General features: G+C 44.2%; 3 protein-coding genes across 4 annotated transcripts; all 3 read right to left on the bottom strand.

Annotated features, from left to right (window-relative positions):
• Positions 1–92,269: 92,269 nt before the first annotated feature.
• On the bottom strand, positions 92,270–130,097 carry NSG2 (neuronal vesicle trafficking associated 2). Its single transcript, XM_063349324.1, has 5 exons — positions 129,830–130,097; positions 129,168–129,318; positions 115,407–115,526; positions 95,816–95,926; positions 92,270–94,250 (listed from the first exon to the last, which is right to left on the bottom strand). Exons 2-5 carry the CDS (start codon positions 129,294–129,296, stop codon positions 94,059–94,061), a joined length of 552 nt encoding a protein of 183 aa, XP_063205394.1. The 5' UTR covers positions 129,297–129,318; positions 129,830–130,097; the 3' UTR covers positions 92,270–94,058.
• A 10,985-nt stretch (positions 130,098–141,082) lies between these two features.
• Positions 141,083–147,698, bottom strand: C11H5orf47 (chromosome 11 C5orf47 homolog). Its single transcript, XM_063348669.1, has 5 exons — positions 147,419–147,698; positions 145,743–145,825; positions 144,189–144,291; positions 141,577–141,626; positions 141,083–141,175 (listed from the first exon to the last, which is right to left on the bottom strand). The coding sequence occupies exons 1-5, from the start codon at positions 147,696–147,698 to the stop codon at positions 141,149–141,151; spliced, it is 543 nt and encodes a 180-aa protein (XP_063204739.1). The 3' UTR covers positions 141,083–141,148.
• Positions 147,699–155,900: 8,202 nt separating this feature from the next.
• On the bottom strand, positions 155,901–200,716 carry CPEB4 (cytoplasmic polyadenylation element binding protein 4). Of its 2 annotated transcripts, XM_063348616.1 has the most exons (10): positions 200,302–200,716; positions 197,748–200,086; positions 187,032–187,113; positions 170,514–170,537; positions 168,393–168,566; positions 165,850–165,939; positions 165,101–165,219; positions 164,070–164,184; positions 163,690–163,871; positions 155,901–160,332 (listed from the first exon to the last, which is right to left on the bottom strand). In XM_063348616.1, the coding sequence occupies exons 2-10, from the start codon at positions 198,867–198,869 to the stop codon at positions 160,105–160,107; spliced, it is 2,136 nt and encodes a 711-aa protein (XP_063204686.1). In that variant the 5' UTR covers positions 198,870–200,086; positions 200,302–200,716; the 3' UTR covers positions 155,901–160,104. The 2 variants fall into 2 exon arrangements, with proteins under 2 accessions (XP_063204686.1, XP_063204687.1); XM_063348617.1 differs by lacking the exon at positions 170,514–170,537 and having other exon boundaries at positions 197,748–200,716.
• Between the last annotated feature and the right edge of the window lie 87,642 nt (positions 200,717–288,358).

Raw genomic sequence — 288,358 nt, 5'->3', positions numbered from 1 at the left:
CAGGCTGCACAAGAACTATTTTCTCCAGGTTACCTTAAAAAGACCGAACTTCCAGAGGATCAGTGTGTAGCACTGATAAATCCACTATCTGTAGCTTCCCATCTGTTAACTGCTCCTCAGTCTGGATATCCAGCTTGGTGTTTGAAATTCATTGGAGAGAGGTTTGTAGTGAGCAGACTTCAAATCACTGCTGCTTTGCTTCTTGAATTTGATTCAAGAAATAAGGACAGTTCAAGAACTAAAGACAGCCTCTTATGCTTAAGCATTTGTTACAACAGAGGGCCACTAAACATGTCCAGTGGCATGAGGCCTGATTCTTCACTTGTACCAGTCCCATGATAATGTAAAGCACTTCCTGCATCTCTGACATAGGCTTACTTAAATCAAATGTTTTAAATAAAGTATGGGTTATTCTGGACTTCCCTGAGGAATCCACTTCAGGTGTCACTTGCAGGGAGAGACAGATGGCAACAGCATCAGAAGTGAGTGCAGAACAAGTCAGGATGGACATCATTCAGGGAAACCTACTGTCCCTCCAGGCTCAGTGACATCCCAGGGACCCTCAAACTTGCATGTTCACACTCCTGGAGCTGGATCAAGGGATATAAATGTATATTAAAACTCCTTTGGACTCAATGTGCCCACTTACCCCGTGGTCCAGGAGGTGCAGAGCAACAAAGGCTTGAAGTTGCTCATGTTAAATCTAATTGCTGGAAGACAGACTGGAGTTCAGAGTCCACAGAAAAGAGTTGCTCAGCTGCTGGATACTTTCAGACCTTGAGTGTCTTTTGGTTCCCTGGGAGAAGAGCTCAAAGCAGCTTGTGCTCATCAGGGTCGTGAATAGTGGGAATATCACCTGTCAAAGCAGCGTTGTATGCTGGTGTGGTTGAAGGGACGTGGCTTTTGGAGGTGTTCTGTTGTGTTGGCATAATAGGGAAGAGCATTATCTGGAGTGGTAGACTCTTTGGTAGGTATTATCTCACTTCTGCCCAGCATAGCCAAGCAGCTGGCGTGCATCAGGTGGGGTAATGTCCTGGGAGCCCTGTGAGAAAATTACATGAGCTAAAAAAAAAAAAAGCTGTTTTTAAAACCTGCAGGTTTTACTCTGAAACCCTGACGCTTGTTTCAGAGATGGTTTGGTTGCTGCTCCTTTGTGGTTTTCCATTCAGCTTTTCTTCTAAGATCTGGTGCAAAGTCAATGGCAATTTTCCTGTTGATTCCAATGGGGCTTTATATCAGCACTTAATTGATTTACTAGCTCATTTCCTAAACCAGCTACATGTACGCATTATTAGATACAGCCGATAATTTAATCATGCCCTCAGATCACCACATTTAGATTCTTCAAGATCCGAGCGACATCATGCAGGAAATGTAAGGTTTCAGCTATTTCAGTCTCCTCTGGCCGGGGAGAGGCCATTTCCTCTCCTAGAGCACTTGAACAGCGACCGCGTGTAGTTTTGCCAGTTTTGTTCTGCTTTTATCTGCTGAATGCAGCAACCCTACCTGGTTATATTAGCCATGGGACATGTAGATTAACAAAGGGAGAGGATGAAACCTGTACTGGCCTTCATATTTGTCTGTCTGGCCAGTAAAAGTGGCTGCATGCAGATTTCTTTCTCATGATTTCTCCTTTATCATGTTATGTACTTACAGATCACAAAACAAAAAACTTTTTTTGTGTATCAGCATCCCCTTTCACTTCTGCTCCTAAAAACATTAAATCAGTGTCATAGTTTTCTGGAACTGTATTTTACCTTTTTACTGTCTTTCCTCCCCAAATCAATAAGCCTTTACAGCAAAGTCTTATTTCCAGGTGATAAGCAGACAGTCGCTGCAAAGCTGTTGTATTCAATGATGCTTAGGAGTTTTGATAAGGTGGTACATGTTTTTTGAGGGAAAGGCAGTGAAATCCTGAAAACCCTGAGGTGATTTCTTTCTGTCAAGCAATATTTGAGACTCGAGATCTTACAGCAGAGCCAAGAGTTTTTGCTGAATAGTTGAACTTAATAGGTGTTTATGCAGAAAAGGTGCCATGCAAGTCCTCATTGAATAATTACATACAACTTTTTCATACCATTAGGTTGCACTGGTGGACAGTGTATCCCGTTTCAGTGTTTAAAACCTTTAAATAGGTTAATCCTTCAGTCTCTGATTCAGTGAGTGCTATTTAAAAAAACCTTTATGGAATAGGAGAAGGAAAAGAGAAGGGGTGTCGGGAAGGAAAAATAATAAAGTGTGAGGATAATAGTGTGAGAAATGCCCTGGGGAGGTGGCAAACATTTCCACAATTAGTGGTGTGAAAATGGCAGATTTGTTAGTGATTTCTATGCATTATTAAAAGCTGCAGAAACAAGAGTTGCCTATTGTTCTCTCTCCTGATAGGGATAGCTTCCTTATTTTTTTTCCTTGTTTTTCTTCCCAGCTGGTCACTTTATCTCACACACTGGCTTCGTTTCAAGCCTGGCTGGGAAAGTTGTCCTGGGCACTCATTCTGAGCATCAGCAATTTTCTTTTTTTTTTTTTTTTTTTTTCCTCCCCAGCCAACTGCTTGGCAGCCATGTCTGAGACGCGATTGCCCCTGCCCCAGCCCAGATAAGCTAATCCCCTGTTTGCCTGGCAGAGCTGGGGCTTGGTGATGGCTTCAGGTGCTGTGAGAGATGGTCATCCCACACCTTTTCTGTCTTTTTCTTCATATTACCTTAATCCTTCACAAGCTTGCCCTCAGCAAACTCACACTGAGATGGGAGATGTGGGTGGGCAATAATCTTCCCTTCTGTTTTTCTAGCCAGTTTGGTCTGTCCACATTATCTCCCTGCTGCAAACAGGGATGTTAATATACACCTACCTCCTCCTAGAAACAGGGCTGACCATATATCCCTGCCTCCATCATGCCTTTCCCTGTGCCAGAGCTGAACCTGCTCTGAATATATTCTCAGCTCTCCTTTTCCCCTGATACCAGCTAAGCACCAGCCCCTCTGCACTCACTGAAACCTCCTGATCCTCTCTGCCACAAATCACTAAATTCAGTTTTTAGTCCTCAGCGCAAGGGATACAATATTGTACCTGCTGCACTCCACATTGCACCTTTCCCTCAATCTGGGGTGCTTTGAAGCACAGCTAATGAGGACTTAATGACACCATCTGGGCACTAAACTGCATCTTCTCACACAATTTGTCCCACCGACAGTGCTGGTATAAGAAAGTGATGCATGCACGAATACGCCATAAAACAAAATTGTTTTGTTGCTGTAATTTGTTATGCTGGTACAAGAACATCCTTGATTGCAGCTAAACACCAGGTTTTGTACTGATATGTCAGTAAATAAGCTACACAAAGCACAGACATCTCAAGCTATAGGGAGTTGCTGGCTAGGAAAGGCCTTGCTGAATTTCCAGAAGGCAACAGCAAAGAGCTGTCTCTCGGCTGCATTTCCCTAAGGAAGCCCCTCTACAGTAATCAACTGTAGAAAAAAGGCTTGAGCCCAGTCCTTCCTCTGGAAAATACCACCTGGTGCAATATGAGGGTCTGTTCTAACCTCCTTCAGTTTCCCTTTCCAGGGTGGGTCCCAAATTCTCACTGGGTTAATTGGGAGGGAGAAAGATGATGTGAAATTCAAGATTGCCAAAAGATGGGGCTAGAGACCTCCTTCCCCAAGAAAGATGCTGCCCAGCTGGCACCCTGGGTACCTGCCTCTGAGCCCTCAAGCAGCTCTGGAGTCCTGTTTACCAACAGATAATGCTAGAAAGCTTCACGTTTCCAAGCTGCCAGGCTTCAAGAAGCTATTCTGTTAAAAGGCAAGTGTGGGCAACTGTAGAGCCGTTGTATTTACAATTCAGCAAGACAGGACAAGACATATTGGGCCTCCTGGATATATATGTTTAAATTCTGGTTTATTCAAGCAGGAGGGGAGAGGATCCTTTGTGCATGCTTATTCAGTAGCAGCACAAAACAAAAACTAATTAGGTCAGTTCAGCTCGAAGAGGAACTGTAATTTGCTAGCAGCTCAGCCATTAAAGTAAAATCTAGTTTATTATCCTAGATGAAAACATGCTACTAGAATCACCCTGTACAATTAAACCTACATTCCTGCCAAAACAATGTTTTCTTGATTAGTCCCACTGATGCCCAAAGGCAGGTGTCTCCTCTGAGGTCCTTTACAGCTCTTGCCCGCTGCAAGATGAATGCAGTGTAAGATGCATTCAGAGATGTACGTGGGAACAGGCCAATGGCTCCTTGTTGTCTTGCATTCACAAGGACCTTTGCATGCTGTTGATCTTTTTTTTTTTGAGAGGAATAAATCTTACTTGTCACAGGCTAGCTCTTCCATCTTCAAAGCACCTTGGCAATTTTGAAATCTGGCTGGATTTGTTTTGAAGTTGGGTAGATTTGCCCTCTCCCTGTGTAACGTGATTTATCTGGCCGAAGTAGAGATGGATTGACAAAACTGCTCTGTTGAAGAGGCAAGCTTTCTCTATCAATGCTTTTGCAACATAGATCTTACAAGCTGACAACAGGGCTTAATCTCTGAATAAGCAAAGTTAAGTTCCAAACAAGTGCAGTTCATCTTAATTCACAAGCTTGTAGCAAAATGCTTTATAGGCAGGCTGTATTATAACAGACTTGTAAAGCTAGCAGCTTGAATTTTCAGGGCTGTCCGGCTATGAAATATGCTCTAATACATTGCTAAGTTGTGGCTCTATATGCAGTCCTTAAAGGCAAGCACATACATAAGCCCTTGCAAGATAAGAGGTTGAGTTAGGCGTCCAGCTCCAGTTGTGGTGGGAACTGGCTACCTACTACTTAAGCTACTTTCAAAATCCTGTCAGCTTCTGTATTGTCTATTAACCTGCTGAGACAAAACTGAGAGCGAGATACATTTGCACTGAACTGTTTCTTTCATGATGTACACGTTTGCTGCATTCAGAGCAGTTGAGTCACTCTTATTACAGTTACTGCGTTCTTCTGCTAGGTGCAGATATCATCGCTGTACTGTCACAGGCAAAGATGGAAAGAAAAGTTGATGTCAGCCTTAATGCTGTATTTCCTGGAGGCTTAAATTGGTTTAAGATAGACCTTTCACACCACTGGGATGACTTTTGGATTTCAGCCTTCGGGGAGAAGAGGTCAACATGAGTTTTACAACACGTAATTTATTTGAAAGAGCACTGTCAGGGTTCATAGACCCAGAACTTGAAATATTCTGCTGTTTGCAAAGTTCACATAATTCTTTGTGTGCTGTTTCTAAGCAAATCTATCAGCGCTCGTCTTCCTAAAAATAAACCAGCAGATGCAGCCCAATATGCCCGAGCTCCTCTAAAATATACACTGAGTGAACGGTATCTGAGACACATTACTATAAAGGACTGGGAAAACATCTCTTAAAAGTATATGTATCTGAGCATTTAAAATGTGGTAGTCTGTGAACCTTCACATTGAGGACTTGATTCAAGACAAGCCTTTCTGCTTATATTGGTGGGCTTGAATCATAAGTGTCTGTGCAAGCAATAGACATGTTGTTTGCAGAAGTGTTTACTGCCTGCATACAGTTTGGAAGGATAGTGACACTTTCTTATAATTTTTATCTGGTAGACTTAGTCATTTTCATTGGCAGATAACCGAGGAAGACAACTTTTACCTGTTGTTAAATGCAAAACCAAGAAACGCTACTAAAAGCAAAGACAACATTAAATGTCTCATTGGCAGATCCCCAATACAGTATTGAATGAGAGCTGGTCACTCTTTGGGCAAACCAGCCACCAAAGCACATGGCAAGTTTGGTGATGAACTACTCCTGCAAGGACCATGGCTACGATTTGAATTCAGAAGCAGTGTGGACAGTAAACTAAAAGTAGGGGCAATTTAGGGATGGATATGAGGTATTCTGTGAGCAGCCCAGGCAATCTCGTTCCCCAAGGTAATTGAGGAAGCTGTGTGGTCATGGGTAAGAGGACATTCCTGCCTGGGAAAAATGTGATTTGCCCCCACATTGAGTCTGGCAAGAGCTGAAGAAAACAAACCCGACCTTCTGGGCCTCATAATAAAGGGACACAAACACTTAAGGAGGAAAATATATTTTAAAAAATACTATAACAGCATCTGTTGATAGCAACAGCAGTCTTTCTACTGAAAATGTAATAAGCTATAAGGTTAAATGTGTATCATCTTTGCACTCTGAAGCAGGCTGAGATTGCTTCCATGGTGCAGCAGAGAGATTTGCACAAACACATGAGTAAAAGCAATGTTGTCTGGGCTTCAAGCTCAATTCCTGCTATTCAGATACATAAAATTATCTAAATCCTATCTCACAATTGACAGGCAGCAGGACGAGGTCAGTTAATCACAGCAGAGCGGTGGAGGAAGGGAAGGGTTACTCTGATATATACGGTTCAGAAACAAGAGCAGGCTTGCCAGGGTTTCAGCCGATAGTTGCTTCTCCTATCTCACAATGTTAAAAGCAGCTCTGTGTGGGTGAGCCTGTGGGAGGCAAACACGAAGAGATGGAGCCCTTGCTTGGCTAGACTGCAAGGCAGAGGGCCATCGTGAGGTTGAGTAAGGCTTTGCTTGCAGGGAGTGGAAGAATAACTGTGACTAATTGTAGGGTCCTGAACTGCAATTTAGACCTGAACCATGTCAAAGAAGCCAAATTTTTGTAGGAGGAGAACAGGGATCAACCAGTTAGTTTGGGCAGAGAATTTTAAAAAGTAAGAAGAAAGGTCAGGGCTAAAAGATTAAGAGGTCTGTAAGGATGCAAATGCCTTAGAGGGGGAAGAAAACCCCAGATAGACAATGGAAACCTGTATTCACCTAAAATTTGCATTGTTGAATCTGATAATCACACAGTTAGGGCTGAGAAGACTCTGAAATTATTGCATAATCCATCCTCCTGTCTCAAAGCAGGATCGGTTTTACCTCTGTCACTCCTGGCAGATTTCTGTTTGCCTGTTGCTAAAGGTCATTCAGTGACATGTGAATCCTTCACATTCTCTGCAGGAAGACTTTTCTGCTGCTTTACTACCTATTGAAAGCTTTTCCTAGTGCCTAACCTAAAGCATCTTGCAGTAATTTGAGCCATTTCTTGTGTTAGCACAAATACATAGACTATTCCTTTGTCATTGGAGCTCTCTTCAATATTTGAAGTCTGCAATATCCCCTCAATTTTCTCCTTTATGCACATGAATCTTCTGTTAGAGATTGGATTTTTCTAGACTTTAGGCTGTACTTGTTTGCCTCTGCATTCTCTCCACTTGATCCATTTCTTTTATCTTAAGTCTAGCATCCAAAACTGTGCAAGCACAGATGACTCCAACTACAGCTTTTCCTGAAGTGAACAGAAATAGTTCACCATTCTCACAGACTCTTTTGATCCATGTGTTCCCTGTTTGAGGTTGGTCTGTCTTACCATGGGTGCAACATTATTGTTTTATTGTCATCTGCCATGGCTCCCCAATTCCTTCCCAGCAGAGCAACTCTCTGTCCTGCTGTGCCTATCAAACAGTGTGCTCTAGGAAGAGAAAAATACACATCTTGTCACTTAATGGGAAGGATGAAATATCTGATTTGCGTCTACAGGCACTTTTTTCAGTAAAGCATAGAGTCCTCTTCCATCAGACTCTTACAGTATAACCCATAATATCTCTAGTGACTAATTTAAACAAGTTCTGTGAGAAATACATAACTACTTTAAATCTAAGAAATAGGCTTTCCACTGATTAGCTGAGTTTTGTGGTGGTAGCTGTTATCCCAGTAGGAAGCAATTAAAGCCATTCCTGTGGGTATATGCTGCAGCGGAATGGGAGAAGGATTCATCTCATGCAGCTGCAGCCATGGGGGCTGGTGGGTGCAGGAGACTCCAGCCCCCTCTTTAGTTAATGGAGAGAAAAATGCTTCTATGGAGGGTAATCCCATGTATTTTAGAATCATTGAATCATTTAGGTTGGAAAAGACCCTTAAGATCATAGAGTCTAACTGTAAATCAATGCTGCCAAGTCCATCACTAAACCAAAGTGCCACATCGACATGTCTTTTAAATACGTCCAGGGATGATGACTCAACCACTTCCCTGGGCAGTCTTTTCCGATGCTTGACAACCCTTTCAGTGAAGAAACTTTTCCTAATATCCATCCTGTTTCCTCTAGTCCTATCTCTTCTTACCTGGGAGAAGAGACTGACATCCATCTTGCTACAAACTCCTTTCAGGCAGTTGCAGAGAGCGAGAAGGTCTCCCCTCAGCCTCCTTTTCTCCAGACTAAACAGCCCCGGTTCCCTCAGCCACTCCTCCTAAGAATGTTTCTCTAGACCCTTCACCACCTTCGTTGCCCTTCTCTGGACTCGCTCCAGCACCTCAATGCCTGTCTTGTAGTGAGGGGCCCAAAGCTGAATACAGTTTTCAAGGTGCGACCTCACTAGTGCCAAGTACAGGGGGTTGATCACTTCCCTACTCCTGCTGGCCAGGCTATTTCTGATACAGGCCAGGATGCTGTTGGTCTTCTTGGCCACCTGAGCACACTGCTGGCTCACAGTCATCTGGCTGTTGACTAATACCCACAGCTCCTTTTCCACCAGGCAGCTCTCCAGCCACTCTTCCCCAAGCCTGCAGCGCTGCATGGGGTTGTTGTGACCCAAGAACACGACCTGGCACTTGGCCTTGTTGAATCTCATACCACTGGTCTTGGCTCATCGATCTAGCCTGTCCCTGATCCCTCTGCAAAGCCTTTCTACCCTCAATCAGATCAATACTCCTGCCCAACTTGGTGTCATGTGTGAACTTAATGAGGGTGCACTCGATCCCCTCATCTGGATCATTGGTAAAGATATTAAACAGAACTGGCCCCAATACTGAGCTCTGGGAAACACCACTTGTGACCAGCTGCCAACTGGATTTAACTCCATTCACTGCAAGAATGGAAGGGTGGAGGCAATTATCTTCGTCAAGCTGAGCTGGCTATGGAGGCCAGCATTCCCCCTTACTACTGGAAGACTTTCTAATGATTCATTTCATTTTAAATCACTTTCAAATTACCCAAGTCACTAAAATGCCTGGGACAATTAAACAGGAGCACGTGGCCATGCGTACTGCTTGCTAAGGCGAAATAGATCTGAGGTCTGTTCAGTCTCCCCCCGTGCCGGTGCCTGGTTCACAGCAGAAGCTTCTGGAGGGGAAAACCTCACACAGTGCATTATTTGGTCTCTGCTGCACTAAAGGAATGTTTTGCTCTTGCCTATCCCTATTCCTTTTCCTTCTCCACTGCAGGTGCTCATCTGTCTCTGGCCCAAAGCGTGAAGGTCAAGAGCTGCTGCTTTATCCTTGTCAGTGGCTTCGTGCAGGTGCTAATCCAGACACATAAATGCCTAATCCTATTTTGAGACTGACTTGTTAGTCCTGTAAAATGTAACAGTTCACAGGTGTTCAGAGGAATAGTTCAGCACATTAGCACACTTTTTCAGTGATTATTTTCATGGAGCTCTTTAAATAACCATTAAACTTTGACAGCACCAAGCAGAGACAGCAGCGATTTAAAAATAAAACGAGAAGAGGGATAAAAGCAGTGCGGTTGTAAAAAAAGTAAGCAGTAGGCCCTAGACAGCCTGCCTCTGCTTTGGGATCCGGCTGCCTTTGGGGAACCTGGTACTTGCTTGGCTGGCATAGACCCGTGACAGACTTTGCTGTTGATTTCCATTGCGTTTCTCTGCCCCTAGTTATACTGCCGTTCTCCTTTGTGTGCAAATGCGTGGTCGGAGTTCCTGCCTCGAAAGTGTGAGTGCAGGTAAGGATAGGTCTAACCCTGCTCTTAAATTTAGCTCTTCTCCCCAGTTTTGTCACGCTAAAATACAGCTGGTCTGGATTTCAGCTGAACTCCAGAGCTCACTGGAGGCTTCATGTCCAGCTGTGGCTGCCTCTGCATCAGCCACCAGGCTCCTGTACCTGTGATTTTGATGGATCAGGTGTAGGTACCGTCCTCTGTAACTGCCTCATTATACAGCTAAGATTTAGCCTTGTCAGTCACAGCATCATCCTGTTTCCCTCGCAGGCTTGTTTTATGTTCACAGCAAAGCTGATCAAGGGATTTCTATCACGGCAAAGGAACATCTTTAATTTAAGGCCTGGCTGCTACAGGGACATGCTCGTCTAAGCGTGGAACTGAGGCACACACACAAAATCCCCTGCACTGTATTTCTAAGGGCCTTGTCTGGCTTAAACCCCCAGAGATCCACAAAGTGGGTATGTTTGTGCTGTTTGTCTCTTCCTGGTGCCCTTCTGTGCGCAGGGAGCTCTGCCAGCCAGAAGTTGCTTTCCAAAGTTCTTGTGCTTGAGCAGCCAGAGCAGCAGCGCTCTGTATATTGATATTGAGTGATTTCATTGCTTTTTTCAGCCCTTTCCTGTCTGCAACACAGACACACAAAATATATAGTCCTGAAGTTGATTTGGTTAAAAAGATTGCCTTCAAGAAGTAATGGCCAAAGCGTTATTAGGAATAACTGTCTGAGTGCAAACAGATGCACAACACGGAGGTAGTGAATGTGTAAGTGCAGACTTGGACCTATTAGCTGCCTCAAAAACATTTTTCACTTAAATGTTGGCAATTTATTCTGTGCTTTCTACTGTCTTCTCTGAAATAGGGGAAAATAATGGCTGTGCCACTGAGTCACAGCACTGAAGGATGCTCTGCGAGTGTGTACACGTGCAGGTAGGCAGTGCTGCGAGGCTTCTCCGCTCTCCAGCCACAGGGTGTTCTCTGAGCAGCACCGGGGGGGCTGATGGCCCGGACCTTTTGCCATCTGGAAATGAAAGGAACAGTAATGGGTCAGGACAGAATTCACACCGCTTTTGAAGTCTGCAGAAAACTATGCTTAAAAACAAATACCACAACTCCTGGAAAACAAAGATGCTCGCAAAGGTAAAAGGCCAAAAGCAGCTCACTCCACAAAGCAAGCAGAGGCAGGATTAAATGCCTGCTGCGTGGACTGATGGGCAGAATGAGAGACTAATGTGAAGGAAGTATTTAAGGGTTAAGAAAGAAAGGGGGAAAGGAGTCCTTTATTCTAGGTATTAAAGGTTTAACCCAGTAAACCTCCCTCTTTCTCTTATTTCTGGGATAAAAATAAGAGCGCTTGGAAAGCTTAAAGGCTAGATTTGAGAAGGCAGCCGTGAATGTAAGGATGCTCAGACACAACTGGGGACTGTAGAAATCCCTAAGCTGCTTTTTTTAAGGAGAAAAAAAACCACACACACCAAACCACTTAAAAGTCTTATGATGTGTCTGCATTTTTAGATGATTGCAGTTTTTAAAAATGGCCTTATAGTGGGCTTTGTTTACTTAAATTCAGCTAAATCTTTCACTGGCAGGAGCAAAACTTGAGGCCCTGGGTCTGTACTTGTCACACAGCTGCTTTCGGTGGTCACCAAAAGTACCTGGGGAAAGTGGTGGTTTCCAGGCTAAAATAGGTGTCCAAGGGTGATTAACCCTCTGGAAGTGTCTCCCTCAGCTCATAATCACTATGGGGAATCTGTCCCGCTAGCTCAGATGAATGAGATAATAGGTATCATATAGGTAAAAATGAACGCTACCCTATCTGAGTACCCAAAGCTTATCTGTGTGCCAGCTCTAGAATCTGTTCTAGAGCTCTCTAGAGCAAAACTCGTCCTGGAAAGTTAAGATTTCAGGTTTGAAGTGGAGAGGGGCTTAAAAAAGACTAGCAAACCTGAATTGTTTTAGACTCCGAGAAAGCCCAAATAGGTGGAGGTATGTTCCCAGACCCCTAAGTGGGAGCCAGCGCCAGAATGGCTTGACTCTGAATTCAGAAATCTTAAAAACTAGACAAGGCTCCCAAAGGTAGTGTTGTTTTCCCAAGTGGATCCTGTAGAGAATCTTTCTTTCTATAAAAACTGTTTAATTTCTGTGAGGCTCAGATGTGAGTAGAGCAAAAGCGAGCGTGAACTGTACAAAACCTTGATGTGCCTTGTTTTCCCACGTTGGTCACAGAGGACTGTCCTGTCCTCTGCGATGTGAAGCAGCCGCCACTAAAAGGTAAAAACAGAATGAACTAAAGATTAAAACCCCAAGCACTCCTGGCTTTCAGAAATGTTTCCCTAAAACCTGGTTCTCCTGCAAAAGGAGATCTTGGATTGGGATTTCTCTCAGCGACTTTCACACCACGTTTACCTGTCTGATAAGGGCAAGAGAAGGTTCTCGTGTGGCTGGGGCTGCGTTTGCACCCTGGAGCAGGGAAGTCAAGCTGTGCTCTCAGCTTCATATTGTTCATCGTCTTCAACAGGAAAGATCTGGGATTCAGACCCTGCCTGGCAGGGCTTGCTAATGTTCATATGAGACAGTCTGGAATATAGCTTCGCAGCTGTATCGGGTGGCCTTAAGAACTAACTTTCCCACTAAAGTGAGAAAATGGAGCTGCTCAGGAGACATGCACAAAGTGTATACTGAGGAGCTGTTCTCAGACACAATTTTATAGCCAGAATCGCATTCGGCGTAGGTTCCTGTTAAGACAGGAAATACTGTGCTTACTGCAAGAAAAAAAAAAAAAAGCCCCGTTCCATAATGTACTTTGGGTTTTTCTGCATTTTATGCCAGCAATAAAACACAGCAGATTTACTGGGAATCTGCCAACCTGTGGATTGGGCTTAAAATCTGACTTCTCCCTGCTGCTTTGTAATAAGCAATAAATGAGCCAACATTGTTCCCCAAGCTGCGCCCCTGCCAGCTGATATAGCCCGGGATGCTCCTTGCGAGGGAGAGGCTGAATAAGAAAGAGGCCTCTTTGTTGCCTAGATCAGGCGTGCTGGTTAAAGTAATGTTGGGCAGAACATTAAGTGGCACTAATGACACTTCAGTGTCCTCATCCAGAGGTGTTCGTGGCTCTCAGGACAGCTGAGTCAATACTGGGAGAGACATGGGTCAGTCACCTCATCTGATCAAATGGTTTATTTCGTAGGCTGATACAATGCTTGTGAGCTGCAAAATGCTGTGAATCTTCCTGCTAAAGAAAGAGGAAAAAATTTTCTCTTAGAACACAGAAAAGAATAGATTTTTCTTTTAAGAACCAATTTTCTTTTTTAGATACAATGTAATGTTAACAGCAATCCAAATGTTTCTGGACTATTTTTGTTATTGCAATTAAGAAGTCACTATTGGTCATTAGCATTAACAGTTTTGTTAATCAAAGAACATGTAGTGATTGAGATGAAAAGAGAGGATTCTTTTCTGCATGAGGACTGGTCTTTCTCAATTCCTCTCCCCAAAAAAGATAATTTTGAAAAGAGTGGGGAGAATAAGGAGGGGATCCCAAGAAAATAAGATTTACTATCAAAACCTGTGCACTATTTCCATATGCAATGCTTATGTAATGGACTACTAAATAAAAATTAGACCATAAAAGTAATCACAAGAAAATCGAAGGCCACACTGCAAAAGCATAACCCCAAGCAAAGAAAGACTCCTTGCACCGATGTTTTTGTAAACAGCATCTGCTTAAAAATCAAATCTTAGTATACTAATGCATATAAAACCCAGCACCTGTGAGTAAATCCAGATACAGAGTCAAAACGACTGCATTTAACAACATCTGCACAGACCTGCATCCAGCACTGCTCTGGCTCTGCATCATCCTTCCTCCAGCTCAGCTCTCTTCCTCCTTCCACTGCAACCATTGCACTGACCGAGATTTCTCCCACCTAATTTTAACCATCTAATAATTTGGCACCCATTATAATACAGTGCTCTGTCTTCCCTCTGGGGTTAGTGGAGCCAAATGAGGGAATGACCTTCTGGAGGCACTTGGTTTGAATACCCACCTTCATGAGATGCGCCACACTCATTTTTTACGTTTCTGAAAGCTGGGAGAGAGGATCTCTGTGCTCTGACAGGGAGAATAGGGAGACCTTCCTTTTAATTATATGTATTTTGCTAATGCTCGCACAGCTACTACACAGACACAGGAAAAAGGGGCTTCCTTCTGCAAAGCAGAGGGAGGGAGCCCAAGGCTCAGCTTCCTGCAGGACAGGGGCAGAAGCAAGAACAGACTCTGCCTCTCAGTCCCTGCTCCTTTCATCCATATCCAACACAGCCCTATTTCTGTTCCCATCCTTCTACCTCTCTCCCCCGTTCCCAGCTAGACTTTTATTTCTGCCAGGTTTCAGGCACAATTTTTTCTCTGCTCAAGATCACCTCTGTTTCCTCTCTGAAAACAGGTGGACTAAAATGATTTGATCCCAGTGGAGCTAAACATCTTTGTGGTTCAGTGAGCTCCTTAGGAGAAATGCAAGGAGATACAAAGTTCTGGTATCAGTGAGATTATTAGAGCTTAGTGGCTTAAACCAGCAGCTGGTAAGGGCAGCTGTGGAGCACAGCGCGGTTCAAAAGAAATTCTGTAGCTCTGTGTCCCCTCAGAGGAGAAGGATAGGGTCTTTATTAACTAGATCTTAGTTTCATCAATTGTCAGACCTGGAGAATTGGAAGAAGAATGGAAGAAATGGAAGAGATGGGAATTTGGCTGAAGGATTGAATATAAAAGAATGGTACGAACAGGACGGGACAGCAGTAAAGAGGCAAAACCACAATTCAACCCATTAAGCAAGGAAAAGAGAACACAATTGGTTAAGGTTATTAGTAATAAGAGGATAATCATGAAAAGAACATCTAACGAGGAAAAGGGTATCTTACCTAAGAGTTGAGATAGCTGACAGCAAAATGGAGGTTGAATTTCTATTTAAGTATTTTCTCATCAAATTATCTAATAAATATCTAATAAGTATTTAATACTGATAGATATTACCCAGTTGTCATTAAAAAAGACAACCGTTTTGTAAATAACCTGTGCAGTTTCTTGGTACAAAGGTAGAAATGCAAAATAAAGCAAGTGTGCATAGCACATGCTCCTTAGAGCAGTTCACTGGGATCTGAACTGACGTGAGAAACGTCTAACTGGCCCCACAGGGCACCCTGCAGCATGGCTAGTGTCTCACCAGCCCCTGAGACCTCCTGGTGGACTTTGACAAGGTAAAGGCTCTGGTTATCTTCAGCACTTTTCTAATATATTGGTAACTTACCAGCAAGAATAGTCTAATTATACTGCCTTGAAACGGGTAATGCAAATCAAAAGTAGGTGACATCATTCTCAGCATCGCATATAAATCATCACACATCATTTTAACGATTTAGCTGCACAGGTGGAAAGATGTTCAGTTTTCCTTTCAGCACCCAGAGTGGACGCTTCAGGTTTCTAGAGACTGATCAGGTACAAACCGTTATTCCTTGGGGTGGACACTCTTTCTCTGAGGGAGAGCTGAACAATCTGGGATTTTTCTCTGACAGCAGATTCACATTTCCCTATGGGAAATAGTCTTTAATGGAAGCCATTCACATGAGCTAGAATTAATATTGGCATATGAGTGTTTCCAAATCAGTTTTGGGTTTCCTCCGTATCTTGCATAATCCATGCAGACCCTTCACAAGTCAAAATTGCGTGCAAATATTTTTCAGCCTCTGTTTTATCGCTGATCTATGCTCTCATTTCACCCCACTGAAATTTGAAATTAACCATACGGGCAGTATTTGAGGTTAGAGAGCAAACATTCCACAAATAAACCTGCAGAGAAGTCTAGTTTGGTGACATGGAGTCTGGAAGCCAGCTATTCTGAGATGTCAGCTTAAATGCTCTTATATTTGGTGAAATGAGAACATGGTGAATAATTTAAACTTAAACAATACATGTGCATGGATATGTATTGTCTCTTCAGTACAGCCATCCAGTGACAAGGAGCAGATCCCGTTCTCGACGGTGTTCAGAAGCTATTGCAGCTTTGCTCCCAGACTTCCTCTTAACCACACTTGGAGTTCCCGCTGCAGAGTTCGAGGAAAAAGTTTCTTACTTCAGCCTCAAAAGATGATAAACAAGCCTCTTGCTGTCCTGCCCTCTCCCTTTTTGAAGATTTACTTTGCTTGCCTATTGGGAAATCATCATTAGAGGCCTGTGCTTTCCCTGCCAGAAGGCCGTCCTCGTGCTGGTAAATCAACCTGCAGGTAGCTTCTGTCACCAAAGTTAGGGGACAAAGATATACATATGATAAAACTCTGGGATTTGAAAGCAAGATAGGAACTAAATTAGCCTGCAAATCTGTCAGACACAAGGCACAAACATACACGTTTGTATCAGTAACTAAAATGATTTTTCTGGTGAAAAGCTGTACACCATTTGGGTCAGGATGAGTGCAAGCTATGAGGTTCGTTTGCACGTACTGCATGAAAGGTAGCTCAGACTTACCCTGCAGTCTGAGCCAGGGGAACAAGTAATTGAACTAAAAATAGCTCAATAAGTCTGCAAAAGGTAGTCTGCGGTTGCTATGCAGCTGAATGGCAAGTATAAGTGAATGGGACACTTTAATATCAACTGCTCTTATATCCTGCAAGGACTACTGAAAATGAATGCAAGTATCACAGCGTGATGTCCTGTCTTCCTACATCCTAGTGCTGAGCATCTCAGAAAGGCATAGATAAATCAGTGCAAATATCAACAAAATGATTGCTTTCATGAAACTTCTGATGTGTTGTTAGGACAGGCTGTTCTGTGCTTACTCTAGCAAGAAGGGACATCAATGTGGTGTGTCCTCAGAAACATGAAACAATACAGAAACAGGGAGAAAATATTGGAGAAATCGCTGTTTTTGCATCACAGGGAGGGGGACAGAAGGAATAAAGTGAAATGTGTAGAGATAAACAAGCCTTTGCGCGATAGAAGAGACTGAGATACCAAACAGATAGGAGTGACATACTAAATGAGCAGCAAAATTAAGTCTCCAGCAATAAAGAGGATAAATGAAAAGGGACTGAAGAAGGGCGAAAGACAAATGAAAGTGTGAAATGAACCCAGAAAACAAAACAAAGATTGAGTCAGTCAGTGTGGGTGTGCACGCAGGTGTCTGTGTTTGCAAGCACAAATATAGAACAGGAAAACGCTGATCAAATAAAAGGAAAAGACTTTAAACCTGCAAAACAGGCTGAAGCTGGAAGGATAAAAAAGAGATTGAAATAAGAATGTAAGTGGAGAAAGCTGTAAATTAAAGGATAAATGGGGAAGAATAGCAATTGAAAGATTACAACAATTTCAGTATTTTTGTGAACTCCAGTGGCAAGTGAGAAGAGAAGCTCTAAAATATGAAAACCTAGAGGTTTAGGACAATATTTGGAAGGTCTTTTGCCTCAAAGAGGCATGGAGGGACTGTAGACCTCCCTGAGATAGGGAATGCAACTTGGGGGCACCCTCTGGCCCTCACATTGCTCAGCCATTTTCATTCAGTCTTATTCTGCCAGCAGAAGGCTACTGGCAAGAAGAATGGACCAAGTGTCATCAGTTTTGTCAACTTCGCTCACCAGGCTATTATACTGGCATCTGTGGACACGCTGTAGGTATTGTAGCGGTGGTGTTGGGACATTCAAGACCTTGACTGTTCCATCTGAAGAGTTTTCCTACAAGAAGATTTTGAGCCTCTTGTTTTGTGGATTTGCAGTTAACTGCTTGTGCTTGCACTTCCCAAGTGCGTTGGAAGCAATTTATGGCATTTCCTAGGTACCAGGGAAGGGAATGAAAGTGTAGCCAGAGCTCAGCTTTCTCCTTTGCAGTACGTTACAGCAAGCTTCTGGGGTGAAACAGAAGTGTCTTACAAAAAGGGAGCCTTTTGGCTCACTGGCAAGCCATAAAGCTCATATATATCTGTGGCCTGGTGAGTGGTTGGGGTAAATTGAGGAAGACAGCACAGCCCTTCAGGGATGGTCTTCTGCCTGACTGCTGTCTCTGTGATCAGATGACACTGCACATCATTGCGAGCTGCTCCATCTCTGGTCCCTGCGTAGACTACTTGTGTGTAATGCAGCCTGAAAAGGACGCGATGTCGCACTGGGATCTGCGCAAGAAATACAGGAGTAAGCAACTCCACAAACGTCTCTGCTTTCATGAGCATGTTATCTTCAGGTTGGATGCCCCGTCAGGAACTGCTCAATATCTGCTTGGCCTAATTCATCTGTTTAGGCTGTTGATACAAGTTAGAGATTAGATCTGCTACACGACTCAACTCTTCAGGAACTGACAGACGCAGCAGTTCCCCAACTCCCTGAATTATTTTCAGATGCCTTAGCAGCGTTCAAGCACAATACAAATTGTGACACAGGAGATCTCTTTACAAAACACTGAACTCAACCTCCTCCTACTCTATTATATATCCTGCCTCCATAGAATACCCTTTGAGACAGCATAAATCATCCCAGGAAGCTTAGTCATGTGCCCACCTCTGATTCAGAGGAGCAGTCTGAACACCTGAATTAACACAACCTGGTTGTCGTCTTCCCGCTGCTTTTCACTGTGCCAGGTCTCTCTAAGCAGAACTGGAAGTGACCCGTGTCTAAGGGAAGGACACATACCTATGTGCAGAAAGTGAGGCTGCAGCTCAGCAGAACTCTTCCCTGTTCCCACTTCTGTGCTGCGGCTCACTGTCACCTTGCTTTTGGCAGCAACGTCGCACAGGGCTGTGTTGTGAAGCAGGTCACTGAAATGATCCAGGCTAAAAATAACCTGCCAAGAAAAAGAAGAAATTGCTCTTCCTTGGATCATTTTCAGCAACGTGGTCTCCTAAGAAGCAACTTCTTGATGGGGTCAGCCACGCGGAAGAGTTCTGAGGCTTGTTACTAAAGTGAGCCTCCCATGCGGCTGCACTCCGAGCAGCCGCCACTTGGTGTGCAGTAATCCCATCTGCAAGACCTTTCTGTCACTGCATGTTTAATTACGTGACCTTCCGAAGCTCAACAGGATGTGAGGGGATGACTCATCCCCAGTCTCACTAATGTTCACTTCTCAGACTGATCTGGATAAAAACTGACCCGGTTCCCACGGTACTGGAAAATCAGCATCTCCTTACATCCTTCTGCGTTTCTCCCTGGGTTTGCTCATGAGGCTAAGGGCCTGTCAAAGCAGAGCCATTAAGTGTCCCATTGCATAGCTGCTGGCAATGAAGTTGTTCTAGTCAGCCTGCATTCTGCATTGTTACATTCTACCTGTAATTTCAGGGGTTTATGGAGTTCTTCTTTATTTCTTTTCATGAAATGTCCTGAAAGAAAATCTATATCCTGCCTTCCATCCAGCAGATACTGAATTTCAATGGAGAATTAAGTGATTCATGTCATCTCTACTGAGTATAAAACACTGGGGATCTGTCTGACACAATATAATCAAACTGTGGACCACCCCTAAGATGTCCAGAGGGATTTCTTAAGCGTTAGACACCCATTTCTCAGGTGGCTTTGATCATCCCAGCAAGCAACGCTGCATCATTAGGCATATAAACAACGTAGAAGCTGGGTCTCTGTTTCTCTGTGGGTACCAACAACTAGTTTTCTTCATTTCTACCACATAAGTTTCCAGCATTTTCTGACAATTTTTTTTTTGTGCGTGTGTATGGTTGGACTTGATGGTCTCAAAGGTCCATTCTAACCATGAAAATTCTATGATTCTATATTCTTATTGCTATTTGTGGGGTTCCAGCATCCAGAGAAAAAAAAGGAGAGACCAGTCCTCTGCAGTGAGCAATACTTTGGTTTAAATATATACCTACCTAATAGTGAAAAATGTAGAATAGGTAGGTAATGAAGTCCTTGCAGCAGTTGGATAATTGTACTTGTCTCAAAAACAAAGCAAAAAATAAGCATACGTGATGAATGGCTCAGTGCAATGAATACAAATACCAGGCTATTATGTATGGAAGTTAATAGCAACCAAATGTTAGCAGGATGGCTGGAAAGGAACAAGAGTAGGAATGTCTGATAGAGTTTAGATATTCATCAAACAAATGTGAGTTGTTAGTGGAAAGTGTCACAAAAGAAGAATGGGTGATATCATGTAAGGTGTAAGGTAAAAGTCATCATCAGCCTCTGATGTAGTACTCCTGCAAAGCACCAGCCCCCACCTCCTGGCAGTTATAAACCAATATATTTTGTCATCTTTCAACACTATGTCCTACAGCCTGTTTTGGTGCAACTTGCTCATTTAACAGGCCAGGCTGAATACCATCCACATACAAATGGAGGGTGAAGTTTTCATCCTGTGCCAAAAGCGATTCAGGCTCATTGCTCTGGTTGCATAACGGCAGGAACCTCGGGGAAAATAGCATTTACGTGGTCACTTCACAGTCCTCACCTTGTCCCTTCTCCAGCACCACCTGTCCCTCTGTGCTCTGACTCGGGGTCTCCACATCTACCCACCTGCCTGTTATCTGCAGTGACGAGCTCTTGCCATTTCTTGTCCCACTGTATGACCCAGGTTCGTGTAGCCCTTCACAGGGGTGTCTGCCTTGACAGAGTTTTCTGTAGACTGAGGGGAAAAGCTATCAGTATTTAGTGAAGTGGAGGTTTTTGGGTTAGGGTCGAGGGTTTCTTAGGGTATGTTTTTCCTGCACCCTGCTGAGCACAGCCAAACTGCCCCTGCACCTTGACTTTTGTAGGCTAGCTCTGAAATCTGGAAAACATGTGGGTCTAGCCAGGTTCATAGGTCCAGCTGAGGTGCAGCACAGCTAACAGCACAGAACAGTTGCTGCTCTTCACAACGTTTTTGGGGCCTGAAATTGGGTATTCTTTCTCTCCCAGAACAAGCTGCCTCAGCTTTCCTACCAACACACCTTGTCCTGCTGCCGTTTCACCACCAGCCTGGTCCTGGGAACTCCATTCCAATTCTGATACTGTTCACAACAGCAAAGAACTTTGCCTGGGATTTTCCCAGTGATTTACAAAGCCAGAGGAAAAGCTTTGCCTTTTCTTTTTGTGCTGATGAGCACAGCTTTGAAATACTCCTAAGGTCTAGAGTTTAGATACAGATCCAGAAGTTCAGATGCTTATCTGAACTGACTTTAAATTGACTGTATTACTCACTTTCCTTCCTGCAAGCAATGAAGAGATATACACAGTGGGGGGGGGGGGGGGCGGGGAAGGGGAAATCACACGACCTGGTAAAAGTTTTCCCAAGGTCAAAAATTATTAGATTTTGACTAGCTCTCATTTTTCACCTCCTGCTTTAAACTTTTTGAGGGAGGGCAGCTGGTGTCAGCCGTATCCTTTCAGACTTCACATCGTGCTGTAACTAAGCAGCCATGCACTTCAATGGGAAGGGATGGTAATTGCAGGTCCTAGGCTGCAGACTGACGTCAGCTCTTCAGAGGAGGATGCTGACTGCTTAATGAATATCAGTAGACACTGTTTAGCTTCTGCTCAGAAAAGAAAACTCAAAAATGGCTTTTAGGGAGCAGTCAGCATCCATTATCTTCTTTCTGATGATCATTTATAGATGTTTCTCCTTTCGTTTGAGAAAGAGGCCTTGGGAAGAGTTCACTTCCAGAGCACGAACTTCAAATGTGATTATGTGGCAAGGAGAATAAGCTGTCATATAGGTCTAATTACAGGGTCCTTTCCTAGGAGAAAATTAATTTCTGTTACATGCTCGGCATGGTACGGGTAGTCCCATACTGATTTCTTGCAGAACCTCTTTATTTCCTTTAAGCCATCCTGTTTATAAATCCCTCTGTAAAGCTCAGAAAGTTGTTGCCCGCCCTTCACGCTGCTCCTTTCCCCTCATTTAAAGTCTTCAGAGTGTTGGGCTGCTCAGGCAGGCTGGGGATGGGAGGGTCTTTCCTTTTTCTTAATAACACAGAGAGGTGGAATTGATGTGGGTCCCATCTCCATGAGTGTTTCTAAGGTCCTACTGTTACAGCCTTGTTACTGAGGACATCTGCACATGCAAATTCAGAGTTAACTCAATTTTTTATAAATCCCTGGAGCAGAGGAAATGGACATGTAGGGTCATGAAGCATCTTCTGAAGGCTAAGGCAATGAACTGTGCATCATTTAAGCTCCTTGCTTGTTCTGGTATTGCGCCATTCCTGTATTCTTGTTGCCTTCTCACCACCAAATTCCCTCACAAAGAGGACACGAAGAAGCCAGCTGAAACTAATCTGGCAGTGGGGGGTGGTCTTCATCTCAGTGGGCTGGCTCCTGCCTCTTTGTAGGCTACTTGTGATGCCAGCGAGGCACAGAGGACAGAACATTAAGGAGCATACATTTCTCAAACCTGAGCTGTATTCATCATGATGTAGCTCTGCAGAACCTCAGGTATACCTGGGGATGAATTTGGTCCATTAACTTTTCCAGAATGGCCAGCTTCTAGCAAGGATGTATTTGCTTTGAGGTCTTGCTGAGGGAACTAATTTAAATTGCATCCTTTCTGATTTTGGAACCAAAAGACCACAGAAAATAAAGGGCTGAAATGAGAAAGTAGTAAGTGTTATGGAATTGAGCTTTGTTTTCATTATTGTGGCATGGAGCAAAATGCATTTCCCAGTGTTCTTCAAACCATTCCAGTAATTTGTCTTAATTAGCATGATTTAGGTGGTTGTTTCTAGCCTTTGGAATTTAGCACAAGGTTAATGTACATAAATGTATGATGACACATAGAGAAACTATAATTGTCTTTAAGATGAAGTGTTCCAGCAGCATGGAATAAGTAAGAAATTGGGTGAGTAGGTGGACTTATTTCTATCGCCAAGACAAAATACAATAATACGCTGAACTTCAGGACTGAAGATATATTATTCACAAGAGGTTCAGTAGCAGGAAATTAGGGGTCAGAAGTCCCTCTGAAAATGCTTTTTCTGATATATTTGAATGAAGGCTGGTTTATTTTTAAGGTTGCAGCTCTTTAAAACCTGGAGTTTGATAGCCAGCAGGGTTACTTGTGTCTTAGTGCATTTAATTGTTTGGAGCTGGGCAAGCCAAAACTTGAAAGCCAAACTCTTATCTGTACTGGAAAGGCAGCAGTGAGGTATAGGAATGCGTGAGCTTACCTGCCGGAGACTTTCAAGGTCTCTTGCTCTTTGTGAGTCAGAGTTGTCACACTCTCTTTCTGTCCCATCAGCTACATGTGCACATGAGCATCCTTTCCCAAAGGGCTCTAGCTCTTTTGTACTGAAATCTGTCCTCTGCCCTTGTGGATTTCTAGCTTCCATTCACAGGAGGCTCACTCCCCTCTGCTTGGGCTGAGCACAACCCTCCTTGCTTTCTCCTCTTCTTCAGCAGCATCTGGAGGTTCCTGGAGATCTACAAGCTTCTGCACATTGTATTGTATTGTAATGCACTGGGGTGGGACTGACTCTAGCCTTTCAAAAGGAGGTCTTAGGGCAAACGGCCCTGTTCTCTGTATGGTTTTGTCCTTCCTTTTTTTTTTTTTAGTGTTTAATGGTGATACATGTTTATATGCTCTCACCCATACACACGGTCCACACACAAATACATACTGCTCAGTGTTGTCTCAACCAAGAGGCCAGAGGGAGTAAGAAACCATGTAATGACATCTGCTCAGTGCAAGGTGACCACACTGTATGCTGGAAGATCTTCTATAAGCATGTTGGGATTGTAGCAGCCATACTATGGTTGCTCAACTGCTTTTCTTTGGGAGCTGTGAAATACCCTTTCAAGCCATTTAGGAGCTTTATATCTACACACCACCACAGATACATCAAACTGTAGAGTTTTTTCCCCAGTAAAGGAAGATCATGCAATGTGCAAAAGGAGATGAGGTCCTGGTCAAACTTAGCCTGGCCCGTATTTGTTGTGCGATGCAAGTGAATTACATCTAGGAGCCACTCTTCTACCCTGCCAGGTCCCCAAACTCCTTTGACTAATGTCTGCTTTGCGTTAATGTGAGCGGTTTTCCTGGTTTTATTTGAGGGGAGACACGTGGTGTTGCATGTCATCGTTTCCCTCAGAAACACCGTGTTACCATGGCTGCTCCATCTCTGAGATAGCGCAGGAGGTGTCAGCCCCCACAAACTCCATCCGCAGTTTGCTTAGTAGCAGGAAAGAAACAGCATTTCTCTCTTCCTTTACAAGTGTCTGGAAAGTCTCCATGGAAACATTTGTTGTTTCACAGCATCAGTTCTTTAGACCATCTTCTTCCTTCGTTCTGATCCTTTGCAAGGGAATTTGCAGATGCTGTGTGATTTCCTGGTGCCTCAAGATGAATGGGTGGCTTACACAGCAAGGCTGTCCCGAGGAGTGTGTTTAGTGTCTCTGTTCCCTTCATGGGCAGAGCACCAGTGGTCATTTTTGCCCCTCAAGCTCTGCTGCAACTATCCAAGCTGTGGACAAGAAGTTTTGGAGCAGCATCTCATTCATATGGATAGAATTCTGTTACACAGATAAAGTGATAATCCCCATTACCAGAAGCTAATTAATTTCATTCTTGAGTTTTCTTTGGGGTGCCAACTGGAAATAAAAGGACTGAGACGGGTGGAAGAGAGAAAAATAGGACGTTAGATTCTATCAGGTCTTCCTCTGTGAGTCTCCTCCGAAGGAGAACAGCCTCTCTGCAGATTATGTTAGAGCCAGGTCATGTTTAAAATGCTGAGGTGACATCTGAGGCACAGTTAATGCTACTGTGAAAGTCTGTATTATGCAATATAGGAGGAGGTGAGAAGTCAGAGAGAAACACAGGTGTGCTACGGCTAGATACTTATCATTATTATTTTCTCAAGTAAATTTGTTTTGGTCAAGCGCACATGTATTTGTCTGACCGTGCACACGTGTGTCTGTCTGCGTGTGTTGTATGTTTAATCGTTCCGTACTTACAAGCTCACGGTTGGTAGAGGGGCAGACTGGTTGTCAAGGGCAGGTGTACGTTTGCTTAACTCCCTCGCAGATGTGACTATGTGTGTCCCACAGGTTAGCCAGAAACAATCACACTATTCAGAGCATCTTCCCAGCACAAGTAAGGGCACCAAATCTTTTTTTTTTTTTTCCCTTTTTTTTTTTAAGATGACTTAGAGGTGCCTCAGGAGCAGTATGCAGGACAATTCCTTGCAATCTGGGGGAGGGAAACTCACCATTGCCATCTACTCTGAACTTTTTTCTCAAGGTCTTATCTTCTCTTCGTTGCCTTGAACAGAGACTCCAAAGTACATCCTGTAAAGGGTGAAAGAAAAAAGCTTGTTTCCTCCAAAATCTCTGCGCCTGCTTCCGTAAAAAGAGCTGCGGTGCTAAGCACATGAAGATCTGTGAGGTGAATACACTGGGCTCGATTCATGCACATCGCTCCCGCCGCTATTAACGAGCAAAGGAGGGGGGGGTGTCGGGGGGTGCATCGCAGAACCCGGGGGAGGTATCCTCAAAGCCTGGGTCTCGCTGCGGGCTGTGCAGCTGCTGCAGCGGGCGGTTTATTAAGCATTCTGCATGGGCTGTTGGGGGAGGAGGCGGGCAGGGCTGCAGTGTGGAAATGTCAGCCTGCAAGCGGGCGGTAACCTACTTCCACCAGAGAGGCTGAGAATAACCCGGGCGCGCGCTCCCTGATCTCTCCTTGAATTTGTAAGCCGTGGCTGAAGCGGAGATTTATTTTCTGTGGGTTTGCAAGTGCGACTGAATACTCGTAGGGAGGGTTGTTTTGTGTTTTGAGGCTGCCGCTCCCCTGCTGTATTTCATGTTTACAGTTTATGATACACTGAATCCTTTGGTGCCTTGTTCTCAACCCTGCAATAGAAATGTCACGAAATCCATTGCAGTGTGTGCCGTCTTCTGATTTTTCCAACCAGTTGCTAATGCTTTCAATAAGGTCTAAATCACGGCTCCCCAGGGAGTGCTGTCTCTCGGAGCTCTGTCATACGCGGCCGTGCGTTTGCCTCCCTCACACCAAGCTGCCCTAATGTCAGCTTTTGCCTTGGGTCCCACCGAAGCTTGCACGCCCAGCAGCGGGCACTCGCAAGGGCAAAGGCATGGGTTTCAGTTAATGCATGTTCCCTGTTCCCCCTCTCCAGACCCCTCAGGAATATATTGCATCACCCCTCGATTGTCTTTTTCCATGCTGGAGAGTCCTAGTCCTTTTAGTTGTTCCTAATCCCCGCTGGTTTAAAGAGAAATAAGTGGTGGTTTTGCACATCCCCCTAGGTACTTACCTGTTCCTTGGGCTACCCAAATACCTTTATAAATTGATAATGCAGCGAAAGAGTTAGATTAGCAATGGGTTTATTCCATGATGTGAGCATGCAGTACTGACCCTCCTTCTCCACATAGCAGAAGAGACTCCATCAAAATTAGACAGATTTCAGTGTCTAAAAGACAGCAAGAGAACTGGAAGGCTCCTGATCTCTCTAGAAAATAACCTAATCAAGGAACCGGTAATCCTGATGGAGGCTTTCCCTACTGCAGTCTGACCACGTTCTACTTTCTCGATTGTCTGCTGTTCCAAGGGTCATTTGTTCGTATTTCTCCCTCGAACAGACTTGTTCAGGATTCAGGGGAAAGGAGCCACAGATATGTTTTAATTTGAAAGAGAAATATGGAAATCTACCTGGAAAAAAGAGTGGAGGAAAATTGCGAGCCATCTCCTGTATTTTTGCTGGTTTATTGCGCTGCCTGGGAGTTTCTTCTCCTGCAGCAGTATGTCATTGGAATAATGAGGCAGCATGTTGCTTAACTGTGTGGTGGCCAGATCAGCAGGGATTTCAAGAGATAAGTAATTCTATTTGATTTTGTATCCAGGAATGATAATTTACATTCCCTTCCACCTTAGAGAAAGAAAGGCAGTCTGGGCTATAATTAGGGTTTTTTTTCCCCCGTCTCCTTTGGTCCTCCATTCCTCTTATTGTCAGGCAACAGTGGCAGCAGCAGCCTTGAAAGCAGGGAGTCATGACAACTGACTCTTCCTGGAGCAATTTGGGCTGTTAGAAGGAAAAAAGAAATATCCCTAAAACACAAGTGCCTGAAAAAGCAATTAGATCACAAAACTGTATGGAGCAGGAAAATGACAGCACAGGGCTGGGAACCACCCACGAGTTGGGAGTTTGCTATCTGCATGTTCGACTTCTGGGCTTGGTCTTTCACTGGTGAAAAGTGAGTTGGATTCATTTACATCATCTGAGGGTCTGGCTGTGTCTTCGTGTCTGTAGATAAATAAATGCCCACACAAATAGCTAATTAAGTGCAGGAGGAGTGTCTTGCATAAGAGCACATTAATGGCTTTGGAGCAAATGCCCGGTTGAATTTCACGGGGTGAGATCTCCATCAATTAACAGTTTAGAATACTCCGTCCTGAAGCAATATGTCTACGTAGCACCGTACGTGAGTGCTCAGTGCCTACTTTTATTGCAGGCTTGATTGGATGAATTTGAGCTTCCAATTTAAAAAGTAACTCCTGTCAGTGAAACATTTGACCTAAGTCTTAGATTGCAAACAAAAAAAGAGCCGCTTTGATTGAGGTAAGGAGTCTTCCGAATTGCTGTGACTGTATTTCTGCTTAGCATGGCAGGGGTTGTTTTATTAATCTCCACCCTTATTCTTGTTGTCTCTCACACCGATAACAAAACCTTGTAGTTATGCCCAACTCTTTGTGGAGGAGTTTCTCATTGTTTGCACATGTTGATTAGGTGAATCTTTCTTTTGAGTCCCACAAGATAACGATAGCCATGTGGTTTTGCCAGCTCAGAGGCAGGTATTTTGGTGTTGAGAAAAGAAAGCCCAGATCCATCTGTGATTTTCAGGCAACTTCCTTCCAGTGAGGTACCATGTCTTGCATTTCAGCAGAGCACAAGCAGGTGTGCTTTTTGTATAGTTACAAAATACCTGGTTATGGGAAGCCAGGGCTTCACGCTTCTGTTCACCTCCTAGCCAGGGGATGATCTAAAGTCTCTGTGCAAATCGGTTATCATAGCAGTCATTTATTTCTTTGAACTAAAGTTTAAGTTAATAAGGCTTCCGTTTTGCCCCCCTGGTCCTTATTCTTTTGGTACAGCACTGTTTGTCTGTTCAGTATGAAGGGTATTACATGGGAGATCCCATATTGAAAAAATCTGTGGTTTCCATAAACATCCGATTTATATTCTACTAAAATCAACCAGAAAAGATGTTTCAAGAGTGACTTTGTTTTCAAATAGCTCCAGATGCAAAATGCTCCATGGCTGTATGTCAGGATTGTAAAAAATGAATAGAGCACAGTGAATTAATTTTGCTAATGAGCTTTGCAACCACATGATGCACTTAAGCATCTTCATACAATTAAACCACAGAACTAGGGAAGAAGATCCCAAGTGCCACCCTTTGTCAGAGCACTTCAGGACCCTCCAAAGTGTTACGTCTCCCCCTCCCTTTAATTTCTTTCCAGCACAAAGAGAAATATACAGATCAGTTGTTTCAACAATTGAAAAACGATGTGTGGTGTTAGTTGCAACAGTATTTTTGTAGCTCTCATTTATTCTGCCATCCAGACAAGAAAGGCAAAGCAGTAGCATTTTATAGAGCAGAGAACATTTTTACATGGTTCTCTTAAATCTTTTTAGCAGCCCTTGAACAAAATGTTTGCACTCTAAACAGAATTCAGTAAACGATCCGCAAGACTTATCATGACAACCTGCCTATCCCTCCTGAACCACTGTATTTCTATCCCGTTCATTCCTAACATCTGCTGCTGCTGACCCTCTAGCCCATATTTACCCAGTTATACTTCTCTCTCTGCAGCCTTAAAATATTTCCTGTTGATTTACATCCATTTCTCTTCCATTGTCTGTTTTTGGCTGCTGGATTTTCTGTTTTTCTTTTTGTAAAGAGAAAGAAGGAAAGAAAGGACGGTAACTGATTTTCATTGCTCATGACTAAGAACCGGATAAAAATGTGAATAAGCCCTGTACAAATGGCCACGATCAGATAAAACCATGAGCAAGGGATGTGCTCTTCGGCCAACAGCTAGCAGCCCTGCCGAGCTCATGGGGTGGCATTCCTGTGCTCTCCTACCGCTTCTCCTGACCTTCAGTGCTCCAGCTCCTGCTTCCCTGCACGGTGAGCGTGGGTCAGCCCTAGACAGAACTCACTGCCTGCTTAACCGGATTTTGAGCCCAGGAGTCCTGTGAAGTCTAGTGATTATTAGGCTGGTATTCAAGGAGAAGAGCAAGGGTAAGGTGAAGAGCATGCCAGTGGCTTACAAAATCAGGTTCTGACCCAGGTCTCTGAAAGTGAAAGGTTTTACATGAACCTGCTGCACAGTCAAGCTGTTTTAATAGGAAAGGAAAACTTTTTTTTTTTTTTAAAAAAAGAGGGGAAAAAAAAGCAGCATACAAGGAAACATAAATCTGAGCTCTGTGGAATTAAACCTCCACCAGGAACCACCTCTGGTGCTAATCTTCTATCAGGGACTTGCATCTGTTTTTTCTTTCATTGTGGTTTTCTTCAATAGGGGTCAGCCATATAGAACGTTTTGTAGATAGAAAATAGAGCGATTACCACCAGGGTAAAATAGCAGCTCTATTTTTGTAAGCCAGGGAAGTGTGGCTAATTGCAAGCAACTTCCCCCTTCATCATCAACCCTTAAACACGAGACTAGCACTTGGGACGCCTGGGTTTCTGCTCAGTTCAGAAACAGACTTCCTGGGCAAGTCAATAATGAGGAACCATCACCCCATGCCTCAGTTTCCAGCTCCAGGTAATGGGGCAAGGCAGAGCCCCATTAATGGTTGTGCTACAGCTACGTACAAGAATATCAGCTTCAAAGGCAAGCCCCAGGCAATTCATTCATGAGTGCAGTCCCCATCAGTCCTGTGAAAAAGCCGTTTCAAGACAAATTTCTGAGAAAAATTCTGCAACAATTCCTTTAGCGCTTAGGGTCCCAGCGCACTGCCTGTAGGACAGACAGTTTTATACCCTCCCAAGATTTGCCTCCTGAAAAACAGAGGAAATAAACCTGGCATTCTGTCCAGTCCTTCTCCTGCCTCTCTACCAGCTGGTTAAGTGGTCAGATAATTTATTTTGTGTTGCTTTCCATTAGGAGTGGAGGATTGATGCATGGAAGTATTTTAATGGCACTGTTGACCTTGATAATAAAAGTGTCCGCTCTGTTTTGTATTGGTAATGGCATCCAATACCCCCTGAGTCACAGGGAAGTGGCAAGTCTAATAACACCACCGGTGAGAAGTCCCATGGAAAGACATAAGGGGAGAGGCCCATTTTCAGCGCTGTCTCCCTTCTTATATCAGGCCCATCAGCACTGTACGTGATTTGCCTATCCATCAGTGGATATCTGGGGCTGCGGTGATGCCCAGCACCGTTGCCACATTCCCTCCTGCAGCTTGCTGGGTGCTGAACACCATGTGACGCTGACAGCTGCAACTGCTACTAGCTGCTATCTCAGGGCTGTGTGTAATTTGGAGAACAATTTACATAATTCAGAAACCTAAAAATACCCCTGCACAAACGAAATGCATTAATATGCGCTATTCTAACAGACGTGGAAATGGCTGCTGCTTTCCCCATGCATTTTGAAACTGGGATTCTCAACGCCTCTTCTTCATCTGACGGGGCTGACATTTGTGAGAGACATTTAAGGACGCAGAGCAAGTGATAATTACCCTCAACATACATCACAGGCTTTTTGTCAAATGATTAGAGAGGTGCCTTCCAGAATAATTAGCTTTCTGAAATGGCTGAGCTCCCGTCTGCTGCATGTTGACTAAAAGGGACACGAAGTCTAAAGATTAAGCAAGAAGATGGCAGGTTCGCACCCCAGGGCTCACCTGTCCACCCATTTCCTTCCTCAGCCCTGCTGATAACATTCTCCAGTGTGCGGTGCTGCCCACCCCGCTATGCTCCGTTAAGTAACAGCACTTGCTTTTCATGTCTCCTTGGTGATGTAAGGGGGAAATTTGTGACCTTTTCATTTCCGTGTAACAAGCATCCTTGCAGGTCATGGCAGAACAGCCTGTGACAAAACAAGCTTCCCTGAGCTACCAAGTCAGCACCATGAGTAGGAAATGCTATTTGGATCGCTGCTAAAATACGTAAGCCAGTTACCTGCAGCAACAATATGGGCATGTATCCCAGAGGGATGTGTCTGAGGTCATGGTGACTTTGAGTTATCCTCTGCAATGGTCATGGCGCAGAAATGTTGTATTTATGGCTGGCAGGGATTTTTTTCTGCTCACTGGTGGGGTCCAGGGGTGTGTTTGCTTGGGAGTAGTCTGGGAGGAGGCTGACCTGAGCTCTGTATAATTTTAGTCTTCTGAGTTTCCTACTGTGAAGTTTAGAGGAGTATGAAAGTGATGGCCAAAAAGTAGCAGCAAATCACATGAACTCTTGCTCTCTTTTTTTAAAAAAAAGCATCAGGATATATGTACTAGCTCTCCATGTAGTGTATAGGCCTTAGGTGTCTTGTAGCTAGTAATTGTTGAGGACCAGAAGATATGAGGGAAGTCTCTGTGCCATATTGGTAGGATCACTGTACCGAGCTGTAAATGATGGCTGAAATGATAAACAGGGAAAAGGGACCGTCCAAAAAACAGAGTAAAGATGGCTCAGTTATTGCACTGCTTTCTGTGATGTTCTAGTTGAAGAAATGCAAGTGGATGAATCCGACAAAAGGTGTGGCAAAACCCCAGCCACTAAACTCACTGTAAATAGAGACACTCGACCAAAAATCAAGTGCAAGCAGCCATGAGCTTGAGTGTGCTCCAAAGCTGGCTCTAACCTTCACTGGGCTGAGGCTTTCTCAAGAGGGAAGTATTTGTTGTGATAGGACAGTAGTCAAGTGGTTTGTCGCCTGGAAAATGCCTAGACAGCAGCTGCTGAACATTGCAGGGGTGTCCAATTACAGTAAATGGGCTTAATTATCACTCTTTCCCCATACATTCACAAAGACAGTCCTTGGTCTGTATTTGCTCATCTGGGCTGCTGGATTTCCCAAGTCAGCTCATCAAGAATGTACTTCTGGGTCCAAAACTGCCACAGGCATGCAGCCATGCAGTTTTGTCAACTCACGTCAAAACTGAAAGTGATGTCTCTGCCGTGCTGGTGAAACTTTCAGGAATACCCTAATTGTATCACTGATTTCACTGGAAGTCAAGAGCTCAGATTATTCATAAAACCTTCTGGGCCAGAAATAGACCAAATATCAGTAGGTACCAACTCCGTGTATTTATTGATTGATTTGGCCTAGAGCTTGTCTCCCTTGGTTCAATAGGCAGAGCCCAGCAGAACACGCACTCAGCTCAACACATGCCCACAAATGAAAAAAAAAAAAATTTTACCCAGGACAAATAGTTTACCTTCTCATGGGTGGCAGACATATTTTATTGAGAATAGCAAATTTCTGGCTTAGGACAAAGGCATATTTATCTTTTTTTTTTTCTAAGTTCAACACTCCCCACCTTTTTTTGCCCTCAGTCTCTTTAGAAGCCACTCATTTGGAAAAATCAGAAATTAATTCACCCCAGAGAGATGACATGATATTAATGAGTCTGGTGCTGTATAGGGGAGACACAATTGAAACCGGTGTCATATTGAGCTCCTCTAGGAAAGACTAGGAGTTTGACTTCTCTTGGATTAATCTGTTTTGCTCTTTATTCTAATAATTTTTATTTCCTGTTCTCAAATCATAAAAACGTTTTCTCCTTCCATCCTTAGTTGCCTTAGGTAACTCTATTCAAGCCAGCGGATTTGCACAGATGTCGAAAAACTATGAAAAGCCGCTCACACATTGTAGTGATTGCCCTTCATGCCCTTGCTTTGTTTGCTACACACTTCTGCCTGTGGTGTAGAAGTTACATTCATTTTGTACCATCACTGAAAGCCACATCAGTTGAAGCTGCACTTTATTACAAACATTTGTTTTTCTTTCCTGCTAGCACAGGCAGGCTGACTCTCATCCCACTTACACTGGTTTTACAGCACGTAATGACAGTGATCACAATAACTGTTCCTTATTTACTGGCTTGACATAATACTCAGACCAGTAAAATACCATTGACACCACTACACTGGTGGCCTGAAAAGTGTTTGACATTGTACATAAAGTTTAATGTGTTCTCTTCCATTTTTTTCCCTTTATAAAGACAGGTCAGCCTGGGATGAAATAGTCGAAGTCAGCTATTTTTTTCAGTTCTATCCAATTATACATGGACAAACCAAATTGGCATGTCTTAAAAAGGGGTAAGACCAGTAGGTTTCCAGCAGACTCGCTGTGCAGGCACAATCGATCTATGCATTTGCAGCACATCTGATGTACTGAGGACGGATTGAACCTGTGTGTACGTGCAGATTATTTCTAAAAGCAGTAGCGGACCATCTAAAGCAGTAGAGTTGGGATGTCTGCATGCACCCTCTGCAAGAAATATGGATGTATTTTTGCTGCTCTTCAGTTTCCGATCAGGCCTCCGGAATGCCACTTCCCAGCTCTGACAGCAATGGCGATGGATGTATCTGTTGCACAAAGGAAGACTTTTGTCAGGGGCAGGCAGTGGTGAGACTAATTGCAAGCATCTTGGCTACCCTTGGTTCTCACAAAAAAAAAAAAAAAATCTATCAATTCAGAAAGGTTATGAAAGGAAACCTACAGTGTTATTTTAAAATCCGGAGAAATTAACTGTGGGAACGTGGGCGTGTGTCTGCTCTCCGTGCTTTGAACCTCACTTAGAAGAGGACTGGTCCTAGGTGGTTGCTCTGCTGTGCTCGTTACAACTCAGTACTCTCTCCAGGCATGCGGTAGTCATTGAAAGAATAAACAGCTGTCAGTCCAAGCTTGCCAAAATTTCCTATGCAGGGTAATAGTTCTGCAGTTATTCCGAGGTGGTTTTCCCATGAGTAAACATTACATCTCAAATCAGGAGTAAATACAGCAGAGGAAAAGGGGAATGTCAGAATCTGATTTTGCCTTGGCAGGGAATGGTTTTACAGCTTTCTCATACATTGTCTAAATGTACAGACATGTTTTCTCTCCCATTTCCCCTCTAGAAATGAATGAGTAGGCTAGGAACTGTATGTTCAAATGAAAAAGAGTTTTCTCTAAGCACATACACTCTTACAAGCAGCCAGTATACTGAAGACCATTCAATAGATTAACATATGTTCAGAATGTCTTCTCTTCTTGAAACCTGTATTTCTCCTTAATCCTTCCTATTAGAATTCTTTCCTGCCTCAAAAATCATCTATGGATCAAGAAAACAAGGCAACATTTGGCTCAGTCCTGCAGACTCTTCATGTACCCAGCTGTCACATCACTGAGCAATTAGCCCAGGCGACGCAAACGGGAGAAGGACATTGCCCAACCGTTAGGTGGTTATTCCAGGCAATATGGGCTTTAGGCTCAGTGTGCCAAGCACTCAAACATGTGATTAACTCAGAGCTTAAGTCCAGCTTCAGGACTGAAGAGCATTGCTGAGTAAGAGTGGACACGTGTCACAAGTTAAGAACGTGACTGAGTGAAGCATTTCTGCCCAATCCCACTGAGATTAACGGGAATTCAGCCAGTGATTCTCCTGGGAGGTGGACTGAGTTCCTCGAAAAGTATAATAGGCTCATTGGGTGGACAATGCTGTTTTGCAAAGAGATGGTAGGGTTTGATAGGGGACCTCAAACAAAGAACTCATAAAGAATGAGGACAAATGCACATTTTTAATGAGCTCTAACAAAAGTCTATTGAATGGTTTGTTCAATTTAGTTGTGTTTTGATTATTTCTATTGTCCTTTGTTTCCTGTATGTGGTTGCGATGCATCCAGGAAAAAAATCATGAACACTTGCATTGAGAGTCATCCAGAATTTTCATTTAAAATGATCCACTTTGTTACAGTAATTAGCCTTGTAAGTGGAACAAAGCACACAACATTGACAATAGTTGCTAGTGATCACTTCAATTCCTAATCAGGCTGCTCCTTCAAGCATTCTAATTTATTTTACTAATGATTATAGGGCAGATGCTGCACAGATTTGCACCTCTAGGAACTCCAGTGAAATAGAGAAGCAGAAAATCTTGCCCAGTATGCCTAATCCTGAAGTATCCTGAGTAATTTGAGGGCCAAGCAGTTATAAATAAGACTTTCCTTTCAGAGGTTTATTGATTTCAGATTTGAATTCACTACCTTCTATCAATTGCTGTGAAGTAGGCATATCTGTTTGGTACTGAAGTGTTTCTGGGAGAGGGATGGTTGGTGCTGAGCTCCTCTCAGAATGGCGCTGACAGTCCTTGAAGACAGGGATGGCTCACACCTACTTGCTTTGAGTTCTCCGTAAGAACAAAAGACCTCCCAGTTTGTTCTGCACCTTTAAATCAGAGCACCCACTCATCTCAGAGAGAAAAACTCAGCTTCCTTGAGAAGAATGATAATAAGGAGAGGCTGGTGAGGGGCTTAAACTGTTAATCCTGTGGCAGAAATAAGTATATTTTTATTAAAATACAGGTCCGGTTATATCAGCGTAATCCTCCACAATTAAAATCCCAACTGAGCATTAATATTCTCCACCTTTTATGATTCAAAGCTAGTTCAGCTAGTCCCTTTAGTGTGCACTTTTCCCTCCTTGTTCTAGGGATACATCAGACAAACTTTGGCTACAGTTTGCCTTTTGTGAAAGGGCAAAATAATCTGTCTAGGTACAACGAACTGATGTCTGTGTAAGCAAACACATTCATGTATAGGCATATTTGGGTGCTGCTGCTGGGAACATTAGGGGGTGCCTTTTCTCCATGTCCTTGTCATGTCCCTTACCACTTCAAGTTTCTTCCAGAACTCACTGAACAGTTGAGATATCTCCAGTAAAGGGGCGTCGGGATGGACTTGGTGTAGGAGTAGTGACTTTGGCTAGTTTTTATTCTGAGTGAAAACCATCAGCTGAATCAGTGTGCTGGACAGACTGCTGCATTGCTTTGCTCTGCTCCCTCCCTTTCCCTTGGTTTGTGTGTCCGCGTGTTGTTGAGCTGCCTGGTGTGTTTTTCGGAAAGTGCACAAAGGGGCAGGGGGTATATCTTAAAAAGTTCCTATTTTGTCAAATAAAAAATAAATTTGAGATCATCAGGCTTGAAACAGGGAGAACACTTCAAAATATTGTGATTTCTTTCATGCAGTCTGTGGGATGCTATCAGTAGAAGAGCCTTCATCCTCCAAAGGCTCAACTCTGATTTGTCCCAGCAAGTCTCTGTGTTGGCTCATAGTGGTGCAGAGCTTCTGAGACACAGTTGGAGCCGTTCTGGTAACAGATTTATACTGACTGGTTCATTCGTGTCTGGGAGGCAGAAAAAAAAGTCATTTGAGACTCATAGTGTCTCTTGGACTTTGTGCCCGAGAACCATAAACAGCCTAAGCTATAACAGCAGACTTCATGACCAAAATATTTCCCCTTTCTAACACCTTAGGACTTTGCTACCGCTGCCCATTTCCCCTTCCACAGTTATAACCCTGTTTGTGGTGTCACATCTTCGTTTGGAAGAGCTGTGTAAGAGTAAAGGTGATATTTGAGGGAAAATGAATAGAGCCACAATTTTCATATCTTGTGATCGGAGCCGATTCCCATCAAGCTCAAGGAGGACACATGCAGACAGGAGTAACATGCACAAGCGCTCAGAGTTAAGGATTGATCTAAAATTCCAACCCAGTTCTGCTCTCCTGGGATGGGCTTGGAGTTGCCGTATACATAGCACATTAATTTGTCAACCCCACCTCAGCTTCTGTTTGTCACCAGGAGGATAAATGCTTATTTATCCAACAGGGCAAGGATGCATCCGTCAGTAGCTGCAAAACACACATTCCTGAGAACACAAAATATATTATAGGTGTTACCAGAGCGTTAAGACCCTTTGTTCGTTTAGATGCCTCCGAGTGAAAGAATCAGTTCTCTGCCAAACTCTTCCTGGAGGCTTTGAAAAGAAAACCAGGACAGATTTCCTGCAGTCAGCATTCAGGCCTGCTCCTGCCATGTCTAGCAGCGATAGCGCCCCTGTTGCAGCCAGCAGCAAGGGGATTTGGCTCTCCCCCCGCAGAAAGCGGGGCTGCCCTTGGTGCAATGCCCAGGGAGGACCAAGGAGTTTAGCCCAGCAGTGCGGAGTTTAGCAGTTCCTTTTGCTCACAGGTTCTGCAGAAAGGCAAAAGCTGCAAGATCTCGATGAGACCGAAATATTAATTCTCTGTTATTGCATCAAGTTTGACTAACAAGCCGCATGAATAAATCTGCAGTCTTAGTTTCTGCCAGCGCTAAGTTTCTATGGCAACAACAACCCATCTCATCTTTAGGAATTTCATTAGCAAGGGAGGGAAACGAAAGAAAAAAAAATCACACCCCAAATCAAAAAAGATTTGTCACATTAAGAGCAGCATCTCCCGCCCCCACCACAGATTTTAGGAAAGGACTGCTTGGATTTTTTCTAGTGCGTAAAGGTGTTTTTTAAAATTCACATCATCGTCTTAGACAAAAAAAAAAAAAGGGAGGGGGGGGGCAAAACAAAAAACCAAACAGCAAATGCTTTTGTACATCTGAATCGGAGAGGGAGGGGTCATAAACAGGCAGACTGGAGATGCACTGGAGGAGTCACCGGGGCTGTTGCAGCGCATTGAGCATTCAGATGAGCCCCTTTGCGTATACGCTCACAGAGCTCGGCGCTGTCTCCTTTCCCGACATCTGGAAACAGGAGAGATCTGGGAAAGGGAGACCTTTCGGTGTGATCATAGTGGAGGTGCCTGGTGATATAAACACTATGGGAGGACCAGGCGACATTTGGAAAGTTAGAATGGAGCTTTATCCGTTTGCGTACGCGTGACTTCTGCTTAAGAGCCTCGCTGTTCAATATTTCTGACGTAGGGATTGAGTTTGTTGGATTTAGGAAGCATGGCTGTGCTTTCTCCTCCTCTCACCTTGGGCTGCCCTATACCCTTGTGACAAATAAAATAAATGCAATTTAAAAAGTCAATTGAATCAAATTGTTTTAGGAAAAGAAAAAAGCCACGTGCACACACCAAGACAGAAGCGATGCACAGCCTCTGCTGTGTAAAATAGGTTGGTGCTTACACGGTTGTACCACACTCTCCTCTGAGTTTTATTACCACCTTTAAGCAATAGAAGGGGCGACTGCAGAGCTGTTGCACTCCTCAATTTGGGAGATTTGGCTTTGGCCCCCCTGAAGAGGTCAAAAAGTGTTACCCTTAATATAGCGAGCAGCAGGGTCTTGGCTTTTGCCCTGGACCCTCTGGTGCCGCGGTGCAGGAGAGGCAGAGAGCGCGCAGCGCTGCATGCAGCGTAGGAAACGTGTTATTTCTGTTGTTCCTGGTTGCCGGTCCCGAGGCTGCAGAGGCAGCACCCCAGCCATGCTCAGGGGACGGGGATGGGAATCAACATGCTGGGGGAAGCGTCAGCCATGGCGGAGGGGAGGGGGCACAGGCAAAGGAGCCCAGACTGGGAACTTCAGGAAGGATTTTGGGGCAGGGAGGATGTGGTTTAATCCAGTGTTTCTTCATCCCGTTCACCGGAGTTAACACTGCAATTGGAACAAAATGCTCTGTTACAGCCTATACCACTCTAAAGCAAACAGCAGGTAGGGAAGCCTTTTATGAATTCTTTCTGTTGACTCATGAATACCCAGGTACACCAGATTCACTGGGAAAAATCCCATATAAATTATATGAAACAATGGTTAAAAGAGCATTCTGCTTCTTATGTCATTTTTATCTGCGACCAGATGCCAGCTAGGAAGCCCCCAGAGACTGTATTATTGCAGGAATACTGACTGTAATGCCTTTTTCACCTCAGTTTTACAGTCAGCGTTTCTGCCGACATCAGTGAAGCGATCTCCCAATTATGTCAGTGTAAGTGGATGGAGAAACATACCTGCCACTGACAAACATCCACGCTTAGATTATTTTCCCCACTTTGCCTAGAAATGGCCAATCAAGACTTTTACAATCACAATTCATTCCACGCTCCCTGGTGAGCTGTATAATTCATCCAGTCGGAGACAGTATCACAAAACATAGCTAACATATCAAATCACAACATGAATTTTGTATAGTGAATTACAACTATTCACAAAAGGCTGTTAGTGAACAATCTCCAGCCCAATTTCATTATTCATGGAAGAAATTTATAAGCAATTCTGAATAACAAATAAATCTGAGAATTTTGTGAACCATCCAGAACCAACTCAGGAGCTGGGAAGGGAAGCAATATTTGTGGAATAAATTATTTGCTGTGAAATTGGTTGGTTGGTTCTTTCCAGCACGCCCTTGGGGCTACTGGCCTGATACTTAAAAATCAACTAATGCATATTCCAAAGAGGGAACAACAGTATTTATTCAACTGTATCAGTGAAGAATGCAAAGTGACAGAGGGAAACCAATTCTTTGCTCGGAATTTACCCACCAGTACAGAGATGAGTTCTGGGGAAAGGCGTTAGCATTTTCTTTTTGATTTGTTACCTAGCTGTCCTTCCGGATGATTTAAGTTTTCTCAAGTCCACAACAAAATCCAGGAAGCTTTGTCTGGCTTCCAGTTTTTATCATAACTAGAAGTTCTCACATTCTTTTTCCCCCTCTCCCAAGAGTCTGCAGGAAGGCTCTCAACAAGGGAAGCTCCTGGTAGGTGTACTTGCTACCAGGGAAAGAGGGGGAAAAGCGATGGGGCTGTGCACATTGTCTCTCCAGGTTTCTGGCTGTCAACCTGGCCTTAGCATTGCCTGTGCTGCATGAACATGGTGCAAAGGTAGTTTCAGCGTATGTGCTCAGACTAGTGATCTGTCCTGATTATCTGCCAAATGAACAAGTGCTGTATGTCATGATAAAGTATGATTTCATTGGGCACTACTGCATGTGCCTGTCTGTAGAGTTCCAAAACTTGAGCTATATAGATGTAGCCAGGGTGGTTTATCATCGTCACTAGAGTCTGGTCTGCAAAGTGGACCCTGATAGCTGCAAACAGGCTTTGGATGCAAGCCTAAAGGTGGCCTTTGGGTTCTCAGATAAATCTCCCACAAGGGAATAAGCTTTAAAAGTGCCTTACTTATCCAGCCAAACTCTAACGTACTAAACTGAGAACATCCCCTTGTTTAGTGACAAGGGTACTCGTTGCTATTTGCCTTGAACAGAAGTTGCTGGTGAAAAATTGGTGACACCATTCAGATGCTCAGTGTGTGTTATCTGATGATACGCATGGCTCTATTGTTAAAAATAAGAAAGGCTTCCATGGCCATAGCTACAATGTTAGTCCAAATAACAGAAAAATACTATATTGCAATGTATTCTGGTCAAACTATTCCAGCTCTGAAAGGGATGCAGCTGATGGTTTTAGTTTCAGATTTTTATTGAGCAGCCAGATCCCCTTTGTACCCTTGATTCATCCTTGTTACGTGATTCATCCTAATTGCATTCATTAGTATTGTTGCAGATACTGTACAAAATGTTCAAAGAGAGCTGGCTGGGGAGCTGGAGTGGCTGGCATCCTTAATGCAGGAAGACTAGTCCCTCTTTTCTCTTGGTGCTGTAAGGCAGAATCCTAGTGCTATTTTAATGTTGCTTTCTATTACACAAGTTTCCTTTGCCCACCAACGAGAAAAACATTAGCAGCAATTAGATAACTTGGATCAGGGTCTTGGATACACCCTACATTTCACCACCCGAAGAACCACACAGTGCAAGGACACGGTCTGAATAATGAGGATGTTTCCCATTAGGGAAAGTGCTTTCCATTGTCATTGCAGACACTCCCCTATTGTCTACATGTCCACCAGGCATTTTGCAAAATTCTCTTCTCAAGACCAGGCTTGCATTCATGTGATTACCATAAGCCATCCACTCTTGCACCAGCGTTCTGGGGAGAAGCTCATGCTGGAGGGTTTCCATGCATTCTTAAAGGGTCTGATACTCACAGTGCTGACCCTGTTTGAACACCTTTATTTGGAAGTAGGCTGAGATTAAGGTGGATTAAAAAAAACAACCCAAAGCAGGTAACTTCACATGCTTTGGCATTTTCTTTTACAAAACAGTTTTTAAAATATCATTAGCGAAATTATTTCATAGGCTTTTTCCATGAAGACCGAGTTCCAACATGGAAATTTCTCCCCCACTGCCATTATTTCACCACGTCGCTCTCAAATCAAAACATCTTCTTTTCTTCCTTGTCTGTGGACATCTGCTTGTGCCCTTTCCCTATTTCTTGCGCTCACTTCACTTGGCTGTATGTGTTTGCAGGGAACAGCATCACTTATCAACATCTCTATAGCCTGCTTTTTGTTGTAATTATATATTCGAGACACAGTTAAGAACAGTCTCCATATACTAAGCACGGTATAATGGTGAGAAATACTATATGTCTCCAAGACTCTCTAGGCTAAATAGACCAGACCAATGGAGAAGTGTATCATCCCCACTTCGCAGATGAGAAATGGAGTCACTGAATGAAAAGGTGACATGATAGGGAAGAGACTTAGCTGAGATCTGAACACGTAAACGCTATTACACTAAGAACCATTTTATAACTCTCTTTGAAAGCATTATAAGGCAACCAGGAAGAAAAACTAGAGAAAGAAATGACAATGCATAGGTGCTGCTGGATAAATCTTGCCCTTGTTTGCTTCATTCTCTCCCCTCCCCCATGGATTTCAAACACCACTCAAGAGCAAGCTTCTATTATTAGGCAAAACTATCTCTGATACTTCAGAAGGCAGTTTCCCCCCTTTCTGTAAGAAAAGAGGGAATATGATGGTAGGAACCTAATTATGAGCACTCTCAAAAAAACCTGGACTAGCTGATTTGCACTTAGCCCCTTTGACGGAAGGCAACTGAACAGTATACTTGAGCTGTAATTATTATTATCAGTCACTCTTCACGGTGACAACAAATAATTATTTTTAAAAAGCATGAAAACAGAATTAACCCTTTCCTCAGATATTGGCTGTCTGAAATGGCACAGCCAGTTGTCATTGCAGTTCAGAATACTGGTTGCAGAGCTGCTGATTTTGATTGTTTTTTCTCCCACTAAAATGCCGTGGACTGAACTGAGAGTGCAGTTTTCAGCTATGACTAGTGATTTGGAGTCCCTTAGCTCCCACAGTTTAGCTTGGCAGAGTCCAGGTTTCAGAAGCAGGTTGCTTAAGTGGGTTTTTTTTAGCAATCAGGCCTTTTTCAGACACTTCGGAAATGCATGCCAATTTCTGGTGAGACCCTTCACTTTGAAGTGAAATGATTCCTTGAAATTTCAACACAGAAGCGTGTTTCAGGTATCTTCCATGCCACATCTTGGGTTCAGCCAGTCTCATGTTAGGTAAGAGCTGTGGCAGTGACATCAGAAGCGTGGTCACTTGGGGTTTTCTGTAGGGCCAGAGATTCAGCATTGTTCCACCACCACAGAGACCACAGCTACCTCCTCTGTACCCCGTGAGCCTGAGTCCCATCCTGACCTGCAGCGTCCACTTGGATTTTCTGGTTGTCCCTCAGCCCTGAAAGGTGACTGACCCCCAGCAGGTGGCACCTGGGCAGGTGCTTCTTGCTGCCCTGGGATATTGATCCAGCTGTAGGACAGTGAAAACACAAGAGGGAGGAAGAAAAAGGCCAGACACAGGAGACCACTCACCGCTGGTATGCAACACTCGTTTCTGAGGGCAGCAAGAGAGAGTGGAGCGTGAATGTTAAAACATGGTCTAGGACACTGTGGTTTAATTTACGGCTTTGTTTGTACATCTGTTCATGTTTTAAGACAGGCACAGATTTCGCTGGATGGTAGGGGGGGCTGTAACCCCTCTTTTGGGACTTCTCAGTGCTGCTTCAGTTCTAACTCAACCCCTTCAAGGCTCCCAGCAGCCCTGTTACCGTCTGGCGGGTGAGGTATATTTCAGCCCTGTTAACCCAGAGTTAACCATATCAGTATTTCTTTAGAAGCAAAAACAAACATGCAGGATCAGAAGCACGTATTTCTTTCAGCCTAAAAGATCTCACAACCTTTGATACAATGGAAAAATCTGCCAAGACCATTTGGACAGAGAAGGCAACTGAGCATGGAGGAATCAAGTGCTTCATCTGCACACTTCCAGCCAGGCTACTAGAAAGCTGGGAACCTTGGTACCCTCATCTTCCTCAGCCCCTGGACCAACCCTCCTGAGACAGCTATGCAACCTGGCAGGTATTGCCCAGTCACCGTCTGTGGCTGCGGTGCTGGCATGAAGCATCGCCCTCAGTAACGCACTGGGAGCACGGGGATGCTGTGTCTGAACCTCCCGAGAGGGGATGAAGTGTGGCAGCCAGGGAAAAGAATGCAACGATCAATAAGCGCACGATCTTGAATCCGTTCAATACGTGGCCACTGTCTGTAGGAAATCTGTTTGCAATAGTTCCTTATTAAAGACAAATGACAAGCTGTTTTCCAGGCATAAACCTTTGCCTTTCTTCTCTAGAATGCCAAGACAATTATTTGTGGCATTATTATTTTTTTCCCTCGCTTTCTTTCCTTTTCTCAAAGGGCTCTCCCACACACATGGAAACTCCTCATTTCCAACGCATTTACAGTGGCAGGAGTTAATAAATAGAGTGTTGCACTATTAAATAACAACAAGCTCAAACGCGGGGAGGAGAGGAGGGCCTCCCCACTGCTCAGTAATGCTTTGATTCAAACCAAAGCAAAGGAGGAACAGGCAGGGAAATTTGCAGTTTCAAAGCAGACCCATCTGTCGTTATCTCGCCCCGTGTTACAGCAAAGTGCATTGTGCATCCATAGAGTTTTCCAGGCCCCGCACACGGTGCAAGGTGCTGAGAAGAGAGCACTAGAGGTGACAGGTTTAGCACCAAAAGATCAGCAACAAAGAGAGAAATACGGACCTTTCGTTTTGTGAAGGGATTGCTCTGAGGCTCGCTTTAAATGGTACTGAGAAGTAGAATAGCTGTTTGCCCCACTGGCAAGTGCCTAAGCTAGGTCTGTGTCAGCAGTCAGTACCTCCTGTGGGGACCCTGAACACTCAGATCTGTTAATTCAGCTTCCATTTGCTGCTCCTGGAGGATCCTCACACTGATTAGGAAATTCCTCCTTTTCACTATTGTCTATTCACGCTCTTTGTGAAAATCTGCAAATCCAGAAAGTTAAATGCCAAAACAGGACCAGATGCTCCCTCTCAGTCCCAAAAAGCTATCGCAGGCAGAGGTGGCCATAGCCATCTCCTGCTACGTTTTAAAGGAGGTTAAGAGATGTGTCTTGTTATGCCAGAGCTGATGAGCTGGGTCTTGGCTGTACCAAGGCTTCAGCACGCTGGCTCAAGAGGTCGACAGAAGGACTCCCACATCTCTGGTCTTCGTACGCTTTCTGTCTCTGCCAGTCTCTACAGCAGCTCTATCCCTCCTAAGTGGGTCGCTTTTAAAGCCCATGATTCCTAGGGAAATGATCTAGAAATCTGCATAAGCTGTGAAACTCCAGCCTCTTGAAAGCTCAGGAGAGACGTGTTATGGCTGGCTCTGGTAGTGTCCTTTTGGGCATTGGTGGAAGCTTCCCTGCAACAACCGTTGCAGGAGGGTCCATCTGGAGATGCCATCCTTTGTGCTTCAGTCTTATTATTTTTTCCATGGAGCAGAATTTTCTAGACCACAGTAAAAGTGTCCTTGGTCCCGTACTGGGGAATAGGCTACTGCCAGTCACCAAGACCTTCACGACAAGGAGCACAAGATGCCAGAGAAGGTGTTAAGAGGATGCCATATAAACGGCATTTCTTGTGGCTCCGAGTTAGACTATTCACAATTATCAAGTAAAGGCCAGATTCTGGTCTTTCCATCTAGGAGGAGAAAAAGACTTCACTAAAGCTCCCTTTAATAGGCACTGGTAGAGCTAAAAGCAAATCTCTTCCTCCGAGTCCCAAATTGTGCTGTTGGCACTACCCTGAGCTGCACTGGCCGCTGTATAATTGGACAGAACAAGAGCTTTGCCCAGGAACAAACACTTGTTTTCTTAATTCCCATTCTTCTACTCCAAGGATCTTCTTGGTGGGTGCTTAAGAGGCTGTTGTTGGAGCTGAATAGAGCCATCAGCACCTGGCCCTAGAAGAAACAATCTAGGTAATCACACCTGGCTTTGCAGAGTAAATTTGAGATTGAAATGAAGCGTGATTGCATGAGTAATTGAGAAATGGGCAGACAGACTTTTGATAGGAGGTATTATTTTTCTCTTGTTTTAAATGTGGGATGGATACATTATCTCAATTGGATTATACTTATGTCCTAAGGAGCTTGCATACATAATCACACTACAGCCACGACTGATTCATTCTAGCCCCAGGTATTTCTTTTTTCTGATTTTGGTATTCTTTTTGTTTTACTTTATTTGCCATCAAATGCTGCTCTGGAAACTATTTCATAACCGCTAGTGATTTCTCATGGTGTGGAGGGGCACACCTACGGACACACTCACAGCAACCAGCAACCACTGACCTGCAAATTAGCGCATAAGGGAAGACTATCCCAAGTGTAGCAGTCTCTAATTTAGTCTCTAACAAAAATGTCCAGAAGAAATGAGGTGTTGGGGGGACTACTAGCAACATTACCTTAACTCTATAGAGGGGTAACCTCTCTTAGGCATTTCAGTGGTTTAAGAGCTGAAACCTGCCCATGGACCTCTGGGGGGACTGATGTGAACCCACCTTCCGTATACCCACGAGTGCTATGCATCAGCGAGACGGCCGAAAGAGAAAGCGAACGCATACGCCAGGACACGCTGAAGAATGAGTGCTCCTGTAGACATTTCAGACAGGCTGCTGAAAGCACTCAGCAGCCATTTCTTGCCTGTGCAGTCTCTTCCCTAGTCCCGACACGATACGTGCACATCAAAAACACTGAAGTGGTGCGACAGGTCTGCAGCTGCAGGGTTAGCGTTTTTTCTTTGAACAGTGCTATATACAAGGGCTGAGATTAAAGACAGTTAGAGTAATTGCATCATTCACTTCCTGCCTTCTTTTTAACTCTAGATGTTCATTTAAACATATAGAGAGAGGATGTGCACACAGGAAGACAAAAGCTTTTAACCTATAATATCCTGATAGTGAGAATTATCAACACCGCTCAGAAAAAATGATATGGAAACGCTACACCTGACAACACAGTCATGAGCTGTGAAAACAATGCTCAAATGATGGGACATGAATAATCAAGTAAAATAAAGCAGATGGAGGGAGGTATAGACATGCAGATAAATAGATAAACAAGGGTCTGTATCTCCAGATGCAGTTAGGCAATTAACTCTCAAAGAAACCAAAAGGAGTCATTCAAATTAATACCTTGGTGGATCTAAGTTTATTTATTTATATAAAGAACTATCGTGACATTTGATATGAATTCCTCACCCTGTTAAAAATAATAAGGTCCAGGTCCCTCCCAGAGCCATCGTTTCTTTCATAATCCTAAAATGCGTATTTCTGTACTTTCTGGGCATTATAAGCTTTTCCAAAATTGATTGGCATTGACCATCTGGGCCAGATTTTCAAAGGAATTTTGCCTCCTTTGAGACAGGGAGCAGATTGCATGTCACAGTGCTCCTGGAGGGTACTGAGATGGTTTGAAAATCTGGCCACAAGTGACACAAGAGAAGCAGCTGGTTGCTGAGCACTTAGAAATGTGATTCTAAGACCTTGCAAAAACCTGGATCAGGCATTTGGAGGTGCATGCAATCAACATCATCTTTTGATTTGGGTTTTTTTTGCAAACGTAGTTGTCTCCACAGAGGAACACCTTCGCTGCATTAAGTTTTTGACATCGGTGCCTGTATGTCCTCCTCTCTGTCTGTCCGTCCAGCCACAGGCCTACTCTCTGATTACAGTGTAAGGGTCTTTTCCTGCAAGATCACCTTCTACTCTCATTTCTCATCTTCGTCCCAGTGAAAACAATAGGGCTAATTGCAGCAAAAGCAATGAACTAAGCGATTTCACCCATTTACAATTCAGGGACCCTACAGGTATCTTAGATGAAGCTCTAACCCCAAATGCGTTGGATTGTTTCTTTCCCCACATTGCTGGTTTATAGAGAAGGGGGAAAAATTATACCCAGAAAGAAAGTAGGAGCAGGTTATTGGGGGTGGGAGGAAGAAAGGAAGGCAAGCTAGGCACAGGCCAGCTATTTTTCCTCTTTTATTTCAAAAATCCCTGCCAATATGCTGGCTGTGCCATCTGGCATCCGTGATAAATTTGACTATGTGTAATTGCAAGCTGAAGAGAATTTTAGAGAGGCTGGAAATTTCTCTGTCTAGGTTCTTATGTAGCTATTATCACTGTAATCGTTGAATACAGGAAAGCGAAATTTTCTTTTTCCATACTCTCCTGGAATGAAAAGCTCTTCAGTCACTTACTGTCTTTTTCTCTTTAGTTTGTTTCATTTGAACAGCAAAGCAAAGGTGATGTTAGTTCCCTCCCTATCCTCCATGAATATTTCATGTAATTTTAAAACTGTAATTTTAGAGAGACAGAGAACATAACATTAATCTATTTCTAAACAAACTCCCCACCATAGATTTGTAAATGAGGGAAGAATTTTAAACTTTGAATTTACATTTCAACTTTTCCCCATTTCTTTTGCTTCATGTTTTCTTTACACATTTCATTTTGAGCGATGAACTTCCATCAGTCAGTTTCACTCCTGTTTCCTAACTATTTAAGCTACTTTCTGCTTTTTATGTATTATTTTTACATCTCTGGAGTATGAGACTTTCTTTCATCAGTAAAGTAAAGCAGAAGCACAGAACAAGTATTCAAAGGAGGCCTTGCCAAATCCCTTTCCATGTGTATGGTTGCTGCCATTTTTTCCTTCCTAGAATTTACATTTACCCAGACAAAAGAGAAAGACTTTATTAATCATTAGGTCAGGTGAAGGAGGCAGATGGGGTACCATTTAAGGATTCCTGTGCCCTGGAGAAGAGCTGGACCCCTCAAGCTCTTGCACGCTTTACAGCTGCCTGGGGATGCTCTAATTTACCCTGTTTGGCCATGACCCCTATTGGATCACCCACCCGCTCTGTGCACTTAGTGCACGCTGCGTTCAGGTCATGTCTCTCCCCATCCCAACACACCCCTCTGCTCCGGAGTTAAGTGGATAGTGGTGAACATATTAGTTCTGCATCACCTGCCAGTCTCTGCCATGCCAGAAAAATTATCACTGAACCGGCTCTGGATGTTTTCCAGGTCTTATGAGCAAAAGGGCAGGACACCAGGGAGACTGTGGCATCCCAGGACACGACACACAGACAAACCAGGGCACGCCGCTTTATGAGCAGCGAGAAAGCTTTTGCACCGTTCCACTGACCCCTTTCCCTTTGCAGCTCCCTCCCGGAATTACAGAAGCATGGGGAGGTGGGGGTGCTTCCGTGTCACGCAGTCCATTTGCTTCTTTCTGTACATGGAACAAAACTGACCGTAGTCTCAGTCCTGCGGGCGCGTTTGCTCCTGTGTTGCTGCTGATGTCGGTGCAGTGCATGTGTCTGACTCCCGGGCTGGGGCGCGGGCACGCACCGAGCAGCTGAAACGGGGAAAATTCAGCCGGAACATGCAGAGAGGTAGCCATGAGTGACATGAGCCAAGAGCATGTGGGGCAGAAGCTGCGTGTAGACTGCCCAAATTAACAGTGGGAAAAGACCAAGTAAACGTACGTAGTACAAACAATAATATAGCCAGGGAGGAGGGACGTGTTAGCAACAGGTCTATAACCGTCTGGCTGCAACTATGCCAGAAATGCGATCGCACCAGCAGATCCCAACCAGCCTCTCACCTCTGCCTGCCAAGTGCTCATCGGGTTGCTCTTCAGCTTATTTCAGGGAAGGGAGCTGAGCTATTTTAAACAGTAGATCACTGCTAGCTTAATTTGTTTTGATTGAAGGTCATTAAGGAGTGACCACACCAGGAGCTCAGCCACAGCCGAAGGGCAGTGAGGACCAGGTGGCAGATGGCGGGGACACTTTCTTTTCCAGCCTTCACAGTTGGTGGCAGAAGAAGACCTGTGTCCACAACGTCAGTCCCAACTGCTCACTGAGGTGGTTCGGATCCAGGGATGCATCTACTCAGATCCTTCCCTTAATATCTTGATGGGTCAACCCTTCTCTGCTTTCTCAGTGTTAATATGCAGAGAAACAAATAGTAAACATCTTGCAATGAAATAATTTGTGTGTTGAAGAGAGAAAAAAACCTGAGAAGGAGGGAGGGCTGTATTTTCCAAGGAAGCAAAGGCTGTGTTGTGCGCCCTGGAGAAGGTGAAGGAGCCATGAAGCCCAGTCGGGTGTGCCAGGCAGGGCGCCAGCAACCATCAGCCTGGAGTTAATGAAGTAGCAGCTCTGCATGTGAACACACCTCTTTGGACTTTGATCCCGGTGCTGCAACCGATGGTGCCCAACAGCAGGGCTGAGGAAGGCGAAAGCGGCTGCTGCGTTCAGCTGTGAGCACCAGCCTCCTCCAAAGGTCCAAAGAAAAAGGTGTGATAATTGTGCAGAGCCAACCACAAACTAGCATGTGAGGTCCACAGCTCTACCTGGCTGCTGGTGCAAAGGCCAGTGGACACGGGCAATGCAGGAAGCACCCAAGTCCACAGCTCCACTTGTGAAGGCATGTCTTTTGAGCGCAAGCATTGCTCCTGAACTCCCATAGCAAACCCTTAGCCTTGGGGAACACGCTCAGAAATCATCACACAACCTCTGTGGGGAAAAGTCAGTATCTAGTTCAAACAATGTCACTGTCTCACGGCTGATAAAACAGACACAGAAGTCAGGACTGGTTTAACAGCCTCCTTTCTCAGAAGTTCCCAACCATCAAATTTCAAGGGTTGCTCCTTTGATCTCGGAAGCACTAGAAAGATGTTTTTCTTTTTTCTTTCTTTTTCCTTTTTTATTTTAATTTCACTAGCACGCCATGGCACAATACCTAACCCTGTGTAGCTCAGGAGACTACTCTGAGCTACTCTGGATTGTTTTTGTTTCTAGCTAGTCTCTAATTATTCTGGTCTTGCAGAAGGGGGAAGGGAAAGGGAGGATGGGAACATCCTCAGTTTGAGCATCTTACTAAGTGAAAATGAGAAAGCTAAGAGGAAAAAAGAAATTGGTACAGTTTGTAATTGTTTTTGTTCTTCAATCACTCAGGAAATAAATTGCTGTAGAAAAAAAATAAAGGGTCTTTGAACATCCAAAGCAGAAGAGAGCCAATAAAGGCACTGCATTTCTTTGAAAAGCAGCCCCTTTTCCTCAGCCCATTTCCACTTCTTCTCATTAGTTCAGATAACTCTCGTAACGCTAATTCATTAGGCTCTTCCAGGATTATTTTCCTTCAAACAGCTGCTGAGAAAATAGAAATAATCTCTTTGTCGCTGATTGAGCCCATGATTGCGACTGCCAACAATACGTCTCCTGCCGGCGCCATGGGGAGGTGCCAGGTCTCAGCCCCGGGTGGCTGTTTGATGTTCAGAAGAACAGAGGGAATGAGGGCAGGAAACCTGATTTGGGCTGAGTTTTATGGCTTGCATTTATTTCATATATAATTGGTAGCTGTGATTTAAGGGAGAATCCGTCTTTGACTGAAAGCAAAGAACAGTCTTTCCGAACAGTACTGGAAATGGTTTCTTAGAGGGGGAGGTTTAAATGGATCCTAGACTGTGTGTGTGTGGGGTCTCTTCTTTTTCCCTCTTTCACCAGCATCTCACAGCTGCAACAACTGTGGGTATCATTTTGCTACCTGGGAGATGGCTGTTTCCCAGAGGGAAATATCCCTCTCGCTCCCTCTTGCCCTGGGAGGCTTTGGTCCCAGGTAGGCAGCTCATCTGCAGTCAGGGTGAGGTGTGTTGCATCCACCTTCAGACTGAGGACCTTGGTTAATGCAAATAAGGAGAAGAGAGAGGATTAAAAATGCCACTTTTTAATCCTTTTTCTTTCTCTGCTTTCCGAAGACCTGAAAGCAGAATCAAAAAGCCTTTCCTGTAACCCAGCATACAGCAGCAAGGGTGATCTGGGCTGCAGTGGATTCTTTACCTCATATGGCTGCAGCATATTTTATGGGCAGCAAAGGGGTACTGAAGACCCTAAAGCAACTTCATTTCCTTGCAGTCCGTCCTTGCTCTGTACAGAAAGCCCTCAATCCTAGAAGCAACTGAGACGAAATGAGGTGATACATTATATAGGTCTTTTTTTTCATTCAATGGGACGTGGACCATGATGTGACTTAGGTGATCCTGCCATGGTTTTCCTTAGCCTTAATGGCCAGCTGTCAGTCAGGTTCTGCAAGCCTCAATTTCCCCATCTGCAAAAAAAAATACAGAGAAGAATACACAATGCTGTGCGTTAGCAGCAGTACAGATAAGGTCCTTTTAACATGAAAGGTGGTGCATAAGATCCTGTGTGCTCACAAATTTCCTATTACATCTGCTGGGTCCTCCACCGCAGAGCGTAGTAGCCCCCAGAGCCTGCTGCGTGCAGCAGCTCAGGAACCACCCGGCGTTGCTCAGGGCTGGGTAACACGGACGGCTTAGGACAAGGGAATACAGTCCTTGACCTTGGAGAGGATGGGAATAATTTCTCTGCAACCATTTTTCACTTTTCTACCTCGTCTTCTTGTGTTCTTCATGATGAGATCATCTGATACCAAGCATCATGTAAGGATCTTGTGGCTGCGTAAATGCCAAGAGCTTTTTATTCCACACTTGCCAGCCCTTCACAGGTTTTCTGGTGCATCAGTGCATTTTGTGAAGCTGTTTCCAGCTCTTTTCTGGCTGTTGCAGAACACAAGACAAATTATCAAGGATTCAAAATAGCACAAAAGGTGTCACTTGATATTCATTAGTCAGCCAGATATTTCATTATGATCCCACATGTCTTCTACCTATTTAAGGAAGCAGAAACACACACATTCATATTCACAAGCTTTTTCAGACACATACCAAATAACCCAATGACCAGAGGATCCTGGCACTTCAATATCTTCCTTCCTTCCTTCCTTCCGCCCCGCCGTTCATTCATCCCCCATCTCCCCCAAAAAGATAAAAATAGCCCAACATGTGAGCTGCAACTTGATGCGAGGTTTCCAGCAGCTATGGGGATGTGCAGAAGGCAGCCGGGTAGCCTAGCAACAGGGTGCAGCTATTTGAGGCTGGTCCAGACAAAAAACAGAGGAGGACTGATTTTCCTTGGGGTGGGGGCAGTAGCCGGATGGGGGCAAGTTCTCCCTCCATGCCCAAAAAGCAGGCTGTACCCAGGGTTGTGGTTGCATTTATATCTCTATCCCGCTGTCAGTTGTTCTATGGGGCGGCGGGACTCGCAGTTTATCCACGTGAATGTCAGGGTGCTGATGTCCCACTTGCGTTAGTGGGGGTGGAAAGACCTGAAAGTGTTAGGACTGGGGAGGAGAGAGTTACACCTCAAGAAAAACGCCTGTAGTGTCAGAGAATCTCATAATGGCCCCTATATGCTCTGTCTTAGCAGGAGAGTTCGTCTCTAATCACATCCCTCACACACACAGAGCAAAGATTCACATGGTGACTAGAGGGACTTTTCTGCAATTTATGGTCTCAGCCTGTGTCCTCACAGCCCGTGGGGGTTTTGCTGGAAGCTTCGGCGGTGCTTCGTCAAGCCCTTGCCTTGCATCCTGACAGGGCTGCCCTTTCAAACTGGCTGCAGGGCAACTATTCAGTGCCCCTTAAATCATACCTGGCCCTTCTTTCAAATGACCGGCTCTTCAAACCTGCAACAGCAACCGTGTTACCCACCGCCTCAGCCTGGGCAACAGGTGAAGGCTGGAGCCTGTCCTCTGAGCCTGGCTGGTGGTTGACCTTGAGTCAGCTGTTTCATCTCCCCAGGTTTCAGTTTTGCCGTTTGTGAAGGAAGAACAATGATATTTACCTCCCTTCATGAGGCATTCTGCGAGCTAGACATGAAAAAAACACCTATAAAAATGCAAAGCATGACTATGATTTATTTAACAGCTTTTCCACCCCAGTCCTCAGCCCCTTCATTACCAAGATTGACAACTGTGCCGAATGCAGAAGCAGACAACATGTGGGTTTCCTGAAACGAGCCTGAGCTCCCCCTTGCAGGGAGCGCGCAGGCTGGCTCCCAGGCAGCAGGAAAGGAGGTTTGGCACATTAGCAAAGGGACTCCCCGGTTCAAATGAGGCACCTTCGTCCCAGGGTGCAATTCTGCATGGGCAGGGGCTGGAATTAATGGCCGTGCTGGCACAGCTCATCCCTTGCGACTGCAAGGCACAACCTAGCACAAACCACAACTCAAATCTGCTGCAGGAGGGAGGGAGGGACAAGGTGAGAGAAGCAGCATGAGAGCGGGACAAAGCATGACATGGCACAGGATTCCAAACCAAGGAGAGGGGGCCCTTTTCTAGACAGATTTAGGGCAATTTATCATTTTTGCTGTCAATTAAAATAGCTTGCTGAAGGGAAGACTTTACTGTCAGGATCAATAAGAGGCTTTCTTCCCTTTCTGTCCTTATTGTGACCAGTTTTACTCTCATCTGAATGCAAATCTGTTACCAGCCCCTAAGTGAAAGTCTTGAAGAAAAGGGGCAAGAGAAGCCCACGGACAATGCACAGGTGACTGATTCCCTAATGCCAATGCTATTAATAACGCCCCACATCAGCCAGTGTACTTTGGAGCTGAATCCTAGTGAACAGGATGAGAGGTCTTTTAAATGATCTATATACTCCTCACCAGGGACTCCCTTCCATTGATCTGTAAAGATGGGCATTTCATTTCCATAATTTGTCTTGGATAGGTTTCTTTCCGAGTTCTCTAGATGTGTTTGCAGTCAGCTCTCATCCGTATTTCAAAATGCTTTTCAGCCCAGACAGGAGAATTTGTAAAAGGCTTATATGTGTGAGCGTGTCTTTTGTGAGTGGCTTTAGCCAAAATCTTTCAGTGCAGGATGCTATTTTAAAGGTAAGCGTTAAATTACATCAGGGTAAATTCCTTTTCTTCACTTTACTACTAATACAGAAGACCAGGCTGTCATGGACAGATGACGTTCCCCAAGACAAGAACGGGGATACCGCTGAGTGACTTGTTGTCCTTCCATTCCCACAAAGACCTGAGCACTCATCTTCACATCTCTCTTCTCCCCTCTCTCCCTAACTCCTCCTCTCTGCTACTGTTGAATAAAAGGGATGCAGTTCTCTGCGCAAAGGGCCAGTCCCGTGTCCTTCTCTTGAGAGCAGCCCTCACTCGTTCTGAAAAAGCAAACTCACCTCATCTGACCTGTGGAATGGCTTCACATATTTCATAAGAAGAGCCCAAAAAGCACTTAGGCAGACAACTCTGCAGTCTGTTTCACCCTGACTTAACATCAGATTTTAGGTCTGAAATGTCATCAAGTTAAGCATATAATGATAAAACTAGGTCCCAAGGCAGCAAGGCATTTAAGCATGCACTTAAAGCATATGAGTAATCTCACTGGCTGTGTACAGAAATACAGTTTTGGTGGGAGACATGATCATGTTCTTTGCCAGAGCAGGGAGTTAGTAGCCCAAAATGTTAGTGTGTAAACGAATCAGGAAAACGCATGCATAAATCATCACATTTAAGCCTTTATTGGGGAAATCATTCAAGTACAGATTGCAGCAACTGTATGAGCACTTTGCTCCTGCCAATGGGTCTGGAAGTTGCTCAAAATCTAGGTGTTTTACCTTTTACTCTTTATACTAACATCAAAACACTAATGTCCAAAGTGATGTTCTCTACACATCCCTTGTACTTGCTGGCCATTCGATTCTGCTGCACTAGATGCTGAAGTCTTAAGGAAAACTGCAGTTTCATTCCCAGGGGATAGAGACCGAAATGCATTTCAGTAGTTTGCCTTTTCCATATTTATTGCTTCCGCAGTCTGTCTGGCAAGTCTCTGCTAGGCTGGTGTTGCACTTTGGTTAAGTTAGTGAAGATTTGGAGGCTCTCTGCCTCATCCCCCTCACAAAAAGGGGACCAGGGTTGCCTGAAGAGTCTCATCCAGCAGACTGGATGGCACAGTGCGGGGGGTTTCCTCGTCCTCTCTGCATCAGCAGTGTCACCTGGAGCTGGGAGAAACCCCACTGGTTTCTTCATCACAGCACCTTTGCTGACTCGCTGAAGAGCTGCACTGTGTTTCAATCCCACCTCACCTACAGCATCCCCAGGCCCCACGGAAGACCCTGCTTTTGTCCTCATCTCACCCACAAGCAACGCTAATGCGCAAAGAGTTAAGCTGGAGCGTTTTAACATCCCCGCTCCCGAGCTCCATCATGCCAGATTTGCTCTCTGGCTTTGTTTTCTAAGCCCCTGTTTAGCAGCGTTGCTTCTCCCTCCTTCAGTCACAGCCCTTCAGTCACTCGCCTGATAAAGCTGCCCCGAGCCCCATCGTCCGCTCGGTTCTCTGACACACAGATTAGCCAACAGCTACAAATAAAGGCACCGGCTTTGCCTTTCTGGAAGGGATTAGTGTGTTTCCAGAAGAATATCAAATCCACAAGCCGCTCCCTTTGTTCTGCTCCACTTCATACACATGTGTTTTTGTAGAGCCTTATAAAAAAGAAATGAAAAAAAAATAAAATGCGGGGGGTAGGGGGGAGAGGGGGAGGAAAAGAGACAGATTGCTTCGCTATTGCCTGGCATTATCTCTCTTCAACTTTGTCGGGGGTGGAGAGGAGGCAGCAGTGTCAAAGCAACAGTGGATTCTCTGGATGGTGCAGCCGCTCGCTATGCTGCGAGTCAGATGTTAATAATTATTTAGCAGTTGAGTGTGCAGAGAGAGAGAGAGGGGGAAAAATTGAATTTACATGCATCACTACAGTGGCCTTTAAAAGTCTTAGCATGAAAAATGCATGACTGCCCATGCATTATTTATTCAGCAATGAATAGAATTTCCCAAAGATCAGACTTGCAGGTCAAGACTGACAAATTTGGCAGAATTAAGCATCGTGTCTATCAGGCCAATAGCAGATATGAAGGGGAACGGTGCTTCAAAATGTAAGGCGTTGCTGGTTTGTTGCATAAATCTGGCTTTAGAAGGACGTGCAGGGGTTTACCCCGACCAGCGCTCCCTTGCCAGCCTGTGTTTAGCAGAAGAGAGTCTTGTTTTTCCATTCATCGTGGATTCAGATTGGGTTCATTCCCTCTTTCCACAATGAAAAGCCTTTTAACGCTGAGTATCTGTGGCAGAATCGGATCTACAAAACACCATTTATTTCATGTTTTCTTGTGTTTATTCTGTCATCAGCAAGGCAGCTTGAGTACAACCTTGAGGGTCTCAACTGACAAATGCCCGCAAAATTCTCTCTGTCTCACTCTTTTTGCCTTTACGATTGTAATTCTTGTTTGAAAATAATTTTGTGCAGTCTCTAGTCCGGCTGCCTCCAGAATACCAATGAAGTACATCTGAGACAGCAACTCTGTTTTCGCTAGCTGGTCTGATCCAGTATTAGGCAGTATGCAGACCCTACCAAACGCGTGTTCCCCTCACTATACACACGGACACGCGTTCATCGCTCCCGGCGCTCCAGTACCCCCACAGACCAAACTTCTAAGCAAAACCGTTGCTTCCCGACAGTGCATCCCAGCGGCAGGGGAAGAGCTGGACCGCGTAGTGTGGGGAAAGCTCTGCGCGCAGAGAACCCAGCTCCAAGTTCCTGCCCAGTATTACCAAACCTCATTAGCTAATGAATGGGGGAACATCTGGTCACTCTGTGGGCTCTCATTCTGGAAAGATAAATCAGACATACTTGGAGTTCTCTCCCTGTCATGACTAGAAAGCCACAAAGACAGGCACACGTCAGTTTTTTGCACAGTTTAGCAGCGTATTAAAAAGGAGCACGTTTAACGTGTGTGCGGGTCTCCTTACAGAGGCATTTGTTAACCCGTTTGCCTGTGAGCTCTGCTGGGGAGACCCTTGACATAGGAGAGGTGAGCTACAGACTCTGAAGTCTTAATAAATACCTACCCATTGCTTAGTGATGGGAGGAACAGATCTGCAATGGCTGTATTTTTCTTGCATGTATTGAATTTTGAGTGGGAAGAAGTACCTCTCTGTTACAGCTGCTCCAGGGAGTCTGTCCCAGTGGGACCCCGTTGAACAGGGTAGACAGATTCAGGACGCCCCAGCAGGACCTGGGGGCATGAGGAGGAAGAGGTGTGTGGAAAGGGATGAGTTGGATGGAAATCATCACGATTGCCGTGGCAAGAGATACGAAGCAGGGGAGACAAGCAAAAAAAAAAAGGCATGTGGGGGAAGGGGGAAACAGAGACGAGGCAATCTGGGGGAAGGGGAGGCAAATGGTGCAAAGCGCCACCCAGTACAGGCTGGAAGAGCGCAGCTGAGCCCCTTCTTGCTTTGGCTCACTCCCGTCACCTGTAAGCTGTCCCGACCCTGCACATACTTTCTGTGGAAGGATGGGAAACGCTGCTTGGAGCGAATTGACGCTGCTGCTCTGCGGGCTGTCTGTCTCCCATGGGGACAGAGGGCTCAGGGGACAGATGTGTCACAGGCAGGGACGGCAAACATCTTGCGTCCCACCACCATGCCCCCTTCTTTGTGCAGAGGGGTCCATATCATAAGCCCTCGTTCTGCACTCAGAAAGGAAATGAAAAATAGTACGAGACAGGTGCAAACCCTGCACACACTAAGAGAACTGTAGGGTGTATCAGTTTGGTACACTGCTGTTCCTGTACAACGTCAGTAAGACTTTCCCACCACCATAACCCTCACAAGTGCCATAAGTGCATAATACACATCCTACAAGTACAGAAGCATCTCAGGAGCAATCTACTCTGGAGCTTGCTTGAAAATTGCTGTTTGCTGTAATGGTACCCAAGGGAGCACTGCTCTCTAATATTTGTTTAAAGCAGACTGGTAAAAGTAAAGTAATGCCCTTACTCACTTTCTGAATGCAGGCTGTTCCCCACAACATTGGGCAAAATTGAATTGCTGGAAGAATAGTAACAAATTGCTCTGCTCTGAAGTGAGGGATCCTAATCCAATCAAAACACAGAGGTAGAGGGGTGAAGCCTATGTAGGGGCAAATAATATCTACAATTGGCCTTTGGTATGATGCTTATAGCAAGGTTGCCTGCCTAAACACGAGCTGGGGTTTGGTTTGGTTTGTTGCCTGGTTAGGATTTTGTTTGGGTTTTTCTTTTGGTTTTTTTTTTGTTTGTTTAATAGATACAGGGTCTTATGAGGACCTTAGAAAAGGGAGAAAGCACCTGCAGTGGCAGTGTGTGACTGCCTCTTGCCAAAGCCAAAATGAGCAGAGGCACTTTTGGAGTCTCAAGCTCTAAATGCCTCTAGGAAAAAATCCAGTGGGAAAGCGCTGTCAAGGTGATATCACTTGGCATGCACGAGCTTCTGTAACAAAGCCAGTGGGAGAAGGAGGAATACAGGACTGCCTGAGAAAAGCTAGAGGCACCGAGTGTCTGCCTGCCTCATACAGAGCGTTATGTTTCTACACGGGGCAGGCTTAGTAAGTGGACGGGGTGATGGGAGACCGTTCACACCTGCCAGTTAAGAGTTAGGGGAGCCTGGGCAGCCCCTACTGCTCTCCACCCACCTGTCAGCTGCTTTCAGAAAATAATAATCCCCTGTGCCTAAAATATCTCCTTTCACGCTGAGGCTGCTGCTTGTCACTGCCTGTGCTCTGCCCCATAATAGTCGGTCCCATGAAGGTGCCATAGCTCATACATAGAAGCAGTTTTTTCCTTTCCATGGAAGTTGCTCAGGGTCAGTCTCTCCCTTTGTACAGCTGCACAGCCAGACTGTCTCGCTGAGGCCCGATGATGTCTGCCCTCGCTGATGCGAAGTGGTGCCTTTTCATACAAGGTTCCTCAGTAGCACTCCAGCCCCGCTCTGCCCTGATAACGGCAGCAAAACTCATCCCTGGAAGTCACCCATGCAAGGCAGTAACCGTGTGTGAATCTTGGCATTAATGTTTGTGAAGTGCTTTGAGATCCCAGCAGGAAAATTGCCTTACAGTGAAATATTAAACCACACAGATCCCTACAACCTTGCAGGCAATCACCAAGTGACCTGAGAGGCTTTTTGTTCTTCCCCAGCCTCTTAGTTTCTCTGTACAAACTATGGTTCACTAGGTACGAGATCATCTGCAGTGCAGTTGTAAGGAATATCTTCATGCCACTTCCAGGCAGGAAGAGGGGGCAGATATTAGAATGTAATGCAGAATCTTTTATTGCTGGAGTCATATTTATCATTAATTCAGCTACCACTTACAGATGCAAAGAGAGAACTAGAGTGACTGTCCTTAAAAAATGTATCGGTTGAAATAATTCTAGGCATTGTTATTCCTATTGCACGCTGTCGTGTTCATTGTTATCAGAATGGCTCTGTGAAATTGCTGTGGATGTACGAGGCTATTTTCATAATTCACTTTTGACACACATTCTGGGCTGCCGCTTTTACAGTGGACTTTTGCTTCTTGCCTTTAATCGTTTGGGTTGTATATTGCTTTTTCTGCATTCTCATCGCAACAAGCAATCATCCCAGAACAGGTATATATCTCTCCTGAATTCAGTACTTCTGCACATTCCAGGCAGGTGTGGACTCATGAATTCTCAATGTGCCTCAATTTATCCTTACAGACTGCAACCATTTCAGAAACACTCAGTGTTGCACCCAGAGCTTACCCAGTTCTTTCAGAGTTGCATTTTATTAGGTTATATTTGATCACAAAATCCTGAAAACCAAATATTTTTGGAAAGGTTTCTTACAACACTTCTGTAATTACTGTATTAACTTCCATATGAAGATCTCAAAGTGTACATTATGAAATGAGGTTTGTGACACTCCTTGGAGATGTATAAATATTATTATTCCCACTTGGGTAGGGAATTTAGGTAATGAGGAGGAAAGGTGATGTATCTAAGGTTGTGCTGGAACTACGTTAGAGAGAAGAGGATAATGTGAAATCAAATATAGCTCTGAACTCCTAAATCTCACTTCATTAATTTAAACTCTGAGTGATGCATCCTTCTTATCCAGAGGGCTGTACACTGATGTATTTCCACTGGAGCTTTTCTCTGAGGATCAAAGGGGCTATGAGCCTTCATGTTGAGCTTGGTCAGAGTTCTACGTCTTGACTACTCAATGGCTAGAAACTCAGAAATGCGTTTTCTTTATTTGAAAGTGTAATTACTAATGGAAAGAAAATTTAGGGATATCAAAAATGTTTCTTTCACCCATTTAGTGAGATGGCTATGTTGTGTCTCTGCTGCCCTGGAGATCTCCAGCAATGGAAAGCTGGGGCTACCTGCACAGGTGGCCTTTTGAACTCTGAGATAGCTGAGAGCTTGTTTATGTCCCTGTAACCAGAGTGAATTAGCGGACTTTAATTTCAGAGCTATTCCTTTTGTGTCCTCCTCGTACTAACCTTTAATTATGCCTTCATGCTCACTCTCGCAGGCTCTGTAATTGACCACAAATTTAGTTGTGTGGCCCAAATCGAAGGCAAAGGCACATAAGTGTATTAAGGTCAATTATCTTGTGCTACAGTTCTCCTGCAGAGTGAGCTGCTTCTGGTAAACCGTATTATTAAGCAGGCTGTTATTCAATCCTAAAGTTGCTTTAGTTGTGCTTTTTCCTCAAAGTAACACTAACAGGTCATCGGCGTCACAGAGGATTGCAGTGTTGGGGACAATACGGCAGCCAAATCTCATTGCGTGCCTGTGATCAGGGTTTGAAATGCATTAAAAAGGAATAGTTGATGGTGGGCTATGGTTTTATCTGCTTTACAGCCAGTTCTTCTGGAGGGTCTAACATCTGAACCTATCAAAGTTTTGCAATATTAATTAAGTCATCTAATACCCGGTCGAATTAGTATGCATTTCACAAATGAAAATGGAGTCCTCAAAGTTCAGTTTGTCTAAAGCCAGTCTGAACATCAGTGGCAAAGGATCATAAAAGCTAGAAAGGGGGAAAGCCTGTGAGAACTCCTCTTTTAATGCAGGATTATTCTTAAAGAATAATAGGCTGAACTGTATGCAGTAGAGGTTTTAAATTCCCATTTAAAAAAAAGAAATTAAAAGTGTTATGGTGAGTTTTGTAAGGTGCTAAATGGGAAATCAATCTGTACCCTTGTTTTATATCTAAAAAAAATGCCATAGAAATAAAAACATCTGTATTAACATTGGGAACTGTGTCAGGTGGAGTAATTAGGGAACTTCTTGATCTGTGAAAGACGAATTCCACCTTCTATCACAGAATCACAGAATCTTCAGAGTTGGAAGGGACCTCTAGAGATCATCTAGTCCAAGTCCCCTGCTAAAGCAGGATTGCCCAGAGCACATTACTCAGGGCTGCATCCAGACGAGTCTTGAAAGTCTCCAGAGAAGGGGACTCCACACCCTCCCTGGGCAGCCTGTTCCAGTGCTCTGTCACCCTCACTGTAAAGAAGTTTTTCCGTGTATTTGAACGGAACTTCCTATGTTCCAACTTGTGCCCATTGCCCCTCGTCCTGTCACTGGGAACCATTGAAAAGAGTCTGACACCATCCTCCTTCAACCCCCCCTTTAGATACTTGTATGCCATAATAAGGTCTCCCCTCAGCCTTCTCTTCTCCAGGCTAAAGAGTCCCAGCTCTCTCAGCCTTTCCTCATAAGGGAGATGCTCCAGTCCCTCCATCATCTTAGTTGTCCTACGCTGGACCTGCTCCAGCAGTTCCCTGTCCCTCTTGAACTGAGGAGCCCAAAACTGGACGCAGAATTCCAGTTGTGGCCTCACCAGTGCAGAGTAGAGGGGGAGAATGACCTCCTTCGACCTACTGACCACACTCTTCCCTATGCAGCCCAGGATGCCATTGGCCTTTTTGGCAACAAGGGCACATTGTTGGCTCATGGATAATTTACTGTCTACCAGGACCCCCAGATCCTTCTCCTCAGAACTACTTCCCAGCAGGTCCACCCCTAACCTATACTGGTGCTTGGCATTCTTCCTCCCCAGGTGCAGGACCTTGCACTTGCTTTTGTTGAACCTCATGAGGTTCTTCTCTGCCCAGCTCTCCAGCCTGTCCAGGTCACGCTGGATGGCAGCACGGCCCTCTGGAGCGTCAGCCACCCCTCCCAGTTTGGTATCATCAGCGAACTTGCTGAGGATACACTCTGTCCCATCATCCAGGTCATTAACGAATGTACTGAACAATAGTATATTCTATTATATTCTAGTAATAGTATATTCTATTATTATTCTATATAGCAGTACAGGTTTCAACAGCTAACAGGGGATTTCTGAATTGCATGGTGTTTTCACAGCTGAATTTCCCAAGGAACAGCCAAACTGAAATAGATCCTTGTATTGAACAAAACAAACAAACAAACAAACAAACAAACACAGACCAAAATCCCCAGAGCTGATGTTTTTCATCCCCAATAAGCCGCAATCAGCGAGGAAGTTGTGTCCACGCTTGACTTTGGGTGAATGGTCAGGTACATACTGGAGCCAGGCAGGAGATGGCGTTCCTAGCTGAACTGGGATCCATTACCGGTTTGCACCTATTACAGATATTCTTCATCTCTGCTGTCTTTTCCGATAGGTACCTGTTGTTGGAGTTACAGAGCTATGGCTGTGCGTGGCCAAGCAGCGTTGTTTATGTATCAGCTAGAAGCACCTGCAAGGTACAGCTGTATTTCCCATTGCACACCATTTTGCTGTGCTATGAAGTATCACTCGGATTATTTTTTTAATAACCATCACACATATGGGAAAAAACGCACATGGAAAGTGTTGCCGGTTTCATTTACGCAGTCTAATGCGGTGACTTTTAAGAGAGAGATAAGGAAATGGTACCACTGTGTCAAAACTGAACTTGGTAGCAGAATCAAAAAATAATCGCAGTTTAAGAGAGAAATGCTTCAAATCCAGGAATAAAGGGCACCTTATTACGAACTGAAGGTCTATGAATAACCCATTATCTGGAATCTGCAGAGGATTCAATAGGAAAGCCATTGTTGTATTTCTTTATACTTGCTAGAATTCAATTTCATTTTGTATTCTTCTTTGATGTTAAAATATTGATGTTTACATCACTACTACACCTAGATGCCAAAACTGGTAATGGGAAGACAGTGGACTGGAGCTAACATGAAAAGTAGGAGAAAAATAAGTTCTCTTCTAAGAGATTTATGGCTCCCAGTGGTTTTGTGGTGTGAGGTGACTTGTCCTGCTTCAGAAAGGAATCTTATGTTTTTACAGCTCAGGATGGGAATCAGTTTAGGATTTTAGACCTTGCCTGAAATAGCCTTGCACTTTCTTTTTAATTTCCTTACAGTCAATGCTTTTGGTCAGGATAGTCCTTGAGTCTACCACGCTAGAAAGTGTCACCTTTCTGTCAGACCTGGAATAATTCAATTTCTGTGTGACACATATCAATCCTCCCAGCCTGCCAGCCGCTGCCAGGAGGCTGAGCCGCGCCGCAGGCAGGATACGGCCCCTCATTACTGAAGTTCACCACAGGCACATCACAGTGCTCTGAGCCTGGACTCGAGATCCCGTCTTTCCAAGAGACCCTGGTGCAGGGGGCTCTGCCCAGCAAGAAGGAGACATCCCCAAGGACCCTCGGTCAGCGGGGCACACACAGCACCCGGGTCAACGCTTCCTAACCCTAAACCTGAGCAACTATGGGACCAGAGCATATCAGTTCATCTCATCTTGATTCAAAGCCAGGATTTCCGGACTCTCTTGGTCACTCGTCCCAACGGTAAAGTGCCCTTGCTGTTAAAAAAATAAATTTACATCATTTTATTTCTAATTTAATCTTCGCTGAATTCAGTTTCCAGCAATTTAATGCTTTTGTCTGTTAGAATAAAGAACCCTCTTGTATCAAATGTTCTCCCTATGTAGGTACTCACAAACTGTGATTGAATTGTCTCTTAATCTTCTTTCAATAAGCTTAATTGAACATCATAATATCAGTTGAATCTCCCAAAAAGGGCCACCTCTTGATAACTGATTTTCCAAAGAATCTTAAAGCCACAGGAACTAACAAAGTGTTCCAGTTCCTCCCTCTCCTCTTTTTTTTTCTTCTGGCCTCTATTAAATAAAAACAAAATACGTAGCAAGGAATCTGTCTTCTGCCGGCTTAGTTGAAGCTCATTTCCAAGGCAGGTTGATGATACGACAAATCAAAATATTAAAAATCCTCCATGGTGCCAAGGTGCTCTTGGCACTGAATTCAAAATGAATCTGAATAATGAAAGAAATGGAATAAATTCTGAGATATGTGGATAGGAGATATCCTCCAAGATATCTTGGTAGAGCTATTAAATGGTAACTGGTTATCAATTATCACTTTCACGAATTATAATTGCTTTTCCCTCTTTATGGCTCTTTCAAGAGACTGCTATTTCTCCTCCCCAGCGGCAGGCGAGCTCCCTGACAGGCGCTCCCTCTCCTCGTCCCAGCCGATGCTGCTGGTGGGCCAGCGGACAGGACGCAGCATCTTCCCTGGGGGCGAGAGCTCCTCCAAAACCCTGAGGAGGAATCCATGGAGAGGTTCCCATGCTGCCCACCTCCCCTGGCTGCTCGTCCCGTCCCCCCCAAGCACCTCTCTGCCTGGGATTCCCTGGGCCAGGGACCATTCCCCTGGCCGCGTTGTCCGAGAGGTGTCGTCAGTCTCCGACAAACGCAGGGGCCAAGAACAGAGCAGGAATTACTGTATAATTCTGAGCTTTGCGATGTGATGGGAGCTAATGCCTGGTATTTTATGTTCCATTTCGTCACACGGAGTCGAGGACTAGGAGGTGCTTTTTCTTCTTTTCCCCTGTGAGATCTTTGCAAAAGTCTCTCTTTTTTCTGTTCGCGCTGCAAGCAACACCAAGCCATCAAACACGAGGTGTTCCCGCCTCAGTGTAATCCTAGGTTAAACGCACAATGGGATCTAAGGGTATGGAAACAGCTGTCCCCCCCCGTGCAGCAAGAGGGCTTCTATTCCCAAGACAGCTAACAAAGCGCAGCACACTACAGTTTCCAAAATCATCTAAAACTTGTCAGGCATTTTATTGACACCTTAGAAAGAGGGACATCTACCCAGCAGCCGGCAGACCCGTTCCACTGATAATCAGTCCCGCATCGTGCTGCTTAAAACGCTGGCAAGAATCAACACTACAGGAAAGTCCCCGACCCAGCTGGAGGGCTCTGAGCTCTCCGTGCATGAATATGGCTGGTGCAGGCATCTTCCTCTCTTGATAGAAGGATTTTTAACTTTTTTTTTTTATTATTATTTTAAATTTTAAAAGCTATAATCACAGCCCAGTGCTGAGACATTTCAATTAAGAAATTGGGGGTGTTCCTCCACAGCTGCCTCGTGCAGTCGTCAGCAATGCGGTGAAGCACTGCCAGTGAAAAACAAACGAGAAACGGAGAAAATGAGCAATGGAGAGCTAAAGCTCGGATGTCAACTTGGCTTTGCCGTTTCCTCCACTGCCTTTGTCAGTCATTTTGGCAAGGTGTCAAAAGCTACGGCGTTAGTCTATATGCGGAGTCGCACCCCCTCTTACACGTGTATGTCTGATCTGAACACGTTCTCCGAGAATCTGCTTCCCTGCGAATCCCTGCACATACATCCTCCTGCTTCAGCCATGGGTAGGATCCGAAATAGTATCTGTGTGACAGCTCTGAACAGATGGAAAATACTCGTGTCAATGTCTCAATTATTAAGCTTCTGTGTATTCCCAGTGATTGCTGCCATGCTCTAAAGAGCTAAATACATGCACTAAGCCTTTCGCCTAGACTTCCAGGTGTCGCTGGGTTTTGAGTTCTTAGTTCTGCAGAGCATTAGAGTAGCCGATCCATTGTAGTTACTGGTATTTTCTCTTTGACATCTTAACTCCTTCCTAAATCTCTAACAAAAACGCATCCCAAACAAATGTCTCTTGCTCTTCTACTGCCATTTTTATGTACTACCAGAGGGCATGCCGCAGGCCATCACCAAACCATTAATTGCAAGTAGATGTAGATGTTTTCAATGCAAAAGCCTCGATGGAAAAAAAAGATACTTTGGTTGCCAGTGGGAGTCCATGGAACTGCGAGTCTCTGGGTCTTACATCTGTGTAGCCCCGGGTGGCTTTGAGGGGAGGCTTCACAGTTGTGCACATACACACACAGAGCGAGAACATAATCCTATAATCTGGTTCGATCTGGTGCTTACTTGCCAAGGAATTGCCCACATTACAGCAGTTGCCAGGTCAATGAAACTCTATAGTTTTTGGTGCGTATGCGTGGGAAACCCAGAGGATGTCGGTGAAACTCCTCTTGAGTTTGATGTTAGGCATGTGCTTAACTGGGCCTTACACCGGAAAAACGTCCGTAAACATTCAAAAAATCAAAGATGCATTGCTCTGAATAGCTTAAGAATATTTAGAATAAATTTCAGGAACATATGGTCACTGCGCGTTGGTTTCTTTTTTCCTTGCTAGTATGTTTCTTGTTGCCCATTCATCTTATAATTAACAAACCCAGTGGGATAAAACATTGTTTCCAGCAGCTTAGTGTATAGTTCCTGGGACAATGGCCTGGAAACTCAGTACACTACTGTTTATCAGCTATTTCCCATACTCTGGCAGGCAAATAAAGATCCCTGGAAAGTGTTGCTGTTGGTGTTCAGTAAAGTTGTTGCCCACTTCTTGGTGTGCCATAAACTCTGAATTACCCACGCCGTGCCTCACCAGGCTGTTGGACCTGGCAGGAAGCTGTTATGGCTCCGCTCCTCAGCCACATCTGTGGGGATATTGATTATTTATACCCCAGCTGCCTTAAAACTAAAGCAGTTGAGAAAGCAAGAGAGAAAAGCAGCATTCCCAGGAAAATGGCTGAAGCGGGTCCAGCTTGTCTTTCTTTCACACTGTGAGTCTCCTTCAGGAAACGAGTATTTGAATCTGTTATTCTTAAGGGAAGCATTAATCACAAGCTTAACTCTAAACAAGCTTAAACGGTTTGCTGGATTTTCTAGCTGAGGAGAAAAAGAAGGTGGGAGGAAAGAAAACAGCATGGAGGAGTCCAAAAGGATAAAAGAGAAAGCAAAAAAAATAAAGACACACAGAAGAAATACAGAGCTGCCAGGAGGAATAAAAGGTTAGGTATTAAATTGGGAGGGGGAAAGGGAGAATTCAGACATAGTTGAAGGAAAATAAGAGCAGCACAGGCCAAAAATACCACCCCTTCCCCAAATTTGGAATTAAAAATCAGAGACCCGTATCTTAAACTTGAGTTAATATTCTAGTGAGACAGAACAAATTATTTGTACTCTACAGCCCACTTCATGTTTTCCTGATACACAACTGGAATGCTTATTATTACTATTATTATTACAAGGCGTAGTTGGTTTCTGGGGGAGTACTAGCAAAACCAGATCTATTCTTTCCATTTCTCCTTCATCCTCTGCTTCTGCAAGATGAATGTGAATGAAATCAGCGCTCCAACCCCGGCAGTCTCCCCCGCAGCGTGGTGAGATGTGAGCGACCCCAGGTATCTGCAGCTGTGGCAGGTGAGGTAGCGATGCTTCGGTGCCTTTCCCGTGCTGCAGGGAGCGAGAGCTGGGCGGCCTCTCTGCTGCTCCTGCCTGTGCCGCTCCTGCTCAGCCGACTCAAGATGGATGCTAAAAATCCCATCTGAGAGGAGGATGTGCTGCGATATGCTGCTATATTCTGTGCTAGAGCTTATGCCATGCTGCAGAGCAGCAGCGTACGTCATATGTGCAAACCCAAAGTGCATTGAACAATAAATATAGTAACAGAGTTCTTATGCCTTATGTTCAAATGCATTTCCAGGGTGGCACGTGCTGTGGGGCAGCGGAAGTTGCACAGATATTCAGGGCTATAGCAAGGCAGGAGCAGAGAAGCAGCCACCCATCACCTGTGAGGGACAGTAGCTCCTTGCTCTTAGTGGGACCCCAAATCGCCTTAGCAGCAGTGTCTTAGCTCAGCAAGATGCACTGCTGGTGATACACTCAAGAGTATGGAGAGAAGAGCTGCCTTTCCCCCTGCTGCTTGCAGGGGTGGGGGACAGGAGGGGAAGGAGACATTTATCCTAGGACAGCAAAGTGCCTTATTATGGTCTTAAATGCATTCTGCTCCGCCACACACCTTGCTGCTCAGCAATCCTTCACTGCAGGGAACTGCTGAGCTTTAAGGCTCAAATCCTCATCCGCAGCAAGCACACCTGCTATTGATGCTTTTTACCGTGGGTCTGTGATGCCAGACAAGAGTTACTGAAGTTAGGAGGAAAGGAAATTTTCAAATCCTTTGCAGTTCCCTGCCCTGCTGGTTTTCCTCAGTACATCTGGGCTTCCTGGGCTGGCTTCGCGCTGGTGTTTATCTCCTTGGGCCAACATGAAAACCCAACAGGCAGCAGCTTTAGTCGCAAGGGGCTCAGCCCAGGCTGGCTAGCAGATCTCCCCTCTCACCCCAGAGGAGAAGGCAGTTTCTGCAAACTGCAGGTAAAAGCAGAACAGGCTGCGTGACTTGGCTGAGGACAAGCTGAACAGGGCGAGGGAATGTGCAGACTCCAGGCGGTGGGAAAGCAGAGCTCGTTTAGGGAGCTCGGAAACTGAGCGAGGCCCGAGTTCGCAGAGGCAGGGGCGTGAGCTCCCCGTAGACAGAGGGTTCTGTGTGATCCTCCAGTTGCTGGGCTGAAGGCTGGGGGATACAGGTGGTGAAGCAGCAAGGGAGCTGAGTATATTCAGTTATTAGTCAAGGACCCCTGCCGCTCGGCAGGCTGCAGTGCCGCAGGCAGCGAGCTGCCGGCAGAAGGGAGGAAGAAGAGGAGCAGGGACATAGCAAGCAGTCCAGGAGCAGACAGCACGGTGCAGAGCCAGGGACCTCTGTTTCTGTAGGAACCTTAACCTTCTGGTGGCACGCATGGTCTAAACACCGAAACACAATCGGGAAAGCAGCAAATACATGGAATATGGAGCTGTCCCCAAAAGCCCTGGATCTACCCGGAGCAGCCCCCACTCTCCTGTCTCAGAGCACCAGTCAAGGCAGACAAACTCCCACGCAGGCACTTTGCCTGGGGGAAGGAGCAGAGAAGGACAAAGGAAAATGTTCCTCTAAACCTTGCACACGCACGGCCAAGAATTTAATTGCATGCCATCTTTCGAGTCTGTCCCATCCCTCACTCCCTCAGGGGCTTGCTGATTTCTTTACTCATTGAAACTAATCCCAGTCACCTTGTTTGGATGGTTTAACTCCTTGGCTGGCCCAGATGCCTTATTGCTTCTGCCAAGATACTGTTTCATTCTAAAATTCATGTTTCTTGACAGAAGACTGCCCATGACACAGATGATTTTGCTCAATGAACAAGAGCAATTGGGAAATAAGGAGGGCCTACCAACAGGAAAGAGAAGCGTCAGATGGCTTGCAAAGCTAGGGGATCGCCTGTCACTGGATGTCTGTTTTCTCAGAGGACCTATACTGGGAAGATGAAGTTCTCTAGGTTAAAACAGAAAGTCATGCCCAGGGGTGTCTCCCTCCCATTCCTGGGCCTTTGGAGTCATCCTTCCACAGCTGCTAGGAAATAGCATCTCGCGAGCATCTGCCAACAGTGACAATCTGCCGATCACAGCACGAGGGGGTGGGTGTGTAATGTCAGGGTAAAGACGCACAGTTAATCTTTGACATGAGAGCAGACCTGGGAGATCTTTGGTGGTTTCTCATAGGTTTCGTGAGGGCCTCTCCTCAAAGAAAGGGGTTGGAGTCCAGCTGCTTTGCTGCTGTTTGTTTGAATGCAGGTCACCCAGTGTGCTCAGAGGCTCTCATTCCTCACACGGGCATTGCTTTGGCTTTGATCGTTGTGCAATTTACATCCAGCAATCCTCATCTCAAATTCCGCATGACTGCAAATTAAAAAAATGTAATAAGTTTGTCCTCATTTTGGGTTAGTAAGGAGAAACTTCAGATCTGACTAAAGAAAGGAGCAAATTGCAACTTGGAGAATTTTTCTTTGAGATTCATTAGTGAGCTCTTCCTGATCCGTGTTTTGGGTTGATGCTTAGTTCTCAGCCTCCATGGAGTCCAGTGTACTGTGCGAAACTGGGTTTCTCTTGCACTCCCAGTTTGGTCCTGGCTGTCTCTAATTCATCCCCTTCTCAGGCAATGCACAGTCTCCATTATCGTTCTGACTTAGGTTTTGTTGGAACATGGGAAAGCAAAGGGAGCCAACAGAAATGATATCCACGTGCTAGGGAACATATGTGACCTTTGCATTTGTCACAACTGCTTGGAGAAGAGGGTGCTGTTTGCTTCATAACCATTGCAATATCCTTCACAGGTGGTTAATGCATTCTATCAGCACATGAAAGAATAATTGGATAGCCACTTTTTTAAGCTGTATGTAACCAACCATATCAAGTTTATCACTAAATGTCATAGTTTATCATAATCTAATCACCAGAGAGCAAGAAAAATGAGCATACTTGTCTCCATCAATAAACGAGTGATTATTCAGACAATAACTAGGTTTATTTCCTTTATTTCCATAAATGTTTGAAATCTTATGAAGATGCTCCGGAGAAAGGATTATTTATGTTGGCATCCAGACAGTATAGTGATAGGAGGTTTAGAAAAGCTAGAGAGAGATGTTCATTTAGAAATGATCCTAAAAGTCTTAATCATTTTCATTCTGCAGAAGGAAACTGGGACATCAGATTATTTATCAGATTAAAAATGCACCACCTGTCCCGTATTGTAGCATGCAAGCCCAATGCACAACAGAATCACTGGAAAGCCAGTAACAAGGAAAGAGACAAAATTTCTGCTTTAGTTTTTATTTTTAAGATAACATGGCTGTTCTCCTGCCAATTGGCCCTTCTTCCATGTCCCATTTTTGGAAGTTATGTAGTATCAAATGTTGACATGTTACCAAAGAAAACCACTCCACTGACAAAAGTAAAAACAGTTTTGATCAGCATCAGAAAAAAGAAAAAAAAGTATAAAATATTGCCTCAAGTCTCCAGTATGTTCTAACATGAAGAAAGTTATAGCTTGTCCCCAGGGGGATGACAAACTGCATCTCTGATGGCTGAGCAAATCTAATGCCACATGACACCTGCGCACCCACGCGTGCCAGGAGACAGGTGTGTGCTGTAGTATTTCATACAAACAGATGTCCTCAGCCAATGCACCGAGTTGCCTGAGCCTCTTACGAGAAAATAGAGATGTCAGGAAAGGAAAACAATTTCCTCCATGATCCATTTGCCCTTGCAGCTATTCCTCACGCCTCCAGACTTAAGGGCGAACATCTGACGGCCACTCAGGCAGCAGCAGCGGCTCTGGGTCTGCGAGGAGGAAGCGTATGAAGAAGAGCTGGAAAATATTTTTGTGACAAAAATAGCAATACGTCAGCCTGAGCGAACGATAAGAGATAAGGACTCTCTTTCCTCGCTAAAGTGGAAATACTAGTGACAGCAGCCTAGGGATGCTTTGCCAAATTTGGCCACCAGAGTCGGATGGGTGCTTGCAGTGCAGTCCCGGTTAATGACTTCTTGCTTTACCTGCAGAGAGGTACCAGTTTGAGAGCGTTTCCCCTCAGTTTCCTCGGAAACGTGGGGGAGATCCCACGTGAGGGGAACTTCTCTGTGAGCTCCTCACCCATCTCGAGTGTGTCTTCAGGATGACAGACTGAAATTCCTGAGCAGGGACCCGGGAGATCTGGCTTCAGTTCTTCTCTCTTCACAACTTCTCTCTCTCCCACCCTGACCTTTGAAGCCGCCCCGTCTCTTTAGATGCGGGTTCCCCAGCATTATTGATGGGGAGTAGCCAAAATACCTTTTCTCTGCCCCTGCTCTGTTTTATCATATTATACGTCCATGAAGTACCTAGCAACAAAAAAATGGGATCTTTTCAGTGCTGCTGTAACATAACAAGAAGACAGCTCGACATATTTTCTCCTAAGGTCTTCTGTGGCTTTCTGTGACTCTACGGCCAACCTGGTTTTCCTGGAGGCATTGAGCCAGAGCTTGTGCTGGAAAATAAGCAGAGCCACAGCTCTCTAAAAAAGGGTTAAATGAGAACTAAGGAAAATTGAAATCTGGGTCTTGAGCAGGTTTGCCACTTCACAACTTGGGTCTATAGCTGCTGGAGATCTCCTTTGAAAATGTCCTTTAACCCCTTTAAAACATTTATTTTAAAGCTTCTTTTAGCCTGACATTTCTGTAATACGTCACTGCAAAATACCTTCTTAACAGCTGCTGGCAGTTCATGGCCTCTTGGTGACCTAAATGCTGCTTTTGTGCAACAGTGGCCGGCGAGCAGCAAATGCTCTGGATGATTTTGCACTTCCTACGGCCCCGCTGTTGAGAAGAGGGGAGGGGGAAGTAGCAACAGCAGGAGGCACAACATCGGGGGACAGGAGGCAGGGGGCAAGCTGGAGAAGATGGATGAGGGGCAGGAGGCACAGTTGCTGTGAGAAGAGAGTTGAATTCCAGACTCAGTGGGAACTGGGTAGCGAATGGTCCCTTGTCAGGGCCAGATGAGTGCCCTCCCTGCCTATCGCTCCCGGCAGCAGGCTGCCGCGCTGCTGCCGGTGCCCACGCTGCAGAGGACATCACCCCACCAGCTGCTCGGGGCACCTCAACATCCCTCCAATGCCTTGGCCAAACCACCGCTTTCTATTCCGCAGCGCTTCTGCAGGCTGAGATGCCAACCAGCTACTTTTCCACTAATTTAACTGAAATTCTGCTAATTAGACCAAGAAGGCCAATGAGAGCTCCATTTTGTTCAGCCTTCTCTGTACCCATAACAAGAAGCAGAGCCTGTATCGCGGGGCATCTCACCTGAACAGGCAGGACAAAGACTGAGAGGATTTCCCCCCCCCCGCCGATTCCTTCATGCAAAATGAGATGAATATACGTTTGATCTTCCCAGTGAATAATGCTTTTAAAAAAGGCAGACGGTGCTTTCTTCTTACCTTTTTCAATTACTGTTTACAACTATTTTCTACTGCATTTGTGAACTACTTCAAAAGCTTTCTTGGAATTTGTACACCCCAGAGTCGTTTGGATGTAGTACAAACCAAGCAATCGAAAAAAGGGGGGTGAAAAAAATAATAAAAAAAAAAAAATCACTTGCAGGTTAATAAGATTTCAGACGGAAGAAAAAAGCAATAGCTCAGAGCTGCTGTGTGAGGGACTCTGAACCTATTTATTTCTGTTCTCTCACTTCTTATTTTAATGCATCACAGTTGAATTAGCCTTGGCAGAATTTACAGCCCTTTTGGTCTATTGGGCACACTAAGTCTTTAATGTCCCAAGCGGTCCTATGATCTGTTAATTACCTTATTGCATGCAAAGCTCTATAGGGCTATTTCTCTACAAAAATTCATTGTCAGGATCAAATTAGTTGTGGGGACCCCTTTCTGTGTGATGTCGAGTGTCCTCAGCTCCGCACGGGGAGTGTAAGATCCTCCGCTCGTCGCGGGATGCATTCAGCTCTTTGCAGGATGAGACAGCGTGTGAAGTAAATGATCAAAGTGGCCCATTAGATAAATCCATGCTCTCATCGTTAACCATCCTGAAAGTTGCAGGAGAATGGTTTACATTTTTCATTTTGTATTCCAAGCACCGCGATTAATTTTGACGTTCCCTCTCTTTGTAAGGACAGTTCTGGTGCTTGGCTCTGGAGAGCTGAACAGCAGGTAACAGCTGAACTGAGGCAGTAAAACATCCTCCGGTTTCTTCCTAACCCAGAGGAATTGTCATAAGCAAGGGGAGGTTTTGAATGAATGGCATTTCTGTAATGGACGGCCCCATTCAAAGGCAATAGGTGAAAAGGCAACAAGCAGTTCAGAGAGATTTGAGTTTTCCCCATTTATACAATATATTTCATCCCTGCCTGGCAGAAATACCAGTTGATTAGAGGCACTCACTTTCCCATCCTCTAAACCCCATGCTCCAGTTTGCTTTTCTTCAGCCAAAACTATTGCCCATTACCTTCTAAAATGGCAAATTTCTACTTCTGAGAGCAGCAAAGATCCCCAGGGTCATGGTCCCCATGGCAGCAATGTCTCCTGGGGACTCCTTATGTTCTTACAAAGCTCGGTAACTGCAGAGTCTCGGTTAATAAGATCACTGCAGCATTGTTTCAGCTTTCTTTTCTGGCTGTTCTCATCTGCACAGGGGAAATACATAAAGCTTCTCCTCCTGAGGACCACTCCTTAGGGGACGTTGTCACTGTATCCTCCACTCTGAGCATCTTTCTTCCCAGTCCCTGCCAAAGCAAAGAAATCTGGGCTTTTTTGGGTGTCTGGCAGAGGCAAGCAGCCGGCTCCCCTCCAGCTCTGGAGCGGCCACGCAGTGCCTCACCCCTGGTCCTGCTCAGCTTGCCACAGGGAAGCCGCCCTTGCTCCTCAGGGTAGCTATTGTGGTGGCCTGTGCTTACCCCTGCTCCTCTGCTCCTCTCCTGCAACTGGAAAACAGTCCCCACACCTCTGGGTCATAACACGATTTTGCACCACTGGAACACCTCTCGTCTGAGGATCTCAGAGCTCTTTGTGATCTGCAGGGACTGGGTCCCCACAGGATCCCTGCTGAGGGAGGTGACCATGGGGGTCCGTCCATCAGACACTGCGTGAGGCCCGATTTTCTAGAGGATGAGAAACTGCAGTCCACCCCACCGTGCTCCGTCCAGCTGCCCCCTCCAGCCCCAGCTCCCTCCAGCCCAGCCAGCAGCTGCAGCCCCACCTCCTCACCTGGATTTGGAATCTGATTCAGCACCAGATTAAATACATCTTTGGATAAGGCACAAGGGGAAGAATGCACTGGAGGGTTTTGCTGAGCATGAAAGAGGATGCTTTTAAAAAGTCACTGTATTTAGGCCATGGGGGGAAAAAAAGCCTACAAATCAGAGAAAAAAGGGGACTATAAATAGGAATCAAACTAAGATGTCATTTCTTCATCTGTCTTATTCCTTCAAAAAGCCATCCCTGATATCTCCCTGGCCAACTGCTTGGGCTGGGTAGCTCATCTTGGCTGCGTTTTCACTTTTTCTTCTTTTTTTGAGTTTCTGGTACTACATCTGGAAGTGGCAGAATAGGGAAATCGCAAAGACACAGAAGGAGCAGGGCCAGTTTTCTGCACTGCAAAGCGAGCACCACTTTCAATAGTGCGGCAGTACCAAAATGTGCCCTTGATAAGCAGAACTTGCTAATACTCTCCCCAGTGAGCAGCAGTCGTTACCAATCACAATTATTAGGCTAACCCGGTTTCCAGAGAGACATCCAACTAAAGAGATCAGCCTCTTAACGCTGTGCAAATTTGTTATCACTACCTGCAGATGGGAAAACGCGATGCCGGCTTTGCTTCTTACGGCTTTTCCCAAGGTGGCTGCTGTCGGTCAGCGGTTGGGTCAAACCGACCTGCTCCGACGGGGCTGCTCCTTTCACACCTTCTCGGACAGAAACAACCACGTTGGTGGGGAAAATGGTTGAGTTGCAGCTCCAGGGGAGAAATGGGATGGGGACCCCAACCTCCTGACACCATGTCCTTTCTTGGAGCCGCTACGCTGGTGCCGTGACCATACGTTTTCTTCTCTGTGCTGGCTCCTTGCCGCAGCACATCCCGCCTGGTGCCATCACCATAGTGATGGGCTTTCACCAAATGGGAGTTAAATTATACCAGGAATAGAAATGGGTAGGATTTTTCTTGACTTTCCTTGAGGGAAATAACAACTGCAGCAGCATTCATAATAACAGTATTTGTACCAAGTTAAATACTGGATTCAGTGCTTGTACATACATAGAAGGACTCTTTAATTCCTCAAAAAAGGAGGCCAAAAGCATTTCTTTTAGTAGTGAATCTGGAATCAGAGAGCTGGTATGAGTTTTGTGGCTAAAACTGCAGACATTTTCTTTTTCTTCTCTTTTTTTTTTTTTTTTTCCTTCTGAAATATATAGGAAGAATATTGAGGTCAAACAAGTGTGGGTACTAATAAGCCCTTCACAAATGCGGTGGAGGACCATTTAACAGGATATTAGGAGACACTGAGAGAACTGACTTCTATAATCATTTAGAAGCTACTCAGAAGGAAAAAACTGTTAAGTAGCTAAACTCGTAAATTTAACATGCACCGTATAGACAAGGGAAGAAGCATATATATGATATTCAGACGCAAGAGTAAACCAGACAGGGTAAACAGAAGGATTAGGAAGAAATTAATGACGTGTAACATCACAGTTGTGAAGTTACATGAAGATAAATTTTATGCTGACAGGAAGGTCAGAGGAAAAGACATGTGGGTGCTGCAGAACTGGGGCATATAATGATAGTAAACTTTGTCAGAGATGGGCAGTAGACTAACTGGTTCTCTAGTACCAACACTAAATGAGGGCTGTGTTGTAAATGTGACACAGTCATTAGACAGACAATGGCAAGTAATACACAGTTAAAGAATGGGGAAAAAACACCCCAAGGTGGAGGCGGTTTTCTTTGAGAAGACCATGTCAAAAAATAACGTGGCCAATGAGACTCTTGTCAAAACTGGATTAAAAGAAGAAACTACAAGTATAGTCACCTCTGCACCAATATGCAAAAGAAAAGATAAAAGGTAGAAAGATGTAATCCCAACTATGCAGACATGCTCCAGGGTGTATTAGTTGTATTACAGGAGGATGTGCAGACTTACCCGGAGGTAGGTATGAAGCACAATATGACAAATGTGGCGGGACTGAGCACGGGACACGCTGACAGTATGAGCTGCTTATTACACTATGAGCCTGTCGAAATGATAGGGACATAAGAAGATAAGAATAATGGAATTTCTCATGCATTGCTTTTCTTAAAATATTTCCTAAATGTCCTGGCAAGGTTAGCATAAACACAAGGTATGACAGTGCTTTACTGTGGGCTTTGCCACCCAGTTAGTGTGTTTTGTTGGAAATGGAAAAAATATATATATACATCTGCAGCTGTAAGTTACTGTGTAACTTGGTAAGGGCTGTAAAAAAAGATGAGAAGTGCAAAAATTGTACCGCTTATTTGCACGTTCCTGGGATCTTATGAAGGAGCTATCACACACCGCATGACTGAGAAACTGGATCCACCAAGCCCTTCTGGCAGCTGTATTGATGGCAGAGTCTAAACCTCGAAGGAAAGCTTTTGGAAGGATTCCTTGGCTCCCCCTGCCCTGTGTTTGTGCCCCCCGTAACAGCCAGTGACTGACGATGACTGTCTCCTTATGGTTGTGTCGTGGGACTGACACAAACTGGAATCGGGGAAAGCCAGGAACAGTGTCACTGGAGGATCTCACACTCCTGGTCGTGTTTCCACGCCGCACATTTATAGCCATTCCCTTTTCTCCTCGCCTAGCGGTTAGACTCGCTGCTTCAGTGTCTTGAAACACTGTGCTCAGCAATTCGTATTTTGCTGGCTGGCAGAATTTACTACAGCCTTACCCTCAAAGCCACATTTAGTAGCCTATGCAAGGTGCACAAACCTCTGATTTGTAAACAAAAGCGCAGCAACTGTATATTCTTTGGATTATAACTATCAGCCACGTGCTTTGGGGGTCAAGGCTTCCCACTGTGCGCTCCTTTTTGAAAGGGACTCTGTTAAATTATATATGTGCTTGTATAAAAGTGGCAGGCGTTTGCTGCAAGCTGGGTTAATAAATAGGCATGTCGTACAGCTGCCTCATTCACTCTAAAGGGTAAGTCACCTTGTCATGCCGAGTCACCGAAAGCCAGAGCCAGGACCACGGGGGTCAGCTTGGGCATGATTCTTCCTGGGGATGGAGCTGGTCCATGGACTTTCTCTTCAGTTTTGGGTACAGCGTGTTTGCAATTGCACTCATGGGATTTTTGTTCTCTCCCCCCTCTCCTATACATTGGCGTTGTTCATAGCCATGTCCAGGCTGTTTAGCTTTGCCAGGCCTCCTGCACGCTTGTCTGGCTGGTGGGCAGGGGTCCTCCCACCCCCCACCCTCTCTATGTGCAGGTCCAGGAGCTGCACTGCAGATGCTGATCGTGGTTATTGTTTGCTTTTTCTGCCTTCCTGATGTTTCCGCAACTACACGTGATGGAGGCCCTTTGTCCCCTACAACAAAACCTCTGCATTTGACTCACACCATTTGATGGATTAAAGGCAAGTTATGGCACAGTTCCCTTTCCCTCCTCCCACGTCAGGTGCAGTACCACCGTAGCCCAATATGCAACCCCCACTGTGACCACCGTTGACTTTTTTGGGGATGATTCCACTACGTATCGATGGGCTGCAATACAACCTCCATAGACAAAGTCACCTCCAGCCTCAAAGCAATAGGCAAAGTAGGGCAGGGAGCTTCTCGCTGTCTTTGGCAAGCCATCAAGGTGACCGAGGGGGTTCATACCACACAGCTGCCTCCTCCAATTCTCTCTCGCACCCCAGTCAGAGCCCGGGCTTTGCCCTGTCCACCCTGCTCCATCCATGGGCTGCACCGGGGCTGGTATGCGCCTGGAGCTGCCACTGAATCTAATTGGGAGAGACAGCAGTCTGAGGGTATTTGGAGGCTCCCATAGTTAAGAGCAGCACAAATGCTTTTAAATATCCTGGATATCATTCTGATTAACAGCTGGGGGACATTAACGCTGATACAGTCTCTGCGTGGCAGAATGAGCTGGAACAAAGGCAACAACAAAAAAAAATCTTTCTCTTATTCCTAACCCCCCCGCCAGGGGTGGGTGGAAGTGCTAAACTTTCTGGTACTTGGAAAGAGGGAAATGATGATATGAAAAGGAGTGTCAAAGAAATATCCTCCATTTCCAGCTCCTCCTCCGACTTTGTACTCCCCTCCACCACCTCCTCCCCGCACACAACGCTCTTCAGCATAATCTTTACGAACTTTCAAACTGAAAAAACAAGCTGTTCTTCAAAAAGAAGTAGTGGGGGTTTCTCCCCCAGCATTATGGTACCATGCACAGAGGCTGGGTCTGCACACCCAGGTTTGCCACGGCAGTAGGGTTTGGGAAGAGAAGGCTCTGCAGGCTGGGAATTCTCCTCGGGGAAACACAACCGATGAAGCTCAGCTCAAGACTCCAAAGGTCGTGGCAAACAGACCAAGGTCAGAGGAAATGTGTCATGCTTCAGGTCTCATCAGCGATCCTTCACATACACTTTCTCTCTGGAACGCCAGAGTTTAATCTTGAACGTTAGTGCAATTAGTATGGGATAAAAGTGTTTACTTTGGTACCTCGTGTTGATATTTTGACAAAATGGAGGTGCTGAGCACGGAGAATAAAATACTTTAATGAACAGGAGAAATAGTTGGTCTTCATCCCACACCTCCCTAAATTAAATAATTTCCTTTCAGTTTGCTTAGCTCCTGAGTAGGAAAATTGCTGAAAATGGACAAGACTATTAAAGAGAGTTATAGCTGGCATAAATGGACCTTTGAGGAGAGGAATGATAGGGCTGTATTAGAAAAATGGATCTTAGTGCAGCCCGGCGAAAAGCAACAGTTTGGTTTTACAATGTAATTTGCAAAACCTGCAGGTGATTGCAGGAATACAGACAGGGTAAAAAAATCAATGGTGTGAATTATTAAAAAACAGAGGGCCAGATTCTCCATTAATATGAACTGGCTTGGTCCTTAGCATCTCCAGGATATATGGAGAACTACAAGCGAGTTTAGCAAGACAGCTTTGAAGGACAATACAAGGATGAGACAAAAAACTGTCTCATTATAATTTGGGATGAGTGTAGTCCTCGTTAGCGGTGAAGCTGGGAGTAAATCATTCTGACTATTACAAGAACAAGCTGAAAATTCCCTTAAGCCACTCTGCTCCGTCATGTTATATTGTGTGTGGTGAACGTATTACCAAAACCAGTTTGAAAAATGTTTTGGAAGGCTAAAAATACATCCTCGATGCTATTTGCTACTAATCCCTAAAGCAAGGTTCCTTGGCATCATTCAGGATTCCGAGAAAAGCATTTGAAACACCTGAAATTACTTTAAAATAGTCACTCTGTAACTGAAAGTTACCTAAGTTGAAATCTAGGGGTTTTCAGTCAGTGGAAGATTTGCTGCTGATCTCAACACATCCAAGAACCTGCCTTAAGGTAACATTCCCCACTGTGGGCACCCGGCACGGCGTAGGTGAACGGTAGCTCCTTGGGAAGCTGAGGCTTTCCCCTTCCCTCTGGCATGGAGCTCAGGGATGCTCTTTCCAAAGAGTTCAGTTCCCCTGTGGGTCAGGCCTAATTGTGGTTGTTTTCTGCAAATCTGGACGCCCACTTCAGAGCCAAGGATGGTTGTGGGATAATTGCTTGGAAATATAATGGAGATTCTTGGAGAAAATTCACCGTTTCCCTGGTGAAGGGCTAATTTTTTCCTGCTCAAGTTATCATTCCAGCAAAACTATCCCAAACTATGCCATCTGCAGAAGTGGACATGCACATCTTCCCTGGCCAGCCACAGGACTCAGAGGGGTGGGACTGATCGCTGGTTCCCCCTAAAGCACATAAAGCTTCGTCTTCAAACGTAGGAAAGGAAACTCCCCAGGAGCTGCCAGACTGAATTCAAATTAGAAAGCAGCACCGAGCCAGCTGATGGAGTGTGTAAGGACCATCACCGAAAATCCCTGGGCACCAACACTCCTCTCCTTTCTACATGCCTCAGCAGTCACCAACCACCCGTTTGCCATCATAACAATTTGGAGGTAGGATTAGTTTGGGATACGTTTGATAGCCTTGGCACGCTGTATATTCAGGGGGATCAGACAGTAACATCCTCTTATTTCTCCATAGAGCCATTTGTCAGCAGGTGGTCACAGTCATTCTGGGTTATATAGTATCTGGTCCTTTTTATAGTACAGACTCATTACATTGATAATTAATCCGATAATGCCTATATGTCTGCTGTTATCTCCGAGGAACATGCAGCCTGAGCACTGAGCCATTAACACACCTCACCACTCAGTGTCTTATGGCAACGATGAAAACTTCCCTAAACTTCACTCACCCTCCTTCCAGCCAGACTTTACAGTCAGCGTGAGATTATACCCAGGTGGGTTTTTTTTTTTTAAAATGTGGTTTGTCAACTATGGAGCCGAGCCTTGTTCTTGCGGCTGGTGGTGGCACTCCCTGTCCAAGTGGATGGGATCATGGGCTGACAAATAAGTGGGAGATCCCGTTCCTTTGGCTTCTTGCTCGCAGCAGAGAGGGTTGCAGCTCCAGCCCTCACCAACTCTCGGAACTAAAGCGCTGCATCAGGCAGCCTGCCTGGGCAGGGGGCACGTGGTTATAAATGGCAATCTACGTGGGTCTCAGACTGCAGCCTCGCAGACTTACTTCATGTCTCACAAATATTAAAAGATTAAGTCCTTAAAATTAAGAAAATCCAGCCTCAGGTGAGATCCTGCAGCAGGGTACACCTGATCTTCACCAAGGAAAAAATGCTGTGCCTGTGCCGGGCATTGGGAAACCCCCCGATGAGGGCGTCCAGCCCCTCTCCACATCAGTTAATCCTGAGGGAAAGAGGTTTTGTATCAGCCACAGATTATGAGTTTGTGTTTTCTCATTTCCGTGTGTCTGAAGGGAGGGTGACTGGGGGGCCTTCTGTTTAGGTCTGAAAGATGCTATTTACCTTGTGATCCTTGTGCCATTATAAAGTCCTGATACAGGGAAAGGAAATAAGGGACAGACGTTAGAAACAAGGGGAGGGCAGTACAGAAGGGATTTCTGCTGAAGCAAATGAAGCCATGCTGTAGCTAGGGAGGAAAATAGATTGGAAAAAGAACGAAAGAAAAACAAAACCAGAAGGAGCATTTCATCTCAATAACAGTGCTCTTCTTTCCAGTGGAAGCTGAATCGAGTGGTCTTCAAACGGTCCAGAGAAATAGAATTCAAACTGAAATTTTCTGTCCCCCGCTGGCACCCAGCTGAGCCCAGCGCGGCGGCTGGAGAGGGCTGAGCCCAGGGCTCCGCTCCTGCTCCCCCCTCTGCCGCTCACACTGGTCCTTGCAAAGGGGTCTCGCAGCATCACGAGCCTCTGCTTTTCCTTTTAACCTCGAGGTGTTGTTTCTCCATCAGTCAAGAAGGAATATGTCATCAGGCTGTTTTCCTAAAATGACTGCGATGGTTTTTATTTCTCACAGCAGGCAGCTCCCCAACACAAAACGCATCACAGGCAGAGGTAATCAGGGATCACAGACCAGCAGCCTAACCACACCAACTAACTTTCTCTCATCTTTCTACCCAATTACATGCTGTAAAATGCTCTCTCTGAAAGTAATTAGGTTGTCTTGTTTAGTCCCTGCACAAGTGATTACAGAGAGATTCTCGCTCCTGTGAGTGGTGGAATTACGCACAGCAGATACATCCCAGATAAAAGCACCCTCTCTACAGCCTTAGTGCACTTCAAGAGCTTATTTGTGCTGTTTGATTTTAAATACGCACCGAAGCTTAAGCTCGTGTCACTGCAATGCATTGCACTGTCCACGCTGCAGGACACCTCTCTGCCTCGGCAGCTTTCAAGAAGCAGAAGAGGACAACTGCCATTCAGTAATAAAAAAGAAAAAAAACAAAACACCAAAAAAATAACATACTATCATTTAAATGTCTATTCTTATGGGAGCCAGCAAATCTGACTTAAAGAGCCATATAGCCAAAGGCTCTTGGATTGCCAGTATTCATGGTGATGGCCAGGCTTCAGCTCCCTTGCTCGTAGATGGCACAAATTGACATTTTTTTTGTTCCCATCTCTGACACGTATCTCAGAACTTAGGAACTTGTGCCAGGTTAATGCAGAGGCAGAATCCAGGCAAGGGGGAGAGGGGCTGAGTCCAGACCTGCCATTAAACGCAAGCATGACAGATCTGAATGGGCAACAAGGTCCATGCAGTGCCTGGGACCAAGGATGTGTCTCCTGCCGATGGCCAGCTGGGTTGTGCCGCCGGGCACACGTGCTCCTGGCCCCGCAGTGACTCAGGGCTGCGCGAGTCTGTTTGCTGGATAAAACTGCAGCAGGGTTTGCACGGGCTGTGCTGCAGGGAGCCCCATGCACTGCATCTGAGGTTCCCACCATCCAACTGGGTCTCCCAGTTTAAGTTTGCAGATTTCAGAGTTGAGCCTAAGAGGACATGGAAATTAGAGCACAAACAGCACCCAAGTAAAGGCAAGTGATTGAGTAGGACACAATTTTTTGTCTTTTTATGACTTTAATAGCTGCTAGATTTCTTCTTCACCGAGGATTGCCTAATCCTTCCCCTTCCAGAGCAATTTAGCTCTGGGCACAGGGACTTTGCTGCCAGCAACCACTTCCAGACTTCATCTTGGTGCAGGGCTGTGCACGCTCTGCTCTGTAATCATTGCTGAGACTGTATTGACCAACGTATATACTGCGGAAACGTAAAGTTCTAAATACCATCCTGGTTGTTCTCCAGTCCCTCTCCTTCTCTTTCTATCCCATAAACTTCCCCCTTACCACCACTTTCCTGCATTTTGCTGTCTTACGTCAATTTTAAAGGGTTCCCCCAGGAACAATTTTATTAGCCGAGGCAGAATAGAGACAGATTTAAATACACTCAGCCGAAGCTGTCGCTCAGATTCCCAGAACAGCCCTTCTTCCACCACGGGGTGGTGGGTTTTGTTTACACGGCTCTCCCTGAGGGCCCAATTGCAGGGAGCCAGTGGTGGGATCTGCGATGGAATTAGGTAATACAGGACTCTGCTGTCTGAGCATTATGTAGTGCCTTTTTGGATAGCCACGCAGACTTTAAAGGGAGGGAGGGGAAACCCTATTTAATCAGCCAGATCACGCGTGGCTGTTTGATACAGCGCTGCGGTTCAGCCCTGTGTGGTGATGCAGGAGTGCGTGCCCAGCCCCAGGCACGTTTCCACGCGGGTCCCGGGATGCCGTGGGACTTGCAGCACTTCCAGACCCCCTCTGCAGCGCGGAAAGTGGCAGGGAAGCTTTGCAAATGCTGCGTGCACTGCGCCGTAGCTGGTGGCAACGCCTCTCTCATGCCGCCTTTTTAGCCTGGTCTTGGGCAGAAAGGACGAAAGAACCCAAGGACCAAACTGGAAGTGCAGAGAAGTTGCCGGGTACCTCCTGACTTCCACTCGGGAGATGAAAAGCTGCCATTCCCCTCCGGGAGCATCTGACGTCATTTGAAGTCCTGTTCTCGGCACAGGCGGAGTGTGACGGATGGGGCACGGCTCCTCCCGCCGCCGCCCGTTGGGGTGACACGTGTGGCCTCGCGGTGCACGGGGTTTGGCTGCCCACACCCCGCAACCCCTCCTTCGTCTGGGCAATCCCTGCGAACGCGTCCGAGTGCCCCGGGCTCCCCTGCAGGTTGTTCCCCTTTGGTCTTGTCCCTGCCCGGCTGGCGCTCTGCTGAAAAGAGCCCACACGCTGATGCAGGGATGAAACAATTTGGAGGTAGGCGAACCTACCTGAAAGTGGAAACTTCATCATGAATACATTGACTATGCAAAAGAAGCTGGTTTTAGGGAAATATATTATCTATTCTACCCTATGTTTGTGCAAAGACTTAGAAAAAAGGTGTTTGATCTTAGCTTTTGGAGAGCTTTGCTGTTTCTCTGTCGGTTACGTGGTGCTTCTGAAAAACCTGTGATTCCTTAATCCCCTGTTACTTCACACAGGCGTTCACTGACATGCCACAGAGCCCACAACAGGGTCTGCTGGTGTTTCAGCCCTCTGCATGCTGTTTGCTAACAGGAACTAATCCCCCTTCTGCAGCTCAATGTGGTTCATCGGTTTCCACCACGTGGGGAAACTGAGGCAGGCATGTGCACGGTGCCGTGGTCTGGGACTGTTGCCATCACAGCCCGGACTGCAAGGCGGGTGGGCAGCCTGGGTCAGAAACAGTCCCATCGCTTTCCCTTAAAGAAAAGAAGGAAAAAAAAAAAAAAAAGGGCGAGGGATAAGTAAATTCTTCATTGCTTCATTTAGCATCTCCCTCACTCTCTCTTCAGCCTTGCGGGAGGATGAAGAAAATGTTGCTCATTTTTTCAATTTATGTTTTTAAAACCCAGTTCATTTTTAACTTACTTACATTGCACACATGTCGTCAAATTGGGGATGGTCTGTGGGCTGAATTACCCTGTATTCTTGCTTAAAATGTGTCGTCAGGCTGTAACCTGCTACAAAAATTCGCTGCGACTCCAAACCAATTAGCAGGCGGCTCTGTCTCATCCGGTGCCATTCATTTATTAATTTTAATAAACAAGATCAAATTGTTACAGAATGTGTTCTGTGCATTTTAATCAGATGCAGTATTAGCCACGCTGGAGGGGTGATGACCAAGGAAAATAGTCCTGGATACCCTTTGCTTTCTGAACTGACATTTCAATCCACTGCTTGCCCAGAGACACAACGTGAGCTCGGTTACATGGGGCTTATTTTTCCTGCAGAGTTTATTTTCTCCTTATAGCATTTGACCGGCACAGTGGCTGCCATTTGCTGGAGAAAAGGACTGAGATAACTAAAGCCTCGCTGAGACTCCCTGGATAAGCGGAAAGCGCGGGTGTGCGGTGCCACTCCATGCACACCCCTCCTGGGGCATCCAGCCTTGAGGGGGTGTGTGTGGGTGTGTGTGTGGGTGTGTGGGTGGGTGGCTGGCTGTCGGGGGGGTCCTTCCTGCCAAGCCAACTGCTTTAAAACCAGTTCACCTCCAACAGGACTCTTCACTGCCCCAATGACCTGTTTGTCTTCTTCCAGCCCCGCCGTATCTGGGAATCGCTCAGCCCTCGGGTGAGTTATTTCACCTCCGCGCAGGTTCCGCTCCTGCCTCGTTTGGCCGCCCACCCGCTTTCCTCCATCCCATTTTTCTGGCGCACTGTCATTTTGCAGCATCTTTGCAGGGGCTGTAAGCACAGGGAAACTCCGAGTTCACTCAGGACTTTCAGGTTTTCCTCTATGCGGCAATAAAGTATATATGGGGCCCACAAAAAGCAGTATAAGGCCAATTTCTTTAATGGCAGTAAATCCCCACTGAATCAGAATTAGTTCTAGCAGCTGGATTATGGCTGTATGTCCCTTAAAGTAATAATAACAGTAACGGGAGGAGGTTTTTTCTTGAAAATGTACTTACAGTTTACCAGAGTTGTCTCTTCTTGCTCGTACGTGGTTTTTGTGGGGAGCGCTGGTGTGTGCAGCGGGGGGCAGAGGCAGACGGCTGTACACATGGCGGGCACACACACACACACACACACACACACACACACACACACAGGCAGGGCGGCAGAGGTGACAGTCAGTAGCCTGGCCGTGCCCTTCTCTCCCCTCCAAGGACAGCAGCCCAGCCACCATTTCTGTCTCCCAGACTCGGGTGGCGCACACAAACCCTCGCAGTCCTGCTGCAGTTTTAATGGGCCTCGTAATAACTTTTCACAGAAGCAACCACCGAGACCTACAAAGTATCAGCTGTTGTAGGGACACAAATTGCAGAATCATAGACTAGTTCAGGTTGGAAGAGACCTTAAAGCTCACCCAGTGCCACCCCCTGCCCTGGGCAGGGACACCTCCCACCACACCAGGTTGCTCCAAGCCCCGTCCAACCTGGCCTTGAACCCCTCCAGGGATGGGGCAGCCACAGCTTCTCTGGGCAACCTGGGCCAGGGGCTCACCACCCTCACAGCAAAGAATTTCTTCCTAATATCTAACCTAAATCTCCCCTCTTTCAGTTTAAAACTGTTCCCCCTTGTCTTATTGCTACACTCCTTGATCAAGAGTCCCTCCCTGTCTCTCCTGTAGCCCCCTTTAGGGACTGGAAGGCTGCTTCTCCTCCCTTCAGACCCTCCTGCCTTTTCTCGCACTGTCTCCATCAGGCAGGTTATTAATGTGTGTCTGTGCAAAAATCAACAGCTTCCTCATCACGTATATGCAAAAATATTACTGGAAATAAAAGGGCTGAAGGGATGGCAAGTCATCCCTTTTTTATAGGCAGTCACCACTGTGCCGCGCAGATTGAATGCAGTGGGGAAAAGCAACAAAACCCTGGTGCTGAATAAAGAACAGAACAGATTTTTCTCCCCTTCTTTGTTTACTTTACTTGGAGGAGGTTAAAGTGGCATGTCTTGGTTCGTTTTTTGTTTTTTTTTTTTAAAGCTTCATTGTCATTTTTTTAAGCAAGGTCAAGGCACAGAAGTAAGCAGATAATGGGGTACATTGCGAGCCAGGGTGACAGCACAGACGTGGAGCATGACACACATAATGTCATTTGTACGAGGCAGGGACTTTAACGTCTTAATTACTCAAAGTCTCAGTGATTATGCCAATTGATCAAAACCATCAGAAAAATGCCTTCTCAAGGGATAACGTGGAGCGAGGAGGGAATGTTACATCTTTAAAGGTTAAGTGACTGCGACACCTCCCTGAGCTGGAGCCTGAGACAGCTTACGCCGAGCGGCGATGCCAGAGCCCCGCGGGAGCCCACTTCTGCTTACATTGCCTCTTCCTCAGCAAAAATCATAAACCCACTTCTCTCCCTCTGTTATTCTCTTCTAGACCTTCAGCCTGAGGATCAGATTGAGAAAAATGGTTCCTCTGAAGTACCCGTTACTTGCAGCATCAAACCAAAACTCTACTCAAATGAGCTCGTGCATCCTGTAACCTGCCCTTGGCTGATAGCACCCGGCAGCTCACGAGGCTGCGTTTGAAACGCTGTTCCTGCTTAAATGCGTGGAGCAGTCCGTGTCTCCAAATCATCGCCTTGCGTGCTCGCATCCTCCTTGCAGAGTCCCCGGGGATCCTCTCCTGTATGAGAGTGTGGAAACAACCACGGCTCCTCTACAACGACAGCCGAGACTCTGCGAAACAAAACGGCACCTCCAGTAGGCCATGTGTTGGGGGGACCACGACCCATAAACTGGGACGGTGTGGCTGCATTTACACCCCTGCACGCGTGAGGCAGCTGGGCTTTGCTCAAGGTACTTGTATGGGAAAGTGTTGGAAATGTTGCTGGGTCAAATGTTTTTGGAAAAAAGACCGGTTCAGCTTCCCCTTCATTAATAAATTTGTGAAAACATATCTAAAAAAAATGATGGGGTTTTTTCACTGTTGAGGTACTTTAATTGCTACCACTATAATTTTTAAATTTCTTTCACCTTTATTTTTGGTTTTTTTTTCTTTAACATTTATACTTTTAAATTCCCAAAGATGCTCCAGCTCTACTACAAAAATTGTATTTTTAGCAGAAGAAATGATCTCATTCCACTACCCTCCCCTCAACAATTCCTTTTTTTTTCTTGCTGGCGGGGGGGGAGTGTTTTTCCAGTGCGCCAAAACTCCATAATTCACACAGTAATTCTACTTGCTGCTATAAAAATAGCCACATCTTCCCAGTGGATTAAGCTGTCTTGAACACCAGACTAGCCAGTCCGGACCTCTGCCAAATGCTATATTTACATTTCCAAACTAGAATCTGTTTCTAATACATTTTTATGGGGAGTTTTGACCCTTTATATTTATTGTTAATGAGCTTTCATCTCTATAATAGCCTTTCATCCCAAAGGATCCTGAAGAGTAATTGTAATAACCTGGCATACAAAATACACACAGAAATCAATTTACCCACCATTGAAACGCAGCGGCGACTGGAGGGGTTGAGGATAAGGGACTGTTGAGCAGAAGCCTGTGCCCTGCTGCAGTGCTGTTCCCTTTTGAGTGACAGGGCGAGCTAATTACCTGCGCTGGCTGTTGTCCAGACGAGCAGGCTTCACCCGTAGGCCTGCAAACGCAGCTTGCGGAGAAGGTATTTAGTGAGTGCGAGGACTTGGGTGCTTGGGGTTTTCGGGTTGTCCAAAGGCCATGGGTAGCCGCATCCAGCAGGGAGATGGTTCTGGTGGAACCCCCAGCATCGCTCTCTGAAGAGACCTGGTGCCACCACAGGGTTCAAGCAGTGGTTGAAAAGCTGCTGGCACCAGCTGGCTTTGCTGCTGGGCATCGCTCCTCTTCCCGCAGCAGACAGCATCTCCCTTGGCTTCGCACTGTGTTGCTGCTTAAAGCAACCTGCCGGCATGGACCTACTGACTCTAAAGGAGAGCTGTGACTTTGCAGCCCCATGTAGCGTGAGCTTGTCTCTTTTTAACCCCTGGGACTGTGAAGGGAGAGACTCTCCTTGGCCATTTGCAGCTGGCCAGTGATGCCCTTCAATAAGCCATGCCAATGCAGGAGGGCAGGGGAGCGGTAAGTAATAATGTCACCATCAATCACCGACTGCCGTGGGGAAGCCTTGGCCAGCCATTCGTCTAAAACGCCGCTGCCTGAGTGGTGTAAATATATTATTGATGGCTGCCTCAGTTTGCAGCATTTTCATTATTGCTCACACCAGCAGTGCTCACGCTTTGTATTACCAGCAAGGGAAGCCACAGGACATCTTGTTTCCAACACACACCCCCCTCCATCCCTGCACTAATTGGGGCTGCTGGCATCCACAGCAGCCCCTCTGCCGGCAGGAGCCCTCGGCAGAGGGAGCGACGCCGCACGTCCCCAGCAGACGGGGCCGGCCATGTCTGGACCCAGCAGACGGGTCCAGTGGGCTTGGACTCAGGCAATCCCGTCATGTCAGAGCAGGGCAGGGCACTGGCCGCGCCAGGATGAACTGTGTAACCTGCCGTTAAGAGGCTTTTCCATTTCCTCTTGCTCCGCTTTTGCCGTTCACAATCTGCCTGACAAAAGCCTCTCCAGCACTAATCCTGCCCAGCCGATCCCAGCGATGAGCAGTTCAGGCAAAATGCCACCGCATTCATCACCTTCCTGTACTTCAACTTGTCGCGGATAATTTTCCACGATGGAGCAACCCACAACTCATCAAAGGACTTGTCAGCCACCCTCCCGAGTAAAGTAACATTCTCAATCAAAAGGCTTTTACCTTTTTTGCCCCTCAAAGGGCACCAACCCAGGTGAGAAGGGGGGCTGAGTACCAGAGACCCCTGAATTTGCTGGGCAGTCATCCAGTGCTGAGAGCGGAATCCCTGTCACCCCCTTACACTGCTGGCATTTAAAAAAAGCAAAGGCCAAAGAGATGGAAGGAAAGAGCCTTCCCTTCCCCCGTCCCCTCCTGTAAGTCATTTTCTCTGGCCTATTTTACAGGAACTGAAAATCTATTAGAGGAATAGCTTAATCCGGTTTGACTGTAATAATTAGGCTGCTTTAAAAAAACCCTGACTAATCGTATAAAATGTGATTGTAGACAGTTCAGTGCATGACCCTTACACTTATCACTGAGGTATTATTACAAACCAGAAGCAGCTGGCAAGCACGGAGGAGGATAAAGGGGAAAAAAAAAACAAACCACATGCAAAGGGACAGGGACTGTTCCTTTTCTGATCTCGTAACGGAGGCACTGGCAGCGCCTTGAGCTGTCTTTCTAACGTGGATCCAAAGCATGAAGTCACCTCCAAGACCCTGGGCAGACACCTCTGTTTTTGCCAACGGTGTCCCCCTTTCTCACACTGTTTTTGCAGACAGTCCAAGAGGATTTGAATTAGCGGTGGAGCGATTCCCCTCGGGGCTCGCTGCAGTCAGCAGATGTTTGTAGCAACAACGGGCAGCTTTTCCAAAACAAGACAGTCTGTATTAGTCAAGCAGGATATAGTGCTTTAGGGTCATTGGTTTAGCACAGAAAAGCAATCCTTGCTTCCATGTCTTGGCTGGTAGCAATCTCTTTTTCTCTCGCTCTCGATCTTTTTCAGGCTCTGACAGCCACAATTTCTTCCTTCCTTTCCTGAGCCTAGGTTAGGGGCAGCTGAGTTCCCATCACAGCATCACCACACCTTTAGTAAAGCTATTTTATTCCCACATGTTCTGCCCGTCATGCCACAGGATTGCTGCCAGTTCAGGATGCCCTTGTCTCCGCAAGATAAGGTCACTCAGATAGGACAAATAAACATCCAGAAACCCATCTCCTACATGACTGTCTCAGAAGAGAAATCAACTCTTCCAGTCCCAGTGGTCCACAAGGATATTTTGGAGGAGAATTCAAAAGCGCTGAGCCCACTGCAGCCATCTAGTATAACGGAGAAGATCACCCAAAGGGACTCATGCCTTAGCAGGGTCACTCACAGATGAAGAGGTAGGAGCTGGCTTGACATGGACATCACATAAATGTTAGGAGAAGCACAGGGAAGGCTCTTGTTCATCACTACCATTAAAAGCTGAGACTGAGGCCTCGCCCAGACATTAGCTTCCAAAAACATTGCTCTGTAAAGATGGTCAGGAGCTTCAGACTTCACAGAGAGATGACAGCCAGGATGAGACTGTACTAGCACCAATGATTGTACCAATTGAAAACACATGATCAACCTTGAACAAGGCTTTTAAAGACTGAAATAAGAAGAAGATGTACTCACTTTCAATTTATTCTCTCTCTCTCTGTGTTACAGTGATTAAAATATGCGGTTGATCTTGGAAGCTCTACTGCAGCTTGTACAAAAACCATAATAACAACATTCACAGTAATGGAACTTGCAGCTGGAGTTGGGTTGTTTGGTTTCTTTTGCTCTCCCACGAGTCTTCCTTGGGTCTTTTTTTTTTTTTTTTCATTCTGCTCCATACAGATTTTGATCTTTCCCTTATTAAATAGGAATGGTTATCCCCACTGACTCACTTACTTATCTAATAATAGCTAGAACCTTTTAATTCAAATGATTTGATTCCTGGGGTTTTTAGATTAAAGTAAACATACAGTTAGAGTATCACTGGGAGAGTGGCTATAGAAATACTATGGTCAAATTATCCTGTGACTCAATTCTGCAAAGCACACTGAATCCCTTTTAATACATTTCACAAGTACTCGGTGGTGACCTCTAACACCAGAGTGGTTTCTCTCCTATGGTAGCTCAATTTCACAACTCTGAATACATCTCTTTTTTTGGAAGGGAAGCCATGCAAAGGTTTTTATAAGATGTTCTTTAGCCTTTAGGAATGAGCCAATTTAATGCCAGGGTATCACTCCATTTCAAAGAGCTGAAGGACTTGAGGAAATGCAATCTGCTTTCTGAACGATGTGAGATGAATATAGTTGTGGTTTCATTAGAAACCAAGCTGCAGAGTTTGGATATAGAGTTTGGATACAGAGTTTAACTTTTTCAAAGTTCAGCCCTGGCTCTTGGTTTGTCAGCTGTATTTCCCTGCAGCGCTTTTTGTAACGGCCCTTCTGAAGGAGCCTGCTCCAGCGTAGCTGAACACTTGCCTTGGGAGTAGATGGCAAAGACGACATTGCTGCCAGCCAAAGCTTCTATCATTCATTGGCCTTAAAATGGGAAAGGAGGGGAGGTCCCTCCATAAAGTCAAGAATCGCCAACAGAAGTTCAGCTTGGCTTTGATTCCTATTTTTCTATTTGCAATTGAAAGACGGGCAGGAACATAGGGAATAACCCCCCCAGTGATTAAAGGGGAAAACAGCAAGCTCTGAAAATGCCTCCTGCAAGCCAGAGTCACCTTGGCACCCATGCAAAGGTGCAGCCGCGCTCGACGGCACCAGGCACACACACGTCGCCCTCCACCACCTCCCAGCCCGCAGCACAGGTCGCCAAAAAAAAACAACCTGCCAGAGCTACAGAGACGCTCAGTCACATCTAGCTTTATTTTAATCCCGTCAGAAAAGTTCAAGAATTACACCAAAAAATACTTCAGTCTCTGCTACCTACTGACAAAAAATACACCACAAAATTATAAACTGTTCAGTGGTTTGCTGGAGTTTTGATTGTTGGTGGAGGGGGTGGTTTGTACATTTTGAGTGAGAAATGAATTTACAGGTGGAAGGGGAAGGAAGGATAGGAAATCAGACAATGGCATTTGGCACTACATTTTTAGCTACACTATACAGTTATTTATCATGATGCCTGTTAGGACTGAGGAGTTCTGCCCTCATTTACACCCTCTAGTGTCTATGTATGCGAAATGGAGGACAAAACTGCCCAATGCAGGGGAAGAAGGGGCCAGTTCCTAATTTCCATCACAGTCTAGCCACAAATCTGAAAAAGCAGCCTTAGTCAAATGCAAACCCTGCCCTCCCTGTGCACTCTGCTCCGGCTGCTCCGTCTCGCCCTGCCCACGCTACCGAGGAGCAGGGCTGCTCTGCAGCAACAGCTTGCAGCTCCGAAGAAAGAGAATCCTTTTTTTTTTTTTTAAATCCTGCCAGTCTGTACTAATTGCACATGCCATTTGTGGGGAGAGGATGTTTTACATTGGCCAGGACTGGATTAAGCTTGGGGTCTGGTCTGTGTTTGCAAGCAGAGATTTGATGGGACCCTTGTAGTCTGAGAGCATGCTACGGCCGTCCCTCTCTCATTACCTAGAATGACATTAAATACTGAAGTACCTGAAGGTGAAGGAGGGAAGAGGAGCATCCCATTTCATGGGCGAGGGAAAATTAGGGGCTGAAAAGTTAGAGGCTCGATACTGTTCTATACTATCACCACTCTTGAGAGGCTCTTCAATTCGTAACAGCATTTCTTTGTATCTTGGTGACCCTCAGGAAAGAGGTCCCCAAAGGATGAAGCCTCACATAAATTGCCAAAGATCATGCAGGAAATCTGTGCCAGAAGCAGAAATAAAGCCCTGATCTCCTGACTCCTAGTCCCGTACTCAGAAGTATATTCATGATTTCACTATAGCAGCCTCTGTCTGCTTCCCTCCTGCTCCACATCCACATCGCAACCAGGATTTCAGCCTCAGAGCCCAGCCAAGATCCCCAGCGCAGTGGCGGCTCATTATGAATGCCTACACCTTGCTGGATTTACTTAGGCCACTGTGCAGGGGTCTGTGTGCGTGTGTGTTTGCACGTGTGTGTGCTTGAGGGACACGGGGATGCCTGTATTTCTCTATCGGCAAATGAACACTGATGCTAGATTCAATTTGACAGCAAAATATTCCCCCCTTTGGCAAGCTAAACAACATCACAACATCTTTGTGCCAGGTTCTTTCTATCCCCTCTCTCAAGAGGATTTCAGGGGTTCCTTCACTGCATGTTAAGCCTCTGTCACAGGTTTCCAGCAATGATAAAACTTTGTGGGATTCTCTTTGCTGCTTTTATCCTCTCTGGCTGTTTATCTAATTTGCTTTTTTTGTTTTTTAATTTCTTTTTCTAACAAATAGTTAAGCAATGATTTAAAAATATTTTTACATCGTAAGATACAGTCAACATCAAACATGCCTTTGTACAAGAGCTCAACTCGGTTACAAATCAACAAGAACAATGCACGAAAAGAAATATCCATTAAGATGACTCCTGCACTTGGGTTTTATTTATTCCTGTTGTGCTGTTAGCACAGCACCCTCAGCTAGAGCAATGCAGTATAGACATGGTGTTGTCCCCCCACCCTCCTACCTTGCCCATCATTACTTGTTAACTTTAATGACCTTCTGTCTTGGCAGCCTTGGCTTCGTGGTTTACCGATCCTGAAGACAGCCAGGGCGATACGGCGCGGGAGCTGGTCTGCTTGGCCATGCTGTAGTGGCTGATGACAGTGTAGAACCTGCCCCGGGAGTTGGAATCCTGTGCGGAGTAGTACGCATCCAGCGAGGCTGGGATGCACCGCTTGTGCTGGAAAGGGGAAGAAAGCAAGAGAAGTAAAGAGTGGTCCCATCACCCTCAGGCTCTCATTTTAAAAATCTGAGGGTTAGCTGTTTGCATGGATGACGTTTGACTCAGACTTGCTGCAGCGAGAGCATCTGCTGCGCAGCCCCGGCCGCCTTTCAGCGCCGTGGGAATGCACAAAGTTTAGAGTCAGACAGCAGCCTTCAAAACCTGTTGCTATTGGCAACCCTGGCTGCAGGCTGATTTCATCCGTGGATGGGAAATGGGGACTGCAAAACGAAGGGCTGGCTGGTTTGGTACGTTGCTGGCATGCACAGAGACCGAGGCCCCGTGCCGCAGTCCTAGCAGGGCTGGCTGAGCAGCTCGGATCACGTCCTGCACTGAAAGCTCTGTAGAGCAAAGTCCAGAATTAATCCTCAGACAAGCAGAGGACAGGCAGAGGCAGAGTAAGCTGCTTACGTGCTGCTCTGTTACAGTGTGTTATCTCTGACCTCCAGGATGACCACCTTGGTTGGGGACGGTAGGGAGCGTAGCCCAACTGGCCAGCCCTTGTCAGAGCTCCTTGTCTGTGCAGACGCTGCCCGGGCATCTCCGCTGTGCCAGGGCAGACACTTGCGTGCTAAGAACTGCACAGATAAAAACAATTCGCTTTGCAACAGCTGTAAAAGAGCAATCAAATGGTAACAACTGTCAGACTGGGTGGTATTCTCCGGAGTTGAAGTAGCACCAAGGACACAAGGAGCCCCAAGTAAAATCATTAAATTACTCCAACTCCCAGTTTAATGTGACTAGCTGAAATCGGAGTCCTAAACCTTTAATCTTTTCAGAAGTTCAGGTTTGGATCTGATTCTGAAATTCATGACTGCTTCCTAACTTCATTTTTATATAACCTAAGAGAATAATTCGCAATGACTAATACACCAACATCCTTACTTTATTTTCCAGCCCACAGACTATCCGCAGTGTGGTCAATACTCCCATGAGTTTATGAGTTTATTCACAGTAAGGAGTCGGTGAACTAATTTCCAAACTTTTTTTTTTAAAGATCTCAACAGACCAGGCAAATAGTTCTCTGTGAATATTCAATATAAAATCACTGGACAGTAGGATTTTAGCAATTAAGTTACATGGTTTTGTTCTTGATAGAGGCTCAAAAGCACCTAAAAATAAACTACATGGGCAAATTCGGATTTCCTTCACAAAGGACACATGTGCCAGCACTCTGAGAGTTTGCTTTGCATGAAAATGTATGCCAGTAAACCTTGGTCACTTGAACGTGTGGGAAGCAAATGCGGGATTACAGCTGCAATAAATCCATTCAGAAATATGACGGATCGTTCCTGAACATCTGTCTGTAGTGTTCACCAAATGCTAATCCCAACAATTACAGTGTAACAGTAGCTGATGGAGGCAGATGCAAGTCCACATTTCCCATAACGCTTTTCCCATTTCAACACATTCTTCCCAAATGTTCTGTTTGGCCTGGTCAGAAAAGCAGACTAGACTGTAACCATGTAGTCAATTAGAGTCTAGCGTTATCTCAGGCAATTCATCCAACTGAAGTTTCTTACCTTATAAACAAATCCATCTGGGCAACTGTGGTCGTAAGTAAAGGCTTTGTATACCACAAGAAACACTATGCAGGCAAGGAATGCAAGAGCCAGACTTATGAGAATAGTGACCTACAAAAGAGGGATAATGTTACTCTACATATGTTAAAATGGCATATGAGCAACCTCGTAATTAAATGACTTATAGTAACAGCCATGCTAACAGACTGCAGTCTTCACTCCACTGTGCAGTACTTAACTAAGCATGGTAATTGAATGAACGCTAGATCCAATAGCCCTGAATTCTCACATCATTTCCATCCCCCCACAGACCTTCGGAGTGCACATTCCTGTGTTTAACCCCTTGCAAACCTATGGATTTTGCTGAGGCATTTGGTGTTTTCGGTGGCTTTGTGTTCCCATGCTCTCAGCTGTTCAACCAGCATCGTCATCCACCAGCAGCCAGAGTCCACCTTCGGGGTCTAACCTCTGCAGATAAACTGCCTTATAACCATGGCAAAATCCTGCTTTTCTTATAGCAGGGGTAGGTGAGCATGTAGGAAGAACGAAGCCTTTGTAGCACGCATCCCTTTGTGCCTTCTGGGCGATGCAACAAGGATAAATTGTGCCTTCCAGAAGGGAGGGCGGGAGAAAGGGAATCCTTCTCTATTTATCAAAGCTGAAAAAGGAGAATAGCCCAACCACCGACAATGGCCAGCATGTAAATCCTGCAGCGTGTCCAAGAGCAGATGCTAATGCTGGAGGTACCAGACACAATACCCTCTTTTGGGCCCAATTATTCCCCCTCTCCTCATTCCCAAGCAGGTTACTTTGCTGCACCATTCTGTTTCTTTGCTGTAGCACCCTTCTCTCCAGCCTTTCCAGGTCCCTCATAAATTGGTCACTCAACAGTAAGTTTCCTGGCCTCATTCAGATGCCTGGACTGAGGCCCTGATCCTTGATGTTACCTGAGATGTGTCTTCCCAAACTTCTGAGCAAGGGTCCCAAACGGACTCTTGTTCTCCGTTTCCCCAAAGGCTTCTTGGTCCCAGCTGGTAATTCAGCAAATGCAGCATAAAAGGCTATGAACTTCTACTGCCTAAATTACAGCAACCCATCCTGTCGAGACTGCTGTCGCACACTCTTCTGGATTGGCATGAAAAAATATCATAATCCCTGGGGCTCCAGTGTTACCATGCAAACTAGAGCTTCTAATCAAATGAACTCACTCACAGAGATGATGGGGGTGGGCAGAGCAGCAGGGGAAACATTTAAAGCTGTTGCATGGCCAGCAGCTCGGGCAGGAGCAGCAGTGGCAGCTCCCCAGCTTGCTCTGGCTCGCTGGGACCAGGCACCAGCAGCACACCTTTTGCAGGACGTTTGCCTGCATGGGAAAGGCGCTGCGATGTTCTTGTAAGCCTGCAAGAGCTCACGCTGAGGAAGTTCCTACAGCAAAAGTTGGAGGTCAGGCATAGGTTTACAGGAGGCTTTTTCCTACCCACAACCTCAACCTGTTTGCTTCTGAATTCCACTTTCCCATCATGGCATCAGAAGCCATGCCCAGGGCTGCAAATTTTCCCCGGTCACAACGAAATCCACCCACTGAGAGATGCGCAATGGTAGGACGTGGCACGGACTGTGTGCCTGCCCTGGCTAACGGCCCTGCCTGCAGGCACGCTGCCACCGAACCATGCATGTGCTCATCCTCCAAAACATGCCCGCATCCCAATATCAGGGCTGCGCCTACCTGTACTAAAGGCAATCATTATCATTTACTGCCCTAGCAAGGAAGAGCCACGAATTTTTCAGCTCTGTCTAGTTGTTCAGGGTTCATCCACCCTTTTGTTGTTACCGTTCTGTCGCAATCCTCTTTATTTTCTTGTATGGGTGTTCAAGCAAACTGAGTAGTAATTACAGGTGGAAGTTTTCCTTAACTAAGGCATAGGAGAGTGATGATGGGAGAAAGTGGTGAAATACAGAGATAATTCCTACAGGATAGTGGAGAGGCTTGTCAAGAACAGCAGTTAATAAAGAGCAAGCCCGCCATATCTCAGAATTCATCAATATAATATTATTAATATAACAATAATATTATATAATATTAATAATATTATATCCATAAAGATACACTAATTGGTTAATATTGGTTCACACTGAATTTTGCTCTATTTCTCTCCTTCGGCCACTGTAGCAGCTGTAATTCTGAGAACCTGTATGATATGCAATCCTTGCACAGCCTCACAGGGGCCACTGTAATTGCTTGCAGTGCAGGAAAAGACTTCTCACCCTCATCAATCCCGCAGAAAGATGCACTGCCTGGTGAGATGTAGTCCTACAGCGCACACAGCATATTGGGACTATCCCTCAGAGAAGCTACAGCAGCCCTGGCAATGCCACCTGCAATGCTGGAAGATCCCGAGCTACAGTTTTGGTGGCTGTTTTGAAATGAAAAGAAAGAGTGAAGGTAAATCCGCACGTGCGGTGTTAAATCTGACCCAACACATCCAGTTCGAAACTCAACGAAAGAGAGAGCTGTGGAGACTGTATCTAGCGCGACAGATTTATAAATTCATTGTTAAATCAGAATATTTTAGAGTAAAGTGTAAAAAGGTAGCAAGATTGAGGCTAACAGACTTTTCCAGTGATGAACAGTTCACTGAAGCCCCGACCCGCCTTTCAGAATAACTGCTCATATTAACCTCCTCCTTGGGGCCCAATCTGCTGCAAAATGGGCCAATTAAGCAAAAGGCAGTTGCAGAGGGAGAAGCACTTACTGCTGGATCTCATCAGAGAACATGCATAAGAGTCCTGGTGTGCTGAAAAGGTAGCTGGTAGAAAAAGGAGTACAGTTGGATGAATTGCACTAGTCTGGCCAAGAAAACATGGGCTCCACCTCCTCTCCATCAAAGCACACTTGCCTGCAAGTTTGAATAGAAATATTTCAGACCAACTTTATGGTGGCCCATGGGCTCCCAACCTGGGGAAGCCTTGTCTCTTTTCATAGTGCTGAAGAGGAAGAAGTCTCATTTGGAGTCAAGGGAGATGGAAATGAAAATTGCCATGATTTCTGCCCCCAAAGGAAGTCATATTACACCTGAAAAAATGAAAATAAGTCATTTTGGAAAAGTATAATCAAAAGGAAAGACTTCCTGGATTTAGTATGCCAATATTCTCTACTTTTTCCAACAGGAAACCTGGGAGAAGAGACCCCTCTGCAAAAAGACCCACCACAACCCAGCTCTGGCAGGCCAATGCGGAAGAACATTTCCCCCTGTAGAATACATGTTCATCAACTCTTCCCCATTTAAAAGAAGAGCATGTTAGGCCTGGTACTTCCTCCAATAACAATTTATTTAGTAATACAAAGATGACAATGACACAAGTCCCCTTTGAGGTTAGTTTGAAGACGAGCCGTACATCTTTCTCTACCAAAGCCAATACTTAGAGGGCAGCCCTGGCTAGAAATTCAGAAAATTAGAAATGCTCAGCTCTCCAGTTTGGTTGCTCTGCCCTGACTACAATGTACGGTGAAAAAATAAATCTTGCTTGGGTTAAGCTGAAGGAACGAACTTGTGCTCAGGGCAAAGGAAGAGACAAAGGGCAATGAAATTACACCGAATGCCATCTGGGAAGGCATGGAGCTTAACTCAGTGAGAAAGTACCTCTTGCTCCTGAGCAATAAGAAGCTGCTCATCCTCTACCTTTCTTTAGTAAATACAGCTTTCAGCATCAGGGCTAGCAAGAGCTGCACACCAGCAGGACACATACACCCTGTGCTATCATTCCTCCGGCCCTAATGTCTACCTGGGTCCTTTCTCCCCCTCTGCATCCATGTTTCCTCCATCCCAGAGAGATCCATCAGGGCTGACTGCACCCAGAGAAGAGGCTGTGAAAGGGGAACATCCCTGGACGGTGGGATGTCTCCCTCACCCAGCGTGACTCTATGTCTGCCTTCCCCACGAGTTGACACCAAAGTTGCTTTGAAGGCTTCTCACTCTGAGCCAGTTAAAATGGCCAAGTTCTTCCTTTAGCCTTTGGAAAAAGAAAGAACCGAGCTGTCTGGAGCGAGAATGAACATCCCTTCTTTTGTTAAATCCCACGTACACGCACAGCCTGTGGAAATGACCATTAGTAATGTGATTTGACTGGTTCCTTTCCTCTTGTCTGCCCGCGGAGCCCCTAAAAATAATAAATTCCCCTCCGCTCTGTCGCTCTGCTCCAGCAAAGTGCTGACACCCAATTCATTACCTCCCAGGAGCAGGTCCCTCCGCTGAGCTCTTCCCTCCCTCGGGGTGTAATTGAGCCCCTTCTCACCTCCCTCCTGCCGTTTCATGCACTTGCAAAATTACAGCGTGACACAATATTACACATGATGATACATAGTGTAAAACTGCTCCGGGATGAAATGTCGCGTAAGATGTTAAAACCCAGAGGAAAGGGAAGAAAAATCAACCTCTGGCTATTTTGCCACACCAGAGCTAAGATCCACCTCACTAGCTATTCCGGAGCATACAAAGCTTCATTAACATTCAAACACCAAAGAATCACAGAGCTGCAATACCTAATAAACCTCCACTTTTTTTTTATGATTAACATGAACCTTGGCAGTCTCTAAGCAATATAAACACTCACAGAGGGGAAATAAAATTCAGTGAGCAGATAAAACCTAGAAGTGCTGCAGGCATGAATCTGTCACGTGTGACTGCTCGAGTGGGTAAAAGAAGGAAGGGGGGGATCTGACCGCCCTTTCCCAAAAGTCTGATATGATTCCCAAAGGTTCCCTTAAGAGGGGAGTGTCTGCTGGAATGGAGAAGAGAGAACATCATTACCATACCAAAAAAACTCCAGAGAGGCCCTTAACATCAGTGAAAGATGATATCAACCGCCCACCAACAACAGCGCGCTTGGCTTGGCTCCTCCCCACCTTTTCCATCAATGACGAAGTACACGTTGCATTTTCACAACAGCACAGATGAAGAAAAAGATATATCCTCATCAGGCAACAGGACATAAATTGCCACTAGGTTTTGCTCCGGTGAGATGATAATCTAATTGCAGTGGTGTGCCAGTTGGCCTGGCCTTCGTGCTGTCCATCAAAGTATCCTTCTTACTCTCTGATTTCAACTGCTGACCCTGGTTGGTTTTTTCCCATCAAAAATTCCCTTTTTCCCTCTCTAGCTACAACGAAAAGCCTTATTTAAAAGCAAACCAGAGAACAATGCCACATCCAAACAACAGGGCATTCTTTTAATAGCCTTTTCCACTGCAAGGTTTCTAAATTTCATTCCTTATTGTTTTCCTTGGCAAAAAATCTTCCGGTTTATGCCCTTAGCTTTCAGAGAAGGCGTGCACCCTTCACTCCCCAAGGAAGTCAACAAGAGCAGGGAGCTGCTGGTCCCTCCAAAAATCCTTAGTGGCTTTGACAGCAATACCGATAACCTGCGGAGCTACAGAGCCTGCAGGTAGCTACACACCAGCCCGGGGCTGGCACTGACTGTCACACAAACCAGTGAGGTACTTCGGTGCCTTACAGCCCTGGGAAACCTGAACTCTCTGGAAATACCTGGGGGAAAAAAGGAAGCAGAGAAGGGCGGATGCTGAACAGAGGTTGACGGGAACACTACTGCACAGAGCAGATACTCATGAGGAAGGATTTTCAGGCAGTGTAGGTGGGGGAAGGGTCTGTCAGCAGATGGCAGTTCCCTCAAATTTATGCACTGTTTGAACTGAGTTGACAAATATTATTTTTCCCAGTGGGGACTGGATGCAGACGGTTCTCTATTAGTATTCAGCATCCAACCTGTGCTGGAGAGCTGGTGGGGGGTGCGTGGTTTTGTTCCCACTTAAGCCACATATTACTTGCATTAGCAGCTGGAGGGACATAACTTATAATCATGGCCCTGGTGTCAGGGCTTGTCATTCCACCTTTATGTTTTGTTCACAGGCTCCACTGATGGTGTCACACGCTGCAAGGACTCAGTATAAAAACGGTAAAAAAAAAATAAAATTGGATAGGGAGAGAAAATAACATGGGCATTCAAAGGCAAGCCACCTCACAGTGAAAGACAGAAGGCGGCGTCCTATGAAACTGTGAAGCAACACCTTTTGAAGAAGTAAAGGGTTGTTCTTTCTAACCCAAACTGCAATTAATCTATGAAATTAATCACAATTAATCTAACAAATTTATTCTGTACAACGTGGTCAGCAGAAGGAGCTCAGTAAGACTCCAAAAAGATGAGACATTCATATGGAGAGCCTCCGAACGGCTTTAAGTAGGGCTTAATAAAATAAAAGGCACAGCTCCCTCTTCCCCCTCCGAGTTCTCATATCTGATGGCATGAACCAGCCATTTAGACACAGATGCACAAAGGCAGTCGGGTGTCTAAATATCCTTTAGTTTCCTACAGGACACTAGAATCAGTACGCACCTTCTGTAGGCCCAGGTGTCTTCAGAGGGGTAAGAAATTGTCCATTTTGGATTTTCACACATTGCTCTGGCACATCTGCCTCTGGGTCACTAAAATGGGTTTCCAAATGAGCTGGTCAGCTCTGCAGTCCTTGGGCTCCACTACTAAAGCTCAAACCCAACACTGCTCATACTCAGGCAGCAGCCTTATCAACTGCTGTCTAAAATTCATTTGGGAAGTCACTCTGCTGCCCTTTCTTTGGGTGGAAAACAGCTGCATTCAGTCCAGCTTTGGAGGAACTCAGCAAGTAGCACCTGCTGCTTGTGGATCAGGCATAAGCCTCAGGTGCCCAGGCGTTTGAAACCACCCTCCATTTGCCACCTAAGTGCAACAATTCTCAGGATGCAAACAGACGATGTGATCTCTATCAATCTGTCTGAAGAAAACAGCACAGAATCTCTCTTCCGTGCTCACGCAACTCTTGTGAGAGGCCAGCAAGCAGGGGTTTTCATCAGCACGGATGGCACTTAGATATCAAGCATGATTTTTTTTCTAAGCCTGGCAAATAAATGTTTGACTCTGGACACCTTTCCCACTGCTCAGAGCATGCAATATATATACTTATATACGCTCAAAACAGGAGTACAGCCAAGAGATGCCACAACCAGGAAAAGCATTGCTGTCCATAGGAAAACCAGCCAGCCAGGCAGCACCCAGAGAAGAGTTAATGCTCTCAGAGTGTAGAACTGTGTGTCACCGTGAAGGAAATCAGTTTGATTCCCAGGTAAAGATCATTTACCATGGAAAATACCTACAAATACCTACAAAATTCTGCACAGTCCAGGAGGACTGCTATCGTCTTAGCAGCTGCAATGTGACTAAGGGACCCCTGAAGCCAGATGCCTCTGTGCGTTCCTGCACTGCGGTCTCACCCTCTTCATAGTCAAGTTTGTCAAGAAAGGATGCTACTGCAAATGTCACATCTGGTTCTCGAAGCTACCTTCAATGTTGCTAGGTATTGGGAAATTTTGTGACCTTTAATGGGCAGTCCCGTTGAAGAAATTCTCTTGTTTTTAATTTTCTCTTTGTAGAAGAAGAAAGACTCTGAATGAGGCAAAATTTGATACAAACAGAATTGGCAGAAATCCTGTCAAGGTTATTTTCACAGAAGGGCATAAGAGCAATAAGGGCAACAAGGTTCTTTCCATAGTTTATGGCAATGCCTGGAAACCTATCCATCCATTGACAACCTAGTTAACTTGCATGCAAGAAAAAAAAAATCACAAAATCATAGAATCATCTAGGTCACCTCAGTATACGTTCATACACCCATCATCTCATTATAAGGATTTCTGACTGACAGTGTAAAATTCAGGAGGGTGATTTTTTCCCTTCATCCCATAACTTCTCCCAGCTGATAACTACATGTAAGACTGACAACATTAGATCTCGACGTGAAAGCTACAGCTAAAGTGAAAGACTCAGGAGCACTTCCCAGCTCCCAGATCCAGCTGTCTATCCTGGCTGCCTCCCACCTGTACGCCAGGATGAAATCCAAATGTGAACCACACCATCATGATAATCCAGGTTACTATTGTAAGAAAACTCAGGCCTGTAGGCAGGGAGGGAGCCACAGGCTGACAGAACACTCAGGTGGATCCACCAGGGGGATAAGGAGTCTGAAATACCCCCCAAGAACAGCTGCTCCCAGCACCCTGTTATACGGCCTGATCCGCTCTGCAGGTAAAAGTGATTTGGCTGCACTTCTTCAAAAATGGCATTTCACTCCCAAGTTTTGAAAATCTTTTTGTAATAAGTCGATGATTTTGCTGATTTTATTGCAACAGCTTAGCCTCTGAAATTTTGAAAGGCTAACTGAAAAAAAAATGTGACACAACTGGGTCTTCATATTTGTTTGGCATTGTGCAAGACAATGTAGGATTTGTCCCTTATTATTACAGCACAGCTTTATCCCAGATGGTGTCCAGATTCTTAAGTAGCATATCCTAGGAGATGCTTTGTAAGAGGGAAACGTCCTTAAGTCATGTATCTAAATCTTCAGAGTTATGGGAAAATACTCCTTAGTGCTCCATGGCTTCTTACATGAAGCTTAAGGGGGTTTCTTTTTGGTCCTTTATCTTAGAACTCATAACCATAAACCAAAATGGCCCCAGTTCTTCTAAGAACATTGAACACCTTCCATGAGGATGGTATAATCTCGGGGTCCAAAACCAGCTCACATCTGCTCCACTATTTCATGTGTTCCTTTCAGCCCACACAGCCCAGCAGTCAAAGCCCAAAAGACTCACAGAGTAAAGAGAGGGTCATTTCTCCAGCTACCCCAAAGCCTCAAAGGTATCCCCTTGAAGCAGCACTAGCTGTCTCTGAGCCCATTTGCTACCCCAGCCATGTCCCTGTTGGCTCTACCCATCTCTGCGTACGCCACCCACCATGGCTACACCAGTGACCTTCTCCAAGTTTGCAAATCTTAAAAAGAAACATCTACCTTCTGAGAATGACCATGTACCCACTAGCAATTCCTCTGCTCTGCGCCTTGTAACACTGTGAGTGCAGCATGAGTGTGGAACAAGAACACCATGTTTCTAAGCAATTTGTCAAATAATTAAATTATGCACACAATAACTAGCTGGCTCAATTATATTAGCCAGTCTCCATCATGTAATATAATTTCTAGTGGCTGTTTAGGCACTAATAGCCTCAGATCTTTTTAACTGTGTCTGGTGCCAGCTGCGGTCTGCATGACGTCTTTCTGTGCCAAGTCAAATCCCTTGAATGGAAAATTCATGGCTCAGTTTCCAAGCCCCCGCTCCTTATGGATGGAAGTTCGAAAATGCCATTTTCAATAAGGATGCTTCCACCATTGAATATGACTGAAATTCCACTTAGTTAAATAAAAAGCTCTGTTGCTTTTTCTTTTCTGTCATTTAATGTCAAAAAAAAAAAAAATCCTTCATCAGAATAGGCTGGTATATTGAGATGCTATAATATTGTTTCTAGGAATACCAAACAAATACATGGCCTTTTTGGCAGACCATACAGGTGTTTAAAGGTCTTTTTCCCCTCCTCCTACAAGAATATTTTCTTCCCTTTTCAACTGTCATTCCCTCCTTATTTCTGTGACTCTGCTATCTTCAAAAGTAAAGAAGCAAAAATTAAACAAAACCCCAAAATTAAACAAGTGGGGTGATTCAGGAACACTGCTTATAAAGGTGCTTTTCTTCCCAAACCCTTAGTCGTAATAACACCTGACATACCATTTCATGAGCTGAGCTTCTTTTCAGATCACTAATTTGAGATGGTTTTTCAATTAGTGGGATTGCAGCAGACAGATACATCATCTCCACTGCTAACCCTTCATCAGTGACATGCTGCAATTTCCCATTGCATTGTGCAAAGCCTTGGCTGTGACATTTCCTCCGGTCACTTCACGTGGGACATGACAATGGATGCCTCAGCTCATCAAGGGCCCTTTTTAAATGCATTAACAGGAATACAAGATAAATCAAGTAATCAATAAAATGTCTTCTTGCCTACCCTTTGCCTGCCAAGACTCAACCTCTGAAGAGTCTCATACATGCAAAATCTTCCCCTGTCCCTGCTTCCCTCACATTGGATTTGGTGCAGGGAAAGCATCAGGAGTCCTGAGTAAGAACAGGTTCAGGGACTGGCACATGGCAACAGACCTGGGCAATGCAGATTGTGTTCCTTGCTCTGATACTGGCTTTCTTTGACACCTGACACACACTCCTGGCCCAGCTCCACAGCTTGCCCCCTCTGGTACTCACCGACACCCCAGCAAGAGCCACCCAACGCTGTAAGCACCTAAGTCCCCAAAAGCTTGGCTGTTTCTGGGCTGTGTGTGCAGAACCACCCAAGCACCAACACCACCCCACGGCCAAGGATCAGGCTGGTTTTAGGGCAATTTTCAAAGCAAACCTTTCAGACTTGAGTATCGATGTACTGGGCTAAGGCAGAAAATGGTATTCCTCCAGGCAAGTTCTCTTGTGTATTTGCCTCTTCCATTGCTTTCTTATATTTTGATTTTACATGTGACACAACCATTTTCCTCATCAGCCATCAACAACAGAAGACTGGATTTAAAAATGCCCAGAACAATTTAAGCTCTTTATATGCCAGGGCAGAAGATAACTTTTCCCTACCACTCGTCAGTCCCATGGACTTCTTAGATAAAAGGAAATCGAAGGTCAAGCTCGCACAAATTAAAACACCTTTGTTCAGTGCGCTCCCGTGGTTAAAAAAAAAAATCAATTGGAAGCTCATTCCTTTAAGAAGGTCAACATATTCGCATGCATTTCAGCATCTATGTCTACCATCACAGGGCAGGAAATAAAGCTAATAATATAGCAGCATTCATGGTCCAGCACACCCATTTCTCTTAAAAAACTTATTCTTATTATGTGGGTGCTTCATACAAGGACAAAGTGAGAACTTGGCGAGCAAAGTGTCCCCTGGGTAACTTAAGAATTAAAAGCCTTTCCATTTTAAATTAGAAATGTGAAGCTTTATTGTTGCAAATGACTTACAAAAGCTACTCTTTTAAAAACAAACAACAAAAATGAATAATCTAGCTGATTATGATGCCTTCAAAGGCATGAGGCCAGTTCCATTAGCTGTGGATCTGACCCAACAGGCTTAATACATCTGCAAGTACTAACAAGAGGGAGCTCAGGTCTGTTTAACATTCAATCAGCGGCCTGTGCTGCTTTATAAATAGAGAGAATGAAACATTACATGGAAAAAAAAACGTATGAGTGAAGCATTTAACTTCCCTGATTATTATTTTTTTTTTTTTTAGCATTCTGTGGTTTGGCTACAAGACTCAAAATGCACTTCACAACACTCAATAAACATTTCCTTGGCTTCAGTCAGCTGAAAACTCTGTCCTCCTCCGTCCGATTCGGTCCCTTTTGCTACATTAGCCAAACTAGCATTAAGCATATTTCATTCCACCTCAAATGCTGACAAGAAAATTACCCAACAAATAGGGTTTACTGTGGGGTGGCAGAGGTACCGGCACGAAACATGGCACTGTATTGTTGAAGACAAAGATGCAGTGTAAAAAAATCATTCAGACTAAATGGAAACTGCGATTACATTTTGTAATTAACAGAACAGGTATCTCCATGCAGTCACTTATGAAAATCTTTTTCAAGCATTTTGTTCCAAAGCAAAGGGTCAGTTGAGGTTTCTGCTCTCTTACTCCTTTCTTTCTCCAATATATCACAGTCTGGAGAATTTATATTCAGCAGGTCTACCCTACAAACCCTTAGTCATGTGAATATTCTCTGTGACTTCCATTTTTAGACATTTTCTGCATAGCAATTAACTTTCTTCTTCTCTCCAAAAATCAATTAAAGGAAAAAAATAACCCCGAACAAACCTCTTCAGCTGATTACTGTGTCAGTGCTCGCAGATGGCAAAAATAAAATATATTTGAGGTGTTTTATCTGACTTTGCAAAAGAGTATGTGTATTTGTTTCTGTGAGAAAGAATATAAACCAAGAATACACTTTAAAGAATGAACCATTTCATATAAAAGCCTTTTTTTTCCCCCCTTTGTTTTGCCAGGTGGTCCCTAACCCAGTCGTATAGAGCACTTGAGTTAAATCAAAATATACTTTTCTTGCATGTGTTTTCAACATGGAAGCTCTTCCTGGCTTTACCTTCTTGGGACCAAGCCTGTACCAGAAAGCCAGGTATTAGCTGGGAATTCCTACAAAACCCACAGACTTTTACCTAGAGAGGGGAAAGCTTGCAGGGTTCATAGTACCATACCTGGGGATGTGATCAGAAATATCTGTTTTCTGGCAGCTGGGCCACAAATCCACATTCGGTTCATCCTCACAGCTCCAAATTGTCACTGATGATCACAAATGGCTCCATCAATCTACCTCCATGCAAGCTGTGAGACCAGCTAGGACAGATATGACCTATCCTCTTCTCTGCCCATTACAGCCAGAGAAAGAGAAGAATGATTTCTGAGCTCAGGCAGAAAGATGATGAGCAACATTTCTCACTTCCTTTCAGACACAGACGTGAGAGTCTGAGTCCATGCAGATGTAAGCAGACACAAGGCCAGGCAGGGCTGGGCGGTGGATTTGGGAGAAAGGAGAAACTGTGACCCTCTGCATTGCAGTGGAAAATACTCAACCTCCAAGGACAAGGAAAAGTGTGCATCCAGAGACAACTCGCTCCATCACTGTCTGGAGAAGACTTAGGTGAAGTGAGGGCTGCCTGACACCCCTGCAAAAAGGGCATGCCCCGGGCACCTAAGCCCACTGGGAAAGGAGACTGCCTGGTGATAGTTGGGAACTCCCAAAGGAATAAGCCTCCAAATCAGTCCCTGGAGACTGAAATCAACCCCTTCATACTGACACCTCTCCAAGCCCCTCTTTGAATGCAAGGCTCAAGAGGACACCACTATACCATCCCCGATGCTGCTGCCAGTGCAACAAGGTGCTATTGCCACTGCTCCCCTGTGCCTGCCACCTTTCTGATTTCCCTCTGCTTTGTCCCTTGTTCTCCTGGATCACACAGCCCATCCGAGCGCTGCGCAGCCTGGAAACAACATCTCAGCCACATTAACAATTATCACCAAAGTGAGAAAAATCTCTGTGTATTAGAGTGTGTTCCCTCCCTCGAGTACCACTCACATTAGTCAGTGTAATGGGATCTTTCAGCAGCCACTCTGCATCTTCCAGATAACCGACGTGATGTGGCAGTCACCATGGAAACATTGTTATTGTTAGTATTAAAAAGCAGTAAGGAAAATTGTCCTGCTCAAACTCAGAGGAGTCCTTTCTCTCTGAGTTACTCCTGCCCTCTGGTAACTTAACAATTAAAGGAATCTTTAAATTTATTCAGCTATTGAATGGGCACAATGAAAAGCCCCATGCCATTTTTTCCAGGATTCATTCCTTTGCAGGTTAGAGGAAGAACTACCAGCATAAAGCAATAGCCTACAGGTGAAGGCAGAACATCCTATGGAGAAGTTTGCAGGAAGCATGGCATGGAAGGGGAGTTTGGGAAGGACGTGCAGGGGGAGCAGAAGGAGAGGAATGCTACATTTGAGGTTCTGTGTGTGTGTGTGCAGCAGAGCGAGGGAGAGCTGCCACCTAGACAGCCGCAGTGGTGATGTGCCCTTTAAAAACAAGGGCAGGGTGGTCAGGTAGGTAACTGTGTGCGTTCAGGGAAATGAGGTGTTTCTCAAAGCTATGCTCACGATGCAGTCATTTGGCAGTCCAGAGGCACACAGCAATTCTCTGCGCCACGCTGTACAAGACACCTTGTGCTCACGTCTCAGTGGACCTTACCCACAGAAATAAAGTGATCAAGACCTGCTCGCCACCTTCCTCCACAAGCATACAAGCCCGGGACCTTCCTTTCCTCTCAACTGCAATGCAGTGGAAGGATCCTCACGTCACAGACAAGATCTAGCTGAATAACCTGAGGGTTCAATGGGTCGGATTCTAGTGGTGCAAGCAGGGAAAGCATCTTCCATTTCAGCAAAGCTGTTACCAACAGCAAATCAAGCTCTGGCCCTGGCCCAGAAAAATCTTTCTTAATTAGGAGTCAAGTATTTCAGATACTGGCTTGGTTTTGATAATGAACAATTATTGCATCAATGTCTGTTTCATGGGGTGTGGCTGGAGACAAACCGATTTTGTTCTAAATCTTTCAGATTAGGTCAGAGGAAAACAATTGTTTCAGTATGAGCATCTCAATAACAGAAACATTTGAATGGGTTCCACTACATTTTAAGAACCTGATGAAAAGTGTGGTGAATTATTACATCCACTGGATCTGCATGTATCAGAGCAGTTTCAGGGTGGAGGGAGGAGAGGGTTTATCTAATGATAAGAAATGTATTGTCATTGCATACTCAACAGGAACAGATTACACAGCCAGTGACTCTGAAAAGAGATCTTGCCAACTTCTAGCAACAAGAGTGAAGTTTCCAGTCTTCTTCAGTGATGTAATGATCAATACTTGCAGATGTAAAAATCATAAAAATACAGTTAGATAAATTGCTCACAAGAAAATGTCTTAAATATCTCAATTTTCCCCCAGTATACCCAATCTCAACCTGTTCTGTTAAAGACAAGTACATGGTTTAATTATTCCAACTCTGAGAGACCGAAAATTTCAGCTTTCTCAAGAAAATGATCCATGAAAAGGAAGGAACTCTAGAAGACTTGAGAAGTCAGATAGCTATGGCAGGTAACTATCACCCAGCTAATAGTTATGAAATCATTGTCTCCTGGAAAAAGCACTAATGAATAACTCTATGGCATTTAGTGGTAGCAGAGCTCAAACTGGCTGCACGTGAACTTACTTGTGTAATAACGAGAGCAATTTGCACAAAACCAGTAACCGGCTGGCAGTTGCATGTGTCAACCCGACGCTCTGTGTTGTAAGCCTATGCTGAAAGGCCGCTCCAGTGCCCTTCCTGCGCTACTCAGAGACAGAAAAATCTGGGCAAAGTCAGGGCTAGCACAGGGCTACCTACAGTCCCTGGGTGTGACCGCATCAAGTACAAAATCCATCAGCAACTATTCTCCAGCTTGTTTCTTCTTAAGCAGGGTGCTGAACACAAGCTCCACCTAAGCGGCAGTCAAGGAAGTGGGCAGAAACCCACTCTTCACCTTATAAGTGCTTCTGGTTGATTTCTGTGTTATCTGGACTGGTTGGAAGACAAAAGTTGTCACTGGAAAACCTGTCCTCCAGAAGTAACAAGACTTTTCAGTCAATGGATAATCTGCTTGAAAAGCAAAAGAGCATTTGATCTCATTTCAGTATTGATGGAAAGAAATAAGGGCAGAAACTTATGAGAATGAAGATACTTGCATATGAGAGATTGTTCTTAAAAGCTGTAACACAGGATATCACTGGCAAGAAGCAGCAGTAAGCCCTATCTCAAATGCAAAGGGTTCGATCTGTTGTCCCACAAAGGAACGTGATTCTATGATAGACCATCATCATATTTGCAGACCTTTTCTAGTGCACCTCAGTGTCATCACTGGATGACATGCACTACCTTCAAAGCACACAAAATGGAAGGCAAACACCAGACATTATTCCCTGCCAGACTGAGAAACCTTGATATACATCATTACTGCAAAATATGGTCTTTGCAGTTCAGAAACCTCCTAGAGAGACACACTCAAAAGGCATAAACAGCCTGGAGGAGGCAAGGTCTATAAATCACTGCCAGTCAGCTTAGAAAAAAATCATTGCTTATCATTGCTTCTCTGTGGAGGAGTAAAACGATAAAAGAAATTTCTTTTATGTATGGACAGCTCAACCATAACACTACATTAACATCATTTTCTTATAACCCATCTACACACAACTATTTAAACATTTGTTATAAAGTATGTATGGAATGACTCATCCATCTGAAGAATAAGCCTAATTGGTCAAACTTCCAGGACACTGTGTGCTGAGCTATAGAGAATCATAATCTCATCTATTAGGAGATGTGACACGTTGCAGAAGCTATCTAAAATTCCTGGAAGAGGTAGTGTGAAATAAGAACCGTTGCCTAGGGACAGTCTCTTCTTTACGATTAATTAAAGAGCTTAGATCTGTGCTATTCTGGATGGATGAAAAATATGCATGCATAAGCTTAGATTCTGGCTTTGGCTTGCTCATGCGAGAAAGTTGGCTAATAATTCATTAGACTCTTCAATAAAAGATACCCAAAAGGCGGAATAAAGGCCATCTGTGGATTTGACTGCCATGTTCATATGGTCCCAAAATTTCCCCCAGAGATCCTGCTCTTCTGTATAATGCAGCTACATGACACAGAAAAAAAAAAAAGCATAAAACCAAACAAGAACTTGGAAAGAGTTTCCTTCTTCCCTGAGAACATTCCCATACCAAAGTGACCGGAAGTAAAGAAAAACCCTTCATTGATTGAAACAGGAATGTTAAAAATCCCTCCAGAGAGATTATTAGTGGGTGGGGAGCACAGTCATAAACATGGAGTCCCAGCAGCATTTTTCCACAAATACTTAGTAATGACAAAGATTCACTTTGCTGTATTTCCGTTTAAATGGATGTTAATTCTACGCTTTGGGTGAAAAATAAAATACAAGACATCTCACTTTGTGTGCTCTGGGATACCAAAGTCGTGCAATAGAAGACAGGAAAGGACCTCTTGGCTATTTCTTTGCACCCTCTTACTGTCCTATCTCTTTCCCCAGCATCCGGGTACCACATACTGAGATGTATTGCTCCTTACACACAGATCAGCAGAACCATAGTAGCAAAATCGCTCCCTATGAAACCCCTTGAATTCAGGCATTGCTGTGGACTCTCACTAGTTGTACATGCATTTCCCATACAGATCCCACATATTTGGAGGGCACTAAACCAATGGATCATCTACACTTGGATAGACTTTTTGCCTTTCCCTCCATCATTTCTCTTGCAGAAATCAGTGTGATGATTTACTTGCTTTTGGTAGTGTACAGCCACCAACAGCCTGGCTCGAGAATGAATAAATTTAACCAATGCGTTAGCAAGAAGGTGTGGATCGTATTTCCAACACACCACATACTGGAAAGCTATACAAAGCAGCCAGCCAGCAAAAGAAAAGATGATGATCTCATCTATATTATCTTTTTTTAAGCTTTTAAAAGTGTAGCCAAACTGAGATAATAAAAGTTAAGTATTTACTATTATTCCCTCTTACAAAAAACAAACGTAAAATGATTTCATCAGTACCAGATAATAGGCCTGCTTAGAACCAGAGGGCGGTATTTTTAATAACTGCACTAAAAATATGCACTGGTATAAAAATGTGATGCAATAAAAAAAAAACGTACAAAAGGTAATGAAATATTACCTATTATCTCAGCTCATTTTTGTCAGGAAATAATACTACAAACTTAATATGATACATGGAAGCCTTATGAAAAGCAGGCAGGGAGAGGCTTATAGTCTTATCCAGTATTAGACGAGAGGCTGAGTGATTAATAAGTTGACATTGAAGAGCAGAGAATGGAAATCATATGGACTTTGGGGAAAGGAAATAGCTTAAAAATGAAACTGTCACACTGCCAGGCTGGATAGGAAGAGGCACGGCTTCCACAGCCACCCCCACCGCGCAGGACAGGGGAAGGCGGCTTAAACCTCTGCGCGTGCTGTGCACGCAGCTGGAGCCTCCTCCTGCACACACGGGTGACAGCAACGCGGGAACTGCTCCAAAAATAGGAAGGGGAGAGGAAAAAATACATTGCAAGGAGAGGCTGGAATGCAATGGCAAGTTGGCCATTTGAAGAATGTGAAAAATAAGATACTGTCTAGAAGGTGCAGATGAAATGAGATTTATCCATGGCAGTGGATGAGCTATCTAACTTACGGGCCTCCAGCATACACAGCGTGTACAGATGAGAGATCCTCGATTGCTTTTTTAAATAACAAGGCCAGATCTTTTGATGGCATTAAGACTTGGTCTGACACTGACCTTAACACTGTTCAGGGCTGCAGGGTTAAGTTTTAAATACCCAGTGAAGCACCCTTACTTACAATACCAACAATGCCATTTATTGCGGGTCACAAGCCAACACGTCACTTCCAGGAGACTCTACATTTACTGGTGTTTCTCAGGCACATCGTGTCTGGTTCCGATTTGTATGTTGCTCACACTGGAAAATGTCTGCTGCGGTTTCCAAGACCGGGGATTTTACTGTGGCTAATTCGCTGTTTACTTTACTAGCGGCACCAACGGAGAGTCACTATCGGTGGTAAATAGGTACTATGAACGCAATAAGATCACCAAAGAATTCAGTCAAAATCAACAGCGTGTAAGCCCCTGGTAAGTAATTTAGATCACAACATGTGATGTCCACTGAAAAAAAAACCCAAGAAGCTATAAACATTTATTCACAGACCTCTTAAGAATAAATTATGCCTTTAAATATCCTGGATCGAAGCAACAGAATTGTCCTTGCAAAATATGTTAGTGAATTTCTGGAAAAAACAGAAACAGTGCCATTCTGCAGTGCTTCAGAAAAGAGTAGCTAAACATTTCTCCTTTCACCCAGTTGAACAAGACTCATCTTGAAGTTTATCAAGGATGAATGGTAACGATTTTTTCTGGATCACATTCCAATTTTAAAAGTGATAGCTTTCTTCTAAATTACTAGAAAATAATTATAATATTTTTTTTTTATTTCTCACAAAACTAAGGAAATTGGGCCAAATGAAAGACTATTCAGTTCTTTGAGTCAATTCCTCACAATTGTCAAGGATGATACCCTTTCACAAAAATTTATAAGCCCAATCCTAGCTTTTCAAGGAGCAGGACTATAGCTAGGCACTGCCTGCTCTCTCTGTTTTCTACTCAAATCATTGATATTTCTGCTGACTTTGGAAATGTGAAATCAGATCTCACACTTTTATCACTCCCATGCTCTGAGGTTCAGGAAAAGCCCCGTATCTTCTCAATGAAAAGGGAGAAAATGTTAGCAGCTATGCACTTGGAGTCTAATTTTAGGAGGAACTGAGCCATTCTAACATGCTGCAGTCAACAGGAACTGAGGGCGCTCAATAATTCATGAGTTTCTTTCCATGTTTGAGTAGAGCCTGTTGAAAATTTCTCAAGGAAACATTTTTCATCAGAAAATTCCAACTCCTGTGAAGCAAAATTGCTTACAGGACAGGATATGCTTGGATACTTGTCTAATATCTCTTTTCTTATCCAGTTTGAAATGGCTTTTAATCTATAATAATCTATAATAATAAAATATTTTAAATATGAAAAGGGTTATTTGACTACAGACGAAAGAATTTTTAAAAGGCAAAACAAACTATTTCAATCAGTCTTCACTGTGATTTTTTTATTCCTCTTAAACACAAATGTTTGAGAAGAAAAAAGATTCAAACTTGTTTTACGTTCAGTTTGGGCTGTAAAAGATTTTCATAACTTTTCCCGGGAAAAGGAAAACATTTCCTACTTTAGATCTAGTTATGAAAGTATTTTCATGCCTGTCCAAACGAGAAAATAAAGCTTTATACTCATGCAGATAAACCCCTCTTTGACCCTAGTGATGAGTGGAGTGTTAAATTTGTTACGTCTTTACTGTCACTTTGATTCAGTTATTTTAAAATGAATGGCATTTGCATCAGAAGGCAGCAGAATAACCATTTCTTACCTTTAGTCTTTCTGTTACACCATCAGTGAAACTGACTGTGAATTCAGCAATTTTGGGCACTCTGAGTTTTCCTTTGTTCTTCTGGTCAGGCTGATATTCTGTTCTTGTTTTCACAATTACCTGGAAAATATCAACACTTTTAAGGTTTCTGCACACAACATCCTTTTTTTTGTTGTTGTTGTTGTTGTTATCTAAGCTTTTCTATATGAACCAGACCCTGGACCTGCACAAGTACCTGAGAACCATAAATTAACACAAACTCATCATACCCTCGGGAACTAAGACCTAAGACAATGAGCCTATATCTCATTGAATCTTAAAATAACTGACAGTAAAATACTTGACCCCCACTTTTGTTTAGGACTAGGCATATAATTTTTATACCGTATTGAACAGGCAGAACACGCAGAGTAACAGCCCATCCTAAAGAAGAGCCTCACTTATTAAAAGCCCCATCCTAACAAGTTCCACTGAAGCCAATTTAAATTTAGGCTATTTGGTGTCTCATTTATTCAGGCTCCAGATTATCAATATTAATCTCATACTATCACCTTGGGTTTTCCCCAGAAGTGTCATTTGCTGACTAATCCAGGTCCTACTAATCTTATAAAAATGAGGTGTCTTACGCCAATGGAGAAGCCGCAAGTGGCTTTTAAAAGGATACAGTCAAATTACCAAAATTGCATCATCAATCTACATTGAATTTATTTGTAATCTAGAATGACCCTAAATATTTTGGGTAAGACGTACCCACTGCAAATACAGAAAAGGTAACACCTAATGCCAACTGCTCCCAGAGGGGATGAGCATCGGGGCTGTGCTCTGAAACTAACAGCCCTTCAGAGGAGTGAGCGCGTCCATCCCATTATACATGAGAATCTTAAAAGACTACCCACCCACGAGCCTATGCAGCTAAATAGCGTCGTGAGAGCTTGCCAGCATAGCCACACTATCTTACTCTAGCTGGAAAAGGCAAGAGAAGACACAACGGCCCTTGGCACTGGCCAAGAGCTGGAGCTCATCCCTAGAGAGGGGGGCTGCGCTTGTGAGCACACAGGAGCCTCTGCACAGGATTCCTCAATCCAAGGACAAGGTCCACAAAGCATACAATGGTTTGGTGTGGTTTGCAAGGTTCGGATAGATTAAACCAAAAAAGATAGAAAGAATATTGAAGTTCTCGATCCCAGGGCCAACACTTCCTCTTTTTGACCTCCCATTCTGAACTGCAGGACTACGCAGCCAACAGCCTCGCCAAGGTGAAAAATAAATACTCCAGGAGTGGTGACTGGTTCATATGAGAGTGATCCTAAAGCTCACTGTCAGAAACAAAAAGTCTGGAAGGATTGAAAAAGATTAAGTGATGCACAAGGTTGAGCTACTAGCTAATGAAGAACTTATTTCCAAATGAAGATAGCAAAGTCTGGTTTGGACCAGAAAAAACCCCAGGTATTTAATCCTCCTGCACTTAATGCTGTGTGAAAATCAGACTGAGAGAAAATCAGTGAGGAGTCATAAGCCAATTTTCTGGATTCAAATGCAAATCATTAAAGACTGATGAATATTTACATCCTTCAGCATATCGCTCTCAATAATATTTATTACAGTACCATTTGCAACATTAAGACTTGGTAAGAAGAGGGGATAAAAAACCACCCAAATATATTTATATTAACATTTTTTAACTCAGGATTTCTGATGATACAACATAGATGATGAGAAATGACACACGGGGACAAGCTTGATTTGGCGGGTTTGGGATGAACCCCGACCCTACTCTGAACCTTCTACTGAATCAAACCCCACTGTGCTCTGAAATGCAGACCAGGATATCACGGACCAAACACAGCAAAGCTCCCCCTCCAGCCAAGATGAACTGGCCGAGGTTAGCCCTGAGTTACAAACAGGCAATAACTTCATTTTCTCACTCAAAAGGAGCCAAGTGCACTCAGGACTCCATGCAGCTGCCCCCGACCTTTCCAGTCTTCCCGCTGGCCTTTTGTAAACCCCGTACAGTAAATTACAGTGTGTCAGCCATCCACACCTGCCAACCGGCGTTCAGAAATTGCACTCATTCTGTTTTCGAACCTACCAGTCACAATACCCAGCTCTCCCAAACTCATGCTTCCTGCTTGATACAAATCTTACTGCAGGCAAAATTTTTAAATATACAAAATATACAAAAAGCAAAATATATTTTGCTTTTACGCAAACTCTAAATTAGGTCTTAATAAAGGACCATGAAGCCAGAATGTAAGAAAAAAAAAAAATAAAAGCCTTACTTGTTTCTTAAATTTCTTCCATTCTTTGTTATTAATGGCACTTTCCTTATGGGTATTTTTAAACTGTTGTTGCATTCAACCAATATCCTATAAGCCTGAACCGTGCTGTCTACAGGGATACAGCATGAGACTGAAAATAAGCCCACACAACCCTTCACAAGGCATCAGATTCAAGTCCAGTAGCAATGTCTACCACGTCTGTGAATAAATAAGTGAGCTCAGTCCCCAGCCAGATCAGAAGCTACTTGAAGCACAATTCGCTGACTGTGCCAGCAGTGAAATGTCTGTGTACGCAGAGCCACAGGGATCCTGCTGGTCAGTGTTTTGCAGAGAGATCTGCAGAGGTATCAAAAAGCTTTAGCAGAGGAGGTAAGAACTACCTTTGCTAAACGCCTTTTGGCATTGCAAAAGCTAAATATCTGCTCTCCAGAAGTATCTTTGTCAGACAGCTGGTGGAATTACTCAGCAGAAGAAAGACGGGGCAGTCAGTAAGGTCTCCTCTTTAAAGGAGAGCACAGAAATACAATGACAAAGGGCAAACAGAAAGCTGAAAACCTGTAGTGTGGGGGGAGCATTCAATATTGTGGCAGTAACGATAAAAATGCAATTTTGCTGAGGGCATGGGGCATACATTTAGAAGAAAAGCGCTACCTCTTGTTCAGTCCCCTACAGTCTAAATAAATAAGCCCGAGCGTGGATCCCACTTTTCCGGCAACATTCACCCCCTCTCCATCCAACAAGCTGCCATCAGGATGCCCACGCAAAGGCTTCTGGAAATGGAGTTGCGTTCATCACACTCCTTGAGCCTCCTGCACGAGTGAGACCACCCCAGTCAGGGCTACCTTCGCAGCACCCAGAGAGAGGAGCGAACGCTGTCAGATGGTAATACACAGGTACACACACACACACCCCCCCACGCGGTTTTGAGCGGAGCATTTGCTACGCTGACAGCCTCCCATGCATGTGTCACTTGTGAGTGCCTCAAACAAGTTCAAACAAGAGCTGGTCAAAACCCAAAAGAACTTTTCTAAAGCACAAAGTATTAATCAAAGTGCAAATTTAGAAAAGGAGTAATTCATCTTACAAAGAAATTTTTCTGTATTTTTAGCATTACTGGGGTTTTGCTATTTTGGTTGTTTGTTCTGCTTTCATTTTCCAGTTTCCTGATCTGGGTTGGGTGGGAAGGAAGACTTGCCTTCTTCCCTGTTCCCTGCCATCGCTCCTTTTTCACCTTTTCTTTGCATTTTGCCACTGAGAAAAAATTTGCTGGCAGTAAAGTCTTCCAGAAATTCTAACCAAATTGCTGTTGGATGTACAGCAATAAAAACCCCACTGACTCCACAGTCAGCGCAATGATCAGTGTTCATTTATCACCGGCTGCCCCAGAGCAGTTCCATCAGAGCCCAGAATCCCACTGTTTCAATGCAAACAAGGTACATTCATCTCACACCACGACAGGTTTCCTGGGAGAGCGACTGGCGTTTATTACAAACCACAGCAAACAGAACGATCCCCATTCACTCTTCTTGTCTGTTTTGCAGCTTTGCTGACTTCAGTAGAGTTATTCTTGATTGAAACCAGTGAAAGGGAGTATAACATCGGGGTCCTGTGTTGATTGTGACTCAAAGCAAACTGCAGTGAAAGAAATGCCCAGCTCCTCATTCCCTTCTCTGCAATGCTGTTACGGTGGTGATGAACTGCTGTAAGGGGGTAACCCCCAGAGCTGGCAGCACTGCTTGGCTGTGCTCTGGCCAGACAATAAATGCAAACAACCCAACCCGTGCTTAAATGGACAAGTAGTCACTTGAATACTCCCAAAAAAGACAATCAGCCCCCTCTCGACCCTCACTGCAGCACCATTCTGCCCATTCTCTGCACTTGCCTCCTTGGCTCTCACCTCCTCCTGCATGCTCCCTAAGGCTTGTCTGAGGTCATGCTCCTCATGGTGAGATGGGGCTGGCTGTTCTAAATTGACATCCCTAGCCATGACCTGACTGGGGCAGAGGAGAATTATTATCATCATCATCATCATCATCCTTCCTCCTCTCATGAAGCAACAGGCACACCTGCGAATTAATATTAAAAAGCAAGAACAGTCCCATCAGCTTTTTGGATTGTCTGAGCCTTTGCGATTGCTGGATAAACACCCTTCGAACTTTTTTGGACACTTTTCAGCCTTTGTGTCTCATTATCGAGGCCCCGATTCAGCACCAGCTTATGTCTGTGCCTCACTCTGTACATTGTGATTGTCCAACAAAGAAAGCAACCTCCCTGCCAGCTCAGTCCAGCCTACCTATAGCACTTTAAAGTCAGTGCTGTGGACGGAGGCTAGAAGAATACTAGCTCAGGGGATCTCCCTGCGGATTATGTTGCTGCTATTCTTAAAGTTTTCACACTATTTCCCAGAGACCCCCCACCTTTAAACCGCAGAGAGGCTGTGCTGTTTATGACAGATGCAATAAAGGGGACACAAATAAATTACCTAGGACTTCCTTCATTTTACATCCAAAACAAAATTGCTCTCTGAAAGTTGCTTCCCAGCTGAAGTTTGCAGACTGATTGTAAGAATAAAAGAAAACAGAAAAGGGCTTCTGTGGAGCAGCAAAAAGACATGTCTAATTACGGGAATCCACACTGCCAGTCCTTGCAGCTTCCTCCAAAACTAAGTTTATCTAGCATTTGAACTCATTAACTTCCAATTCAGAGAAGCACTTAAGCATGTGAGTAGTCCTATTAACAACAGCAGGATTAGTCACATATTTAAAGTTAAGCGCGCATTTAAGCGCTTTGGCCAGATCAGAGCTTAAGCTGGCTTCAGTCACCTTCCCAGCTATAATACCGATGCGCAGGGCTCCAGTGGCAACCTTCAGCAAGACCGCTCAAAGCGCATTACATACCAGCATGACCCCAGTATCCCCACATTACTGATGGAGGAGAAGGAAAAAAAAAAAAAAAGAGAAAAAAGACCAGCTTAGTAATGTACTGAGTCACACCAGCAACTGGTGGTTGAGTCAGGAAGACAGACCATGGCTCGATGCTACTTACAGCGCACCGTGTTTCCTTGGGTTTTCATTAACGGAGTGATAATAGTAGCTCCACCACATCCTCCATATAAATGTAACGTTTTTGGAATTAGGGGCTGGCAAGAGATATGGCTGGGATGGGTAGGAAGTCAGACACTCTATGGAAAATGGCAGCTCTCTGCAGAATTGTTGTCCTCAATCATCCTGGGTTAGCAGATGTTATAACACTCTCCATGTCTTGAAAAGTTTTTCCTTTCTATTCTCTTCTTGCATCTTCGGATTCCTGATTCCAAGCCCTCAGATGCTTTTCTGCAAGAGCTCAGTAGCAGTCTATAGAGAATGGCCTGTGAAAGTTATAAAAACCCAAACACAACAGGACAGCAAGCCATATCTATCATGCTGCTCCACACCAGCAAGATTTTTCTAATGATGCTGTTTGCGAATACATTTATTGAGTCCTGAACCTAAATGCACTTATTATTCTAGGCTTAATGCTAGTGACACCACTAGAATCAATAGGAAACCTTTCCTCAGCTTTAATGAATGCAGGACCAGGCTTCTTCTCTGTAGTGATGCTTTGGGAAATTATAGGTGTGCTGAGGTGAGAAACAACAGATGAGAGTCTGCGTACACCAGCAGGAAATCCATCATCAACAACCTTGAGAAAGTAAACAGTAGGAGAGTGCTGGGAAATCTAGAGATTTTGGATGCTGAAAGAAAAAGAAAGCAAGCTTCTAACCAAGTGGACTATATTAAAAGCATTTATTTTCAGGAGGAAGGAGCAGAGTAGACGGGAAATGTGACAAATGGAAAAATATCACATTAAGCATGGAACCTTAAAAAGGATTTTCCTGCAATGGGATGAAGTAAGTGTTTCAGAAAATGAACTGATATGAATTCTGAGTCTTGTCTCAGACTGGCTAAATGTAACATCATTTATTGCCACTTTATATTTGCGTTTGAGCTCTGTGGTTTTCCCTGAAGAAATGAGTAATAATATTTAACATAACTGGCATTGTGAAAACTTTAAATTATTCATTTGGAAAAGGACATGCAGCCCTGCCGTAATTCCCACTTCACTGCCACGGTGCATGTAATATATTGTGGTTCAGGTGCTGCAAAGTGCAAACCATAAAAATTTAAAATACTACTTCCCGGGATTATTAATAATGAAGAGTCTCTCACTCTGAGTGGCTTTCAGATTGACAGAAGAGATAAACAAAATGTGTTTCTCCTACCAAGGGGAAAGGTTTCCTCCAGGTTCAAAGCCGGGCTTTGTAGGCCCACAAAATGGTGGTAACGCACCCATCAGTTGCCATGTGGATTAGTCATGCTCACTTTTAAATGAACATGGGACTCTTGGCTTCCAAGGACATGCCTGCCTTTGTCCCTTGCAGAGAGAGAACAGAAAATGTAAACCCATCACTGGCACCGACATGGTGGTTTCCTTTGCCTTCATCACCCAACTGAGCACCAACAGCTGAGACAGACCTTAGACCAAGTCCCAGCTGTAGCATGCTGTCCCGGTTACTGATGATGATAGTACAACGGTGACCCCCTGGCTTGGCACTAAATCTGCTGCGACTGAGTCGGTTTCTATGCTTCAGTGCTACAAGCCAAGGGATGGCTAAAATTCACCACCTGCTCACACACAAAATTCTCCAGTGACGTACGCACTCTAATCCTCACACACAGCCAGCTTCAAAGAGCAAATGAGATGTGCACATTGCCAACAGTAGCTGAAGTTAAAATACTTAGCAGTAAAGGAGTATAGGAAAAGAGATGGAAAAATCATGTTTCAGGGCTTAAAACAATCTCTTTGTCTGCAGGCTTAGGATGAAACATTCGTAGACGTGAGCAGCTCCATGCCTACTGCAGTGTCTCCTGTACCTCCTTCTGGCCCTTGCACTGGCTACTGCTAAAAACAGGACATGTTCGACTGGATGGACTAGTAATCTGAGATTACCTGGCAATCACCATGCTGCAAATTCCCAGATTTTTAGACAATTAGGTCTTTAAAAACTTTCCCAAGTAATTATGACTATGTCCCATCCCATGGGAGAGGCAGCTATGCTTCCAAATCGACAGGATGAACACATCTCAGCAGGCAGATTTCTCAGAGATTAATATTAAAATTGGCATTTGGAATGTGGGTAATGGTAGTCCCCATGGCATCCTAGCCACTATTTGAATACATGGAATGCCTGAAATAGCAAGCAGCAAAAAGAAGGTTAAAAAAAAAAAAAAAAAAAAGGATGCCCGGGGATCAAATCCATAGTCAATGGAGAAAGCCACAGTCAGTAGAAACACTGCTTTTTTTTCCCCCTGTATCAGCTTGTCTAATGGATGTTGTGCTGGAAATGAGTTTCACAGAGGGTGGTAGAAAAAAGTGGTCTCCTGAATCAGTGCCAGGAGGATATTCCAGGCACAAGGAACATCACAAAAGGACAAAGACAGCAAATGTAATCAGCCCTGGCATCACCGATGAAAGGCAGTACAAAATGCAAAGGCTGCATTGGGAGCTGAAAGCCGCTGAGAAGGGAAAGGCATAGCTCACAAGCACAAAGGGAGCCTGGAAATTACTCAGCTAAGTCTCCCTACAAATCGCTAGGTGACCAGAACCATCAGGAACCCACAGGAGGCTGTGAAGGGGTGACAAAAGCTGATTTCAGTAGGTTCAGCGAGGAGAGGGTATAGCAAAGCAGACAAAAGAATCAATCGCTCAGCTGTAGTGATGGTAAATTGGCCAGGGTAAATCAGCAGAGCTCCACTGATTTCATCTAAACTACATTGATTTACACTAGTCAAGAATCCTGCCCAGTCTTACTCTCCAGACCAGTAAGTAACTGGTACGCGGGGTCCACATCACGGTCTTGCTGAAATAACTTCCACCTGCAACAATGGGTTTTCATGTTGGAATAAAGAACAGATTGCAAGAGGCTTAAGCCAAACATCCATACCCTAACACACTTTTCCTGTGTCCATTTCTGCTGTTTCTGCAGAATGCAGCTCTAGGAATTGCAGTGCAGACGTAACTGGGTTTAAGAGAGGCAATGGGGCTCACGAAAACGGACATGAGCTAGCTTTAAACAACCTAATTCAGATATCGATAGCGGTGCAGTTAAGGCGAGAAATTTCTGTACAGGGTATATAAATCCTGAGACTTCCCATACTCCAGAGCTGCAGCAGCAACACGTTATCTGCATGCAAGTGAGGCACCTGAACGCTGCCCAGGTGCCCGCGAAGGCAGCGAGCGCAGGCTGGGACGGCAGCACAGCCCCGACGCCAGCGGACCGGCCATGCACAGGGCCTTCGGTGTGCCACAGGGGAAGGACAGCCCAGCAGCAGCTGTATCCAAAGAAGAGGAGCATGAGCTGCCAAGAACCTCAGGGCTGTCCAAGACATGCAAACAAAATCAAAAAGGTTACTCCAGAAACACTGCACGGCCAGAGTGAGCGTTGCTGCAAATACTTATTACAGCTTAATGAGCAGAGGCGGTGTTTACATTCAAACACACATTTAGAGGACAAATGGATTTGCACAGTGCAAAGGGGGACAAATGTCACATGAGAGGAAGGCTCAGACTTTGGTACTTGTGAGGATGAGGCAGAGTATCCCAAGTGGAGACAGCAAAGGACGGGGAAAGGCAAGACAGCCTGCCCGTTCCTTCCTATTTGCAATGCTCTCTTTTTATTCCCCTCCTTTCTTTTATTCACGCTTTCTTTCCCTTTGCATCCTCCTCCTCCCTTTTACTCATCCTTCCTTCAACGGCCACAATTACTAGCCCTGCCCCGTCCCTCCTTTTGCCATTTGCTCCTTCCCACCAAACACACCACCAGCGTGAGCAGCAGCACAGCCGGCTGCCCCCATCAGCTGGTGTCAGGGAAGGCTGAGCGGCCTCTGGCCCCACCGCGAGATGCAGCTCCCCAAAACCACCAGCCGCCGTGTGCTGCTGGGCTTCGCAGAGGGCAGGCTGACATCAGCGCTTCAGGACAGAGCCGCCAGTAGTCCCCCAGGTACAAAAGCACTCATCCAGCGTACTATTAATTATGCCTGCTCAGCTGGCCGGGACAAAACGTTATTTTCTGTTAAAGCAATAGGGACAGGCTGTGAACACAAGGGACCCTGCGGATTTTCAGGAACTCTTGATTAGTCTGTGTAAGCGCGTGGCCTCGGACATTCAGGGGTGCGGCCAGGGAGGGACAGAGGCAGGGGATGGGAAAAGCATTTGAAGAGAGCAGTTAGATCTATTTTTTTCTTTCTTGGGTTGGATGGCAGGAATTTGTCACCAGAGAAATGATTTCTCAAGCCTCCAGATGCATTCAAAATAAAGAACAATGGACCACATGATAAGCCTTCTGCAGCTTTCCCCACAAAAGAGATGCCGGATGTTTTTTTCAACCCTGACAATAGCTTTCATACACTTTTGTGTTATGTAAAATTAGGATTTTTACTGCCAGAACAGAGGCATTTCCTGCTGGATTATACTGAAGCGAGCCTATAAGACCAAGGGGTCCCCGGTTGTTGGTCCCATTTCAAATTTCACTGAAACAGTATGGTCCCTGAAAAGCTGCATATCTTTCAGCATTATCATTGCAGAGACACGTAACAATTACAGCCAAAGCACTTTGTCTACGCCTAGGAAAACAAGTGAACAGCTCGCCTTTTCCCCTTTGGTCCTAAAAGAAAAAAGGCTTCTTTTTTTGCTTTTTGAATACAGAAGAAATTAAATTTAGAGACATAAAAAGCCAGGTCAGGGGGTTGTCACCGGTGATGGCTATTATTCCTGTTTCATAGATGGATTTCAGCAAAAAGGCCACGCAAAAAAAATGATTGAAGAGCATTGGTCTCTGCCTTCTGCAAATGCCACCTCAGCAAGAGAACAGGGGGCAAGGGAAATGCTTGAAGATAGTAAATAAATATAAATACACAGCAGACTTTGCACCCTAGGGGAGAAATTACTGTCCCGGGTACATTTCTCCCCTTGCAGCCATACAACTGCTGACAGAACAAGGAGAATGCTGATCCTGCAAGAGGAACAGCACGAACCTTGGGAGGGGACATCCTCGTTTGGTGGCAAAAGAAATAGTCAATCTAGTGGCCAATAATTTTTAAAAAAAGGTTGCCAAATTCAAGCCCGCTGAATTCCTAGCTGGATTTTTCCAACAGCATCGAAGCGGAAGTCAGAGGGAGCTGCTAACCTCACAGCACTTTGAAAAACAAGCCTGTTAGGAAAGCATCCCCAGAAGGACAGCCAGTAAGTTTAAGCATACCTTTAAGAAGGTGTTTCGCCCTGTCACCCCCCGTGTGATTTCTTATAATCAAGGAACTATCTGAAAAGAGATGGGCTTCAGGGATTACAGCACATGAGCAAAAGCCTCATTTTTATATTCTTTCTTTTTACCCTTTCTCTGAAAGGGGGGCCAGACACAGAAAACACTTTGAAAGAGATGAAGCTACGGTGAAACACCTACAGACGTTAATGCTGGGAGTCACTTAGAGTGACTCTCAAGTGATCTAGTTACAAAAAATCCTTAAAATTAAGAAAAATCAGGTATTTAAAGCCCTTAAAATATAATTTTCAGGCTTTTAAGCATCTGCAAAGGTGAGTATACTGACAAACAACAGCTTTGGTTTTCTTCAACTTGCATGCAGGTGTCTAAGACTCAACTGGAGAAAGCCTATAAATTAACAGAGCTTGAAAACCTTTGCCATGCAACACACATACGCCAGGAAACGGCATTATTGCACACTGGCAATAACAGCAGTTGGGCTGCCCCGCACAGACCTAGTATACTCTTGGCCAAAGCCCGGACTACTGCCTTACCACTCGTTTATCACTCCTTTACCAGACAGACTGAAGCGAGATGCACGCTGGATTGTCCCAGACCCAAGGTTAGATCCAGGCTGAGAGCTTATGTTGTCTTAAATGAAGATACCCTCTAACGGTGAAGAGAAGCTCAGAAAAGGGAGCATTTAAAAGCATAAAATTCCGGCCCCCCCCTTTTTTTCTCTAGATTTCACTTACAGGAAAATGCCAGGGCACACCAGATCACTGTTGCAGTGGCACAGGCGATGGACTGGCAGCAGCCGGGGCAGGCAGGGAGCAGGGCATTGCCTCCTTGTGGTTACCAGGGAGCAGCACTGGGACTGCGTTGAGGAAAACGAGTGAGCAAAAAACTCTTCTGAGCTGTTGCCCGCTGACCCCAACACCAAACCCGGTTTGGCTCCCGTCATTTACGCGGCATCCCATGCGAGAGGCAGGGATGTGCCTTGGCTTATGTTCTCACTCGCCCAAGCTCAAAATCAACTGCTGGCAGGTTTTAGCAATACATCGAGAAAATGTCAAATCAATTTTAGGTTTTTTTTTTTCAACCCCGCCTCCTGACTGCGAGGCAAGTCCAAACAAAAATACACTCTGAAAGACCTGAAATCCCTGTCTCCTCTTCCTCAGGCTCACAGTCTGACCGAATTCAGTAGCAGCTTTGCTTCCCTAAGTACAAAGCTGAAATTTCGCCCTCTCACTTAACCTTTGCCCCAGCTTTTCACCTGAGGCTCAACTCCTTATTAGCAGGTCTTTGAACAGACCCTCTGCCCCAGGGTGAACTCACCCCAACAGAATCTGTTCGACAAAGAGCAGAGGAAACAGGCTGTGAATTATTTTGCTTTTATCATAAACAACCTCTCCTTCTTGTGAAGGGATCTCCAGTCCCCGTTAACTCCAGGCCTACTGCACACAGAAGCTGAACCGCCGCCTGCAGAAATCAATACCGTTGACTCTAATGAGTTCTGAATCATGCATAGCACTCCCGGAGATCCATCCCACTCTTCCAGCAAAGAAAAATATGGATGTCAGTAGATGCATTGACAGTAATGTATGCTAATGAAGGTAATGTAACCTAACAACATGTGAATTATTGATGTAGGCATGTTTAAACAGAAAAATCAGCAAGGAATCACACCAGACCAATACACTCCAGTGTTTGTTCACCAACAGGCAATTGGAACGTGGTGGTCGTGAGAACATTCATTACCACTTTATTAGCCTGAAAGGATTTTTGTTAGGCTATCTATGTCTCACCTGATACATAAGCCATTTAAGTTTCACGTCGTGTGACACTGGGTGAGCTCAATAAGCCATTTGTACCAGCATCAAATGAGCTACATTGACACATATGTAGTTTCCTCTCAGCTTTTCAGATGTTTATGATAAACCATACTGCTTTGCCTGAATTATTTTCTTAATCTTATTTATCAGTCATAGATAAGGGCTGGCTTAGCCTCTCATTCACAGCAATTCATGGAAGTGTAACTATCTTGAATGCAGCGAAGTTGCTCCTGATTGCCACGAGGCACATGGAGAACGAAACTAGCTCCTTTGTCTGGCATGGCTCTCATTCCCAGGATGTCAAGACAGTTGACTCAGCTCTATCATAACATAAACATAGTTTGTCTATCTAGGCAGTTTTATTACATCCATCATCATGTTCTACTAATGTATTTACAGAAAATTCATTTTGTACTACAGTAAAAACAGGATATATGTTCAATAATCACCAGTGTTAATTTTACTATTATTCCATTATCCTGGGAGATCTAATCATTCTGTCTGTACTTTCGGGTGAGTTGGCTCCATCTCTGTGGTATCTGGGAACTACATTGCAGACAGGCTTTGTTTTTGTAAGGACTGTTGGGGCATATGAATTTTTACGGTCTCATCATGTCCTCACCAGGTTATATCAATACACATCGTCACCGCATCGGTACAAACAAAAGATTTCCTAGTACATACTGCATCTAAAAACCCCAACCACCAAACCACAGCCAATTGCCGAGGCACATTTCTGAACATTTTAGTGCTGCATTCAGTTCTGAGAGAGTTGAGTGGGCAGGGGACAAAGCTGTCCCCTGGATGGAGCCAAGCGGGGGAACAAACCCTTGGGTTGCTCCATCACCACCCCAAGCATGGGGGAACTCAGCCGCTCTCTTGAGAGATATCAGCATCCTCAATGTCCAAATAAGCTCTACAAAGCCATGAGGAACAAAACAAACCTTCACCGAGATAATTAAAATAGCTGCTTATTTCAGAAGAGTTATCACGTTACTCTCACTGCAGGCAATTAATCTTACTGATAACAACAACGACGCATGGTAAACTGCTCCTCAGTTTCTCCAGCACTTGCATGAGAAACACACTAAGCCTTTTCCAGTTGTATTTGTGAAGGCATATTTAGGGCTTTGTTGCGGAGGGAAGGAGTTGGGGGACCATTGCGTGTTTATTTGCCGTGTTAAAACAGATAAACACACTATGAAAGATAACCCCTTTTTATTTATCGAATAAACACTATGCCACAGTTTGTATCATCACAGACCAGTAAGTCACCAAGGCACTGAAAACCACGGGGCATGTACGTGTGCGGAATCATGCAGAAGCGCCATTCGATTTTTTTTTGTTTTACCTTTTCCGGAGCCGGGAACTGCAGGTGATTTACTTCCAAGGGCGTGATCAAAGGAACTGTCTGAAAACCATCTTCGTTGGATGGTTGTTTGCTGTTCTTGTCGTTCAAATTACTCCCCAGCTTCACCATTCTTGGACCTTGCTTTCCAGACCTAAAACCAGCGAGATGGCCAATGTCACCTGGGTAGCGGGGAGGATTCTTGCCTTGCCCTGCTGGGTTGGGCTCAGAAAATCACCTAACTGGGCTTTTGCCCCCAGGTTTCTAGTCACGCCGCATACCGCACCGCGACTTGACTTCACACACAAGCATTTCGTCCTGCCGTATGCCGACACCCCATGAAAACCCCTCAAAAATCCCTGCCGTCACCCCAAAGGGAGCGGCTCCCCACACACCAACGCCCCAAACCCACCACCACTGAAACATCCCCACACGCTCACGGGGGTCGCTTTTGCCTGCCACCCCCCCCCCCCCCAATTTTTTGTGCAGCCCCCTGGGAGGGTAGAGACACCCCTCCTTGCCAACCCCACACCCTGGGGGACTTGGGGGTCCCCTCCTCTCAGTTCCTCAGGGGGGGTCGCGCCGCAGGAAAGGAGGGGGGAAATACTGGCGGGGGGCGGGGGGGGCTGCGGTCACCCTCCCGCCGCCCCCGAGCCCCTACTTACTGCAAAGCAGGCGGTCACTGTCGGCGGCTCGGCCCGGGCGCTGCGGCGGGGGGGGTCGGGGGAAGGCGGAGGCCGCGGCGTGCGGGGGGGCGGCGAGAGGTTTCCGTTAACGGTCCCCGGCGGTGCTGAAGGGACAGCGCTGCGCCCTGCGCTCGGCTGCGGCTCCGCAAGCGCGACTGAGGGCGGGCGCGGGCGGCAGCTCCCCCCCCCACTCCCCCCCGCCGCCACACACACACTCTCCCCCCCCCCCCCTCCGCCCCCCCTCGCCTCGCGCGCACGCACGCCCCGCGCGCCGCCGCGCGGCCTCGGGCACCCCCTGGCGTCCCCGCCGAGCAAGGCGGGCGGGGGCGCCCCCTGCAGGCCGAGCGCGGCGCCGGCCGCGGAGGCGGGGCGGGGGCGGATGGGGCTGGAGGGAGCAGGGGGGCAGCCGCGGGAATGGGTCGTGCGGGCATAAGGGTCAGAGAGAGCCACGTGCAAGCGGTGACACCCAACGGTGTCACAGAGAGGGCCTGGGGGTGGAGGGGGTCCCCGGGCGGCTGTGGTGCCGCAAGGAGACAGGACTGGGGAGACCCCACCTGGAGTCCTGCGTCTGGCTCTGGAGTCCTCATGGAGCGGGGCCAGAGGAGGCCCCGGAGATGCTGGGAGGGCTGGAGCCCCTCTGCTGTGAGGACAGGCTGAGAGAGTTGGGGGGGTTCAGCCTGGAGAAGAGAAGGCTCCGGGGAGACCTTGGAGCCCCTTCCAGTCCCTCAAGGGGCTCCAGGAGAGCTGGGGAGGGACTGTTTACAAGGGTATGTATTGAGAAGATGAGGGGTAACGTCTACCCTTCAAAAGAGGGTAGACTTAGATTAGATACCAGGAAGAAATTTTTCACTATGAGGGTGGTGAGACACTGGAACAGGTTGCCCAGAGAAGCTGTGGCTGCCCCATCCCTGGAGGTGTTCAAGACCAGGCCGGATGGGGCTCTGAGTGACCTGGTCTGGTGGGAGGTGTCCCTGCCCAGGGCAGGGGATTGGAACTGGATGATCCTTAAGGTCCCTTCCAACACAAACCATTCTATGATTCCATGACTGGTGCTGCCGCTGGGTCAAGCTGCCGCCCCATACCCACCTTGCGCCCACATTGACATTGACCGTTGTGTCCCTCACCAGGGCTTTGCACAAGGTCAGTCACTGCCCCTTGGTGCCCACGCACGTACTGGAACAGCAGGACAGGAACAAGCCACTGGCCCTGCTGGACTTTGCACGGGACTCTCCTCCTGTTCCCAGAAACAACATCGCCAACACCAGCCTGGTGACATGTCACCACCACGGTGTCAGGTGCTGCCACAAAGCACCGGGCTGGGCTGCCAGCAAATGTGTTTCCACCCGCCAGCAGCCCTGAAATCACCAGCCCTGCAGGATGAGGCTGAAGTGCTTTTGCATGGAGACAGAGGATACTTTGGGATGACTTTAGCCTGATTTGTTTATAAATATAGAATTTGCCTCCTGAGCTTGCAACTTGGCATCTTTTGCAAGACCTAAATATACTCCTAAAAGGCGTGAACTGTTTCCATAATAAAGGCTTTTAGAACTCACTTGAGAAAATTCATTTAAAGCCATACTTTGGCAGGGCAAGTGAAAGCGCTTGGTATGAGCTTGTTCACAGTATGGCAGGACAATGCCTAGAGCAGAAGTGCTGAGAGGCGGTAGGATTTACGCTCTATCGGTCTGGAGAAGCACATAAAACCACTCACTAAAGATTATTGATGAAATTACTACAATATAATGATTTAATATTGTAGTAATATCAGAAATCAACCGTCAGTGCCAATCTGGACTAGGATCTGTGCAAACGTACAGCAAGTTATAAACCCTGCAAAGTCCTTCGCTCAGGCTCTGCACAGATATGAATGTCACTGTGATAGTTCAGCTCAGGATGATAATTAGGGCCTTCAAAATGTGGAGGTTGTAAGAAAATCCAAAAGCACATACTTTTCAAATTATGACAGAAGTCCAGTCTTGTCCCAGGCATTGCCCGCTCTCCAAATCCTGAGCAGAACCCTTCTGGTCCTAAGGGGCACTGGACCAGGCCAGTATTTCTTTTCTTTCATGTCCAGCATCAATGAGGCTGGCAGGAACCTCTGGAGACCACCCAGTCCACCCCTCCTGCGTAAAGAAAGGACAGCAAGAGCAGGTTGCTCAGGGCCATGTCCAGTTGGGTTTTTAGTATCTCCAAGGATGGAGACATCACAAGTGCTCTGGGAAACCCGTTCCAGTGTTCAGCCACCCTCATAGTAAAACAGTTTTTCTCATGTTTACATGGCATTTCCTCTCTGTTTCAGTTTTGGCCCATTGTCCCTTGTCCTGTCACTGGGCACAACTGAGAAGAGTCTGGCTCCGAGCCCCCTGAACCTTCTCCAGGCTGAACAGTCCCAACTCTGTCAGCCTCTCCCTGTACAGCAGGTGCTCCAAGCAAGAAAGTGCAATTGCAGCAACTCTTTCCCAGCTTTCAATATATTACAGATTAAATCACCTGAAGTGATTTGACCATCCAACGAGACTGACAGACTCTATAGTTATCTTCCGCTGAATGCACACATTTGAATTACTCTAGCTCCTCTGGCAGTAAAATGGCTATTTTGAACTGAGGCACTAGGAAATATTATTAAAAAGTGCAAAGGAAACATTGCATTGTAACGCTATAGAAATGGCATTGTGGTTTTCCACCTCTGTCTGGTAATTACCAAGGGACATGAGAGCTCTTCATTGAAAAGCAAAGTGATGTCCTTCATAGCTTGCAAATGCATTCTGTGATCTGAAAACCAAATCATTCTCATGCATATCCACATTAGGAACTAATATCCTGCCAAAATACTACCTTAACAACACCTAGGCAGATCCTTTGACTTCAGAGAATGTCTTAAGCAACACTTCACGAACACACTGATGTTAAATCTCCAGAACCGCTTGTGCAAACCCATGGAAAGTGTGGTTACACAATGAAAAATAAGGTTGCAAATAAGGTTATCTGCTTGCTCAGTGTGTCTGCTCACTTGAGCACCCTGATATGCTCGCAGAGTTTAATATATTAACTTTTGTTGGTTATACTTGAATACTCTTCAGAGTAACATAGCTAAGGGGCAATGAGGTGAAACCCATTCCTTCTTGTGCATTACTGCCACTGTAAAATACCTTTCATGTAGCTGCAAATCTACTGATAACTAAACAGAACTAAACTCTGCTGGAGATATTCCATATAACCCAGAGAACGCAGCTCAACATTGCCAGCACTGGCAGTTAGAGCCACTTTTCCACTAGCAGACTTTTATTTGTGAGTACTGGCAGCGAGAACCTGCTATAAGTGAGCAGATGCGTCTTTTACCTTATGACTTTTCAGGGTAGAAATGTATTTTGCACATCTTTCAGTGGCACCATCTGAGAATTTTGGCAGTGTGGTGGAGGGAGATGTGCAGAGAGATGTTGAATCCCTCAATGGCCTCCTCGGCATTACATCCAGTAACTTCCATTTCCCCCATGAGACTGAATGAACTAGCCTTGTAACTACTTAAGGTCATAGAATCATGGAATGGTTCGGGTTCAAGATCATCTAGTTCCAACCCCCTGCCCTGGGCAGGGACACCTCCCACCAGACCAGGCTGCTCCAAGCCACGTCCAACCTGGCCTTGAACACCTCCAGGGATGGGGCAGCCACAGCTTCTCCGGGCAACCTGGGCCAGGGGCTCACCACCCTCATAGTGAAAAATTTCTTCCTGATATCTACTCTAAATCTCCCCTCTTTCAGTTTAAAACCGTTACCCCTCGTCCTATCGCTACACTCCCTAATAAAGAGTCCCTCCCCAAGGTCAGTATGCTCCATTCCAGTTTGAAAATACCTCTTTGCAAAATGCTTTCACAAACAGACAAACTATCGGGTATAGATTTACATAGCAGGATGCTTTATGGAAAAAAATGGATGCCTAAAGTTAGCAAGATCCTAAAAGAGAACATTCTCTTGGGACAATGTTAAAGCAAAACCATCAGAATATGGCAAATCAAAGAGTAACATACAGATTTTCCTATGGCACAAATGCAAAGTCTGACATTTCCACCCACACAGAGCAGATCAGTGACTGGCAATAAGACAAAGCAGCAATATGAGCAACATGAGTCTCCAGAGGAATAAACAATCTATTTCTTCTGTCAACAAAAATATATGCCTCTTTTTATTCTTTTAATAAGACTCGCACAATATATTATTTTCTATTTCCAGTTAAACAAATCAGAGCAGAATTACTGTTTTCATTATCAGTTTACACTGAAGATTATTGGCTGTCGTTAAGAGGCATAATATTTGTAATAGGGCTTGGGCATAACATTTCACTGTATTGTAAATTCTGCAGCTTGTAAAAAAAAAAAAAAAGTCAGTCACAGAGTAGTTCAACCTGTAACAACTTCAAGCCTGAACATAGAAATCAACTTCTCTTCAATGTTAATGAATGTTATTTTACTTACTTGCTCCTTGATCTATGAAATTCTCATGCTTATTGTCTCTCTTCACAAAAATATATTTCCTGCACTCCGTGCATTTCTCCTTACGGTATTCTTGTTCATTATTCTAAGTAACCTTATATTTATCTGTTTTCATATATTGAAAACCTGGGATCAGGCTTTCAATGAAAGTATTTGAAAACATGTGAACAGGCAGTAGAAATCACTAAGAAGAGAAACTACAACACTTGAAGGCACAAAGTGAGGACAAAGTCTCAGGAAGTCAGACCAGGCAAGGCAGTCAAGGTAGGGCAATCCTAGGAGGAACATCAGCCACCTCAGACTCTGCTACCAAAAGATCGGGTTTGTTCTCAAACATTCACATTAATTCCTTTCAAAGATAGTTTAAAACAGCAATAAAAACCAGTACACAAGTTCAGGAGATGGTTTAAACCAACTCCATCCCTGATCGCAGCACTGTGACTTAACAAATATATACGGTCAGAATTCAGATCTGTGTTTTCCTGGAGAAAACACCATGATGTGGATGGAAAGTAACACCTAGACAGAGCACATCAACACGGGAAAAAAATCTCACCTAAACCCAAAATATGGGACTATTACCACTAAAATCCTTGCCTGAATGAACCGCAGTCCTGTAGAGGTTACAAAAGAGGTTACAAATCTCCATGTCACCTTCCATGCTCCAAACTGCTCCTTACTGCTCATCCCCCCTTGTTTTGCTCAGTCTAGGCCAACAGAGTCAAGCAAGGAGGGCACTTCTGTTCTTTTCGTTGGGACATCACTCCACAGACAAATTAACACCATACTCAAGAATTTTTCCCCTCTATGTAGTTAAAGGAATTTAAAATACCAAGAGGTGTAAAAAGTAATCATGTACATTTTAAGTTGGGGTTAACTGCTCGTAGTCATTGCTATGGAGGAACTTATCCATTATACAGAATTACATCGGCGCCACCGGCTTCCTGTCACACACACATTAGGAACAAGAAAATAAGCATACAGCAGAACAGGAAAAAAAGCCATGTAAATTTATTATTCATTTCAAAATATAAGAGATCACAAAGATTCTGAAAGAGAAGGAACATTTGTCAGTGCTTAAGTGAACTTTCCTGCACAGCTCTTTTAATCTGCCTCCATTCCTTGTCTACGCAGGAATGCCAGGCGTGCAATAAATTTCACACATTCACAGCAAGAACGTATTCTAGTCATGATCTCAGGGAGACTACGCAAATCAGACATGTTCACAAGCAGCCCAGTGACATCCGCAGTTCAGCTGAACCACTCGGATGAGACACACGTGGGTTCACAATTTAGAGAAAGAAGAAGAGAGCCTCTCATTAATATGCTCCGTACATACAGCACAGAAGACGCAACGGAGCCCATTCTAAGAGGAGCCACAGTCAACAGGAGGTGAAAGTACTCAGCATCTTCCAGGAGGTATTCTGTTCAGTCTCTCTCTGGATCAAGACACACTCCCTTTTTCCTTAGGGGCCTCCATATCTTTTGTTTCTAACAAAATGAAACTGCAGCTACACATATTGATTTTTTCACTAGCTACCAGGCAGGCAGAAACTTTCAAACATGAATTTTTCTGCATCAGATCGGATGGCCGCGATGCTGTCACTAACAAGTGAGCAGTTTCCCGTGAATATTTACTAAAAATTTGTGGTGGCATTAACATACTTCAATAAATTTTGCTCTTTTCCTCATGAAGTAAGCTTCCATTTAAATTATAGGTTCCCCTGCTACTTTGATTTGCTGGAAAGCCTATAAAGTTAAACTCATCAAAGTATGGCTGCTTTGTTTTTTATGCAAATTCCTATCATCATAGTTATATAAGTGCTTATGCAATGAAAAATATACATAATACACAAACGTGCCCGTGTCACTGAGAATTATTTACAAGAGCTATAAATCAAAGTTGCATCTTTTTTTGCTTTATATTTAAGGGCCTACTGCACGCACAAAATGTCACATATGCCCCAAATTTGCTTTCAGTCACTTCTCCCCCCAAAAAAACCCAACCAGAATTGAACTGCCTGCTGAAGGCTATTCTTTAGTCAGAGTCCATGCAAAATTGTATTAGAAGCTTTGAAGTTAAAACGTGAACATTGACTACCAGAGAGGGCCCTAAAGACAAAGACATTTACTGGATGTAAATGTTCAGTGAAGACAAAGGTCACCTTATACTTTCCCAAAATCTGACCATGTTAGAAACTCCGTATCCTGTTTTCAAGTTTTGCTTGAGACCTGAAATCTTTTAATGGAAGGAATCAACAATGAAATATTATTAACCCTGGTGACTGATTACATTGTAATGGTCAAGTTATGATAACCTCACAGGCCATGGGACTGCAGAACCTCCGCCGTTAGGACAGAGGAATCCGATTCATCACAACACAAGAGCAGATGGGGCACGAGCAGAAGAGCCGCCTGGCAAGCCAAGCCTCCAGTTTGCAGGAAATGGGATTTTATCTGAATCGGTGGCTTTGGTCCAAATCAAGCAGGAAACAAACTCTTTTGAAAATGCCCACAAACTGGAAATTCCCAGAAAGGTCACCTCAGAAACATCAAAACACTTGCAAAACACAGTTCCCAAGTTCCCAAGCCTGTGGCTGATCAGTGACATGGTCTCTGGCAGTTGCGGCAGCATCTGCGAAAGCCAGCTCTGCGCAGTAGCTGTGGGAGCACCCAAGACCCTCTGGCTCCAGTGCAGCCTTGATGCTGAGGACTACCCTGGGAAGTCTGCCCAAAGTCACAGCTCTACATCAGGGAGTGCAGGAGCTCCGGCAGTCCTGCTTCAGCCAAGCCTCTTGGCGCTTCCAGACATGGAAATCAAAGTGGAGTTCAAGCTCACAGGATTTTCTTGCTTTAAGCTTTACAGAGGGTTGGAAGCAGTAGCCCAAGACCACTGGCTGGAGTTTAAAGCCCCCAAGCCCTGGACAGTCCTCGGTACCACTGGACAGAGGAGGCTGTGTTTTCTGGGCTGACCTGCCAGAAAGTGCTCCAGGAAGCAGGGGAGCTCAATGTGGCAAGAACTCACTGACTGGGATAAACTTCAATCAAAACATTTCAGGCCCAGCAGATGTGCTCTTTCCAGCTAAGCTTTGTTTTACCAATAAATCTCTAACTTGCATGGAATAGCAATATAAAAACCAAAGGCCTTACCCTCCATTGCTTACCTTCATATAGAGTCATTTGTATTTATGAAAACACAGTGCAAAAGAACACTTGTTCAGACCAACTGTAAGATCTTGAGAGAAGCGGCTGGCACTATTATTTACAGATAATAGGAATTCAGCAGCAATGCCTTCTGTTACTCTGTGTGCCCCGGCTGCTCCCTCCCACCTCTATACCGCACGGTACCTCCTCAGATCTCTTGGCAACTGTTCATAGGGTTGAGATGAAAAATTTTTGAACTTTTAGAATAAGCTAGACTTTTTGTTTTCTGTAGAAAGGTAAATCACGTACCGAGAACAAGGCAAAGCAAAGACAAAGCGTGACCTCTGTACTTGCACATCTGCTTTGGTTCACACTCCAAGTGAGATTTGTTATTAAAAACTTCAGGTAACTGATATGCATTGTGAAGAATGTGAAAGAACAACACTGCTTCCCAGGAACCCCAGCAGGATGGTATGACACTTGTGTTTGGTTCTGCAGTGATGATTAAGGACTTCAGAGGAGGGTCAGTTGTTTTTTTGAATCTCAGTCTTATATGATCTAATGCCCTTATTTATTTCTGAGTCCTTTTAACAAAGAGGGTTTAAATAAAGCTTTTCCTGTATAAGCCAACCCTTTTTCTTTCTTGTTGAAGATTTTACTTACTTGGATCATATAAGCATATTTTAATGCAACACAGCAATTACTTCCTCTTCTGCATTTTACACTTAAATGGTCATATGAAGAAAAAAAAAAGAAAAGAATACATTACTATAGGGGTCTGAGTGGATGCGTTCAGTTTTGGGCCCCTCGCTACAAGAGGGACATTGAGGTGTTGGAGTGTGTCCAGAGAAGGGCTACAAAGCTGGTGAGGGGCCTGGAGGACAAACCTTATGAAGAACGACTGAGGGGGCTGGGGTTGTTTAGCCTGGAAAAGAGGAGGCTGAGGGGAGACCTTATCACCCTCTACAACTACCTGAAAGGAGGTTGTAGAGAGATGGGGGCTGACCTCTTCTCCCTGGTGACAAGTGATAGGACGAGGGGAAACGGGTTCAAGTTACATCAGGGGAGGTTTAGATTAGATATTAGGAGACATTTTTTCACTGAAAGGGTTATTAAACATTGGAATAGGCTGCCCAGGGAGGTGGTGGATTCACCATCTCTGGAGGTGTTTAAAAAAAGGGTAGATGGGGCACTGAGGGACATGGTTTAGAAGTGGCTCTTGTCAGGGTAGGCTAAAGGTTGGACTCGATGATCTTAAAGGTCCCTTCCAACCTCAACAATTCTATGATTCTATGATTCTATGTGTCAGCTGGTCTGGTTTGTATATATTGAACTAGGTTTTTCTCCAGACTCTATTTTCAGCAGCTTGGCTGCTCTCACCGCCCTTGTTCACAACAGTACGTTTGAAATCTGGTCCCTATGTTAATCAGCTAGACTTCATCACCCAAAGAGATAGAAATTGAACTTAAATCGGCATATATCTTTTTGCCCCACTGCATTAGCTGTTCTGGCCTGAAGTGATTTTAACTATAAGATCCCTTTCGAACTATTGTTGGAAGTGAAGCAAAGGCAGAACAGAGGCATGTTGGACAAGGGCTAAGACAAGCAAACAAGAAGACAGATTTGCTGGGATTAATAAAACAGGTAGTAGTGATTTCTTTCTCTTGGTTAGCAGGATGTTAGCAAGTATAAAGACATATGGCAAAGTCAATGCTGGGTAGGCCTTCCCCTCAAATCACACCTGAGTGAAAACGGAGCAGCACAGCATGCAAGCCCAGGCTACTCTGTGTCCCCACAAAATCCAGCAAAGCCGCTGAAGCTAGGCAGCGCTGGGGCTAAATCACACCTCACTGGTCCCTGAACACGCAAAGGGGGAGCTCCCACCCCTCCATTCCCCACACCTGTACCAACAAAAGGCCAAATCTATTTTACAGGGTCAGAGTCGTCCCTTGCACCTTCTGGTCATTTACACATACGAAGTGGCTGCAGCACACCGGTAAAATGCTATTAGATAGCCCTGGCAGCTACTGGCAAACAACCTGTACAGACTTTTCAGATTGTAAGAGGTATATGGATAGGGATGATCTAGGGCCATATTTATCTTTTAAAATTTCTTCCTTGTAAAATGATTTAGCATAGTGCCACTGACAAAGGTCTATGTTTATCCAAAGAATCTTAATGAGTTGGCTGGATTTCATTCGGAGATTTAGGTTAATGTATCTCATCTATCCTGTAAAAGTGGCAATTATGCACCCGTAAGAAAAGCTTTGTTTCCAGGGCCCCTTCAGTCTGTGGCAGTAACGGTACCAACTGCAGCCGTAATTTACAAGAAAAGAAACATTAGAGCAACAACTCTACAATTTCCAAGCCAGGATTATAAACTAAATACTCTCCATGCAACCATTTAGTTGATAGAACTGTGGGAATGGGCTGATCACCTCCCTTAGTACCAAAAAAACCCCAAAAACCCACCAAGAAAAGTGTGACTCCAAACATGTATTTTGAAAATACCAAAGAACTATGACATTTTTGCTCTGCCATAAAAATGATCATATCTTGATTGAATACTTTGCTTTCTCACTTCCTTTTCCAAGCTGAAATGTCAACTATTTTAAGTAAAATCGGAATATTACTCAACCACAAATCAGAAAAGAACCTTGATGCCAGAGCTGTCATCAAAAAGGCACATTCCAGTTATATGCTTGCAGTTTTACTATTAAGAAAACAGATTAAACCCTTACAAATGCTTTGCTGCTTAATGACACAATCACTAGCATGTTATTAAAGCTCAACACGCTGACATTCCAGTCATTATATCTGCAAACACTAAGACATTATGCAATGAGAAAACAATCCTTTTATTGAAACCAAGGGCGTCCACTTGTGACAGGTGAATGTTTTATCTGCAGAGATGAAATCCACATACATACTATTTTTGTGCAGTCTTCATGTTCCATTTACTCAATTTACTAGTTTAAAAGGGTTTAACAGTCAACCAAGAGTTCCAGTATGAAACTCCAAAACAGAGGAATATTATATCATGTTATTGAAGTCAACTAGATAAACAATACCTTCTGATTATGATGATATCATTGTGTGCTTCACGATGAACGGTGAGACAGAAAACATTTACCTGGTTTCATATTCAAAATACTTGCTGAGATTCATGTATAAATGGATGAATGAACAGAAGGGTAATTGTGTATTATTTTAATATAATAAAGTCAAATTTATTCAAATCAGTAAAAAAAAAAGTGTTTCTTTATATCTTGTGTGGAGTTCTGCCTTACTGAATTTGTGTTTGTTTATGATTCTGACAAGCTACAAAAAAATAGATATAAATACAGAGTCAACGCTAAATGTGTATCTCTATTCTTTTGCAAGCAAACTGTCACAATATTATGATCATTAAAAAGCTTTCGAAAAACTAATAGCTAAGTGAAACACTAGACTTAATGACTTGAAATAAATATCTCGCAACAGAGCTGTTTGAGCCACTGTAAAAAACAAACCTCTTAAACAGTAGAAGCACATATGCCAAACAAAGAACCTGTGTTCACTGAAATCTCTTGCAGTCTTGCCACCAACTTCAGTAAGAACTAGATCAAAATAAACCACTCACTACTTTTATATGTTCTTTTGGGTTGAATCTTCCTTTATTTTCTTCCTATACCCAGCCAAAGATGGACTCCTCCTAGGGGGGGAAAAAAAAAAAAAAAAGATGACAAAATAGTGAAGTGGTGCATTCTTTCATATAAAAAAAGTCAGCTATAAAGTGTGACACAGACTCTATTCAGATTCTTCAGGTTTTACTTCATGCCACCACAGAAGGATTTAACTCAATAAAAAGACAAAATGCACCTCCCAGCCTTGGCAATGCACACAGCGCTTCCTGCTGAGGACAGAGCTCCTCTGCTTCCCAAACACGACTGAAATATCGCAAAACATTTGAGCCCCATGTCAGTAATACCGAAGTATACAATCAGTACTTATTAATAAGAAACTAATAAAAAAAAATATCTGTGCGTCTTTTTAATATGATTGTTTTGTTTTACCATTTAAGCTTGCTTGGCAATTAATGGACTGCATACATACCCTGTCCAGGTAGGATGCCTCATTCTGTGAACTTTGGTTCAGATCATTGCCTGTGGGAGAATATTATGGGGAGGTACATTGTCATTTTCAGTCACACCAAATCTAATCTTAATTGCAGCATTCCAAGGATTAACTAGGTAGCATTAGAATTCAAGTAGATTTTTGTTCTCTCAAGAAAACTATTTATAGAGGCAATAAAATGCAGCATTAATTTTTTGGCTTTATTAATCTAGCAAAAAAAAAAAAGATAAAAATGAACCCAGTTTATTCAGATTTGTTGATCCATATCTAAATGTCTGCTAGAATTATTCCATTTGCTTCTTGTTTAATGAAAAATTCACATGAATAGGGGACTTATCTCCTTGATTTGATGTTGTGCAAAATCTGCTAATTAGAAAGAAAGTATTAGAATTGATGGGTTTCACCTAAATAGAGCTTAATAGTAGATTCTCAATTAAAGCTCCTGAAAAGCGAGGTACAATTACAATTAAGGATAGATTAAGTTTTGGCGAGGTGAGAGGTTTGGTTGGTTGGTTGGGTTTTTGATTTTTTTTTTAAGTCACTGGAAATTATATATAAAGATAATGTTCTCCCTCCAGATGACAAAAAGAAATGAGTATCCGAAAAGGAAATGTCCATAAATACAAGCTTGACAAAGCAGCACATTGCATATCCATAACAAACTGAAAAGCGGATTAGCAGCCATTTTGATGAGATGATAAATCCACTTAGGAGACCTTTTGTATCAGCAGAATTCTTGGCTTTTTTACAATAACTTGACTTTTGGAGGCAATCACATATTAAGTATTTTTCCTTGTCTCTTGTGTACCTTTTCCTTAAAAGCAAGCAAACAGAAGTCCTGGAAGACTTTTTTTTTCCTTTAGTGACTGCTAAATCCTACATATACATTAATAGCTGTGCACAAAAACTTCTGCAATAATCTAAGCTGCAGGAGAAAGTACGTGGAAGCTGCTAGATTAAAACCTTTAGATTAGATAGAGAAGCAGAGTATTACAATGGCTTCTGCAACAGGTGTTAAAAAGAGGAAAAGGCCCTATGAAAGACACGCACCCCCCTCTGCCAAACCTCTCCTGGCTAGCAGGAGCAGATGAGCTCAGCAGGAAGGGAACCCACGCCCAACCCTGGGGAACTCGTCTCTTTCACAGGTGCTCACTTATACAGTGAGTCAGATATACGCTTATACATGAGTCAGATATAGTGCTACAGTTGCAAATAATTACTCTAATTACTACAAACAAATGAGCAATAATATGGATGAACTATGCACCGTATGGAGTAGATGATAGCATTTTAATTGATGACAAAGATAAGAGAATAAGGATTATTAGAGCCAGGAAACAGTTTCAATATGAGGAGAGATTTAGTAGACTGGAACTTCTCACTTGAGAGAGAACTAAATGGAAATATGACGGAGGCCAATGGAATCATGACTGGTATAAAGAATATGAATAGCACATAATTAATACCCAGCATCTCATTATAACAAAATGAATCAGGAATTGGTTTTAAAGCAAACAGAAGAAGAGCTCTTCTATATAATGCAGAATTATTTGCAGAACGATTGCGAAATACATTGTTGCAGCATATTGTGGAATTTCTTATATTATTCCAGTAACACCCACTGCAGCTTGCAGGGAACGTCCGTTGGGGTAGACAGATTTCTGTTCTGAACAAGAATTGCACTTCTTTTATTCTCATGAAGGAAATCTGGAGGGAGTGATTTCTTGTCATGTATGTGGAAATCTAATCAATATGCAACATACAGCACTTTACAAAAATAAGATACTGGCAACAATGGACGTACATTTTGGTATATACCCTAACATGTCTACATGTAGAAAACTTCCATCAACACAAATGCAAGCTAAGCAGAAGTGCTGCAAGTGAATATACCATTTTTTAGCTTGTCTAGTAACTCTTCATGGATTAGCATATTCTTTTTCCTAAAAACTCATCAGACTGCGAGGCCAGAAATTACAATTACATTTGTAAGCATACACTGTATTATCTTAAATTGTGCAGCAACTGCAATGTCTCTAATTGAAGTTGTCTCAATGCAGAGCACCAGTTTTAATTCCCAAGTCATTTTCCAGTAATGAAATAGCTGTATTCAGGGCACAGTGTGAGAACGTGTTCGATAGTTATGTTAAATTGTGTTACAGCTACCTTTGGGGAGCATCTAATTTATTTATTGTCTGTATGAAACCAACCACTGTTTTCCTATGTGAAAAAATAAATTATTATTCATACAAGTACTGCCTTAGACCGACCTGTGAATAATAGTTTACATATTTCATGTGTTCAGAAAAACTGGCAGATTTTTTATGTTCGTGCCTTTAATGTTAGACTGCAGCAAACATTTCTGCCATCCTTCCTCCAAATTAATATATATAAGACCCTCAATGAAACACAAGGGTTTTTCAAATATGGCTAGAAGCGTCTAAAGTATGCAACAAATTCCATAATTTGTGAGTTGTAAAACCAAAACAAACAGCTGAATGGACCTTAAACCTAGAAATCTTAAGTCAAAGCATTTGCATTAATAATTTGTTTTCTCTAGTAAAATGAAACATTATCAGTTTATTGCTTACCTTCTCCATTAAACTGACTGCAAGTCAAGAGTCGACTTCTGAACTTTTCATTTTCTTTAAGCATTTTTGAAATTACTTTCCAAACCTTAAGCCAGACTTTGGACTGAAAGATAAAATTGAACTTTCTCAGTGAAGTGTATAAGAAGTTTGCATTAAAACATCTATAGGGCAGAACTTTGAATTCTCCAGCATTACTATGAAGTCCAACTGGTTTTTTGTTGAGGACTGGGGAGGAGGGATATATATGTGGGATATACTGGAAGAATCACCTCTATTTAAAAGTCAAAATCCAAAAATTACTCCATGATTTTCCACATGAGATATCCTCCTCCTTTCTTGCCTAGAACTTGTGTTTATCCAGGACTTGTGAAGTGCCCTTCTAGATAAGAAGACCTTACGAAAATGTGTGTAGAGTCATTAAACTCTCTTCAAAGTCATCCAAAATGGGGGGAAAAAAAAAAGATTGCTTATTTTTTCCAGGAGCAAAAGCTTTCCCATGTAATCCCTCAACAGCAGCATAAATCAGACACCATGCTGAGATTCCAGAATAGCAATGGCCTTGCCTATTTCAAAGCAAATCCATATTAAACTCTTTTATAGACATTGATGATGCTTATTTTAGAGGCATAAAGCTCCATCTATAGTGGGCACATTTCAAACTTGTGCAGTGAAAATATTAAACTGGAACTGTTGACAAAGGCATTCAGAGAGGCAGCCTCACCAATATAAATGGCTGTTAACATGCTAACGTTATGACTTTTGCTGGACCCCATCCGTGAAACTAGTTTAAATCTAAAGATAATTCCTTTCTCATGGACATTTATTGCTAAAACATAATACATATTCCTCATTCTTTTTGAAGACTCTTTAATGTACTAGAAGAGCGATATTATAGTATGTTATTAGCCGTTCCTCTGAAGTCAGTAGTATTTTGCTGGTTTTAAATCAAATATCTGTGACATTACTGTATTACAGTCTAGCTGATTACTTGTACTTCACACATTACAAAATCTCATAATGAGTTACTGTTTTAATAAATGTGCCTTTTAAAATTTCAAGCATTTGTTGAACTACTGAACAGGAACAGAGATACATTTGTGAAACAGAAAGTAATTTCTTATTGCTACTGGTATGGTGTTAATACCTCTGATTCTTGCCTTCACTTATTTGCAACCTGTGGGATTTCTTTGCTTAAAAGAGAAGAGGAAGAGGAGCTGCAGAGATTTTCCTTGCTGGGTTTCACCCAGCAAGGTGTGCGGCACCCTGGCCCCAATCCAGCAAAGCATTTCAGCACAGGCTGTAAGTCGACAGCATACTCTCATTTTTCAAGGTAAGCGCACACTTAAGTGCTTTATTGAATGAGAGCCAGAATTTTAAAGCCTCCAGAGAGGGAAAATAATACCATTTTTCTTTTCTGTAAGTAAGGTTTTCAGTAACAGACTACCAATTCAATCTTTTAATCTCCCTCACACTCTCACATAGACATAGACAGAACAAGCAGGAAGTGTTTTTCTCAAATGCAAAGGCAGCTAATTCAGCTCCCACGTTTTATACCTTTTTCTTCTTTCGTTGAATTACTTTATCAACATTTCTTGAAGGGAAGGGAAAGTCAAAGGTGTCAGGCTCTCGAAGGTCACCTAGGAAGAGAGTTTAGAAAGCATACAATATATTCCCAAGGAAGCTGTAGATCTTCCAGGGGGATACTTATTTCTGGTCCCAGCAGGTTACAGGATATCAGCCCTTTCATCGTGCTATCGCCTTGCTTATTTTCTCCATTATAACCATGGGGAAAGTAGGAGTCTCTCCACAAAACAGATTTCAAAACTGCACAGCAACCAAAAATTAAGACAACAGGCTTCTAGGCAATACAAAATAGCTTTTAATTCCCTCTTTTTCCCCTTGCTATGGCAGCTACTGAAATTTTGCCTGAGCTCAAAGAGGAAATGGTGAGTAGACTGAGGCAAGAAACCAGACAAATCACCTCTGCTAGCACTGAAAAACAGAAGCAAGAAGGGCAGGTTGATCTTGTGGACTCAAGACACATAACCGCAAGGAGGAAGGACTCAAGTAAGTTCCCAGCAGGGTGAACACAGCGGCTTTCTGGGGAGCTGCTGGACAGGTGGGAGATGGCCTGAGCTCAGCAAAAGGGTGACCCATGTGGGGATGCTGAACGTGGTCACAGCCGTGGGCTCATCCCCTGCCACAGCAGGGATTCAAGCAAACCAGCATCCTCCAGGCCACCACAGCCCCACCACCAGCTACCCAAGGCAGCCACATCACAGGGGCAAGGCTTCCAGTTACCAACAGTCACAGGCTGCCTCCGAGCCACAGGCTGGCATCACTTGGATAATAATCCAGCAGAACTGGTGCTTTTAATTACAGACTAATGTTAACATTTCACTTTGTCATCTTTAGAAAAAATGGCTTTTAAGGAGGAGGGAAAAAAATTCAAGAAAATTAAAACATCTCAAGAGCAACAAGCTAGTAAAATTCAGGACCACCCCATGTGTGTCACCCATCATTTCCAGCTCACACCCCGGCTGCTTCTCCAGAAGCCAGGTCATGTTCTCCATTTTCACTCCATTTCATCCTGTGCAGCAGAACGATGTTTCATAACAGATCACAACCAGTGGAAAACTGCCTAATCTTTTTTGTTTGCTTTTATAAAAAAAAGGCACCCACACCCATGCCCATCCCAACTTTCTTTGGTCCCAAACACAAAGAAAGCAATTTAAGAAACATCTTCAGGCTGTCACAGCGACGAGGGAGCCAGCAGCACAGTGGCTCCCTGGTTAGGCAGGAATCTCCTGAGAAGAGGCAGAAGGGACCCAGAGCAGCCCTGTTGGACATATAGCTTATTTTTGGCCTTACTGCTCCCACAGAAAGGGATGGGGAAGGCTGCACTGCAGGCAGCCACCTCACCTTCCAAGATGGAGACACTGAAGGTCAACACTGTAAGAGTTTGGGGCAAAAATATTAAATTTTTCCCTCATGTAAGTTTAACACCATGTTCCACCTCCTGCCTAAATACCCAGTCCAACTGTACTGGGCATATTAACAAAAAAAAATTGTGTTTGCCCCTCAGTGAGCCCAGTCTGATTGCAAGTGAAGACTCTAGGGGGACAGTAGCAGCAATGCGCTGCGGGGAAGCAGTTTCCCACCAGAAGAGGAGGACATCGTGGGGGCTCAGCCCTGCCACACAGGGGTCCCTGGGGCTCAGCAACACGTACCGTGGCGGCGGCTGACAGGCTTCACCACGCCACAGCTCCCCACCGCCTGCGCCCTGCCACCGGTGGCAGACGGCCCAGGGCTGGCCTTGTCTCCTGGTGCCGGGGCAGCCCTCAGTCCCCCGGCGGGGCTCGGCCGGGAAAGCGGGGGCCTGGCCTCGCCCCCCTCAGCCTGCCGGCACCCCCTGCCATAGCGGATGACAGAGCCACAGCGGTGGGAGCCGAAGGTGTTGACATAAACGAGTTGCATGCGTGGCTTGCCCCGGCTGCGGCCAGGCTCCATCTTGTGGCGGGGCAGGACGGCGGTGAGGACCCGCTGAGGGAGACCTGAGGAGAGTCGGGAGCTCGGGAGGGCGGGTGGCCCGGCTGCCACGCTGTGTGGGGTGCCGGCCCCCACTGCCCCTTCCTCTTGTGTGGGCATTGGGGGGGGGGGGCGGCCTGCAGAGCACCCCTCCTGCCTTGTCCTCTCTGGTCGCCACCGTCCTGTTGCAGTGGGGTGGATGGTGAAAAAGGGAGAAATAACTGTTTTCTGGGCAGGAAGGAACAACAAGCTGAGTGCAGAATAGGAGCAGGCCTTGTACCACACCACTGCCTGTCTCTCAGGCACACACGGTAGTAACCTGCTCCACAAGGCTGCTTTGGGCCAGTATTAGTAAGGATTTAGCACAAAGTATGCTGCCCGAAGTCACATATTGATATATTTCATGCAAGTTATTCATAAACTGACATAGGGGACTCATGTATTGTCTGTCTCTCCTGCAATTTACAGATGAGGAACAAGTGACATCTTGTTGATGCAGTTCCTGCATCGATATAATGAATTTTCACACCAGTGTATCCAAAGAGCTTACCTGCTAGTGCACGTGGGGGTGGCTCCAGCCACCCAGGGAACAACATTTATGAAACATTAAATACCTGTTGTCATTTTGTCCCTCAAGCAGCAGCAGGCACACATGTGCGCTGTGTGACACTGAGAGGACGCCCATGGCAGTCGGGAGTCCTTCCCATGGAGATGTTCCACAGAGACGTGCCCCTGTGCAGCAGCGGGTTTGAGTTACGGCCAGTGACAAGTGGGATTTCTCAAACCACTTAAGAGCACAAGCCCCATTGATTTTTGCTTTGGCAGTGAAATACTGTTCCTTATTATTTCCCAGAGTTTCAGCACACTTGGCTGTTCAGAGGAGGGAAAGCATTACGACTTAGAAAGAATAAATTCTACAGAAAGACTTTTTTTCCTCTTATTGTTTTAGCAGCACCAGCAGTATGAATGGTGCTGACAATTTGTCGCCCTTGCGAAGGGAGCTGAAAAGACCAGGAAGCGAACTGGAGTCTTTCCCCAGCCAGCCTTCGGAGGAGGCTGAGAGTCCTCAAGGTCTCCAGGGCCGCTGTCCCCTTGTCCCCTGGGCAGGGCAGGGTGCTGTGCAGACGGACCCCACGAGGTGGCAGCCTTACCTACCGAACCAGGCTCCGTCCCTGCTCCGGCAGCGACCTGACACCGAGGCGGGGAGCCCAGGGCGCGGCAAAAACCCACAGCGCTCTTCTGCGAAGTATCCCAGGATTTCCAGCTATTTTATACACTGTCGGAAAAAGGCATTTTGTGTACGCAGCTGAAAAAGAGGAAAACGACGTCCAGAGGCACAGCGTGACAGTTTGCCAGAGTCATTTGTTATTTCCCAATGCTAAAGGGGCGTCTACCACAGGCTCCAAAGCATAGGGACTGAAAAGGTCACAGATGATAGGATACAATCACCGAGTCAGTAGCCTTGAGATCAACTGTGATCTCAAAAAAAGAACCCAAACGCCAGGGACTCCCTCCTCCTCTGCAAAGACCTGAGCTAACAAATTGGCCTAGTGAGGTAGCAGCCAGCGAGTTCAATGGGGGGGTATTAAGCCCAGAGAGAGAACACCGAATAGCTTCATTAAAAACTGATCCTGGAGTGCAAACTTCGTCATGTCCATTAATCCCAAAGCCCTGTAGAGAAAGCACTCCTTTTGCTGAAATACACAAGTCTCAGTCCACACCACAAAAAAACATGGAACACGTGCACATAAACCTAACCAGTGCCATTTTCATTCCATGACTGTCTTCACGCTGCGCTTGAACACTTGATGCTGTATCTTCCTGACCAGGAGTTCCCTCTGCCACCTGGGAGGCTGCTTCCTTCCTATGGCCCCGTCAGGGCATCAGGGCTGCCAAATCAGTGGTTTTATCAGCATCTGTATTTACAGAATATGCCTCCACCCTACTCATACAAGTACACATGCCTTGTGTGGCACATTTTGTCCACTTTTCCCAACAGCACGTTGCCAGGACCTTGATTTCAAAAGCAAATTCAGCTCAGGTCCCTTTTAGGATCTATCGTTACCAACAAAAATGAGCGGTCTGCAGAACTGGAAAATTCAGCTCTTTTATCTGCCACTGTTCTTCATCCTCCTTTCCACAATGTGTGAACTGACTACCAGCTAGCCACCATCTCTGTATTTGTCACTTTGAACAAACATCTCAGTTTTTCACCACATCTTCAACTGTCTAGTTAAAAATAGACCAGATTCTAGCTTTCAGTCTGCACCTCATCACGCTGTTTGTTTTATTGTCATACGTCAGCTTCTCCAGCTCAGAACTTGCATTGTTTCCTGAATTCTATTGTTTCAGTTTTACTTTGGCCAAGTACGCATCATCTTCTGTTAACCTTGACTGCTGTTGTAAAAAAAGGTAGGATTTGGTGGTAGCAAGCCTGCAGCTTATGCCAAGGAGGAAAAGGAAGGAAGGAGCCGATGGGACATTGCTGCACGCCCATTTAGTGATTCCCCGATTCTCTAGTGATTCCCCGCAAAAAGGAAACTCCTTCTGCTGTTAGGGATTTGTTTTTCTATGAGGGTTCTTTGCAATGGAGTTAAAGTATTCACGTGATTCGACGTAATTCAGGAAAGGCAGGTTGCTTATTAAGCATTACATTATCTTGATCAGCTGCAAATTGTGAATTCATCTGAAATACGAATCTTAACACTGTTAACAGGGATTTTTACGTGGAAAGTATGCTAATTCTGACATCAGCTACAGTCAAACCTTGTTAATTATACCCTCAGCAATAGCACAAACAATTACTGTGTCTCCTTTGTTTTCACAGAATATTTAATAAGAGTCGCTGGAGTGAGGTATTTTATTAGAATGCGGTTACTTTACAGAATACACTGGGGACCATTTATTAGTACAACTAGGAATCATTATAAAAACAAAACTCACCACTTTTGGTAAATCGAAGGAATGCATTATGCCTTCAGTTTTTGCTTACTTATAAAATTTCATAATTTACAATGGATCTCACAGTTAATTATGCAAGCAACAACACAGCACAGCAGAGAGATAAAATGGCCAGCTGCCATTTTAACACACCTGCATTTCATATTAATGAACCTGCATATCTCAGATTGCTTTACAAAACATACGTGTGGGAATCGCTTCATCCACACCAGTCATAAGGAGAGGTATATTTTCCCATTTCTCCATGTTGTGCATAAAAATATTTAGCGGACTATAAACTAAGTTTGTTACATAAAAGCCTGAGCCTCCCCTTGAGAGATTTTCAAATCACTGAGAAGATCCATAGGCTTTATAATCAAAATCCAAGTCAATGAGACTGAAACCCTTGGCTTAGAAGAACTTTATGTTACAGTATTTAAATAGAGATTGCCAATCTGAAATAAAACTATGGGGGAACTCAAAAAGGCAAAATAATCGCTGAAAATAACACCAGAATTAAACAGCCTTATTTCTGGGAAAGATTTATAGTCAAGTAGATACAGCAAAAGGCAGGCAAGGACTTCAGCTTCTCTGATTTCATTTTTCCACAAAAATGTGCAAGTTACTGGTATTTAATGAGGACATCCTTTGTTTCCAAATGAGAGACAGTAAAACTTTACCTTGGTTCTTTCAAATTTCAGGCTGCGAGGACTATATTAAATGTTACCCCGTTATTCTGAGGAATGTGCAGTTAGACCCTATGCAAACGCACAGACGAGGCAGTTCAGTCCTACCTGCGATAAACCTCTGGATGCTATTTTCTCACATCCTGGAAGGATACTGGTTCAGTAGGGGATATAAAAACCAAAAATCACTCAATCACCCTCAGATTCAGCAGTAACGTAGGTCTTCCAAAACTATTTGTCCAAGCGCAGAAAGCTCACATTTTCTTAGCCTCTCTTCTGAAGTCTAACATGATCTCAGGCCAAAGTGTGCTGCAGGCTAATGTTATCACCAATACATCTGTCTGCATATACGAGACAGTCCTATTTAACTACAGTATAAATACCACTGAACGTACTCATTCCTCAGCAGTAAGATCCTGAACATTCACTCCCTCCCTACCCCCAGAGACATAAGGATGCTGCCAGGAAAGGAACAGAGCAGGGCTTCTGTCTCCAAGGATTGCTGGCTCTGCAGAGAAAACTGAAGCAGTCACTGCTTTGTTCTGCCATCACATTCCTCCAAAGACATCCATCCCCCTGTAAAAGCAACCCTTGAGCAAATTTTCTTGCCACTAACTGAAGAGCTGAGTTGATTCTGCCAGTGTGTACAGAGCAACATCTGCCTGTGAACAGCTGGCCCGCTGAAAATAAGCTGGGGGCTACTGCCTGCTGCTTACAATGAGAACGTTCCTCAAAAACCTTAAAAAAATCACATTTAACTCACTGAAAGAAAATTCAGAAACACTTGGCATGAATGTACTCCATACACAAACCAGTACTGGGCATGTGCTTAAAGCGACAAGCACTGTCTTGAAAAACGACACTTTGCTAAATTGACAACTTAATGCTTTCACATGCAGAGCAAGGCATAAACAACCACTAAGCAAACTGATCCCGGTTCATGAGTCAGCAGCAGTGCAAGATGGTGATTTAGATTGAGCAAACATTTTCTCAAACGTTGGGATAGAAAAGGTTGGCGGAGACTTTGGTTTTTTTAAAGGTATTGCTCTACGTGTGAATTGCTACCCTTCCACAGATTACAAAACTGCGTTAAGAGTTACTAAGGCACACAGCGAGTGTCAGCTGCAGCTACGCTGACGCTCTGCCATTTAGGTAAAATCAATGTTCTTCACTCACATGAAAAGTAAAGCAATTCACCCAACCATACAGTTTTGGGATAAAAAAAGGCCACATAGCTGACAGCGATAAAACGAAGTCCATTTCTAACTTTAAGATTAATGCAAAACCAAAAATGTGTTCTTGCTGTTACCCTTTACATGCATTGTGTTCAGAGGATTTAATCTCAGCTTTTACAACTCACCAAAATTAAATTTCAGAAAGAAAAACACAATCAAACACAGACCTTATGTATTTCCATATTTTATATATACAAGGAGGACTGAGAACTTTTGACTAGCAAATTTTGTGAAGGAACCTTACCAGGATAGTACTGCACTATGGTCTGCCAAGCTCCATGAACGAGGTGACTGGGGGAGCTTCTCTTAGTGATAGATATGTTCAAATAAATTAATATTTAGTATCAAATTGTCTCTCTGACAAGCCCTATAAAAAGTCAGCAAGTTACAGTTCATGTGTCATGAAAACAGGTGATATCCGATAGCATTAATCAGAGCATCAAGTTTCAGAAAGACTTTCTCCCCATCTTAAATGGGGAGTTTAGTAATGTATTTAGAGCACTCATTCAACCCCCCCGCCCCCTTCAATTTCTATGACTGCAAAGACAGCTGCAAGTGTATTCTTATCCCAGAGGCTGTTTTTCACACTGACAGACTGAATCAGCTTATTTTACACAGAGGAAGAGATGTCAGTGTTTTTTCCTCATCTATCCTTTCTGAGGCTATTATTTGTCTTAGATTTCCTGTAGGCAAGCAATGTGCATTTTGGACCGCGGCTGAGCGGGCTTTCACAGCGCTGAATAAACAGCAGCTGGAGAATCGGGACAGACAGTAGAAACTGCCCAACAACGACCTGACAGCTAAGAGACTCTCTTTAAAATATACCTCAGCCTTTAAATCTGTACTAGATGAGGGATATCCATCTCCACCCAAACGTAGTTTCTTCACTGACGTGGAATGTAGCAGTTCATTTAGTGGAAGTAGCACCCAAGAGAAAGCTGGTGGCTGACTGCGGTTGATGAGCAGTTTGCGCTGAAAGAAAATAGTTGAGATTCATGTACTGTGGAAATTCTGAAATTCCACCCAGCAGGCACACCTCCATCTTCTGGAGTCTGCCTGTAGCCTTTATTTATAGTTTCAGGACAAACTGAAACCCAAAAGGGATTTGTTATATCATCTTTCCTAGAAAGTTACTTCTCAGCAATTCAGAATCAGCCAAGGCCATCGGTACCAAGAGTGATTATTTTTAGTTTTGAACGCTCCAGACTTCTGGCATTTCACCTTATCGAGTTGAAGCTTTTAGACTCTGCCTATGTAAGAAAATTTCATTTCATTCATTCAACAAAGTATTTTGCAATCTTCAGAATAGGAAAATTTCAGAATGAATATACACATCCCCAGCTGTAACTCAGATGTTGTATCCTGATAAACACCTCTAAGTTCATAGCATTTTGAGTTTAAATCAGTCAGAAACAATCCTTGTTTCTGAAGGATGTCACTAACTCCACCACCATGGCATCAAAGGCTTAAACCTCCCCAGATTCCAGGACCAAATTTCAAGTCTATCATACTTGTTAAAAAACATTATCAGATAAACCACTGATAAGCACATGCTTTCTAAAAGACCATTTGCACTTGAAAACAATGTCAAGAACTTGTTATCGCATTGGGAGAGGCTGAACTATGACTATTTCCTAACGATACCAACGCAGAGAACAGAGAGATAATGCTTCCGTTACCAGCCAAGTCACACACTAAAAAATGGTCAATACGGTCTGGTGCCATTCGGCTGGCACAAACTGCAGCACTGCAAAATTCACTATTCACTGGGCAGACAACCCATCTCTGGCCTCTGTATTTTTGATCCAAAGGGTAACAGCACTTTCTGTTTACTTTTAATATATAATATTCACCATTTTAAGGGTTTGGAAGTATACTTACGGAGTTACCGGCGAAACTTCTAATTCTTGTTTAAAACTAGTTTGTAAAAACATTAGCTTCTAAGTGTGCATCATCTGAAGCCACTGGGAATCGAAGTGATTAGCATCTTGCAGAACGAATCCCATTATAGCTCAATTCTGCAAGATCTGCATTTCCTGAAGCACCCACAGGAAAGAGTGATACTCAAACATCTATTTAACATTTACGCCACCGTTCCTTAGACGATGGCACAGGAGATGAGTGGCTCAGATGCCAGCAGCAAAGTGCTGGCCAGGGCAGTGGGCACAGTGCGATTCCTGCGGCAGTAACCTATTTTGGGCAGCAGTTTCTTCTCACAAGGTACAGGCGCGTATTCCAACTCACGGTTCCACTTACCAGAGCTACTTCCAGACCAATCAGGATTATACTTCATTGAAGCTTAGCTGCTTGTATCAAAGTAAGAAAACCAACAAAGTTTGTGGAATTCTTAGCTACTGAGGATGCAAAACTTGAATCCTTTATGCACGGTTCCTGTTGAATAATCCTTGAAGGGCAGGTACATAAAGTTGTAACACTTCACAAGACTTTTTCGGACATTTCAAGTTTAGGTATTTTAAATTAAAGAATGACACTAGCAAGCTCTTTAAAATGCCAGACTTTTTCCTTCTGCTAGTATCAGATCCCAACCACGAGACAATTCAAAAAGAATCCTTGTCTGTCCATGCCTTGCTTGGCTCTACTCTGACCCTAGCCTGGTTATCTTTTTGTCCCAGCTGCACAGTGGTTTCTGACTTACACACGTGCCTCAGTGGCATTCTTCTCATCTAACATGTCACCTGTGCAGTTAGCTTGATTTCGCAGCTGTGTATTCGTTTTCATCTTTGTCCCTATGAATTAGCTGCAGAGAGGACCAAGTAGAAACAAGTGATCAAGCTACAGTTCTTTGCCCAGGTTGATACACTTAAGGCTGTGCAAAAAAACAGAAACGGCAACACTGAAACTGCTGAAAGGCGGTTCCAAAGCTACCCACGATTTCTAACGAACACTCAATAAGCACCAAATTCACAAAATTAAGTAGTTAGCATTCAGCATTCCCTAAAGACAACATCTGGACACTAGCAGTAAAAAGGGTTCTTCTCACAGCCTGATTCACAGTCCCCTAGACGTCGCCCCTTCCATTTCGGCAGCGTCACACAGTGATTTTGCACCAATTTAACGCAGTGTTCAGAGTATGCGCCATCTCTCAGGTGGTTACACCCTCCCTCACACACCCCCTACAAAGCCATGCTCCACGTTTTGGCTGGAACAGGGCTGCAGAACTTAGCCTAAAGCACTTTACACATCACCTAGCCAGACGTGTGCTGCACGCTTCATCAAAATCACCTCCCCGAGCCCCATGAGCTTCGGCCACAAAGGAACATGTTTCTACAGGAAGCTTAAAATAAAAAGGTTAAGAAGAAACATTGAGTTAAAAGTTTTATTCATTCAACATCTCACATTACAAATATTTAAAAATTATATGCATACTGGTATAAATAGTCATTTGCAAACTATTTAATAACATTAATTTTCACTAGCACTTCAACAAATGAACTCTTTAAAAAAAGTAGCTTGTGTTATATAACTTAGAGTAGAACATACAAAAATATGAACTTAAACGTGAAAATGACTTTAATAAAAAATGAATTACCCTTATTTAAAATGCTATAATAAATACTACAACCTCCCCATACACAGTAAAAACTATATGGAAATTCAGCCAAGTAGTACAATTAACTGACATACTTAAATAACTTTTCCTTCTGATAATATGAGCAATACATTGCGGGGAAAAACATATTAGGGATTAGTAAAAACTAGACACCCACTTGCTAAAAGTTGCACTTCCAAAAAATATAACAAAAAAATCTGATGAAAATTATAAAAACTAATTATACTTTAAAATTTAAAAATATAAAAAATAAAACAGTTGAATACAATATTGTCCCAATTCTTACAATGCTATCACAGTAGCTTTAAAATAAGATAATAAAATAAAGCAAATGACCAAAACCTTTTATTCCATTTTTTTAAAAATAATCTCAAATTTACATTAGTAGAAAGATTGATTTCTGATTCTTTTCTTTAGAAACACCAGCAAGAAAGAGGATTTACTAGAACAGTAGAAAATGACATTTTTAAATGTCTGCAATTAAAAACAAAGAATTACACTGCAAAGATCTTCCAGAAGTCTGAAATAGGTATTGCACATAACTTGAAGTTAACTTGCCACAATTCATCACATTCAAGTTTTAAATCACCTTTTAACAGAAGGTTTTAACTCTTCAAAAACAAAAGGGGTGAATTATCAAGTCTTTCCAACAGCATCCTTATAAAACGCTAAATTCATTCACTGCAAGTTTTAAATTTGCATTCTGCAGAGGTCTGTGTATGGAGAAGTATATACTATACCAAAAAGCACGGGGCAGTGGGGTTCCTTTACATATAAAATAATCAGAAACACTTTATTTTACATTGCAAAAATAACCATGTAATTACTCTGTAACTACATTGTAAATACATGGCCGGTGCCATGCTAGTGTGATAAAACTACATGCTTATTAACCCCTTTGCAAATCGAAGTGATACCCTAAGACTGGTAACCTAATTACATGTTAATTATGTTTGGAGCTACACGGTAACCCCAACTACAAATCCCATGTAATCAGAAGGACATGTAATCACTATTTAAGTACAGAGTAATGTATATAATTGTTTATGCCCTGTAAATCGAAGTGTAACCAAATAATCTGTAAACACGCTTGTCACACAATCACAAGTGAATATTAGTAGAATAACAATTTCTTACATTAGTCATGCATACTAACATTACATGCCTGCCACTTAGCAGGCTCTCTTTTATTCTTTAAATATAATTTAAAAGAGCAGACACATTTCTGCATCAAACACCTAACATCAATTTTTTATTAATATTAAAAATGGCTAAACATTCACCAAAAACGTCTGCATTTGTGTATAATTTTTAAAAACTTAGTAAGAAGCGGTAGACAATTTCGATGTTTCTTTAAATTTCTACACTATATTTATGCATTTAAATTTCATGGGTCTAAAGACAGTGTCATTTGTCACTTTCATGCTTTTCTTCTTTAATTCTCAACTTTACATATACTATTTCTTAAATTATATGTACACCAAATACCTGGTGCTGGGCTAAGATGTTTAAGCAACATGCTTTCTTTTCTCTGCAGATTCTAAAATAGCATTGCCAGTGCACAACATCCATAATTCAAAATGTATGCAGAGCACTGAAATGTATAAAAAGCAGAATATAAGAAAATAAAATTTATTAAAATTATTTATATTAAAAAATGAAGTATATGAAGATCTCTCAGTAATAAAAGTACAAAAAGCTACTCTTTGCAATATGAAAAATTGAGGTATTGCATAAAGAGATATCCCGTCAGTGAAAAGTGTGCCTAAAAATGCTCACTGTTGGAAAAACAAGATATACAAAAGTAGTGCATAACAAATATACATTATGTGCATGACAAAATAAGTTAGCTACAAAAACACTGTACCGAAATTCAGCAGGTCATGTACAAAGGGAAAATTATTATTCAAAGCTAGTTCTCAAACAGTGTTATTTCTTGTAATGGTAACCCATCTCACCTGTTTACTGGGTAGGATCGGCACAATAGCACACCCCAAGCCACCTACAAGCATTAAAAAAATTAAAGGAACATTCCAACTATAATTATGTACTTCAGAGAAAAAAAAGTCCCTGACAATCTACACAAGAGCACTCTGCATTTGCATTACTGTTGTCAATATTTTCAGGGATTTCATTAAAAGCAGCTCCCTTTCTATACTTGACTAGTAGACAGCAAATGTCTCCATTTTGACCTTTGGAACTTGGTAAGGTATAGTTCATTAAAGCCTGTATTGAAAATAAAAACTGCTTCTCATAAAGATAATCTGGGCCAGGGGAAGGGGACGAGAGGGGCCGACAAAGGCTTTTAATGGAGCAGGTGTTTCCCAAGCAGTGCTGAGGCAAGTCTTTGGTTTGAGAGAATCCAGGATGGTACCATGCCCCTTGGGCAGTTCAGAAGATTGCCACTAAATCGGTTTGTTTGCACACTGCTAAATGAGCATTTGACAAGTTGGCCAGGGCGTTAGTTCAAAAGTAATAAAAATAATTTTCAGAACTACTCCTTCATTCAACTATTTCAAACTAAACCCCTGCACCCACTCTTTATCATTCAATTAACATGTACTGTGTTAATGCTTCTCAAGGTAGAACTTATTTATAATAAAGCAGGCATTAACTTAGCAATGTTGGCACTTCAAATACCTGTGTTTCTTTATTTCCCCATATTAAGTTCTGAAGAGGTGGAATCTTAGTTGGGATTCTTTCTACAGGAAGAGTAAGAAAGGCATATGCACACTTGCACCATTTCATGCACAAATTCAGAAAACAGTGCAAAACAAGACTTGGAAACTACTTAGGTTCATGCCTTCTGTTACAACTAAGTTAGAGGGTATTTAAAACTAACTTTATATCCAAGATGGGAAACGAATAAGCAGCCAATTTTAGTTCCTGTGACACAATGGAATATCAAAACTTCAGTAAAAATCAGTGATATCCTTGAGGTATCTTTAGGTTTTCTACTTTTTCACGTCAAAATGGAGAGCAAAGGCTGGCCCCTGATGAATGTTAGTATATTAGGATATAGAGTTATATATAGCCATCAAAAATAAAATCTATATATTTATCCTTCAGGAGAGGAAATGCCAGTTAACTAGTTGTCATTACTCTAGCTTTGGTAGGATTTCTAGGGCTGTAACAAGACAATTGAGTTCTCTTAAAGAAAAAAAAGTGCACTCCCCCCTCAGTAGTAACTTTACTCAACTTTTACATTCAGGAATTCTTAAAATGTAATCATTTTGATGAAAATATAGTAAGCTCTGCCTATCTCATTAGTAATTTGGATGTGGGTGGTAGTCAGAGGCATGGTCTGAGCACATACCGAGCTAAAATTTCAGCCTCGAACCCTTAACAGGTTGTAAAAAAAAAAAAAAAAAATCATTATTATAATGCTGCTTCAACTTTGCTCATGCATTTTTGTTGCTTTAAACATGCTCTTTCCTGTTGGTAGGTAAATGCTAACTTCATCCGTTGCTGGAAAAATCCGAAGTCGAAACAAAAAGAGAGGCAAAAACAGGCTTCCCTGGGGGAAAAGTGTCAGAACAGACCAATAGTGTTATTGTTACACGGTTATTTTAATAAAAGTATTCTTATGTTCTTTATTAACAATAATTTAATTAAAAAACCAAAATACTCTATTGTTTCAATTCTCTTTTCTTAATATTTTTCTCTCCTCTAAGAAAATGTTGCATGAAATTAAGTGTTCTCTCGGTAGTAAAGACAAGAGAATGCAACATATTATCAATACGAAAAGGAGTTCCCAATACAGTTTTCAATGACAAGATTCTACAAAATACCCATATTATAGGTCATTCTTTCATTATACTATTGTTAAATTACAGACTACTACAAAAGGACATGCTATCTTGAATAATAGAAAGGGTAGGGTGGGGTAGGGACAATCAGGATAACAGAAGAGTGCACTTAATTTGAGGCCTGCATATGAGCACTGCAGTGATCATTTAGTTCCAGCGGAATGAAATATGTCTTGGGCGATCTCCTCCCTCCTTCACCAGGGGCTTGTGGAATTCCCTGCCAGCGCGTGAATGGATAGCAGCCCAGCAATATTCACAGTAATACTGCAGACAGGTAACATTAGCACAGAAAAATGGAGCAAATTTTCCACCGCAACGGGCCCCCTGACATTCATCACAAAGCTGATCATCCAAGACATATGGCTTAACTTCCACCTGCATTCAGAAAATGAGAAGAAAGTTTACAATTCTTAACAGCAACGTAGATAATGACAATTCCACGCTATTTACTGCATGTGTTCTAGCAGGATCACAGTTCTGTAGTAGGGAACATCACACTCAAGAATTTTCCCCCTCATTACACATGATCATCATCATTAAACACCCAAAACTACCGACACCCCAGAACAATCCTGCTCACGTCATCCTCCTTGATCCTTACAAAAACCTTCAGAGCTGACCATCAGTATCACACGTGCTGTCACTAATTTACAGACTGGACCGATCAAGCCACTGTTACAGAACTGATACATAGATTCTCATCAAAACTCTGGAGAATTTTGGGGGTTTATTTTTAAGTATGGTGATGCACAATTCAGCTCCTGCCCTTTCAGGTAGGAATGTAAACTGTTTACACAACACTGTAACTGCAAATATGCACATCATCTGCAAGTGTCAATGTCTGAATTTCGAACTTCAAAAAATTTCATTTATCATCTTAATAAACAGCACATTTCTGTTTTCTTTTTCTGTGGCTTAGTCCTCTCAGCAAAAGAAAACCTACCTAATCTTGTTGGGATCAAATGAGAAGCTTAAAATGGAACTGATGGCCACCTACGCTGTTGGCATTAAGGGCCAGATGATGAGCAGTAATTCAGTACAGCAGACAAGAAAGGAGAAGAAAAATTTCTTCACGTTCTTAACTGATGATGACTCACAGGAACTTACCAGCTGGTGCTCCAAGGATACATCTACACTGCAACATCTGCAGGCTCCTAGCTTTTAATCTAGGCATTTGAATACCAAAACCAAGCCTGCTGTCCTGTGGGCTACAAAACCCTGCTCACAGCACTCCAGAGCGCTTTCTCTGTGACAGTCACAAAGCTTGCTGCTTGCAGTAGCCAAGCTGGCTAGAGCACAGCTCGTTTAGACATGTCTGCATGTTTAAATCACAACTGCAACACTGCCATCCCCTAAAGGCTCAGCTTCACCTCAAAACCAGTAATCACCTCCACTCCCATTCCTGCGCTCCACAGAACTGTGAAAGGTCCATGTGACATATCAGAAGCACAACACAAAACTTCACGTTAAAAAAGCACAGGTACAAGTTCCTTTTCTAGAAGCGTTTCCAAGCCTTCTCTGAAACTCATTTAATAAGGTGTTTTCACAAACATTTCCAAATAGCAGACTGTGACTGGTGTCTTGACTGTTTACCTGTTATCTTGGCATCTGGCTTAGGGATGCTCCTTTCTGTATTTCGCAAACCTCAGAGGGATGTCAGCTTATTCCAGTAAGGACATTCACAAGTTCCTGTGTTTTTAAACTTACCCAATTTTATCACAGTCCAGACAGGGCACTGCAGTAGTTTAATGCCATTTGTGCTTATAGTACTTATAAACTACTTGGAGACAGTACAGCAGCCCTTTTTTTGGCCTCAGCTTTTCTCCTCTTCCACCACTAGAGTTCTGTTTTTCAAACACCCCTCCATGCCAACTCAGAAGAATGAAATTGTAAAAGAGCAGAGGCAGACACCTAACACCACATCCTCCCTGCATCATCTAGTTTGCGATATAGTTTGTGGCTGGGTATTCATTGATAAGCATCATCTTCTACAAGTGCTAAGAGGAAACCTACAAATATGCTATGCATGCCACCTTAATGCAGCAATTCTGCTGCTCTATTACATCTACTCAGACATATTCAGAGGCCAAACTACAGCACAGGTAATTATACCTCTGCTTGCTTTAGCCTGTTACTGCGGCAACTGGGTTTTGTGCGAGTTTGCAACCCATAGATAACAGTCAGAGTCCTCAGCATATTTATTCAGCATGTGCCGATGTGCCAAAGATGGCCTGCAATTGTTACTTGTGCTAGTGGCATCGAGGTTTCCCAAGTACAGAGAAACAGCGTAAATTACAGCAGCCTCATCAGGCACGTTTACGGTGGCAACAATCATCAGAAGCTCTGCAGCAGCGGGTGCTGCAGCCCACTGAGCATTTAATTTGCATTATCTCTTTAAAGGGCACACCCTTTAGCAGGACCTCCTTGCCTAATTTTACAGGAGATCCCTTCTTGTTACTAATTTTGTTTTTATTTTCATAGAAAAACTTCATTAGAAATAATTATTAACAAAAGTAGTATTGCCACTGTTGCATTTTTGTATCTCATGCACCTAACGCCCCTTATAATGAATCCTCTGAGCGCTTATCTTGCCACATTTCTTCTTAACTACACACAAAATGGGGAAATAAGGAGAAGTGGAAGGAGAGAAGGAAGAGGAAATAGATTGCAAAATCTTTGCGAGAGTTCACAAGAACTTACTTAAATTTGTAGTCCCACCAGCTTCAATGGACCTATTCACCCAAGTGTCTGCTTATGCAAGCAGAAGTTGCACAAGGGCAGCCCAAATTATTTGTTCAAAGCCGTACAGAACTTATTTCAGAGCCAAGATTAGAACAAAGACATTCCGATCCACAGGCCCACAGTTAAATTGTTCTTACAATTCTTCTACCCAAGCTTTATAGCCAAAGCAGAAGTGAAATGATAATCAGCTAAGCAGCCAAGTTTGGGTTTTTTCCTCTGTAGTAATTATAAAATTAAGATCAATAATGATAGTCATGTAAGAAAAACCCAGAGACAAAGCATGAATTAGACAGAAAGGTAGATGTAAGGATCCGAGTTTCTCAAAATTGTGGCCTGAAGATCAGTGTAATTGACAGTGTCACATTTTCTATAGATCAGAGGGCAGAGGCAAGCAAACTGCAGATCCACTTGGCGTATTACTTTAATTTATAACATTAAAGGAACAAAATAACTGGACACAGCCTTTATGTAGGCTGTGGAGGATGACTGTGCTGCTGTAATGCACATTACCCAGTTTACAATGCATCACTAAGAAGCTCTTCAGGAACATCCAGCACACAATGTGTAACACTGGGGCCAGATTCTGCCCACTTTCTCAAAAAGATGCAGAACAGGAGTAAGAACTGCTCCATCCTTGGCAGATACCTCATTCCCTGACATTATACAAACACTACAAGTGCAAATACTTGCAGTGGGAGTATATGACAAGTGCAATATTCTTACAAAAGGGCAAGGCAGCTGACATGCTTCCCATTATGCTAAGCAATTTGAGAAAGTCTGCTTCACAGTTGCCTCCCACGTTCCAGAAGCAACAGCTCTGTACCACTCCTTCATTTTTATTCTGTGTTGTATCTAAGTGGCACAATCTAACCCTAAATATGCAATTAATCTGATATAACATTTACAGTCTTCACAATGACACACATTTACATTGAAAAGCAGTTCTAGAGAAAGCACTGAACAAAAATAGAATATGCTTGAAGACCTTACCCGTTTATCTATCTCTCCATGCTGCAGCTGAACAAAGCGAGCACTGATAGCAGCTATGTAACTCTGTTGATTAGAAAATGCAACCCGCCCAGCTCCTTTTGGGTACTTCAGCTCAGGGTCTGTGTCAATTCCAGCATAGCACACCCCTCCATACAGCCGATCCATTATCATTGCAAGTTCCACTAAACCAGAAAGGAAAACGAAACAGTGGTGTAGACTTGGCAATTTTTTCTAAAAGCATCAAATGAAACAGTCCACTTGTATTCATGTCCCCCACTGTAAGTGTCAAGAACACTTGCTGAAATAGCTTGTTTCCCCCGTTGCTCCCCAAATCAGACTGCATATTCAACATGCCCAGTGCTGCGGAACACGCAGTGTACCTGCTCGTAAAGGCCGAGGAACACCACCAACAAAAATGGTTTTTCGTGGGTCAAGAGGCTGTGAACCATCCATAACAAAATCACTATCACTAAGGTTCCAAGGCCGGATCTGAACCTATGGACAAAAAGCCTTTTTTTTTTAACCATTCACAATTCAAAGCTTTAATATATAAATTAAAACAGTATCCTAACAAAGAAAACCTCTTAAATGGCTGTACTTTCTAAACGCATTTTCTACTCATTCAGTAATCATTTCTCAAAATGAAATGGTAATAAGCGCTGTTAAGACAGACCACTTGATCGCATTAAATTTCACCACTTCCTTGTTACCCAAATTTCTGGGAAAAAACTCACCCTCTACTTACACATTTACTTAATCATGACTGAACTGCACTGCATGAACCGCATTGGTGCATACATATCTACGCTATTCATGTTCTTCCAGCCAAGTGCAAGCACTAGACTAACGTTATCTCAATGCAACAGGCTCCAGTGCACAAAGTTGTGTGTTTATGTGTTTATTTACTATTCAAAACTAGCTGCTTTATATTTGCTTACAGCTGGCCAAATTTGAAATACAGGAATATAGCAGAAGTCTCTCCAACTACTAACACATTCGCATCAGCCCCAAAACCATTTGTACTAATAACTGGCAGGTCAAAGCTGTGTTATGGTGTGGGTTTTTTTTTAATTTAATTTGCCTCTGTCAAAACATGTTACATGCAATACTCAGACAATATGAATTCTACATTTTATTCAGCAATAAGCATAAAATACCTGGCTGTAACTATATTACATCAGCAATGGTGAAATTCAGCAAACCTTTTTCTAACAAAAATATGCATTTTTAAGTAGACTAAAAAATTTCATAATGTCTAGTTTAAAAATAAGTTGGTCTTTTTGAGAACTTAATTTGACACCTTAAAGAAATTTAAATATTAGCACTCTGAAGACAGAAAAAAGGCATCTGAAGAGAACAATTTCTGGTTATCACACAGGAATTGTGCAGGCGCCCTGACAATTCTACCTACCGGTTTGTCTTTGATAGTGGGGCTGGAAACACAAAGATAGAGCTTTCCATCTTCTTCAATACACGCATCAATCAGTGCCTGTACAGAGCTTTCATCTTGGAACAGCAAAAATGCATATCCTACAAAAGAGAAAACAAATACGTAACTTCTTTTGTCTATTTGCCTATAGGATAATAATTTAACCCAGAACTATGCCTGGCACCATGTCATCATGCTACCATACAGTAAGGGACAAATTTTAAGATGCTCTCATACATTTCCAATCCAGCCTCCTGCAAGTCCTCTGCAGAGACGCGAAGGGAAGCAGGGAGCTTGCTGATCAGCACGCTCTCTCCCTATTTCCTTTGAAAAGGATAAGCCAGCAGTATGAACTAACAAAAGCCACAGCTGTAGAGGCAAACCTGCCAGGATAGTTGTTAATATAAGGGACAAATCCTTCCGAGATTCAGTGGGGCATTTAGCCCCTTTAAAGAGGACTAGTCTTGACTATTATTACAAAAATGAAGAACAAGGGGAGAAAAAGGAAAAGTGGAATAAAGTAAAACCAGGAAGTTAAGGAAGAATTCTTTTAGTGCAGAATAATTGCAAAGCCACATTCTAAATTCCACCAGTTTATAACAATCCCAAGGATTCAACTTTTTTCCCCCCTAAACATCAGGTCATTATCACAAAAATCTTGTCTGAAATGGAGTCTTATCAAGAAAAATTATTCTAAAATGCTCATATGTTATTGATTATCAGATATTTACCTTTAGGAGGAAAATAAGATTTGCTCTCTGCCTTGTGTGGCCAGTCTACAATCAAAGGTCCAAAGCGACGAAAACTAGCAGTGATCTCATCTGTAAAGAGAGGAGGAAAAAAGCATGAATTGAAATTACAATTAACTGTAAGGAAGACATTTGAAGAACACTGATTTCAGGTAGCTTCATCCTATAAATAAACATTCTGTGACCTTAAAGGTTCAGCAGCTCAAAGCAATGCTTACTAGCTGATGAGGAATCTTTATGACAACTCAGAACACACATCAGAAAACAAGACAGGTCAAAGATCAAGCTTTTCTTTCTACTGATGATTAAAAATAAAAGCTCCCAACTTGCTAATTTGCACAAATGGAGCCACTGCATCTATACAGCCATAATAACCCAGCTTCAACTATTCTCCCACAAAGAGTTTAGAGACAATTTGCTGACTTGCTAGCAAGCAATCAGCTCTGCCAATATGCCTTGTAATTGCAGAAAGACTGGGAAAAAAATGAAGGGACTATCACAAGACCCAGCCATGCCTGTTCATATCACATGCCAGTGCCACATGTACAAACACTATCTGAGCCTGACCCCAAACTAACAGAGTAAACTTGGGACATAGTTACATAATTTTATAGGAGAAATGGCAAGAAGAGATTACCAAAAAGCAATTCTGGCATCCATTTCAATTCTCCCTTTGACCTCAAATTACTGGTATAAATTTGCATATGCCAGTCCCATAGAAGTCATCTGGTTGCAATTCTGTTCTTGAAATTGAGTGATCATTCCTTTTTCTTTCTCCACAAACACACTCGAACCATCGCTGGTTAAAGTTCTCAGGACAAGAATTTTTCATTAAAAAATTGAAACAAAAAGAACAAACTTCACATACTGGAGCATCATCTAAAGCATCATCTGAGCATCACAGTGCTCACGTGTATTCTGTTTATGGTATTATAGGGCTTTCTATACTAGCACGCTTTTGGGGGTTCCTAATACACAATTTAGAGGATGTTCCCCATTCTCAAATCTGGTTAAAAGTCCAAAAAGGTGTTACTAATTATGTCTTTTTCAGTTGTTTACACTCTTTGATGGCATTGCTAATGAAACAGCAACCGAAATCCACTTCACTAACAGCTTCTCTGTGCACTACAGACCATCAGGAACATATACAGCAATGGTAGCACGCCAAGGTTACACGCTGATGAAGATATAAACCAAGTAGAACAATACTTACTACATATCTTTTCTTAAAATCGATCTCCATTCAGAACAGCACGTAACACAAATTTAGTGTTAAACTACACACATAAAATGCTTTCTAGAAACAGGATCAGAAAAACCTTGGAAACTCCGCTGTGATGTAGATTTTAAATCGTATATTTATTCTCCTTATTCTAATTCACACTTGTACATCTAACAGGAAGAGCACTGACAAAAGCAACTCTGAAAAATTCCAGCTACCTTCCTAGCACTGGTTTAGGAAAGGTCCTACTTTTCAACAACAAGGCTCCACAGAGACCAAACTATCCACCCGCTCATCTGCTTTTAAAACAACAAAGGTGACAAAGTTAGAAAACAAACCAACCCACAACAACGACAAAGAAAACGGGAGTAGAAAAATCATTTTTCCTCTTGTAAACGCCATGTTGTATTTGACCTTTTAATAATAAAGTAGTTATTATGTTTGACATGAAAGTCAGTTTGTCACATCACAGTGGTACACACTGCAGTGCATTACTATCGCTCTCCCTGACACAAGAAGTGGGTATTAAAACGATTCTGTGATTAAGAAAAACCAACTTTTCAGCTTTAGAGTTGCTGTAGTTCTTTTAACCACTACGCCAGCATGCTCATACATAGAGAACCATGCTGAAATGAAGCTTCACAACACTTATCTGTATTTTTTTATTTGTTTTTTTAATAGCAACCGCAGTATTCTGTCACCTTGGTCTGTATGATGGACCCACCACAAATTCCTGGTTCCTCACTGTATGCAACTGCCTCTGTACAGATTCATTCCTGTCCGAGTTCTCACCATGCACACATTAGAAGCTACAACAGGACATAATCATTGCTGAAAACAACCTCCGAGAACTACACATAAGCATCCAAATAAAGAGCTACAACTTACTATGTTACACAAACTTTATAAAATTACTAGCAATACTTTTCCTATTACTGCCTTCTGGTGACTATAAAATGTTTGCAATGTATTTATGAATTTCAACAGGTGATCAGTATTTTTTTAATTTTTGCACCACTATCCCTTTTTTATAATTTTCATACTGTAAAAGTCAGTTAAATGTGTGGTAACATCTGATTTTGTTCTCCATTGGCAGAACAATGCTATAGCCTAAACTAGTTTGAGTTATCTCACATTTGCCATGGACTGAAAGTGGCAACATGCAAAGAGCCATTTACATATCAAAGCTTTTCCGTAGAGTTTGGAAAACAACCATTCATTAGCTAACAGACAAAACGTTTCGCACACCAGTTCTGTCATTAAGCCAGAAGGAGCTTTTCTGGGTAAGATTTTCTGGGCGTACCTTCATCAATATCTGGTGGCAGTCCGCCGACAAAGACTTTACGGGAATACCGTTCCACTCTCTCTCCATTCTGATGGGAGAAGCAGTGAGGTGATCCTAAACCACTGTGAAGAGTCTGATCCCCACGCCCATCATCCAAGAACCCGTCTTCCATTGGAAACAGTGAAGATTGACCTAAAGAGGGGGTTAAAAAAAAAAGAAGGAAAAAAACACACTAACAGAACAAAGCACACACAGTTTCAATAATTGTTTAAAAATGCACTAGTTGCTACATTAGCAGTAGAACTGTTTGCAATCTTCCCTTTTCATGAGCAGTTATGTTCTCAATTTCATATGACCCTTGCAGTTTTCAATATAATTAAATAACTCAAATGCATTATTTCAGAGAAAACTTCTTCATAACTGCACTACAACTAATGAAAATTGGAAACAAAAAAGTATTTCTAATGGATGCTCAAGTTGACCATGTTCCATTATATTTCATGTTTCCAATTAGATTTCTTTTAAAATGGTCTAAAACCAGAAGAGGATATTAGCCAATTTTTTTTTTCTGGGACTTTCCCAATAGCAGACATCACTAAAACCTGGGCTGTGTATATCATTTTCTAGTGAACAGTTTCTTACAATGAGTAGATACAATTTCACACTGCAGATGGGAAAACAAGAATTCTACCAGCTAAATATATTACACATTTAAATTACCTGATATCAAAATATATCATAAACCACCCACTTGCAAATAACAAAAATATCCTGATAAAACTAGGAAGACCCGCTGTAATTTACTGTAAATGACGACTTAAAACTAAGCAATACTGTGTCATTCCTAGAAGCAAGTTTACTTAGATGTTACAACAGAGTTTCGTTAATGGACTCGCTCTAAGAGAAAATGTTGTAAGCGTGCTTCCCCTCACAGCCCAACGTTCTTCTATGATAATCCTTTATCATAGATTTCCTTAATAATATTTATTACTTTTAAATAAGATCCTTTGATTTATAAATGCAACTGTATAATATCATAAATAGAGCACACAAGCTGATCTCTTTCATAAATTCTCCTTTTAGTTACACTATTCAACCTAGACAACAAACTGAAGAGACTTCTACTCATTTAAGGAGCATTTTAGGAATAAATAAATATATATAAGGAAAGTAAGCAAATAAATTATGCTACAAGTTTTAGGATACATTTCCTTTTGCCTATGATGCAAAATACTATGTCTGCTTTTTCAGAATTCATTACAATCTGCCACAGTAATGTACTGGTAAGGTTAATTTATCCTGCTCTTGCTTCCTTCCTTTGAAATAAATTTATTTTTAAAAAGAAAACATCTTGAAAACAGAAATTTTGACCAGTTCCAAAAATCAAACAGCTAACAAGTTGAAATAAAAAAATACAATAAAATCCAGAGTCCATAGAATTAATACGAATAAAAAATGGAAGGCTTGGACAGCTTGCTTTACTTAAAATTTCAAGAATCTTTGTACACCTTTAATTAAAATAAAAATCAACTACAATCAGGCCTATTTCTGTACCTAGGCAAACCTGTGGTTCCTCCTATGATAAAAATATTGTAATATAGACTGAAACGTTATTTTGTTTTCCCCTAGTGAACTGATGCACATCTTTTGTTTCATCTCTTAAGACCCCAGTCCTGCAGGTAGTGTTGGAAGGGAGCAATTCTCCATACCTAAACAACCTTTTCAGGTTCACCAGCATTACCACAGCTGATAGATAATTCAACATGCATGCTTGCAGGATCTGGTTCTTTAACCTAGCAGGCCAGGAAATATATTCACTATCGTCTATGCTGCATCAAGAAAACCATCAGCACCCAAAAGAACCAAAATAAGCTTCTCTAGCATTGGCATTCATAACACACACAAACACAGCAACATAGCTCTCCACTGTAACAAACCATATAGCCGATGTCCGCTGTAAGGATTTTGATCATTTCCGCCTCAATAGTACTACTGTGGAGAACTACCTAATTCAGTTAAAATGTTTACTTATGGCATGCAGACTATGTAAACGTATGTGAAACTGATGCTTTATAAATTTTGGAGTTTGCCCTCTAGTAACAATGTCAACATTAGAAAATTAAATAGGAATATTATTACCTCGCCTTCTCCCATATGTCCTTGCTGCATGTTAAATGAGAAAGAAAACAGCCTTTCAAACATTGTTATAAGGACCAAAAGACCTTGTTTTATCGCCTTTATACTAACTCAGTGATTCTCAAGCCTTTTCATACTCCAGGTCATTTAAAACGGTGTTCACAAACTGACCTCCCCCACCACCCACAATACCATGCCTTCCTTGCACCATCTCCTTTACTTATTGACAAAGCATGTTGATATGCGGCTGACAAAGTATATATGTTTAGTCCAGAAGACTTTTTGAAAACAATTTTAATTCTTAATTTGCACAAGTATTTTCGAACCTATTCCTTAATCCTCTGTTAGGTGTATGCCTGTAAGTAAATGGATCTTTTGCCATGCACCAGGTCTCCCGACACGTCTGCAACGTACCATGCCCTCCTACCTTGCCAAGTTCAAGCATACTCTAACACTGATCTTCATTGGAACTGTAGGAAAAGCCCTAACACAAGGAAAGCGGAGGACTATTGTGTTAATTTCTCTTTTCAAATTAGGTTGCTATAAAAGCTTTGCAGAACCCACAAAATCCTTGGTTAAATTATTACTGGCAAATAACCAGCTGAAAAACTTAAGGAGAAAACATCACTAAAACTGCCTTTCAGACCTCCTGTAGTCTGTGTACAACAGTATAGATTCTGTGTATATAGTGTACCACCTTAGTACACTTTGCTGTAGTTATTCGACAGCTACCCCCTGCTTCCTACTTTTCATTTTACAAAACAAATCAATTTACCACTAAAAAATACAACATTTTTCTGCCCTGGCTTCCAGGACCCATTGTCAGAATATGGCCAAACTTTGTAATCAAACTTGCACATTCTTTCTCTTTTAATCTCATTAAAGTCTGTGTCTGAAAGCAGGCCAACTGTTTTCAAAACTTGGTTTCTCCTGGCAAGCGCTATGAGAAACTCTGAGCACATCATGCATGTTATTTTGCTTCCTCATTCAAAATTGAGGCTGACAATTAGTTTAAGCATTTAAATATTTGTAAACCACAACAGAACAGTAGTCGTTTCCTCTTTCAAAATAAAAATCATATCAATCCTATTTACTTCATGATTATTTAACATCTGTAAGATCCTTTTACTTCTCTGATCTTTTGCTGATAGAGATATTCACTATAAAAACCAAGAACAGAAAATAACAAAGCCCTAGTCTTCAGACTGACTCATACTCTCGAGCATTAGAGAATCTTAAAGGCCAAAGACCTTTACAGGTATAATTTTTCCATGGTAATTTTGAATTTAGAAATCCAAGATGCTCACATAGTCCTCAAAGTAGAAAGTTTTAAGGAACTAGTCTTTCATAGAAAGCAATCAGCAATCTTACTGCATTTCTCACGAAGCTCAGAAGCCTTTGCACGTTTTAGAAAACATCAAGCACTTTCAAAACCAGCCCTGTCTATAAAGCCATAAAAATCTTGCTTGTGGTTTCTAAATTACTAACAAAACCACACAAACTCCTTCACTCGGTACACCCACTCTTGGCAACAAAGCATGCAGCAGAGATATGATTCTCACTGCAGATCTGTGACCACAATGTAGGTCAGCAGACTCCTCACTGCTTTGCCACCTGTGGCACTCAAAGCAATAGGATTTTTCTCCTTTACCAGTACAGAAAACAATAAAAAAAGCTCAGCCACCGCCTAGGAAGTATTTCCAATGCCAAATACTACTGAAGAGGTTTTGAGAACCAAATACTAAGATAACTTTTTTTTCCTTCTTAATTTGCTTTTCTTCTGCATTTGCTTCATCTAACCCACAAAATACCAACATTTGACATTTCAAAACATTTCTGAGGAGCCAGAGTTTATAAACTACCCCAGTGCAGCACAGATACAAACTTTCTCTGCTCAGTGAATTCAGAGCTCATCACATGCCATTAATTTCACACAATGTAATACACAAGACTGAAAGTAAAGAATGCTCTTTTGGCAGGCCAGGAAGACAGCTAACTGTGATTTACCAATCCTGTCTCTGGCTTTCATAATTTCAAATTAAGAGAAATCTTGGCTATGGCAGTACCCTAGCTAAACTGCAACATAAATGAAGCCTTAAGGTAACTGTTACCAACCAGAGAAAAGGAGTTAATTCTGAAGATCAGGATGCTTGCCTATCCCCTGGTGACAAATGAGACAACTACAACATTGGTTTGGATTCCTCAAATCTATTTTTCCTTTCCCCATTTCTTCAACATTTCAGATAATTGACTAAAGGGCCTAGAACAGATTTATTAATCTCATAAGATACTGGAGCAAGAATTATGTTACAAAACCTAAAAAATGCAAAGTATTTATGCAACCAGTTCAATTGCTTATTAATAACCTATGCAGAGATATTTTTCCAATAAAACCAGTCTGAAATTTAAAATGCTATTGGCAGCTGCTTCAATTATTTTGTCACCTCAGCCCTCCCTGCAGCACTCCTTTCTGCATAAGAAATAAAGCCATATAGAAAGCCAATGATATTTCGCAAAAATCTGCTGTCTTTACTTTCAAGGAACTTAATGAATAAGGAACCCACTCAAATTTTTGTGTCTTCTCTTCATTTGAGACATGGGCTCCTGGCCATCTCCCCCTCTCTTTTCTTTTCTTTCTTGTTTTTTTTAAATTTCATCTTTTCTGTCTAACGTACCTCCAATTAAATGTGTTAAGCTTCCTTCTCTCTATAGGAACCACCAAAAAGACTGTCAATATGTTATGTATAATCACACATGCAATTCTGTATGAAGGATGCAGGTCCCCATGACAAAGATATTCTGTGGAAGAAGCATGAAAAACATACTCAGGAGTCCCAAATCACTTAAATCCCAAACTTACTACATAGTTGTCCTGCAAAAAGTGTGCCCAGGCTGAGTGTCCTGTTTAATGGTTCTTGCTGCCTTCCAATCTGCAGAATGGTAGCAATTTCAGGTGTATTTTGTGCCATTAACTGTGCAAAATTTACATAAAAAGGTCAGCTAAAGAGCAGACTGCTTAAAGCAAAGGGACCAGCAAGCAAGAGGATCCGTATCTCCTGTGAACCTCCTCCCAACTTTCTAAGGCCACATTACAACTAGGAGAATTACACAAGCATCCATAGTTAATATAAACATCATAAACCCCTGGAATGGAGAGAGCAACTGAATGCTCAAAATTTAATTATGATTGTACCTTCATTCTCACTACCCTACTGTATTTGTTTTAAGGTATGTAAAGTCTAAGTGGATGTTAATACCTGTCCAGTTCTGTACCTAATTTAAAACTTTAGTCCAAGAGTTCCTCAAGGCAGGGATCCTGCTCTTTACCTTGGCACAGACGCCAATATATTAACACACTGCAATCTTTTACATTAGTCAGCAATACGCCCTCATTTCTTTCCTCTCAAAGATCAAACCAGACTAGTTTCACTAATGAGTTCCACGGAATTTCGGGTTTCTACGCACGTTAATCACTGCAGATACCAGAGAAATATTTTTTAAATTTAAAAGGGACAAATATTCATGTTGACGTTTTACATAACCTGACTGTGAGAACAAGTAAGACCCAATCACACCCTTCCACCAAGCATGAGCTCTACCACTGCGACAGCTTCCCACCATCCAGCTCCAGCAAAGCTAGGAAACTTCTGTCAATTTGCATATACTCTTTCATGTTCTACACCAATCATACAGGCTCTAGAAAAAATAATCAAGCTAAACAAGATTTTGCTGATGTGATCCCAATTTCATAAGCTTTCATGAATGAAGTAATGATTTTAACCGCTGATTTTTAGGGACAAAAAGTGACAAACAAGAAACTGCAGCACAAATGAGGGAACCGCTACAGGGGAAATGGGCTACAACTCTTGCGGATGAAAGCAGTAAAGAGTAGAAGAGAAAACGAAGCCTCTATACCATCATCAGCTATTTAAGTATTATATAAATGGAGAACAGTCTAAGAGTGCAGATTTTTTTAAAAAGGAAGATAAAAAGGTTTTCTCTCAGACTATCTTGAAATCTCTCCATAATACTTAAAAACTTCTAAGTGTAGATGGTCACAGGTGGCTAGTTTCTTATGCTGGAAAGCAAATATGATCAATACATACACAACTTTCAAACTTTTCAAACTTTCAAACTTTCACTGAAAACGTTTACCTTGCTAGTCATTTTCTTCCCCTAAACACAAGATAGGGAGATAATTTGGTGCTGGTCTGTCTTCTGTTTCACTTAGGACTTGACTTTCACAGAAACAGAAGTATCAAAGTTTCACGGGATTATTTCCAAATGTGAGCTAGATATCCTTGAATCTATTATAGAAAATATTTACGCTTTCTTGAGATTTATTTTTAAATTATAGAAAAATAATTTCAGTACTATCTGGTTTTGCCATTCCAACAGCAAAGCCTTATTTCTAAATTATTCTACACTAAACTGTATTTTGTAATTGTAGCAAGATTAACAATGCTTTGCACAAGGCCATTAAAATATGAACTCTAGTATTTTATTACCTTTTTTCCCCCCCTTCTATTCCCTGAGGGCAGGTAGGGTTTATTATAACTCAAGATTTAGATTTTATCATCACTTCATGTTTCACAATGCATTTCATATGAAATGCATGGACCACATGTTTCTACCACAGGCACATTTCACAAGTTCTATAAGGTCATCTCAAATCCAATTTCACTAGCGAAGAATTTAATCATATCCTTAACCAAACAAAAGCAGAAAAATGAAAATTATAAAAAACGTCTGTATTTAACCTACCTTTGGTTAAATTGTCTCTGTATATGGAGGAGTAATTCAGAGACCAAGGCAGGTATTTTCAGAGGGGCATATATACTTTCTAGTATATATAGTATAGTATCTGCCAATATGTGTATTTCTTCCTATTTAAAAGAGCCTTACAGCTTAAGTCTTAGATGACATTTTCAATAGGAAAGCAGGCAGTGTCACTTTTTTCCTCCTAATTTATATTTAAAGAAACACAATGTTAAAAAAGAAAAGCATGTAATGAGAAATACAGCTCTAGTTTATGTCCAAAATGTCCAAACAAATGCTGAAAAACAAGAGTACTATTGTAGATGCAAGTATTATGCTTTATTTCAAGTAAAGCTAGATGCCAGAAGACAAGTATTTACCCGTTCCTTCTGTCAAGAACACTAACAAAACTAAGTTTCTGATATTCCGTAGCATTTGACTACAGGTCTGACTAGAATCTTTCATTTTAAATTCCAGGTCAGTGTCATGAAACACAACCGACATACAAAAAGCAAACCAATTTCTTTTCTTGTAAAACCCTGAGGAGAATCTACCTATAAAAGCCTTTTAGCGCTGTCTCTTCTGATGGTGACACTTTTTTTACCCAGGGCAGTGCTTCCAGCTCGGTCAGTCCAGCCCAGCATCAAGTTCAAATCTACCTTTGCGAGAAGCTCAAGCTAACTCCCAGACTGGGCAACCAGGACAAAAAGTCCTAGAACATGCTTCCAGCTTGCTAGTCAAGCATAAGCCTAAGGGGAAATGGGAAGAGGGGGAAAAAAAAAAAAAAAAAGGTTAACTATGAAAACACTGCAGTTAGGCTTGTACGAGAGCTTTAAAAGCCACCACTGTCATTATTCCTTTGCTGCTGATGCTCTCACATAGTCTGCCAGCCTAACACGCGGACTAAACCTCAAAATATCATCTTTCATACATTTCAACAACCACTTAACTACTCATGAAAGGTGAAAAATCAAGTCCAGTCTCACTCCTTTCAAAAATACAGAAGCTTCAAAGCTAACTTTGAAGTTTTCTTCACTATCAAATAGAAGAATACAGAGAAATCTCCTAAACAAATCTGCTTTAAATCCCAAGCACAGCTACAGTTTTGTCTACAAGTTGTCAGTATTTTTTCCATAATTACAACTACACTACACTGGGTTACTGCAAATCAATTTAAGCCGAAACCTTAAATATCATACTTATTTGAATATGACTCTTCCCTCTCCTCCAGGAACACCTACAGGATCAGAGATAAGAAACCAAAAGCAGAAAAAAGCAAATCATGGAGCACAACCCTCTGCTGGAGACTGGATGTTAGTTGGAATTATACGTGTATTTCAGAAAAGCAGGCATCCTACTGCTGGTGTCACTGAGCTTTATTTTATATTAATGTATGACTTCTGGAGAATAGACAAGAAGCTATAAAAATATCCAATCCTTTCCCTCAATACATTTTCCAGTTTATTATATGGAATAATTGGCAGCATTTATCTTTCGAACACTTAAACTATTACTATATTCACTTTAAAAATAAAAAATTATAGGCAGAGTTTGCAACTGGGAGAAGGAAAAGTATTACACAGCTTTGCCAGCAAAGAGTCTATCAGGTTCTCAGTCACAAAACTACTTCAAATGCACTAACTTCAGTAAATTCCAACATACGCACTAACTATGGATTTTCTGACTTGAGCAAAGAATGGGGTATCATATACTAAAAATTGCTAGATAGAATTTATTTCATAAGTGACATGAACAATTTATAGAATCTATTCTAGAATTCACTGAACAGCTTATGAAAACATATGGACAAGGTGCAAAACTTCACAAACTTCCCATTTGCAGTCATGGTTCACATGCACTGTCCTCCTGGATTCTTTATAGGCAGCATTCCACCTCAAGAGATGCTGGTATCTGCCTATATGATCAGCTTAACAATTAATGTAAACTAACAGGCTGAATTCTACCCATGCTTTAATGAATAACCTGAAATGCAATTCCTGTATGTGACCTGCAAGAGCTGGATTAACATTGGCATATACTTACATGCTGCAAGATTTAAAACCAGAGTTCCTTAAGTACAATAATAGGTTCAAAGCAACTTATTTTTGTCTGTGGAAGGAACAATCATAAGACAGCCTGGAATGCAACATGAGGGCTTTGTTCCTTTTTTAAGCATCCTCTTACTTCACTCCCAAACAATAAGGAAACAGTAACACTAGCAAGTAAACACCAAGCATGCTCAAGTCCCTGCGGCATAACGTTTCCCCATTTTTCATTTTTACAGTAACCAGCATAGATAAGACACTAATTTTTCCAGTAATACACATGAAAAAACTGTATTATACACTTCCCACACCCAATCCAAACAGGAAGAGAAACAGAAAAATATATTTTAAAAGAATCAGCACTTCATTTGCTCTGCCTAGATTCTAAATGGTATACAGGTCCAGACACCAAAACTATTTATTACAAAAATTTTAAGTGACACACGAACAGCGAAGACATTCTTTAGGATGCCTTCAATAAGCTATCCCCATCTCCCTCATCATTTGTGCACTAATGACAATATGAACATTATTGTACATACATATTGTATGTAACATTACAATAAATTACTGGGTGTTTATTATAAATTGCTTTCTATATTTGATTTTATCTGTCATAATTATCCCCACACTCCATACATAAAATTTACCCTTTTATCATACCTATCCAATCTGACTGCAGAGCTAGGATTCTTGTTAATAGGATACCTAAGTAAAGCTGAAAGCATACCACTCCCTGTACCTCTAAAGACACTTGACATCTGCGTATCTAGAGACGGCACATGACTGCTCCGCTCATCAACTACCTACATTATAGTCCAACTATCAACACTATAGTGAAAAAAACCCACCCCAAAACAAAACCCCCAAAAATAGCACCACAGCTAACTGATCTGCATTCCAATAAACAATACTTTAAGCCAAGTATGGATAGATCTACTACAAGATGTATTTTCAGATTCACCTCATCAATAGTTCTCATCATTCTACCTAATGCTGAATTAAAATAAGTAGATACTGAATACACAAATTGTATATGCATCACAATTCTTTTTGAAATACCTTAAGTAATTGATGCAAAAATCAGATTTCAGGCTGCTGCACAGTCACTCCAGGATGCAAAGACTGTCCACTACTAAAAACTCTTTCTGTATGACTTTCCTGTGAGCTTGTTCCGGTTTACACTTACACCTCATCTGTCACCTCCTTATCTTTTTTCAAAACTCATCCCCATTCTCATTATACTTCCCATTTCTTCTTTATCTCCAGGTTTAAGAAAAACACTTCAGGCTTTCTGCTCCTTTCATGCCATTTCTAGCCTGATAAACATGATGGTAGACAGTATGCAAAACATGGGTAACAAAAGACTCAAAGAGCTAACAATGCAACATCAAGGAAAAAAAGTGAACAAAGTGAGCAAAAAGACAGGTAGTTTCAGCAGTTTGGGAGGGGAGGTGGGTGAGCTTTCCAACTTCTAAAACACGGAACAGACACTACTCATGGAGTACAGCTACAAATTAAAGGCTGCTTTGAAGATGATCCAGAATGGTCAGAGATTATCAAAGCAAGAATTCAGAAAAGAAAGAAGAAAAAAAAACACCACTTGGTGGACAGTGATATTGAACAAGGCAGGAGATTAAACACACTTCTAAAAAAAGGGATGAAATTAATTTAACAAAGACAAAAATACAAAAAAGAAAGCAAGAAAACCTTAGAAAGGTTTTAATCAGATTAGCAAGGCTGCTGTCATGGAATTCAGCACAATTTTGTTGGCTGTAACACTCTTCAAGATCAAATCACTGATTTAAACATGAACATTTTTAGAAGCATTTCAATGTTTTGTTGTGTTTTAAAATTCTCTAACTGCCACATCATTTGCAGCACAAACATTCCTAGGAAGTATCTTGTCTAAGGAGTATGAAAGGCATTTAATTTTCCGTACAGACTCTGGAGATGGGATGGCATGGGAAGGGGCCTATGAGAAATGTTTCAAGATTGGACAAAACAACCCTGTAGGTTTCATACTCCCATGAAGTTAACAGGAATCCTAACACTCATTTCAAAGCTGGACCAGGATCAGAAAACCCTGGGATATTTGTACTGCTCTGTGGTGGCAGGGTAAGGAATTTCCTGGCCTCAAAGGGTGGTTACATTAATACCCTCTAGCTTATTGCTCAATGGCTTCATTTTAGCCAGATAGCGTAAATCAAGGTGTTACTCGTCCTCAGCTGAATTTAATACCCTACCTCAAAATCCTGCAGTAGTGAAGTATAAACACCTTGCTGTTTTACAGCTGCATTATTGAGACCGTTATTTCTATAAAAATGCAGGTATTATCACAAAGTTTAAACTACTCTTTAATTCTTGCGTAAAAGAAGTGTCAGCATAGATAACCAACAGTATCTGTTTCCTTACCTTATTTTCTTCCAGTATTGTATTTAGCATTATATATACTTAACATACGTCAAACTCAAGTTCCAAATGCAAAGGCATTTCCCAAGGCAAATAAATGTCAACATTTTGAAAAATTCCACAAACTCTGAGGAGCACCATAACCTACAAACTACTTCCCAAAACCTTAAAATTAAGAATATCAATAAATCCAAAGGAATTAATTTAATGTCAACAGTAATACAACTCTTCCAGCTGTTTTTCACCACTGAAATGAAATACTAAACTGCTACATTTCAGTACATAATTTGGATTGTGCTGTAATTTCAAAAATCATTCCAGATGATTGCAAAAGTGTTTTATTATATCACCTTAAATGTTGCATCCCTGTCCTGGGATTTTTGCAGTTTTCATTGTAATAAGAGTATCTGCAGCAAACAGTAAAACAAATAGCAGTAACTTAACTACTGCTTTATTTTTTAGATCATATGCATCAGCATACACGGATAGAAATGGTTTAAATTATTTATTAGGTAATGTACAATGTTTTCTGAGACAGTATAAATGGGTCTTGGCTTTTCGCAGTTGATAACAGAAAATTAAGGTGCCAAAGCCAAGGAATAATCAGGAAAAAATCTCAAAGGTCTTAACCTAAATGACACTCTACCTTTGCCTCAGGGCAACCTGTGCTCCAGTCCACATATGTCTTCCAAAGAACAGGCAAATTCTCATTTCATTTGCAACCGACTAAATGCTGCCAATTCCAGACTGCTATGAGTTAAAAGCCTTTTTTAAATTGACCCCATTTTCTTATGGCATACAGTGCCACAAAACCAGGCAATCATGGCAAGGGGGTTGGAACTAGATGATTTTCAAGGTCCCTTCCAACCTAAACCATTCTAGGACTCTATGAACTTAGCAATCGGTCTACTTTCAAGGCTTTAACTGTCCAAAATATCTCTGATACATCCATGTCCTTTCTCCTGCTACAGAATCAATCCACAGCCAGTGCACTCACACTGCTGATGGGCCTGTGGAGTTCGCAGCTGAGGAACCAGAAGCCTGAATTGTGGAGGGGGGAATAAAAAAAAGAGAGGGCCTGCCTGTGACTTTAAGAACACAGCCATATCAAAAGTCTCCATTGTTGTTTAACACCGGTATTACACAAACTGAGGAGAGCACGCAGGCTTCTGCATGCCTCCAGGAAGCACAACACAAACGGTGACCTTTAAATCAGTGTTTAAAGAAGAGCACGCTCCAAAGGAAGTTACTGGAACCTGCCACCGAAGGTAACACCCGGCAACGTTCTCCTCTCCGCCCGCCGAACTATAAGTCTTGTCAGCTTGCAGCAGCTTGAAAATGCAGCGAAGGTTCGCTACCATTAGGAAGCGGTGCCTCTAATAGGAACGCAAAGATACCTCAGGGTGTGAAACCTTCAGGCCGCCCCGCAACGGGCAGCTCCACATACACCAGCCCCACGGCGGGGACTAGGGCCGCCATTGGGAGAGCCCACAAAGCCAGCGGCTGCAGGGGGGGTTCCACACCCCCTCCCTTCCCGAGGGCCCCCTCCAAGACACAGATCGGCCGTGCAGAGGGGGCTGGATTCTAAACCGGGGTGTTTTCAACCATCTTTGGGTGGGCTGCTACTTAAAAATAAATAAATTTCTCATCACCCCTGTGTGAAATTAAAAAGGCAGTGTCCGTCCCCCCTCCCCCCCCCCCTCCGTGGGGTATTTGGTAGCGCCAGGGGAGCCTGGCGCAGGGTCGGCAGCAAAACCCGTCTCCTCACGGGATGAGTTGGGGGGGGCTATTTTAATTTCTCACTACATATCGGCTGTGGTCAAGTCCTTACATTTTTCTGTAAGTTTGAGGCATGATTTTTTTACCTCCAAATCAAGTTTTGCCTTTCCAAGGCTCATCAAATTAATCATCTCTTGTACAATGAAGCTTTCGGTTCAAGCCACAAAACCAAATGTCAATTTGAATGAGAAAGCTGGAAGTTCATTAGATAATAGCAAGTGAATGTAAAATCATACATTCTGTGTGCCTGTGATTACTCCTATGTAAGGTTAGAATCCAGCCTATGGCCTGATGTCAGCATTTATTAATAGAAGATTTGTGTTGGCTCCTGTTGCCCAGGTGATGCCATTTTCCTACTGGGTTGTTGGCTGTTTCTAAACAAAGGCCCTGGTAAACCCCAAATATTGGGAAGGTAGGGATAAATCAACGAACACTTCCATTGCCAAGAGAGGAACTGAGGAAAGAAACATACCAAAAGACTAAAAAATTAAAATACTGAAATAATGCCCCCAAAATTTTGAATATATGGAAAGAAAGCACACCCTTAGTTAAGAGCAGTTACAACACTTCTGCTCTAACCCAGCTGAAAACAGTGGATTGCAACAGGAATGGGAGCTGCTGATTTCAAATGAAATTCACACAGGCAGTGTTTCTCTCATCACAGCTCCATCAGCATGGGTTGCAGTTTACTGCAGTACTTTGAGACAGTAGAACAATTGGTTTTCCTCTTAATTAATATGCACCCAAGTCAGCAAATCCCATTAGCCTTTCTTAGTTACTGCATAGGAGGTAAAATCCAAGAAGATCCCAAGTAGGAAACATTCAACACGGTAATTCATCGACAGTTTCCAAAGACAATTACGGCAACCCCAATTGTCTACAAAAAATTGTCTACAGCCTGGTGCAGTTGATGCGAAAGTTTTTGTGTGCTTTATCCTAAGGTGGATACATTAAAAAGTTGGAAATGGGTAATCCTTAGATGGGATTGTTCTGAGACAAGGCACACAAACGAGATCAGTCACTGCTGCTGCTCTCTGAGGCCTGAGGTAGGACCACCATGTTCCCCTGGGAGAACTTGCTCAGGTCCAAGAAGCAGCAGAGGCACAAAGACGACTGCAGGGCCAGGACAGACATACCTGTTTGCCGGAGGTCTTTGACTTTCATAACTCAATAACTAGATCATATGACTCTTTGCACAGACCAAGAGTAAGGAAGAAAGGTTGACCTTAGCCACCAAGCTCAAGCATTCCTCATTGCTATGAAAACAATGGTGGTTTTAAAATTCAAGAAAAACCTCAAAAACTATTATTTTACATCTTAAAATAGCTTAGATTTTGTCCTATGCATATATAAAGGACCACTTCCCTAAAAAGGATCGTAGCCTTTGTTATTTAGCCCTTGGCAAAAAATGGGACTGATTCTCACCAGATCCTCATTAATTTTCTCGGTCATATAGGAAACCAAATGGCCCATTCTACTCAATTAATATGAGCTTGTTGCATAATCCACACAGCTAGAAAAGAAACAACTAGTTCAGTTCCGTATCAGATATTCAGAAAATGCTGTCAAAACTATTTTGATCCCTTTCATCAAAGAGCACTTTATAAGGTTTACCTACTTTCCTCACATCTGAAAAAGTTTTTTAGATCAATATTAAGGGGCTGATGATTGCTTTAAAAATGCAGTTAGGTGTATCCGCTTGCTCAGAGAAATCCTGAATGGTGGCAGTTCTTATCATTCTGGCTTTCCATCTCTAAAATGTAGAGCTGCTGTTCGACTCTCTCTCCCAGCGTCTGTATGTATATTCTGACCCTACGCTACTTCTAAACCCTTCCTTTTTGTACACAAGTACATTTAATCTTTAGAGACTATTAGCATTTGAGACTCACAGCATTCATGCAGATACTGAGCTATTTACACCCAAATTTTACAGGAGTGCTTTGCAGTGCTAGAGGCAGATGTACTGGCCTGCTTCCTTAATCCCTTTCACGTTGCGTAATTTCCAGGCAATAAATTTATATTCTGAACAGAACCATAGGATATTTCAGTAATAAAACAGTCTGCAGTTATAAAGTATTTAAAGACATTTCAGTGTCACTTAACAAGGAAATATTTAGTCAATCTACTACTATTATAGTAATGCTCAAATTGCCATCTGGAAGACCCAGATTCAAAAATCAGCCTCTGGATCCCAGGCTCAGCTCACGAAGGCTGAATACATTGTAAAGAAGATGCAATTAGTCTCCAGGGAAAGGCTTCTGCAGGCTGTCATTGGCTATGCAGCATGCAGCACACTCATTCGTGTGGGTAAAAATAACATATTGAAATGGCAGCTGCTCAGCAAAGGAAGAGGATTTGGGCAGGGATAAAAATATACCTTAAAAAAGCCGGGGGGGGGGGGGAAATGGTAAAATGCCTATCAAAAGCATTAAAAGGTAATATTGAATGTCCTGAATCAATGATACTTAAGATTCACCTTGGAACCTCATGCAGGAAATCCTATTTATTTCATATATCAAGACAACCCAAGAACATAATTATTACTGTCCTAAAGAAATCCAAGGCTAGCACAGCCTAATCACCTCAGTCAAGAAAGTACACACTGTGAATGAATTCTGTTAAATTTTGAAGAATTCCTACTTACAATTTTATTACAAGATCCAAAACCTACTGCTCTGAACATATACCATTTAAAGACAGAAATTATTTCCAAGAGACAGCGGGTTACAAACTGTGACTCGTATGTATTACCATGTCCATACTCTTTAAGTTGTTTTGAATGTATATTTTAACATAGTACCTCTTTCTCTTGAAGTCCGTTATAATATAAAAGGGAGTGGTATTAGTGTTAAACACTAAAATCATGTTGAGTCAATGTTAAAGCTTCTCAAAGACTCACAAGATAGTAGCGAGACCTATTAGATCATCTAAATTATTTCCATGCCATTCTGAGATTGCTCTCTACAGTATGTTTTATTAGTGTCTTGCCCAGGCTATTTTTAAAGTCTCAAACCCATAAGCTTTTCCTTTCTTAGACTATCCAACTTTAGTTTAAAAGGACTCTACGCACTGATTAATCCATTTAAAACGCAAAACAAAAAACTTTTTATGGATCTGTGTATTTAACTGCAGGTGTCTGAAATGGCAAGCAAGATTTAAACTGACAACCATAATTTGTCATATTTTAAGATTTCTAGATCCAAGGAATTTTTTTAAAGATTCCCTTCAATCAGCTTAAATAAAGATCAGCAAGAAGAGTGAAAACAGGAGAGAGACAAAATCTGTGTTAAGATATAATCACGCACCAACTGATACAGATAGAAAAAAAGCCACAAAAGGCTTGTGATCACATGAACCCTTTTTAAGACTTGACTTGAAATAGGTTTTGTACCATCAAGTTACAATTTTTTTCCAGCTGTATCAGTCGGTTTAACTAAAGGTATTTCCTCTCCTTACAAAGCCCGTCCTACTTACGGATGATCACTGCAGCATTACCACAACACAGTTGACGCTCCTTTGAATAAAGATCCATTCTTAAGTATATTACAGCAACTAAGTGACTGTATGCTATCCTAGATAAGCAGCAGTCAAATTCAGCGTACCGCATATTTCACTATAAGCAAACTTAATGTTTTTGCTGAGGAAATCCTTGAAAAATGAAAATTCAAACAAAGAATTTCACGTAGGATCACTTAAATTTTTCATCTCAGTTTTGAGGCTTTTTCTTTATAGTTTTGTAACTATTAACCGTGAAACAGAACAATTTATAAAGGACTTAAGAAATAATTCCCAGAACAATACCTGACTGATATTACTGTGTTTCAATCATCATGATACAACACACACAAAACTTCAGACAAACCATAGATGACTCTGCAGAGGGGATTAGCAATTAAGCTCAAGCAGGAATTAAGGTGTATCAGAACTATACGTATCCTTTGCTGACACACTTATTCCAACATTCTTAAAACATGGCAAGCACTAAAAAAATTTATTTGAATTGCACAGAATCTTCTCAAAGCATTTAAACTAAAAATTGTACTACTGTACAGAACTATCCTTGTTTAGTTGTTGAATATAAATACATACGAATCTGACTTAGTTAAATTCAAATTTAAAGGGAAATTTTATCTGTTCTACAGCCTTGTCACCTTGGGTTGTTATCTCGCCAGATTTCAGAAGATAAAACCTGAGCTGGGCCTGCCTGACAGTTGAATAGAAGGTCTCAGAGCAAATATCAGGTGCTGCAGTCAAGGAAGGGCCCCTGATTCCTGGCACAGTATACAATGCTGGGGGCAGAGGATGTTGCCAGACAGCATATAAAACAAACGAAAGCTATTACTACTTGTTATTAATAAAAGCCTGGCCCCCGCTACATAAGGAGGGAATGTATTTTGTTTTTTTAATTTATTTGGCATTACTTTTATCTACATCAAGCTCTCCTTGTCATTTCAATAGGAAAGTGTATTTCTTGGTGTTTCTCATCACCTTGAATTACTGCTCAGTACTGGGGCTACAAAACGCGAGCTGCATTTCAGACCATGGTGAGTGCAACAAATGCTAGTTATTGCCAGTTTATCAAAGGTTGTTCTTCTGAGCAAGAATCACTATTAAAACAACTCAGATTTCATTAACACCACAAGCCTTGGTATCGAAAGAAATTCACTTTCAGAAACCACAAATAGCAGGTTTGGGTTTTTTAGTGGTCTCATTACTGGTAACAAAACTGAATGAGCATAAGCAAGAGTTTGACTACTTATACAAGTAACCATCAAACTGAAACAGATTACTCACTATACAGAACAAAAATAAGAAACTAGACTTCTGAATTGTCTACCATTAGAAGTTTCTATTCAGGTTTAGATAAAATATGCAGACAATGCTTTTAATATTTTCTAAGTTGAGGTATTTTCAAAGAAAGATTACCTTTGCAAAAAAAAATAAAAAACCCAAGGAAAAAAAAAAGAGAGAGAGATAAATCCTAACTGCAAGTCAGTTCAACCCACTTTTCCAATGATACAAATTCCGCAATTCAAAGCAGCAAAAAAAAGACAGGTAAAGAACTAAAAAAAAATTGTGATGAAATACTCAGTGTTCTTCTCAAAATGACATAGGTTAAACCTCATTCTTCCCCAAGACAGAAAAAAACTATGACTTCAGCAGGAAAATACTATTTAGCAAAAAGTTACGTCTCCCTGAGCTGCACAAGATTCCTGAAGTTGATCATTTTTACAGGCTGCACACATTGTATCTATTAAAAACAACACTGGCAACTTACACAAAAGATCAGCTTATGTTTGTGTTTCGCATTGTTTTGTATAAAGACAAAACACACTCAAGTGCTCATGTGTTGCAATAGCTTCATCTAGAGACAACTGAAAGAAAGGAGGCCTACCCAAGCTGACGGACATGCATTAGGTGCACAACGTAACTTTACTTTTCCTAACCAAAACTGAAGTTTCTTACTCTAAGTAAGCATGTCTTCCCAATTATTTACTGCAGGAAATAAGTCTCTTTCTAAATTTACCTTTCAGTGAATCATTTTCAGCTCTCATTATGTCAATTAGCGAGTTCTCCAGTGAATGCATGTCAAAAGTCCTTGTGCGATCCTGCAAGCAAATACAAACAAAGCCAGTTTAGGCAACATACAGTGTTAAACAATACCATCTGAAACATAAAAACTTCAGTTTGGTTATACATTACTACAGCAGAATTAAGCAAAAACACACCACTCAAGTCAGCCTGATATAGGAATATTAAAATTCAGAATATTGTTAAATATGAATCTGATCCGTATTTATCATAACTGATCATTTGAGAACCCCAATTCAATATTTAGTTTATATTCCCTGCTATACAGTTAAAATTTGTTAAAAATAATTTCAGAGTTAGGAAGTAAAGATCATATCCTGGGAGACAGAATTGCAAGGAGAAATCATAAAATAGGTATTTCTGCCCGAATTTAAGACCATCTAAATTCCAGAAACACATAGAATTTCCTTCACCTAAACTACTACTCCAGCAACTTAAATAATCTAAATCTGCACAGTCAGTTCAAATTCTGCATAATTATAAAGTATTCCATAGAAGCAGCAGTGTTCCAAATAGTCTGGTTTACTAGGTGACTACTTAGCTCTGATTTTTAATTCCCTGACTTTACAAGTTTGGTATTACAAGCATCACTAGAATTGAAGAAGGACTCAACAAATGTGAGGCAAGATGTCGTGTGTACCTTAGCGTTTCATTATCTCAAGCCATTTGACGTATACTTACCAAAAATTTCTCCTTCATATTAACCAGAGCCATCATCTAACACATGTATGGTTCAGACTTTCCCAACTAAAACAATAAATTCAACATCGTACAAATCTGACACTACATTAGTGTAAGACAACATAAAATATCCCGGCACTGTATTATTTTAATTAGTAAATTCGGAATAACTGAAATTATATATAAACTTTGAAATCTTTATAGTATCATGAAAGGTCACTAATGGAGGCAAAATATCACTCTGGTTCCCAAAATTATTCACCTATCCATGTTATCTATGTATTTATACATTTGGACATTTGTAGAAACACCTGGATAGAATTTTATACAATTGTATTAATCCACCTTGAATTTAATTTTTCTGTGTCCAAAATTAACATCAGTTCTAAAGATTTTCTCTTATTCATGTTCTAAGGGAGTCACCTCTGAACTGAGATCAAGCATGGAAAGCATCTGTTCAAATAAGAGAGCAAAATGTGAGCAATTCAAGACAGACATTTGCTCTAAACTGCTTCTCTACAACTGTTGTTATTACAGCAGTGAATATATATTTTTTTGTCCCTAAGTCTAGCTGCGAAGCTGAAATTTCTCCAAAGCATACAGATCCAGCTTTGATCATTTTTAAAACCAGCGGTGAAGCAAAAAACGGTACTGCACAAAGACTGTTGTGTATCAAGTTATAATGTCCTTTACTTCCAGTGATGAAGTACTAAAGTCGTATTGATTGCAGTGCTGCAAGAGGCATTCTTTATATCAGACACTCATCAGTCGTCTTGGACTTTAAACACCTAATACTATTTTAAGAGCAGGAATCCACTAGCTCCCAGAGTCCTGATCCATTTCCAAGTTCCTAAGTTACATTCTGACCACTCAAAAGACTATTTTCCAACGAGATTTTCTGGTATTTTTCCTCTCTTCAGAATGGTTTATTACAGACACAGAACACATGAAGTATTTCTACCCGGATGTGCTGCATTTCAAATAGCATTAGAAAGATCAGGGCTGGGAACCATTTGCTTTATTAGTCTATCCCAATATCAAATTTGCTATAAAAAGCATAGTGCTGCCTTGTCTCCCCACAGTATTTATTTCCTTGGTCATTAATATTACAAGGTACTTAAGGCACCTTAGAGAAACTATCACAAGCACTTAAAGTCTTAAATCCTGTGTTTTACTTTCACATGTTTCCTACTGGTTTCTTGCTTTCCTGGTGGTATTTAGTTTATTGTTTTGGTTTATACATTAGTAGTTCATAACTATTTCAAACTCTAGTTACACTAAAATACCTTAGCAGGATTGAGTAAAAGCCCTTGGATCTGCATCCTGGACCCATTAAGATCCAACATCTGTGTAACTCAGGAATGAATGACAGAAAAAAATCTCTACACTTTCAGCAGACCTCACAACATGACAAAAATAGCCCAAAACGCTGGTGGGAGCATTTTCTGAAAACCTGACATCCCTCAGTAGCTACTCCTTCTTCCATTCTGCCTTTCACTAGGAAAGGCATTGTGTTTCTCTGTATCGTGTTTCTCTGTGTGGAATTAACCTCAACTCCAACCCATGAACAAAATTCTTATTTCAGAAAGTGCAGAACCTCAGTAGCTCCAAGTCTTGTTGTCTTTGTTAAATTTATGGCACCTAACATTTCAGTTGTCTAAGAGACATGAAGGAAGAAACCCAGGCTGAGTAATTTCTAGTTTATTGTGCTGTGCATGTGCTGGAATGCATGAGCCCGATGATGGTCTTGTCTCTAAAATGTCTGTGTTATGTTGGGTTGAGCTACAGTAGCGAAGAAAGGGTTTTGCTGCAATGGTAAGTTTTTAGTGTTGAGAACACAGAGTTTAAGCATTTGAGAAAAAAACATGGAATTAAACCGGTTAGCTGACAGGGACACCACATTCTCCAATGGAAGCTTTTTGTGGTGAGTTTATAAGTTTCCCCTTCTGAGTGAAGCAGCTAGCTGTCACTTTTGCAGAATAAGGTCAATAAGCTCTTCGTTGTACTGCAAACATTTTAAAACATGACCCTGTGCACCAATACAAAAGATTAACCAGTCATATTCCTACCTGCAGCTGTTAGCAATCTCATAAAAAGTAGGACTGGCTAAAATGTGGCCCACATTCATACGCGCACTCTCCAGTGGTTCCAGTAACGTGTCATAGCAATGGAGAAGATTGCCATAGGCTAGAGCACCCTCAAAATGCTCATACCTTACTACCTATTTCTTGCCTATCTTTCCAACAAAAGGTCTCTGTGCTTATAGCATATCCAATCGTCTAATGGCACTGAATTGCCCCAGCCTCAACACCCTTGGGAAGATCAGTCTTATTCCTGGATTGTTTGAAACAGTTTGCTCTTCCATGTCTCTGCTTATTAATTAGAAGACAACAAACCAAGTTAAACACAACACTAAGAGCCACTACTATTGTTACATTGAATTTGGATATATTCCTGAAATGAATGCAGCAGTCCACCTCTCTGGAAACGCAGAGTAATTCGAGAACTTGGTATATAAGTAAACCTGTACACATCTATCCCATGAAAAGTCGTCAGTCACGTATGTCCTAAATAAAGACCAGGCAAAATGCCATGCTCAACTGGTTCAGAGATTTGCGCAGTGCATACTATAAAAGAACTCCATTAATTCTGGCTTGTATCAGGAATAGCGTGGCCAGCAGGAGCAGGGAAGTGATCGTGCCCCTGTACTCGGCACTGGTGAGGCCTCACCTCGAGTACTGTATTCAGTCCTGGGCCCCTCTGTACAAGAGGGACATTGAAGTGCTGGAGCGTGTCCAGAGGAGAGCTACCAGGCTGGTGAGGGGTCTGGAGACCAGGTCATATGAGGAGAGGCTGAGGGAGCTGGGCATGTTTAGCTTGGAGAGGAGGAGGCTGAGGGGAGACCTCATTGCCCCCTACAACTCCCTGAACGGAGGGTGTAGAGAGGTGGGTGTTAGCCTCTTCTCCCAGGTGAATAATGACAGGACCAGAGGAAATGGTCTCAAGTTGCGGCAGGGGAGGTTTAGGTTAGATATTGGGAAGAATTACTTTACTGAAAGAGTGGTCAGGCACTGGAACAGCCTGCCCAGGGAGGTGGTTGAGTCACCATCCCTAGAGGTATTTAAGAAACGTCTAGATGTGGCACTTCAGGGCATGCTCTAGTGGCAGAAATTGTAGGTTGTTTGGTTGGACTCGAGGATCTCAAAGGTCCTTTCCAACCATGAAGATTCTATGATTCTATGATAATTTAGTTGACTACTTGTCCTGATACTGAAAGGGCCCACACTAGTAGAAAAAGTCACCATTGGTAATTTTTTAGAATTTTTATAGGGTTTAAAGGCCTTTTATTCTCAGCCTTAACTTCCAAGATGGCCAGCACATTTTATCAAAAACACATTATATTTTAAATATATATATATGTATCATATACCTAACATAAAAATAAAGACTGACGACAGGTTAGTGGTAGCGGCCGCATTACTAAAGAAATGTGAAACTATACATTTAATGCCATAACATCAAAAAAAGCTGTAACAGTTAAGATATTGATCATTAACTGGCAACTAAATGTGAGCTATTCTCAGATACACGTTAGTTATGATTTAGAAAGCAAGAAGGCCATGCTGTACTTAGGAAAAAAGTGATGTTTTCTTCAAGAGACTTCACGTACAGAGAATTAATAACAATGTGGTGGTGTTTTTAATGGATCAGTTCACAAAGTTACAATGCTTTCCATTGAGCTGGACTGCTTACTGTATACTTCTTTATTTATAAAGAAAAGATATAGGGGTAATCACTACCATGGAATAAAGCAGAGTATGTAGACTTCAGTAAAAAAATAAATTAACTACAGCCTGCTATTATTTACCCAGGTTGATCACAAGAACTTGGCCTTACTCAAGTTTGTTTAGGGCATCTAAAATTTTGCTTTATCAGAGGGCTCAAAGGGCTCACACACACACTTATCCCTGGGAAACAGAACTGAGACAGAAAGACATCAGGTTGAACACAACGCCACAACAACAAAAATCCAACCAAAAAGAAAGAGACCAAACTGCAGTCTTAATACACGACTATGTTTAAAATGTTAGCTCACATTTCAAAAGACATTCATTAAACATAATTTTGAATAAGCAGTATTGTTTTCACAATAACATAGAAGAGGTGACAGCTAGCGGATCTGGTTAAGAGAGAGCTATCAAGACTCTAAATATTCTACAACAGCAAACAACAGTTTTGAGCTATACACCGGCCAGCTCTCTCTACAGAAAAAATAAAGTTATTCCAATTCTCCTACTTTCGAGAAATCATTTATAAGTATGTAGAGTACTCATAATACTGCAATCTCGTTGTTAAAGCATACAGAGTAGAACTCGGGGCTTCAAGTCACAACTTTGGCATTGGATTCATACAGTATGGGCAACCACTTCACCTCTGTGACTGCGGTGGTTTCCCCACTAGCACCCAGACAGACTATTTTATGTTTTACAAGACTATGTCCTGTAAAAAATGGAGCCATTTGTACATAGTAAATCACTAAGTTCTAATTCCTATTCCAATTCTATTTTTGAAAGTCCAAAGACATTTCATTCCAAAAAGAAGAACATACTTTGCACTTTAAAATTACCTACCTAAATTCTCTTGCGCATCAGAAAAATGTGCATCTAACTTAACTATTAAAGTGCAGCTTCATTATATTTAATCTGCACCCACAGCAGTATCATCACCTGAACAATTAAGATTCCAGAACCTGAGAGTTTCTATTCAGTGCTTCCCACGATGGGCCTCCCGATGCTAAAAACCCAAACTGTACAAAAAGTAAAGCCTGGCAAGGTATGAGCACTGGCTGGTAGCTAAGGCTGTGCCTAATCTTATAAAATATGATTTCTCTGAAGACCAAGGCATCAATAATAATGCAAAGCATGCCATTGCGTTAAGCATTTTATTGAAGGTGATTAAGCAGTATTTACAGAGTAGGTGTAGCTGTAAAACTGGGGCTTATTTTATATATTTAAATCTTTGTCAAACCAGAATACTTGTGAAAATTATAAAACAACTACGTTTGCTACCCTCATTATAGCACAGGAAGCCTGAAATTTTCTGCAACCCTGGACGCATTTCCCACAATTAAAAAGCCTTGCGTCTCAGGCAAAGTAAAGCGTGTAGGGAGAGGTAATATTGTAGGTACTAAATACAGGTTCCACATTTTTCTTTTAATTGCGAAGCAAATTTGGACTTGATTATGCTTCTGGGTAAGCTTCTCCTCCTTCCCACCACCCTGCGAATGCTGTATTCCAGCTCCCAGTCCAGCATCCAGTGAATTAAAGGCTTTGAATAAACAGGTTTTTCCTGAAAGGATGTTGCTGTATGCTGCCCTGATCATCTTTTATAGCTTCATCGGGGAACAATAAGAAAAAGCTGGAAAAGTTAAGTGACGCATAACATAGGAGTTTTTTTGGGAGGGAGCACTTCTGGTTTAGTCAAACTTGAACTTTTTTTTTAAGCATTAGAAATTACAGACCTTTATAAAAATTTCCAGTAACATGTCTGATTCTATTTTAGCCACATATTAAGTTTTTTATGTATCTTCTAGAAATTATTTTCCACATCTTTGTGCTGGGCTGCTAAGTCTGCAATTTTCAAAGCAAAATGCTTAATAAGAGTACTCCTTTTAATCTTAGGAAAATACAAACATAATTCAAATAGCTTCTAACAAAAGCTCTCTTTAAAAAGAAACCCTGAGGTCAAAAACACACAGGAGGGCCAAAGCCGGAGTATTAACGTCAGTAGTAAGTTTATAAAACAAGAACAGTGCTAACTTCCACAGTACTTAACTTGTGCATGTCATACCACATTAGAGTGCTTCTAATTCCACAGATCAGTAGCTGTGGGGAACAGCATACAAAACACTAATTACTACACAGCTGATGTAGTTATAGAAAAATGGATGAACAGACATTTAAAAATCCACCTTCAATTGGAATAAATAGAAATAGTAGAATAAATACTTCAAGTATTTATTATTCTATTTTAAAATGATAGCTTGAAATTTCTTGGAATAATCGCTGCTGCTAGAATAAAAAAAAAATTCTGCAAAACTTTCTGCAAAACAAGTCGCCTCATTTTATGCAACCAGCCATCACAATTTATGAAAAGGTTTCTCAAAAACAAAGAGCAAATATTAAATAAAGAGGCATGGTAAAGAAATTTATTTGCAAAATTCCTTCAAGAGAAAGGATTAACAAATGCGTTCAAGAGGTTATTTTTTAATTCCAGTTCCCCATGAGATTGTTTAATGCACTTATTAAATCAACCCATTTCTATGGGCAAACAAATCATGACGTATAGCTCAGAATTAAAACACATTCTGAAATCACGTATGTGTTTTCTCAAACATTCCATATCTGCCTGGGGGAAAGAGAAAGTCTCTCTGGCACAGACCCTCAATGGATTTGGAAGGGGTTATATACCTGGAAACTAGCCACTGTAGAAGAAAGGAAAAAACATTTTGAACAAGTGGATATAATGAACTGCTCTCATGTACAAAATTCTTTGAAATGGGCAGTTATTTTCAAGCCTGATTCCAGGAAGAAACATAAATTATTTTTAAGCATTTTTACAGAAAGCTGAACACTATTGCTTAACTTGCTTGTCCCTTCAAAGACCAATTTTAAAAACATTGTCACGCATTTGAAGATGAGATCTGGAAACCTGGAAATGCCTATCAAAGCAAGATTTATGCATTGCATAACAGGCAGGATGTTCCACTCTCATGAGGAAGTGCAAGTACACAGCAAAAGGAAAGCCAAAACAATCTTGAGGGCACTGCTGCAGTAAAATGCTATTACTGAGCACTCCGTCTGTCAGTGCTGCTGGGAAAGAAGTAGAAGGAATTATTTAAAAAATCAGTAACTTTGTAAGATGCAATAGTCACAGTCAGAGCCTTTTCATTTATTCATTCTCAGGGAAGGCTCTTGTATCCAAAAGACTCAATTATTTTTTTTTTTTATTTTTTATTCAGGAACCATTTTTTGGTTTGGAGACCATTTCCTTTTCAAATGAACGCACAAAGAACAATGGCTTTTCTCCTTTCAAAAGATCTTTGAAGAGGGAAGCCTGCCCAGTGGCTAAAGCACAATATCTAAACTTAATTTCATTAACAGATCTGGTAACAGTCTTCTCTGACCTTGCTTCCAGTTCCATCTCTGCAACAAGAGGTTCCTACAGACATGCTACTTCTGAAATGTTACAAGACAGAATTCCAAATGAAAAACACTTATAACAAAAAAAGCATAATGTTTTGCATGCAGCTCTCAACACCAAGCAAGCAATCCTCAAATTGCAAGGTTATCAAACAGATCATCACAGTATTTTCCTCTTATCTGCACCATTTGGAATGCCCACTTCATCACAAGCCTCTAAGGGCCATGGGCAGAAAGATTTGAAGTGAGCAGTAGTTCACATTAGTGGCTTATAGGGACATTATGCAATGTTGTCCTCTCCGAAGAGGAAACAAGCACTTACACTCGGTTACCCTAAGATTTCCATCAAAACACAGACTTCTGTGTTTCACCAAGCTTTGGAGTAGAGACAACCTTTGAGAGAAAAAAAAAAGTGATCCCCAAATATTTGCAATTGCTGGTTTACACCTTGCCTTCTAAAGAAACTAATTTTCACTAGATTGCAGCAACACTTGTTAATGATTTAAGCAGCAAAACATAAATATTAAATGAAAGGGAGAGTTGTATCAAATGACTCCATTATGTCGCTGCAGCAAAGACAGCTTTCAATTATTTCCTAAATAGGAATCTAAGAAGATTCCAGTAACAAAATAGCCTTGTCCAGTACATGATTGCATCATCAAGGATACTTCGTATATATATATGCATGAACACAAACATACAATGAGCAAAACTCCTTATTTCTGCTTTGAGTCAAGCATACCACCAGCATAATCAAGAAAAAAATAAAAAGACATCAAAGGTCAAATTTTCCATCATTAGTTTCCAGCGATTCAAAAATTCAGTATGTTTTCAACATACAAAAGACTAAGTGACCAACGGAGCTAAAGGTTTTATACCACAAAAAAAAAGAAGTTATAAAAAGCAGTTGTCCAAGATGGCTTCAAAATTAATCAGCATCTTTCTAGGTCTGCAGTGCTGAAGTCCTGTTTTGCTGCCCTGCCCTTTTCTTCACAGAAGTGATAGTAACAGACTGGAAAGTACTTCACTCCAACACTTTCCTTTTCTTGGCATGAAGAAGTGTCAGACTTGGTCTTGACATGTACAGCTTCATCTTAGTGTTTATGTAAACAGATAACAACATGCTACACAAAAATTATTTCTTTACCCTGATCAAAATACGTGTGTCTGATATTTTATGTTTGGAACACAAGCCAGAAGTCAAGGCTGACTTTGCCAGTTTCCTGAAATTTCCCTTTCCAAGCACATTTCTCTCACTGCCTATATATTTGGACCTTATACACAGCAGCAAGGACGCACTTGATCTCATTCTGTCACTCCGAACATCAGCTATGTGTCAGGGTACAGAATGAACTAAACCGTGAGCCAAGTCTCACTGCAGCGAGGCTGAAAAAAGACCGACTCCAGCTGTGTCCCTTTTTCTAATGGTGTCAGGGTATAAATTTGGTATGCTGGACACAGGTTCATTATATTAATTACAAATCCTGGCATTAAAATAAATTATTACTATGCATTCTAAATTTACAAGGGTTCTACCTAATATTGAACCAGTAAGTCGCTCTGCAGTAGAAAAAAGGTCTCTAATGGAAAGTTATTGCCAGCAGCTGCTCTGTTGTCAGACGGCTGCATCGGCAGCCCCTGCAAACCAAACACAAATTCAATAGTTTACAAAGAACCGATCTGTTTCTAAGTCTGAATCCACAAAATCATAATTAAATATATCTCTTTAGGGTGGCTTATAACATGATACGTATTACACGGTTTTTAATCTACAGATCTTTCAAATTATTTTAAAGTAGGTCACCTTGGTTCTTACAGCACGGCTAGGGAGACTGCAAGCATTTTGAAATTTTTACTTTTGCACTTATTTGAAGATCTTGAAAAACAGCCCACTAAATGTAAAAGAACTCTTAGGTTTTTGGATTCACCCTAAAGGAGTTTAACAAAAGGCACACACACATAAAAGCTCGGTTTAACTAGCAGTCAGCAATTAAAACTTCTGTTTTAATTTTTACTGCAAATTAGGTTTGATATTATACAGTTCTTTTCAAATTCATAAAAAGTCAGCCTAGAAGGAGAGGTTAAACTGCCAGACAACCTGTCTCCTGCCAGGATAAGGCCACATTAAAATAAAGGAGACCAACAACTGAAACTTGTCCACATTTATTTTTGGTGATGGCCCGTAACCAAAATTTGCTGCCATTACTGAGGAAAGCAAACTGCGTTGATTAGCATCATGTAAAAAATCCAAAGTTTCCAAAAAGTCCTACAAAATACTACATAAATTGTGTTGCACGACAAGTCTGTATGATACTGTAAAACAAAATACAATCGCTTAATACTTTTTCTTAGACGTGGTACATGCTCAAATACTTTAAAAGGCCTCAGATCTTTCATACTTCATCAGGCAGCACTTTTTTTTTTTCCTTAGTCCTTTGTGTAGATATACTTGCTACTTGTAACTAAATTTGTTCATCGGCTATTTCTGAATGTGTACAAGTACTACGCTGAAGGAAACCAGCTAATACAGATGTCTGGTGGGGAACAGATATTTACACGACTACCACTATCCAAAAAACCTCATGATTCACCGCTCGGAGTATAATTCACACTATGACATTTTAAGGTAGCCATATATTATTTTTTTGTTTAGTTGCAAGCACAGAATTCATACAATCAGACTGTAGTCTTCAAACCCCCGACCCTTTCTAGGGCATTTAATGCACTTACATGTTATTTTCCTTATAGCTATAACAGAGTATGCTCACCTGAAAAGGAAAAATGTTGTCAGCTCTGTTCAAACTGTCTTCCATCCACGATTTCGGAGCAAAGGCTGAGCTGGGTCGAGCATATTTCTGCAACTGGATATGATTACTTGCAAAATTCTTCTTTAAGGGTGAGATGGAGTTCAGGGGTGTTATCCCTCCGTTCAGTCCCCTGCGGTGGTCTCGACCTTGGGACCCACCCCACCCACCATATCCACCGCCACCAGGGCTCCATGAAGATGGTGTAGGCGATGGACTTTGGTAGCTGCTCCATGGAGAAGGTGGCTTATTAAGATTATTAGCCAAATGAGGCAATTGATTAAAAGCAGCATTTCTATGTGTGAATGGAGGTGGATGAGGACTTGCAGGAGACCTCCTCTGTTGCTGATGCTGATTGTGATGATGCTGAAAATGGGGGTGATGAGGGTGGTGTTGAGAGAGGGGTCCAATTTGGGGGGAAAAGCTACCACCAAAGCCAGGGCTGACGTGATGTGGAAAATTCTGAAACAGCAGAGCACCATTGTTAGCTGAGGCAGTAGGGACCCCTCCCTGGTGAAAAAAACTTGCATCTTCATTGATTATTGTAGAAGAAGAAGGAGCTATAGCTGCAGACCAGTTACTAAAACCGGTCAGAGAAGATGCAGTGGATGTCAGGGGCTGCGTTGAAGTACCTAGCCCCGAAGCCTCTTGATAATCAAATCCTGTTAACACCGGCGATTCTATTCTTATTTTCTCCTTTCCATTGCCGTTCTCTGAAGAATTATCGCCCTGGTTTTCTTCAGTTTTAGCTTTCTCAGGTTCAGAGAGCATGCCTGCTTCCTGACTTTGACCAGGGGAAAGCTGCTGTTTTTCTAGGGACTCTTGCTTTTCCTGTTGCTGAGTTTTAGATTTTTCTGACCCCAGAATCTCATCCTGAATATTATGGGCAGCTGGAGCAGGAAAGAGCCAAGCTGACCCAGCACTACTGCCATTGGCAGCTGTGTTATTATTTATAAAAGCAGCAGGGCTGGGGGTTGCATTTTGATGATGGTGTGGAGGCTGCAGATGTGGATGAAATCTGACTGGAAAAGCTGACTTATTTCCAGTGTTGTTTTGTACTAACACTCCAAACCCGTAATCCCCCATTTATTATATTTAGGGTTTGAATCCTCCCTGTAAGAACAAGTTGATGTTTAGTGTTTACCTCGTCCTCCTCTGAGGCGAGATTAGTAAGAATCCTGTTTTTAGCTAGATATTCCAGTTTCTCCCTCCACGCTATTTGTTTCAGATTTGGATAAAGATGTTTGTTTTCTTTTTTTTTTTTTTTTTGCAAAAGATAGATATCTCTTCAACTATTTAAATGTGTCAATTTGTGTCCGTTTCCTTCCTTTGGCCAGGAGGAAGGGAAAAAAAATAAATCTTTGGTTCACAAAATAAGAGGTTTCCTTTTTCTAAAGGAAATGCACAGCAATGAGAGAAAAAGCTTCTGGAGAATAAAGAGATTCTAACTATCCTGTTTTTTTCCTCTTCAGCAGCCTTGACTCGCCCATAAATGAGTTAAGAGGGAGGAAAAAAAAAATATATATACAATGACGTCTGGTCCCCTGACCCCTTGGCAGCAAAAAATAGATTTAAATCTGGAATAATTTAATACATCTCTATAATCTAATATATATTTGTGTCCTGTTCAAAAAGAGTCTTTGCTGTGGGTAAAGGAAAAATTTACCTCAAGATCTCAGCATTCAGAAGGGTGAAAAGGGGGAGTGAGTTACAGAAGAGGCTTTTTCCCGTGCTGCTGGGTTTAACCTATTATATTTAGTAATAATACACACTGTGTGTGTGTGGTTGTTTAAAGGGGTAAGATCTTATCTCAGGAAATTAGTATTCTCTGTGTGTTGGGTGGGGAGTGAGTTGTGCAGGAGAAGGGTGGATTCTTGATGCTGCTCCTTTTGGGCTGGGTTTCTGAGCTCGCCAGACTCGCTTCTTATTTATGATCCAGTATTTGCGTGTCCTTCATATGAGTCCCGGCTGTCCAGAGAGGAAGATTTTCATCTCAGAAATCAGCATTCAGCGTTCGGGAAAAGGGAAGGGAGGGGAGTTGTGCAGGAAGAGGGGGAAGGACGGGTGGTTTTTTTTTCTTTCCTTGCTCTCACGGCTGCCGGGAGGGTGGTTTCTGGTGCGGGGTTCACCTCCTTCCACCGAGATCGGCGGGTTCCCCGCAGAGCCTGGCTGCGGGGCCGGGTGGATACGCGGGTCCGCCTCACTCCTCAGGGACTCGGCATCCAGCGGGGCGGGCTGGGCTCGCCAGGCCCCGGCTCTCTCTGGGGTGCCCTCCGCGGTGTCCCCCCTCCCTCGCAAGAGTCCTGTTGTCGGGGGGAAGGCAGGAGGGAGATATTTATTTTTTTTTACCTCAGGAGAGGAGCAGCCTCCGGCAGGGAGGGGAAGGTGCAGGCGGCGGGGGGCCGGGCTCCTCTCTCCCCCATGGAAGGTGTTTAACCGGTTCTCCCAAATCGCCCGGAGATTACGGGACAGGGTCTCGGCCGCTGGGCGCCGCGGAGGGGGGGCCCGGCGGACTAACCAGGACGCGGGGTCCGGCGGCGGCTCCTCGGAGCAGTCCTTCCCCTGCTGCGCGTCTTCTGGGCTCCAGGCGCGCTTCCTTCCCCCTCATGTAAACCGGCCGGGCGCCGGGAGGGTCGCCGCGGGGGACGCTGCTGCCGGGAGGGGGAAGGGCTGCCGCGACACCGGCTCCGGGGAGTCGGGAGGCGCTTCAGTAGCCGGCGAGCCTGGCCGCGACGAAGCCTCCGCTGCCGCCGCCGCCTTGTTTTGCTTCTTTTTTCTTTTTGTTTTTTCTGTCTCCTTCCCCTCCCCCCACCCCCCCAGCGGCCGCCGCTTCCTGCCTCGGTGCCGCAGCCGGTGCCTCCCTCCTCCTCCTCCTCCTTCTCCTCCTCCTCCCCGCCCGGCCGCCGCCGAGCCCCGTCTCCTCCGGACCGAGCTGCCGCACGAAATGACAACCAGCTGGCGGAGGCAGCGCGCCACTTCCGGTTCGGCGGCGGGCGCGCCCCCCCGCCCCGCCTCCCCGCCCCGCGGCACCGCCCCGCGACGACATTTTTGGTAGGGGCAGGGAACACCCCTGGCTGGGGCGGCCATGTTTGTTGTGGGCGCGCCGCCCTGCAAAGCTCTGTCGCCATCCTAAGTAAGGGCTAAAGGTCAGACGGATGGCCGGCGGGGCCACCATCTTGGGCTGAGCCAGCCGCCATTTTTGTGCAGGGCAGGTCGCCACCCCTCGGAGGAGGCATGGCGGCGGGGCCAGGCCCTGACAGGCCAGACTGGCTGGGGACACCCCAAGCTGGTGGCCATTGAGAGGCATTCCCTGCTGTAACATCGTGGCTAATATCTAAAAATCAAATTCTACCCGAAATGCTGCTGTTACTAACACCCTTCGATGCCCAAGGGCTGAGGCCCCTGTAGTGAACCTTCCCCTCCCTAACCCGCCCTGGCCTGGGACACCACACGTGAGCCATTTCGCTTGTGGAACGGAAAGTCAGCAAAAAATAACGTAACAAAATGCTCAGAGGGCAGCTTATGTGGAGAAAATACCACAACACCTGACTTCTGCTTGCTTTCTAGCTCTTGAAACATTGAAATGGGATACCATGACAGAGGGTCATATTAAAAATGTGTGAAAAACTTGGGGAGTGTTTGGAGATTGCCATGCTAAAAGTCTTTTGAAACTCACTCAGGCATTTTAAAGGCTTTCCCAAACAACTTATGTTGGTTTTAAAAAAGGCAAAAAACTAATTAGTGAAAGATAAAAACAGACAGAAGCAGATAAGCGGGCAGTAAATGAGAGTTATTGTGGGGTGGGTTCTGCTGCGGGGCCGGCCGGGCCCTCCCCGACAAGGGGAATTGCTGCCTGTCCCATGGGCCGGAGAGGGATTTTTCTGATTTTCAGTTGTATTTGTCAATGAAGGGACAAGGTTTGAGCTGTGACAGCCAGCAAGCCTCGTCTTTTGGGTTGATGGATGAGGCCATTACAGCATTTTAAGCACTATTTATAGAGGTGTTTATGGGGAGGAGGATTACAGAGATGTCCGCCCTGAAGCGCAGCTCTTGGAGCTGGAATGGTGGTGGGAGGAGAGGAGCTTTGTTGCATTACTCTGATATCTTGAACTGTCCTGTGGCTCGTGAAGTGCCTCCTGGACCATGATACCTTCACCTCAGCCTGGTGGAAAACTGGCTGGAGTGTGTGGGACCCAAGGACGGGATTGCCCCAGCGAGAAATTCTGTCCCAGTAACCAATACAAAGGCCCTCCTTTCTAATATACTTTAGGAAGTTCTGGGTTGAAAGCGAATGCACATTATAGCAAGTTGTACAACATAAAATATTAATTCAGCATGTATTTTATATAGCTAGTGATTATTACTTCATCACGCATGGCAAATCTGTATAAAAGCAATGGGCTTGGTTGTCCCCCGCTGCCAGGCATGCAGAGTGAAATTCCAGTTCTGCTTCTACTGTGGCTACATGATGGCTCACACCACGCATTGCACGCCTGATCAGCTTTTTATATATACAGTTATGTGGTCTATGGGCACAAACATGGGGCCAGAACTGACATGCGCTTTAAAACATATTCTTACACAGGAATGTGGGTTGTTCAAGAGCAAGCATCATAACTTCTGTCTGCTACAGATCTGGTTTGCAAAATAGTTCATTACTGGTATGGGTGCCCTTTTTGCACATCTGTGAATTAAAATATGCAAATAAAATATAGTTCAAAATTAAAGAACAAAAAAATAGTGAAGTCAAAATAGCTATATGAAGATAAACCAGTAGAAAAATCAAGTGGAAAAGGAAACACACAGAAACATTTCCTGAATAATTTTCATTTAATAGTGGGGTGTCTGCTACTACTTCTTTCAAGATTCTTTCCAGCCTACTCAGTCACCCGATTGTAAGTTTGGATGATACAGATATTTTTACCAAATTCAGTATTTCTCAACAATTTTTATTAAATAAACCAGGTTTTTTTTGCAATCATACCTTGTTTCTATGTGTGAAAATGGAACGTGTTTACATATGGTGAAAACATCATTGTTTGTGAACATGTAATTACTGGGTTATAATTTCCCCTTTTGTTTACTGTTTGCAATCTATGTGAGCCCATCTGATATGAAGTATTATTTTCCTCTATATTTTTCTAGTCATACTGTTATTATCATCATCATCATCAGGTTCAGGGCTAACAAGCGCTTCTGTCAAGCTATGAACCTGGATCCAGCAGCAGATTGCTATTACATGAATAGTTTGGGAAAGACTGAGTAGTAATTTAATTTCAGGCACACCCTTGCAATGCATTAGGGTAGATGCAGATCAACTAGAGTGATGTGAGTAGAACTTCCAAAATCTGACTTCAGTCACTTTTCTTGACAAACATGGTTTGCTGAAACCATGGGAGGTTTCTTAATGTCTGACATTTTGATGGTATCAGCTGCCCCGCAGGATTTGTGTCATTTTATGAGGAAGAAATGCCTGAACAACATGCAGGGATCACAGTCACTACATTTGGTTGCAAAGGAGAATAAATCACTAAAGAACGTGAGCAGTGTCTATAAAAAAGTGCATTTAACAACCTGTGAGGAAGTTGTCACTTCGTTGGCTGGATGACATAAAGAGTCTCAAATAATGTGTCTGAGCTTTATGTGGAATGCATGAAGACCAACAGGATTTTTTTAATTGTCACCTAAGTTTTGCAGAAACTAATAATGACATGAACTACATGATTAGCTTTAAAGTTTGTCAAACATTAAAATTAATTAATTTTAATAGCAATAGAATTTCATTTGCCACCTTCTTTACAGGAGGCAATCTTCCTTTCCCAGCTGTCTAAGAGTGCAAACCCAAGCAAGTTTCCATGGAGTGATGAGGACATTATTGTTGTTGCTTTTTATTACAGACAAATTAAAATAGTGACAAGCATTCCTAAAAACTTTCTTCTTGCTCTAATTCAATATATAGCTAGCGGTATAAGGAAGACTTTTTTTAAATCCCTCAAGCCATAAAGTCAAATCTTTGCACAGTCAAATCAACCCTTTATCATGTAGCCAGTGACACATTGCTTTTCCTGTAGCTTATACCATGACCTAACTTTTGGATCAACTTGAAACATAAGATCCAAATAATAAAAAAAAACCCCAACCCTGGGGCGTCTAAATAATACGGATCTAATTAATTTAGCAATTTAATCATAAATTTCCCTTTACCTCACCAGTAAATATCCAAGAATATTTTCAGTGGGAAAGAAGAGAGAGAGAGTTTTCCCAGTAGTGCTTGTTCACATACAGCGATGAGATTCAGTGTCCGGATTTGCTGCCACATCCACCACATCCACCTGCAGCTTAGTCGTGATGTATCTAACACCTTTCACCTGAAAGGGGTTTCAGACTGAATTACTCTTGAAGTACTTTTAGTCATTATGTTACCTTACACTAATGACTATAAGCACCTAATGGATTCATTTCTGGAAGCAATTTAACTCTTCTGGCTACCTTACAGGAGAGGGTTCCCCGGGCCACTCTGGCTGACATCATTAGGCAGCTTTAGCTGATGGCTGCCAGTGGCACTATGCACTAAGCCGGCTCCCCCCAGAATCAGTCTCCAGGATCACAAACCCCTTGACAACCTCTTCACTGTGAGACTAAATCACAAGTGGGAACATACTGCTCTCCTCTGAGGATTAGATTTCTGAGCCTGCTCTTATTCTGACAGTCTCACTGTAACACGTCACCCAGTAAGTGCTCGGCTGTGACTCAAGTCATAAAAAAAATTGAGGATGGTTGAACTGGTATAGAAAAATCTGTTTGCTCACTTCTACTCAGTCAGAAACAATATTGAGATACATGGTTTTCCTGGGTCTGGTGTAGTGCCCATTCAGCCTTTCAGTGTTACGCGCCCAATGAAACACAGAAAAGGGGAAAATCTTCAGGGTGAAACAGAACAATTTTGCCAGGTGGACCACGTAGCTGTGGTAAGGTTGTATGACCCATAAGATGTGGAATCATTAAGGATAATTTGATAGAATTATGTCACAGATAAACTAAACCTGAAAAAAATGGAATGCCCAAGAAGAAGCCTCTCCAGTTCAATCACATCCCTCACCCTGGGAGACTCCAGGAGAGCAGATGTTCAGTTTGTGATATACCCCGAGTGTTATCAAATCAAGGTCCTATCGAGCTAAGAAGTGAAATGACTTACAGAGCTTAGAAGGAACTCCTTATGGAAAACACCTTGCCAGCAACCCTCTTTTTTTAAAATCAAAGGCCTGTCAGCTCTGCATCTGCTGATTGCAGCTGTCACGGTGTCATCTGGAAAGAAAGGTGAACCCTCGGTGACTCAACACACGAACTTCAAACATTAACACTGCACACATTGCCGATTACAGAAACAGCAGACTGATGCACCTATATAACACTCTTGGAGGGGAAACTGAGAATTCAGATCTCACTGCCATACATATGAAGTCATCTGCCTTTAAAAAAAAAAAAGGTGCAAAAAGAGGATAAGAATCTCTTTTCTAGGAGCAGAATTATCAACTGTATGTTATGTATCAAAAACCGTAACAAGGCCTGAAGTTTTACTGAATGTCAAAAGCCCTATCAGGATGTCCAGATCTCTAGTTTTATATTAATAATGGAATCATAGAATCATAGAATGGTTCAGGTTGGAAAGAACCTTAAAGATCATCTAGTTCCAAAACTCCTTGCCATGGGCAGGGACACCTCCCACCACACCAGGCTGCTCAAAGCCCCATCCAGCCTGGTCTTGAACACCTCCAGGGAGCGGGCAGGCACAGCTTCTCCGGGCAACCTGGGCCAGGGGCTCACCACCCTCACAGTAAAGAATTTCTTCCTAATATCTAATCTAAATCTCCCCTCTTTCAGTTTACAACTGTTACCCCTCGTCCACTCCCTGATACCTATGGTTAGTTTGTTGGCCATACAATGGTCTACAGCATATGTAGACTTAGTAAATCAAATTAAAAGTCAAAATTAAAACTATACTTACAGCACAAGGACTTTAGGAAGGGTGCACTGGGCTATACTAAAATTCAAAGGGATCATTTATGGGATTATTAGTCTCTCAGGTGTTCCTCCACATTATTTTAGGTCTAATGTATCACATAAGACGCAGGACTTGCTCACGTTCAATGGTAATAAAGGCAACCAACAGACCTGAAAAGCTGCATTAACATTTTATCCTAAACAATTGCTCCAGGAAGGCTGAGCTAAAAACTCGAGGCAAGCTGTCAGTAGCTAATATTAGCCTACGTGTAGAGAATTTTTTTTTTTATTTTGGAGCAATTTTCAAAGACTGCAGAAAATGTTCTCTAGGCCACAGAGAAAATCCAACAGTTCGTTTTTTGCTGATGCAGCTGCAACTGCTGTTTGCTAGATCATATCTCAGCTTGGTCATTGCAATATCAAAGTAGGATATTATAAACCCGGTAAACCATTTAACTCTTGTGTAAAACACATTATACATGCTAATGGCTTCATTTGGCTAAGCTGCCTTCGTCATTTTTCTGCAACTGGATGAAGGTACTATATATTGATATACTCTCATACGTTAAGCAACCCCTTAATGGAATACATTGCCTTGGAGTCTTTAGTCTTTATGAAAAAATCCTTATCACTGCCCAGAGAACTATTTTGTGTGCAGTAATTATGTAATATTAATGAACAATATTACGTACAACTGTATTTTCCAGCCCTATTCTTTGTATGGAATGTACTTTAGGATGACCTGACACTGCAAAAATGCCTCTAGCTTCCATGGCTCATGTAAAATACAATAAATACATAAATAATTTAGAAGAGGAAATAGGTGGTGTTGCGAAGGCGGTGGGGGTCTCACCACTGTACTTCAAAATCTGGCAACGTGGCCTTTGGAAATTCTTCTTTCATTTAAGGATACTGCTCCCTCAAGCTGGGCAAAAAATTCCACAGAGATACGGGGCTTTAAAATACAAACTTGAAAGATAATTTTATAACTTTATTTCTGAAATTGTAGAAGGAAAAAAGTACGTGAGGGTTATCAGTTTGCCCACTGCAGAGCGCCTCGCCTATCTCTGTGCTAAAATGGGATTTCTGAAGGTGAAAGTTCCTAAATTTTGATCACAACTGCATCACAGTGTTGCATCCGGGGGGGAACCAAGAGGGAGGTACCTCTCTGGCACCCGCTCTGTATGCTCAGGGCTGCCCATAACCCTTTCAAGACGGGCATGTCTGCCATGAAGGCAGTCAGCCTGTAGGCACGGCCTCAGGCACAGCCGGAGTGCCCTGTCCCAAATATTTTGTAGTCTGAACCAGGTCTGGGCGTGCCAGGACAGCCTGTCCATGCCAGGACAGCCTGTCCATGGGCAGCCGCCGCCTGTCCAGGAGGCATCTGGAAGGCAATTGTCGTTCAGTACATTTAATGGGAAAGGAGCTGTTTATACTATGGAGACTTCGCTTCTCAATCTCTCTGTTTTTTTGTTGTTGGGTTGGTTTTTCGTTGGTTGTTTTTTTTTTTTTTCACTTCTAAAATAAAATAACTGGTTATTTAATTCCTATTAATAAAGGAGGAATGCATCAGGGGTCTTGAAGGGCCAATTAGTCAGGGCTTACAAAGCGCACTGGTGCTAAGTATAATTTTTACTGCAACTCGGTGACACCTTCATTTCTCAAAATAAGATTTCATAGCCTATTCATTTACAAAGTGGGCTAGTGCCTTTGGGTATTTGGGAAGGGCAAAAAGACAAATTGAAAAGCACCAAATCATTTAATTTCAAAGTGCATTAAGCACACACCTTCCAATTTTCTGACTAAAATGTTCATCGCCTTTTTCCAAGGAGGTTTGTATCCAGGGCACAGAAATAGTTTGTGGATTTTAGATTCCTGAAATACTTAACAATGCTATTCAGGGGAAAAAACACTGGTTTCTTGTCCTAAAAAAACAGATTCACGTGCAAAGTGTTAATGAATCCAAGTGACAGCTTAAGGATAAAAATAGCAAAAAATCCCCCAAATGTCAGCTAATCAAACATTTTCAAGAACAGAATTTCTGAGAAGTGTGGGACATAATAAAGAAAAGAGCAAGGAAAGCAATACTAAGAGTCTAATTCAGGGTGACCAAAAGGTGATTGGCCCTTTTTTCCCCACCCGGAGCCCCCGTAGCCTGCACGGCAGTGTGTCAGGATGCGGCCCTGGGGGCTGGGTCCCTGTGAGCAGTGCTACATCTCCAGCCCAGCGCCTGAGCTGCTTGGCTCATTTCGGAGCGTTGCTTGCTGGAATCTGTAGTCTCCAGGCTGCATCTCCATTATTAAAAAGGAGAGCAGTGGTAATCTGCTCCATTTTAGGCAAATGAAGTGCAGCTCTTTGGCTCCTGGCACGTTCCCAATAGGGCTCGGAGATGAGCATAATTCCACAAAATCCATGAAATTCAGAGCCTAAGACTGCTGCTCTTCCCCCTTCCCCATGCCTTGCAGATAATATAAAGTCCTCTGCTGGGGTACTTCACAGGGGAGAGACATGTTCTGTATGTGCCTAATGAATTTTGGTTTTCTATGGGCTAAGGGGACGAGTTAAGAGGAGAGTTTCGGTCTTACCTTGGAGTTCTCTACCTTAGGGGTTTCATGTTATATTTCCACTGGCAAGGGACGGGGGGGGACGTTGCATATTTAGTGTTCCCCTCCTTCTGCCTTGCAGGGGAAAGAGGGTGTGTTTCCACCGACGGAGTAGAATGAACTCATGCTTTCCAATTTTTCCCCATGTTAGGAAATAGGTCCTGTCTCATTACTGGTGACAGCACATATTGGTAGGTCATAGAGCAAAGGGGGAGCCTTGCGTAGAACAGCTGGGGCCCAGAGCCAGAAATCTCATTAAAGTAAGCTGCTGCTATTTCCAGCCTGTAATAGAGCTTTGGAGCTTGATTATATTCAGTGAAAGCAGGTCATTACAAACACAGTGCTTTTTGCATATTATCTAAATTGAAATAATAATATGTTCTCTCCTTTCATGTGCTATATTGATAAATCCCAACTTATGAATGAAACATGTTGATTAGTTAGTTAAAAATAATTAGTTTCACATTATGCCTCCAAGTTTAAGGCTTGATTAGTGCAAACAAATAACTTTTCTTGATAATAAGTCATTTACAGATTATTCTCTTAAACGGAGCACGCAGGCATAGAAATAATCTGCAGCAGCAAATCGTGTTATTTGTTCTCTTCTCTTTGACTTGAAATATAACAGCACTTTTAGAACTTGAGAGACAGAATATCTATGTGCAGATTCTGATCTCAACAGCAATTGCCACAATGCAACTCTGGCGTTATTTGATTGAGATGGCGGCGTACCAGATAAGAATGTGACCCATAAGTGTTCTTTGAGTCAATCTTTCTGGCCATGTAGTCTCAAAAGAACAACAATTACTGCTTACAGTGACTGCGAATATTCTCTGTTTAGCTTCTCATTATTTAACTTGCATTTAAATATTCTGATACTGACATCAGAACTGAGTGGTTGGGTGGTGGTTTAAGGTTTTCCTTAGTAGTGGTAGCACTAAGTAACCTTTTTAGTTCTTTTGAAGGAAAACAAAACCCTTGTATGAACATTTTTTGCTAGTCATCAGTTCACCGAAGCCAGCATGATTAAAAAATGTCCATAAAGCTTAAGCACAGTCCTGAATATGAACATTTTCCTGAACGAGAGCTTAGGGCAGTCATAAGGACAAAGCCTTTTTCTTAGCTTCCCTAAGGTTCTTCTCACAGTGGCAAAAAATGGGTCCATAACCGTTTACAGGAGACATCCACTAAAGAAAGGCTATACATTCATAGGACTAGGGTATACATACTATAATAAAATTAGGTAACATCCTGGTAAAAAGCCTCGACTCTGTTGATACTACTGTCTCTGCCGTTGCTCCCACCTACAGAGCCTCCCTGGTGGAAAGTTATGGCTCTCAATTATCACTCTGAAAATCCAGCCCTATTTTGGGAGTGCTTATAACTTGTAGCAGTCATCTACGGTGTGGGAGTTTGACGGGGTTGTTAGAGAATATCAGCCTTCGTATTTAGGCACTGGAGCATGACAATTCTGGATGAGGCAAATAATATGCTTTTGGAAAGCATTTTTATAAAACACTCTCTTTCCTGGTTGACAGGAAAACTTCCAAAACCTGGGAAGAGAACCAGACCCATGCTCCATTCACCCTCTTTCCAGATTGCCCTCAAGAGCTAATTCAGTAGCAGCGGTTGTATGGACACTTGCCCACCGGTGGCTGAGACCACCAGCTTACTGACTATACATAATCACCAAAGAGCCAGTAGCTAGAAATGGCTAAATCTCTCCTGTTTTGTGAAAGACCTGAAGTGACTTACCGGTTAAAAACTCTTCAATCCTTCCCAATCCTCTCAGAGGGCACTTACTGAGAAATGGTAATGGGTTACAGTCTCAGCGTGCTTTTAAAGCACTCAATGTCAGTAAAAAATGGCATTAACCCACTCTCCTCCCCACATTCTGGACCTGATTCTCAATGCTAATCAGGAGTAATTTCACTGAAGGGAGTTATACAAGACCTGTGTAAAAGTGTAATCAGATCCATGTATCATACGTTTAAGATTCCTGGCAAAATATGCTCTATTTACTTGAGGAAATTAAAACATTTCAAAGAGCCTGGATGATTTAAGGGGTATGTTCTTACTTCCTAGAAATTAGAACAGTACATCAGGTAATCAATAAGGGTATAAAACTGTCTAAAATGCAAGCATTGCAGAGGTCAGGAATGGAAATCACTTTACATGATATACTGGAAAAGCAACATTATTTTTACCAACAGCACTGAGAAGCCATTGCAAAAGGCAAGAAACTGATTTAATGGTATGGCAAACAACATTTGGTTCATAAAGCCAATTTTGCCATTTCCATGACAAATAAAACTAAACACAAAATTAGTCTGTTGAGTTAAGCACTTTGGCTCCAACCTCCCTTGAACTTTAAGAAATGCAGGGAAACAAGCTCTTGGGTCGGGTCCATCTGTATCGAAAACACAGCGCTGCATTCATACCACATTATCAGTATTTTTTTCACTTCAAATCACAAGCACCAGGCAGCATGGGGTGTACATCTCTCCGATGGTCTGCAACAGAAATTCCTGTTACGTGCAAAGCCTCTCCAATGTCTTCCACAAGAAGAGGCTCTGTTAAGACTAATGAAAGTGCTGATTCTGCACAAGATCCTCCAGGAGAGCTGTAGGAAAGAAATGGGCTCTTAAACAGGTAGGGAGTCACTCAGCTCCTACCCTCAAATCTGAAAGAGCTGCTTGATGAGGCTTGATGAGGCTTCGAGGTAAGCAAGAAATTCAAGAAGGAAATAGCCAGGACTTTGAAAGCATAAGCTGGCACATAGTTGTCTGACTTGTAATAACTCACAGATCAGTGTATCGGCTCCTGGGCTACTGCAGGAGTATAAAGAGGCTGCTCGAAAGAGGAACAAACGCTCCTCTATGCTGCTCCTTCCCCCTGCGCTACAATAAGCCAAGGCTTGTGATGTTTGGCCAAAGAATGGGGAAACCTAGGAGTGACTTTGGACAATACATGCTGGTGATCGTGAGTCACTGGCTAATGTTAAAGACAGATCTACAGTCAGATGTGGTGTGTATAACAGCAACTTTGCCATCAGTGGAGTTGCTGCTTACTTTATGCCTGATCTGAATTTTGCATCACGTATGCTCCCAATGGCACTAAAAGACATTTTTGTGAATGTACAGTGAGGGGAACAGACCCCTGCAGTGGCATCCTCAGTTTTGAATGGGTTGGTTTTTTTGGCTTGTCACATCTTTCTAGTCTCTAAACCTCTGCCTTTGTATTGTAATATGGCGTACCGTAAATATCTGTAATGGAACAGATTACATCAGCTAACTTAGTGTTGCCAATCTCAATATTAAACTCTGCAGCAGTAAGGAGCCCTGCCCAAAGGACTATGACAAGTATTCAGCTCCATTTGTATTAGAATACAAAGTACAGAATAAACCCACATCGTTTCTGGCAACTGATACTACCTGTCAGATAAGAATGGCACAGGGGAAAACAAAGCCAGAGCATTGAAGTTCCTTCTCAGAATTAAGAGCTGTGGAGTACTTGATACATGCCCTTCCTGAATTTGCTGTAGGTTAGTAATTTTTTTTTTTTTTTTTAAGTAGTAACTCCCCATCCCTGATACCCAAGCAAAGGCAAAAAGTAGTTTCCTATTTCTACACCCGATGACTCTGCAAAGGGCTTGCTGGCTGAAACAAGGAAGAGATCTGGTGGGATCTTAACATAATTTTCACACCATTTCAGATACACAAAAGACACGGTTAAAATGCTTAAAAATATGTTCAACATTTTCTTGCAGTTTCCATACGCTCAGTCAGCTGCACATTGACTGCACTGTTCTCATGGCAATTTCAAGTTTGCTTGAGGCTGGTTGGGGCCAAATAAAATCCCATCTCAATGAGATAAGACAACATCAGGTTCCAGTGAGCTTCACCAGAATTATTGTCCCCATGTTAGACTGTTCATCAGAACTTCCTCTTTTTCAACCCTCACCGTGAATATTCTTGGACAAGACTGCTCAAAGATTTATGTAGCAAGCGTGAAATAATTAGACTCAGCGGAACACAAGTTCTAAAGCGTGGGAGGCATGATTCAGCACTTCGTCTTTCCAACGTTAATGATTTATTGTTTAATTTTTGGAGATTTTCAAGGGAAAAACTGGACTGACTTCTCTGCATGGGACTTAAAGATTCTGTAATGGGAAAGATAAAGAAGTTGGCAAGAACTTCCTTTATCCACCATGCTGTTTTCTGACTGCTGCTAGCCACAGAGAGATGGCTTCACTTCGTTAGTATTTACTGCATATGAATTGCAAACAGCATGTTGAGATGCTCTGAGGAACGAAGCAATAAAAGCACAGAAAATGTGAATGCTCAAAAATTGTGTTGGCTGTTGTACGAATATGGAACCAGATCCTCAGGTCCTGTGCCTTTATTTCAGCAAAGGAGCTGGTCTATTGTTTCTATTTAAAATTGGTTGCCATGGTGGTATCATCCGGGCTTTCACCCTGATGGAAATTGTTTGCATCTGTGACGCAGTAGCACTGGCAACCCCATGTTTGCATCCACACAGGGCTAATTGTGAAAATGGAGCCTGGCTGTTTACCTTTGCACGGTAAACGGGTTCCTTAAACACGCACGTTAAAACTTGCTGTTAAAACTGCGTAGAAGCGGAAAAGCAATTGGTTTGACAGGTTCTGAGGCTGCAGAGACCTCAGACAAAATGGAAGTGCTGACGTGAAGCTCCATGACCAGGCTGACCCTTCCTCAGGCCTGATGCTGATGCACAGGTTTGGTTTTGCAGCACTGCGTGGAATTTCTGGGAAGTTACAGGTCTCGCGTTTTGAGACCAATGGGAAGCCCTGCCTGAAATTCAGATCTGCTGATGTGAGAGCCTCTCTCTTGCATTTTCTAATGAGTCTCAATCATTAGTCTCCTTACTTCCTGGGCAGCTAGCGATCCCGTTAGTTAGGTGAATGGGAACCACCACCAGGCTATTCAGAAATGTCTACGAACAATAAAACAGGCTAAAAAAGGGACTTCAGATACATTTATTTTAGGTGGCAGTTCAACTTCTCGTCCACACTCATTATGGGTTCAGGTTTAAGAGTGACAGAATCTCATGAGTGTCCTCCAAACCTTCACCCCACTTCCAACTTGGTGCTGATTCTGTAGGGCACGTTCAAAGAAACGAACCCAAGACAGTCCCAGGTCTCAAAGGGACATTTAGGCTTAAAGCTTTCTCTCTAATTAAAAAAGTTCTCTTGGAATACTAAACCTCGTACAAGGAACGGATGGGGTTAATACTCCTCTCTGCAAAAGCTGTCAGCACTGTATGTTGAACAAAAAGGCAACAGTTTTACTAGCTAGAGTAGTGCTTGTTAAATTGAATTACATCTGGAGCATTAGTACCAGCCCCTTCTCTTTACCTTTATTGGGAAATCTTCCTTTCCAGTGTATGTGATAAGTGGGGGAGGAGGAACTCGAGAGCAGCTCTGAACAATGAACAAGGACCAAACGTTATCAGCAGGAAAGAAAACCTGGTAGTGCCAACTCCATAATGGCAGTTAGCATTCTGCGGAGCAGAATCGACCTGGGATGCCGGCTCTATATTCCCTTCCAGTTTGCAAATGAAAAAGCTGGGCAGTCACCTGTCTTGTCTTTCCAGCACGCATATTATATTTTAGCTGATGTGTCTGCAAATGCCAGTTCTGCTGAGGTGGAAGTGAAAGATCTGCTGAGTAAGAAATTATTAAAGGCAAGCAAGAGCTTCCTTGTCTTTTGGTGATGTCAGTGCGACCCTTATCAATAATTGAATGGCTTTTCCAGGAACACAATCTAGAGAGACCAGAGTCTGTGTTACCACGTCGCCGCTTCAGTCCAATGTTCCAGGAAAGGCTGTTCTCCACGGAGGCAATATTGTGCCATTTCTTTATTCTGCAGGCTCACAAAGCTGAGAGCTGAGGCAGTGCTCCATCTGATACACCGCTTCCCACCCACACTCTGTCATACTCAAAAGCATCGCAGGCTCGAAATAGGGACTGTTGTGAAAGGGACCAGCCTGTCTGCTGTAGACTGGAGCCCAGTGGGGTGTTTGGAGGGAGAGCTGTGGGTCTGTCATGGTCCCGTGAACCTTCACTGCTACCTTTTCCATTGGAAAGAGGAAAGCTGCAGGTCAGAGCTTCACCCCATCACTATCACAAGGACTTGGTGTGGGGAGCAATGGTCATATTCGAGCACCTGGATACTAAAGCCAGGAGCTTTGTATAAATCTGAGAAGCGTATTCCTGAAAGCTGCCTGTTAAAAAGCTGACACCCAAAGGATGGCAGGAACCAGGTGATTTGTATTGCTTCTGCAGAAGAACCCTTTCTGTTAAGCCCTCCAAATCAATACACTGCTCTAAGAAGGGGCCAGCTTGTAATAAATGCAGAAGAAAGACCCCAGCACGTGATGGGAGAATATCAGTTGTAGTTGATTAGGCCCTTTTATACAGGTATATTCTGAATGATACGAGCTGATAGATCTTCTCTCTGGGCAACAGATTTTGTGGGACAGAATTTCATCCCTCCCCACAGATCTTGTGGGTTACCCTGATGGCATAAAGGGGCTGGAAGCTGTGTCCTGCCAGGCTCTGCTGCCCAGGCACAATTTGGGTAAGGTCCTGGCCCCTTCTCAAACTCAGCCTTATCATTACACTGCGATAGGGAGAGGCAGGAGAGAGATTTCCGCAGTAAATATTGTATCAGGCAGTCTGGGCTGCTTCAAATGAGAGCAGCTCAGAAGGAGCTACTAAATATAAAATCATCCTCAGGGCAGCTGCAGTTTAAGCCAGGGCATGTCAGCCCTCAGCGAAGCACAGAAGCTCCTGGATGTAAATAAGATAAAGGCAGGATGAGGAGGAGAATTTGAAGTTTACAATTGAAATTATGAAAAACAAATGGAAGGCGTACCATGGAAAGGGAGAGGAGCAAAAAAACGCCAGCCATCAGAAACATGAAATGTCCAGCATCTGCAGTCCTGGAGTTTGGAATTTCAAGCGTCCTCCACCACAGTCTCATGCACTGCTCCTGTACACTAATCACTTATCCTGCATTCCTTGGCGTCCTCTCTACCTTGGAGGATCTTTCAGCTCATTCTTACCTTTCTCTCCCCTCTGGTTTCTTCAGGCCATTTCTTCCCCTGTGTTTGTACCGTACCCCACAATAGAGTGGTGCCCTAAAACCCACTGATAATAAAAATAAATACACTTACTAAATCTTTCAGTAACAAATCTGAGTCTTCCATTGCTACAGTCTAAACTCCACCTACTAAAAAGACAGGACATGTTCTCTGTGGTTTTCCAGTTTGTGTCCCCCAGTTCTGTGGATGGCAGATCTAGACCCAGTTCTACACTTTACACTGGTGTAACTTGGTCTTGTGTGGGTAGAAGTGTGCAAGAGAAGCAGATCCCCCAACCCCCCTAAAGAGATGGAGTATCTGGTGGGGTCAGGTTCCTGCTGGATATTATTGAACTAGTTCAGTGATCCAAAACTAGATCTGAACTTTGCTGCTCTGGCCTATATCTGACGGAGAGAAAAGATTCTATCTATATCCTTCAGGCCACACAAGCACATTTCTAAGCCGTATTGTGTTTCCAGGTTATATTACAGACAGCTGACTCTGCTGACTTCTTGCATCTGAATCATTCCTCCACTTTTATCCATGTTTTCAGCTGCAGAATATTGCCAGTTCAACAACACATGGAAATCAACACTTACCAGTAAATGCCAAAGTTTAATGAGGTGACAGCAGGACACAGTAACTAGTATTTAATCAAACAAGCCAGACCATGCTGACAGGCGTACAAATACCTTTGCTGAGCTTCAGCGTCAACACAATTTTATATAGTAAAGGCAGGTCCTCTCTTGCAGTGTACTTGCACTGTCCCTGAGGTTGGTGTCCTGGTACTTGGATGTATATTTTCTATTCCATAAGCACGCCTCTGAGATGTTTTTCAAGTTCTCACTGTACCTGGGCCAATTGCACTGCATGTAATTAATCTGCATTCTGAAAATCATCTTTTAATCATAGCATTAAAGGCATAATTTTAAAAGAAAAAATTAAAATCCAAACCAGATTCTACAGTACAAGACAAAATTAGTACGGAAAAGTAGCTACATCCCAATCTACTATAAGCCAGACCAATTTAACCTGTGGTTTTGTGATCTCCTGCTACATCAATTTAGACCCATCAGGGAAAGTACACACATCTTCTAAATGGTTGTTTACCACTGAAGCAGGTGCCTCGCAGTCTTTTATCCCTGGCACTCTATGAAAAATGAGCAAGGAAATGGAGCAGGACACATTTGACAAGCAGGAGTGGAGGCAGACTAGGTGGGCACCTAAAGAAGAATTGGGAATTGGTCTTGGTATCAACAGTATTCAAGCATCTAAACAACTTTTAGTACCTCAACCCAATTGACTTGGACACAGTTCACCCAATAAATCTGTAGCAAAGCATTCAGGCGTCCCCAGGTCATCTGCTAGCACCCAAAATAATAAGCTATCTTTCTGCTGTTATGGTTGGGCATTGTAATAAATGGTTCTTCAGGATAGTAAAAGTGGAACATTTGACCTATCAGGCCAGTAAAAACCCACCAGCTTATTTCTTCTTGTGCAGCCTTGCCTTATTCCTGGCAGCTTTCCTGAGGAGTATGTGGCTTCTCCCAGAGTCAACTACTACTGTAGGCTGTGGGCTGAAATTCATCCAAGGTTCTGTGGATCTTCAAGCCAAACTCTGCTCTCTGTGCAAAATGCGTTGCAACAGTCAACTCTTGCTGAGCACCAGAAACTGGCGCAGGAATTACGGCACTGAGTGTTCGGGTTGGTGACAGATTGTTTTACCGATGCTTAAAACAAGAACACCAACCTGCAGAGCTAATTAAGCAGTTGTTGCTAGAAGGCTTCAGAGATGCTTTCTGGAGTTCTCGTAAAATGATGGGTGCTTTGTTTGGATTTTTAAGAAACTTTGAAAGCTAAATACAGCTGGATCAAAATCACCATTAAAGGGAATTGGATTTGGTGACCCTCCATTTCCTGAGACTAATATTTTCTGGGCACAAACCAGCTGTTTGAATCTGTCTCTGCGAGATTCAAGAATGAAAAACAGATTTTTTAACACTGTTCATTTGCACTAAGATTGGAGCTGAATATCTCAATCCAGAGTGTATATAGCACACACATACAATATACACTTCTACTCATATTTAAAGTGATGTGTGTATATGCACATGTATATAGAGTGTATACAAACAAACCTCCTTTTAGCATTCATGTATGTCATTTAGCTGTCATAACACTTGTAACAGAGCTAGGCACCATTTAATTTTTCATAGTCCTTGATCGCCAACCAGAAAACATTCAATCAATTTACACTTTTAAATGTCTATGCCACAGCTCAGATAGTTTGTCAACATGTTACATTTATTTTAATTTGTTTGAGCTCTTCATAAAGTTTCTTTCTATTCTTCTGACTGGACAGTACAACATCTCTATTTCACAGACAGATTAAATAAAACAGGGTAAAATTAAATAGCAATTCGGTTTACTCAGGACCTTCGCTGAAAGGAAGACTCAAACTAAAACTATGTCTTTGCTGCAAACAAAATCTGGGTTTTTTTAACCCAAATAGTTAACTTACTGGAGACAAGACACTATCATTTTTTCCTCAAAACTCAACTGTTTCCTTGTTGACAGTTTTCACAGATAAGTCATGAATGACATAAGCATGATGGCTAAGGGAGGGAAGAGCACTGGAGTGAGTTTAGAGAAAGACATAAAGTTTAATAAGGCCAAGAAACCCACTGAGAAGAGAGACGCAAGGGAAAAAAGATGAGAAAGGTCATAAAAGTATGTATGCACACAAGTATTTAAATAATATTACCAAAAAGCAGAGTTATTGCATAAAGTCCATGCTCTATAAGTAAGGGACTTCTTTGTGCAAAGTCCCTTGCTGTCAGGGCGAGATCCACCGGGCAGAGAGGATCATGTATTTCCTAGAATCCCACTGTAGTCTGAGAACCACCAACTAATTAAAAGTAGATTTTTTGGCCCCATCTCCACAGTAAGTCATCAGGGCGAATGGAAAGTGTATTTAAACAAAGTAAAGCAGTGAATCATATAAATAATATGAATAAATCACCAAATCTCCCGCCTGCTGAGATGGATCCCCCCTCCGTATGGGATCTGCTTCACCTGCCTCTGGCTGAGGCACCACTGATTCTCAGTGAGAGAAGTCACTGGAGTTAAATAAAATCACTGCTTTTTCCCAGTACCTTCAAGAGTAATTTGTATATTTGATTCACATTTCAGAAGCGGAAAAATCGTTAAGCCCATTAAAGGAATAATATTGAAAGCCACAGTGCAGGGGGGGTGAAGCCTGGTTACTGCAGCTGGATGGGGAAGAGAGGGAGAAACCAGTCTGTGAGCCCTGCCTCTTGCACTGCATAAAGCGCCACGTATTTAGCATGGCTAAAGCATCTGCCTTTGACAGAGATCCTCTCACTAAGGACAGAAAGAAACGTTCATCAACAGCAACAAAAGACCTTGGAGCATCCCTCCTTGGCCCTTTATTTCCTGAGTGTGTAAGCCGTGAATGATGAGTATGCTGAGGGTTAAAGTAAAAATAAAAAATCACTCTCTAGGAAAACATACAAGAAAAGGGCAGCTAAATCTCTGACAGATGAGAACACTCTCGGGGTGTCAGCAACAGGAGTTCTGATTTACACTATCTGGAGGGAGAGATAAGGACTCCGCAGTACAGCAGCATCTAATAAATGATGCCTGCAGCACAATAACGAGAGTGCGCTCTTCATTTTATTTCTTTATTTTGCAGTTAATTTAGTGTTCCTAAAAGCAAGGACTTTTTTGCTCCGGTCACTGACGATACAGCCAAGTTCTCCCTCACTCGCAGCTCTGTCAAAAGGCACTTTATAAATAATTGGAGAGGAGGATCTTCACCCCTGACCTGTGGGATCTACCACTTGAAAAGAAAGATGCGGAGCGCTGACGCCTGGCAGCCACAGCATGTCCCTGCCCCGCGGATCGCTCCCACACATCTACCCAGTTCAGACCTGATCTGCAAAGGAATAAGCGATGGGGCCACATATGTATGTAGTGAGCACATGATGTACGTAACCAGCAACGCTGGTTATAAAAACTAATCTCATTTTGACTTCTAGGGTCTGCTACAAGAATTTGAAATGAAGTCCTGAGACAAGAAGATCAGATCAAAGTTGAAATATAAAATAACAGCTCCTCCACTCTCACACCCCACCACCCCCCCAAATGGGAAAAAAACAACTGCTAACTTTGGGGATAAATTACAAAATCATCTAATACCTAATCTAGAGACATTTTCTCTGCTTTGCAGGAAAGATGGCTGTATAATTTCAGTGCACTTGTTCAGAACAAGAGGTGTTGCAAACACCTACTTTGTCTTTGCTGCTGCTTCCACGTTCCTCATTCCCTCCAGACTGTCCCTAGCTCATTAGTCATGTTGGGGCAATGATAAGGTGGAGAATGATTACATAGTTGGCTCAGACTTTTCCCTTCCCAGTACAGAGTGTGCTTGGATCCCTCCTGGGTGGAGACTGACCTGAATGCCTTCTTTCAACCGTACACATATAAGCCCCTACTGTAATGATTTCCAGTTTGGTTATGTACCTGTTCCTGTTCCCAGGGCCCATCTTCCAAAACAGGATGGTCCTGATTCAGCTCCTGTTGTTGGTTTTGTTGATTTGGGTGAAAAACTGCAGATCCCGGCTGAAACAACTCACCTTTTCTCAGTTGTCTTCAGAAGAAAACTTTACTCTGTGCATTCCTCACCCATTATTATCTGCAAGTGAATTCGGTGAGTGAGTGCGTGTGTGTTGTGACAGTCCCCTGGGGAATATTGCCTCTGGGAATAACTTTCTGAGCTACTCAGAATGCTCTTTGTGAGTGGTTGCATTTGGAGATGCTCAGTGGTGAGATTCTGGTTTTGCCTCTCTCTCTCTCTTTTGAGCCCTGGGCTCCATGTTAGGACAGTGGTGGTTTTTACCCATCTCACCAACAACACATACCTCTTACTCAGGGACAGACCAGGGCTCACCTGGCTGGGTAACACACAGTCACAGCACATGACAGCTGTCCTCTGATATGCTACGGAACCGAGTATGTGTTCGATCTTTTCCCCAAAACCTTCCCTTCTCACATTTTCTTTTGCAGAAAATACTAGCGTCCCTTCTCTACCAATCGGAGCCTTGGCTTCCTCCTTGACTCAGTCTTTGACTCAACGTTATGTCAAAGGCTTGTCATTTCTTCTGCTGTATGTTCAATTTTAGCCTTTCCTCTATTCCTACACTGAGAAAACTAACCCAAACACAAATTGCCTTGTGACTTGCCTGTAGCAAACTTCTCCTTTCTGCCTCAATGCCTCTGGTATTGCCTGTTCAAAGCCATTCAGACTGTTCCTCCTGTTGCTCCACAGCCTCCCACGGTTACGCCCTCACATCCATGCCCTTCGCCTGCAGTGCTTATGGACAAGAAGGTGGAAGATGTGGGGTGAGGACGGGGGGTTGGGTAGGAAGTTTTGGGCAGTGAAACAGAACTGCTGGCAGCAGGGGCTGGCTCAGCCCTGCCAAGGTACCACCTCTCCAGCCCTGAGCTCCTACACGGCTCTACCTGCTCTTCCAGTTCCTCGCTCCCACAGCTGTCAAAACACTTCTGCCAGGGAAAGTAATGCTCTTCCTCACTGCCTCTGGCCGTATCCACAGAATAAGCTTTTATGCCTTAGTCCTTGTCTAGAACATCTCCTGCTGCTTTGCACTTCTGCATCTGATTCAGCTGCCCACAAGAGGGGCACGAAGATGCTCAGGGGACCGGAGGCCTTCTGCTGTGAGGACAGGCTGAGAGAGCTGGGGTTGTTCAGCCTGGAGAAGAGAAGGCTCCAGGGAGACCTTAGAGCCCCTTCCAGTGCCTGAAGGGGCTCCAGGAAAGACGGGGAGGGACTCTTTATCAGGGAGTGGAGTGATGGGACGAAGGGTAATGGTTTTAAATAGAAAGAGGGGAGATTTACATTAGATATTAGGAAAAAAAGCTTTTCTGTGAGGGTGGTGAGACACTGGAACACGTTGCTCAGAGAAGCTGTGGATGCCCCGTCCCTGGAGGTGTTCAAGGCCAGGCGGGATGGGGCTTTGATCAACCTGGTCTGGTGGGAGGTGTCCCTGCCCAGGGCAGGGGGTTGGAACTAGATGATCTTGAAGGTTCCTTCCAATCCAAACCATTCTATGATTCTAAGAGCACCCTGCTCTGCCCTGGCCTGGCAGAGATCAGACCTGCTCATGTCTATGTCCAGCAGAAGAGGGACAGTGACAACTTCTGACACGGCTCCTGTCCATCTGTGGACATGGTGATGTGAAAAAGAACCAGGTGATACACTCTGCCTGCTCTCCCCCAGTTTTGCTTTCTTCAGACCCAGGCCTTAACATCAACTACAGTGCCACCAAATTCTCCCACTGTTGTCCAAGCATCAGCATAGTCTAAACCCTGTTGTCAGCCGTTGTGGCTGACTGCGTGCTTAACCTAGTTGTTACTGTGGCATCCATCCACTCCACCAAAATGCTGTGGAAACCCAAGGAACTAAAATATTCTAGACATTAAGTCGAGCATCTGAAGTTATCCCCAGCTTATTTTGCTTTTAAGTCCCTTAGTGATAAAAGGGGCCTCAACAGAGATTTTTCAAAGCTGCTTTGGGATTTAGATTAATCTAATTTTAGGGTTTGTGCACCTACACATCTTAGGCTGCACTGAAAATCCCAAGCTCAACTAATTTTCTATGTGGGAGAAGATGCTGCTTCCCAAAGTGACGGGAAGCGCTTGCCTTGCAGCTAAAGTCCACAAAGTCAAAAAGGCTGGGGGGGGCCGGGGAAGAAAGAGGGGAGGCACGTTCACAGTGGAAAATGCTATTGATCCTTTGCCATAACAGCAATAGCTGGTAATACTGCAAACATGAACTAACCTGCCCACCAAAGTAAAATGCTCAGTGATTTGTAAAAATCCCCTCTAGAATGTAAAGAACAAGACCAGAAAAGCTGTTTAAGGTTTGCAGGTTTCCTCGGGCAATGAAAGAAACAGAAGCCTGATTAAGTCTCAGATTTGTTACTCTGCAGGCGAATAAACACATCCCCTGCGCTCGCACACAAAACTTGCTTGGGAAGCGCCGGTGGTTGGGTTTGTCACTGCTGAGGGAGAGCATGCAGAGAGAGGGGGAGAGGGAGAAAACGCTTTGCCTACCGTGAGAAACATGCCCTCAGCTGAAGGCACGGCGCAGTTCCCCATCTTAGGCTCATACAGCTTACCCAGGCACAGCAACACCCAGCCTGGGGGAACATCCTGACTCCGATGCATTTTGTGACAGAAAGGCATCATCTCAGCTGCCCTGATCCTAGTAAAATTTCTTGTTTTCTCTTTCACTGGGCTTCAGAGCTCTAGCTTGTTAGATGCACTCTTAAATAAGTGCTAAAGAAGAAATTCCCTCTGGCGCGGAGGAGCCAGTAGCAAGGTTTGGTATGGTCATGTACTATTCCAGATACAGGCTGAAATGAGTGTACCACCATGCAAACAACTGCATGCTCCCAGAAAATACCCTCTGGAGAATTATTGGAAACCATTTCCATCTGACAGGTTGGCAGTGGGCCCTTTCCCCGGTCAGCATCCATCTCTCTGGTAGCAGCTGAGGAGCTGTGTGCTGGAGCGCTGGGCAGCACAGGTGCAGAAAAGCCACAGTAAAGAGAGGATTCCTGAGATCTTTTATCATGTTACTTGAAAGGGAAAGAAACCCCACGCCGGACATCTACTGACTTCAGAGGGAAGTGGATCAAACCATTTAATGTTATTATTGTAATACAACAGTGCCCAAAGGGCCTTAGTAATGAAAGAGGCTGCGTTGCAGTAAGTGGCGTATCAGCACTTTCCAACAAAAACGTGGCGAGGTACGAATTAGAGGAACAAGTGGGTACAGACAGACCAGGCAAGGGAGCACCACAGCAAATGAGTTTTCAGTTTGCTGACAAGTCTGTAAACATGAATGAGTAATTTTGTTTGTCTGAGATTTTAGAAGTTAAAAAGAGGCAGCTTGGCACTGGACAAAAATGTTTCTCGCTGGACTTAATAACCCAACGCCAGAACATTTTTAAATAAAGAGTCAGCCTGAATCAAAACAAGGATTAAAAAAAAAAGAAAAAAGCCTCGTTTGAAATGTCAAGTGAAACGGTCTGGACATTTCTGTGCCTTTTTCAAAAGTAAGACAAAATAGGTGTTCAGGTATTTTAATTATTTTTTTTTTTTTCCAAAAATCTATGTTCTTGCCAGAAGGAACAGCTGGGCTGGAGGCAAACCCCTCTCCCTGCAAAGACCACATGGAAACAAGCCTGGCTATCTGGATAGCACGTCAGCTGCCAAACCACTGCTGAGGTTTTCGGTGCACTTCTGGGCTGAGGAGGATTTCGAGGACGGATGCGGAAGGGGAGAGGGCATCCTTCAAGGTACCCACCAGCACAGGAGAGGCTCTAGGAAAAAAAGATGTGAGCATAGGGTAGAAAAACAGAGAAGGGATCTAAGCTTTCTACAGCCTAGCAGACGTGACAGAGAAGACTGGGAAGACAACCATTTATCTGGGATACCCCAAAGAAGGGGGAGCCCAGGGCAGACAGCACAGTGAGAGATGCTCCAGCCTGAGTGATGAGCCAGAAAACAGACCCTGTATCTTGCAGGTTTTGAGACAGAAATAACACGCATCTCGGAAAGCTCAAGAGACTGAGTATCATTTCCAACCCGAAGCGACGGCACCAGCCAGTACTGTGTGACTTATGCCGAGACCTGACCTCTCAGAGGCTGCGGAGGTCGGTGTGGAAAGTATTGTACTGATGCAGTAGGGGAGAGCTGACCTGGCCATTGGTGGTGAGCGAAACAAGGAGACACCGACCTCCCTGGCCAAGTTTGATGAAGGCTTAGAGAAGACAGAGTGCTGTCACCAGACGTTTTCTGGGAGGGATGGGAAGAGGACCCTTTTCAGAGATGCGTGCCAGGGTGAGGAGCTACCAGAGGCACAAGGCTGCTTTGCAAAGCATTTGCGATCAATTATTTATCAGGCGAGTTTGGGACAGATGGCAGGAGCGCTGTGCGCCCGTGCGGTTACGCTGCTGCTAGAACAGACCATGGCTCCAAACAGGAGCCCCGAGGCAGGACCAGAGGGAGCCCTTGGCAGAGATGGGCATCACCACAGCATGGAGCTCAGCACCCCCCTGCTCCTCTCCTGCTTTCTGCCTCTCTGCAGGCAGTGGGGAATAGCAGCCTGGCACAGCACCCAGCAGGAAAGGGTGAGCAACCCAGCAACGGCGTGCAGGGTCCAGAGGGGAGGAAAGGAACTTGCAACACATGTAGGCCAAGGGGGAGTTAATTTGGGTGTCACGTGGGAGTTGGCAGTGGCCAACAATTTGGGCCCTGATGCTAGGGTCTGATCAGGCCGTCGTGGTTTCTCCCTGAGCTGGCAAACCCGTCTGTGAGCACCCCGCAGAAGTGCTGGCCTGTCGCACATGGGCTGCGAGAGACCTTGGCAAGAAAAGCTCCTTTCTCCCTCTGTTCAAAACAGCCCCTGAGTGGCAACCTTTTTTTACTATTATTCAAAATCATTTGACAAGCTATTTATTTTTCATCCTCTAATCATTATTTGATGTTCAGGTATCCGGCTGGAATTTATTCCTGCTCTGTAATGTGAGAAATAAAACAGCTGGGGAGTTTTCCCACCATGAGCCCATATAAAGTTTGCTCCTTTGCAAGCACTTGTGTACGTGAGCTCAGTATTTCCACCCGTACCGGTGCGAGGAGTACTTAGCTGTGTGGGAATGCCTGAAGAAGGCCTTTGAAGAGGACCGGATCAAACTGGAATTTCAGTTTTAATTAATTGCTGTAGAAAATGTCACCGGTATTATTCACCCAGCTGTACTCTTATGTCATGTTTGCCTGAGACAAAGTTCTCCCATGTACTGTAATGAATCATAATATTTAAGATGAATACAGAGCGGCGGTGACATTCACCGGGGCTTTTGGCAGCTGGAGCTCAGGGTGAGCTCTGTTGGGCTCCTCTCCCAGCTGGATGTGCTTCAACTTGACCCCGTCCCAAGCTTCCTGAGCCTTTTCGTGCCAGCAAGCACTCAGAGGCAGGCACCCCACGCACCGCCTTCACAGGGTGTGAGCCATGGGGAGAACATCTCTGCACCTTCCGCACTGGGAATTTCACCACACACCCCCCAGCAGGACCCATGTGTCTGCAGCTGGAGTGGGAGGGCAGAAGGAGGTGTTGGTAGGGCTGTAAATCACCTTTGCTTCCTGCTGATCTCCAGGGCTGCCAGAGATCAGTTTGCTTCAAGCTGAAGAAACTGCCTGAGCAAAGGTGGAAAGAGCTTGCTATTATGTATGATCAGTTTATGCTGCAATTAATGCTTTTTTTGGGGGGGGGAAGTATCCCTTTGCAGAGCAGGTTCCTCTCTGTTCCTCTGTTCTCTCCTTTGAGTTAAACCTTCCACCACTCCCATTCCTGCCAACACCCACTGGTAACGACTACTGCAGTGAAATCTAATCAGAGCAGAGATCAACTCATTACCCTGAGAAGTAAACGTGTCTCTCAGACAAAGCAGCAATTTTGTCTGAGTCATTGCAGCATCCCTGTGTGTATCCAAAACAATCAAAAGCTGGCTAAACCAGTCCATTAGTAGCAGAGCCATCACCTTTTCCTCCTGCATAGTCCCAAGAAGCTGTGCTCCTCTTGCCCTACTCCTGGCGAGGAAACCTCCTGCTCCTTTGTTCCCACGATTAATAATTCAGAGAAATCCCATGGCCCAAGTGTTCATGCTTCCTCTTTGTTACAGGACTTTAAAACGTGGCGAGGGAAGGGACGCTTTTAATTCCTTGGGCTAACTGCTGAAGGGCTGAGAATGGTGTAATTGTCAGTGTGGATGGGGATAAACAACCCAGACTTGTGTGTGCACACGCGGATGAACATAAACAGGAGGAGGAACAGCGTTACCATAGAAATGAAGAGCTGCCTGCGCAGACATCGTTTGTCACATCAGCATCCCTGCCACGGGGTGCTGCTTCAGCGGTAATTGGGGGTGGCGGTGCCTTTGGGTGTGCAGGTGTTCAGCTGCTCAGAGTTACTTCCTGGCGCCATTTGGGAGAACTGATACTGAACTCTGATAACGGGCAGAAAAGTTTTTGGTGAAGGAGCAGAAGTGGTATCTCGGGTGCCAGCCAGGACACAGGCTTCGGAGCTGCGGCTGGGGCACCCACCCTGCCTCCTGCCACAAAGCCGGGGGATGGAGAAGGCTTGCGGGAGACCGACAGATAAACACCTTGTCAGGCAGGGGATGTGCACAGCGGGGCCGAGCGCTTTACATTCCTCCCTCGGTATCAGAAGGGTTTGCCTCTGGACCGGTGTCAGCCTATAACCTAGTTCAGAACCTGCGCTCTCCCTCGGATGGGACTGTAACGCTGCAGTGAGTAATACAACACACGCACAGAGAGACAGAAAGGTCTGGGGTGTACTGCTGTCCTGGGAGTGAGGATCCCCTACAAGATCCTCACTTATTAGGAGCAGAAGCCCAGGCAGCGTTTCCTAACAACCCTCCCCAGGGAATGGCCAGGGTTGACAACACTAGCAATTTTCCTGCAAGCCTTGTGGAATTTGGTATTTTTCTTGAAGTCTAAACTCCTGGACTCTTCTCATTAACTGAAAGTCTTAGCTTTCATTTTCTCCTAGGTCTCATGACTGCAAAGAGAAGCTTAAAAACATGACCCTTAAGCCTCATAAATCAGAAGTTAAATAATTTCTTTTTTAAACTCAGCCCAAACATCCCTATTAAAGAAAGAAAAAAAAAGAGAGAGAAGCAAGAGCTCATGGCATTTTTTAACCAGAAGTCTTTCCTTTTTGCAGGGAGAAGCCGAGTGCTGCAGAGCTAAGTCTTGATTTTTCAACACTCAGAATATATATATAAGTATTACACATTAAAAAAATAAATACAATATACGTAATATGTATTTCGGCTCTGACCTTGCAAGTCCCTCTTAGTTCATGAAGGGAATTTATTGTCAAGACATGGTCTCCCCTTGGCATCTGTGAAAACTGCCAACGAAACAGGACATTCTTGGAGAGAACAGAGGAGCTAAAATGATAAACATCCGTGATGCAGTCAGAACATAACAAGCCTATAAATAAATACACCTGAATGCTAACAGCTTTCAGTCAAGAAAAATTGTTGTTGACAAACGGCTGTAGGAAACAGCCCTGTATCACCCTACAGTTTGTGGTGCCTCTCAAACCACACAAGCAGTGAACAGGCTACAGAATGCTGTTTTGTCCCTCTGAGGATGCTGCCCCGGCAAATGATTTTCCTTGATCAAGACTTAATCCAATAAGGAAGACACAATAAGAATGTAAATGTCAATTGTAGTTGAGAAATTTGACCTGTTGGTCATAGAAGCAGCTTAATTTAATTAGAGCTACTTATTGGAATAAAATAAATGCCCATTGTAGTAAGGCTCACAGACAACTGCATGAAGATACTGTGAAGAAGAGGAAAAGAGGCACCTGACCTAAATCGCCAAAAGTGAGAAACTGCAAGGTGACAGGCAGGACAGACACCTCCGCTCGCTATTCCTGCCTCCCGGAGAGCACACAGAACCACTGCAGCGCGCTGTGATAACGCTTCACGTTCGGGAAACGTTTTGCATTGAGGCTGTAGGAGAGCTTTGTTGGCATCGATTATTGAAGGTTCACGCCAGCACATCACGGATAGAAAAGCTGTAGCTCAAAGAGGTGACGTGACTTCTCCTGTGGTCACCCAGGGAGCAGAGTCCAGCCTGACACTGGCGCTTCTTGCCCAGCCAGCGCGACGTGCCCTGGCTTAAGAGGCAGCGTTTGAGCAGACGCGATTGCTCTCTGCACTCGATTCCTCTCATCTCCCAGTTCAAATTAGTCTCTTAAGTTTTCCTGCTTTCAGAGCTGCACGCAGAGTGTTTGGGGTTGGTTGTGTGAATTTCCTGCCACGGTAAAGGTATTGGGCTGGTGTGGTTCACACCCCGTGAAGCGCGTTGAACGTGAAAGGCTTGACACTGCTTTGGCAGACCAAGTATTTCAGAGTGAGTAGTGTAAAACCCCAAAACCAAGGGGGTGAACTTCAGGCCAAACAGATTTGGTCTTACACAATTGCCTAGAGGTACTGAAGCTTGATCTCCATGCCAAAACCCTTAGTTTCTTTCAGTTGCTGAGTCTTTTCAAACTTTAACTGTTACTTGGCACAATAAATCAGAGCAACTCTTGCAACACTCAGTTTTCAAGTGTTTATAAACAGCCCTTCAAAACCACCTGCAGTTAAGTAAGCAAGTTTTCACACTTACAGGTCCAGATCTCTGTTTCGCATTCTGATGTGGTCTCAACAAAACAGTCTCAGAAAACGTGAACGCCAAAGACAAAGTAGTGTTTTGTCTCACCCTGACACATACCACTCAGGTCTACAATCTTGGTTCAGATGCAACTCTGGAAAGCAGGACATCTGAATATATATTTAATTAAGGAAGCTAAAAGAAAACTGCTTTAAGAAGAGATGCTAAAGGGAAAGGACAGGATGGAAAAAGGATAAAAATAATTATTTCAAAGCCAAAAAAATAATGGCAGCAGAGACAACCCTTGCAGAGCACGGTAATCACTGAAAAACATGCCTGAGAAAGTTATGGGATTCCAAGACGTGGCTTCCACCCAAGAATCCTGCAAGCATGGCACAAGCAAACCCAGATAAAGACATTTTTAAACAGCCCCTCAAAACAAAAATTAACAGAAGGAGCTGAACTAGAAATGTTCACATGTAATTCCAGAGCAGATGGACTGTAAGTCTCTGAAACAGAAGGTCTCACCCACAGAAGTTCCTACCCATCCTTAGAGTACGAGCGACAACAAAAGCAGCGTTTATAGATCTGGATGTGCTCGTGTTCGCTTACCTCTATGAGACTGTGAGTCTCAATGCACAGATTTGGAGGTTTAACTGTCCTTGGGCTGAGCATCGCCAGGCTTACAGATCTGTGGTTGTAATACATGACATTGCTTAAACCTGACCGCAGTCAGATTAAAGGTCTTCTGTAGGACCACATGCCTCCTGGGAGATCCCATCCCGATCAGGCCAGCGGGCAGGGCAGTGGGACTCTGCATGCTGCGCTTGTGTCACCCTGGTACGTAAAGCTGCAAAACTGGGATTTAGATCCAGAGTTCATTGGTACCTAGAGGTGAAATCGTGATTTAGGCCCACCTCTTCCATTCAGAGAGAGCTGGACCATTGCTAGACAGCCCACCGACCTGTTTGGGCAGGCCCAGGTGGGGAAGGAGGCACAGCCAGGTGTCTGAACGCTGTGTTGCACAATAACACTGCACTACAGCTCGGGCTTGTGCAAACCGGGAAGAAAACATGTTTTAATTCAAGAAGGCTCCCCAGTAACAGTATTCTGTTGACCTGAAGAGCAACCTCATGAAGTGAAAACTTCAAGGCGATGCATACTTATATGTATCTTACCAGGAGGACAGATGGGATGTAAAACATCCAAACTTGTCTGGGAAGCTGCCTGGATTTTTGCTTCTCCAGGTAAACCTTTAATTGCAAGAGATTAGGTAACAGACCTTTTGCCTGTGCTTCATGAACCCCAGACTCCTGCATGAATTCAGTGGGGTCTGCACATCTCAACCTTTCAACTGACCAAGTTCTGAAAGGGTGAAGGAAACATCAGTACTGGGGGGCTTACTGGCGTGTGAGCAGGCGGGATCCTCACTGTAGGCAGGAGAGTCTGCAATCCGAAAGGATGGAGGAGCTGGATTTGGGGATTGCACTGAGAGCGGTGGCTCTGCCTGAGCTGATAGATACGGATCTATTGAACTGGTTCTTCCAGCACAGCCTGAGTGCCCGGACTCCTGGCATTTTTGTAGCGTAATAGCACATACGTGAATGGTAAGGAGTGGCTGAATGAATAAAACACTGCAGCACGAGCAATAATTTAGGAGTCCATTTAACAGACGATGGCTTTCAGGGCTGTAAATACCTATGAAAGCTTCTGGTCACAGGGCCAGAAAGCCTCGGCAGGGCTGGTCTAGGCACTGCCGCGGCACCCATGCCACAAAACTGGTGTGGGAAGGCAGGCGAGACCACAGCACCCCACAGCACCCCTTGGCACTGAGACCCTCACCCAGGCGGTCTCTGCGAGCACTTCACACCTCATCCCCAGCGGCCAGATTTGCAAAAGGACGTGGGGAAAGGGAGTCATATTTTCCAACATTCACGATCCTCAAGAGGAGAAGTGATTGTCAAAAGAAATCGTTTTATATTTACACACCTAAGTAGAGGCTGCTAAACTCACCTGGGAGCCTGACCCAAAGACCTTCTCCTGCATCCTGCCCGTCCTCCAGGACGCTGGAGGTGCCCATCCCCCTGCTCGCCACACCTCAGCGATTTCCACTGCCAGCCCTCATAAACATAAACCTGCATAAATCAGGGATTTACTGCCGGGAAGCTGAGCACTGATGACAACTGCTCTAGCTCCATACGGTAGGCCTGGCTAGAACATGGTAAGAATTCTCCCCTGCGGGGACTTTTAAGCAACTGCCAATAATTTCCCATGCTCCCGGTGCCAATAATAAATAAATAAATAAACGGGAGGGAAATGCAAATGGAGAGGACACGTAAAACTGCCAAACCAAATTCAGGGCGCAAAAGAAAAAAGGAAGAGGAAAAAAAAAAAAAGGCATTGAGAAGAGTACAGTCTAGCCAGTAACACTTTCCAGTCCCATCCATAGCGGAGCTCAGAACAGTAATTCCTTGTTTGCAGGCTCCTCTGTTAGAAGCTAAATGTGATTGCAACTGAAGTACATTGATTAACCCAAAATAACTTTCCCTCAATTTGCTGGCTGCTCAAGAATACTCAGGAGACCTGCTTTTGTTCTGAACTAGTCACTCAGGAGCTCTGGCTCCGGTCCTTGTGCATCTATTGAAACTGAGTGAACCAGAAAAACACCAGGAACTGCACAAGGACACATAGTACAGTTTAATTAGTTTAGAGAGAGGAGTTTATTTTTTTTCCAAGCATCACTTGGGCAAACTGTTGTTGTTGTTGTCTTTTTTTTTTTTTTTATGGTCTTGTTAAAATAATTTCATGGTTGCAGTTTTTGTTCCTGTGCTTAGCAAAGCAAACTGTAGCGGTTACAGTTGGCGGAGGCCGGTGGGGGGGGGCTGGGACAGGCGCTCTCTTCATACAAAAAAAAAAAGTAGCGCGGCATTTTATCACGCTGCTTGCAAAATGATGCGTTTAAAGGGCAGAATTGTCAATGTCAGATGCGAGGCTGAGGTACCTATTAATAAACAGCCTCTGCATAGGAAATTCTTTGCAGACTTTAATCAGGAATTTTCCATAGTAACGCCGTGTTCCTACAGTTAGCTCAGCGACAGCGGTTTAAATTCCACCCGATGGACTTTGCATTCGTCTTTGAAAATAGAAATAATACATGTGAGATCACAGGTGCTTCATTCCCTTCATTAGCAAACGTTTTACGATGGCTTTTTATTCCTCCGCTTTCCTCCCTCTACGTACGTGTGAGCTGAAAAGGGAAGCTAATTTTAGAATGACTGAAAGATCTGGAACTAAGTCTAGCCCAAAATTCAGGTTCCGATTCAATGCTGTTATTATCATAAGAGTTGATCTAAGAGATCCTTCTGCAAAATGATGGGAATCTCACGAGTCACTGCTCTCATAAGTCCCACAATATTTTGTATGTCAAATTCTTGCAGGAGTAGCTGTTATTATAAGTTTTTGGCCACATCTAAACAAGAAAATAAGCAGCTTCTGCTTTGGGATCAAACTCAGAACCGAGACAACCAAATCTCAAGACTCGAAAGCAAACGTCTCCCTTTGATCCAAACTCCAACAACTGCGGGGCTTTTTCCATCTCCGGATTTAACCGTTCAGCCACTCCAGCACTATTCAGCTCATCCCGAATGCTGGAGGTGCGTAAAACTGCCCGGGAAAATGAATGCCAGCTCTCCTGCCACTCTCTCCCTATTCCCTTCAATCATTTTTAGTTTCTTCAAGCGGGTTTCATACATCTTTGTGAATGCTTGCCCTTATATATATTCCCGAGCATGGCTGTTCTCCGTGTGTGGCCAAACCCTCCTTTCCCTGGCTCTCTGCGACAGCCTCCCCGGGTTTTGTACGCCAGCAGGGACCGCAGTCCCAGTTTACCTTTCTGCAATCAGCAGGTGGAGTCTCCTTTAGTATTACTTGTTGTTCCCAATAATTATCTTACCTGCCACCCATTGCAAGATCAAGTCCTAAAAGATCAGGACTCCAGTGCCTTAGATCTGACTCCTAAGTTAACCACCTTATCCCAAAGGAATTCTGTTTCCCAGATAGAGTCCCTGGCTACTTTTCTGCTAAGTTCCACAGGTGTTATATGCTATGCATGCCACAGGCTAAATAAAAGCTTTAATAACCCTATTGTTCCAAGGATAGACGTCTTTCTACTTTATTCTGGATTTCAATTTTATAGACCAAAACCATCTCCGCTGCAGTGGATTTCTGCTTAGGCCACAAATTGCTTGAGGCTAAAAGAATACACTAAGGAGGTATCACTGGCTGTTCAGCTTGTTCACGTACTTTTCTCTACACGTTACATCCACTCTGAACCACTGCTGAAGAGAAGATCCAAACTGCACCCTGTTCTTAGACTTTTATAAAGGTATTTGCTATATGGCCTACCAACAAAAGGCTAAAAAGTTAACCAATACAGACATCATGCAAATCTACCCAAAGGGCTGAAAAAATGACATCTGTAGGAAATGTTATAATAAAGAATCCGAAATCGGATGTCTTATCTCATATGCCAGTATCAGTGCATTTGAAACAGGCTGGAAATAACAGCTATTGAGACAACCTAATGGAAGTGCAATAGGCTTCCCGTGGCTTTATTTCTTTTTCAGGAGCAAGTATTAACGAATTCAGCAGCAAACTCAGACCCCGCGTTCAGCAAAACTTCCACGAGCAGCTTAAGGAGTGATTGATGGGTAATTTTCCAGATCTCAACAATAATAAGAACAGCAACAAACATGAAAGGATCCAGCAGCATTTTTGTGTAGTAATGTTTAATGGCTCAGTGTCCCATTGTGACGATTGTTCCCCGGGTCTGCGGGGGGAGCCGGTTTTAATCAATGGAGCCCTTTGGAATCAAATGCAGGTATTTACTCGAACGCGACACGCAGACCAGTGTTTGTCTAGCTAGCAGTCTGCCTGTGTCAGCTAATGCTGTGTTTGGAAGAGGTTTCTGACTCTGACAAAGAAATGGATAACCAGACATTTCCTCATCATCCCATCTGAAAATCTGGGAGTGGACGGCATCCATGAATGAGAGGAGAGACTCTCTGCAATCAATAAAATGAAGCCGGCCTCTGAATCTCAGCAAATAAACAAAGCCGTGATCCCAGGTCAGCCCTCAGATTTTCAGCAGTATAAAGAAGCGGAGAAGACAGGCTGATGATTTTCAGTGTTTGGCTGCAGGTCTGCGTCTTTCTCCTGGCGCCTGTGGGAACGTCACCAGACGAGGAGGTCAGAAGAGGCACCACCATAGAGGTACCTCAGCATCAGGGTGCCCAGACCCTGACCATGGTTAGGGTCTTAAAAACAACTTAAATGACGACTATGAGACTCTCAAGGCTCTTCTCTTCACAAAGAAGAATGACTATCTTCTCTTTCCAAGCATAGTGACATGCCCAAGGTCAAATCTGAAGGGACAGAGCTGCAGTTACAAACCCAGACTCTTGAGGAAATGCCTAATCCAAGGGATTGCCCCAGCAGATTACCTTCATGTGACACACTGCACCGTTGCCCCGTGTTCCCTGCCCAGGGAACCAAACGGAGGTGAAGCTGAGTCACAGTTCCTAACATCGATTAGCCTGGCATTACTACGTAATGATTCTTATTACTACCTACTGCTTGATAAGGACAGGATCCCATTTCACTTGTGAGACATCTTTGTACTCTGGCTACAAGCAGACAATTTGTAAAATAAATAGATGAGCTTCCCTTACACCTCATAAGTGAAATCAAACCGGAACCGTGCCTCATTCCAGCAGTTGTCACTAGATTTTTAAGCTGTACATTCAACCAGCATTTCTGCAAGTTGGGAGAGTGATATGAACCGGGAATCAGAGGCTATGAAATCCTTCGTATTTGTACAGCCTCTGCCAAAAGTGCTTTATTAGCAGGTCACAAAGTCTCATAGGCTGGAATTTCTGCAGTAAATTGCATTCAGGCTAAGCTCACAAATCATTAGCCATGCAATCTTGTTTATCCTGCTAGACTTGGAGTTTGTCCTGTTACAAAATCAAAGCAGCAAGGTTGAATGCTTCCAAGTGAAAAGCCTAATGAGTGAATAAGATTCTCTGAGGAGGGACGAGGGGGCTGGTGGGACAGTCACTTAATGTAAACATGGCCAGGAGATAGTACATGAGTGGTCCTGTTGAGGTGAAATCCCACGGAGTGGCCAGAGAATCACATCGCTGTTACTGAGGGCCCTGTTGTTTATTCTGCAGCATGCCGGGGAGTTTGCTCTGGATGCCAGCAGCCCCTGAAACAGGCTAACAGCAGTTTTTATTCTTCCACTAATGCATTGATTAGGACATGTACAAAAGGTTCCCTGGGAAATTAAGCACGGTCCAAGTTGTGGAGCTCTGCCTGGTGGGGGGCAAGGCACAGAGAACTGGCTTATGGGAAGAAGATGGGGATGGTGATTTCATTACCAAAAGCTTCTTAATTAATATTAATAATAATAAAAGACAAAGAGACATTGTATCTTTTTTTCCTGTGACAAGTCACCAGATTTTGCTCGGCAGAGCGAAGGCGTGACCACAGGGCACAGGTCTTCCTTAAGACCTGACACCGTAGCTTGTTGCAGGGGGCTGGCTGTGACCCTCTCGGGGCTGCTAGGGCAGCTCAGAGCAGCCCAAACTGGAGGGTCCACATAACAGTGTCTCAAGAATCGGGTATGACAGGTTGGAGGAGTTGAGGAGAAAAGGAGAAGGTCTAAGAGAAGCTCTTGTACCTCCTGGTGGTCCCTGTGACAGGCAGTGGCTGGACAAGGACCTGCTGGCTGCACAGGGGCTTGTCCAGCTTCGACGGGGAAGAGCTTTTTCTCCTCTAAAACACCAATTTTTATCATTTACTGTCAAACACTTAATTGTCAATTTATTGGTGAAGTCTCAGGTGCTCCCTACGCCACTTAGTTCTTGGGCTGCACCTCTCCTTACTCCAGCCATATCCTCCTCTCCACGCTGCTTCTCAAGCACAGGTATTACCTTTGGCTACTTCTTCATGTAGGGCTGATACTCACAAAGTCCAGCCTCTGGGTTTGTTGGGACCTAGTAGTATAGCACAAAATATAACTATCAAAATCTAATATCCTTCACATATTTGAGACTGACATCCTCTGCACCAGTCACCTGCTGCAGTCTGATAGCGTTCTCCAGTTTAAAGCCTGCAGCCGCTTTTTCTGGGAGCGGCATTGAGATTCTGGCAGCCCATCACCCACCGCAGATCATCAAAGCACCCAATTTGCAAACAATTCATAGGCTGAAATGTATTTGCTGCTATTCAGCAAACTCTTCTGCCTATCAGCTGAATCTGGAAAGCAGATTTGGATCAGGAGAGAGCAACAAGAAGGAATAAAGGTTGGTTTCACTGGGTAGTTTTTTCACAAAAATAATTTTTCCACTTCCAAGACAATGTTTTATAAGCTCAGGCTAACTTTGCAGAACCCAGAAAATCACCAAGGCGACGCTAAATGTCAAGACTGGCTAACAGCAAACGAGCCATTGCAGCATTGTGCACGTGAACAGAACCGTACCACCTCTGCAGTCTGCGAGCAGGGAAAGCCACACACAGCTTCACGTTATGTTCATCAGTAATTACACAGAGAGCAACACACAACAAATAACCAGGAATGACACAATGCTGTCCACGGATTACATATAGCTGGCAGGGGGTCAGAAATTGGGTTCAGTTCCAATGTGTAATCAGAAAACTATTGCATCTCATGTGAAAAGTCAAGATTATTTTTTTTCCATCAGAGTATATTAGCATTGCATGCTCCCAGGATAAGAAGAATTTTATGCTTCCATTTGGTAGAATACCTTTTTATGTTAACATTTACGTTACCCTCCCTGAGTACATGGAGACCGTGTGTGAAAGGCAGCGCATTTATATGAGCTCATTCGGGAACTTATTTTGTGGCACCCTGCAAGTTCAGTACACAAAACACATAGTCTGATTTTACAGCAATTGTACTAAAATGACAGATTATTTTTTTTTAAATGGTAGAAAGTTCCCTTTGGATTCTCTCTGCTTGAGTGGCAAATGTACTGAGAATAGATGAATGCCAAGAGCAACTATTGTCATGCTTTCTTCATGGGCTCCCAGGTGTATTTTCATCATTTGCTCTATTATGTTATATAAATACACACTGAGGAAGGGGAGTTGCACATCACCTTTGAGTATCACTGCTAATAATGGATTAGATCCCCCTTTTCATTTTTCAAACCCATCTCTTTGAAGGAGCCTGTGTAGGGGAAAATCCTCTGCTAAGGGAAATTATAGTCAGAACCACTTTTAGAGGACTGTCAAAACCAATCAGGACTCACTTCTGCTACGTGGTATTTTCAGTCCAAGGGCTGGGATGGAAAGAGACAATCTCTGAATAAATGCTTGTGGAGGCAAGGCTGAAATTTTGGCCCAGCAGCTCCAAAAAAAGTACACATGCCTCTATCCGGACTCCTCTAGCAGATAACAGTATCACAGCTCTCCTGCCTTCCCCAGGAGCCCAGCCATTACGGAGCCAAACCCTGCACGTCTGCCTGTGTACACCCCACAAACCCCCCATCGCTCCTGCCGAGAGGACCTGCACCAGGGAGCGGGAGCAAGCCCTGCACCCACAGAAAATCATATTCTAACACCAGAAGAAAAAAATCGACGTTATCGGCCAGCTGGCATTAGGCAGGATGGGAAAGCAAGAGCAACTGCCAGTTCTCCGATGCACTGCAGCATTGAATCGTGTCTGCCGCTGCACCGCTAAGGCGGTTTTGTGGCTTTTCTGCTCCAAAAAGAACAAGCGGCACCAAGCACTGCAGGTAAAGATGCTTTCAAACTACAAATTGCCAAGAAAGTCACTGTTTCAGGGAGCTGAAACATAAAGGCGTTGACAAGAACACGCAGGGGGAAATTTTGCAAAATCTCTAGTCAAATGGAGATAGAGGCTGTGGATTTACTGCTTCCCTCTTCCCCCTCCCCAGCTCCCTGGTAGCAGCAGGTACGTGTTCAGGCAGCAGGAAGGGCCGGTGCTCTCTCAGAGGGGCAGGGAAAGGCGGAGGGAAGAGGCACACACGTGCGCGCACAAGTCGTAAATAGGAGCCCCGCCGGCAGCAGCAATGAGGCACGGAGACAGCAGCCAAACGAAAGGTTACCGTGAAATCCCACAGGGATGATGGATGCTGGCGCTTGGCTGCGAGAGAGATAACATCACCGGTGCCCGGAGCTGACGGAGTTATGGGCTCCGACCCGGCCAGAGAAGGTCAGCCAACTCATCTATCACTGGCAGAAGAAGGGCTGCGGCCACGCAGCTGGATGAACAAGCAAGGTGGGACTCTTGTAACTCGGACGTATGGCATCAGCCAAGGTGCAGGGATGTACCCTGTGCCCAAGGGTCGTTATCAGACCACGGCTAATTCTGCCTCGCGGCTCTGCTCAGCCAGGCACAAGCATGGCGGGGAAAGAACAGACCAGCAGCAAGGCCCTGAAGCTGGGCCCACGGAGGGCTGGCTCGGCTCCGACCACGAAGCCCAGCATCATGCAGGGCTAATGCCGCACGTGTACCTCAGCTGCCAAGTCCCGCTGCGAGAGGCTATTCTGGGAGCTGGAACAAAAGAGGGTATCCTCTCACCACCCAAATAAGTACCTCTGCGGTTGTTCATGAAGGTTTTCCAGCTGGGGAAAGGTTATGTTGTCTCTGCACCTGCTGCGGTTTCCCCGAAATACGGAAAGAATTTTTTGGGTGTCACACCAGTGAATTCACTACCTGGCAGAGCTGTCGCACCTGAATGAAAACCTTGAGAACCAATTGAGCTTTACAGACTGATCTATGCAGCAACAGCATCTGTGCAACCCCCACCCAAATCCACTGCTTTGTGCAGTTTTTTATGGTTAACATAGATTTATGGTTAAAGTAGGAGCGCCTTGTCTCTGGGAAAATTCAGGTCTATTTGGTAGATGAGTGAGGAAAGGGTCTGGGAGCGTTAACAGCGCACGTTTCAGAGCATATTGCAGTGGCTTTGGCTTGGGTCTGTACTGAGTGTTTGTTTCTGGGAATGAGGCATTTCAGCCAGAAAACCCACCTCTTCCTCGCATTTCCACGAATTCCAGAGGCATTGGCAGCTCACCTCTGGCCCGGGAACAGCCAGTCGGGAGGGGAAAGACATTGGGCTGTTTTCTGCCCCTGTCTCCCTTCAGAGGCCTTTGGCTTTTCATTTTTTAGACTCTCCCCCTACTCTGAGCTGAGGTACCGTCAGCACTGTGTGTTGAAAAAGGTGGCTTCTTAAAAGACAGGCCTGTGTGACAAAGTTAACGCTGTGGTTGTTAAGAAGAATAAAGTATTGATTTGTCTATGTTTGTTAAAGGACTTGAAACCGTGATATGATTCTGCCTTAAAGCAAAAATCCAGCCTGTATTTCATCATTATAGAAGGGGGGGAGAGAGAGAGAGATTCCTGCAGAGATTATTGTATTTGTGAGACTGGGTTTTTTTTTCCTCTCTGCACATGAACAGCCCATGTGAGACTAAGTACTTTCCATGTGACTAACTCATTCCCATGCTTGCTGTGTAACAGGGCATTTAAAGCATCAACAGGCAAGGTCAGAGCCTGTTTGTTGATGCTAATGTCAGAACAAACACTGCAGAAAGATCAGGATTATAAAAGTTACATGGATGTTGCCCCCAAGTCTGTTCCCTTCTGGGCAGCAGCCTGGGTTTGCTGGGGACTCTCTTCTCTCTGTCCCTCCGTGCTCTCTAGCGTCTGGGGTAGAAGGGCCCCACCAGAGCTGGAGGAAAGGAGAAAGGAGCCAAGCCGGCTGCCGATGTGGTGCGTGGGGGCCCTGGATCACTCGGCCGCTGAGCTGATGGGGGGGTATCGGCACCGGGAGAGCTTCCTGCTTCCCTGAGCAGCTCTTATCTGTCCTCCTCCGTTAACGCAGCATGGTATCGCCAGGAAGCAGGGAACTTCTCAAGCTATCACCTTACTATTTACTGGTGTGATTATTTAGATCTGTATAATTTGTGTTATGTTAGGGCCGCCTTTTCTCCATCCGACTCTGTGCTTGGGACAGCAGTTCTGACCAGGCAGGAGCTGCACAATTCCCCATTGGTAAGGGCAGGATAGGAATTGGTCAATGGCCTGTCTCAGACTGAGTTCTGAACACATCTTCATTTTCCTTTTTTTTTTTAAGTTTCCCATGTTCATAATGGTGGTTGAAAAGACCAAGATTAGCGTATGTATATGAAAAGATTCACATATGTATTTCAGAGGTATGGACCTTTTGAGGAGGCATTACATTTTTAACCTGAGCTATAGCCATTTCAGCAGGAAATCTTATTGACTACAAAAGCAGAAAAGTCAGAATAATCCCTCCGAGGTGAATCTATCAGCAATTTATACAGCTCCTTGCCTCAGATAGGAAGGAGATGTCTCAGAGCTTGGGTTGATCACCAGCCCCTTCCACATCCATATCACTTGCTGCTTCGCAGCTGCGAGAAAGCCTGGTCAATCCAGCCTCCATTCCCAGCCTCTCCGCGCCCCGCGGTTGAGCTCTGCTGTCAGCTGCACCGAGGTGGGTGAGATCTGTAGCTTCAAGTGCCGGTATGAGACAGACCTGAAGGATCGAGTCCCATTTCCCGCTGGGGCCGGTGGGGTGAGGGCAGAGCGCAGCGTGCCCAGCCTGTCCAGCCCCACTGCCCACCGAAGCCTGGAGAGGAGGGAGATGCTGCCTCAGGCACCCACCTCTGGGCTTTATGTCTGCCATATCCACATTACTGCTGCAACAACATTAACCACTTCTTCTTTTTTTTTTTTTCTTCAATGGCTGATGGAACATCTTTTTAATCTTTTTTTAACCTTAGAACTGTACAGAAAGTGACAGCGCAGTAACTATTTGCAGCTCTTCTGGATGTTTATCTCTGACACAGCAGAGACATGACTCTGGGCTGCTGTGACTTCAGCCGCCCTGGGGAGAAGTCCTGACTTCTCCAGTTCTGAAGGACAAACGTGTGAATGGGCAGGAAGCAGGGAGAGACGAACATTTATTGATCCACTGCTGGAAGTATCCACTGGAAGTATAAAGGGGCTTTAGAGCATTACTGTCAGTGACGGGCTGATTGTGCTGATTAAAACAAAGTAAAATGAAGAGGAACTGATCAAATATCCCCTAGCAAAAAGCGATGAAGGCGTTCAAAGCTCACATAACACAGATCCAGGTCTGCAGCATTTCTAACGTTTGATTAATCACCGGTGTAACCTTGTAACTAACACTAATGAGATGTAGCACAGAAATCCTTGAAAACTGTTCAAATCAAGTTTCAGCTTCTTTTTGATCCATGATTTACACTACAAGCAAATCCCTTTTCTCGCCAGCTCCTGGTGGTGCACCGTCCCTCCTCAACACGCTCACCCTGTCGTTCAGCAACAACTGCATTTTGCTGCAGAGGCAGCGACGTAAGAACCTTGCTACTGACATTCAAATGGATGGGAGTGGACAGTTATCCAGGCTTCAGAGCCACCAAGCCGCTCGCTTAGGTGCCAAATACTTCTCAGTTTTGCCAACCAATTTGATCATTGGGCTAAAGATCAGGAAATAATTTTCCTCTGACTTTACAATTCCTTAGCCACTTTCTTCCATCTCAGTGCATCTAAAATTCTGGGAATAGGGAACTGCCTCCCTGTAGCCTCTTGTGCGTTTGGCGCTCTGTGATTCCTACAAAAACGTCAGTGAATCTCTACAAGCTGAAATGGCACTGACCGGCCTGACTGCCACCTCTTTTGCTTTTGTTCTGCTGGAGGAGCAGCTCTGTAGCTGTACAGGAGAAACACGGGCTTGGTTTATTCACAGCGTGTTTTCTGCTCTTTACAAGGATGTTCAAAGGGAGTTGTATCTTTTAACTTGGGGAGCAAAACTGAAACCACTGAGGGGTTAAAATACAGGGTAGAGGAGGAACTGGATGTGAAATTAAGAAATGCTAACTCTGTCACCCTTGAACACAGTGGCTGCAGCCAGGGAAAGGTGAAGTTATTTGGCAAGCAAAGAACAAAATGAATGGCAGTTGAAAGGCAGCGTTTTGATAGGCACTAATTATTAAACTGTAATTAGCACAAGGATGCAGTGATCTGTTCAAATCCCAGCTAAGCAAACAGGTAGAGGTTAAAGACAAAAGTATCTGCAGAGTTCCCAACCTTGCGGCTGCAGATGCTGAAGAGGCACAGCACGGGCAGCGCGGCCACGTGCTCATCCCCCATCTTTTAAAGCATGACGCTTTGGACCCGCGTCCTATCATCTGGTACCATGGAGGGAAAACAGCAGATAGGTTAGTTTTGGAGAACCGCAGTGGTATCTGCTGTGCCCAAGTCAGAGCTGGATTCACAGCAGCCATCCTGGTCAGCCTGGAGAAGGGCTGGGGCCAGGATGAGCAGCCGATGGGCAGCCGGAGCTACGGGGCAGGGTTAGGTGGGGAACCAAGGGCCAGCCAGGCTGGAGCGCTGCTCAGCACAGGGACCACGGCTGGACACTGAGGTCAAATCGGACCTGGACCTCAGTGGGCACTGGGGGCAGGGATGGGATCAGGGCAGGGGTATGGTTGGGGTCAGGGGCCCGAGGGCTTTCCGAGATGCTCAGCCCAGAGAGTACTGCAGTGGGAAAACACCACCTACAGCAGAGGAGCCACTGAAAATCAGGAGAACAAGGTTTAAAACCATTTCGTCCAATATAATAGCAGTTTCAATCATGTTTATCCACCATTAGTGAGACATTTGAAAAACCCGAGCCTGCTAGTAGCAAACCAAGCTTAAAAATATCGTGCTATTGAAAAGCGCCACTTTCCCTCTCCTACAAAGCCGTTCTAAAAACTACCAAAGGGCTCAGAGAGACCCGGAAACTTTCCTCTTTGCCTTGAGGGTGTAGTCAACTTGTCACTGAATCTAAGAATAGTCTTCAGAGTATTGATTAACCCCGTCTGAAGTGAGAAACAATGAATTAGAGAGAAGAAAATGAAACCAAGCAAAGCTTTAGAGCATATTTGACAGCAAGATCTGGGTTAGGAGAAGCAGAACATCTTTTATTACAAGTCAGTGACTGTTGCTTTGTCAAGATACTATATTTTTATCCATTCTCAGCCAGCAGAACTATACCTACAGAAGTCCACTCGGCATGGTAGGAAGACCTTTCTCCTAGGTGGTAATTTATCTATTCAGTCATTTGCTCCTGACTAATTTTTTACTCATGTCCTTTTCTTTTTTTAAACACAGGATGATTCTCCAGTATGCAGTCTGGAGTTTTAGACTTCACTTAATAATCTCTTGGTTACTTGTGTAGATGTAAGCATATAAAATGTATAAATATTGTTACCAAGAAAAAGTAAGTCTCCCTCCCCACTTCTCCCTCACTGATGGACCAGGTCTGGCCACAAACAGGAAAAAAAAAACCAAAAATAAACACCAAAAAAAGTACTATAAAATCCTATTGAGTACTCAAATCCCAGGGAGAAAAACTATGACAATGCTTAAAAATAGAAAAATTAGGATCTTCTTTCCACAAGATGTTATGCTCTTCTTGCCTCAAGATTTTATTTGAGATCATTAATTGACCTTATTTAAATTTGAGAGCTAACAAAGGTCAAACCACTACTCTTAATATCACAGTTTCGTTGCAGATCAAAGCAAGTATATGACTATATGGAGCATGCAAAAGTGCAGCGTCAAGTGTGGATTCCTTCGCAAACATTCTTCAGTTACTGGGAGAAATCCCATTACAATAGGCAGGGATACTTATAATCACATCAGCTTCGTGATAACTTTTCCTCCTGTGTCTTAGTATCTCGCAATAAACCAACAATCAGGGTGTGCAAACACCACATGATGTCTGATCTCTGTTATTATGACCTTTCTCATGGTGAGTAATCTCATCTGCCCTCACAAGTGAAGATAACTGTTAGATTAGATTAGTGCTCACATATTATATTGCGTATCTCATGGATATTTTTTCCACAGTCCTATGGGTGCAGTAGGACTGACTGGGAAAAGCTCTAGCCAAGATCTACGGGGAGGGAGAGGAAACGGATGGACGCCTCCAAAGACTGTTAAGGCTGCAGTAAAGGGTAAACGCAGTCATCGGCGAGGTGGAGGTTTAACTCCTTATCTTAAGACACCTTCACATGCTTTACTGAGCCAAGCGACTCCAGCTGGAGCCATTTGGCTGTCAGGTCAATAAGCAAAATGCAGAGTCTGGAGAAAGAAGTAGTTCACAAGGGGGCAACAATTCTGCGAAAAATCTAAAAACAAACCCCAAAACGTCTCACAGTGCCAGAACCGGCCCGTGACACAAAGGAAACAGCACTGTCCCTGGAGCTCTTTCAAAGCCAGCCAGGATCGGTAATGACCAAAACAGCCTTCGGGAAGCTGCCTCGCTGCCTCTGCAGGGACCCTGAGCAGAGGAAGCGCAGCCAGGGCGCTAACTGGTGTCTTGGCCAAGCTGAAAAAATTCCTAGCATGGAGGCTTTTTCAAAAGCCAAACTTCACCCCTTTAGAGACACACCGAGTGGCCACCAGACAGTGACCGCTTTTGGCTATTGCCACGGCAGGTTGGGCTCACCGGGTAGGTCTGTGATAGGGAACAAATATATTTCACCACAAGCCCAAGCTTGCCTTCAAATCTCAATTCAGCCTATCCAGAAAGTCGGGATGCAAGTCTCTGCTTAAGCAAATGTTTTCGAAATTGCATGAGGAAAAGTCTGCCACCCATTAGTGTGAATCCCTACCGCATGGGGAGACGTTCCCAATATGCTGACGCCCACTCCATCACCACCAGCCCTTGCACAGGTGACACGTGGCCAACAAGGCAGACAGACCAACTGTGGAGTCCTTCCTAAGTCCCAAAATATTATGAACTACAAATTTAGGCTGCTCGTGCTATCGATGGGGGCTGTCCTGGATAAATCACATAGCCTTTCTGTGTAACAGTGTTTCTGCTGACAGAAGTTTGAACGGATGCATCATTTTAGCTCTGAAGACATGTATTTCCTCTTTGCCTGACTGATATCTACTTTAAAATTGCCCAGGTATAGGGAGATAAGCGAAGTAAAATAGATCCTTTCTCGATCCTTTCTCCAATTTGTTCTTTTCATTTAGAAATTGCTCATCATTTAATTCTGGAGGAAAAAAAATGTTAGATGTAAAGGAGACACAGCAAATTCCTGAATGCAGCATCTCTGAAGAGAACAGATACATTTGCAATGTCATGAAGAGAGTCGTTCAGCAGATGAAATGTTTGCTGTGGAGGGATTCATGCCAGCTCTCTGCTAATAGAACCCACTGCAAGCGACCTTTACAGCATGGAGGCAGCAAAACACCTAGCACTGTTTTGGCAGTGAATGGTAACTAATTAATACAGGTTGTATAATTCTTTCTTTCCTGTTTTTTAAGAGTCGATCCCCAGATCACAATTGTACCAACAGCAAACAAATAGACCCTTGCAGACTTCTAGAGACCAATTGTATCTTCATTTTACAATGAGAGAAATTGAGGTACCAAGACTTGAGCTGCTGACCCTAATCAATGGTGAAAAGATCTTTGGATCTCAGTGCAACCAAGGTTTACCCTTAGGAGTTTTAAATGACCTTCCCAAAGTCTTAACAGAGTGAACCTGCGACCAGTAGAAAGCTGTAGCTACAAGATCAGCAGTGTCACATCAGATCACCCCTGCTTCCATCTGAGGATATTAGCTTCCTCCAAAGCAAAAGCTGAAAATGCAAAGACGCCTAATCCAAAACACGCACCCACAAGCCTGATAAGCAAAACAACATTTCCCTTGGCTTATTTGGTTTCTTTTTTTCACATGCACCGGGAGAATCCCACCAGGCAGTTTGGTAAGTACTGCAAACTGTTGGCAAAACCAAAAGGCCCTCCCTTGCCTTCAACGTTGATGCAACAGCCTGAGATGTCTCTCAGGCTCTCACCGCACCCTCTCCGACTGCACTGCCCTGGTTTCATGGCACACGTGGACCACGAGGGGCATTTCCCCAGCAGCCCACGCCATGGCTCTGCTTTGCTTTCTGCCAGGGCATTTCAGGAAGGCAAATCCTGAACTTCTGCTGCAAGTTTAATAGAGTTTGCCAAGTCTTTAAAAGAGGCAGAGTTAAAACGGTATTTGGTAATTTCCCTAAGTACCTGAATTTGTGTGCAGCAAATGATACAAGAAGAGAGGTAGAAGAGAATTTGCTTTAAAACACTGATGTCTGCCTCACCTTACTGAACTTGGTGACAATTCAATAAATATTGCACCTGGGAAGGTTATTCACTGTCTGCAGGTGGGTGGGTCTTGTGCTGCAATGCAAAAGGAGCGTATTTAGGAAAGAGGGGGTAGCCAGCCTTCTTTTGGGTTTTTGTTTGTTTGGGGTTTTTTTTAAGAATAAGGGGAAAAATACACCTGCCAAAGAAATGAACCTGGGTAGCGAATAAATGAACTCGCAGAAGGAAGGAAATATTTGTTTAGCTCTCATTCTCTTTATGCTACACCTGGCTGCCAGAGCCACTGCAAAATTTCTAACAATCTTACCAGGCTATTTGCATTTAAATCGCTTTTCCTGACATTATGTAAATCTCTTAGTAGAGCTGAAGTTTCCTTTTTCTCTTGGGAGCTGCACTCGGTGGCTTGCTCTCAGTCCTATCCTGTTCTCCTCCCTCTGCTCCATTGGGTTATATTAGCACCGCATGAAACTATTTGTGAAACCCCAGCTCTCGTAGGTTTTGTCTGGAGCTGGGTCAAAGACGAGGTATGCAGATTTCTCAGATCTTCATAACAAAATTACGTTACAAATTAATTCATGCTTGTGTCTAAAAGAGAGGATATGCTTGGGTCCAATGTTACCAACATTCAGAGGTGTCCTCATAAGACTGTATTTCCAAAGCGACTCTTCAGTGGTATTTTCACTACTGTCTGTTTAAGGATCCTGCTGCCTTGGACTGCATCAGAAGAGCACTCCACCAGTTGAGGAACCATGTAGATTTTAACCCAGAAGTTTGCAATTTTTCTCTCTGCGAATTTCAGACAGCTGGAAATGGAGTATCAGGTTTGCAGCTCTAGCTCCAGTCTAGTTCCAAACCCAGAACTCTGTCCAGGCCTGTGTAAAATCAGATACTTGATTTCATGCTGAAACTCTGTACGCTTGGTTTTGAATGGTGGATGAAAAGAATAGCACAGCAGCAACACGAGTCTAAAAATTGCAAGCAAAGGCAATGTCAGCTGTGCCTTCTACAGTCTTCAAGTCAAGACAGCGAAGTAGGAGCAACCAGGAAGACGTGAGAAAATTGTCTCTGCTCTAATTCTGGACTTGATTGGAGACCGCTCCAGTCCCTACCTCAATTTACCACAACTCCAAGGCTTTCCTAATTAACTTCCTATAGTGCCTGCGGACTGCAACCCAGACGAGACAGAGCACGGAGAGGCTACAGCTCAAAGTCTTTTGATACTGAATATTCAGGCACTCCTAACATACTTCATTGCTTAGATGAGCTGGGGGTTGCAACACAACACCATTTGCCAATCTCACATTACCCAGAGAATGCCCATGTGTCAGGGAAATTCCCAGCTGGTAGGTGGGATGGGCTACTTTCCATAGGAGCAGCATAGGGAAATGGGAACAAAGACTTGGAGGGGAGCCAGGGCTCATAGACACTACAATAAAGTTATCTGGATATTTGGGTGGGCAGAAGCACCTTAGCTTGGGGAAAAAAAAAATATTAATGCCTTATTATTATATCCTCTTAATGTTGTTATAAATGAAAAAAGAAATATCGCAGCTTTAACACCAGACATCCAGTCATAGAACGTCACCTGGCATTTGTTAGTCATATTAGCCTAACATTTTGCAGCCCTCTCCAGCAGTTGCAATGTACTTTTCACCCTGCTCTCCAGGTACCATCCACTGGGTATTCTGTAAGGTTTAGTCTCTCCCAAGCAAACCACTAATGTTTGCCAAGTACTTTGAGATCGTCTGATGAAAGGCTCCATAGAGCCACCATCTATTATTTCTTAGTCAGAAAAACACATTTGTTGAACAGGAAGAACAAAAGAATGAGCTGTGGGCCCCCAATAAGCATTCAACACAAGTTAATTTGCTCAGCAGCTGTATTTTGCTGAGACAGATTGCATATTTTCATTGTTAAAATAAAAATGTCCACCGGGCTTATATCCTTCATGCTTTACATTGCTGCCTGTTACATTCCGGGTCTAGTCTAGTGAACAAATTCAATTCCTTTAATAAATAAGAGATCCACTCGAATAATTTTGCCTTTGTCCAGGCAAAAATTAACGAAGCCAGAAGACATACAAGGCTGCAGAATCTTCCCCCTCATGGAAAAAAATAGTGGAAATCTGGCACCTAGCAAGGCAGGCAGTATGTGTGAATCATGGCTGCCTGCCGACGCGCCTGATTCAGAGCAAGGCAATAAGAACAATAATACTGCACTACACCAACTAACCTTCTAGCTTAGTCACAGTTTCACACAGCTAATGAGCAGAGGGAGCAATGAATCTTCGATTTATGGTGCTCTGTTCCGATAGATTTAGCCTGAAGACAACAGCAGCACAGCAGCATTTCCTTGCATCTCTAACGACTCATCTTGTCTTTAGGTACTTTTTTTTTTTCCCTTGTCCTTTCCCTACATCGGTGAGGTTTTCTTAAATCATTATTGAATTTTTAAAACCTTGGTGGGTAAATTCTTATCATCAGCTCCTACAGTAAAAATACGGAGTAACACCCATGAATCTGCCAAATTTTGCTCCTCGTTGTTTTTCACGTCTCCCTGTCTCTCCCGCATCAGGCTGTTTACACAGAATTATCAGGGCTGTCGTGCAATACTTTGACTATGCAAGAGAAGATGCTTTGACTCCAAACCCCTGCTTTCATGCATACTTCTTTTGTAAATTGCCTCCTGTTTTATTTTTAGCCCGGAGGTGAATCATTCAGGAAAATCTGATAAAATCCCATTTAACCACAGTTAAACTATCAAAAGCTGAGCAAGTCCTAGTTAACTTTTAAGAAGTTTACACGTGTTTATTTGAGCTCACATGATTAAAGTGAGCGCGTGTTTATTTTAACTCTAACAGGGTGGCTCTGGACTTAGAACCCATGGAGAATCAGGCCCATAAACATACCCGGTGTTACTGTATGGAGACATAAAGAAGGCAGAATTGGAGGAAAAATGTCACAAACAAAACATTTCTTTGGGAAATGTCAGAGGAAAAATGTGCTACATTGGCATCAGCAGCTCAAATGAAGGGGGTTGCTTCCTTTGGAAAGGAATTGACAGGCTGAGAGAGTTGCTTGTTCAGCCTGGAGAAGAGAAGGCTCCGAGGAGACCTTAGAGCCCCTTCCAGTGCCTAAAGGGGGCTACAGGAAAGATGGGGAGGGACTCTGGATCAGGGAGTGTAATGACAGGACACAGGGTAATGGCCTCAAACTGAAAGAGGGGAGATTTAGATTAGATATTAGGAAGAAATTCTTTACTGTGAGGGTGGTGAGACACTGGCCCAGGTTGCCCAGAGAAGCTGTGGCTGCCCCATCCCTGGAGGTGTTCAAGGCCAGGCTGGACGGGGCTTGGAGCAGCCTGGTCTGGTGGGAGGTGTCCCTGCCCATGGCAGGGGGGTGGAACTAGATGATCTTTAAGGTCCCTTCCAACCCGAACCATTCTGTGATTCTGTGAATTGGGTTTATTTTGAGGACAGAAGTAGTGAGATGGCAATGCCAATATCCATAGCACAAGTGAAGCAAAGTCTCAGCCTCGAGCCCAAACGTGCTTTGTGTTTGGAGAGCAGGTAGCCTGATCCAGGTGAACTCCATGGTCCTCGTGGGACGAGGAGGACAGCAGCAGCGGGGACAGGAAGGCACAAAACCGTCACCACCTATCTCCACCTGCCTTCACCACTGTCAGGCAGATAAACCAGCCAGGCTCTTCTTGGGAAATACCTGACATGTGCTCTGAGGTAGAAGGGATAGAGGATGCTGAGATACAGGTATCTACCCTGCAGGTGCGCAGTGCACGTCTGCCAGGTGCCAGGCTGGAGGTTGTTCTGACCCTTCTTCCACGAGGCAGAAAAAGCCACAGACCCCATTATTGTGATTATTTTTTTTAAAAAAAGAATATTAGAAAGTCCTGTGCTATTGACAGCTGGCATCTGTAGAATAAAGTTGGCAAAGGGCACTCTGCCTACTGGATGTGACCCATGAGACAATTCTGTCCAGCCCCCACCCCCGTATAACATTTATATATAGCCCTAGAATAAACTCTTTTTTATAATCCTGCCACAAGCTGTCAAGCAGGGCAGCCCTAGACTAGATTTTGCTGCTGTTGTAGAAAAGGAAGAGCGTGTCTCATTTTATTAAAATACTAGAACAAGCCTGCCATATCATAAAAATTTAAAAATAGTGCAGAGTGCTACCTTACATAAAACACTGCCCTGAGCTGCCTTCTATTCACAGCATCCCAAATATACCGTAATCCCAGAACAAGCCACGGACCAATAAAGGGATCCGAAGCTGACGTTTTAGACACACAAATGCACCCCTTCCACTCCAGGTCTGCATGCAAAAGCTAAACAAAATGACCATTTTCTGTGCAATTAAACAGTATACCCATCTACACACAACAGTCTTTCATTCCACTCAGTTCTCGCTTGCAAGCCTAATTTAATTAAGTGCCTTTTTCGGAGATGCTCGAGGGAATTCTGTGCCCTTCAAAAATCAGTGGGACTCAGCTTCACCCATCATCTGTGCTTTTGAATAGCCTCTTCAAAACATCCGTGTGGGAAGGAGCAAATACCTGGGATGTGAATACCTGCAAATACCTGGGATGTGAAAGAGTCTTCCCACGGCATTGCTGGTGCCTTGTGCTCTGGCTTTTCCAGTGCTGCCCTGTTTCAAAGGGGAAGGCCCTGCCACACCACCAGGTTTGTGGTTGGTGGTCTCAAAGACTTTGGGTTGACTTGGTCCCTCATGCTGAAGCTCACATTCGAGGTCCCTCCAGGTCAGCATGGAACCAACATCCACTGCCTGTGGTGCCACGCCGGCGTGGGCGCACTCTGGAGTGCTGCTCTATTTTAATCTCAGGCTGGACAACACTCAGGAAGCTGTTTGAAGGCACCTGGTCCACAGCCCCTTTGGGGAGCTACAGATATGTCTTGATGCAGCAACACGAGTATGTCACAAATGTCACTGCCAAAAAGTTGTCATTTTTCTTGCCTGCAGCTCCAGAGAGGTTAACATCCTCAAGCCAACTGCAGTCTGTTTGTCGCCTCCCTATCTTTTCTCCACAAACATCATCATCCCCATCCCTGCCTTTAAACTAACTCCAAATATTTTGACAGAACTAAGCTAGGAAGCAATTACGCTTGCAGTTACACTGGCACATCAACGGGGACAGCAACCTCTTGGCCTGACACAGCAGCAGCCACAACAGTGTATCTGACTTCAGCCTTCAGTTTTTATTCCTCTTCCTTCTCCAGTGACGGTATATCTCTACCATCTTTACTGGCAGTGGAGGAAAGTCTTTTGGTCTGCCCACATGACGTGGTCGTCACATGAACCTCAGAGCTGAACCCTCAAATATGAATTTCCAAATTATATTGCCCGTGCAGTCTTGAATCCAGAATCCCATCACAGCGCATACACAACGAGTCTGACACTGGTAAAGGGTTATTTCAGCAAATTGGGGTCTGCCTGGCTACATGACAGCTCTGCAGAAGAGGACCTGGCATCCTGGTGGATACCAAGTTAAACATAAATTAATTGTGTGCCCTTGCAGCAATGAAGACTAACCTTGTACGGGGTTTTTGGCAAGAGCACAGCCAGCCCAAAGGGATTATCTCCCTCTCCTCAGCACCTGTGAGGCTGCATCTGGGGTACTGGGTCCAGTTTGGGGCTCCCCAGGATAGAGGAGAGGTTGGCAAACAGGAGAGAGTGCAGCGGAGGGGCACTGAGATATCAGGGAGCTGGGACACACAACACACAAGCACGGATGAGGACCAAGCTTTTTGAGCATTCAAGAGAAAAGGATCTGGAGGTGCTTAATTGCAATCTTCCACAACCTAAATAGAAAAACAAAGCCTGTCTCCTCTCCCAGATGCACAGCAAAGAGATGAGAGGCAACAGCCATAAGCTGCAGTTAGAACAATTCAGACAGGATACGGGAAAAAAATTCATGAGAGTGTTTACACTACCCAGAGAATCTGTTCAATCTCCATCCTTGGAGATATTCAAAACTCGACTGGGCAAGGTCCTGAGTAACCCGATCTAACTTTGAAGTTGACCTTGCTTTGAAGAGGAGGTTGGACTAGGCGACCTCCAGAGGTCCCTTCCAACCTAAATTATTCTATGATTTTCTGGAAAAAGTTCAGATGCACAAGTTATCTTAAAAGCACTTCTCTGAAAGATTGAGCTAAAAATGCAGCAGCTCTCAGGAGGCCATAGCAATCCTGATAAGGTGTCTGGTATCCATAGCTGAATTCCCAGGGGAACAGCTCGTGGGACTGTACAGCTGCAAAACAAGAGGCTCAGCCCTAGTTCAGCCCTGAATGCTGAATCCTATCACCCAGACTGATCCAACTCAATCCAAACAGTGCTCCCTCAGCTCTTCTCTAATGACAATAGGGGTTTTTTTTCTTTTAAGAGTTCAGTCTACAGAGCTATCACAACAGCAGTGCTTCCCCCTGTCAAATTCTCTTTTTAAAAGCCATATAAAATGGAGTGGAGAGATTATGGAGGGATATCTCTGCACAAAAGCGGGACCAAAGTAAATCTCTTTCTGTAGTGGGGCTGGGAGGGGAGATCAGGCTATTTGGGGGGGAATAAAGAGATCCCAATTCTTCGGAAAGAGCCGTGGGTTACCTGGAAAGACCATCTCTCCTTTTCAGCCCCCAGGCTCTGGAGATGTGCGCTCGTTTCCTTGGGAGCTCTGAACCCTTGGCACCAGGAAGGGCCAAAGATTTTGGCCAGAAGAAGAATATAAGGTAAGATGACGATGGTCAGATATCAGCCGATATCCCCTCAGCCACTCACTTTTCTCTGCACTTTTTAACTGATTTTCCTTGAAGCAGAGCTCACAGAAGCCACCAGCGCGGCACTTTTTTTGGGTCCTCAAGGCTTTGTCACTGCACAGAGGAGCCACGTCCCACGTGGATGGGGATGGGGACAGCCTCGGCCGGCTGCGTGCAGAGCAGGGGAGCAGCACAGCCCTCCACGCAGCGCTCTCCACAGCGCAGGAACGTCTTCACCTGCATTTATGCCTTTCGCAGTAAATACTTTCTGCCTTGATGTGAATTCACTGCTCCAAAAATAACTGCAATTACCCAAGAAGCAGAGGAGTCTATTTACAAGATTTAAAGGGGAAGAAGAAAGAAAATCTTTCTTAGAAGAAAACTCCCTGCACCCTGGCCTCGAAATACACAACTGAATCGGAAAGGGGCAGCTCCCTTCTCTGGGGAAGGCTCAGCCTGTTTGGAGGGGCATGCGCTTCTTGGTACTTTGTCCATGCCGGCCAAAAGGAATTGCTCAAGTCAGACAGCATTAAATTATTCCATGAAAACCAATTACTCCTCACGAGCAAACTATCTGAAGAGAGGAGGGGGCTCTGGCAATACTTACGTCTGTGAAAGTTCATAAATCATGCTGAACATAAGGAAAAAAGAAAAGAAGGCATAAAAAAGGCATGGGGGTGCACGCAAGACAGTACCAGAAAATAATAATAATTTAAAATAAGAAACTTGTTACAACAGCAGCAATGATTGCTGTCTGTCCAAGCTCTGAATAATTCAGAAGGTTCCTGCTTCACTTAATATCTCAGGGTATTTTCAGACCTGCCAGAAATTTCTGCTGGTAAATAATGCATCTGTGGTATTCAAACACACGCGATCCCCAATTAATACTAAAGATTTAACACTGCCAATTTTGAAATAGGGGGAAGTCTGAAGAAGGCAAATTCCTACTGAGCTGCCTGGGCTTTCTGTCCTTCCCATTTTCACCTTTACCTTTGGGTGCTAAAACTGCTGGCCTCTCTTACGGTTGCTGTTTTCACAGCGGTAAAAAGAAGGTAATGCAGCTGATTAATTCAGCATTAGCCTACAAAATAATTCACAATAGGATTCCAGAAAGGGGGAAAAAAAAATAAGGACAAATAAAGGCGCATCAGTGTGCAGCATATTGAGCTTTTGTTTCTGCACTGGGGGTGGTTTGCCGTGGTGACCTGGTGCCAGCACAAGTACCCTGCAAGGAGCCGGTTTGGGCAGCGGGTACCCGGGAGCTGCATTTCATGGGAGAGGGAGCTCGGCGCAGGCGGCCACCGTCACATCCCAGCCCAGAGGGCTCCCAGCCACGCTCCTGGCCCACCATCCTCCCCTTGTAGGAAGGTCAATTAAGAGCCATGAGGAAAAGATTTTAAACAATTACCAAAGCATGACTAGAACTTCCACAACGCAGCTTTGCGTTCAACACTTGTGAATTTTGGTCCAAAACAAGAAACAAACCATCTAAAAGTCACAAATAACCACACGTTTGCGTTGAGACATTAAATAATGATGACAGGCAAGATGCGAGACAGACAAGTAGAAAGAAAGCTAACACCCATCATACAAAGAGTGGAGGCAGGCTGAAGGCTTTCATTTGAACTACTGAATTTTGCTGGTTTGGAGAAAATGCCCCCTGGATCCAAACTGCCTGTGAATCCAGCTCCTGCTTTACCTGACCTCAAAGCAAGGTGAACCCATACACAGTGCAGCAGGGCCAAGAGGGACTTGGAGAAGCCTCTCCAAATGTCCTCCTCCTGTTTTAGTGGTCGTTTCTATTCCACCCCATGAACACTGCTAGATTTACAGCTACAGAGAGAGAGAAGGATAAGCTATTCCTCTGGTTGATATGGCAATTTTAGGAATTTTCCTCTAGTCAGACTGGAGATTCAGCTACTTCTCTGGAAATGAAACCAGAGTTGAGAAAAGAGCCCAGCCCAAGAGAGTCAATGGTGACCTGAGAAATGAATTAGTAAAGACAAGGAAAGGCCTACTTTTTAATGCAGTATCTGAATTTTTCTTTAATCCAGAATTTGTTTCATATGAATTTTCTTCTAATAGTATCTGAACGTGCTGCTGTCTGTTTGTGTTCATCACAGGGAGAGTGCACACAAGCCACAGCCTTTGTACCACCCAAATGCAAACAGCAGTACCCTACATTTCAGCCCATGCAGTCAGGAGCAGGGACACGGTGCTCACATTCCAGGTTTTAAATCAACCAAATTTAAGGATCGGGATGAGACCTGGAGATTCTGGTGCCGAGCACTGTCCAAGACAGGCGGCTGCAGGAAAGCTCCTACGAGGACTCAGGCCAGCTCGGCTCTGTCGTCCGGATGCTGGTTTCCTACTCAGCCCGTGGAGGTATCAGGTGGTTGCCCTCTTATTGCTGGTCCCCTGGGAGACCGGCATCTCTGATTTCAAGGCATTCAGTCCAAACTTTTCTAGCCCTGGACTTTTTAAATATTTTGTTTATCTTGCTGCTGTGGTTCCTATTGTTTCTAAACTGTCTTTCTTATTAAATTACAGAGGTTTCGAGTTGGAATAAACCTTCCTTTCCAAATGTGTCCGCTAGCGATTGGCTGGCTGCAGGGAAGAGAGGAAGGGCGAGGGGGAGGGAAAGCAGAGGAGAATTACAAGGTTTCGGATTCCTGTAAACAGAGAAACATTTTTCCAGTCATCAGTTTGATCCCAGTGGAAATAGGGCTTCAGTTTCCTCTAGTTAACGCTGGGGATCTGGTGGCAGTGCTGTGACATGCCTCCTTTTTCTCTAGCAGTTGCCGGATGCTGCTCGGTCTGCAGCTGATCGGCAGCCCCTGTGCTGGCAGTCATTGCTGCCTTTCCCTCTCCTGCCTTTTCCACGCGTGCCCTACTTGCAGCCCAGGAGCAGGTGCCTGCGCTCCCGGGGAGGACCCTGCAAACGCTCCTGCCCTCCTCAAATCCTGGCTCCGAACTCCACCATGCGCTGCAGCAGCTCCAAAGGGGCTCTGAGGAACGCAGCCGAACTCCCTTAAAGGGCAGCATAAACTTCCCTGAGTCCATCCCCTCCCGCCCTGCATCATCCCAGCAACCCTTCAATCTGCCCACAGCTCTTGTTTCTTGGCTTAGCTGTATATAGTGTGGGGTCTAGGTTAGGAAGCATCTTCGTCTTCTGTGCAAATACAGCACCTAGTGCACACGTGGTCGCACTCCACAAATGGTACATTTAGTAACCACCGCAGTGCAAACACACAGTAAGTTGTAGCTGGGCCACCGTCACCAGACTTTCACCATTCCATCAGTCAATGTCAATATTTTTCCAGTGTGGTCATGCAAACACTGTTCATTTCAGGAGAATATCCTCTGACTTGCCAGTGGCGATATCCTCAGTGGTTTCCCATCAAGCACTAAACCAACCTAATTCAGATCTGCCTGCAAAAGTTGATCAACAGCCTGCGCACAGGCGTGAGTTTTCCAAGTACATCACTAAACACCTCCCTGTGAGGAGCTGAGTATAAAAGAGCACTACAAACGACAGAGAGAGCAAAACCGCAGTGTGTACACATTTGCTTGGACCTGTGCAGGAATAATATTCATTTAAATCTTTTGCATATTGCTAACACTTGAGTTTACAATCCATACGCGTACCATTCATAAATACTGCACGTTGCTAAAAGGGCAAAGAATTATAGCGCTGCATTTGCTGACGGTGCCAGCCGAGACATTTAGCAGGAAGGAGTCTTGTGGTTAAAGCTCCTGTCTGGGCACCAGGAGAGGTTGGGTTTATCCTTGGCTCTCCCGCAGGCTTCCTGTGTCACCTTGCTGAAGTGACTTTGCTCAATCCCCTCAGCCATGAAGTCAGCTATTCTGAGGTGAGGTTCAGACCCAGTAAGTCACCCCGCGACCAGCAAAGGACAGGTGCTATGGAAGTGATCTTGCATGTGTGCATGTGTATATATATATATATATGTATATATTTAGATGCAGCACACATGGCTTGCTAGAAGGGGATTCAAGCATTCAAGTCACCTCCTAGAAACTTGTGTTTGTTTAGGTGGCTTTGCATACTGCCTGACAACATTTCCTCGCTGTGGCTGTGGGCATAGATCTCCAGATGCACCCAGGGCAAACAGCAGTCTCTCCAAAAGTATTCCTGACGCACCTGTCAAAGATTACAATTAATTCATGACTGTTTGATGGCTTATGCTAAATGAGTTTGGCTCCAGTCCAGTTTCCATTGGGCAAGTGTCTCCGTCTCAGGAATACTGTGACATTTGGCATTTATTGTCCTCTTGGCTGGCACTCTTACCCAGGACCACGTATGGAACGTGTCAGGGGAACAGACTCGCTTTTCAGTCCCTAATTTGCATGGGGGTAGGACGGTATAGAGGAGTCTTTTGTTGTTATTCACGTTTCACTTCCCTCTTGAAGGTAGGTGGGAGAGGTTTGGTTTTGTAGCAGTTAACACAGCACCTCTCACCACTGCAAAATCCTCTTCATGCTCTATCTGACAATTCCCGAACCAGTCTCCTCCTGATACAAGGTGTTTGTTCACAAAGACTAAACCATAAGCTCTCCCGCAATGCTTAGATTAGCATGATATGATTCAGTAATTTCCTTTGTTGCGATCTCTCTCACCCTGTCAGCACATTCACTCGATATTGTTTTAAGCCCAGTCCTTGTGCGCGGTTGCTGCCTCTGTGCCCCGCTCCACACCGAGCCGCGCAAAACGAGTCAGACAGCAGCATTCCTGTGCCGAGCAGCGTTATGTTCCCGGCGTGCTCCCCATAGCCATGGCAACATGGCTTTCAAACAGCTGACTACCTCCAGCCCTCTCCAGCGCTCCTCCTGCTTGCTCACTGACGGGTTTTTGGGGTGACGGTGCCACCCTGATGCCCATTGGCACATCCCACTGCCCCATGGCTCGTGCCCCGGGAGACTTTACTTTCTTCTGTGCAATGAAGGTTAAAGGCCACATTGCCAAAGTCACATTTATTCCTTGCACCGGGTCAGCTCGCTTTGCTGATACAATGGTTAAGCAATGAGGAGATGAACTGTTTGCTCTGTCCCAAGGAGATGATCTCATCTGGGACAGGCTTTGCTTTTGTGCCACGGCAAGAGCATGGTGAGCATCGGTGGGTGCATGCTGCGGAGCGAGGCGGTGCAGAGCAGGACCTGTGGCTCCTGCAGAGCCACCCATGCCTGGGCTTCGGGCAGGGGACTGTGCGTTTTGGCCTGGTGACCGGGAGAGCGAGAGAGAGAAAAAGCAAGCGTGGAGGTGTGTGTGCATGGTCCTGGGGTCACTCAGGAGGAGGAGGAATAGGATGGGTGAAATACACCCCTTCAGGGATGACACAAGGAAAAGTAAATGTCTGCAAAAAAGCTCAGCTGAAGTTGCCTTTCCAGCAATTCCACTCGCAGCGCGGCCCTGGATAGACGGCAGAGGGCAGCTGGCTGGACCAAAATATCACTGCCACCACTTCTCCATCCCGGGCAGCCACATGAAGAAGTGAGGCTGAAGGCCTGGCTCACTGGGCAGTGCAGGATGCATTGGATGTCGGTGGGGACAAGATTTCACGCAAGAGCCTTTCCATCGGGTAATGCTGGAGTTCCACTGCCCAACATGAAGCTTGCAGGTATCCTATGCTGACCCAAACACATCCCACAGGCCACCTGGGGTTCTCACCAGGCTTCAAGTATTTACTGGAGCAGCAGGACAAGATTCTACCGTTGCTTCATCTCTAGAGATAGTCACGCTAGGGATCAGAGCCCAGATCCACTTATTCCTGCCAGTTGGACCTTGCATACCTCCATGGACTTATCTCCAGCCCACGGAAGGACCTGCACCTCTCGGTGCCATTCCCCCATGAAGGCACCAGGCACAGGATTTCTTCCCTTGGCTCCAACCTGTGACCCAGAACTGGGGAAACCCCCTCTGGAGGTTTGGGAGGTGGATCTCAGTTCCTACCCCTGTAGAAAAGCAGTCGCTTTATGCCCAAAAGCCATGCTGCAAGGCACCCTCAGCCAGCCCCCAGTGCCACGGCACGGTGGGCCCCCTCTCTCCCAAAGGACAAGGACTTTCTCAGTGGTGCTCGGCAGAGGGGGGTGCACCGCCTGGGCAGGATCCCGCCAGCACCCACAAACCAAAGCCGGGCTTCTCTCGCCGGATCAAAACCTGCCTCTACCCCCCAGATTCCTGAAATCAAACCCTTCTAGAGGAATACGTCAGCGCCCAGCCAGTGGGAGTGAAATGCCAAATTTTTAGCAGATTGGAGTTTATTTTTAAGCTGTGTCAAAAAAACCCCACCCAAAACAAAGCAACCTCCCTGAACACACACACACAGAGGAATGAAATCAGCACATCGAAACAACAAGCCCAGCACAACAGCCAGACCTCAGCACTGGACGCTGTCGGCTTCCCAGGCGTGATCCCAGCCTGCCCCAGCCACCTATTTGTGAAATTCCTCGAGGAGGAGCACGGAGGAGACGGCCAGGCGGCTGCCAGGGAGGCGAAGCACCTGCATCAGGATCTCAGTAAACAGGAAAACAGGGAGAGGAGATGTGGGAAATGCTTTCATTCACTGGGCACACAGAAAGGCGAGAGCCGGGGGAGCACACTTGTGGCCATCCAGGTTTCCAGCATCCCTCCTGCTTTGCACCAAACACGAGCCCACTTGCACAGCAGCCCCTTCCCCAGCCCATGTGCCTGCTACGCTCAACTCCCCCAAATCCTCCCAGTGTCGGGGGCACTGGGGGCACTCAGCACCACGCCAGCTCAAGCCCAACGTGTTGGGGTCTCTCACCGTATTCCCTGCCTTAAGGTAACAACCTATGCCCACTCCTCGCTGAGCATTTAACCTGTTACTACTCCAGGTGGGTCCTAGTTTCGCTCCCCCGGGCTGAGCAAGGCCAGATAAAGTGCCAGTCTCCCGAGCAGTGCCGTGATGCTCACCGGTGTCACACTGAACCTAGCGCCTTTCCAAGCTGGTTGCAAACCCCTCCCCAGCCACAAAGAGGAGAGACCCGATGGTGCCGGCACAGGGCAAGCAAGAGCTGAGGGTGGAGGCCTGGCAGGAGCAGGGGCACGGCAGGAAGGAGAAGCTGAGATGAGATCTGATCCCCAGCCGCTCTCTGGCAGGGCACACTGGCTACACACAAAGGGGCCCATTCTCCCCCGGCGCTGCATGCAGCGATGGATGTGTCAGGACAGCCGATCACTGCCCCTCCTGAGACAGAAACCTTCAGCCAAAGTGGCCAAGGCAGCTCTTTTCAATCTCATCTGCCACATCAAGGCCTGCCCAGGACCCCCCAGGTGCCTCCTTCTTCCAAGCACAGGCTAAAATGAGTTTTGTTGGGGCTCTCATGGTTTTGCTGTACTGCAAAAGATCAGAGGAAGCCTTTGCTGCAATGAGGTGGGGTGCAGGGCTCAGGGCGGTGGGAGGGGAATCGATGGCTCTTCTGTACCAGCTCATACTGGAGGTTTTCCTGCTACCACGGCGCAGCAGGTGAGGCAGGATGCTACGGAGAGTTACCATCCCATGCCAGAGGCTCGGCCCTCGAGCGCCACAGGCAAAAGGATGTCTGCTGGGACACGAACTCTACAGGCTGCTGTACGATACCTGGCGCGCACCAGGCTCATTTCCTCCGCAGTTCTGCAAGCACTGTATTTACTCATTCTTTTTTAAAAATGGAATGATAGTATGTACTGGACCAAATCCTGCCCTCACTAAGGATTTGCCCTAATGCCTTCCAGTTCCATTACCCTCCTTGTGCCTCTGCGGGTGCTTCCAATTCATCTTCCATCAGGATAACCCAACTGTATTTCAAAACAACATTCCCAATACTTATAAAACTCCCTTACCATGAGTCCAAGCCACTATTCCCTGTATTTCCCTTTAAACAGCAATCCATCCATACACGCATGTCAGAAAGGCTTTACTACATCATCCAGTCCACTCCTTTATGTTTTCTCTTCTGGGGTTGCCCATTTTCCCTCGGAGGCTCAAGACCATATGAGCTAAAGCTCATACAGCTGGAAAACTGGTCACAAGCAGTGCTGCTGAAGAGGGCAAGGTTGTCCACAAATTCTATGGTACTATCTAGATGATGAGGATTTTTTCCTCAATCAAAGAACTCAGATATTTGCCAACGTGAACTCTACCTGTATCAATCTGCTACAGTTAATGCTGTAATAACTGTAATAACACAGCGGTCAGATGTGCTGAACACCTGGAAGGACATGAGGATGTTTACACGAGGAGCCTCTGAAGAAGACTGTCCCTCTACACAGCCAGCGCCTGGCAGGGAGGGCTTGTCCTGCAAGTCTTGTTCAAGCTCTTTGCTGGGGACAGCGAGGAGGAGCAGCTAAGCCACAGGCAAGCCAAGCCCAGAGGCAAATACCTCCATCAGGAAAAGAGAAATAAATGTGTAAGTGGCAGGACAGAGGGTGCAGGCTGTACCACTCCTGGCTGCCTCCTCATCCTCCCTCGGAGAGAGCTCACACCACACACAGGGCCAGGAACATTTCTACGGGCCTGCAGATACCTACAGCAGCAAAATCAGCGGTGCAGAGAGGACACGAATAACCTCCTCATTAAGCTCCTGCCTTGTGCTGCTGAGGCACATAAAGAGCCACCAACGTCACATCCCAGCCGCATGCAAAGCTGTCTCCCTGCTGCATAAATCATGCATAGCCACATCATCTGTTATAGATGCACAAAGCTGTAATCGCTAATTATGCTGAGGAGTATACCATTACCTACGGGATACGGCTGGTAGAGGCTGCAGTTAGCAACGCACACAGATGGCATATGTTCCTACATTGAATTGTTCTGGTTTTTGCCTCCTTCTCTAGTATGCGGTACTTTATACATCTGGAAGAGGGTGCTGGGACTTTCCATTAAATTAACACCGGTGACTTCTGCTTTATCACTCTAGAAGGAACCACAGCACCAAAAGGGCCCATGCAAGACCCCAGATGAGTAAGTCCCAGATGTCTTATTACATACAGGCTTTTCATAGACTATTTCCAACTTGGAAAGCAACTCAGCAAGCTAAAATTATACCCTATCTGCTGATATTTTGTGACATCTACTACCCAAGCACAGAACTACTGCGAGAAGACCAGAACTTGCATTTAATGGACTCCTGAGGCATTTTTAAGTAAAGTTCGAATAGAGGTCCATGTAAGTGCGTAGGACAGAACCATGGTATGTCCCTCCTGTGCAGCAGCACAAATGCCAAGTGGTGGGTGTACTGGCAATACCAGCAATATAACTAGCTATATCCGGGGTCCAGTTTGAAATAGCTATTTAAAAGCTGTGATCAGTGGCAGCAAGGTCGAGTGTGGACTTATGTTCTCCCATATATACCTGGAGACACACACGTGCTCCATCTTCAAATACCGCGGAAAAAAATATCTCAGGTTGAATAGCTTCCCCTTGTAGCAGAATTTGCTGTAATGCTTGTCCCTGGCATCATTCACACTCTGCTGACACTGGTTTCTAGGCTTTGGGTACTGCTTGTGCTGCAGTATAATAAATGTTGTATAATGCACGAGGAGTCCTCTACTCTCTCCTGTATGTTCATTCACCTGGAAAGTTCATTACAAAGGCAAGTGACAGAGCAAAGATAGTACTTCCAGATTCAAACCAAGCTCAAAACAATCAGGAGAGAGAAAGAAGTTATGTTTAGGCAAATAACTCAACCTGCTGCCAAATTCCCCAAAGTACTTTACCACATCTCACCTCTAGTGTGCTTAAACTCTGGCACCCAGCGCTTGCGATCACTCCTGGCCTTTCAGAGCACACGCCATGGCCTTGGAGGTGGCCAGGACTGAAGTCCCAGGCTGAAACATCTCCTCATCATTCCCTGTTCACGTGAAAGTCAGTCCCAGAAGCTGCACCGATATATACACAAACCACTTCATCATCAAGTACCTCCCATCTAACCTTATCCAAACTCCCCGTTTCACTTTCAGAGCGCTGTTGCTCCTTTTCAGGTTGCTTAGTTCTGGCTTTGCAGCCACTCAGTTATTTTCTCCTCATCCACCTATTTAAAGCACAACCCAAGAACGCAAAGCTCATCCTCTTCCAAAACTACAGGCAGAGCTATACATCTCCGATGTCCATTTGCTGCTCGATGTTCATTCTCGTTACACTGGCATATAAATCTCTGGAGAGTTACAGGGGAAATCAGGTGCTTGCTGTCCTCAGACATTTCCCAGGCTGCAAAATAAAGGGACAGTATGTCTCCGATACCAATATACTGCCTGTGAACTTTGAAAGCAGAATAAAAAATGAGTCTAAAGCGTATCACCAGGAATAGAATGGCAGGATGTATTTTATATGGACGTAGCTGAAAAGTCTTCAGAGCTAATGGTTTGGAGTGCTTAGGGAAGCTGACAGACTACAAAAGATGTGACTTTTTTCTTCCTTCTCTATGGAGACGGCATGGATTGACTGGGCTCGGAGCTCGCACAGAGCTGGCACTGGCACAACAAATTGCCTGTTGCGCCGACAGCCCAAATGCCCCATGAGCTCTGTGGCATACATGCAATTTTAGCATGCTTAAAAGTAGAAAACAAGCTTGGGAGCTGTGCGATGTAAGCTGTGACCCCTCAAAAATAAGCTGCAGGCTTTCCCGTGGCCCCTGTGCACCCAGAGGGTGGACTCTCAGAGGCGCGAGCAAAAACAGGCAACCATGAAGTAAGGGAGTTTAACCAGCTTTGTGCTCTCCGAGAGTCTCAGGGGCCCGGAAAATTGAGTGGGCTCTGAGACGTGCAAGCAGAGAGCAGTTCCCTGACGGTGAACTATGCGCAGCACAAGAAAGAGGGCCGAGGTAAGTCCAAAGGTGTGACCCCAATGCTGAGCACGGCGAGTGCTTGCCCGGCATTCTTGGGGCTGGTCAGCACAACCCTCACCGCCGTCGTTTTGTGCATGAAGTGGGGACACTGATAACATTTCAGAGAAGTTCAAAAGATTAACATATTGCTTGTGAAAGCTCTGGAAGTATGGCACAGATCCTGCCAAGCCTCCAGTCTGCCTCCAAATTCTGCACTGCCATCTTGTCCATATTTCACATCCTTAAGCATGAGCAAAAGTAGCAAAACGTAAGGGAAGAAGTGGGCTTTTTTCTTCTCCCACTCCCCAGATTTTAAAGAAAAGCTTTCGAGAATGAGGCAGCTGTTCCAGGAGGCAGAGAGACAAAGCACAGCCCTCCTCACAGCGGGCACTGTTCCTGGGGCAGGTACGCACAACCCTGTGTACACACAAGCCTTGGCTGACTCCTGCTAGTTGCCCAGAAGCCCGAATCACAGGCCCTGAGTGCCCGGCCTGTCCCTCTGTACACAGTGTGTCTGCTGCGATGCCGGCTGTGTGCTGCCGACACGCAGAGCTCTGCGGCCATCCCGCGCCCTCCCATGCCTGGCAGCCGGAGCGCAGCAGTCCCGGGCACTGATTTATTAGCCTCACCCTCCAGTTCCCTCTGAGGCTGGGGCGGCGGGACAGACGCGTTTGATGACCTGCCTTCGGGGCTGAGCAAATGAGATTCATTAGGATATGCAAAAGGCTGAGAGCAAAGCGAGCCTATCTTTCCGTCTGAGCATCTGAGCTCCGCTGATCTGATAAGAGCGCGTTGCTCCAACATGTCTGCAGAGGAAGATCTGAAGCTTTCTTCTTCCCATGCATTCCAAGATAGTCATTGCAACTAATAGACAAATAGGTCAGAATAAATAACAGCCCCCTCGTTTCCCCCAGCATGCAAGTCTAGATGGCTTAAGTCAAGTGTTAATAAGAAACAAGGCTGCTGTAACAAGATGTCCCGATGCACTGCAAAGAATATGTAGCATAATAGCATCTTTCAAACAAACCTTTCACTAAAAGCGTGTCATTACCCAGACAGAAGAGACAGCATTTGCATAGAGAAGCAGAGGAAAAGCAGCTTGAATGAGGTGATGCAAAACTGGAGTCATCAAGTCACTGAATTGTTGTCTAAAATACCACAGAGGTCTATTTTGCTTAAGTTCAGCGTTTTCGTAGCAGCACAATAGGCAAAGTAAAAATACTACACCTAGAGGGAGTGATTGATTGGAGGAAAGCCAGCCTGGACTCTGTTACAGGACTGAGATATGGCCCCGCGGTGTAAGGGGGCGATGGGGAAGGAGGACCCATATTAGCCTGTGTGTTGATTATCAGCTCCCCATGCCGGGCCACGTGGGTTTTAGATGGAAACGCTGGGCTTGCCCTGTGGAAATTGGGAGGCAAGGGCTGGGGCAAGAGGGACAGTGGAGCAGGCAGCAGGCAAACCTCATGGCTTCTGCTGGCAGTGCTTCACCCAACCCCACCGGGAGCAGAGGCGCTTAAATACTGGTTAGGGCTCCTTGGCTTTTTTGACAACACATTTGGCCCCTTTGCTGGAAGCGTTCAAAAGAACACAAAAGCCATCGGCATATTACAAAAAGCAGCGTGCTCTGTTAAACCAGGGCTGGGGGGGAGGACAAGAGCTGGAAAATCTAAATTTAGCAGCCCGCGCTTCGGCTGTTCGTTTCGGGCACGGCTCCCCAGCCCACCGGCAGAGCAGGCTCCCTTCTGCGCTCGCCCCTACCTAGTGAAGGATTTGCAGTAGCAACCATCACCATGGTATCACAGTGCCGCTTCTGTTGAGCGATTTTGCCAATCCCTGTGGGTTTACTGAAACACTCGTGACATTTTAGGTGCGGTGAAGGGGCAGGTGGGTGGGAGGGATGGTTCTTAAAGCACCAGCTCTGGGAATCAAAAGAGGGCAAATGCAGCACTTCACCTTTTTCTTGTAAGAATTGTATCGCCCTCTTGGTTGCAGAGCAAAGCTCGAAAGCTCAGGAAATCCAGAGCATCCTTGTCTGAGTGGGGGAGGAGGTTCTCGCACTGTCCCCCAGATTTTAGGGGGAAGGAGAAGGGATGAGTCACGGGATTCCAGCTCCTGGAATTGGCTGTAGCGAGACAGTTTCACTTCCCGCCTCCGACTGTCGCAATGTCCGGGTTGCAAACAGCGAGAGCAAAGATTTTTAATACAATTTCCATGTTGACTTTTCAGCTATGGCTCTCTTAACGCCCGCCCCTCCTGGGCCTGTTCTGTTCTTTGCGTCTTTTCTGCTGCCCACTCCCCGGTGATGACAAACCGCGAAGCCTTTCCCAAGAGTGAGAAATCCTCACAAGAATCATCTGTTGCAAGTCCTGTCTGACAAAACCGTGTCAGAGCTTTGGGGGCCTTCTCTCTATTTTTAATTGAGTGCATCTTTCCCTGGCATTTCCCCCTGCTGGCTCCTGCATCCCTGCTATTGCGGCGGATACTGGAAGGAAAGCAGTGCTCGTGCCAGGGTGTGGAAAAGCTGTTGTTCCCACCTGATTCCCTGCAAGGACTGCTATATATGAGGTGCACACGGGGCATTGCTGCTGCTGGAGCACAGGGCTCCCTTTCTCCCTTTATCCCTCCCATGCAATCAGTATTTGTGATTTAGTCCCTTCTTATCATGGCCTTGCAGTATCACATCTTGGCTTGGTATTTAGTCTTCCAGAGGCTTGAAAGGGCAGCTTCTCCTTGAGTTTATCAGCTCATATGGGGGACATCGCTTGATGGTGTGCCAGCGAGCTTCTGTACGATGCCTTTTATGTCTCGATCAAGTCAGTGTGTCTATTTAATTAAAGGGATGGTAATACAAAAGGCTCCTCTTGGATAAAATCTGGGGGAGAAAACGTGCTACCTGACTTGAAGGGGAAGGGGGATGGATTCGCAAACCCAACGGAGCCCGATGAGAGCTGAGGGCAGGGTAGCACGGGCCGGTTTAACAGAAGGGAAGGCAGCCGCTCTGCCAGCAGAAGCCCGTGAGCAGAGAACCATGGAGCACAAAATTAACACACTGGCTCATCAGGAAATGTTAATGTGGGCAAGATGGGGAATTGCTTCATATGGGCAAACAATCTGTGCAGAACGGATAAGCGTGATCAAAACCCGGTACAAATCTGGGCACGTTTCTCCAAAATCTGCCCCTCTACCCTCAGTTTGAGGCTCAAGACACAAAACGCAAAGCCCTGATTAAGGTGTTAAATCCTTACGGCAAAAAAGCCCAACAAAACATTTTGCTGAAATGAAACAAAATGAAAGCATCCAACAGAGCTTTGCTGGAAACAACTAAGGCACTGCCACACAGATCCCAGGAGGGGAACCTTGCAGCTTGGAGTAAGTGGGTTTGCGTTGGGCCTCCATGTCAATACAGAATCAAGGAGCACAGAAACTACTGTATTCCCTGATGGTGCTGTTTGTCATTAAGTCCCCCAGCAACACTTTTCGAAGCAGGAACACCTGAGTGCCTGGACTTTGCCTAATCCTCATTTCACCTTTCCCTCTGCCAAACCATTCCCTCCTCGGAAGAAAGCTGAGCTCTCTCCTTCAGCCATGCCACCATGCTCAGGACTGGAGAGCCTTGGCAGAGGGAGCCTACGCTGTGTACAGGAGGGACACTGCTCCACGGGCCCTGGAGGAGGGCTGACGTCCTCACCATATGGCAGGGGGACGATGACACCTGCCTTTTTAATGAAATGACAACCATCAGGGTTAAATAGTTTCCTAAAAACTCCAGGAAATCCCTCATTTTCATGAGCTGAATATCCACACCAAAATATTAAACATTTTAAAACTAAATAATTAAGCGTTTAAAGTAATATAGACTCATTATAACAACTTCTTTCTCTTCAGAACAGTTCTCCCGAAACCAATCATCAACTGCTAATGAACTCGTTTCCACTACAAATGCCGGCTCCACTTTTGTCTGCTGACCTCTCCTAAAGTTTAACCAGATGTTTGTTCTCCCCAACCTCCATCATTCCCCATTGCTCCCGTGCTGCCCCCAGCCACCGCCTCACACCCTTACCCATCACAGCACTAAGCAGGGGACATTTCCCCCTTTGCAATGACAGTAAGGGAAGCCAACTCCACCTACAGGAAAACCAGATGCTAGATTTAGTCCCCTTGCATTTACAGTCCCACCTGGGAGGAGCAGAAGGTCCAGTGTTACCCATGGAATCATAGAATCATTTAGGTTGGAAAAGACCCTTGGGATCATCGAGTCCAACCATCAACCCCACTCTACAAAGTTCTCCCCTACACCATATCCCTTAACACCACATCTAAACGACTATTAAACACCTTCAGGGACGGTGACTCCACCACCTCCCTGGGGAGCCTATTCCAGTGTCTGACCACTCTTTCCGTGAAGAATGTTTTCCTAACGTCCAGTCTAAACCTACCCTGCTGCAGCTTGAACCCATTCCCTCTTGTTCTATCGCTAATGACCTGTGGGAAGAGACCAGAACCAACCTCTCTACAATGTCCTTTCAAGTAGTTGCAGAGAGTGATGAGGTCTCCCCTCAGCCTCCTCTTCCTCAAACTAAACAGTCCCAGCTCCTTCAATCGCTTCTCATCAGATTTATTCTCCAGGCCCTTCACCAGCTTTGCTGCCCTCCTCTGCGCTCGCTCCAGCACCTCGATATCTCTCTTGTATTGAGGTGCCCAGAACTGGACACAATACTCAAGGTGCGGCCTCACCAGTCCTGAGTACAGGGGGACAATCACCTCCCTACTTCTGCTGGTCACACTATTTCTAATTCAAGCCAGGATGCCATTGGCTTTCTTGGCCACCTGGGCACACTGCTGGCTCATGTTCAGCCGCTTGTCAATTAGAACCCCCAGGTCCTTTTCTGCCAGGCAGCTCTCCAGGCACGCTGCCCCAAGCCTGTAGCGATGCATGGGGTTGTTGTGGCCCAAGTGCAGGACCCGGCACTTGGCCTTGTTAAAGCTTATGCCATTAGCGTTGGCCCATCGATCCAAACCATCCAAGTCTCTCTGTAGAGCCTCCCTATCCTCATGCAGATCAACACTCCCGCTTAACTTGGTGTCATCTGCAGACTTACTGATGATACACTCTATGTCCTTATCAAGATCATCAACAAAGACGTTAAACAGAAATGGTCCCAACACCGAGCCATGTCTTACCGTCAGAGAGACTCCGATTTCGACATCCCAGATGAGCAACTGATTTATATCCTGCTCAAAGCCTGTCTGGATAGGGCCACAGGCAAGGTAGTGCATGCAGCACTTTTCAGGAAGAAGGCCAGAAGAACATTAAAAAGCAATTGAAAGGCCTGGGGAATCAGGGGAAGAAGAGGACAAGCTCAAAGAAACCAAGGAAAAAAACCTGAGGCATGGCAGTGTGTGAGTGCATTTGTCTGAGAAGACCTAAAAAAAGGTCATTTTGAAGAAAATGAGGAAACGGTCTCTGAAAGGATTCTCTGAAATGGTAGCAATGGCAGGCAAACAGTAAACGGCAGGCTACAGACCCAACACTCTTAAAAGGAGGGAGTTCAGATGGAGGATACATCTGCAGATCTACCACAGCGGTGCCTCCCAAGTCAAGGCTGCACAAACCACTACAAGGAAAGGTTACCAATGGAAAAGTAATCCTAAAAATATTAAGAGCACATCGCTTCTTATGTGGTACTTATTTTATTAAGCAAATCCTTCCTTTCCATCCAGAAATACTCCAGAATTACACAGATGGTTAAAACATATCTATAGTAGTGGTAGTAATTTAGAAATCTCTCTGGGGGAAAACAAGGTTTTAGCCTTTTTTTCCTTTTCAATGGCAGCGAGCTGGATTTTAAGGTGGAGTGAGTTTATTTCTGTCGTGGCTGCCACAGAGAAAGCTCCGTCACCCACGGATAATGCCAGATGGTGAGCCGTGCCCAAATCCACCAGGCAGAGGCCTCAAGAAGAGGTTCAAAGCATAACTGGGGGTTGCATCTCCTGAGCAAGGGGCAGACAACGGAAGCCAAACCGGAGCAGGTTGGATATAAGCATGGTAGCACAAATGCATGGGCTGCTGCCGTGCTCCAAACAGCTCTGCAAGTGGTAAAGAACCCTCTGATCAGCCTACAGGACAAAAGATGACACAAAGTAAGGAAACCACACGCGTTCAGCGGCACGGCTGATTTAGGGCTAGTTTTATAGAAAACCTTGTTAACTTATTGGTATATCATTAAGGTGGATGAATGGTTACATGGTTCAACAGAGCTGATAATCCTTCGCCGGCGGTGCAGTTGCAGAGGGTATAAAATTTTCTGGAGATGGTGGAGGGGACTCTTGATGCACCATATGGTCTCTTCCAGACCTTGCGCTGTGCTGGGGCTCGTGCTCTCATGTGACACGCCATTAGCGAGTCACATGCAGCAGAAAGCAATTTTATGGCCAGATCCTGCTCTTAGAAGCTATGATGACTAAACTAGCTAATCAAATCAGCATAAATTTGCAAACACCATTTTAGCAGCTGTGACCGTAAATATCATCAGCAGAATGTGAATAATCCCGAGCACAAGATGAGTTGAGTAATGGGTTCCCAATGGGCGTTGAAGCCATCAGTCCGCTGCCTGGCAACTCGGAGATGGGGGCGAGGGGGGGAGGTTTGATTATGATGAGCCTGAAACAGCAGATGCAGTTATCACGACAAAGCAGCTAGAGCACACGCACCAGAAAAAGAGGGGGAAGGAAAAAAAAAAAAAAAAGGCATTTACTGAGACAAATAATTGTAGTGGATGCCCTGTTCTCGCCCCACTTTCTCCCAAACGCAGGCACGTGTGCATGTTCCATGTGGAAGGATGCATTTTAGCATTCCCAAAGTGACTCATTTGGCATTTTCCAGGGACCTGCAATAGACTCCCCGCACACACGTACCATTTTGTCAACAAGCCATAAAAATAATCAGCCGAGGTGAAATTCACTGAGAACACAGACACCAAGGCTAAATTTGTTTTTAATTTGTGCCAGCTTCTGCTAATGGGAGGCAGGGTGCAGGGCTCCCGACACTAACAAAGGGGACGGGAGCGGAGGGAAAAGCCGCCGAAATTAAGAGTACGCGGGAGTCTTAACCTCCCCTCTGGTGAGGACCGACCATGCACGTGGTCCCAGAGCAGATGGAGCAGGCTGGAGTGGGCATGGCCAGAACGGAAGGACTATCCTGTGAACCGCTCCGCCAGGGGCCCCGGGGAGAAGGCAGCTGGAAACACAGCCAGCTTCTCCCCCAGCAAAGCGCTTCAGCGAGGGAAGCGGCTTTTGCGGCTCAGGAAAATGAATATACCACCCTGCACCTGCCAGCATGAATCTGGCTCAGCCATATATATACATGTTTGCAAAAAACATGGAAAAAAGACCAACCGTGATGTCTCAGTCCTGACGGCTTTTAGCAGGCTGTTAAAAATGCTTGGCTATTATGGGCCACATCCTGGTATGATCATGATATCCCACCCCACTTTGAGGTAAAATACAGAGTCTAGAGGGCAGGAAAAATATTGTATTGCATCTTGCATTGCATTGCGTAAAGGTAACCCATGTTTGCTGGAGTCGTCAAAATCTTGTGAAGAAAAGGCTTAAGTGTGGGTACAGCTACATGACAGTCATTACAGCTCATGCCAATAATGCAACTTCTAGCTGAGCTTTAAAGTTCATCTGCAGTAGCGTAGAAACCAAAGTGAACAAGGAATGTGAGCATTTCCAAGTTTCCAAGGAGCTGGCAGCCCAACCTGGGCTTCACCTTGCTGCAACCAGGCATGTTGCTTGGACTACCAAGTACGTAGATACCCTAGACTGCTAGTTTAAAGCTTGCATACACACAAATGCACGGCCACTGCAAATTTTTGGTTTGCTATATTGCCTTAGTTATGGTGATTATTATTATATTTAGCTTTCAAGCATTTCCAAAAGACTAAGCTGTGCCCAGGACCAAGGGGCAACCTTTCTGAGCTCATAAATGAGGGGATTTGAGTATACAGGTTTTCCTAAGTAACTGGCAGCCATGGTGGACCCCACAAATGAACACGATGGGTTCAGTGCTTAGCAAATGGAGATGAAAGCTGGGGAGCGGGGGGAGGGAAGGAAAAAAAAAAGCTCTTCCCTGGCCAAGAAGGAAAAGGGCAAGTGACAGAGCATCTTGACATGCTCATGGAGAACATCAAAGACAGGGGTGGTGCCGGTTGCTGGTTCCTCAGATCACGGCAGTCTCAGTTTATGCCAGGAAAGCTTGTACAAGCACTGGCACTGTGCACAGGGAGCGTCTCAGTAAATATGTGGAAACACCCATAATAGGAACAGGAAAATATCAGAAGCAAATACAGGAGATACAGCTGCCTCCCATACCAGCACTTCAGGTGTGTCCCTCAGCAGCTTTCCCTAGAGAAGTTCTGCGATTTGCATTTGGGTTTTTTTCACTTGTGTAGCATTTTAAATAACCTCCTTCCTCCTAAACGGGAGTTTTTCTGGCTGTGTCTATCCACTGAAGCTACCTCAGCTGTTAGCTACCCACTGACCTGAAACACTTCTGCAAGTCAACTACATGCTGCTGACACCAGATGGGAACGCAAAGATGGAGAGAAAAGAGCTGCATCTCTTGGTGCAGAAGAGAACTGGAGAAAGTCAGAACTGAGGAAAAGCTGGGCTCGAGCAGCAAAAACGACACCAATATTTCTGCAGAGCATGGAGATCATTTGGAACAAAGAGGTGCGTTCAACACATTACACCCGGATGAGCCCCGTTGCAAAATACACACCAAGATCTCGGTCCAAGACAGAATACCCATCCCGAGCCAGACCTATCGCTAGTAACCGGTTTCTCCTTAAAAAACACAGCCCAACTGGAACTCCAGCTACTAAAGCCAGGATGGAGAATTACTGGCAGAACCAGTACAAACTGGCATGCGGTTTAAAGCCTTTTTTTCAAGGTCCAGAAAATTCCGGCTTGCTCTCTTCAGCATGTTTCACTGCAGCATCAGCCTCCGCATGCCTGCATTGTGGCTGGGGCCAGGGCCAGGAGGTGCCAGCTACTACAAAAGATTGTTCTTGTGCTATTCCTGGTTTGATCTGAAACAAAACGTACTAGAAATTTTGGAAGAACATCTGTTCCCATCAAGCAACCAGCCCAAGCCTCCCAGACCCACAAGCTCTGGGTAATTCAATGAAAAAGCAAAGGAACATCTCAATTTGTAGATGCAGAACTTCTGGCAGTGTTTGCTGCTCTTTGCTGCACGCACAGAAACCCTGTCCTTTGTGACCCTCTGCACACAACAAGCTCAGTGCATGGGCTTTCAGGGGGAGTAGAAAAGAGCTGCCTTTCCCATACACATTTTTTCCCTAACAGACATAAAGATGATGGGCGTGTTCCCCAATTCTGAGAATACTTACATCAATTTTAATTGATTAACGTGCTTCTTTGAGGGGGAATAAATACGGTTGTTATTTATTCCTGGTGCAATGGCACATCCTGACCATCTTCCACCCCAAGAGCTGCCACAGCGTCCACGTGACAGGATCCTACCCAGACTCCAGCTATCGGGTTCGTGAGATAACGAACCCTTTCTTTGGCTCCCTGTGCCTTCAGGCAGGGCATGACTTGGAGCAAGCCCACCCACAACAAGTAGCACGTCTGTGAGGAATAACCCAGCCGCGGTGCCATGTGATGTCTTCCCCTTCCAGGGGATTTCGAAAGTGAGCATCCTCAAACGGCTCCTGTGCCGCAGCGGGGAGGCCGGGCTCCTCTCCGGCCAGACACCACCTGCCCAAGTAACTCACCTTCGAGCCCTCCCCTGCCCCAAGTCTGACATCCATCTGAAGTGTGCAGGGACAATTTTTCCGGGGATTACAGCAGTCCCAGACTGCATGGGGTCTGGATATTGCCATGTTGCTGTAGGGACGTGGCGTATAAAACAGTAATTTGTGGTAAGAGCTTAGAGCTGAAATAGATACGACAAACAAAGCAAGAGAAAATCTATTGCTGTTTCTACTACAGCATGGAAGCGCTGAAAAATATAGACGGTATCTCAGTTATAGTTACAGTTATGATATTTGCCACACTCTTGTGCCTGTAAAGGCCAGTATCACAGCCGGTCCCATCTAGCCAGATGGGGAATGAGCAGAGTAAACCTGGGTCCATCTACCCTACCCTCGGGAGCTGTGTCTGACAAGCGGTTTACAACCAGCTTTCAAAGATAAACGTAAATTAGGTGACAGTTTACCTCAAAATGCCATAAACCCTCGCAATTTAGGAAGCGGCTGCACCGACCTCCTCGCAGCGGGCTGGGGATCTCCAAGAGGGGCAGCGGGCAGGGCTGAAGGCAGGACCAAGGTCACCAGGGGAACCAAGGGAACAGGCTGGTGGGTCAGAGCCCCTCCATTTCCCACATCAAACCTCCCGTGAGGCCCAGCTGCAGCTGGTGGAACAGGATGGCTTCCTCTGCTCTCTGCCCGTTGCTATTACCAGGGAGCGCACAACAAGGGGGCTTAATTCTGGATGAGTCCCATTGCAAGAAAGAAGATGTGAAGTGTTCCTGCAACATCCCAATTAGAGAGGTGCATGCAGCAAAGTTATCTGCTTCACACTCCATTATTTTTCCCAGCAGCAGGAAAAAGGATTTCCTGTCGCCCACTAAATCATCAGTGTTTCTTGCTTGGCTGTTTCAAGCACAGCTTTATTATCCCTTACACTAACTTCTGGGGGCACTGTTATTTTTTTCGTGAGAGAAGACCAGAGTTTGAAGTTCCATGATTTTTTATTATTTTTTTTTTAACATCCACTCTGGTTTTGTTTCATTTTTTTTCCTGATAGGGTAACCAGTGACATTTCAAAGCAGCACGTTTGCTGAATGCTCGCTCAAAAGAAATTAAGGTCCTGTCTATGCACTTTCCCTCAGAAAATGCCTCCCAAGCTTGTGGCATTAAGAAAAAATAAATCTGATTTCACAGAAGCACAAAGACACAAATTATTTCAAAGCAAGGCCGTGCAAAATAAAAGCTACCGTTAAATACAAGAGGCTGGAATCAGAGATCCCATCTCTGATTATATTCATTCCCCAACAGAAATTTTTGCCTGAGTTAGAGCTGCTGGGTCACGTCCATTATTTTCTCACACATACCATTAAACCAAGCAGGCTCACCAGTGTGACATCTTGAGCACATATGCAAAAGGCTTTGACGCTACATATGCTTAATCCTCATGTATATATCTTCTCGTAGCAGCTATAACCGCACAGCTGCGTGCACTGGGGTCACCTATCTTAGAGCAGAGGCGCAGAGGTATCGATGTTACCTATCTCCCTCTCTGTCTGTGCTGCACACGTCTGAGGCCGAAGGCAGCCCACGCTGCCGTCTGGCAGACGCTGGGGCTGGGGTTTGGGTTTGGAGGCCAACACGCAGCCTCACAGATCTTGAGGCTGGGAGCGTTTCACCATCACCGGCACCAGCGCTGCGGTGGGAGGGTCGGGACTCAGCGAGGGTAGGGAGTATGACAGTTATGCTTCACTCAGGTTAGAAACAATAGGAGTAAAACCAAGCTTGAACACAAGCACGTCTCCACCCAAAGCAAAGCCATATGCAACTCGGCTCAGGAATGAGAACTATGCAGCCAGAGGTTTCCTCTAGTTATTGTTTTGGGTTTGGGCTGCAGTGCGCAGGGAGGGGAGGAACAAAAAACACAGAGGGTGCGGGAAAGAAGCTGAAAGCCAGGCACAGCCGCAGGAGCCTCAGCCCGACCTCAGGCCCTGGTTTCAGGATGGAAGGCACGAGGCGGTGATGCTCTCTGCAGCATTCTCTCACCCTCCGCTGCTCCTCGCTGCCCCGCTATCTCAGCTGTACCCGTACAACAGTTTATGTGACACTGATGTTTGTGTCACGTGCTCGTGGGACATCAATTTCATTTGCACAGGCACCTTTCAATTTTGCACGTTCACTAGACGGCAGGGCAGGCGTGACAATGCCTAAATAGGAACTGTATTAAAAAGAGCAAACTCCAGCATAATTATTTTTTCCCCAGAAAAATGCACCCAAGAAGACCCCAAACATTCAGCTCACCATTTCAATTTAAAAGATGCAACCTGAAGCATGTTGTGCGCAGCGTGAGACATAGTACAGTTTTCATTTCCCTCTTGTTCAGATTAGGCTTAACATTTTTTCAGCCCAACACACAGCCACTCACTACCCTCACTCCTTGCCGGACCTGCTGGGAATGCCAGGGCTGTGGAGCAATCAGTGGAGGTTCATGGACATTGACCTCAACTAATAAGCTTCAAGCAAACTGTGCCGAGAATCAGAGGTGAGGGATTGCACTGGCCGGTTTTCCTTTCCAATGTCACCCCTGAGCTCCCAGCAAACACAGCAATATTTCACTGGGTGGAAAGTTAGCTCACCATGCTCCCCGTCCATTCCAGATCCTTGGGTTTTTTTGGTGCAGACAGTAGAGACGCAGGGAGCAGTGGTTTTGTAATTAAGCTGATTCTAGTTCAAACTGTCAAGGAAAGGGGTATTTTCACTTTCTCCCCACTCCTGTCCCTACCTTTGTCCTTCTGTTGGCATGAGCATCAGCCAAGCCAGGGAACTGATCCAGCTGGAAACTATCTGTTTGTCTTTTCCCTTTCTGCTGGGTTAGTTTTCAGAGGGATCAGATTCCTAATCTGGCAGATCACTCGAGAGCTGATTTTGGCACCAGGGAGAGCACATGACCCAGCAGCAGGGACGTAGATCAGCTGAAACCAAGCATAAACCTACACCCGCGGAGAACACCCACGGCCCACCCTGGACCCACCCATGCAAAAATCCTCTGTCTGCAGAAGGAAAGAGGCTTTTTCCATGGTACTGTTCTGCTCCCAGAGGGGAACAGGCATGTTTTGGGTAGCAGTGAGACACCACCTCCCGTCTCCAACTGCTCCGCTTGCACGTCCCCTGCTCTGCTGTCCCTTCTCCTCGGCTCTTTGATGAAGCCTAGGGCCCCACTCCAGCCTTCCTCTTGGATCAGTGTATCTTTCTTTTAAACAGTACTGTGCTGCTTACCCAGGTACCTTCCGTCCTCATGGACACTCGTGTATTTACCGTCAGCCACAGACACACGTAAGATATGCATGTGCATGCCCAGGGCACGCAAGCACAGACCTAAAATATCACCAAAATATTCTGCTTTCCCCAGGCTGAAGCAATGGGTTGTATTGCTCCGAACCATTACTACTGAGCACACAGTGTTTCTATGGCTACACCTTCCCTGGCTTTCACTCCTGCTTTCAGCGACACGTTTGCTTTGTCTGTCTGTCTGCCTGCCTCTCCCCCACACGTACACGCACACCAACTAGACGTCGCTTCTCTCCTCACTCGGCCACCCCCTCTCTGCTCCAAATATCACCTCCGCTCTCCCTCCCACGCACAGCCCAAAAATTCAGAGCGGCTGTTTCTTGAGACCCAGCAGAAAAGGGGGCAAAGACTTCTGATCCAAACTGATTTCAAATACCAGCAATCCCACAGCCACTCTCCTGAGCCTCCAAGCCTATTTACAGGAAAGATGGAGCCGGCAGTGTTTACTGGAGATCTTTAGGGTTATTCATGGTGGTGTGAAACCAAAGCAGCATGCAAAGAGCAGGCAGACCCCTTCGTCCCCCAAGCTGCTCACAAAAGGCTGGAGAGCTGGCGTGCTGAGTGATAATAAAGAAGAAAATACCTCCCAGGGATGCTCTAACAAGAAACCTCGTGCAGCAGTACCCTGGCCTCAAGGTGACTTGTTTAGCAGTGTGGGATGGAGAGATGGGTCGGATGTTGGGGAAGTGCTAATGGCTGGGAGCAGCTCACCTCAAGCTGAATAAATCCCTTGCTCTCCATTCTGAAACACAATGGCACATGAATGACTAAGCAATTCTGATAACAATTCAATAGACAAACGTCAGCTTGCTTTGATTAAACTTTACTTCTGGAGCTGTTTCAGGGCAGCTAAAGACACATCAGCCTGTCTCTCTCCCCCCAGCCCTCCCAGCAGCCCAGACAGGGCAGAGAGACATTTATTTCACAACAGCTATAACTGATTTTTTTTCCAAAGCAATTGGAACTTCTGTAATGTCTGAACTAAGTCTAGATTTATGCAAGCACAGCTGGGGGGGGGAAAAAAAGGCAAAATAGCCCCTCTCTATTTTAAGAACTTGGTTTCACTGTCACTTCTCCCTGGCTACATCACAGTTATCCCTTAGCACACTAATAACACAGTCCAGTTTGGAGGTACAGGTGGAACCGAGCCATGTAATTACCACATTTCCACATATATTCTTGTGTATTTGCAGTACTGAAATAACACTCTCCTAGCGCAGGGTTAGTCCAGACAAACAGTTCAATTAAGGAATGCGGCTAAAACATGCAGCTAGGCTTTTATACGGTGCAGGTCTAAATAATTTTTTAATTACGTCCATATCTGTGCTGTAGGTTGGTCCTTCAAAAATGATAACTAGCCCTTTTATATTTGCACACAACATTTACGTGAGCAGCTTTTCCCAATTTGAACCTTCTACCTTGCCAACCCCCAAATCCATTTTGAGCGATGAAAAGAACAACCTCATCCGCACGCACAGGCTTATACCCTTGTCTTCAGCCAGTTGTGAAATAAGCTGCTCAGCGCTGCATCCGTAATGGGGACTGCAGTGCAGATGGCAAGTGCAGAGTCACAACTCGTGCTGTGCCTCCGCCAATAGAGGTGTACAATGCAAGCAGAGCAGCTCAAAGGAGCGTAACACACCGGCAGCGAGGAGGGGAAGAGAGGCTGCTACTCCTGAAGCATTTTCACTTTTCTATCCATAGAAGCAGCTATTTGGGGTAACAATAACATGGAATCATGTCCAGAAGATCCTGAGTGAAATACTGCCTGCACTGCAGTCCGTGGGAATGAGGATTTCACCCCGTGATCTATGCTAGGCTGCGTTTCAGTGACGCGTATTGCTTTGTAGTTGAGAGAACGCAAGAAGAAAAGAAAGCAAGAATCTTCTACACATTCGCCCTTGTGATCTGTTGATCACTAGGAAGGAAAATCGTCCCTTGCAAATGTCCACCAGTCCCAGGGGCCTCATTGCTGCATTTAGCCATAGTCTAGAACAGTGAGTGATAATGTTATTTCTTTAATTCCAGCCTCAAAAAAAGCCCCTTGGCTGCTTTCCTTTCTCCTGGGCTGAGAATGAGCATGTGGAAGCAATCTGCCCTTGTATACACACAATGTACGTCTACAGAAGTACGGGGGGTCTGCGCTACCTGGGTTATTGTGAACTCAGGCGATTTCTTCCGATGTGGTAATTGGCAGATGCTGCATCCTACAGGCAGAGGTCTCAGAGGAGACATCTGTGCTGAGTACACACAAAACATTCATAGGGACAATGACTGCACGTTGGTGTATAGGTGTGTTTACATACACACGCACTGCAAGTAACTAGAAGGCGTAAGAGTCCTGCTTGCCCCTAGCTGCAAAGGGGCATTCTCAGCTGATCTTTGCAGCTCCCATTTGATCGCACAAAGCCGCTTTGCAAAATCACCAGGTCGGCCCTTATAGCTTTGTTGTTTTCAATATTCTTTGAGAGTTTCCTCTGATGCCTGATTTGCTTTATTAGAGAAACCTACTCAAAGGGATTTGTGTGCATGCTCAGCTTGATTTGTGAACTCCAACAGGAGGGGCAGCCAGTAAAATTAATGAGGTTCTGGGCAAATGATTGCACATGCAGACCCACAGACATAAAGCATTAACTGACTGTCTAATTAACAAAGGCCACGTGCCCGATTAAGCATGCAAACGCTGCTGCTTATACACGCACATTGACACACATTAATGTCTCAGCGAGGATACATTTGCAAGTGTCTGTTTGGAACGATGATGAAGCACGCAACCTGCTTCCATAAACACTTTTCAGTATGCAGAAAATATATACATGAAATAATCTGCTGCCCATTTCTGCAATGAGCACAAATTCTTTCTGGAAAGCAACACAGCAGGTCTCCAGGCTCACGCGGGCAGTGCTTTAAAAATCAGCTTCTGGAAGGGGGCAAACGAAGGACAAAGAGGCCTTGAAAGAAAAGTTTTAACTCCGTTTCAGTCATCTTGTCATTGCAAGTGAAGGGCTGCTTTCATGTTACAATGGCGTTGTACTAGGCGATAAGAGGTCGGGGCATATGGTCCTGTTCCTAACTCTGCTGTGTTCTTATCACGTAACACTCACCCTCTGGGTCTTCATCTCCTTCCTGATTAAAGCTCAGTTTTTTTTTAAATTCACGGCCATAAAATTCAAAAAAAGAGAAAAAAAAAAATCTAAAATGTCCAACAAGCAAGGGCTAGAAACGGTGATGTCTCTCTCGGAGGTGGTGGTTACAGTACAAGATACCTGTTCTGTATCAGCTCACTTAACTCAATTAACCATGCTGCCAGATCACATAATTTGGGGAAACGGATATGATCGCTCAGCTGGGGAGGCCAGGAAGGCAAAATCCTGGAAAGCTAGTAGCCATCTCTGGGTGCCAGAGAAGACACTTTTGGCACCAGCTGCAGGCCCACGCCTGCTGTTCAGCCGGGTCACCGCCGCACAGAGCAGCAGCCGACCTGCAAAGGGTATTCCCGAGGGCTGTGTAAGAGGTGTAAGGCGGTGTAAGAGAGCTACGAAGGATCCTGCTCTGCCTGAAACTGGGAGGCAACTGAACTTCTCCCCACCTCTGAGCCCTGAGTGACCAAATCCTGCCCTCTGCTTCTCTCTATGTGCCTCTGCTACCTGCAGCGGGAATGGCACAGAAGACACCTGAGCCTTCGCTTTGCCTTTGCTTGCGGCTGGTGGGTTCACCGAGCTGAAGCTCAGGGTTTCCCTCAAGCCCGTGACTCAGCCCTGCTCCCCCCGAATGCTTAGAAACTCAGTTTCTCCAAGGAGCTGGGGAGGCCAAGGTGGGTGTTAGAACTAGTGATGCCTGTGGTGTGTTTCCTTGCTGCTGGACGACCTCCAAAAACATTTCAGGTGCTGGTGAGACCTTCCAGCACATCCATTTAGAGTCTGCAGTTTCCTTTCCTTCCTGCATTATTTACCATCCCGAGCCGCTTAAAGGACCGTTGCAAGCTATTTTCTGAATCATCCTTTCCTCTCTGCGCTGTTTCATGTAATAAATTCTCCGAAATCTATTTTGGGAGCGGCGTTTTGCAGCAGAGGGCTGGTTTTGTTTGTTTTCCCCAACTGTTTTGTGGCAGACAGAGAAAGTTGGTTTGTCAATGTGAAGTTGCTGACAAGGACGGGGTTACAGATGCTGCGTCCCGCCAGTCACGCCTTGCTCAACTGTCCTCTCTGGAGAAGGGACGCGGAGGCTCAGAACGACAAGTGCAAGGCTGTGCCCATTAATTCGTTGCTGCAGAGCTGCTCCTGATTATCAGAGCTGCAGGCAAGGGTTTGTTTTCAGAGTTGCTTGGGAATGGCAGATCGTATCGATTTCTTGGAGCAAGGTCCCTGATAAAGGTTTGGATAGCTGAATTATTCTTATACTACACAGAGCATCTTGGCAGGCTGACTATTAAAGGAAAAAGAGCATGGACTTTGCAAGCAGCCGTGTTAGAGAATGGAAAAAAAAATTAAAAATAAAAGAAGGGGTGTATTTTGAGCTGACCAAATTTGAAAGTGTTTTGGGTTTTTTTTCAGAAACACCCAGAAATCCTGAGTCTTTATTCCTCAGACCTTACTCTGGAGCCGAAGACACATTTTGCATCAGAGAGACCACACTTAGTTTGCTACCCAAACTCAAAGTTTCTCAACCACCCAACATTTATATTAGCTTATTATTTCAAATTTAGCTGCCCTGCTCTTACCCTGAGAGCATCTGACTGGGAAGCGATTGCACTTCCACACCATACGTTCAAAGCCCAAGTGCTTCGCTTGCTTCAGCAGTTTTTGGCAAAGTTCAGTGCAGTTCTCAGCTTTGAAGGATAATTGCCCAACTACAGCAATGACTTCGGTCTCCAAAGGCCAAAAGGAGAAAGAGAAAGGAGGGAGGTGGGAGGAAAGCTGAGGATAGCACATTTCAGACGTGGGATGCAATTATTTCTTTTTTGGAGGTCTATTTCTGGGTACTGCCTAAGAACTGGACAGCTAAAACAAGAAAGCAAATATAAAATGAAAGATCACATTAGAAAGCACACACACCCAGACAGCATGGCAGGCAAGAGCTGGGGGACCTGTATAATCAGAGCTATAATGATTCCATAATTTCACATCCAAACATAATTAGTTGAGGTACGTTCTTTGACAGCTAGAGATTTGCAAAATTAGGGTCAAGCAGGTTCATTTTTTTAATTGCTCTCATTTCCCCCTTCTGTGTTGTTTCTTGTCGCTTTATAGCCTCCTCCCTGGGCCAAATTCATCCCTGGGGTAACTGCCTTTTAAAAAAAAACCTCCATGAATTTGATCCTTTGTACCTTGGAAGCATGGAAACATGGCAGCAAATAGCTTTCTGCCTGCATGACTGGCCTGTCACGTGTCTCGGCACATCTGAAGGACTGTGTGTTCAGCTTGCCAGCCATAAGAACCCAATTCTGCCCCCCCCCCCCCAAAAAAAAAAAATCAAACCGTAGGCTTCTCCCTGCTTCATACTTTATTGCTGTCAACAGCAGCAATAGCAGATAGTAGGAAACCAGCCTGCCTAATTCCAGTGAGATCCGTAAAATGGTCTCTCTCAAAGATGATGCTCCCTTGGTTTAGGCACATCAGACATTTGAATTGTTTATACATCAGCTCACACCGTGCTTACTTGGTGCCCCTCACTTATCTGAAGCAGAACTGTATCATCCACACTCTATCAACAGACTTAAAGCTCCCGTGATTGCCCGGGACATGCATCACTCGCACTCATTCTGTCCCTGGGAAGTGGCTAACAGCAACTCCACCAAACAGAGCCCAGCTCTGTGCAAACGGCTCCCCAGTCAGAAATCACAGGCCCAGGTTAGGGCTAGTGGAGCTAAATTAACTGGCCAGGAACAAAGTTTCAGCTTGCATGGAAACAGCCGAGAAGAACAGAGGCGACAGCCCCAGCACAGCAGGAAATTAAAAAGCCCAAAGACGTGTTCGGCCACATGTTGCATGGCTGGCACGGTTTCTGTGTGTCTCCCTAGGACCGCTGCACGACAAATACAATGGCTGGAAATTAACGTGGGCATGAATGGTGTGCACACACGCACAGGTATGAATTTTCTGTGCCCTTCACCACGATACAAGCCCTGCAGAAATTTCATAACTAGGCAACAGGCAGAAGTACCAAGTGATAGAAACTGTACATAAACACACCCACATGCCACAAACATTTCTATGGGTGTTACTTTGACATATTTTATAAGTTTGGGGAGGTTTATCATTTAGGAAAAACAGAAGACAGGAGATGTGATTTTTTTTCTGGTAGGTGCTCTCTGTCTTTTTTTGCACTCCAAATCCTTTTACTTACAGAGTGGGATATCTGAGGCCACGGTAAAGCCTGAGGTAGTTTGTGATGAAGTGCATGTGGGCCACATGAGGAGTGATGAGGGCAGCAGAGATTATATTTGTGCAGCACACAATGTTTTGGCATAAATTATATTAATATTTACATAATCTATAAATATGCTAATTTTATACGTGAATGTTTTGTCCTCCAAAATAGCCGAGTCCTTCACAACACGCAAGAAATACAGCTACTTAAAGGGTACAGCAACCCACACCAAACGGCAAACTGAAATTTGTGGCAAGGTCACCAGCACACAAGTTACTTTTCAAGAAGCTGTCAACGCTGATTGCCATTTTATATCATCATTCATAAAACTCCCTTTATTCAAAGAACAGCCACATGAAAGGAGGATCAATGGCAACGAACCTACAAAAATTTCAATGCTACCATTAGATGTCTTTAAGCTGTCCCGTAAAACCAGAAGATACGTGAGCACCCCACGGAAGATTTGGCTTAGAGGAGCTGAGGAAAAGGCAGTCAGTATCCAGGCCCACAGCCCAGGTTTGGAGTGGCTACATACAATCTGTTCCTTCTCCAACCCGTGACCTTTCAGTACCACCTGGAAATGCTGAGAGCCACGTGTCCCCCAGTCCCTGTGATGGCAAACCCAGCAGCTCCAGAGCTCCCAAGTCCTGCCACACATGCACACACAGAAAAGCCTCAGCAGCTGTGGGACATTTATAGCCTGCCATTGCTGAAGGGCCACTTCTTCAAGCTCTTGCTTCAGTTAGATTAACAGCAGCACCCTGCACTGGTTCATCTGTAGAAGACCTTCCCGAGCCGTAAGGCCTGAAGATCCCTCAAATGTTGTTGGCTTTAATGAAAGCCTCAATTCACCAAAAAATCATGGTACAACCACTTTCACCCAGGGTCATTCCACCCTGAAGTGCCCCCCACACCCACTCTACGTGCTTACAGGCACCCAGTCCAGCTTTTGAAGGCTGATGCAGAACATGATGACGTGGATCTGAACCGAGACCAAAGTATAGGTGTTTCCTCAACCCAAACCAACAGGACCAAGTTTTAGAGGCTGAGTCCCATCTACCACCCTAGGAACCTGCAGCCATTTTGTTGGCTGGCGAGGGAGGTCACTATCTGTTCCATTAACACAAGCGAGGAGCCATCCACTGACATCCTGTTTTAGAGGGCAACGAGATAAACTCCATTAAAACGGAATCTAGGATGCCAGGGGACAAGCTGAAAAGATGTTATACAGTCTGGCAGCAAAGGCAACAGTGCTCCAAAAAAAAAATAAATCACGTTAAAGCATATGCAGCCCCGGCGAGGACACCTGAAGTTTGCACATATGGCTGCTCCGCTGGGACAGGCCTGTCTGCTGCGCGCGTGCAAATCAAAGCGTTTGCATCTCATTACCCAGGCTGGGAGACATCAGTCAGGGCTGGGAATGAGTGGCTGAGATTCCCCCAGCGCTGTAATGGGGTGACAGTTTGGCAGCATCAGCAGTCAGATTGGCCTTTATCCTTCACAGATGTTGCTGTGCTGAGGACGAGGAGGTGTTTATTTTACAGGATGATGGCGTCTTGGCCTGTGGCATGCAGCCAAACAGCCCAAGGTCAGCTCTCCATATATTGTAGGGTTTCTTTGGCACCTCTCCCAAGCAGCTACGGCATTCTCGGTTGCAGCACTGGTGAGGCAGGAGGGGAGGTGGGGAGCACCCGTACGAGGGGAATCCTCCAAGTCTGCAATGCCCAGGGTCCGCACGGCCCAAGGCGGTGACACTGGAGCTCCTCAGAGCTTACATGTCCAGGTGGCAGCTGTGGATCAGATGCTTTAGGTGCAATAAACCAGAAAATGTCATGTTAATATTCTCATTTCTCCTATTCTTGTCATAACACCATTCATCTCCACTGATCCCACGTCAGGTGCAACTAGACTGGGGGGGTGTGCACTGAAGTCCACCTGGGGAAGCCTTGGAAAAGAATATTTCCAATCCACTGAAGAGATTCTTCTCTCTGTGTGTGCTACAATGCCATAACAACGTTTCCTTAATAAGGGCCAAATCTTGTGTCACTTGTACCTGCATCAATATGGAGTAACTGCCCTGAAGTTGAGTTCCTAATAGCATCAATTTCTAGAACTGTCAACTCACTATTTGAAAACTTCCTAAGTATTCAGAATTAACAGCTCCTGTGATTTCCGGTGGTGTAAATGAAATCTGAATTTTAATTTTAATACAGAGAACAGAGGAGGATCAAAAGGAGCTCAGCACACCTCCACCTTCGTGGAAAAGCTCTGATTATGAGGTTTCCTATTTCTAGTTTTGGGGAAATCTTTAAAGGATACCGCTCCAAGTGACAGCTTTCCATTCGCACTGCACTTTCAAACACACAGCCCGCAGAACCCCGTATTCCCTAAACGGTACCCGTGGAGCTCCTGAACGCTGCCATGCAGAGGTTCCTGTTTGCTTATTTTAAGCGTTAAGCAGCATTCCCTAATATCTGCTGTGGCCCATTTTGCACTGACTCTTGATAAAATCAGCTCTCAGACTCTTAAGTTTCTGTCTCAATCTGGGATAACCTGATACAGTGACCACTAAGGAGACATATCTAGAAATCCTCACCTTGAAAGCCATGCTGGGTTCATTGCATTTTAACAACGGGAAATATAAATACTGCAGGAAGTACTGAAGCAAACAGCACCTGATTACTCCAGAGAGGCAAGCGTTAGGGAAAAACAGTTTAAAATGCAAATTGGCTTTAGGTACCTTTGAACCGGAATATCCTCACCTTCAAATCCCCCTCCTCCAAGCTTTAACGGGGATTGATAGCCCTATGTGCCAAGAGAGATCAAACACTATTTTTAATCACATCTTACAACCGCACTGTCCCAAATGCTTTGCATGACAAAGCAACCAAGGGAGCAAAATGAGAGAAAACCGTGATGCGGAGCTGCAACGTGAGGAACAGATTTGTGCTTCGGATCCAAAGCCCTCATAGGAAAGAGTGATCTCAAAAGGCAGCGGCAAGGAAGAAAGGAAAGGCTGCAAGAGAGGAGAGCTGCAGAGCTGGAGAGCTGACAGGGTGGAGGGAAACAGGGAAGGGAACATTTTGTAAAATGGATTAAGCTGTAGGAGCCGAAAGCATTAGAGGCAAAGGCTTGGGGCAGCGGGAGGGCACTCAAGGACACTGCAGCAGAACTTGCAGGCGCGTGAAGCTTGCGCTGAACTTTCTGTTCCCGGCTGCCTGTTTTGGAGTGTGTTCTGGGGATGCCTCCTCTTGGGAGCTCGCCTGCTGGAAGAAGGTTACGGAGCCACAGCTCGGCAGTGCTTATGTTGTAGCATGACAGCAGTGCATAGGCATGCTGTGACGCAGCATCTTTATATGGCGCTGAAAAGTCATGCTGGAGTAAAGGGATGGGATTTGCAGGTTTTACAACTCCAGGGACCCTTCGTGCCCCGCAACGGTAGCCACTCAGCACATGTGAAATTCAGCTGTTTCTTTCTGCAGAGGATTGGGGCCATTTCCTCAGGTCTGTTCCATGTGTTGCTCAATTCTACCCCACTCTGCAAACTCCCCTGAGCTGGGGTTTGGATCTGCTCTGCGCACTATAGATCTCAGCCAAAAAAGAAGCCTCACATGGTTTGCCCAAAACTGTTCAGGGATCCCAGAGGTCATTACAAAAGTTAGTAAATATTAACTCTCTTGCAAGACAGCATGTACGCTCAGTGTGTCAGAGCTGGGAAGTTTCTTCTTCTCCAACATGCAAAGTGAGGGGCTGCGTTTGCCAAGTCGATGCTGGGATGTGGCAGGAGACCCCAGGGGCGAGCTGGGGTGCTCCTTAACACAGCCTGCCGAGAGCAGGGTGTGCTGAACGGCTCACTGGCTATTTGCGGCACAGCAGGCTCGACTCTCCGTTTCTGCATAACCCCACATGCCAGAGGCAGCTGGACAGGGTGTTGAGCGCGGGGTCATGAAGGGGGAGAGAGATGGTTGTGCTGAGCTGCAAGAGGCAGCGCTAGCAGAGGGGGAAGGAAAGACAGGAGCCAACTGTGCAAGTCCCACACTTGGTGCGGGAGCGCCAACAGGTCCATCCCGTGCAGCGCGTGAGTGCTGCTTTCGCACGGAGTGGGAGACCTCATGTGTGTCTGTCTGAATATTCAGTGCATAAATACAGGATGTGTTTTCATTCTGGGGATGGGCTACAGTAGGTTATAGATAGGCTGGAAGAGAGAGGAGGTGGAGGAGGTGCATGGTAGGAGCAGAACCAGCCCGGGTTACCCCGTGGTCCTGCAGACCTCCCCAAGCCATTGAATCAGGGCTGCAATCTGGGACAGGCTTAAAAATTTGCACTGGAGGCCTGTAAGATCCAGCCACACATGAATATTAGAAATGCAAGTGGTTTGCCTCCCACCAACCCCGGCAAGGAGGTATCAAACCCAGTTAATCAGATTTAGTAACATTTTTAACCCCAGTAGTCCCTAACGCCAAGCGTCTGGCAGGGGAGTTGTGACCCGTGTGTATTTGCCACCTTTGCCACAGCAGCATCTGGGAAAGCTCCTGTTTTGGAACCTCAGTGCTCCCCTCCAAGGGCTCAACCTTTCGCCTCTTGCTCCCAAATGCCATGTGAACCCTTGAGGGAGGTGGGCCAGGGGAAATCCAGGCTCAGCGCTTCTTGCAGTCCTTTTCCTGTGTGCCAGGGACCTGTCCTCCACACAGGGGTTTCTTGCTGTGACACACACTGCTTTCCTTTTCTGGAAAGGAGCTAAAAGCTAACAGCTTATTTCTTGGGAAAGGGCAAAGGGGTGCCTCTTCAGTCAGCCGGCAGTGACCTGAGCTCTGGAGGATGGAAAGGCGGAGGCTGACACTTCCGTACTGCTCGTCACCTTATTAGAAGCAAATTGGCATTAACCTCACCCATACGTAGAACGGACAGAGATGTCGAGTCACAGAAAGCACAAGGGCTGCTTACACTATAAATGCCAGAGTATGTCGGTCCCGCAGGATACACAAATGGCTGCTGCTCTCACCCAGGTACAAGCTGCGAACGCTGTAGAAGGGGTTCTCCCTCTTTCCCCGCCCCGTGCCGCATGCGATCCATCATCAAACCCTGCTCCTTTGACTCACTAAACTTACTTTCCTAAAATGATAAATCTGCCTCTAAGTAGACGCCATTGAGGAAGTTTCAGCCCTAGGAGAAGG

Source organism: Chroicocephalus ridibundus, chromosome 11 (genome assembly GCF_963924245.1).
Source record: "Chroicocephalus ridibundus chromosome 11, bChrRid1.1, whole genome shotgun sequence".
Classification (NCBI taxonomy): domain Eukaryota; kingdom Metazoa; phylum Chordata; class Aves; order Charadriiformes; family Laridae; genus Chroicocephalus; species Chroicocephalus ridibundus.
Note: the sequence above shows the minus strand (reverse complement) of the source record. Positions and strands in the feature narration are given on the sequence as shown.

Bases quoted from the DNA above. Each gene is read 5' to 3' on its own strand.
- NSG2 (XM_063349324.1), bottom strand. From the start codon at position 129,296: ATGGTGAAGCTGGGGAGTAATTTGAACGACAAGAACAGCAAACAACCA. The intron at 115,527-129,167 runs GTAAAACAAAAA...GATATTTTCCAG, and splicing joins AGTTCCCGGCTCCGGAAAAG to GTAATTGTGAAAACAAGAAC. The intron at 94,251-95,815 runs GTAAGAAACTTC...TCCCCTTTCCAG, and splicing joins CAGATGGATTTGTTTATAAG to CACAAGCGGTGCATCCCAGC.
- C11H5orf47 (XM_063348669.1), bottom strand. From the start codon at position 147,698: ATGGAGCCTGGCCGCAGCCGGGGCAAGCCACGCATGCAACTCGTTTAT. The intron at 144,292-145,742 runs GTATAAAACGTG...TTTATCTTTCAG, and splicing joins TTCAACGAAAGAAGAAAAAG to TCCAAAGTCTGGCTTAAGGT. The intron at 141,176-141,576 runs GTATGTATGCAG...TTCCCCCCCTAG, and splicing joins AGGCATCCTACCTGGACAGG to GAGGAGTCCATCTTTGGCTG.
- CPEB4 (XM_063348616.1), bottom strand. From the start codon at position 198,869: ATGGGGGATTACGGGTTTGGAGTGTTAGTACAAAACAACACTGGAAAT. The intron at 163,872-164,069 runs GTACACTGCGTG...TTTCTGGTTTAG, and splicing joins TCCTCGGCCTTTACGAGCAG to TGGAACTTGCAATGATAATG. The intron at 160,333-163,689 runs GTAAGGTCTTCA...TTCTGAATGCAG, and splicing joins ATGGAGAGATAGATAAACGG to GTGGAAGTTAAGCCATATGT.